This window comes from Haliotis cracherodii, unplaced genomic scaffold (assembly GCF_022045235.1).
Source record: "Haliotis cracherodii isolate W230 unplaced genomic scaffold, xgHalCrac1.p SCAF_8, whole genome shotgun sequence".
NCBI lineage: Eukaryota > Metazoa > Mollusca > Gastropoda > Lepetellida > Haliotidae > Haliotis > Haliotis cracherodii.
Window position 1 is genome coordinate 4203938 of NW_027266341.1, and position 247113 is coordinate 4451050.

General features: G+C 41.3%; 3 protein-coding genes and 1 long non-coding RNA gene across 6 annotated transcripts; 3 read left to right on the top strand and 1 right to left on the bottom strand.

The window, feature by feature from the left end:
• Positions 1–796: 796 nt before the first annotated feature.
• LOC139450119 (RING finger protein 150-like) lies at positions 797–3900 on the top strand. The gene is made up of 2 exons (XM_071231771.1): positions 797–1553; positions 2710–3900. Exons 1-2 carry the CDS (start codon positions 1034–1036, stop codon positions 3036–3038), a joined length of 849 nt encoding a protein of 282 aa, XP_071087872.1. The 5' UTR covers positions 797–1033; the 3' UTR covers positions 3039–3900.
• A 10478-nt stretch (positions 3901–14378) lies between these two features.
• Positions 14379–41891, top strand: LOC139450682 (tubulin beta chain-like). The gene is made up of 9 exons (XM_071232485.1): positions 14379–14453; positions 25549–25657; positions 27742–27852; positions 27991–28235; positions 28927–29134; positions 29478–29720; positions 30177–30362; positions 34651–34769; positions 41563–41891. Exons 1-9 carry the CDS (start codon positions 14397–14399, stop codon positions 41623–41625), a joined length of 1341 nt encoding a protein of 446 aa, XP_071088586.1. The 5' UTR covers positions 14379–14396; the 3' UTR covers positions 41626–41891.
• A 10788-nt stretch (positions 41892–52679) lies between these two features.
• On the bottom strand, positions 52680–191698 carry LOC139449813 (uncharacterized). 3 transcript variants are annotated; one of them, XM_071231352.1, is made up of 9 exons: positions 191683–191698; positions 116502–117203; positions 75637–75723; positions 68037–68313; positions 57206–57476; positions 56002–56231; positions 55332–55441; positions 54811–54960; positions 52680–54319 (listed from the first exon to the last, which is right to left on the bottom strand). In XM_071231352.1, exons 2-9 carry the CDS (start codon positions 116696–116698, stop codon positions 54100–54102), a joined length of 1542 nt encoding a protein of 513 aa, XP_071087453.1. In that variant the 5' UTR covers positions 116699–117203; positions 191683–191698; the 3' UTR covers positions 52680–54099. The 3 variants fall into 3 exon arrangements, with proteins under 3 accessions (XP_071087453.1, XP_071087451.1, XP_071087452.1); XM_071231350.1 differs by lacking the exon at positions 191683–191698 and adding an exon at positions 157194–157286; XM_071231351.1 differs by lacking the exon at positions 191683–191698 and adding an exon at positions 131920–131939.
• On the top strand, positions 80425–180310 carry LOC139449814 (uncharacterized). Its single transcript, XR_011652192.1, has 3 exons — positions 80425–80538; positions 81965–82153; positions 180150–180310. It is a non-coding gene; the product is annotated as an uncharacterized lncRNA (long non-coding RNA).
• Positions 191699–247113: the final 55415 nt, after the last annotated feature.

Here is a 247113-nt window from a genome sequence, read left to right on the forward strand (position 1 = left end):
GGGGGAGTCTCAGGATGCAGTTAGACATTCAAGTGGATTCAGTAATGACGTGAATGACACTTAAATTAAGCATTTTATCTACCACCTGCAGTTATGGGTCGTTCGCACAGTATTAGAGACCATGGTCCTCACAGGTGGTGTTGTACAAGGGCATCAGGTTGGCACCCTGTCGTATAATTGAAATACTGTTCACAGCGTCGTTAAGCCAAACTCACACCCACCCGCACACATCTCTGTAACGTATATTTTATTACATATGAACCATTCGGCATGTAATATTTGTGAAATGTGAGTGAGCGGTTAACCGTGATCACTACAGAGAGTTGAGTGAGTGAATGTTGTTTTACAGGCAGTCGGAACTTTTTTTATTATCAGGGCGAAAAATTAATGGGCCAGACAAACCAGTGATAGATATCAGAGAGCAGCGACCCAGGCTGTCTGGCTTGGGAAACACGATGTCACAATGTTAAGAAGCATGAGCGGTAGCAATCGTATACGAGTTACACCCGTATGTATGCCTTTGTAAAAGGCGGGCGTTTAAATTCCGATTTAAAGTGCGTGAATACGAACCCATTTAAAGAAAAGAAAAAAACTGTTCTAAAATCGGACGGTGTTGTATAGTTTTGAATAAAAGCGGACAAGACTGGGAGTTAAATGCAACTATGTCCCCATTAATATGCGCATAAACCCTCTACCGACGTCACCTAACCTTCACAGTGACCTTGTGAACAGTACCGTTGTAAAGCAATATCAATAGCATGACGTCACATAAGAACGCGACGTCGTTCAGGTCATAGCGGCTCAAACTACCTACTGTGTTCGATATATACATTCCAAATTGTGTTCAGAAGATTGGATATGTTTGATTTCAAGACACAACGCCAGGTGTCGGTGTTTTGTTGATAGAAGGGAACGTTTATAATCTGAAACGTTCATATGTCGCAAAGTTATGAATGACGCTGACCAATGTTGTTGAACATAGATCATACATAAACGTGGCACGACAGGGGGGCAGCGTTCATTGTGCACCAACATGGTGCAAGGAAGTCCCGCCATGGTGAGATATTATAACAGAACGGACACTGTTTTTAAGCTGGTTCCAGAAACAATCAAAAGTCAAATATGGCCACCAAATACACGTCTCTTCTCCAGGATGACAATGGTGATGCTGCTACTGTCACCGTTACTTGCGACGCCGACGGTGGCGGAGATGCAGTACAAGGTATATTTCAACATATCCTACAGACGGGAGACCACGAATGACACGCTGTCGTATGACAGCAACAAGGGAAGATTTGCAGACGGAGTCAAGTCGACCCGGTTGGAACCTGTGCTGGGTAGAGTCGTCCACGTTAAAACTGTTACAGGCAAAACACATGGCTGTGACGAGTATAGTATGACAGTTCCTCCGGTTAGTTGGATAGCTTTGATTACCCATGGGAAGTGCCCTATGTCAGAGAAGATGGCCAAAGCTATGAAATATAATGCCTCTGCTGTCGTTGTCTATGGCAATGGATCTATTGGGAAGGTGACGTATGCTGTTAAACATGACGGTTGGTAATTTTGTTCGTCTAGTTTGTATACCGTAGCGCTTTGGACTCCTAGTGTATAAACATATCATTTTGCAAGCACCAATAGTCAGCTGCTAAATAACAAATGACTATTTTTATTATCAATAGCATCCATTATTCCATTATGCGACTAGTTAAATATAAAAAATAATGTGTTTCCGAAAATGCTGGAAATAATGTTAGTCATTATGGTTTAACAAAGTATAAATCGTTTAATAAAATTTGTTGGATGTACTGAAAAATACCCACCCACCCTCCCTGAATAGTAAAAGGTTGGTCTCTAAGTAGTATACGCCGTGTGGAGTTTTCGGATGAGATTAAGTCTTCAGGATCTCGTATTGATTCGCCGTGAGAGTGGGCTAGAATGCGGATCAGATGGTAATGTGAGTCAACGTGGCACATTGCTCGTATTAATGCTCATGCTTTCAGTCACTGGGTTGTTTGGTTCAGACTTTTGTTACCCACACAGCTACAATAGTGCTAACTACAGCGTTAAGGACTTGCTGTAAGTACATGTAGTACAGGCGTGTATTAGAAGCATAATAGTTTCATGATATCTTTATGTTTACGAATCTCATCCCGTGAGGATTTCTCGTGGATCCATGTCTGTCGTAAAGCCAAGCAAAAAGATGATTGGGTGGTCACAATGTGTGGCCTGGCGGTTCTGTGTCACTGTGACCCGGCGGCATCATGCGTTGTTCCTGCTATCAACCCAGGGTTTGTCTAACTTCCTAATGCTAATCCCGCCGTGATATAGCTGAAATATTGCTGACTTGCGCAAACAATATTCATTTATTAGTTTAAACAATTAGTACTGAAGTGAGTTACTTTGGTTAAACGCCGCATTGAACATTATTCCAGGTATATGACGGCGTGTCAGCTTTATATGGCAGTAAATCACGAGGCGATGCAGATCTTAAAAGTTTTGTTCAGTTTGGTCAAACCCATAAGCACGGGTATGGTGCTGACAAACCGAGAAAACCCATTTTTGGATTCGATCCCAGATCATAAGTTTCTGACACGCCTAAGGGACGCAACTCTCGAAAGCGAATTGCGACATCTTATACGTCTGCCCCAGATAAAACAATTAACGAAAAAATATCCCGGAGAAACTGATGTATGATTATTGGTGTTGCAGCTGAAGGGATGGCAGCTATATCTGTTCCTGACAGCGACGGTGCTTACATCGCGGACCTGGTGGACAGCGGGATCACCGTCACGATGTACATCGCTGTGAACCAAACACAAACAAACGATGACTCCAACCATTATACTGTCAATTATAACACTGTTCGCATCAACAAGACACACGTGTCCATTTCCTTCGCTGTGATCATCGTCCTGGCTATTATAGGTGCCGTGTGTCTGTTCAAGAAGAAGGTTCACCATCCACCACAAGTATACTTTGAGAGGACTGCCGATTGGGAGGCGATACCTCAGCGAGAACGCCAGCGAATTATGAATTAGAAGACTTAGTACAAAATGTGCATCTTTATCTGTGACCTCTATGTTTTTTTCTTATCAGAAATGTATTTAATATGGTTTGTTTGGTGTAACAGTTACATTAAACACTACTCCATTGATTTGAGTGTGGGTGAGTGAGTGATTTGGGTTTAACGCCGCTTTTAACAGTATTCCAGTCATATCGCGGCGTGTCAGCTTAATGTGGGAGGAAAGCCCGAAGTGATGCAGGTCTCAGACGTTTACCATTCCGGTGAAACCCACGAGCACGGGTATGGTGCTGACACACCTAGAAACATAATCGGGGCGAACCGGGATTCGAACCCATAGTCATAGTGTTCTGACGTGCCCAAGGGACGCAACTCCGCACAGCGAATCGTGGCGCCTTGGACGACTGGGCCCCCCGTGCCCCCTCATTGATTTGAGGGTGCCACCAGTCGTGACGTTATGCTTTGTATAAAATGTCCGAACAGCGACATGTTTCGTCATACCTAGAGTCTTACGAATCTGTTACGAGCTGCAATGAAGCCTTGTACAGACTGATGGCAATTTTAAGCTGGTTGTCATGTTCATAACCTTTTTTAACCGGGTTGTTGGAATAAAAAGCCTTTATATGTATGAACTGACCTTTTAATTAGTTTGACATTTTACCATGGCGCTCCAGACTTATTTATATGGTGATCAGTAACCCTGTCATCAGGCGTCAAGTCTTCTTGACACAGATTAGGGGATTAGTTGGTCACAATGGTCACCAGGTGTGGTTAGTTCTTTGATGGATGACATTAGGTAGGTCAATTTTTACTTGTGACTGATATTATGATATAAACCTTTTTGTCTGACTATGATAATCTGGTCTCTGGAATAAATGTAAGAGCACAACAGTCCGTACTGACTTGGATCTTTGTTGTTATGGTACAAATACTGAACGAACTTAATCTCTCGTGCACAGACCACGGCGTGTGCCGCAGCCTGATTGCTTCAAGCCTTCGTATAATCTCTGCTACGTTTCTTTTTCTGAGATTTGAGTCTTGAGATTTGATTTTGCCTCAGTTCACTTTGGGCAACATTATGGCAAAATCAGGATGGCACGAACTTCGTCGCTGTAGGATTTACTTTCACACGGCGTGAAATAAATGAAATAATGTTCAAAGCGGCCTGACACTGATCTCACTCTCACGTTATAATAACAGCCAGTGAGTGAGTGAGTGAGTTGGGTTAAACGCCGCTTTTAACAGTATTCCAGTTATATCGCGGCGTGTCAGCTTAATGTGGGAGGAAAGCCCGAAGTGATGCAAGTCTCAGACGTTCACCACTTCGGTGAAACCCACGAGCACAGGTATGGTGCTGACAAACCTAGAAACATAATCGGGGCAAACCGGGATTCGAACCCACAATCATAGGTTTCTGGCGTGCCCGAGGGACGCAACTCTGCACAGCGAATCGCGGAGCCTTAGACGGCTGGGCGTTATAATTAGAGAAAAAGCTACTCGCGACTCGGAATTCCGCCATGGCTCAACATCACTTTACGCGGGACAGATGATTCACAATTCCAAGTTGCGAGTAGGTTATGCTTTATAATTTTTACATTGCCCATGGTCTTTTTGGGGGGAGAAAATGTTGAAAAATGTTAAATTCCTGCTCTGAAGTTGAAACTTGGAATGATGTCACATCAAACGTTTGAGGCGGTCCAGAAAATGTATAGCCCATCTTCAATATCTATGCGTTCAAAAGACCTCACGTTGCTATGGGCATCTGCGCTAAGAATAAACTAGCCAATCAGCATGAAGAACTATAACGCTCGGGGTGAATGACTAAATTCCCTTTACTGGCTATATGCATATTACAAATGACTCTGTGGCATTTGATTGGATAACCAAGCAATAATTCTTTCATTTTAGGATTCCACAAACTTTATAAAGAATCAGGCTACGCCCACTGACGGAGTTCTGTTTCCTGACTGTCTGACAACCGCTTGAACGGGGCTTGTGTAACCGTATTCCGCAAAGTTTGTACAACGGTTTTTACGTTTAACCCTAGGTCAAAGAAAAAATATATTAAAGTCAATTCTTAAATATCCGCGACCCTATGTCTAATATAAGTAGTACTTTCAATGACTAAAGTGGTCTTTGTTGAAGAATTCTTATCAGCCCAATGATGTTATGTTCTTATTACCGCCGTAAACACACTAAATCTGTCAACTTGAGCTCAGATATACATGATTGTGATATATATTCCTTCATATGCTTCTAAGATATTCCGTAGTGGATATTAATCAAATGTCTAGTCGGGGCTAGTCTGGTAATCCCTGATGTCACACGCCAAGATCTGATCGTGTCGTATCTTGGCGAGTCACTAATCGCCGAAGCAAGCTTCTCACCGGTACCTATTCGTATTATCACTGTGAGTATTATCAGTAAGTTTGGTTGTGACACGAGTTTAAGGTCAATGAGCGCATTATGTAGCTAAGTGGTTAAAGTGTTTGCTTGCGAAACCGTTCTTGGTATCTCCTGTCGAGAAAGAAGTGCATGGGTGTTGAAAGCTGTCAACCTTTGTTCGATCCATCACTACGGGATAATGGACACAGCGCTGAATGACTGACGCCATTTCTTCAAGAAATGACTACTACTACTACTACTACTACTACTACTACTACTACTACCATAATTCAAAGTATGCCGAATTCCATCACTCTTACATTATCAATACATTCAATCATAACACGCATCGTGATACATCGTTAAACCCAAACAATAATTACTTTTAGCAAATGTGCGCAATATACTTCTTACTTTAAAAGTTGTATGATAGTTTTCGGAAGTGTTGTGTTGTACCGACGCCTGCCTCACATCCCTGCACATCACATCACCCTCTACTGAGAACATAGGTGGCCAAGGCTTCTGCTGTGGCGCTGTGTTGTGGTATGGCTCCTACCACCATCTGTTTCAGATTGTCCTACTCTCACAAGTACAGTCAACTACGGTTATAACGAACACGCTTATAACGAACTGACGGATATAACGAACTTACTTTTTGGTCCCGACTATTTGCTGTAGTTATGCTGTATATATGCTTATAACGAACTACGGTTATAACGAACTAAAATTAGTAGTCCCTTTGAGTTCGTTATAACCGTACTTTACTGTATTATACCCGTATCAAATACATCACTGTCGATAAACTGTTTCTGGTTTGCTTCATCTTTTCTCACCATCAAACATGAGTGGAAACTTTCTTTTGCCAGACAGATAAGTTAGAAGTTATTATAATAACCTCCAACAAAATTTGAGTTGAAAATGTTGACAGCATGACCATCAAATGTTGGCGACTTGGCCCGCCCGTCAGACCATAATCTATCTCTCTGGTGTATAGGGGACCTGAGGTTATGTCTCTCTACGGGTATTAAGTACAAGGGATTATACCCGTATATATCAGCATACCCGTTACTAATTCTTTAACAAACATGGCAGATAGATCCGGCTTTCTACACCAGATGTTGATGTATAATATGTACAATCCGTGCTTTCTCGAATCTTATGTTTACAAAGTTCAAGCCGAATGTAGACTCGAAACTTTAACGCTCTGACATTATCGATTGAGGGTCAATTTCTTTGGATGACAATGACTCTCACCGAAGGATTGTGTACACCTCCGACATAATCTGGTTTACAAAAAGTCTCCAGGTGAAATCCTTCGTACGCTTTGCTCATTCGTAACAAAAATGTGAATAGGTACCTTCAAAACTGGGCCACTGCGAATTAGAAATGACTGATGGTGGAATTTTTGATTGATTGAATGACAATCTCTGCATGACGTTAAATTAACAGATATAAATAAATTATACAGATACCACCTGTTTCAATAAATAGATTATCACCCGGTCCATGAGACACGTTCTACTACTACGCCTTTGTACAACAGTCGGTCATTGCTCTGTGTAACAGACGGACACTGCTCTGTGTAACAGACGGACACTGCTCTGTGCAACAGAGGGACATTGCTCTGTACAACAGACGGACACTGCTCTGTACAACAGAGGGACATTGCTCTGTACAACAGACGGACACTGCTCTGTACAACAGAGGGACATTGCTCTGTACAACAGAGGGACATTGCTCTGTACAACAGACGGGCACAGCTCTGTACAACAGACAGACACTGCTCTGTACAACAGAGGGACATTGCTCTGTACAACAGACGGACATTGCTCTGTACAACAGAGGGACATTGCTCTGTACAACAGACGGACACTGCTCTGTACAACAGAGGGACATTGCTCTGTACAACAGAGGGACATTGCTCTGTACAACAGACGGACACAGCTCTGTACAACAGACGGACACTGCTCTGTACAACAGAGGGACATTGCTCTGTACAACAGAGGGACATTGCTCTGTAACAGACGGACACTGCTCTGTACAACAGACGGACACTGCTCTGTACAATAGACGGACACTGCTCTGTACAACAGACGGACACTGCTCTGTGTAACAGACGGACACTGCTCTGTAACTGGCGTACATTGCTTTGTGTAACAGACGGACGCTGTCCTGTGTAACAGACGGACACTGCTCTGTACAACAGACGGACGCTGCTCTGTGTAACTGACGTACATTGCTCTGTGTAACAGACGGACGCTGCTCTGTGTCACAGAGGGACACTGACCTGTACAACAGACGGACACTGACCTGTACAACAGATGGACACTGACCTGTACAACAGACGGACACTGACCTGTACAACAGATGGACACTGACCTGTACAACAGACGGACACTGACCTGTACAACAGACGGACACTGACCATTACAACAGATGGACACTGACCTGTACAACAGGCGGACACTGACCTGTACAACAGACGGACACTGACCTGTACAACAGACGGACACTGACCTGTACAACAGACGGACACTGACCTGTACAACAGACGGACACTGACTGACCTGTACAACAGATGGTCGCTGCTTTGTGTAACAGACGGACACTGACCTTTACAACAGACGGACACTGACCTGTACAACAGATGGTCACTGCTTTGTGTAACAGACGGACACTGACCTGTACAACAGACGGACACAAGAGGAATATACCTTCTGCTCTGCACAACAGACTTAGTCGGTCCTAATGTGGCATAGCATAGTGTCTATCGCCAAATATCCCAACAAGGGGTAGCAAATATATAAAGCTATATCACCGATTGCCCACACAATGAAATACTGTTCTCGTATCATAGTGTCTACTTATACAGTCATACTTTGTGTGTGTGTGTGTATGTGCGTGCGTGTGTGTGTTGTTATCATCACACCAGAATAGTCAAAGAAATCTTGGTGATTATAAAATGAATAAAATGTTCTTTAATGCAAAATAATATCGTGTATTAATGAGTTTTGTGTTCACGCGGCTTTGAGTAGTGTTTCAGTTATATCATGACGTGTCAGCTTTATGTGTGAGGACATCCCTGAGAGGCGCAGATTGTAGACAGTTGCCACTTTCGTCAATCCCGCGAGCACGGACATGGTACCGAAAGACCAAAGCTCATAATCATGTCTTGGATTCGAACACACGACCAGCTGAATCTTAGGCCACTGAGCCACCATAGCACCCTCTCCTTACAGCGGATACCAAAGGAAACGTTCAGAAAAACACATGCTGACTTGAAGAGGCCAAGTCTCGGATCATGTTAATATAAGAAGTCATCAGAAAACCATAAAAACAAACACGGTTTCATAAACTGCACTTCAACCACCTTAAAATCGTTCGCACAAATTACTCTACAATCACTCACTGAGCACGTCTGTGTTATAAGGTTACTTGACAGTGCGTTTAATATCGACCCCACACTGAAGCCGAAAAGGCATTAATACGACCCTTAAAATTCCCTTGCTACCAGTGTGTGAAGCGTTTTGTATATCAACATGCGCGTTCCGAGGTACAAAAGCCTGCGTTAATCCTTCTACAAGCAGAGTCTGAATGGTAAACGGGCGGGGAATTCACTATACAGAAGACATAGAGCCTCTCGTTTCTTCTGCCATTCTGATTTCGTGATTTCACATATAGATTTCAATGGTAAATTCAGAGGCGCTTGACATTTTAGCATTTGATTACATGTTTGGAAACGTTTGGAATAATTGGTTTTAATGTATAAGTAAATTAGCTGTAAGAAGATGAAAGACACTGTTTGGAAACCGCTGTGTAATTAACCTACGAGTTTACTAGTATGTGTAAACTAAGTGTTTACCTCCTTAGGAAGATACCTTCATGTGGATAATTAAAACCCCATATAAAGAATTAAGCAATCAGTGTTAGGCAATAATAAATACTGCCTCGTTTTAATAAATGAAGATACAGAGATGAAATATGAAAATGGCGTGACAGTTATCAAAATTAATGTTTGAATATTCAGTATAAACAGGCGCACGCCTCTCCCTTGACTGGAATTACATGATAGTTTCTTTCTTCAAATTTATTTTCAAGAATCGGGTCGTGTATTGTTTATATCTCTTCATTGTTAACGTTGTACTTGCATGAAACCCTCTCGTGTCCTTTTGGAAACAAAGTTTCAAATTTGCTTGTTCGTTTACTGTTTTTGTTTTGTTTGATTGTTTAATATGGTATTCTCAGACATTGAATGACATTTTATTGTAAGAAAACAGAGACTGGTCCATTCTAACACTACTTCAGTTCTCTGGTTATGGCTCCTAAAACCGAACAGTGGTTTTCCGACTCCTTGCGAACCGGTTCCGGTTTGGGTTGAATGATTTGATAATTGTACATCCGGGTACTCATGCAGTTTCCCGGTCCAAAACCAGCCCCTCTCCAATGACAACACCACCCCACAACGCCACCCCGTTGAAGCCCACCCATCAAGTCCCCCAACCCTCAACACATATTAAACCTTACCCCGCCAGCAGATTAATCGTATACCCGACCATGTAAGCTGTTCCTAATGGCAATTCTCAATATTCCCCTTGACGCCTCATAAGGGTTGTTATCGCTATTCACCTCACCGCCTGTTATTTCATTAAGAAATACAATAAATTCATCCATTTATCCAAATTGCTCACTGAACTGTAAACATACTCATTCAGATTGCCCTGCCCCCTCGCCCAAAGCAACATTAAATGACACCCTTTGCTCGAAAGTCTTACAAGGATTGAGAACTTGTGTAAACGTGTATCATTATCTGACAGGTATTATGACTGGTATGTACAAGGCCTGTATATTTAGGGGGGAGAAATCGAAACTACGTATGGCGGTGGTTTTCCTCTCTTTTTGAAGTCGATCAACTCTTTACAAAGATCGTAGAGTGCCTTAACGTTAATTGAGAAACATGGATGTCGTGGTCGATAGAAAACCGATCAAGACGTCAACACTATTGTGTGTCTGTCAGGCGACAGAATCCGGGATTATATTCTTAGTTCGCCTTTAGAACTTCCCTCGAAGTGATCACTCATTTACACAACAGTTAAGCCTGGTATCTATAACTTTACAAATTATAATACTGGTTCGGGATTAGCTCGGCGTGTCCGCATTGTTTAGCGTTGGAGAGTGAAGCGCCGTGGCGGTTTGATGGTCACTGATGTGATGTCTGTTTGTGGCAACTTAGCTGCAAAGAACACATGGAAAGAAAGAGTTATTTATTATAAGGATGATTTTGCTAACTAGAACTGTCATATTTTACAGAGATGGGACCATCTAAAACATATTATAAAATATACTGACAGTGTTTATATACCTAATAACAATAATAAGATCTGGGATACAGGTTTCTCTGACATGTCGGATGCTTCACATAGGAGCTTTACATTGAGTGAGTGAGTGAGTGAGTGAGTGAGTGAGTGAGTGAGTGAGTGAGTGAGTGAGTGAGTGAGTGGGTGAGTGAGTGAGTGAGTTTTGTTTAACGCCGCTTTGACCCGTATTTCAGTCATATCACAGCGTGTCGGGGGCTTCATGGGGTAGAAAAAAGAATGTCATACGTTTGCCACTTTCAGCAGACGGCACGATGTGGTTCTGAGAAACCAAGAAACATTACAAGGGCGAGTATGGGATTCGAACCTACAGTGATTGGTTCTGTCACACCCAAGAAACTCAACTCTGTACAGCAAGTTACGGTGCTTTCGACAACTGTACTACCCACTCAGCTCACTCATCTAAAACGCCTAAATTTGAGTTACAGAGTTGAGTCCGTCAGGCGTGAGTTGAGTTTTATGCTTTTAGCAATATTCCATCAACATGACGGCTGTCTCCCGTATTTGCAGGGAATCACAGTGGAGACATTTGGTTCAACTTTGAAGGACACAGACGTGCGTATTATGCTCAAACGGACAGCGTCGTAAAGTGACCTATGGATATTTTGGTTGTCAATGCCAATTTAATATTTCGAATTAAATCAACTATCCTCAAAGTTTAACCCATCCCTATCTCTCTTGTATCTATCGACTGTACACAGGATGTAACATTTAAGTTGGTATGCTTCTCAAGTGAACGTTAAACACAAACATGTACAGAATAGCGTGAGTTCCAGAACTCTTACGTAAAACGTGTAAGATCATGTTGCGTTGTTCTATAATGCATGTGTTCACTGCAGAGGATGGTTAACAGTGTGCGTTAGATCGTCCTTTTGTTATATTACGATCAATTAGCTGTAAGAATGAAACTTGACAAGTTCGATTTCAACTCCTAAGGAATGCAATGAAATAAACGCTAAACCGACCAGGTTAATATAGCGCCATCAAAATTTTTACAAATCAAAATCTCATGAACAGTTTCCCCGCATGTATCGATTGTATAAGCTTAACATAAGTACCTGGTTCAACATTTATCACCAGTTTTTAACACACGCTACGAGAAGAGCCACTCAAACTAGCAGAGAAGGTTTATTTAAACTAACAACGCTTAAGACACCCTTGTGAGCGGCCACACAGAGAGAGAATGCATGTTCAGGCGTTGGCATAACCTCTTCATGGTTTCTGTAGAGAGAGTGCAGTCATATCACACAGGTCAGGGGTATTTGAAGCGACATTATAACTCACGTGGCTTGGACTTGGAGGGTGTCCTCGCTACCTTGCGAGACACTTGTGAGTCTCATCTGTCTCTCGGAGATGGGGCCCCCAGGGGGTGCAGGGGGTCTCGAGGAACGCTGCCAGATCCCCTTAATCCCCGCGTTCTTATGATAATCGTGGAAACTATCTAGAGATGGGTGCAACTCACAATGGGGGGAGGAAATTCGTGTTTAAATGGTGTTTGATGTTTATTTGTTTATATGTTTGTACTGTGGAGTGTTCTTACTGTTTATGTTTATTTTGACAACCTATTGATAATGAGTCAGTGAGTGATACCGTACTGTTATCAATAAGTTACATTCTAGCACTTGTAGTTGTTTTCCGTTCGTTCTTTGTTACCCGTTAATGGTTTAATTCTTGTGTTCACTCACTCACACCAACCTACCTACCTACACACCCATTCATTCATTCACTCATTCATTCACTCATTCACTCACTCACTCACTCATTCACTCACTCACTCACTCACTCACCCATTCACTCATTCATTCATTCACTCACTCACTCACTCACTCACTCATTCATTCACTCACTCACTCACTCACTCACTCACTCACTCACTCACTCACTCACTCACTCACTCACTCACTCATTCATTCATTCATTCATTCATTCATTCATTCATTCATTCACTCATTCATTCATCATCTTCTATCTGCAGCTACACCCACCTACCAATTTTCCATATCCATTAGCAGGTAATGGCATCTATACACAGCCAGCCAGTGATATTGATGATGATTATTGCATGTCTATAGCCAAGCCATCGGTCCCGGCCATCACATCATATGAACACCACCATGTCTGGTTACTTCCAGTGTGTGTACATAATTGAGTGAGTGAGTGAGTTTGGTTTTACGCCTCTTTTAGCAATATTCCAGCAATATCACGGCGGGGGACACCAGAAATGGGCTTCACACATTGTACCCATTTCGGGATTCGAACCCGGGTCTTCGGCGTGACGAGCGAACGCTTTAACCACTAGGCTACCCGACCGCCCCGTGTGTACATACAACCCGGACACCGTTATATTGCACTCATTATCTATCCCGGCCAAGTCTCGGCGTTTTGGCAATAGGTTATTAAAGCCATTATGAGAATATATGAGCTCAATATTGTTCTTATAAGATGTCCCTGACTATAAAATATGAGGTATAGTCGTCGTTGATGCTAGAAACAATGTACATATGTATTGGATACAACACACCCCTACAGCAAATATCCGATTATTGATTACGAGTTGGTGAATGAGTATGGTTTTACGCCGCTCTTAGCAATATTCCAGCAATATAACAACGGGGGACACCAGAAAAGGGCTTCACACATTGTACCCATGTGAAGAATCAAACCCGGGTCCTAGGCGTGCAGCGCACCCTTTAACCACTAGGCTACCCGACCGCCCTTATTGATTATGATAATTATTATTATATGACAGCAATATGGATAAATGAATAGGGATAAACAGATGGTAAATATAGATAAATGAATCTGAATTTATTTTTACCTCTAAATCAGGTCTGGATTATGATGACCTGATAAAGTTGTTTCTGTTTCGCCATTATATTCAGCACGCTGATACTGATTTATTTAAATAATTGCACAATACGACAAAAGTATTTTCTACATAACTTGAACGATATTGATTCATCTATTGAGATCATATTGTGTATTAAACATAGCGACTCAATTTTCGGTTCCATTTTGAAGTAAATATATTTACATCCGAACAGTATAAAGGTTTATTGTGAAAAAACCCAACTGTTGTCAACCTGTTGAACGTTTCTTGAGGAACAGAAAAACAACGTGTGCTAAAAGGTTAGGTCATTTTGAACGAAATTACTGAAAGATATTTTTAAATTTCTTGTTTACTGCTTTTATTGCCCGTGGTGCGCTAGAAACCCACAACATGCCCAAACAGTGTCCCGTATTTACAGTAGCAACCACTCAACCGCTTCCTACCTGTCCCATTCCAATATTTGTCAATAACCCCCATTGATATATTCCTGCGCCACTCAAGCGAGCATCCTAATCGAAGTATTCCCACTATCATTCTTTTAAAGTACAATGAAAACAGCCGGGGCACATTTCTAATACTATGTAGAAAAAAACCGTATTTAATATGTGATGAAATTAAACTTATTCAACATTTTATAACTGGGACTATTTCTTTACAGGCAGTACTGTGGCAAGTGATCTGAGCGGGTAGTGGGAGGTATAAAACACGGGTATCCACTAACACGAACTGTGGTTGAGTAGATTTGATATTTACAGCTGAGGCGTGTGGTCGGAACACAACAGTAGTCATGAGGGAAATCGTACATATGCAAGCTGGCCAGTGTGGCAATCAAATTGGAGCCAAGGTAAACAGTAGCTTTTTTAATTATTTGTTTATTATCTGATATCTGCTGATAATCTCAAAAGAGGTTCAAAGGCAAAGTGTGCACTTTCTTTAACATAACATTTTAGGTCAGCCAATTTAATTTGTTTCAAAGAATTTGTTTTCAACAGCATATGACAAGACTATTGCAACATGACATTATGAATATGTACATTTTAATTCAAACCCGGATAAATATCAGTTATATCTTTATGTACTTATATTGATCTGTAAAATATTCGTAAAAATAGCTTTATGCAAAACATAGCGAATATGCATTTTCTCGTCAGTGGTGATAACGAGATTAATATCGGCGGTTGATAAAGGTTTCATACAACCTAACATTCTCACAATCTTTTGTACTATATTTTATATGAAATACTTCCGATTCATCATTAAAGTTTCCTAGCTAATACCGGATATCCTATTTAAAAAATGAAAATAAATGAATGTCTCCGTTCCAAGGCCAAGGGGCTAATTACCATACAATCCCAATAAACTGTAGCGGTTGCAGCCAAGCGAAAAATGTGATTTTCAATGCATTGATCGCGTTCACTATACAATAAGCTGATATTGTTATATTATTGCTATGATTATTATAAATCGAAAGCATAATTCAGGCAGATTTAGTCTTGATTGTATCACACGATATAATGTTTTTATTATTCCGCAAAAAATGTATTTTTTATAGGTCTGTGGTATTTCTGCAAAGCTTTCACCGGGAGCGTGCGAAGTGAAACCTATTCAGACAAAAATCAGATGGTAATGAACTCGTAAATCAACCGAAAACTGTTGCAGGGCAAAATTGATTTATCGTTAACTGCATGCAAATCAATAACTATAGAAAATAGGGCAAATGGCTGTTTTGACAAAAACGATATCATATAACCTTTATTATTTTATCACTGTTATTATTGTTATTGTTAATATTAATCATGTTTGGATACCATTCCGGTCTACCCACATAGGTTGCCATTTCCACGTTTGTCCTTGGTGAGAATGCTGAGGTTTTGATTTCTATGTTTAAATGTCGAGGTTCCCGTCACAATGAATAAACAGCAGTGTTAGAGTGGAAGTCACTGGAGAAAGCATTTAGTGCATCAATTCATTTCATCTGAAAGGTCAGTAAAGTCTCAGGGTTAAGGGATCCGTGGCATTGAACTTCTGAGTGTAATTATCGAATCTGGACCGGACGAACCAGGGGTCGATATCATGAACATGAGCTGTTTGCACAGATTAAGCCACGCCATACATGCATTGCAACCACTCGATCACTAATTCATGCGAAAAACATGTGATTCTGTCTCTCCGGTCCCAGTTTAGTATACGTCTCCAGAATTTCCTGGTTGTAATAGCTTACTAATGGGGATCAGGCGGTCACGCTTCGTGATAGCGTGTCATTATGTTGACGTGGATGATGGCTCATACTTTCAGACTTGATTATTGACAGTCATCTTGATGTAGCTGGAATATTGTTGACTGCGGCATTAAATAACATACGCTCACTCGAATCTTTTTTGACTTGTTAATTGACAATGCTTTGCACTGCACTCTCCCCATGGTTATCAAAACCGGTTCAAACCGGTTCAAACCGGGGTGGGTGGGGTGGGGGTGGGTGGGGGCTGGGGGGGGGCTTGGGGGGGGGGGGGGGGCTTGGGGGGGGGGGGGGGGGGTCGTGTAAGGCACCGCGATTCGCTGTGCACAGTTGCGTCCCGTGGACATGCCGGAAACCTATGATTGTGGGTTCGAATCCCGGTTCGCCCTGATTATGTTTCTAGGTTTGTCAGCACCATACCCACGCTCGTGGGTTTCACCGAAGTGATAAACGTCTGAGACCTGCATCACTTCGGGCTTTCCTCCCACATTAAGCTGACACGCCGCGATATAACTGGAATACTGTTAAAAGCGGCGTTAAACCCAACTCACTCCAGGTCACCAAAACGTGTGTCATAAAACTTTCTTTTGAACACACAAAGAGTCGTCAGTCTGCATGTCCTTATCTGTAACCAATTGCAACCACTTCAAAGAAACAACGAACCAAACAAATAGTAAATATATCCTTCAAGCAAACAGTAAAGATAACCCCCTCGTGTGATAATCAGCTCAGTTGGTCTCACTGTTCCGTTCAAACACAAAAGATTTAAAGAAGTTTGAATGTACGGTTCATTTGTCGCCGGAATGCCTCTAAGCTTCACACATCGTTGCTGGTGTAAGGAGCCAATATCTCCAAACGAGATCAATACATAATTTGTTATGATTTTCAAATGAAACAGAAAGGGAAGATTTTAGGAGTGTTTATCATTGCTAAAGCTAACATGTTATTATCGATAGTTTATAGAAAATGATGATTTAATTTAGTGTTTGCATGTTACCACATGTATTAACAAGGATACTCTCGTCAACTTGTCGTGTTGATTTCAACCGTCACTAAAACAATGCTTTTCAATCGGCCCGACAGTTGAGAAGGGCAGATAAACGAAAACGCTCTCCGATTCTAACTTTTGACAAGTAACGGGTGGGATTTGTCACGTGACCTAGCGCAAAGAAGGAATGAAAAGTGTAAACTACCGAAAACGTAGATAAGCTTGTGACGCACTCTGGCATTGTCCGGGGACGGTATTCTTAGCGGGGTAGCGTTCACCCGTATCCAACCTCTCGGATAGATCTTCGGCAACCCGTAGTCGGGTGGATAGAACTGGAAATATAAGCCCCCAGTTGGTGAAGGTTGTCCCGCGTCTGTCTGTCACATATTGTTTCCCAGCTTGTATATCTCTTGGCTGCTGAACGTCCCGGAGATTGTGAAGTGTAGCATAGTTGGAGTTCGGTATGGTTAATACGTATTTTCTCTTCAGTCATAGGGTATGCGCACATGCGGTTTGGAGGTGAGTGAGTGTTCGCCACCTTAGACGCTAAGGCCAAACACGCATGTTTTGTTTCGTGTTTCGTTTCACCAGTTGTCCAAGGCGCCGCAATTCGCTGTGCAGAGTTGCGTCCCTGCACACTCTGACACCTATGATTGTGGGTTCGAATCCCGGTTCGGCCTGATAATGTTTCTAGGTTTGTCAGCACCATAACCCAGATCGTGGCTAACCAAAGTGATAAACGTCAAAGACCTGCCTCACTTCGGGCTTTCCTCCCATATTAAGTTGACGCGCCGTGATATAACTGTAATAATGTTCAAAGCGGCGTTCAAACCCAACTCACTCACTTACTACTACAATCCTGCAATCCTGCAAGTTCCAATCCTCAAGAAGTATAAGACAAACAAAACGCATCGGTTTGATCAATCCTAGAATTAGCAGTCATCAGTAGAAGCAAGAGGCGTTCCATGGCCGTGTTTCCTGTAGTATACTGGACCGTAAAAGAAACGCCACTCCAAATAACATTGCATGAAAGGTTGTCATTTAAATATCTGGGTAATTTTTGTCAAAGTTTCTAAAATTTAACATAACCTTGTCCGGAAAATGAAATTTGATGATAAAAAACAAAGCAGATGACAATAAAACCAATGGCGCAAACGCTTCACGGCAACGGCCATGGTAATCCGATGCACGTGTGTTACGTGTAAATTGAAATGCACATGCGTTCTCCCATTTCTTGCCCTATAGAAATCCACCCAGATCGGATAATAGTCATTCGTTATTGAATTTCTACCACATGCCAAGATTGACAAGAAATCAGCGACACCAAGCCCTTGGACGATTGCAAGCTGGACAAACCGCCCGGCAAGTAGCCAATGCATTTCAAGTCCACGTAAGGACCATATACAGGCTCCAGCAACGGTACCAGACCACCAACACTACAGATGACCGACGAGTAGTGGAAGACCAAGGGTCACCACCCCACGTCAGGATCGTCAGATTGTGCGACAGCATCTTCAAGATCGCTTTGTTACTGTTGCGGAAAATGCTCGACAGACCATGGGGACACACCAGCGACACATTAGTGCGGATACCGTGCGTCGACGATTGACGAGCAGACACCTCCACTGTCACAGGCCACACCGAGGACCCATTCTCACACCATGTCATCACCGAGACCGTCTTCAGTGGGCATTGGCGCCGCCAGCAGTGGAGAAGAGTCCTCTTCTCAGACGAGAGGCGTTACTGGATCTCAACAGCAGATGAGAGAGAGAGAGAGAGAGAACGAGAGAGAGAGAGAGAGAGAGAGAGAGAGAGAGAGAGAGAGAGAGAGAGAGAGAGAGAGAGAGAGAGTCTGGCGACGCCGTGGGGAACGTTATTCAGATGCTTGCGTTGTTGAGAGAGACTCGTGGGGGTGGTCCGAGCATCATGGTGTGGGGTGGAATTGGTCCTGCACAGAGGGTCGGCCCTGTGGTCTTCCAGCACATCGGTCCAGTGAGAGGCAATGGTGTCACAGCAGGTTGGTACCGCACGCCATACCTCGTTTGGCACGTCGCCGCAACCACGAGTTTCAGCATGATAACGCCCGTGCCCATACTGCGAGAGCAACAAGGCCAACCAAGGCCGACAACTGCAGGCCTCAGAGTGTGGGCTTAAGTGCCTATGGCCAACCGCTTCATCCATTCCATGTATCGACATTGCACGGCAGTCATCAATGCACATGGCGGACACACGAGATACTGACTTGTGGTGCCATTTTCTCAGAGACTAGTGTTGTGTTTCACTTTAAGAACATTTGACACTTTAATTTCAACCTTGATGATCAGTTTTGCTGAGTCTAACGAGTCTATGCATAGTCCAATCAAAACCGCGCACCGAAATCGAAATCCGGTTCGTAAAGTGTCATGCAGATTTCGGTCGACTGCAGGATTTGCAAAGCATGTGCACCGCCAACTCGTTGTCAACAGATATTTTCTAAATCTGTTCATGTTTTTAATCAAGGTGCTCACGTGATTTGATGCACTTCGCGTTGTAAAAATCGTTTCATCGCAATATAGATCTTCATTATCGATCAGACCGTCTTGACTGGGCGCCACCGTTTTGTTTGAAGCAAATGCAAGTGATACGAGATGTTGAATCTGAGGTATAGAAAGGACATAACTCCAGCCTAGTTCGGCAAGGGTGAAAACTGGACTTTTAAAGTCAGTTAACTCTCTTGCCTCGGGAAGATGTAATCCCGGTAACTTCACCTTGAAATAATAGATTCCTTGCCTTCATAATATATCTTCCCATGGAAGCGTGTCAAGTTGTCCAGCCAGGACCATGGTCTGTCAGTGAGTACAGGAGACTGTGCACCTGGCTCGTGTTGCCGGCTAGGGGTAATGGCCTCTTCCGACACAAGGGGGACACTTCAGGTGATCAACACCAAAATCCCACTAAACAGACACACGTCAAAATGAACATTAACCTTGTGATTGAGAAGTATTAATGTCACTGAGAATGAAAGATGATTCAAGCTACTGCGACATGTATATAGCTGTTTTAAGCCTGAATCATCTGGCATCTGACACAAATAATTTTATGTTTTTATAAGCAATATAGGTGAATCCGAACCAGCATGACTCACCCAGCAGTGAGTGGGTACCCGGTAAGATGAGATGTGACCTTTGAACACCTAATAGGTTGAATGACGTATGTGAAACTCACACATACCCTTCTGTGCGCGCGTGCATGCGTGCGTATGTGTGTGTTGTGGGGGTGAGAAGACGAGGAAGAACACGGCGTAATAATATTATTATTTACTTATATAAGTATGTACAGATTAAAATAAAAAATGCAACAAAGAGGGTTTGGGTGATCCTAGCACAGTCAGGCTGGTTAGGCTCATCATCAGCTCAGGGCCCTTGCCCCCTCTACACGTAGCCTGGGCGAATGGGACTTCTCCAAGGAAGCGCTGCCTTGTCAAATCCACCCAGAACATTTCGGATAATGTGAAGACTCCCAAACACTGCAGCCTTCTGCATTACCCAGATTGTCAGAAGGGCTGTATTCCTAGTACCCGGGTACTATTCCCAATGTCAGTCAACAGATTGGGAGGTACCAAACCTAAGGCACCGAGAACTAGGGGAAGTCGGACAACTTGGTACTTGGGATGCAAGCGTGACATTTCGAAAGCAAGGTCTGCATTTTTGCCATGTCAAGTTAGTGTCAAAAGGGACAGAAAATTCAATGATATAAATGATTTCATTGGATTTATCAAAAAGGACGAGATCAGGGTTGTTGGCCTGGTTATATCTGAGGCTGTAACGGGACTATTCCAAAGAATTTGTATTAAAATTTTATAATTTTCCATGACGCCCTCTACATATTCCGGGTCAAAACCACAAGCATTGCGAAGACAGCAATAAAATGATCGAGCCACTCCATCATATCGCTTAGGATACTGTGTTTGTGCCAATGCTGGGCTTCCACTGACAATGAGTTAGACAGTCACTTTAATTCATTACATAATCTACATTTCATAGTTACATTTTGATACAAAATCACACAGTGACGGTTTCGAGTGGGAAGTGACTGGTCCTGAGCAGCAAACAGAAAGCCTTCTGTTTCACTTTTCAGGCCAGCCGACTTCATCCAAGAGAAGGACTCTGCAGGGTTGCTGATCTTCTCAACACACTGCATATATACTCGATGCAGTGGTCGTTCAGATAGCCCCTCCTTGTAAAACTGAGCCTGGGCTGATTTGATATGGCACTTTGCTTGGTTGACACTTATTTCTGTACCGTCCAGCAGTGCAGAACCATCAACAAAATCAACACTGACATTGAGATTATGTCCCACATCCTTGGCTCGTTTACGAAAACTGTGGAATGCCTTGTTTTCATCATGAGTCTTCACATGTTTCACAAGATGATCATCAGACAAATAAATGTGTGCAAAAGTGCACAAACAATTCTATCATGAAGAGACCCAACGTTAATCAAACCACGCCCCCCACCTCAGCCACCACCCCCCCCCCCCCCCCCCTTTATGATTGGTAAATATAAGCGATTGAGAGAAGAGCGAGGGTGGTGGGATCTATATTGCTGGAATATTGCTAAAAGCAAACTCACAAACAAAACTGACACTGACAACAAAACTGACACTGACACTCACTATTATTATTATTATTATTATTATTATTATTATTGTTATAATAATCGTGTGATGATGATAGTATAATAGAAGACATACTAAGGAGCAGTGAGTGAGTGAGTTGGGTTTAACGCCGCTTTTAACAGACTGAGTATTCCAGTTATATCACGGCGTGTCAGCTAATTGTGGGAGGAAAGCCCGAAGTCATGCAGGTCTTAGAAGTTTACCACTTCGGTGAAACCCACGAGCACAGGTTATGGTGCTGACAAACCTAGAAACATAATCGGGGCGAACCGGGATTCGAACCCACAATCATAGGTTTCTGGCGTGTCCAAGGGACGCAACACTGCACAGCGAATCGCAGTGCCTTAGACGACTGGGCCACCCGTGCCCCCACTAAGAAGCAGATCCATAAGCAATGCACACATTTAGTTCAACTCTTGGAAACAAAGGAAGAATATTTCAGATTGTCCCTAGGCCTGGACCTGGTATGTGGTCTGTAGGTTACCAGATCGGATCTCACATATGCTAGGGGGAGACAATAGTGACTCACATGGAGTTTGACACGGGCTATCTCTCCGTCACATCTTGCTGGCACCCGTGTACATATCTCAGATCTACCTGCTGTATGTATGGTTACCTGTAATTACTTAATCAAAGGATACAGCGGTGTTTGTGTTAAGCTCTCTTTGAAGCAGTTTAGACCCGAGAGAGGTAGGTATTAATAGGAACTTAGCACGACATGTGCTCAACAGGTATAAGCTGGTATAACACTTGTTATTGGAAACATCGGCCATACAACGCTCAGAGAAGACGTCCAACTATTTCATTAACCAGAATCTGTTGGTGAAAACCTAGATATCACCAAACACTCAACCATATATTGTACAATATTTTGGAATATTGTAGTGTTTTTCAGTTAATGGCATAAATAAGTCTTCAACTTTAGCTACATCGCGTAAATTTGAAGTCAAGACTATTGTCATCCGTTGAAAAACTGTCCTCAAATCTATGCATGTTTTGTTGCCTGTATATATCTGCATCTCAAGGTCTGTGCACCGTCCAGTGGGTGGTCTTTTGAAGGGATAGAATCCGATCGTGTTGTTAAAACTCGTTGAGTCACCCTTTGTGATAAAATGCAACCTTGAGGATTTGTTGCTGTGAACATTGTATGAAATATATCGTTTTGACTGTCTGAGTCAAAATTAGATCTTTTCTCAAATAACCTTTTTGAAGCGACTGACTTACTGAGCCGTCAATTTAGTTGTCTGTGTTAGGGGTGGATTGATTGCCACAGTCAGCATTATTGCGCAAAACGGCAGCTTGTAAATTAGGCAAGTGGTTCATCACGAACACCATGTGTTATATCGGGTATATAATTGTATCATACTATATAGATCCCACCTGGACGGTGCATCTCTGCATTCATGCTATCATGCCTCGCACTCAGACGGTGACGTTCATGCTATCATGTCTCGCACCCGGACGGTGACGTTCATGCTATCATGCCTCGCACCCGGACGGTGACGTTCATGCTATCATGCCTCGCACTCGGACGGTGACGTTCATGCTATCATGCCTCGCACCCGGACGGTGACGTTCATGCCATCATGCCGCGCACCCGGACGATGACGTTCATGCTGTCATGCCTCGCACCCGGACGGTGACGTTCATGCTATCATGCCTCGCACCCGGACGGTGACGTTCATGCTATCATGCCTCGCAGCCGGACGGTGACGTTCATGCTGTCATGTCTCGCACCCGGACGGTGACGTTCATGCTATCATGCCTCGCAGCCGGACGGTGACGTTCATGCTATCATGCCTCGCATCCGGACGGTGACGTTCATGCTATCATGCCTCGCACCCGGACGGTGACGTTCATGCTATCATGCCGCGCACCCGGACGATGACGTTCATGCTGTCATGCCTCGCACCCGGACGGTGACGTTCATGCTATCATGCCTCGCACCCGGACGGTGACGTTCATGCTATCATGCCTCGCAGCCGGACGGTGACGTTCATGCTGTCATGCCTCGCACCCGGACGGTGACGTTCATGCTATCATGTCTCGCACCCGAACGGTGACGTTCATGCTGTCATGCCTCGCATCCGGACGGTGACGTTCATGCTATCAGGCATGGGGCGTGTGGGATCCCTTTTGGTGTCCCCATTCCTGACCAGTGGTCACAAGACAGGATTTTGACGGATTAGTCACGTGTCCTTGTCTTGACTTTATTGCATTGAACCCAGACCCTGAGATTATGACAAATCCCCATGTCCCACAGACCGGCTATCGGCAGGTCCGATGCCGTGACAGATACGATATTTCTCAGCCTTAAATTTCATTTGCCTAAAGAAATTAAATGGATTACCGCAAATCAATACAATATCCAAATAATACTGATAATATTGTTCATTCGCCATGTTTATACTTGACTTTACACTAAGGAGGAGTGACGGACACAAGCAAAGCTTATTAATTCTGTTTGAAACGTTGGGTTTATAAATGACCAAGGTGTACCTAGAGTAGCACTTCAATTGTCTAATACGCGTGACATGTATGCTAGGTTATGTCAAGCAACGTAAGTCTTTGGGTTTATGCGGGTATCAAGAGATTTAAACTACGTTTCTAGTTGAACATTCGGCATGCATGTACTGCAACTGTAGGCAACATCCTGCAAATATCGTTTTCGTACACCTGACTCACCTCAGGTGTCGCACTTCAAAATATTGTAGCTGGAAACTCAATATCAGTCAGCGGTAAGGTGGTCAAGCGGTTAAGCGTTCGCTCGTCACGACGAAGCCCAGTGTTCGATTCCTGGCGTGAAGCCTATTTCTGGCGGAGAATCGAACCTGGGTCCTCAGTGTGACCAGCTTTGACCACAAGGCCACCGCAGCGCTCAAGGGTAGCCAGGAATATGTCACAAGGCCCCGGGTCACTTTCATCTGGGCGTGATGATGATGAAAAGACTTACATCAGGCTTGGATTAAGAATGCAGCTCTACATCCTGACCTAAACGGTGTTTAATAATGTTAAGGATCACACTTTCCATGGCTAGACTATTGACAATTTCCCGTTCAGTGGGGTATAAAGGTTTGGAATTATAGATAGAGACACGAACGATCTCTAGCCATTAATCACCAGCGCAGGGATTACATGTCTTCAAGAAACCAACGTCAATGTTTTGGGCCGTAAAGTAAAATATTCAATGATGAAAAGAAGGTAGTTCATTAATGTCGGAGAGAGGCAGTAAATCTAATATTTTCTGCCCTCGTGAGTTAAATGAGCCATCACCGAATGATCGCTGTGCTAGACACATGCATGGTTCGTTAGTCCGGCCCAGTTAAAGGATTCGTGCATCCATTTAGCGAGGTATCACTTCGACCTTACGTCTTTGATTTGACTGTCGATATGCATGTTGGTACAGAAAAGACCACGTTTGTGTTTGGCTTACGGAGCAGACGATACTATTACACAGCAGACGACAACAGTCTCGATGAGAATTTTGAAAAGGAGTTAGATTAGATTCTATAATTAACCTCAAATAAAAACGTTCTCCCCAAAAGTACGTTCCGTGGAAGTGTTTCGGGATAGAGTGGATGACAGTCATTTGGTCTGAACACATGGATTGTTTGACAGTTAATGATCTGTCTATATGGTTAAATAGGTGATGACCTTTCTAGCGCGGAGGCTGACTTGTGATCTAAAGAGAGATGTTGGTTGCAGGGGCCGTCCCACAAAGCGATCTTAGTTCTACGACAATCGTACTTGTAGTACTAAGATCACCGGACGCCGTTTCCGTACGTTTACTGGTTTATGATCGATGATCAGTCTTAGATCGATGACCCCGGGTTCCATTTGATTGACGATCTTAGTGATTGATACTCTCATGCATCCATATCTATCTATCTATCTATCTATCTATCTGTCTGTCTGTCTGTCTGTCTGTCTGTCTGTCTGTCTGTGTGTGTGTGTGTGTGTGTGTGTGTGTGTGTGTGTATGTGTGTCTGCTTATTCATATCTACTTATGTTTTAAATCCTAGTATACAAATAAACAGTGTTTCGGGTTTGTCCACACAGTTCTGGGAGGTGATCTCCGACGAGCACGGCATTGACCCCACCGGCACCTACCATGGCGACTCTGACCTGCAACTAGAGAGAATCAACGTCTACTACAACGAGGCTACCGGTAACGTGACGTTTCAGAACCTCCATAAATGAACGAAATCGTAATCAAAACAATGCCAAGATCCATGCTTTAACCTGTCCGGCAATAGGTGGGGGAGGGTGTGTTGCTGTCAGCAACTACCCGTTGTATCAGGGCCAGGTAAACCAGTGGTTGATAGCATGAACAACGATCGTTTCCGTAGGAATAAGATGAATCGCAGCGAGGTCCATGAAGCGTCTAATCCTCATTGTAATCGGCTCCCGGGACAAGGGCCTGCGGCCTATTCTGTCCCGTAATTCCAACGTCCGTACAATCGTAGAACAGTATAACACAACTACAACAAGTTTGTACATGTCGGTGGGACCCTGTAGAGGCCAGGCAGAACTTGTGTCCTAGCGTTCCCGGATGGGTTCTAGCGTTCCCTTCTAGGATGAAACGGGTTGTTTTGGTGACGCATGTCTATATTTACTCAGTTAATAAAATATATACCTCCGCGAAGTTAAATGAGCCATCATCATCATCATCATCATCATCATCATCATCATCATCGTCGTCGTCGTATTCGTCGTCGTCGTCGTCATCATCATCATCATTATTATACAACATTACGCACTGAAATGAAAGAAGATAATTTGTTTGAAACAAACCGTATTCAATAAACACATCGTTACATCATTGACTTTGCTGGATTCAAGTGACATTAACACAATAGTGACATTCTACAATATTCATGACCGATTTTAAGAACTTTAGATGTATGTCTATGTTCAATGTCAGCCAGTCGGTATAATTGTTCCAAGCTTCCGAAAGCATAGATATATATAGAAATGACATTCTCTCTTGTGTGCAGTTTATTTATCAGAAGAATTTGGCCTCTATTGATAATAAAGCTGGACTTGACAAATGGGGGAACTTTAGCTGATTTTACGTCCGCTTCGCAGTTTTCGTACCCGATTGATTAGATGACGAGTCATTGAAATTGGTGTTTCCATTCTATTTTGTTGATATATCTATTACAGGTCAGTAAAAAAAGGTAAAAGGAGATTTACATAAATACAGCTGGCAGACATTGATTCTGACTTTGGTGGATCGTACGTTCGCTTCCATTAATACCAATTTGGCCAGCTTGCTCGTGTTTGAAGTTTTCGGAATGTGTTAAGCATTGGGGTCTTTGCTTCCATTCTGTTATGGCCACATACGTATTGCAGGTTGGGAGATACATATTTGTTAGAGTCAAGTGTGTCATGCCATTGTATGTTCGATTTTGTATTATATATCAATCTGTATAAAATGAGATCTTATATTCTGGTATGATACCTCAGTGTGTGTAAATCTGAGGACACCTGTAGGGGGTGAGGTGAGGTGAGGTGAGGTGAGGTGAGGTGAGGTGAGGTGAAATAGGATTTAACGTCACGTGCGTGCGTGTTTCTGTGTATCTGTGTGTGTGTGTGTGTGTGTGTGTGTGTGTGTGTGTGTGTGTGTGTGTGTGTGTGTGTGTGTGTGTGTGGCTGCTTGTACTAGTCAAGACTGATGCCAGTTTATAGCACTAGCTCACTGAGATACCATGCCGCAGTTTAACACGAATACCCCACTCAGACACAGTATACTGACTCCGAGCCAACCAGTCCTTGTTTTAGCCTCTTAATGCCGAGCGCTAGACAGGGTAACAACAAGTACCATCTTTTAACGTCACTTGGTATGACTTTCCGCTCTCCAAGCGGACGCTCTGCCGCTTGACTTCGGAGGCAGTCACCTCCATCGCGTCAGGTGATCTTTGTCATCCACTTGACATTTTTAGTCAGTTCACTCCCCGGCATCGGGAAGATGCTCATTGTTGAGGCATCTTAATTCATGGTACGAGAGAGAGAAGCAATCAAACAAACATATATCTGATTTCAGTATCTCGAAAACGAATATAAAAGCAAAATTAGAACAGCGCCATGTATATTCATGTAGACATTTTGTACTGTGCAACACAGTCCTTATTTCTCATATTTCTGTCCAGACTTACATTTACCCGTGGAAATAATGGTTGTATTGTCATTATTAATTGGTATTATCATTATCATTGTTATAATCCTTTATGATTTGTATCCCGACTGCAGGCGGGAAGTATGTCCCAAGGAGTATCCTCATTGACCTGGAGCCCGGCACCATGGATTCTGTCAGGTCCGGACCTTTCGGGCAGATCTTCCGGCCAGACAACTTTGTTTTCGGTAAGTCCATCTGGGCTTGTATTCCCAGGAACTACATCAAATTAAGATAGTTCGCTATACTCCATCACGCAAACTACTTCAGTCAAACGGCAGGTTTCAATTTCTCCTCTTAACAAATCTGGTAACTGTCTTCTTCAGGTCAGAGCGGAGCCGGCAACAACTGGGCCAAGGGCCACTACACGGAAGGAGCCGAACTCATAGATTCGGTTCTCGATGTTGTCCGGAAAGAGGCGGAAAGTTGCGACTGTATCCAGGGCTTCCAGCTCACTCATTCATTGGGCGGTGGGACAGGGGCGGGCCTGGGGACCCTCCTCATCAGCAAGATCAGGGAGGAGTACCCCGACAGAATCATGAACACATTCTCAGTTGTTCCATCACCCAAGGTGAGCGTAAAGAACGTCAAGGCCATTTGTTTAATGGTTACCCCTCTGACAGGAACGGCTAGCTTTACGGAGTTACTGTTTCAGCAGGGGACAGGAGTGGCCCAGCCGTCTAAGGCGTCGCAATGCAGAGTTGCGTCCGTGGGCCAGTGGCAATAAAATGGTCTCCTCTTGGGAGAAACCCAACATCGTGGGTTCGAATCCCGGTTCGCCCCGATTATGTTTCTAGGTTTGTCAGCACCATACCCGTGCTCGTGGGTTTAACCAAAGTGGTATACGTCAAAGGCCTGCATCACTTTAGGCTTTCCTTTCAAATTAATCTGACAGGCCTTGATACAACTGGAATAATGTTTCAAGCGGTGTTAAACCAAAATCACTCATACACTCACTCACTACTGTATTCACAGATATGCTATAGGCTGGAGCACTGTCAAACAAACAAACAAAGTCAACAACCGTTCAAGTTGGTAACTGTCAAATCTAGATCTAGACGTTGTGGCTCCGGACATATTTGAAACTTCTTCGTTGCCACTGTATAATTATCGTATTCCTCAGCTGATTGACTCAATTGGAAATAACGGACAATAAAGTGGTGTTGGGCATCTTGCCTCAAACTTGCAAGGACTGTCAAATGGTTTGAGCCTAACTCTTCATCAACGCTCAGATGATGAGAAAGGTGTGTTTGTCGTTTCAGGTGTCCGACACAGTCGTGGAGCCATACAACGCCACCCTGTCCGTCCACCAGCTGGTCGAGAACACAGACGAGACGTACTGCATCGACAACGAGGCTCTGTACGACATCTGTTTCAGAACCCTCAAGCTGACAACCCCTACCTACGGTGACCTCAACCACCTCATCTCAGCCACAATGTCCGGGGTGACCACGTGTCTCAGGTTCCCAGGTATGGGGGCTTCCAGGTCACTAAACCTTGGTAGCAATATTCAGGGATAAACTAATCCTCATTCGCCGCTTACGTTATGTTTTATCATAGATGGCAGTAGAATTTCCACAATGCGTAAAAAGCTGAATAATAAGTGCTTTATATAAAACAGCATTTGTATTTAAAATAAATTAAATAAAGCGGTTTGTATGATTCCTAGCAATCTGAAAAGTAACACCAAGTAAAGTGAATCATCATTTGAAACCTGAGCAAGCAGAACATATTTAAATAACTATAAAGTAAGTCGTATTTGATAAAGCTTTGCCATCAAAAGTAATGTATAATTATATTGATGTTTTGACAGGCCAGCTCAACGCTGATCTGAGGAAGATTGCGGTTAACATGGTGCCCTTCCCCCGTCTTCACTTCTTCATGCCTGGGTTCGCTCCCCTTACTTCCAGGGGTAGCCAGCAGTACCGTGCCTTGACCGTTCCAGAACTCACACAGCAGATATTTGATGCCAAGAACATGATGGCAGCATGTGACCCCAGGCATGGTCGCTACCTCACTGTCAGCTCCATCTTCAGGGGAAGGATGTCCATGAAGGGTAGGTAACTCTGCTAGAACACTGTCAGCTCCATCTTCAGGGGAAGGATGTCCATGAAGGGTAGGTAACTCTGCTAGAACACTGTTAGCTCCATCTTCAGGGGAAGGATGTCCACGAAGGGTAGGTAACTCTTCTAGCTCACTGTCAGCTCCATATTTAGAGGAAGGATGACCGCGAAGGATAGGTAACTCTTCTAGCTGATGATGCCTGAACATAACATTTGTTGGTAGCAGCAGAAACTCCCCCCCCCCCCCCCCCCCCCCCCGCTATTGACTTCCAATATGATTGTTATGAAGTGGTTAATCTGAATGTATTTTCGAATTAGAAATACAAGTCACCAAACCAGTGCAGTCGGCCGTAAGGCTTCGTGGGCATCCCGCTTTTCCCCCCGTCGCGGGTTGCAGTCACAAAACATATTCCAGCTTAAAAAAATCTTTCTTGATCTGCTGTTTCTAGAGGTGGACGAACAGATGTTGAACGTACAAAACAAGAACAGCAGCTACTTTGTGGAATGGATTCCCAACAACGTCAAGACTGCCGTCTGCGACATCCCGCCACGTGGTCTCAAGATGTCTGCCACGTTCATTGGAAACACCACGGCCATCCAGGAACTGTTCAAGCGGGTGTCGGAGCAGTTCACAGGTGGGTGTAGGTCATGACGTCACCATGCTTCACGCGCCAATTATCACATGGGGGGGGGGGGGGGGGGTCACGGGTGGCCCAGTCGTCTAAGGCGCCGCGATTCGCTGTGCAGAGTTGCGTCCCTTGGGCACGCTAGAAACCTATGATTGTGGGTTCGAATCCTGGTTCGCCCCGATTTCTAGGTTTGTCAGCACCATACCCGTGCTCGTGGGTTTCACCGAAGTGGTAAACGTCTGAGACCTGCATCACTTCGGGCTTTCCTCCCACATTAAGCTGACACGCCTTGATATAACTGGAATACTGTTAAAAGCGGCGCTAAACCAAACTCACTCACTCACTCACTCACTCACATAGGGACCATGATGGTGTAAGGGCAGACTACTCGTGCAGCCTTGCGCTACACTGAAGCACTGCAGCCACACACATGACGGTTTCGTTTGGGGGTTCTCTCTACAGTCTGTGTATAGACGGGGCACAGACAAAACCCTATATGTTTATATACGTAGGATTATATACGGTGTATATGGTGGGTGGGTAACAATATATATGTGTCAAAATGACCATATATATTGATAATACCAAATCAATGATGAATTAAAACCATTTACAAAAAGAAGACCATTCTGTCCATAATTGATAGAAATTCCCTAAACTGAAAAACATTGATTAATAAGAGTCTGATTATTCGGCAATATACTAAACTGTTTTGAGGGGAACTGCCTGGCTATGTTACAGACCCAGTATCACAAAGAAACAGCTTTATTTATCTTTGGTTTAAACAATTTTAATGCTCATGTTTATTGGTTATTATCAATACAATTACTATCTAATTGCAGCCCCAGTATAAATGTCGCAATCTGTTAGTTATAGAAACGGTAGAGTTTATATCTAGACACACCTTTGGCTTTGATTAATCTCTGTTTACAAGCCGATACGTGTATCCAAACTTGCCTACACCCATCGTACCAACACCCCGGCCGACCTGTGATAGTTGGTCATACACACAAGTATGTGTTCTCCTACTCAAGATCTGTTCATGGGTCGAAGGCTGGAATATAATGAAACGTTTTAGACACAGACTTTATCATTTTACCAACCCTTTCTCGCCTTAAATTCGGCATATTATACACGCATCAGAAACACAATATAGTCCCATAACACGATATTCTAGAACACAAATATGATTTATTGTTTTTCATAAGCACGATATACCGCATATCTTGCTTGTTATACAACGTGAGCGAGATTGCAACACGCCCGTTCGGCTTGTCTCCGGGTTTATTGCCTGTCAGTGCGTTATCTTGCCTAATGCCTTGACAAAGGAAAGGAAATGTGTATAATAAAACTAAAGCATGTCCTCTATATTAGCATATCTTTTGGCAGAATCCATTACTCATCAATAGGAGGCAGTACTTTGTTAAGTTTATGCCCAGTTAGTGCAACACATGTAATTTGACTCCCCCCCCCCCCCCCTTATGTATGATAACTCTTGAAAGATATAATTCATGTGATATTACTGTGAAAACAGAACATTATCTGTGCGTGTGGTACAATTTTAGTCAAAGGAGAAACTATCATGAACATGCAGTTTAATTTATGAAATCTCAGATTGAGAGTTCATAGACGACTTTGATATTTTAGCTTCGCAATACACGTGTAAGGTCCCTTTCTTTGTTTAAATACCCTAAACACGCCGGTGAAACATGTCAACAATGTACTATCTACGGTGTCCGTTCTTTATAATATCTAACTTTGTCCGTTGTGTTACGTTTGACATTAATTTCTAATCTAAGGTAAAACATTCTTTTCATCTTCAGAGAAATTACTTTACATGTCATATAAAACTTGGTTCAGTGACATTTATTTAATTATATTCTGAATTTATTTGACTTTTTCTCCATCATGTTTCATACATTTACCTTTGTCATAGTTGCACTTAATGTCACTTAAAGGGGCACCAGCGGCCCAGTGGCCCAGCGGCCTAGCAGCCCAGGGGCCCAGTCGTGTAAGGCGCACCTATTCGATGTGCAGAATTACGTCACTTGACCGTGCCAGAAACCTTGATCGTGTTCTAATCCCGGTTTGCAGTGATTATGTTTCTTTGTTTTAAAGCACAATACGTGGATTTCACCAAAGTGGTAAACGTCTGAGACCTTCTTCCATCTTCTTCTTAGATCTTCACTTCGGGCTCTCCTCCCTCCCGCCTCGTCCCCAATCCTCACATACCCATAACCGGCCAAACCCTCCCCTCCGAACCCCTAACCCTCACACATCCTACCCCAACCCGCACACCCCATCTCTAAACCTCACACACCCCATCTGCAACCCTCACACACACCATCTCAAACCACACACCCCATTCCCAACCTTCACACACCACATTCCCAACCCTCACAACCCCATCCCCAACCCCCACACACCCCATCTCCAACCCTCACACACCACATTCCCAACCCTCACAACCCCATCCCCAACCTCCACACACCCCATTCCCAACCCTCACAACCCCATCCCCAACCCCCACACACCCCATTCCCAACCCTCACAACCCCATCCCCAACCCCCACACACCACATTCCCAACCCTTACAACCCCATCCCCAACCCCCACACACCCCATTCCCAACCCTCACAACCCCATACCCATCCCCACAAACCCCATTCCCAACCCCCACACACCCCATCTCCAACCCTAACACACCACATTCCCAACCCTCACAACCTCATCCCCAACCCCCACAAACCACATTCCCAACCCCCACACACCCCATCTCCAACCCCCACACACCACATTCCCAACCCCCACACACCACATTCCCAACCCTCAAAACCCCATCCCCAACCCCCACACACCCCATCTCCAACCCCCACACACCACATTCCCAACCCCCACACACCACATTCCCAACCCTCACAATCCCATCCCCAACCCCCACACACCCCATTCCCAACCCTCACAACCCCAACCCCAGCCCCCACACACCCCATCTCGAACCGCCACACACCCCATCTCCAACCCTCACACACCACATTCCAAACCCTCACAACCCCATCCCAAACCCCCACACACCACATTCCCAACCCTCACAACCCCATCCCCAACCCCCACACACCCCATCTCCAACCCTCACACACCACATTCCCAACCTTCACACACCACATTCCCAACCCTCACAACCCCATCCCCAACCCCCACACACCCCATCTCCAACCCTCACACACCACATTCCCAACCTTCACACACCACATTCCCAACCCTCACACACCACATTCCCAACCCTCACACACCACATTCCCAACCTTCACACACCACATTCCCAACCCTCACAACCCCATCCCCAACCCCCACAAACCCCATTCCCAACCCCCACACACCACATTCCCAACCCCCACACACCACATTCCCAACCCTCAAAACCCCATCCCCAACCCCCACACACCCCATCTTCAAGCCTCACACACCACATTCCCAACCCCCACACACCCCATCTCCAACCCTCACACACCACATTCCCAACCTTCACACACCACATTCCCAACCCTCACAACCCCATCCCCATCCCCCACACACCACATTCCCAACCCTCACACACCACATTCCCAACCCTCACACACCCCACCCAACCCTCACACACCCAACTCCTAACCCTCACACACCCCATTCCTAACACTCACACACCACATTCCCAACCCTCACACACCCTGCCCCTAACCCTCACACACCCCTCCCAACCCTCACACACCCCATTCCCAACCCTCATACACCACATTCCCAACCATCACACACCCCACCCCTAACCCTCACACACCCAACCCCTAACCCTCACACACCACATTCCCAACCCTCACACACCCAACCCCTAACCCTCACACACCCAACCCCTAACCCTCACACACCCCTACCCTAACCCTCATACATCCCCTCCCCAACCCTCACACACCCCATCCCCAACCCTCACACACCCCACCCCTAACCCTCACACACCCAACCCTCACACCCCCCTACCCTAACCCTCATACACCCCCTCCCCAACCCTCACACACCCCATCCCCAACACACCCCACCCCTAACCCTCACACACCTAACCCTCACACCCCCCTACCCTAACCCTCATACACCCCGTCCCCAACCCTCACACACCCCACCTCCAACCCTCTGACACCTACCCTATCCCAGCCTTCGCACACATCAAGTTGACACGCCGCCGTGATAGAACTGAACTACCGTTCAAAGCGACGTTACACCAGCTCACTCACTAATTTTACTGGTTTTAATCTCTGCATTGCAGCCATGTTCCGCCGCAAGGCTTTCCTCCACTGGTACACGGGCGAGGGCATGGATGAGATGGAGTTTACTGAAGCGGAGTCGAACATGAACGACTTGGTGTCGGAGTACCAGCAATACCAGGTAATATCCTCAATATATTCAGGACATAAATAGAAAGCCTCGGTTTTATCAGGGACCATAAAACTAAAATGTATTTATGGTCTCTGATTTTATTCAGTTCTCTCAAGTGTATTTTTTCTACCTCGTTTATCGAGGTTTTAGTATATATATATATATAACAAGAGCGGGTAACTCTTACCATACCTTTTTAACAAGGTCTGTGGTTTCTAAGCGCTGCCTGCTATGCGCTTTTCAAATACACATGTCTTGCAGACCGGAGGCCAGTTATGACATCGTGGTATCGTTCGGTGCATATCGCAGATTAAGTTGAGTGGTCCCGAGTGATATCCACGCCATTCTCCATAATCCAGGATATAATATCTTTATTCTATTATCATACATTCCCCGGACCTATTCGCCACAATAGCCTCTTTCTTAGTGGAATTTGAAATACGCAAGGCTAAAAGTAGCCGTCCAATCAAATTACTCTCATGAGCGAGAGGAATTCTGTGCGAAGTTACGGAGAAGGGAGGAGATGGTGACGTTACTTTTTTGAGTGTTCGATCTAAATGAGCTAGCTATCCTCACATTCCCTTTAACAAGTGAAATATTGTATAAAAGTGTACAGATATCTTGTCGATAACAGTTCTGATCAGGGTATGAAACTCCCAAAAATTTCAGCCAGCCCACAGGACTGGCTAGCTGAAATACTTGCCAGCCCTGACCAAACCCTGCCTGCCCACTATAATCATATATTTCTCAGGATAATTTAATTAAAAATATGATAACTAATTGCTTGTAGCAAAAGCGCATCGCTAAATGTTGTCTAAAAGCTAAGGGGGTTTCTTTTTGGTTACATTTTATCATTCATCTTTATATTTAGAATATTTTCACCTATTAAATATAACCCGGCCGTCGGGCAGGGGGATTTGAAAATCTGGCAGCCCGAGTTGAAATCAACCCGTCTCGGACGGTCGGGCAGGCAGGTATTTTGAACGCTGTTCTGATGCATGCACAACGATGAGGGGCATTGCAGTCGGGTAGCCTAGTGGTTAAAGCCTTGGTGCGTCCGGCCAAAGACCGGGTTTCGATTTCCCTGCATGGATACAGTGTGATGAACCAATTTTGGGGCCCCACCGTGACTTAAAAGCTATTTCAAAGCATCGTAAACCACATTCACTCCCTCTTTTACTGATATTAGTTAAACTTCACAAGTTACTACGCACTACAACGGCTACTAAACCAGCAACTGTTCAGCTACTCCGGCTACTACCACCACAACACTGAGGACCATCCGCGTCCCCTCAGAACCCATAGTGTTTCCTTCATCTGTTCTCCGACACACAGGTCTCCCACAATGAGCAACGCCCTATAGCTGATGCCTCACGTCTTGACTGCAGGATAATAAATCACCATGTTTTCCTGAACATGTAACATACGAGTCGGACACGAACCATATGCACGTAGATCTACTTGCCAAGGGCCCCCGGTACATGTTTAATGTCTCTCGCAGAAAGAGATTCGCGAGTGGGAGGGAGAGGATTTCTCGCCGTCCCTGTAGTTGCCGTTAGCAGAAAAGCAGCAGCTCATGTCGAAAGGGTGATGGTATATATTGATAGTAACAGTCCATAAGTAATACGAGAAGTTGTTGGGTATACTATTGGTGGTAGTGGTAGACGCAGGACGTATTATGGCAGCGGTTTGGGTGGGGAAAGTATCGAGGAAGTATTGCTACAAGCGGCGTAAAACCATACTCACTTATGTAGAAGGAAAACATTGCTATCAGACCAAGGATAAAAATAGGGGCGAATCTTGTCATCGGCGGATCCTGACACGGCGAAGGGAAGCAACTCTCAATGCGTAGCCTGAGAGCCATGGGCCACTCGTGCCCCGTTGCGGCTAAAAGTTGTAAAAAGTAGTAGTAGTAGAAGTAGTAGTAGTAGTAGTAGTAGTAGTAGCAGCAGCAACAGCAATAGTAGTATTTGACTTAGTGAGTGAATAAGTATAGTATTACACGACTTTGGCAATATGACGACGGGGGACATATGTGTGTGGGTCTTCGGCGTGTCGGGCCAACTTTATCCATTAGACTACCCCACTACCCATTTGATTTAGTAGTAGTAGTAGTAGTAGTGGTAGTTGTAGTAGTAGTTATAGTAGTAGTAGTAGTAGTAGTAGTAGTAGTAGTAGTAGCAGTATCAGCAGTAGTAGTGGTAGTAGTAGTAGCAGTAGTAGTAGTAGTAATAGTAGTAGTAGTAGTAGTAGTAGTAATAGTAGTAGTAGTAGTTGTAGTAGCAACATCAATAGTAGTATTTGTATTTAGTGAGTGAATAAGCATGGTATTACACGACATACACACATATGTGTGTGGGTCTTCGGCGTGAAGACCCAACTTTATCCATTAGACTACCCCACCACCCATTTGATTTAGTAGAAGTAGTAATAGTGGTGGTAGTAGCAGCAGTAGTTGTAGTAGCAGTAGTAATAGTAGTAGTAGAAGTAGTAGTATTTTTGTTGTTTTTGTTGTTGTTGTTGTTTCTTTGATAGGCATTTAGAAGTTGGAGTACTAAGTAAGGATAAGAATTTATGGATGAACATTTTAACTCGGTTGTTGTTGTTGTTGTTTTTCGAGATGGGTGGGGGCACATAAAACCTTCCTGGTCGGTTCCTTGTCATGAATCAAATGCATATGCACTTAATTAATTAGAATGTACCCACATGAATCGTCAAGGCATGTCCATCACGACGCCTGCCGTGTCAGGCTTCCAGCTCACTGCAAGGTGAGATTCGGGCATCAACGTGCACCACCAGCAGCAGTAGTAGTAGTGGTAATAGCCAATGTTGCATGGTACACAGTAATAGTACCAATGTCAACGGTAGCAGTAGAGCCTGTAGTTAAAACACCACGTCATAATTATACCTTTTATGTACGCTTCTTAAGATTGTAAATGTGTGTCAAAATCTGAAATTAGTTATTTGTACATAAGTATGATACTGTTAACAGCAATTTCCCATTAAAGGTACAATTTACTACCATTATCTGTAGCTATGAATTTGAATTTCAACACCAGAAGGTGAAGTTATTATGATAACGCAATGTGCAAGGCACACGAGGCAAACAAATTAACAAGGTTTCCCTTTTCATAATAAAAAGATATTCCACATGCACAGATTCCCATCTTTCCCCGTTTGAAGAGCCAAGGTTAAAGTTAATGAGCTGTTAACTAGATAACTCGGTGATTATAGCCCCACGTGGCCAAACACGATGTTATGTTCAGTATTTGAGCAAAGTTAAAACACAAATCATGTTATATTTTTTCTTCATTATGGGAAAGTCGTTCTGTTTTTTAAGGACAGTTTCTAAAACGGCGATAATTGACATACGTAAAGAATAAATAGCATATGCTATCTTCATTATTTTGATCTTGCAATCGCGAAGACGACTTGGCAGGGTCGAGGGGACATCAGTTATGGTAATTGTGCAATAAACAAACACCAAATGTGTCTATTTATAAGTGAAAGAATTCTTAGAGAATTGGAACTATATTTCAACAAAACACATCAGCTGAACGGAAGCGTAGTTTCACCCTGCCGTGCGCTTGTTACGGCATCACGTGCTGCACGAGCCATGCCCTCGTTACACAAGCACGTACTGCGCGAGTCACGCCTTATACCAACTGGATGGGGACACGTGAGGTCCGTGCAATTGCGTATTTGTCTGCGGTGCACATGTTTTGTAATACATTGTAACGCATTTTAATGGGTTTGAGATTCTATGGCTGTCCATTTTAATATAATTTCTAATTAGCTGAACAAGATTTCTTTCTGCTATCTGGTTGCAGGTTATCGTTCATTGTTGTATAAAGAAACGAAACGTGTACATTTGTTCAAGATTTGGCAGTGAAGCACTGCCAATTAAGAGAGAAACGACAGTGCTTTATCACTGAAATAACAGAAGATATTGCAAGGTGTCACCACTACGTCATAGGATATGTTGCCATTTAACAATACTGTAAATCTTGAAATTAATGCGTCTCATAATTAATACGACCGCTGACCCGTAGCGAAAAATGCGACTCCCCCCATATTTTTCAAGATAATTATCGGATTTTGGATAATGTGCTGAGATTTTAAATGAATTCAAATGTTTCCATCTTAGCTGAAAAGAAGACAATCTCATTTAAATCAGATCTAAGTTCTCGCTGCCGCTAAACAAAGATCTGATGACATCCCATTACGGGTCATGTCAGAACGACCTTTCGCATACCGACCACTGAAATGACTAACAAGAAGTCGACATCAGCCAATAAGAAAGCAGCTTTTACGGCACTCGTTTCAACCTGGCGACTTCCATTTGAGACTACGCTTGAAAAATATGTTGATACGGTTCTGAATTAAAATTTTGAAAACTGAACAAACGAACATTCCGGAATGTCTAATATATGGTTGAGATTGTGTGGCAGCGCTTCCCACGTACTGTGCAACACCTCCTCTGTTCAAATGTTTATCCCTCGGAAGCGGGAGATAGATAACTTTGACGGAATCAGTCGTACGGGCCGTAACTGTCGTTTGGAAGTCAACGTGTTAACATTTTCGAGGTTGCATGATTAGAAAACGCATTCCGACTGTCACTTTCATGATCTAGTAAGCGACGCTTTGATTGGTCGGATGAAAGGTAATGGGATGTCCTTAGATCATTGTTTAGCGATAGCGAGAACTACGATCTGATTTTAATGAAATTGAAAATGAGAGCAAATAGAATATTGCTTCGTCTTCACTTCGCGCTTTCCTCCCACATGCCGTGATATAACAGAAATAGTGCCTGTGTTCGATTTCAAAACCCGGGACGACCCTCGTGAACCCGTGATGACCAAGGTGTGACCAAAGTAAACCTTGGTTGACCAATGTTAGCACGTGTTAACTGATTGACGTCATACTTCGGTTGACCAAAGTTGCCATGCCTACTGAACCCGTACGTGGCGTCAGTACTGCTGTTTGCAATCTCCTACAGACGTCGTCGTTAAAACTAGTTAGTTTCATTTCTTGATTCAATCATGGATAAAACCATGAATATACTTTACTAGGTATAGATAGTATATATGTATTTGTATATATATTTATATATATTTAGGCAATTTTAACTTTCAATTGTTGATATAAGTACTTCAGAATCAATAATGCAACTTTGATGACTGATCTCTCTCTGGTGTTCTTCGCGTTATTTTGAACTTTGAAGATCTTGTCGTTTTACATGGATTCAATTGAAAAGGTACAATGGCAGCTTTGTCAAGTAACGAAACACTTGTTAACCTCTCATTGTTGTGCGTTATGCAATACACATGACTGTTGTGTTTCTTGGGGGCACGGGTGGCCCAGTCGTCTGAGGCGCCGCGATTCGCTGTGCAGAGTTGCGTCCCCTGAGTACGCCAGAAACCTATGGTTGTGGGTTCGAATCCCGGTTCTCCCCGATTATGTTTCTAGGTTTGTCAGCACCATACCCGTGCTCGTGGGTTTCACCGAAGTGGTAAACGTCTGACACCTGCTTGACTTCGGGCTTTCCTCCCACATCAAGCTGACACGCCGCGATATAACTGGAATACTGTTAAAAGCGGCGTTAAACCCAACTCACTCACTCGCTGTTGCATTTCTCCTTCACCTGGCAGCCTGCATTGTATTTCGGGTACTGCCCTACGTTACCCTTGAGCAACAGTGGTTTACTCAGGTTGAATCTATTCAACCCGGGTTGCCAGAAATATGGTAAACTCGGTTGGCTCAGTTCTCTCACATTTTAATAATCGAACGAACGTACTGACTTCGAGTCGAGCAGTCCTTGTTTTAGTCACATTAGTGAGTGAGTTGGGTTTAGCGCCGTTTAACAGTATTCCAGTTATATCACTGCGTGTCAGCTTAATGTGGGAGGAAAGCCCGAAATGATGCAGGTCTCAGACGTTTACCGCTTCGGTGAAACCCACGAGCACAGGTATGGTGCTGACAAACCTAGAAACATCATCGGGGCGAACCGGGATTCGAACCCACAATCATAGGTTTCTGGCGTGCCCAAGGGACGCAACTCTGCACAGCCAATCGCGGCGACTTAGGCGACTGGGGCACCCGTTCCCCCTTTCGTCACATTAATACCTAGCACCAGGCGGGCTTCCATCACGTACGGCCCCCGTGAAGATCTGGGTTAGGATTGGTCTTCAGCGACCCATGCTTGCCGTAAGAGGACTAACGGGATCGGGTGGTCAGGCTCGCTGACTTGTGTGATGCATGTCATCGTATTCTAATTGCGTGGGTCGATGCTCATGATGTCTATCACTGGATTGTCTGGTCCAGACTCGATTATTTACAGACCGCCGTCATATTGCTGGAATATTGCTGAGTGCGGCGTAAAACAACAAACCCACCAACCAAATCAAATTGCGTGGATCGATGCTCATGATATCAATAACTGGGTTGCCTGCTCGAAACTTGATTATTTACAGACCTCCGTCATATAGCTGGAATATTGCTTAGTGCGGCGTTAAACCCAAGTCACCGGCACAAGAGTAGCCTCACAAAGTTCTTATCTGGGACTGCAGTATTCTTGAAAATCCCCTACACATTTGTAAAATCAGATTGATTAGTTGAACTATTAAGGCAAGCATATCGAGTCCATGTTTACAAATATCATAGCCACACAGAAAACGGCGTGACCTTGTAACGCGTTGAGATGATCACGAACGTCACGTTGACATCGCATGGCAATATTCCTGCATATCTTACTTCTTACCCATACATATAAACGTCTAACGGTCACCACGTCTCTTTGTAGGATGCCACCGCAGAGGAAGAGGGGGAATTTGACGAAGAGGAGGAAGCAGAGGAAGGGGCTTAAAAAGTCACATGATCACCGAGTTTCTTTGAGGAAGACACTGACCATCCGTCCAAGACTTGTTAATACCTATTGACATCCTACTCATATTTATAGAAATACATTACAAAATTGGTATAGCCTGCCGAAACATGTTAGCTGTGCTGTAGAAAGACTCTGTGCTGATAACAATTGATAACAAAAGGCAGTTTCGTTAGTTTTCATAACTTATCAGTTTTGTCTTAATATATTCGTCAGCTACGCAATATTAACATTAAAACAATAACTGATGCCCCCTCATAGTGTTTGTTTTCCATTTTTTATGTTGTTGTTTGTTTGCTGTCTAACGCCGCACTCAGCAGTATTCCAGCTATATAGACGGTGATCAGTAAATAATCGTGTCTGGAATACTTTTACATGGTGAGTTGGTGAGTGAATCTGGTTTAAAGTCGGTTGAACAGTGCCGTTAATTCACTGTTTGTTGTTTAACGCCGCACTCAGACATATTCGAGCTCTCTGACGGCGGTCTGTAAATAATCGAGTCTGGACCAGACAATCCAGTGATTGACATCTTGAGCATCGATCCACACAGTTTGGATACGATGACATGCATCAACCAAGTCAACCAAGTCAGGTAGCATTTTTATGTCAATTCGGCAAACTTTTTTTGACTGCCGCTTCCTCACAATGTCCTTCACACTGCTGTGGGCACGGTGGCCAAGTCAGCTAAGGCGCCGCCATTTGCTGTGCAGAGTCGCGTCCCTTTGGCACCCCAGAAACCTATGATTGTGGGTTCGAATCCTGGTTCGCCCCGATTATGATTCTAGCTTTGTCAGGACCATACCCGTGCTCGTGGGTTTCACCAAAATAGTAAACGTCTGAGACCTACATCAATTCGGGCTGTCCTCCCACTTTAAGCTGACACGTCGTGATATAACTAAAATACTGTTCAGAGCGGCGCTGTACCCAACTCACTCACTTTACACTGCTCGTAGCTTGGGCATGTATTGTTTATTAGCCATGTCAAGGATCAATGTCAAAGTTGTCTTGCAATAGACATGCGCTTCCTCAAACGGAAGTGATGTCATTATACCGGAAATTATTAAGATGGTTGGAGGAATGGGACTTTCCGTTTTAAAGTCACACTGCATTCAATCTGAATTGACGCCATTTAACATGGAGGGGGTTGTAACTTTCTTATTAATGTAGCTAGGAGGATAGGGGTTGCTTGTTTAAAATTGTACAGCATTGGGCGTGTGCAATTATAAGACTGAAAGTGATGCCATCGGAGAGTTAAATCCTTTAGGTACCTTCTCAGGGTAGCTAGAGGCAAGGTGAGGCGATATGGGTTCAAGATTATCGCACTTATGTAGCGACGTGCATGCATGCATGCCGCAGTGTAACACGAATACCCCACTCAGACACAGTATACTGACTCCGAGCCAACCAGTCCCTGTTTTAGCCCCTTAATGACCCATTCTGCTATGCACTCGGCAATCAGATCTTTAAAAAAGTGTTGATGCAGAGTATCAAGTATATAGAGCAGTCTGGACGGTACACAAGGTGTACACAGTTATGTGTCGATGAACCCATTACACTATAAACTGGTAATTGTGCTTAATTTCCGGTGGGAAGTAGATCGCGGTAATACAGTTTAATCCTTAAAACTTGATAATTATTGAACATTACAACAATAAACTGTACTCAACTGACGGATAAAGACTGGCCTGATAACGCTGAGTTACTAATTATGATTCTGGACACCTAAGCAGAGTACGATGTAATCAGACATCTCCCCTAACATCAAAAGTTGGAATAGATAAACTAAAACGGAACCTCGAAGAACTAATAGCGAACCTTGTTTAGCCTGGTCTTCCAGGACATATAATGTGGAATGGTTAAGTATAAAACTTCAAAAACTATACACGTGATACAACTGTGAACGTTGATATATTTAATTATGAACAAACGGTAAAAGGTATCGGCAGTTAATAAACAAGATGGTAATTGATGAAGAGAGCCGCGGAAGGATGTCACGTCACAGTGCAACGAGCCATGGGGCCTGCGTGTCGTTCCACACAGCGATCTAAGCCCTGAGACGATCGTATCTCCCATATTTAAGAACAGACTTACGACATTTGTAGGTCAAAGACCACTTAGTAGAACGGTTCCTGCAGCTGCTTGGACCACTTGCACAAAACTATGGTAAGTCAATGTCAGATGTGGCTCTTGGTTAGTTGTTTAACCCCACACCCAGCAATATTCCAGCTATATGACGGCGGTCTGTAAATAATCCAGTCTGGACCAGACAATCCAGTGATTGACATCATGAGCATCGATCCACACAAATGGGATCAATGACATGCATCAGCCGAGTCAGCGAGGCTGAACGACCGATCTGGTTAGTCGTCTATTACGACAAGCACAGTCGCCTTTTACGGCAAACTTTGATAGCTAAAGACATATTCTTCCCCGTATCTTCACGGGTGTCAATGTCAGAGGATTGGAGCTACAATCGTCGTAGCTGTGGTCGCTTTGTGCTGACCTGCACGTGTGAACCGTACTGATAGAGACTACGTCAAAGATCAAGATTATCACACATAATTTATGATAATAAATATGTATGCTTCGCTATGGCCATTTTGTCACCATAAAACATCCTGTTTCCCGTAGTTGAAATTTCCCACCCCGGAACAAATAAGATCAAAAGATAAATTTGTCAAACAATACATGTGTGTCAAAAGTACTTTGTTACAAATCAAAGGTATTATTTGATTAGATAAAGATATTTCTTTTATCCCGAGGGATATAGCTGATTAGTTATGAACTCAAAGTTACGTTTGATTAAATAAACATCGCAGCTCGGAGTGAACTTGTGCTATCCATGCTAACTCGTGTAGGGCGGTCGGGTAGCCTAGTGGTTAAAGCGTTCGCTCGTCACACCGAAGACCAGGGTTCGATTCCCGACATGGGTACAATGTGTGATGCCCATTTGTGGTGTCCCCCCGCCGTGATATTGCTGGAATATTGCTAAAAGCGGCGTAAAACCATACTCACTCACTAAGTCGTGTAAATGGATTACAGAGGACTGGTGGAACCTACTTGTTTTTGGCACAGGCAGTTAGCGTCCAGAAAGAAAAATATATGTTCATGAGCAGATATGACTATTGTCGTTAAGTACATGTATTTATGATAATTTCATTATTTGTGAGACACACGTTCATCGGAATGTGAAATCCAATCCAGATTCTCAGTCGTGTCGAGAAAACACTTCGACCAATAGCCTACCAAGCCTAGGCAATAACCAATAAGTTTATCATCCCCACCCACCTCGCTTCGGTTCAACCCCATTCTGACTACAACCCATTTTGCCTACAGAAAATAATGTAGGCAAATTGGGAAATCTGTTTCATCCCTATTTATGTAAATGGACTGAATCACTATTGTTTGACTCATTTTTAAAAATATCTGTTGCCCAATCAAGTCAGGCTTGTGCTGTTACAGCTTACTTCACATCAATATATTTTCCCCAGCTACCCCCAGAAGACGAATATGTCAATGTTTGTTTAGGTCTTTGTTTATTTGATGAAATACACCATAAACAATGTACGTACATATAGTCGTATAACATATGCAATCTGCTTGTGAAATATATCCGTTGCCGGTTAATGTTCTCGAACAGTCTTTTTAAAAAGTTAACATAAATATGACAGAAGTAGAAATAAAAAAAAGACTGTCGCCTCACATTATCAAAACATTGCTTGATAATGTAATGATTATTGCTGCCTCAGCTGTTTTCCGCCTGTAACGACGGAGGTACAGTGAACCGGCTATCTTATTGGGGAAATGGATGCCAAGTTCTGTTTCTGTATACAGGACGAAACTAATAATACATCATAACATGTTGTATTCCGCAATAATTCCGAATGTTACGTAGTGATGTCCTTTGCATATGTGTAAAACTGGGATTCCAGATTAACCATATCCGGACTGACGCTGTTTACTCTATGTGCCACGAAATTAAGGTTTATGAACCGAATCACTGTAAAATTCGAAACTATCAAAACGTAGGTCTTAAACTTTCTCAGAATTGAGGAGCTCAATCTTATCTAGCCATGTTTCAGATAATGTTTTCGTTCCTCACGCCGTCTCAAGATACGCTGATTTATATTCTTTAAAGGCCAGGTTGTGCATGGATCCAAGGGGCATAACTCCCCAAGGTCAAATTTCACAGGATCAAACCAAACGTTCTCTTGCACGTGCGGCACGAGGACCACGCACACGTCACACACGTTCGCTGGCAATCTGATAAGTGTTTTGAGTAAGCCCAGGTTAACATCGATAATCTGTAATCGCTTCAGTTCGTTCAGATTACGCTAGGGGGCGCTGTGAATGTCACAAAGGTCAAGAATTAACCTTGACTTTTACATTTGGCTGATGCGATATCTGCTTTCCTTGGTTTGGCAGCGATATCCCAATGCTTCTCCAATGTAATTGCCTTTAAATGATACCCATTCCGGCAAAAGATAATTTTTTCACCGTTTCGTATACATAGCACCTTGCTGTATAGAATGTGTTATTTCCAATTAAACCTACCTTTCAGTGGCAGTGTAAGTAAGATTAGTTTATACTTGGTTAAGAGCAATGCTCTGAAAAATGTGTTTAGGTATTGAAAGCCTTTAGAAATGTGTTTAAGTCCAACACGGAATGAAGGTGTCACGTACCTTTTCTAAATGTTTTTGGGACTTAACGCGTGAATAGGGGGCTACGGGTAGACCAGTCGTCTGATGCGCCGCAATTCGCTGTGCAGAGTTGCGTCCCTTGGGTACGCCAGAAACCTATGGTTGTGGGTTCGAATCCCGGTTCGCCCCGATTATGTTTCCAGGTTTGTCAGCACCATACCCGGGCTCGTGGGATTCACCGAAGTGGTAAACGTCTGACACCTGCATGACTTCGGGCTTTCCTCCCACATCAAGCTGACACGCCGCGATATAACTGGAATACTGTTAAAAGCGGCGTTAAACCCAACCCACTCACTCACTAGCAAGTGAATAAACACAAACTCTCAATAATGTTAACATGTTTAGATTTTTTAAAACATACTGATGACAAAATTGATTCTGTTTTGAGTTCAATTTGTATGAGGACAATAACACTTTAAAAAGGATTAGGATCTATCAATTATATGTTGTACGATGATCGTTATGATGATTACAACGTATGTTAATTAATAACATGTCCTTATGATTTGTGATGGTGCTTTCCATTTACGTCACGCTCACAAATATTTCATCATGTGAAGATCAGGGTAAGAATGGGCTTTCAGCAACAATGCTTGTCGTAAGAGGCGACAAACGGGATCGGATGGTCAGGTTCGCTGACTTGGTTGATGCATGCCATTATATCAATAACTGGATTGTCTCGTCCAGACTCGATTATTTACAGAACGTCGTTGTATAGCTAGAGCAAGCCCTTCAGTCATGCCAGATGCGGATCCAACATTAGACTAATAGCATCAAGGACGTACAACATAACCTCAGGTCTGACACACAGTTGAAGGACTCTATGAAATATTGTGGCGTGGTACCCCCATTGAAAGGAGTCGGTACCACGGGTATGCCAGAGTTTAAAACAACACTCAAGGAACTCATATGTCCCTTTTGTCATTGCAAGCAGAAATACTCCCAGCTGCACAAACGAATCTTGTCAAATGTGCTGTTTTGTCCAACGGAACGAAATATCTAGTCCATCGCTTCTCTACCAAGAATATTATTCTTGGTGATGCGAAGTTACTTTACACAAGCCGAGCTGCCTGGCTCCCATCCAGTCAGAGAACTCTGACCAGCGTCGTACCCATGGCCATTTTATACAGGGTAGCCTATCCACCCATCCAAGAAACATACATATATGAAGGACGTCAAACGCTATCTCTATGTGGCATCCATGACCAGAGATGGCCTACAAGGGAACATATCATCATACTGCGTGACGTTCTTGCGTTCTTGACGGCTTGTTGACACCCTGGAGTTGTGAATCTTATCGGTTGACCCTGTCCCCATCTTCCCGAGGCAAGTGAGTTTTTTTTTTGTTTTGTTTTTTTTTGCAAGTGAGTTAACTGACTATAAAAAAGTTACCACAGTTAACTCTCGTGCCTCGGGAAGATGCCCTGTCACTGGCATCATATCTCTGGTTAATGAGAGAGATGCCGAGTTACGGATTCTTTCAGACTGATAAACAATAAACGCGAATAACTATGTGTTTTTTTGGCTATTTCTTGGAAGGGAGGTAACGAGTGGTATGACGCTATTGGGAAACCCCACTGGCGTCCGATTTACTGTTTTTCGTCTTCTATATATTTAAGAATTTCCAAGAATGATGCTATTGCATGTGAGGTGAAATGGGATTTAAAGTCGCTTTCAAGATTATTACTTATTATAGAGCGATGTTCATGCATGTGTGTGTGTGTGTGTGTGTGTGTGTGTATCCGGACTTATGCCGATTTTATAGTGCTAGCCCACTGAGATAGCATGCTGCAGTTTAACATGAATACCCTAGTCAGACACAGTATGCTGACCCCGAGCCGACCAGTCCTTGTTTCAGCCCTTTAATGCCGAGCGCCAGGCAGGGTAACAACAAGTACATTCTTTTGGTTTGGCGCGGCCAGGGATCGAACCTCCAAACCTCCGCTCTGCGGGCAGACTCTCTATCCACTATACCACGGAGGCGGTCTCATTGAGTTAAGAAGTGATTGAGGTTAATACGTCCTGGCTGCTTTTACACAATGGACACACCTTTGTTGAGGTTGAGGTTGAGGTTCCTTTCGGGTTAGATAACTGACGGGTAGTGAAGTCTTGAAGTGACAGTTCTCATGATGTTGACTCTTCGGACGTACGGATCCCGCCCAGAAGAGACGTCAACGCCTGATCTTCGGTGTAATAGAGGATGACGTTCTTGAAGGTAACTCTGTGCCATCACGCTGTTCTTGGTGGAGCAACTGGAGCCATGTGAGAACGATGAAGTTCTCGAGCGGAGGAGTCAGTCCTTTGTCTTCCTCAATGTTGTTGCCATGATGTGTTATACCTCCGTACAGACGCAGGAGATGATCTTCCACACATGTTGACACGCTCTAAGTCCTCTGGCTTTTCATCGGGTTGAAGTTGGATATCACTGTCAGGAAAAGGCCCATCTGACGATTGGAATCCGTAGTGGAGAAGTATAGTCTGCCAGATATTCTCAATGGCAGGGGAGGTTTCTGCTGGTTCAACTCCCCCGCCGTCATCGACGAAGCGTCGTAGCGGTGTACCACGAGTTCTCTTGCCCTATGTTGCGGTAGCAACGAGAAAGGGATCCAGCGAGAGTGTATACACTAATTTTTGTCTCCAATTTTCAAAGGGATAGACCATCCCAGTCTTCGTCAAACACCACTGCTTAGGAGCGCGAGGTGTGTTAACCCTGCTGTCTGTCGAACGATGATACAATCAGTGTCAGTTTCCCATACAATATGAGGCGGACTGATTGCTCATGTGTCTATGTCGACGGGGGCACGATCAAAGCTGCCACCAGGCTAGTTAGGAAAGGTACAACAAAAACAACCCCTTCGAATATAGAGACATATATAATATCGTAACATACAAACATGGCGGCCGGAACAGGCCGTTGCTGAGCAACCATAATGTTTTCCTTAAACTAATACTCTACAACCATATTGTCTTTAAAACCCAATGAGCTAACGAGCCCTTTTTAAGAGACACTATCCTCTACTACCATTTTTTCATATCAGTAACAGGCTGCCTAATAACGGCCTCAAACAATAGAAATGTTCTCCGTCACCGCCGTATTAGAGGCGCCATGGCTACTGCATTTGTAAAGAATTAGAGTATGCTGTAGACAGAATAATTGTAAAAAGTAACAGCGACTCTATGATAACGCAATGCACCATGGTTTAAATGCGTTCCACAGTGTGTGTTTCTAAACGTGTTAAGTATTGACTGCTACTTGAACGAAACTTCACATTGCCAAGTGGATATTTCCGAGTGTACGAAGCACTCCTGACAGTCCTGCACTTCGTATTAAGCAATACCGCCAAGACGAACCAAACACAACAACATGTTTGTTTTCGAAGTTATGTTAATTAAAAACATTTTCAGAATTGGACATCTTGTTTTCACTGGTGATCCGGTGTAGAATAGGCCTTCAGCAACCCATGCTTGTCGTAAAAGGCAACTCTGCATGTGGTAAGAGGCGACTAACGGGATCGGGTGGTCAGGCTCACTGACTTGGTTGATGCATGTCATTTTATCCCAATTGCGTAGATCGATGCTCCTGATGTCAGTCACTGGATTGTCTGATCCAGACTCGATTTATTTACAGACCGCCATCATATAGCTGGAATATTGCTGAGTGCGGCGTTAAACAACATGATACAAGCAAACAAACATCAATATCATTATGTCAATCACTGTACTCTCTTCGTCACAATAATTACATAATTACCTTTGTCTACACCGTTACCCACAACGCGTGACTTGGTCTGTTAAAGTTGCTGCGTAGATCGTCGCTTATGCTTTCCACAAATGGTGTGTGGAAAGCAGCTCTCATTATTTACAGGTCGTGAACCAATATTCACTCACTCACTCACTCGTAAGCTGTCCTTTGCCAACTGTAAATCTCAAATAGATTCGTTTTTTAAGTCCACCCTGTTACACAAGCAGGCTAAGTAGGTCTCACCTTTATTACATGCTCACTTTTTATCTTGTTTTTTTCCAAATCATTACGATTAAATTTATTACCCCTCATGACGTCATGTCCAGCTAACCCGTACGTCAGTTAATCCGGACTTAAGCTGGCTTATACTGTTTCCCGTGTTTTGAGCTGAAATAATTTGTGTCCGATCCATCTCACTTTCACAGTGATATACATGTATGTTATAACAAACTGTTGGTAACCACGGCCCAGTTGTCTAATGCGCCGCAATTCGATTTAGCTGGAATACTGTTAAAGGCGGCCTTAAACCTAACTCACTCACTCAACCATACGTCATCACGGTCTAATTTCGTTCACGTGCCTGTCACATGACGCAAGTTGAACCTTTATACATGTTCACGTTTTTCTTCAAATGGGTATATTTACTTAAACCCCAGGGCCCTGAACATTTATTAGTATCAAATACCTAGAGTTCATTACTCGCGACTGAGGATATGAAAGATGACAATCAAATGGTGTAAAATCACTACACCACTTCTGCCCGAGGTGTGGATAGCGGAATAAGCCGAGTGGATCCGAATGCCACCAGCAGTTGTCAACAGGAAGACAGGAAGTGCTGCCACCTGTTGTCAGTATAACTAGCGCGTGAACCATCAGCGGTCTTACCCCAGCCTTATTATGATTTATAGAAATAACTGATCCAGTAACGCGTGTTTCGTTTGACACTGCGCATTGCAGATAAAACGCCGATACAAAATTATCTCCCCTGATAACCTCTTGACACACTAAGATAGGAAAACACATAAAAAATTAATTATCTCTTCTCATTGCAAATGACGGAGAAAATGTGTTCTGATATTATCTGCACGTTGATGCCCGAATCTCACCTTGCAGTGAGCTGGAAACCTGACTCGGCAGGCGTCGTGATGGACATGCCTTGACGATTCATGTGGGTACATTCTAATTAATCAAGTGCATATGCACTACTACTACTACTACTACTACTACTACTACTACTACTACTACTACTAGATCGCCTCCGTGGTCTTGTGGTAGTGCGTCCGCCCGGAGAGCGGAAGGTCCGGGATTCGATCCCCGGCCGCGTCATACCTAAAGACGTTAAAAGATGGTACTTGTTGTTACCCTGTCTTGTACTCGGCATTAAGGGGCTAAAACAAGGACTGGTCGGCTCGGAGTCAGTGTACTGTGTCTGAGTGGGGTATTCATGTTAAACTGCGGCATGGTATCTCAGTGAGCTAGCACTATAAATCGGCATCAGTCCGGACTAGTACAAGCAGCCACACAAACACACACACGTACATCCACGTCGCTATATAAGTGCAATAATCTTGGACGCGACGTTAAACCCCATTTCACCAAACCTCACCTCACTCCTACTAATATAGTATACTTGTAAAGCGCATAACTCCACACGCAATAAATGCTCGAAAAGCTACCTTATTTTTAACACGGCCATTGGATCAGTGTGCTCAGCTCCCTTGGGAGTGTCCAACCCAAGCTGCATGAGGGGCTAGAAGGTGAACAGTCACATTACCATCTCATCCTAGCGGGTAGCCATTCACTACTGGACGAACAAAGGCATATTTCGAACAAAGTCTCATGCCCACGAAACAAACACATGTGCACGTGTTTCAGTGTGGGGCGGGATCGGGGACCGAATCCCCAAACCCGAAGCCCCGGAGTTAAGCCAGCGAACACGGTCCCCCATGTAAGGACGCTAAGCGACCAACTTTACTTTAGCCCACCGGATTTGTGACCTGTGCTCTGTGCACAGGATCATCTCACCATTGGACCCATCGCATTATTTCAAGGACCATGGTTTTCTCTTACATGAAGCCTACACCCTGCAACATTAAGTTTGGTAGGGTACGCGCTCCTGTATCACGGCCCCATCCCTACCCCCCCCCCCCCCCCCCTCACTCATCCACTCAACAACAACTATATACCCATGCTGTGTAAGGTTACACGATTACCCGTCCTTCAGGATTGAGGGGGGCACGGGTGGCCCAGTCGTCTAAGGCGCCGCGATTCGCTGTGCAGAGTTGCGTCCCCTGGATACGCCAGAAACCTATGGTTGTGGGTTCGAATCCCGGTTCGCCCCGATTATGTTTCTAGGTTTGTCAGCATCATACCCGTGCTCGTGGGTTTCACCGAAGAGGTAAACGTCTTAGACCTGCATCACTTCGGGCTTTCCTCCCACATTAAGCTGACACGCCGCGATATAACTGAAATACTGTTAAAAGCGGCGTTAAATACAACTCACACACACACACACACACACACACACACTCAGGATTGAGAAGTTCCACTGAACATTGTCCCGAAGTAAACAAGCTTTGTAAGACTTTGTTAGGATTAATTTTATTTTAATTGACAACAACAAGAATAAGTTTACAAGAATATCAGCACCACATAAAATGTTCATAAATGCAATAGAACAGAATGCTGCTGTTCCGGTGTCATGTTGTCGCTCTTCTTGCGGTTAATTTCACACATCACTCAACATTCATACTCTCTCCATCGTTAAACTGAGAAAATATATTCAATAAATATAATATCTATACATCACAGACACCATCGTCATCGTAACGGCGCCATTTTAATGTCCTACTGCTACCCCCCCTACAAAAGAAACGCATGTGTGGTTTGACGGAGATTCATTCTGTGTCTCCTGCAAGGTTTAAAGGCGATACGTGGGACAGGTGTGTGTGTTTCGAAGATTACAAAACTTGCGTTTGATCATGAAAATTTTAATGATCTGAGTCAACCGAGGTTACCACATTTCTTGAGGGTCATGGCGGTTACTCTGAGATAAAATAACGTCAACGTAACGTTTTTTTTGTTTGGATTCTGGCAGGTCGTAATCGATTATGTTACGGACAGCCTTTGCAGATATGTGACGTAAACTACTGAGCCCAAAGTCGGGAACCTGATGCTTTTGATTCACCATCTTGAAGTCCAATAACAGCATCATTTCTCACATTATTATTGAGCCTTAGCGTGACGATTTTCAAAATTCACTTCGTTAGCTGAGTGATTTGTGAAAACGACAAATGCCAAATCCCATGACTTGCACGTGAAAACTGCTTTCAGTTTCCCAAGAAAACGAATCATGCACATGTCAGAGGTCATCGATATTAACTCTATCGAAGACAATAAAACCTCTTTGTGGCACTTTATCAGTAAAGACGGGCAACTTTATTTCATGTAACACTGCAACATGGAAAACATCAATCCACGTACTGTACTGATGAAAATAACGTTACCACCTACGCGTTTCCTATTGTGGAGAGTATATTTCTTTGAATGACTGTCATCACAGGTGACAGTGTTATGGCACTTCCATGAAATGACAATTGTAACGTTTACGTTGCAGCAGTTGCAGATGGGTAAGAACGATAATTGAATTTGAAATTCAAGGGTAATCTTTCTGTACGACAATCTGGCGAGTCATTCTCATAGTCCTGATTTCGTCACAGCTTTTTGTTATACAGCATATTTCATATACACTTATATACAGATACCTCCCTTTGTCTTGAGTACTGTATAGGTAAGTCGGTGTTTGGAGCTTGGGAGAGTGCACATTATGTTGGGCGTGCGATGGCGTCATATAAATCTATGATACATATATCTCTGCACTTGTTTCCTGTCACGTGACGATACAAGGTGAAGGTCACGTCGGCTACGTGTCGCTGAATACGTATAAGTTTCAGGGTGGAGGGAGAGGTAGAGATTGTTTCCATGGCTACAGATTACCATGACAACACAGTATGACTATTTCCCAGCTTTTTCTTGACCTTTCCTAAGTTTTTTATCCTTGTTTCTCCCCTTCTTGTGCCGTAAGTGTCGAACATGTCGATCCGTTTGTCTCTCTATCGAAGCCTCGAATGGAGATCCTATATCATCATTTTGAATCGACGGACAGTGCCCCGATTGCACGTGTAATGTCCCATGCGTGCAAACTGGTTTTAGACATGTTTTTGCTTTAATACACCTGAAAATAAAGATTGCATTTAATTTTTGTATAAAAACGCAAAGCGCTTTTTCACAGGGATTGTTCACTTTTCTCGGTAATGGATAAGCCGTAACTATTAGCTAAATGAATTGTGTAGATGCTATACAATCTAAATAGACTTTTTTAAGCAAGAATTTCACACAATTTGGTTGTGGTTAGATCCTCATTTATTTACTGTGAACTACGATTATAACGAACTCAAAGGGACCACTAATGTTAGTTCGTAATATCCGTAGGTCGTTATAAGCATATACACAGCATATATGCAACAAATGGTCGGGACTAAAAAATAAGTTCGTTATATCGGTCAGTTCGTTATAAGCGTGTTCGTTATAAACGTAGTTTACTGTAACTAAATTAACAATCGCCTTCTTAATTCTAATTCAATTCGCACTCGGTAACAAATACTTACTCAAAGTCAGACAGGTTTGCAAAGGATTGAATAATTTTTAATTCATTAAGATGCTTACGCTAAGTCTCTTTCCTGTAGAGGTATGAAGCCATCTTTGATGCTCTGACAGACGTAATTGTTTTCATCGGCTGATTGCTCACAGTCGCATGTACACTGAACCCCTTTACGCATCATCATGAAGGGGAAGGGGCACTTGTATTTGTCACAACTGAAATGAGATAATAAAACGTAAATATAAATATTTATATTTTATTGATGCTATGGTCACTTTCATATATCCTGAATAAGGTCGTTTAGATTCGAATCTCTTTCGATGTCTTTTTGAACACAAAATCACGTCTGATGTTTGAAAATATTGATAACGCGCTTTAATTGTGGGTGAGCATAGTTTGAGTCTTGTTAAACGCCACTCTCAGTAATCTTCTAATAATTTGACGGCGAATCGAATCTGGACCAGACACCAAAGTGATTGATATCATGAGCAACGATCATCGCCGTCGGGGTGCGGTAATATGCAATCAGCCAATTCACCGAACCTGACCACCTTTAGGTCGCCTCATAGGACATATGTCTACCTACTTGGGGAGGCCTTGCTTCTCCTTACAGGCGCATTCTGTATGGTTGATAAAGTTCTTTTTCTCCACCATATTTTTGTCGGGAAGGGTATTGTCCCCAATCAGTTGTACGACCTGTCGTTAACAAAAATGATAAAATACAGTTTTGATAACAGAATAAATGTGAACAATAAGTCTTACATTATCAAAACATACAATTATTTTGTTTAATCTATATTTGTTATTTCAATAAGTTCCTTACAATAAAATTCAAATATGTCAAACTGAAGACTGTATTGATTCTGTTTAAAAAAAACTCAACACTTTTCAATCAAAACCTTGTTATTTCCTTAACTGACCCTGGAAAATAATGAGCTATAGATGAAGATAGTTCTTTTGTTATTTGTTACGCTTTTATAGATCCATCAATAAAGTTAAGGGCTATGCGTATTACGCTTGTCGTAAATGGTAAATATTTAAATGTAACAATCCATCACGTTTTCAAAATTATGGATTTAACTGTACGGAGGAAACAGTACCAGCTATTCTGTGTCTGGAGAGATACGTATTTGAAAGAGATGCAGGTTTCAGGCAATAGGGTGGAATTAGGTGGAACCCACGAGCACGGGTATGGTTCTACGACTGGGCCACCCGGCGTCCCACACGAGAGGGAGAGGTTCGATTTACTGACTTACAATGAAGGATTTTTCGATGACTTCTATCCTGATAGGTCCACATTCCCTGTTCGTGGAGCCACAACACCCGGAGACGTTCTTACAGCGGTGTACAACAGTGCATTGTGGGAAGTAGACTCGGTGTTTGTTTTCTTCGTCTATGACGTTGACAATCTCTGGCTGAGGCGTCTTACACTCCCCAAGAGGGCTGTTGGCCATTTCCTCAATATGATACATCGCTTCCGAAAGCTCTAGAAATATAGAAACATAAGAAGATGTAAATCAACACCAATAGCTTGGAAACATACCATTTAATACATATTAAACGAATTTGGATTGGCTGCTAGAAATAATATTCAAACAGTAGAAACAATTAGAAATATGTACTTAGCCATACCCGTTAGTCCGAAGCCCCGTTTATCTGAAACCTCGTTAGTCCGAAACCTCCTTAGTACGAAACCCCATTATTCCGAAAACCGGTTTGACTGAAACCCCGTTAGTCTGAAACCCCGTTTGACTGAAACCCCGTTAGTCCGAAACCCCGTTAGTCCGAAACCCCGTTAGTCCGAAACCCGGTTAGACTGAAACCTGTTAGTCCGAAACCCCGTTTGTCAGCAACTCCGTTATTTTGAAGACATCCTAACCCAGACGACCTTGTTGCAGTTGGGAACATCATTGTACATATTTATACAACGTTACCTTGCACCAACGATACGTTATTAGTTGAGGTGAAATGTTGTTTAACGTCGCGTTCAAGATTATTGCACTTTTATAGCGACATGCATGCACGTGTGTGCAGCTGCTTGTATTAGTCCGGACTTTATAGTGCTAGCCCACTGAGATACCATGCCGCAGTTTAATATTGGATACCCTACTCATTCATAGTATGCTGACATGCCCCTTTATGTTAATCACTATGCAGGGTACCATCTTTTTGCGTCTATTGGTATGACGCAGGCAGGGGGTCGAACCCCGGCCTTCTGCTATCCAAAGCTAGTGTCGGGATCGGTAGAATAGCCTACCATTTATCGAGATACTCAATCTATGAGACACTCGTTATTAAAGACAACATATTGAGGGACATCACAATATGGAATACACTTTTGTATGATGCATCTTTAAGGTTCGTATTCATCATGCTATTCTTATGCTGCACAAAGTTCCCTCGGGAAAATAACGTGGCATCTCATCATATCTCATTGCAAAATATTTGGTTCATTTGTACCTTCATCAAGCCGATCCTGCTCTTCATCCATGTGCATATCATCCTCATCCACTCCCCATGATTCTTCGTCATCAAATTCCTCATTGAAATCTCTACTCTTCTTCTCAGCTCCTAGAAATTTCTGTATAGTCCGGGCGTTCACAATTTCATCTATCAACTCATTCGATAAATCTTTCTTATTCAGGAATATACGTAAAAAGTCATAGTAATTTTTTGTATGCTGTAATTGTCTTTTTAATTCACTTAAAGGCACTGGTTGTAGGTGAACTCCCTGAAAATAAATGGAATCATAATTAGATTTTGTAGAGTATGATTATAGAATGGATGATAAACCATGATTAAACATCAAGTCAATCATTTCTTTGGAGTGAGTGAGTGAGTGAGTGAGGTAGTTAGGTAAGTAGTGGTAACCAATGACAAAGAAGCTCCAAAATACAATTTTGCCAATTCACAAACACATGCACTTCAGTAGTAGGAATAAATGTGCCAGGACAACCGAATATCATCTACTGATTGCCAAGGTGTTTTACTTGTAAGAGGCGGCTAACGTGATCGGGTGATCCCAGTTGCGTAGATCGATGCTCGTGATGTCAATCACTGGATTGTCTAGTCCAGATTTGATTATCTACAGACCGCCGTCATATAGCTGTAATATTGCTGAGGGCGGCGTAAAACAACAAACAGACTAACGAACAATACGTGAAAGGGAAGAAGAGCAGGACGTCCCCGTCAATTGCAAGTCTATCGACAGATGTGACAGCAACAACCGTTACAACATTAAGTGCGGGAATGTCTTGAATTTCAGGACAATCTCCTGGGAAGTGACACGGAATTCCTCCTTATAACCTGCTAACATATCAATTTATTATACTGTCACATCCAGGAACTGTCGGTAGCGATTTAAATCAGTGACATTTTTACGACATTATATAGCCGGAATTAGGGACGTTTTACGACAGAAATGCCACTTACAACAAAAGCAAAAGACTGAAAATGACATTTGGGGTTAAGTCTGAAAGGGATGCTTTCTGGAGGAAGATGAATAACAAATACTGCCGTGCTTGATTTTTGCCATTCAGACAGAGACAGAAATAAACGCCATGTTGTATATATATTTGTTGTAAGGTTATCACTTATAACACGAGGCGCGCGGCAGGGGAAGGCTGTGATATCTTGGGCTAATTTGCTGGGTCAGAGTGACATTGATGACGGAGAGGGAAGCAGGGGGGCTGACTACCCTCGCAAACGTCCACTGCATATATTGTATCTTTATAACGAAAAGGTTTAGTCTTGAGGATCATCTTGCCAGCGTGTGATAAACTCTATTCTTGAAATGACCTGACCCGTGCGGCATCCCCTTCGATTCTTGTTTTATTGCCAGAGTGTTGCTAGTGTTGAATCTTAATACGGTATCGTACAATTGGATTGCCTGCTCCATCACTTGATTGAGTGGTCAACACTCGATTGTTTACAGGCCGATGTCGCATGGCAGGAGTACCGTTGTGCGGCGTCAGGCAGCAAACAAACACTAACAAGATGTACTTTTTTTTTAGCACATTGTGTGGATGGCGGGTGCTGCCGGTAGAGCAGGCCACGCTTACCCTTTTCATGAACACCCGGTGTCATCACTGATTTTGAGTGATCCATTCATATCATCTACCACTAGTTTGCCTTTTACTCCGCGTGGAATCTGTTCCAGCAGAACATCGAGACTGGTTATCCCCTGACGTTGACGTTATATTATCATACATTATATTGTCCTCCTCCTCCTCCTCCTCCTACTACTACTACTACTACTGCTACTGCTACTGCTACTGCTACTACTACTGCCACTACTGCTACTACTACTACTACTGCTACTACTGCTACTACTACTACTACTACTACCACTACTACTACTACTGATACTACTACTGCTACTACCACTACTACTGCTACTACTACTACTGCTACTACTACTACTACTACTGTTACTACTGCTACTGCTACTACTTCTACTACTGGTACTACACCTACTACTACTACTGCTACCACTACTACTACTACTGCTACTACTACTTCTGCTACTGCTACTGCTACTACTACTTGTGCCAATACCACTACTACTGCTACTAATACTACTGCTACTACTACTACTACTACTACTGTCAACAATAATCAGTTCTACTACCACTACTACTGCTACAACTACCACGGCTACCAATCTACCACTACTACTACATCTACAACTGATGGTGCTGCTTCTACTACTACTACTACTACTTCTACCACCACCACTACTATTGCTACTACTACTACTACTACTACTACTACTACTACTACTACTACTACTACCATGTAAATCTGACTTAACAGCCACACAATAACATACCTACATATACCGTTTAAATCCCTGCCTGACGTGACAGCCCCACAATGACATACCTACATTTACTGCGTACATCTCTGCCTGACGTAACAGCCCCACAATAACATGCCTACATTTATCATGTAAATCTCTGCCTGATGTAACAGGCCCACAATAACATGCCCACATTTATCATGTAAATCTCCGCCTGACGTAACAGTCCCACAATAATATGCCTACATTTATCATGTAAATCTCTGACGTAACAGCCTCACGATAGCATACCTACATTTATCATGTAAATGTCTGTTTGACGTAACAGCCTAACAAAAACACACCTACATTTATCATGTAAATGTAAGCGTGACGTAACAGCCCCACAATAACACACCTACATTTATCATGTAAATATAAGCGTGACGTAACAGCTTCACAATAACACACCTACATTTATCATGTAAATATAAGCGTGACATGACAGCCTCACAATAACACACCTACATTTATCATGTAAATATAAGCGTGACGTAACAGCTTCACATTAACAAACCTACATTTATCATGTAAATATAAGCGTGACGTAACAGCCTCACAATAACACACCTACATTTATCATGTAAATATAAGCGTGACGTAACAGCTTCACAATAACACTCCTACATTTATCATGTAAATATAAGCGTGACGTAATAGCATCACAATAACACACCTACATTTATCATGTAAATAAAAGCGTGACGTAACAGCTTCACAATAACACTCCTACATTTATCATGTAAATATAAGCGTGACGTAACAGCCCCACAATAACACACCTACATTTATCATGTAAATATAAGCGTGACGTAACAGCATCACAATAACACACCTACATTTATCATGTAAATATAAGCGTGACGTAACAGTCCCACAATAACATGCCTACATTTATCATGTAAATCTCTGACGTAACAGCCTCACAATAACACACCTACATTTATCATGTGAATATAAGCGTGACGTAACAGTCCCACAATAAAATGCCTACATTTATCATGTAAATCTCTGACGTAACAGCCTCACGATAGCATACCTACATTTATCATGTAAATGTAAGCGTGACGTAGTAATGTCACAACAGTCCTTTGGCAAGGTGACTTGTTTCAGGAAGAGGGTCACGCTGACCTGTCACACATACTGTGACGTTACTGACGGAACAGGGGGAGAAGCGTTATGAAGCGTTCAGGTGGAAACATGCAGGGCCGCATTCCATCGACTCACGCGGAATTCATGAGCACGTTCTATATATAGTTAAACTTTAAATATCCCTTGAAGAATGAAATAGCTGTGGGCGCTTTTATAAGACGTTTTCGTGCGCTTCAGCATGCCACAAGGAATTATAAGGCCAGATACTGCGTTTTGAACTGAACTCAGTGAAGCAATTACTTCTCTGTATGTTAAATGTTAAGCTCGAAAGCGAGAGAATGTAATTCAACTTGGCTTAGTTATCCTATTACAATAATTCCGGGGAGGAATAGGACCTCAGTTGATATGATTTTCGTAGGAACCGATACACAGGAGGAAGTGATCAGGTTCGGTGGCTAGGCTAATTTCGCATCATCGAGTTCGGATGGTGTGGATCGTTGCTCATGTTTTGGTCAATGGTCTGTCTAACTGAGGTTGGTTTGTTTGTTTGTTGTTTCACCTCAGCAATATTCCAGCTATATGAGGGCGGTCTGTAAATAATCGAGTCTGGACCAGACAATCCAGTGATTGAAACTGGACTTTTATAGTCAGTTAACTCACTTGCCTCGGGAAGATGCCCCCATCCAACTACTAACACGACTAGCATTACTACCTCTACCACTCCTCCTCCTACTACTACTACCACTACTATTGATGGAGCTGCTCTTACTACTCCTACCACTCTTCAGTTAACCCATCAGTTAAACTAATTTATCCCTGCTTGAAATGTAATGAATAAAGATGTGACAAACTGACAACGATAACTGTAAATGAACTAAATTTACCAAACACACGAAGTGTAGCCAGTTTTTGAAAAGAGTGAAATGCATAAAAAATATTATGCTTGAAAAGTATTTGAAATAGTTATATTCTGAAATAATCATACTTAGATAATCTCTTGTATACTTGTGTGTCGACATAACGTGTGAGTCTTCATACACGTAGCTATAGGGAAAAAAGAAAAATGACGCAACTGTTTCAGCCTGTAACGTACTAATATGCTTCAGTGATTACACTGGCGATATGATCGGTAGACAGCCTGGGCGAAAAGAGGTACAGCTCGAGACGGCGTCAAGAGATTTTCTATCCGGATTTTAATTATAAAGCACCAGGTGTGCGTCCACATAAAGACATTTTTGCATTTACATATCATCTTTGGTATGATAATAACAGCGTAAGGCGTGATAAAGGATGTTTTCACATTTGCTTATTTTATGTCATGGGGGTGTGTTGGGGGTTCGACCAATCAGAGATGAGAATATGAAGGAGCGGCAGGATATGCCAATGCTGATTATATACATGTAGTAACATAAGCAGTGACGAAGCAAGTCCATAGAACAATTTAACTGTTTATATGTGCGCCACCAATGTAAATCTGTATGCTGCATGACATTCATTGTGCATTTGTTCTGTTATTCAATACATTTTATGACTGGAATGTAAATAGTTGGAGAAAACTCTTGTTATGAGAACCTCACGGGTTGTTTACATGTCACGGATGAAAGGTATGTTGTAAAGACGTCAGTAAGTAAATATTCACGTCAGATGGTTATATTTGTTATCAAATATGATGGATGTGGAATACAATACAAAATAAATGAAAAGCAACGAACTAAGTAATCCACCCTGTCTTAACCCTGTGTTTTCGTGATTAGTCACCGCCCTCCTGCCTCGTGTAGTACTCTGTGGTAATACACTGTCTCAGAGGACCGGTAACAATGTTTCGCCTTTCAGCATCACATTGATGGATGATTTATGAAACGTCTTGTTTATCATAAAACTTCATTCATGGATAAACATTAGGGATTCATGTGGGTTTTTTTCATCCATCGTTTACATGATTCTTTCACTATGGTATGCACTTTGTAAGGAGAACACTGATATTAATGAGTAGCGGATGTTTTGAAACACGTGGGGTAAAACGGTTGTAAACAGATAATGTTGACTTTTTTAGACTGTTAACGCTGTGAGAGGCCTCTTCCATATTTATGAGTCACATTTGCCTTCTCAATTGTATTTTGATGTTTGATGTTTAAGTGGCGCATTAGAGATATATTCAACTTTTGAATTTGAAAAGAGTTGATTTATTTAATTGAATAAAATGGAGTATTTAGTTGTTTTTGCATGTCTCGTTATCTGAACCCGAGCTTAATTTTGGATGAAATATTTGCGCCTAAAGTGACTATACCAGTATTAGGCCTGGGCTTAATATGTGCAATTCCAGTAAGTGAATTCTTGGCTCTGATCCATGCACATGTGGGCCATGTATCAGTTTATGCATGACACAAACGATTTGGAGTTGAAATTATGAGCAGCAATACAGCTATTTAAACTTTTACTTTCCATAGAAAACCCTACATTTTATATGTAATACGCAGTTCCGTATCACACCACAGGCAGAAGAAATCTTGAACTGCGTTAAACGTCCATTATCAAAATAGTGCTGATATTGTGGTGGGATGTAGGGAGATTCAGTAATCTACGTTTCCTGTACATGTCTCTGTTGAACCAGGTTATACAAGATTCAATTGCCTATCTTAATCTAAGTGCCCCACACAGGACTCTAATTCGATTACCCGGTGCCTCGTTCGCAGAGGGAAATACTTTGATACCGAAAATGAATGTTTAGTCAAGTATTATCGTGAAGTCTGCCTTACTGTCTGTTTCACGTGTGTCTCTATGGCAACACACATATCTTATCTCCCTCTGGTGGTAAAATAAAGTTCATTTACACCGAAAATCTCTTTTCCGTGCTTATTGTAAGTTTAGCTGTGTTAGATGTTTTATGTTTTTGTACCTCGAGAATTTCACCCATTATAATTACATAACCACAGATTCAATGTCCGTGCATACTAGCAAACACATGCTACTGTTCATCATTTAAAGGTGCACTTCCCACCATCTTTTAAGCTGGGGTTGCCCTGTCCTGTTCCACGCACACTTGAATCTGTTCGTTTAATAATCGAGACTGATTATTCTCTGGCGCTGACGTTTTATATTATATTAAAATACAGATAAGTTCCTTCAATATGCAACAAAAGACTTAAATTACAGCGACAAATGCAGGCACATGTGAGGTTCATTGTACATTTACAACCGTTACAAATGCTTGTGAGGAATGTTAGCATGTACCAACTAACTTTAAGGATTCATTTTTAAAGCTTGGCAAGACTTTTAAAAAGGTAGGTGTATCTGCTGAGCATGCATAAGAAGGTATATCTTCAGATCAGTAAAAGATCGTTTAACAACAAACAACCCAAAGAGGCAATCCAAACTGAGACTTACACGTATATTGACCACAGTCCCGGGCCATGAGGTCAGACCTGAGGAACCTTAAGTTCCCTATTTCTCTACGAATTTATTAACATACAGAATATATTTCAAGCCAAAGCTACCTATCAACCCCCATATAAGTTTTTTTTTTTTATGGTTCTTCCTGGTTCACAATTTCCTTATTACACGATAATCATCAATACTAAGTAATTACAACGTGATAAGGAGACCCTTCCATCGTCCTATCTGGGGGCAAATCATATTAGCTCTCCACATCAGTGTACACTCGAGCTCGCAGCGTAACATAGTATACTGAGTTTATAGTTCAATCAACTGTCTTCATGAGCTACCGGAAACACCCCTCGCCCCCGCACTCAGGTATTTTCGGATCAAAGGCTAATTCAGTGTTTATTCTAGCCAGAATTCGAAGCTGACTTTATTCATGGAACAACTGGCAGGTTTGGTTTTGGGTTGCCCTATAATCGGTATATCGATGCTGCTATGAATATAGCGTTTTACCTTGGTATAGATTCCTCGCAAAGTACGACAAGTAAAAAATCACGGGAAAAACAAGTTCACTATTTGATAAGAAAAGTAAGGAAGTAGCTTGTCTTAGGTTACAGATTCTTTGTAATTACGAACAAACCGTGCATCTTACTTCGAGTATGCTATTCATTTCCTGGAATGCGCAAATAGATTCAGCAAGCGTTGATTTTGTAAATATTTTACTTCTGGCTAACGATGCCGTGGCATGGAACTTCATCTTGTAACCTTGAAACGTGTTACAAGAATCTTCTACAACTTGAGACGCATCCAAAATGCAAATTGTTTTACGTTGAGGAGCAACATCTTTTGTTTACTCCTGCTGTGCTGTGTATGGTAAATAAGATATGCAGTGACATATTCTTATCTTGAAGGTGAATCATTCAATGAGAATGTTTCGATTCGAGGCGCTTTTTTAACTTAAGAGCAATGCCATCTTAGAGGCATACCATGACGTAAGGCTAATATAGATACATTAGGTCAATATCTAAATCAAAGGTCAATACCTATAACCATAGCGGTAATGTCAAGACGTCGTTCAGCATCAATATGTAAGGTCACTATTAATATGTAAGGTCACTATTAATATGTAAGGTCATTACTAATATGTAAGGTGAGTGAGTGAGTATGGTTTTACGCCGTTTTTAGCAATGTTCAAGCCATATCACGGCGGAGGACACCAGAAATGGGCTTCACACATTGTACCCATGTCGGGAATCGAACCTGGGTCTTCATCGTGACGAGCTAACGCTTTAACCACTAGGCTACCCGACCGCCCTTAATATGTAGGGTTGATATTAATAATATGTAAGATCAATATCAACACTTAACTAAGGTCTATATTTTTGCGTTATAAGGACATTACCATATGTTGACAATATCAATCTGTACACATGTGTACTATATATAAACTGTACCGCAAATAAACAAAACATAAGGGGAAAACGGAAATGGGTGTTTGAACTTCCAATTAAATTGAACATTCGTGTACCTGTCTGTGAGCTAGCTATCCGGCATATTTATATACTTTTGCCTTAGAAACATATAAACATTTCACGTATATCGAATAGCACGTTGATAATGTTAAGATCAAACAGGTTAGGTGGGGTAAATGGGGTTTAACGTCGCGTTCAAGATTATTGCACTTATATGTCTGTTTGTGTGTGCACTAGTCATAGTACTAGACTAATGCCGATTTTATAGTGCTAACCCTCTGAGATACCATGCCGCAGTTAAACATGAATACCCGCTCAGACACAGTATACTGACTCCGAGCCATCCAGTCCTTGATTTAGCACCTTAACGCCGAGCGCCAGACACGGTAACAGCAAGTACCATCTTTTAACGTCTTTTGGTATGACGCGGACGGGGATCGAAATAGACTACGGAGGCGGTCGAAGATCAAACAGGCTGATATTGATCAACGTGTTCGCCCACATCCTGATGCGGTTATGAATAGCTCGTCAACTACAATGGGTGAATAGAAATGACACATCCCAAGGTGTGGACTGTATTGCGCCTGTGACGATAGGTAAATATGTTCCTATCAGATGGGTGTGACATTTTAAACACAGTGTAGGTTATACTCATTTACATAAGGAAGAAAGAAAACTACTCCATTCTTTTTAAACTGCATCTATATAAAGCTTAAATCGATCACGAGGGTGTGTTGACGTCAGTTAAATGTCATTATGTGAATAATCTTTAATACTATCAGAAACTGGTTTTGTCGAGGTGTATTGAAAGTTTGTAAACCGTGTATCAAGGCGTCTTTCAAAACTAAGTGCATTTGAATCTATCACGCCGAAATGGGGCCAAATTCACACTCGCATAGTTCAGAACTGGACTGTATGAAACTACAATGAACTTTCCATTTTTTATTGAAGGTGACATGTTGGCAATAAAATATATGAATTTAATTTTTTTTAAATCATTTTATTATTATTATATTAAACCTCGTACATTAATCAATTTATCCTCAACGTCAACAGCAGCAACGAGAGCTAAGTCAACATCATGAGCTGGGAACGTCTCAGGCAAACCCTCTATCACTTTCACAGAAACCGGAAACAAAAATGTTGATCAAAGTCCCGCGCATGTTCAAACGTGGTTGCAGAAACGCCATCTTGATAAAAGAAAGCTAATCAGTAAGGATGACTAAGTAAACTGAAATGATAATCCCATCCGCTGTCATGGAAACCTATCAAAACAAAATCAAAAACGAACTTCACCACCTGTCTTTTTCTAAGATAAGACGGAAGCAAATTCCTTTTCCCGGACCCAGAAGCCTTTGTTGTGTGAAGGACGGAGCGAAACCACACTACGGGCCATTAAAACAACCGTTTGCTTAAATGCACTTAAAAAACACGTGCTTTACCAATCACTACCATTACATACAACCTTAGAAATATATAGGGTGGTATAGAACCATGACATATTGAAAGCAAGATAATAAAGATAATAATCTATTTCAAGTTGTACACATGATACAATTGATGTTCTTATTCACAAATGTTTGATGTTTATAAGAAAACATCTTTCAGGAGTAAAGGTTTAGCATTGCATGGTATGACATATTAGAATTTGAAGACAGCCAATTATTTGATCTTACCAGCAGTCACGATCACAAATACAGCGAAGTAGCAATGTTCGTAATACATTGAAACCTTGTTAAACCCGTCAAAGCGTCCAGAGAGACGAATTATGGGAGGGGTAATGTTCATTTGTAAACAACAACACTGCACGGATATCAAACAGGATAGGTGACCGCCTCCGTGGTCTAGTGGTAGACTGTCTGCCCAGGCAACGGAGGGTCGGGGGTTCGATCCCCGGCCGCGTCATACCAAAAGACGTTAAAAGATGGTACTTGTTGTTACCCTGTCTGGCGCTCGGCATTAAGGGGCTAAAACAAGGACTGGTTGGCTCGGAGTCAGTATACTGTGTCTGAGTGGGGTATTCATGATAAACTACAGCATGGTAACTCAGTGAGCTGGTTCGACATTAGGCAAATCGGCATTAGTTCGGATTAGTACACACACACGCACACGCACACGCACACGCACACGCACACACACACACGCACACACACACGCACACACACACACACACGCATGCATGCACTAAATAAGTGTAATAATCTACAACGCGACGTTAAGCCCCATTTCACCCCCCTCGATGTATAAAATAGCAAAGTATATAAAACATAGTGTTATCTCCGGACCAACACGGTTTGGCTGTATAAAAAACAACACACCAACGACATTTACAATAATGTTACCAACTACTACCCAAGAGAAGGACCCATTTGATATATCCAACATTGACAATATTAACAGCCATTCCTCATGGTGATATAACAGGTTTCATTTAAACTAAATTCAACTAGAATTTAAGAATTTACCACAATGCACGTTGGTTTGAGAAAGATACAAAACAGGTACTTACTTTTAATTGTGTTGTCTCAACTATATCCACTATTCCGGGCGCGTGTTCGTCCCCACCAAAATTGTTGTTTATGATCAACCCACCACAGGAAGCTATTATTAGAAACAAAATACATTGACCCGTCAATCGAAGCATTTTGGACTTATTCCAATGTCCTCTGGACCCGCATTTAGGGCAGCAAACCCGTCCACAATTTTCGTTTTTACTTTTAACTTCCGGTAATTCCACTTCCGTTTGGCCAGTATCCAGTTCCGGTTGACCGGTTGACCAGTGAACACTGCAAGAAAAGGGAAGACATTTTGAAACACATTTCCAGCATAGAAAACTCGACGTCTCAACCTCCACGGGGGGATTGTGCATATGGTAGTAGAATCATTTTCTCGAAGCTGACGAGATTTTAAATTGCGTTTATCTGTTCAATGGGGCAATAGGCTGGGACACACTGCGTGAAGCTCTCAGGGCCCGGAAAAAGTTATTAACCGTCCCTAATAACCGCCGCAGTACTTGATAACTTCTTTATCAACATCACCTCCTTGTTAAAAGAGACTCGAATTATGAAACACGGAAATTAGCGCAGTACTGCACTCATTAAGATACCCAAACATGCATGGTGACCTCGTCAACACTACAATCTACGGAAGTATTAATCACAAAAGCAGGCTACCTTTGACCTTTACATACAAAACAACACATACAACAACTTTAAATATGATATAAAACAAAATTTGAATCAAACAGACCAAACGTGTTTAAATCGTGCTCTTAGTCACATCATACATATTAAAAAGTCATCGGCTTGCGTGCGAGATAATAAACTTGAACAACAAACCTGAAAAAATGCTATGTACCTTAAGGCGAGAATGTGTTACACCGAGTAGGCACTCCTGGCTTCACAGCTATTAACGGATGTCATATTATCCTCAAGTTCATACCATGATGCTGAGGACAGTCATTGGTCCTTAGTACAGGTTAGGCTAAACCACGTGGCCACCGTGCATTATATTGAAGACTACCAAAGCGCGTGGCCTCGCTGGGATTGACGGAAATAGACAATCACACGACGTCCCAGCTGGCACGTACATGTATTTCAGAGAAACATGCAGATGATGTCATGACCCGTTGCCAGGAATCCCACAAACACATCGTAACACATTTCGCGACTGTCCAAAATGACCAACTCCAGTTCAATAGATCTTGAAATAGTAATATGGTGTCCTCCTCGCTTGTTGTTATTCTAACTGGTAACACAATACGTTCCTGAAGAGCATCCGTATCATTTTTACGCGCATTTAGGATTCAGTGTAACTCGAGCATAGAGGCATAATCGCCGGCTACGCGCTTCCAACATTCCTCTGGATCGTGCATGTCCTGTAAGCTAGCATTACCATCCATTGAGAGACTTCCCGCTCTCTCCCTCCACACGTTAAACTAGGGCTCTTGAGTTTGTACCGTTGCTTTGTGGAAAACAATACCAGTGAACGCACGACGTACATGTCTTTAACAAAAAGGACGAGCTAAACAACAAAACTCATCTACTGTTTCAATTAACATTTTCTACTGTGTCGAGTTCACTCCTGGGTCTGTGAGAGCAAATATCTTGTGTTTTGTGAACCGTAACACAAAAATAAAAGCAATCATCTATTTCTGAACTGGCAAAGAGCCGCAAAGTGCATTCAAGCAGATTATGACATGTTAAAAAAAGTACTTTAAAAAACAGATATGAAAGAGTGTAAAATGGTAGAAAAGTGTACCTGAGGGCTCCCCGAGTGAATTGATTGATCGATCTGATGCAATGTAGACCACGTTGTGTGGTATATAAATTACACCGATTGCTTCACGATGCATGAACCTTGCATCATCCTCCATTCACATGTACCTTTACGTTTCATTAATACAAGTGGCAGTGACTCAAGTCACAAAGATGAAAAGTTATACAAAGAAATGAAAGCATTCAAACTGCAATAAAACTTTATTCTATCAAATGTGTTTTTTGAAGACTGAATTACCTCCTGCCGGTTCCCTTGTGCCTGTATTAACACACCTTCGCGCGTTAAATGACATTGAAGTCTTTACTGTGAGGTGACTCTTCTCTTCTCTTTCATCATAAATTTGTTTTTCAATATGACCATTCGCGAAACTTCACATAGCGTATCATTCACATAGCGTGCTTTGTTAAAGATAAGTGTTATATCTTAGAAGCCAAACGCAGATTTCAGCCCTTAGGATTGACTAAATGTCCAAAAATAAAAGAAATATATTAATTTTTTCCGTTGAGACAACTGTAAATATATCACTAATAAACTTACAGCTATGATTATATGATATCGTTTTGATGACATATATACCTTATAAAATACAGTAAACTACGGTTATAACGAACACGCTTATAACGAACTTACGGATATAACGAACTAACTTTTTAGTCCCGACTATATGCTGTAGTTATGTTGTATATATGGTTATAACGAATTACGGTTATAACGAACTAAAATTAGTAGTCCCTTTGAGTTCGTTATAACCGTAGTTTACTATATGTTGACTTTTTAATAACTGCTATGCCAAAGAGGACAGCACGTTACGCAATACTTATCCATATGTACCTGATATAAGTATACGAGACCTTTCAACCTACACACATGTACTTGAACATAATAAAACTATTGGAGTTATTCTATGTATTCTTTTTTATCTTCTATAACGACATACTTATATGCTGATACCTTTAATAACGACATATAGTTTAAGATGAGAGGAATATGAGACCTTTAATAACTACATACAGTTTAAGAAGGTACTAGTATATGAGACCTTTTATAACGACATGCAGTTTAAGATAAAGCTACATGAGCCCTTTAATATATCGACATATAGTTTAAGATTAAGGTATATGATACTTTAATATTAACGATATACAGTTTAAGAGGAAGGTATATGAGACATGTAGTTTAGGGTGCGATGTATGAGGCCTTTAATAACAACATACAATTTAAAGATGAAGCTACGTGAAACCTATAATATAACGATATATAGTTTTAGATGACAGTATATAAGACCTTTAATAACGAGATATAGTTTAAGATGAGTGAGTGAGTGAGTTGGGTTTAACGCCGCTTTTAACAGTGTTCCAGTTATATCACGGCGTGTCAGCTTAATGTGGGAGGAAAGCCCGAAGTGATGCAGGTCTCAGACGTTTACCACTTCGGTGAAACCCACGAGCACGGGTATGGTGCTAACAAACCTAGAAACATAATCGGGGCGAACCGGGATTCGAACCCACAATCATAGGTTTCTGGCGTGCCCAAGGGACGCAAAAGTTTACGATGAAGGCATATGAGACCTTTGATAACCACATACAGTTTAAGATGAAGGCATATGAGTTAGTGAGTGAGTCAATAACGACATACAGTTTAAGGATGAAGGTACACGAGACCTTTCATATAACGACATCCAGTTTAAGATGGAGGCATATGAGACTTTTAATAACGACATACAGTTTAATACAAAGATTACGAGACTATTAATAACGATATACAGTTAAAGACAAAGGAAAATAAGACCTTTCATAATGATATACATATACGTAACAAATAGATGGGACCTTTTAAAACGACATTCACATACCTCAAACCATGTCAAAACAAACCATCTCTAAAACAGGGGTACGTGAGAACATATCTATTGCATCCTACTTGTGAATGAATACCTCCAGTAAGGACACTAATAAGTAACGTCCAAGCTAACATAGGGATGCATTTCAATATGGAAACATTTTCATGAAAAGACTGCATACAATACTCACAAAATGGAATGCCTCTAGTCCAAACTTCCTAAACGCCCTGTGGTTTCTTAACGCGTCTCGCAAAAACATGATCAAGTTTATTTAGTCAACATCTGGTACGAATTAAATATGCTCGTATTCCTAATATTGCACATGCTTCATTTCAAATTGCTCATTTAGGCCATTTGCAAGCTGAAGTAATGAGACAAGGTTCTGACCTCCGAACCTACTTATTACCAAAGCCCCTTTCTTGACGAAGACGACAGTTCCAGGCTATCAGACGTGTGTTTGAAAAACATATCCTTTCTCCTATGTGTAAATCTTATGTCGTGCCATGAGGCATGGGTTTTTGTCGACGCTTGTAACAAGCGACAGGGTAGCCTTGAATGGTTTCCAGACTTCCAATATGTCTACTGTAGCTAACCTGGAGGATATCCATTACTGCTGTATGTGTTGTGTGATGCCACAATATTCCAGCTACAATAGCAAGTAATTGTCTTGGCCAGACAAACTACTGATTGATATTATGTACAAAGATAACATACTATAAGTGAGTCTGACCACACGAATGTAGTCACCAAACCATAGAGCTCTGGAGATCTATCCTCACCAGAGTCCACAATACTGGTAATAGATTATAAAAAAAGTGGATATATGTTAGCCGTTCAACACTAACCTGTTTGAGTGAATGTCGCGAAATTCTCTGGGTAATGCTTTAACTGACAAGCACAGCGCCATTGCAAAAGTACATACCTCAAAACAGCTACTTCATATGCCTTAAGACATCCATTGATTCAGTAGACACCAATGTTAATTTCCTTTCCACCAATGTAATCGTATATTGCTCGTATTCATTCTACATGTCTGATGGTGTGGGTTTGTTGTCTGTGTAGTGTCATCACTTGAGCACGCTACACACATGACTCACGGACAAGACATATAATCAGATGCAGCTGAATAACTGTTACTGAGAAGCTGACCTTCAAACGGAATAGAATTACTGCCTTTAATGTGCTTGATGTCCGCATGTATAGGACATTTGTTACTGTAGTCTGGTATATGCATCAATTGTCGCCGTGTAAACAGATACGCTGTTGAGCTGTCTTGTGTTATGTTGTCTGGGGTGTAACATAGGTAACATAGTGAGTCGTGATGTATTGTGTTGTCTTGATGAGTGGTGAGGTGAGGTGAAATTGGGTTTAACGTCGCGTCCAAGATTATTGCACTTATATAGCGACGTGCATGCACGTGTGTGTGTGTGTGTGGCTGCTTGTACTAGTCCGGACTGATTTATAGTGCTAGCTCACTGAGATACCATGCCGCAGTTTAACATGAATACCCCACTCAGACACAGTATACTGACTCCGAGCCGACCAGTCCTTGTTTTAGCCCCTTAATGTCTTTTGGTATGACGCGGACGGGGATCGAACCCCGGACCTTCCGCTCTCCGGGCGGACGCTCTACCTCTAGACCACTGAGGCGGTATCTACGCAATTTGGATACGATGACATGCATCAACCACCTGATCTCGTTAGTCGCCTCTTACGACAACCAGAGTCGCCTTTTACGGCAAGCATGGGTTGCTGAAGACTTATCTGGTTGGTTAAATCTATACGTGAGATGTATAATCTCAATCATAATTGTATACATATATCACCTGTAAGATCTAAAAGAAACTGTATACAAATGTCATCTGGAACACATACAGCTGCACGAAGACGTAATGACATCAGTATACAAACGTATCTTTGAAATATACATCTGCTTCAATAACCATTTTTACGTCTATGATTTAATGAGTGATGTAGATTTCATATCGCGTTTTCAGTCTAGGAAATTCTCTCCATTTGAGATACGGAGGTGAGCTTTACAATAAACAGTACAAGTGCGCCATCCATGGTGTCAAGTTGCGCATGACGACGTGGGCCATCGGCCATGATGGTGTAAGGGTCTCGGAAGGACGGTCGTCAAAACGCCGTGAAGGAACATCAGTACTCAACATCGTCAGATCACGTGACCGCTCGTATCCCCGTGTTCTGAGATGGAGCCAGTGTGTCTGGTTTTACGCCGCTTTAGCAATATTTCAGGCAATTTACGGCGGGGACTCCAGGAATTGGCATCACACATTGTACTCACGTGGGGAAATGTAGCTTAACGAACTAATGCAGTCGTACTAGTTTACTCCACCGACCTGATTTCTCCGAATCCCAATATTCATCACAATATGTGTATATGTATTGTATGTCTAGTAAGGCGGGTAGCTTAGTGGTTAAAGCGTTCGCTCGCCACGCTGAACACCCGGGTTGGATTCCCGACATGGGTACAATGTGTGAAGCCCATGTGTGATGTCCCCCGCATAGAATATTGCTAAAAGCGGCGTAAAACAATACTCACTCACGCACTCTAGTAAGGCACAATCGCATAGTTTTGCAATATGTATTCATCTCATCAAAAGTATGATATATGCCTTTCCCTTCACCGGCAACAAATAAAGGTGTCACATACTGATGGAGTACTTTATTGGCACGTCATTGCCTCGATGTGTGTGCATGTATCATTGTAGTCAGTATCGACACAATGCTATAATATTAGCACTCCTCTCGTCTTGAGCTTCGGGTAACTTGACATATATTCGAAGCTCCCAAAGACTTCAACTTGATGAGACTTTATGCTGACAACAACAGGTGTAAGCGGTACCTTTTCTCACAGTTTCTCCATCCTGACTGAGCAGCATACCAGGAAAAGAAGTAGAGTATAACGCTTAGTCACTTACGTCACTTACCTCATATACGTCACATTCATTGTTCGTAAAGGTTTAAAGAGCTTTAGTAGTTCAATTACGTACATACTTATAATATACTGATGAAATTGAGTTATAGATCAAATACACAAGATCTATTGAATTTCACATGAATACAGCCTTTTAACCCTAAATCCTAGACCAGCACCCCATTCATCATGGCGAGCATAGCACAACCACGGCTATAAATACAACAGTCTCAGCTAAGATCGCTTTGTGGAACGGTGCCTTGATCTTTGTGGAACGTCGACATATTTATTCACAAACGTTGAAATTAAAACTGTTTTAAACCTGGTTAGCTTCTATGCAACTAGAACTCGCTATATGACGTCATGTCACGCACCAAGACAGGAAGGATTTATTTAAATGAAAAACAAAGTAGTCATTTCTCAAACGATATTTTTACAAGAGAAGGTTATCAGTACATGAATCATTTAAAACTAGAAAGGGGGTTATACATTCAAGTGGAAAACATGCCTACAAATAAATTAGATATTTCACAGACGGAAATTGGAAATTGTTTATTTAAATTATGTTGCAAACACTCAGACGTTAACACTTGAACATGTCCGTAAACAACATTGTGAGCATACATCAACATATGCAAAGCATTATTAGTTTCTTCACAACATCACGATTTAAAAATTAATATTTCCATATGACCCTAAACATTACAGGTTTTTATTCTATTAATTGTTGTACGGAATCTAACTCTCATATAGAGACCAAAGCAAATGTAAGTAATTCCCGTATGGAGAATTTGTAAATGAATTGTTTTAACGCCGCAGTCAATTGTATTCCACGGCCTATCAATTATCGGGAGATGACCAATCAAACCAGTGGTTGATACAATGGCATACAGCTAGGTAAATCGGCTCTTAAGACACGCATGAGGTAAGAGACTAACTTGAAATCCTATTTGGGTTTAAATAGGGTAAATAAACGGCTGGTGCTGATTCTATATTAAGATGGCACGTGTTTCAAGGACATAGTTAGTTCGATGAAATATGGGCGATTCTTACCTTCCATGATGCAGACAGGTCGTGTAATGATTGGGCGTGTAGAGAACCACTGATCTCCTCGCACGTCTCCGACCACCACCAGATGGCCTGTAATGTACAACGGCATATAGGATTACTGCTTGTGGAAGGGGCGCTAACTGTGGTGCTTGCAGCGTAACAGTAGATGTAGACGTAGGATGTAGTAAACGTAGTAGCATGAAGCTACTTATGTAGTAGTACACGCAGTATTAAGGTGCTATTTATGTAGTAGTAGACGCAGTATTAGGGTGCTACGTATGTAGTAGTAGACGTAGTAGCATATGGCTACTTCTGTAGTAGTAGACGCAGTAGTAAGGTGCTACGTATGTAATAGTAGACGTAGTAGCATGAAGCTACTTATGTAGTAGTAGACGCAGTAGTAGGGTGCTACTTATGTAGTAGTAGACGCAGTAGTAAGGTGCTACGTATGTAGTAGTAGACGCAGTAGTAGGGTGCTACTTATGTAGTAGTAGACGTAGTAGCAAGAAGCTACTTATGTAGTAGTAGACGCAGTAGTAAGGTGCTATTTATGTAGTAGTAGACGCAGTAGTAGGGTGCTACTTATGTAGTAGTAGACGCAGTAGTAAGGTGCTACTTATGTAGTAGTAGACGCAGTAGTAAGGTTCTACTTATGTAGTAGCAGACGCAGTAGTAGGGTGCTACGTATGTAGTAGTAGACGTAGTAGTATGGTGCTACTAATGTAGTAGTTGAGGAAGTAGTAGGTTGCTACTTATGCTGTAGTAGATGTTGTAGTATGGCGCTACGTATGTAGTAGTAGACGTAGTAGTGTGGTGTATTTATATAGTAGTAGACGTAGTAGTATGGTGCTACGTATGTAGTAGTAGACGCAGTAGTAGGGTGCTATTTATGTAGTAGTAGACGCAGTAGTATGGTGCTACGTATGTAGTAGTAGACGTAGTAGCATATGGCTACTTCTGTAGTAGTAGACGCAGTAGTAAGGTGCTACGTATGTAGTAGTAGACGTAGTAGCATGAAGCTACTTATGTAGTAGTAGACGCAGTAGTAGGGTGCTACTTATGTAGTAGTAGACGCAGTAGTAAGGTGCTACGTATGTAGTAGTAGACGCAGTAGTAGGGTGCTACTTATGTAGTAGTAGACGTAGTAGCAAGAAGCTACTTATGTAGTAGTAGACGCAGTAGTAAGGTGCTATTTATGTAGTAGTAGACGCAGTAGTAGGGTGCTACTTATGTAGTAGTAGACGCAGTAGTAAGGTGCTACTTATGTAGTAGTAGACGCAGTAGTAAGGTTCTACTTATGTAGTAGCAGACGCAGTAGTAGGGTGCTACGTATGTAGTAGTAGACGTAGTAGTATGGTGCTACTAATGTAGTAGTTGAGGAAGTAGTAGGTTGCTACTTATGCTGTAGTAGATGTTGTAGTATGGCGCTACGTATGTAGTAGTAGACGTAGTAGTGTGGTGTATTTATATAGTAGTAGACGTAGTAGTATGGGGCTACTTATGTAGTAGTAGACGTAGAGGTATGGTGCTACTTATGTAGTAGTAGACGTAAAGGTATGGTGCTACTTATGTAGTAGTAGACGTAGTAGTATGGTGCTACTTATGTAGTAGTAGACGTAGAGGTATGGTGCTACTTATGTAGTAATAGGCGTAGTAGGAAACCGACCATTTGATATTAGGGGTGGGTGGGGTTTTGTAAATTATATGCATAATTGTTTGTTTCAAGGATTTTCTCCAGGATATCAAACGACGAGGTACAGTGACAATTGTAGTAGTAGTAGTAGTAGTAGTAGTAGTAGTAGTAGTAGTAGTAGTAACATTATATAACGATTTTTAAATGTAGATTTTACATGTAAAACCCTGTCAGAGAAGCGAAGCGCGATGTGGAGCATGTTTCAGACTGTTGCATCATCATGTCGCGAGTGCCCCCGACCATGGCGCTGTCAGCTCTCACACACACAACGAAATGTCATAGGCTATACGCTGCACGCAAGGCCTTCACAATTTGAAAGCACAATCTTCACAAAGACATCCGGATTATGGCTTGAAGAGCAGCTTAAGTTTGCTTACATGTAAACCTCTGTCACCAAATATGTACATGGACTTGGAGGAGGAATGCCTTGAAGTTTAAATATGAATATAAACCATATGTATAATTGGCCGTGAGTCAGACTATTATAGACGAGGGGACTGATTTGTGTTCAGCCACCCACGCCAAATGTATTATGCAGCTTGAAGAAGATTGTTTATCTTAAAAAAATGTCAGACAGGTACAAAGGAGAGTTCACCTTACCTGGTAATGCTAAATAAAGTCTAATTGTTACCGCCCAACCTGAAACGCTCTGGCTCTATGCCCGCTGTGCTATAACACACTAACTCGTACCGTCTTAACTTAATAGGAAAGAAAGGTTTGTACAATGACGGTTAAGTGCGTTACCAAATATGTATCTACAGCGAGGTTCATTTAAGTAAGTTATTAATGAGAGTCACAGGTTCTCAGGCGTAAACACAACAAACTCTCGCGAGACTTGCTGCAACAAATGCACCAACCTGGTCTACTGACCTCTCGACACAAGAGGTCGGCACGAGACAGGGGTATTTTTAGCTTAAGTAACATCACCTAGGTGAACATAGGCTTTACGCTGAAAGTATGCGACCTCCATTTTTACAGAGAAACACGTCAACAAAGGAGGCGGAGTCAAGGTGCCCGGGTTGCCAGAGCGTGAACAAGGAACATGCGAAAATACCAGTGATGCTCGGGTCACATGATGGCAGTTCGCGGAGTTCATTCGTGGAACATGATAATAATAACGTTCTTGGTTTGATGTACGGTTTGGCGGTCGATAAGGGAACCCTAGATTAGGTTTTGTTCATGAAAACATGGAAAATGTTAGACGCAGCCCTTGAGGTCACTGACTCCTAAATGTCGTCTGCTGTCGTGGCGGGAAAACACAGACGACACAAAAGATAACAAAGACAATAAATTGAGATGACAGATGGTCTGTATTTATAGTATTGACAAAGAATACATGTTATGCTACATTACCCAAATGGTTATACATCTATTTGCATATCGTACGAGATGGGTCAAAATAGACAACGATCACACCACATCGGGTGAGATTTGGGACAACACCTCACCTCATGTGTGACCTTCAAGCTTTCGTAAACAGAGCACAAAGTAAGGACCGTTCTAAACTCGATTACACATAGCTAAACCAGTATAAAAATATATACGTTATCATTCCAACCGTAATTGCGTTTCCAAAGAGTGGTATGTGTATACGATTTAGGGAGTGATCTTAAAGGTATTTAAATTGAGCGGAAAAAAGAACAAGTAACATTATTAGTTCACACTCGGCTGTATCTAGCATTACAGTGTTGGAATGATCGTGTTAAGATAATTTTAAGAGAGCAGGTGAGGACTGGTTGAGTCATTTCGATATGCATGTGCTGTACTGTGCAAGTATTTATTTTTAGTTATAATGTTTCGTTCATTAATGAAGCATTGCATGGTTTGCTTTACTTTATAATTTAGCTTACACAGCAGTTGTATTGGTATGTGGGTTATTTTGAGTTTGATTTATATTCGTGACAAAGATTGGTACGGATTGACACTGATTGTGGTGGTTAATGGTGAAAGAAATTAATGCTGATGTTGGTGTTTGATGGTGTAGGGATTGGTGTTGATGTTGGTGGTGGATGGCAGGGATTGATGTTGATGTTGGTGGTTGATGGTAGGGATTGATGTTGATGTTGGTGGTTGATGGTACGGATTGATGTTGATGTTGGTGTTTGATGGTAGGGATTGATGTTGATGTTGGTGTTTGATGGTAGGGATTGATGTTGATGTTGGTGGTTGATGGTGTAGGGATTGATGTTGATGTTGGTGGTTGATGGTAGGGATTGATGTTGATGTTGGTGTTTGATGGTGTAGGGATTGATGTTGATGTTGGTGGTTGATGGTAGGGATTGATGTTGATGTTGGTGTTTGATGGTGTAGGGATTGATGTTGATGTTGGTGGTTGATGGTAGGGATTGATGTTGATGTTGGTGGTTGATGGTAGGGATTGATGGTACGGATTGATATTGATGTTGGTTGTTGATGGTAGGGATTGATGTTGATGTTGGTGGTTGATGGTGTAGGGACTGATGTTGATGTTGGTGGTTGATGGTGTAGGGATTGAAATTGATGTTGGTGGTTGATGGTAGGGATTGATGTTGATGCTGGTGGTCGATGGTGTTGAGATTGATGTTGATGTTGGTGGTTGATGGTAGGGATTGATGTTGATGTTGGTGATCGATGGTACGGATTGATGTTGATGTTGGTGGTTGATGGTGTAGGGATTGATGTTGGTGGTTGATGGTAGGGATTGATGTTGATGTTGGTGGTTGATAGTAGGGATTGATGTTGATGTTGGTGGTTGATGGTAGGGATTGATGTTGATGTTGTTGGTTGATGGTAGGGATTGATGTTGATGTTGGTGGTTGATGGTGTAGGGATTGATGTTGATGTTGGTGCTTGATGGTAGGGATTGACATACCTTTGCAAATAATTCAAAGAGGAAGTTTAAAAAAATGTGCTTCTTGCCTTCAAGAACAACAACACTGTACACATTGAGAAACATTTAGTGAAAAAAATGAAAACTGAGAGTTCTGAAGAATTGATCTTATACCCAAATAACCGGATTTTTAACCTCAACAAGCGGAACCATGGACTTAAAATAAACATGCACTTGTTCGTCTTAAATATCCCCGCAGATCAAGTAAGACATTACTTGGAAAGAGCTCAGACCCCCGCAAGTATACACAAGCACCTCTCAACGAACAGGGTACCGCCGTGTCCCGATGGTGAGGTGCATGTCGCTGCTGATGACGTTACCAGAGGGAGGAAGACATCATCAGGTGCACTTTTCATCTGTTTTGATGCGATGTGAATTGTTGTTCTCTATTACATAACTTACGAATCTATGTTTATGTGATTGCTGGTGCTGGTATCTCAAAGAGGCTTCACGGAGGTTTCATTATAACACTTCCGTTTCTCCCATCTGTCTCGGGTGAGAGATTTTGACACTTAAAGCCAACAGAGAACCGGAATGTTTTTTGGCGGTCTTTGGCACTGTTGTTTGTGTTATTTTTGTCGAATATATAAGCTACAGGGGGCGTCTTTGGGGACGCTGTGGATGATTGTAGGCCTGAAACATTAGGGGTCCTGACTGTGTGTTTTTTGCAATCGGAAATCACTAAAAATGTCTTTTGGGGCATTTTTTATTAAGGATAGTGCAAGACGAACGTAGATTCCTGTAGCTATTCTAAGAATTTGGATGTTTTAAACAGGCATGCTAGATAGTCCAGGTTTTATATGAGATTTTACAGGATCTTATGTCTAATGTTTAACAATGAACTTGGTATCAGGCCCAGGCCCCAGGATGCACAAGATTGAATTGATTCAAGTTATACCTATCTATTCATATGGGACCACTTCTCAATTAAAAACGATGGGTGTGTGCTTGCGTATGTGTGTGTAGAGTCTAACACTGCTTTGAAATGTATTCAACATGACAGCTTTATGATTCAGTCCAATGATAGTATTACCAACAAGCACCGACATTGAACAAACAGAGCCGTAGTCAGGGAGAATCTGGGATTCTTACCTAAATCGTCAGATACTGTAGCGGGTATGGGTCAGATGCTGACAGGCCAGTAATTAGTACTGAGCAAATCTAGATTGTGATCTACGATCTTCAGCTTTTGCACGTCTCTGCCAGTCGTATTTCAGCACAGAGAATTGCGGCGCCTTAGAAAACTGGACTGTCTGCGCGACCACCATTAAACCTACATACAGTTCATGATACTGAATATTTTAATATGATCCATGTATAGTGCTTAGCAGAGCTGAATGGTGGTTAAAGCGGTGTCATACTGAAGACCCTGGTTCGATCCCCAAGAAGGGTACAATGTGTAAAACGGTATCTCTCACCTTGACATTGCCGTTATACTGCTAAAAACGGCGGTAAAACTTACACTCACCATAACTTACTACAGCTGTACTAAACCCAAAAATATCCATTTTGCAACACGCGCTGATTACCTTTGAAAGGGGATATTTTGTTTTCGTAAAAATACTCAGAAGTATAATTAAATCTTACGTGTCGGATACACGAGGGACATGTAGAACTTACATAAACTCGTCAGATAGGACCATCTAAAAAGCGTTTACTAACGTGAACATATTTTTGCCTTTGATGTTTGGGGTTTGTCGCTTTAGCTTCATAAGATATATCATCCTTTGTGCAGTCAAACTTGTGAAATAATAATGTTTGTCTTGCAGACATCAATATTTTGGAAAGATGAAAACACCTGGTGATGAAAGACAGAACGGGGGAAGATTTGGAGCAGGGTTCATATGTACACACTTTATGATTCTGGTGCAGTGGGGAACATGCACGCGTAAACATTAACACTGCTGAGAGGGATAAACACCGTGATATGAAGAGTGTGGGAGCCACCACCCCCGCATGTAAGTATACTGTACCTTGTACGTTCTATCTGGTTCCCAAGAACACGTGTACTGGATATAGCTCGTCAACCTGAGTATTTTTATTTGGATTTTACTGCTTAAAGAAAAAAAAGACACTTATGTTTAGTTGAATCTTATCATATGTTCCAAATTCCCGTTTTCCAAACCAACTGATGATTCAAAGGGAAGGTTGCTAAGAAGCAAACACCGAAGACCAAGTGAAGTCCTAATAATAGCACATGACTTGTTGTCCGGATATTGTTCAACTCAACTGCTTCAGCAACAAAATGGTCAACGTAACCTCGCGCAACCGCCATCCCGCATCTCCCGAACATGGATATCTGCTGGTTTTAGGGTGTTTGGAAGAGATTAGTTTTCTGACGGGTCTTCAAGACATACATCTTTGGGGTACCATAACACACTTTTTCTCAGTGAACAATCATGTGTTTTTTGAAACTCTGAGGTCCTATTACTGTTTTTGCTAAAAATTCTTTCTATCGGAACCAAATACTTTCCTCCCCTAGAAAAAGTAAACAGACTGCACCAATACCGTCCAATACGGGTCCTTGAAACATCCACCATCCATAGTTCGATATACCGCAATAATCACATATTTGATCGGTACGAAATAGCAAACAGCACGAGAGCAAAACATCTCCAAAACATTCCCTTTACAAAGAAGGCATGTGCTGCTAGCTAGATGTCTTTGCGCATTAACACCAAGTGGACCAGATTGACAACAATTACTAATGACCGCAACATCGCCACCGCCACCGTGGGCTGGTGGTAGACCGTCTGCCTGGAGACCGCCTCCGTGGTCTAGTGGTAGACCGTCTGCCTGGAAACCGCTTCCGTGGTCTAGTGGTAGACCGTCTGCCTGGAGACCGCCTCCGTGGACTAGTGGTAGACGGTCTACCTGGAAACTGCCTCCGTGGTCAAGTGGTAGACCGTCTACCTGGAGAGCGTCTCCGTGGTCTAATGGTAGACCGTCTGCCTGGAGACCGCCTCCGTGGTCTAGTGGTAGACCGTCTGCCTGGATACCGCCTCCGTGGTCTAGTGGTAGACCGTCTACCTGGAGACCGCCTCCGTGGTCTAGTGGTAGACCGTCTGCCGTGTTCTAGTCGTATAGCGTCTGCCCGGAGACCGCCTGCGTCGTCGAGTGGTAGAGCGTCCACGGCCGCGTCATACCCAAAAATGTTAAAGATGTTGCTTGCTGTTACCATGCCTGGCCTAGCACAAAAGGGGTAATACAAGTATTGGCCGATGCGTAGTCACTATACTGAATCTGAGTTGGGAATCCATGTTAAGCTGCGACATGGTATCTCAGTATGCTGGCACTATAAAAACGGCATTAGTTGGGACTACACGCACACACGCGTGCATGCATAAGTGAAAAAATCTTGGTCGCGACGTCGAACCGCAGTCGATATAGCGCCAAATATCACCAACACCAACCCAACTCGATATACCACACAGGCCTTCTCTACTTCAGCATCACGTCTCGATATACCGCCACACAGGCCTTCTCTACTTCAGAATCACGTCTCGATATACCGCCACACAGGCCTTCTCTACTTCAGCATCACGTCTCGATATACAGCCACACAAGCCTTGTCTACTTCAGCATCACGTCTCGATATACCGCAACACAAGCCTTCTCTACTTCAGCATCACGTCGACGTCTCGATATACCGCCACACAAGCCTTCTCTACTTCAGCATCACGTCTCGATATACCGCCACACAGGCCTTCTCTACTTCAGAATCACGTCTCGATATACCGCCACACAGGCCTTCTCTACTTCAGCATCACGTCTCGATATACAGCCACACAAGCCTTGTCTACTTCAGCATCACGTCTCGATATCCCGCCACACAAGCCTTCTCTACTTCAGCATCACGTCGACGTCTCGATATACCGCCACACAAGCCTTCTCTACTTCAGCATCACGTCTCGATATACCGCCACACAGGCCTTCTCTACTTCAGCATCACGTCTCGATATCCCGCCACACAAGCCTTCTCTACTTCAGCATCACGTCTCGATATACCGCAACACAAGACTTCTCTACTTCAGCATCACGTCTCGATATCCCGCCACACAAGCCTTCTCTACTTCAGCATCACGTCTCGATATACCGCCACACAGGCCTTCTCTACTTCAGAATCACGTCTCGATATACCGCCACACAGGCCTTCTCTACTTCAGCATCACGTCTCGATATACCGCCACACAAGCCTTCTCTACTTCAGAATCACGTCTCGATATACCGACACACATGCATTTCACATCCACTGACTCAGTCAACTAATTTAAGCTCCATTCACTCAGTTAATTCAAAACAGCTACACTGGCTCAGTTAACTCATTACAGATCCACTGTCCCAGTCATCTCATTACAACTCAACTGGCTCAGGAAAACCTATAAGAGCTCTATTGCCCAAGTCAACTCACTACAGCTCCACTATCTAGTCGCCACATTATATCTCCTCGTCGACTCACAACAGTTCCGCTGGCCCAGTGATAGCTCTTCTGTCCCATTAAACCCATTACAACTCTATTGGACTAGTCAACTCATAACAGCTCTACTGTCCCATTCAATTCATTACAGCTCCACTGGTCCATTCTACACGTTAGAGCTCCACTGTACCGTTCAACTCATCACAGCTCTAATGGCTCAGACAACACATTACAGCTCTAATGGCCAAGACAACGCATCACAGCTCTATTCGCCCAGACTGCACATTACAGCTCTATTCGCCCAGACAGCACATTACAGCTCTATTCGCCCAGACAACACATTACAGCTCTATTCGCCCAGACTACACATTACAGCTCCAGCGGCCCAGACAACACATTATATCTCTATTCGCCCAGACTACACATTACAGCTCTATTCGCCCAGACAACACATTACAGCTCTATTCGCCCAGACAACACATTACAGCTCTATTCGCCCAGACATCACATTACAGCTCTATTGGCCAAGACAACACATTACAGCTCTATTCGCCCAGACAACACATTACAGCTCTACTGACCCAGACAACACATTACAGCTATAATGGCCCAGACAGCACATTACAGCTCTACTGACCCAGACAACACATTACAGCTCTATTCGCCCAGACAACACATTACTGCTCTATTGGTCCAGACAACACATTACAACTCTACTGACCCAGACAACATATTACAGCTATAATGGCCCAGACAGCACATTACAGCTCTAATGACCCAGACAACACATTACAGCTCTATTCGCCCAGACAACACATTACTGCTCTATTGGCCAAGACAACACATTACAGCTCTACTGACCCAGGCAACACATTACAGCTCTACTGACCCAGACAACACATTACAGCTCTATTGGCCAAGACAACACATTACAGCTCTATTCGCCCAGACAACACATTACAGCTCTACTGACCCAGACAACACATTACAGCTATAATGGCCCAGACAGCACATTACAGCTCTACTGACCCAGACAACACATTACAGCTCTATTCGCCCAGACAACACATTACTGCTCTATTGGTCCAGACAACACATTACAACTCTACTGACCCAGACAACATATTACAGCTATAATGGCCCAGACAGCACATTACAGCTCTAATGACCCAGACAACACATTACAGCTCTATTCGCCCAGACAACACATTACTGCTCTATTGGCCAAGACAACACATTACAGCTCTACTGACCCAGGCAACACATTACAGCTCTACTGACCCAGACAACACATTACAGCTCTATTCGCCCAGACAACACATTACAGCTCTATTCGCCCAGACAACACATTACAGCTCTATTCGCCCAGACAACACATTACAGCTCTACTGACCCAGACAACACATTACAGCTCTTTTGGCCAAGACAACACATTACAGCTCTTTTGGCCCAGATAACATAGTACAGCTCTATTGGCCAAGACAACAGATTACAGCTCTGTTGACCCAGACAACACATTACAGCTCTATTGGCCAAGACAGCACATTACAGCTCTATTTGCCCAAACTACACATTACAGCTCTATTCGCCCAGACAACACATTACAGCTCTATTCGCCCAGACAACACATTACAGCTCTACTGACCCAGACAGCACATTACAGCTCCAGCGGCGCAGTCAACTCATTACAGCTCCACTGCCCCTAAGAAGACATTACAGCTCAACTGGCCATGTCAAAGCATTACAGCTCCACAGACCTAGTCACTCCATAGCAATTCACTGGCCCGGTCAAATCATTATTTCTGTTCTGTCGATAGGAACTGTGATATTTATTCTAACATGATTGTGAAAGCATTTATAATGTGTGCACACAACGCGTGATCGAGTTTAGCCTACGATCGAACGCGGAACTTTTACGTACGGTTTATTCAATACGCTGAAATAAACGCTCTTGCATTTGTAAGATTAAAAAATGGCGAGTCAGTACATGAAGCCATATTCTTCAAAATGCATTGGAAATGTGACTGTAAAACCGTTAACCAAAACAGGTTTATAATTCCCCAAACCCCAAACAACTGTCCTTGATTCCTCTTTAAGTAATATTCCTCTATTCTCAGCAGTTCTGATATTTCGTTTTACCTACAAATGAGTTAGTGCTCGGGGACTCCTGTTTGAGGCATGGCAGAATCATTACCGGAGTTCCAAGACAATCGCGGAGTTCATAAAAATACATTTGTTTGCAGAAATTGCAAAACTTGAAACTGTTAACTTAATCCCACTGCTGTGAAAGAGAGTAAAATAAGATATCTTTCCCTTAACCCATCGCTTGTCCCATATATCCAAATAAAACATCAATTCTGTGAATATGTTTCTACCCCATTTACATGTGTTGCAATCATCAAAAAGCCACATATTCGTGGATTTTTTCAAAACCATCCGAGGAACTCAAAATATCTTTGTGAAAGAAGCTCATAAAGTCTTTTTACGATAATGAAGATTCTGCGAGAGTACGGATCCTTGTTTAATCCATGGAATTATTCCGCCTAGTTCTTCAAGAACCCAACCTGCTTGAAGAGTGTTTTAACTATTACACTCATATTTACACGGCACATCTGCATTTGTTTGCATTGTGTTCAGTAAATGTCAGGCTAGTTCCAAGAATTCCTGGAAATGCATGTGTGCATGCAAAGACGGGAGCAGAGAAACACTTGCGAGACACAAATGTGAGTCGGGTGAGCCGTGTGTTCCTGGGACTCGGAGCAGTCTAAGCGAGAGAGTCACGACTTGGTCGTGTGAGAAATGTCTTATAAAATATACACCCAAATATCTGACAATGTTTTTATAAACCGATCTTTTATTAGATTGTATGGTCCACTTTGATGTAAAAACTGTCGGGATTTCCTTTTTACATAAAATATCGTACTAATGTGAAGTGCTTTTGAGAATGCTAATGAGAAAGTTTTTCTTTTTTAAATAATACCGTGTAATAAAATGAGTGAGTGAGTAAGTTTGGTTTTACGCCGCTTTTAGCAATATTCCAGCAATATCACGGCGGGGGACACCAGAAATGGGCTTCACACATTGTACCCATGTCGGGAATCGAACCCGGGTCTTCAGTGTGACGAGCGAACGGTTTAACCACAAGGCTACCCGACAGCCCCTTTATCATCTTAACACTTTCCAGTTTTTGACTTACTTCGGCCTGAATTGTAACTTGCATAATTGAAGCTGTTTGAACAAATGTAAAATTTCAAAGTATCCCGCTGATCAATGCTTTTAGACCCTATCATATCAAAATGTTTTTGACGAATTTATCCTATGATATCCTCAGCATATCAATATAAAACACGATTTTTTTCATTATTTCGCGTAAACAGAATAAAATTTGCTTTCGACATGCGGATTAGACTTTTGTTGGAAGTGAGTGCTACTAGTTTTGTTTTACTTTCTTCAAGTTTAATTATCTAACATTTCACATTGATACAACTGTGCCATAATTCTTAGAAACATGGTGCGCCCAGGTTATTTGAACATTTGTATTACCCACCTTTGGTTTGAACGCTTGCATATCGGTGATTAATGACCTTGAAACTTAAGAGTGTCATGACCCGAGGTTTAGCGTGCACTCGCTGTGACCTCGACAACTGTGTGATCAACCTTTCTTACATGACGATGAAGGACCTGAATATGCTACATTCACCTTGACCTTTACATTTGTCTGACCTTCACATTGATTGGAAACATTTGCATTTAACTTCCGAGCGAAAAACATAGCATAATTTCTTGGCCACAGTTGATTAACATTAGCTAGGCGACCTAATTGTTCTTCATTGCCGGGGTAAAGGTACCTATTTTCATAACCACAGTGGACAGTGAATTAGGGATCACGGAAACGTCCTGAATTATAAATAAAATGTAACTGAGGCTTGACATCTAAAGTGGTCACATGAAGCTGAAACAGATGAAAACTGTACCAATTTTCTTGAATGTACGATAAAAACACTAATTTAAATTCATTGAAAGCATTATTTGACACATGGACAAGGACGTTGCTAGACAACGCTTGCAAAGGTAAACCAGACTCACTAATTCACGCACTTTATCGGTGAGCTATGATCAACAATATTAGTTACCGGGTTGGAGTAATTAACCGTAAAATATAAAACGTTTTCCCAAGACGTATGCTATGTCCTAGCCGTTGTTCTGAAACGTTGTTTAAATACTATTGACAGCATCCAGTGATCACATTGATAACGTATATCTGTTTATTGGGCACAGGCATCGCAAAAAATAAAGTGAAACCTCGTTACCCCGATGTCCTTGGGATCAACGAACATTTCGTTTTATCCACATTTTGAGACAAGCGGACAGTCGACATTTCATCCTATGACGATAAGGATTTGCCGGTAAGATAACAACGTTGATCGAGTTAATGTATACGGTCCCAGTTTACAACGATGCCTCCTTCAAGGCGTTTTGGAACTGTGAAATTGATTTTGCGGTTTGGCTACTCGAGTAATGACGTGTTTAATGTTTGACGTGTAGTAAATCACACGGAATTGGAAAACTAAATACACCAACTTATTGTGTTTTGAAAGCCATCCAGCGTTTAGACATATGTTTAATATCACATTTACACTGGCACTTTAATCGCTTGTCTGTCAGCCATATGTTCCACAACTGTAACGCATACTTCTACATACCACTCGGCCACCTTGAACTTCGCAACGTGTTCCTGCAAACATCTATGCCTTTTGCCAACATTGGAATCTGAATTTCAACCGTGTTTTTCATACTCAAGACATATCTCTTTAACCTGTGACCTCGCCGTGTGATGTCGGGATTCCCCTTCCAACTCCCAGGGTCCACATGCCGCCTACAGGTGTATGGGAATTCTCCCTCAAGATATGTCCCTACCCCCCAGAAACTTGAACATTGTCGTCATCAAGGCACGCAGGGTCTCTTCGGGTGACCCTTCCTGTCGAGACTGTGCACAAGCTATGAATGGCTCTATGTTGAACGCTACCGGGGCTAATGAGTAATATGATTGATGTGCGTCAAGACTTTGGAACTTTGGTTCTGTATCAAGGTTATATTTTTTTCTACTTTGCGAGAGTGAAATTATTGTTACAGAATATATGGAAATACCTACACATCTCGCATCATCTTTTTTTCATGGGGAATATTTATGTAAAAACAAGATTAAGAAATAATAGAGAACGTCTTCGGCGTCAGTGTTTAAACACTATAACGGTACTCTCCAGGCCCTCCCTCCACAAAACGATCTTGGCGCTCCGATTGTCGAAAGTCTGTGTTTAGGACATGAGGTAACATCGTCGTAGTCATTTTATTTTTAATTACTTGGTTTACGGATAAGAAAAACCTAAAAGTCAGGAATGTGGAAAAGAATACAGATTCTAGTTTGAAGCATTTTTTATATTATTATGTTACTGTATAAAACATCACAAACTGTTTCCTTGACGATGGAGTTGCACAGATTGGTTGTAACATATGCATCATTGCTTAAACAATATTCATAGCTCTACGTGAACTTGTGCTACGCGTGTGTCCTAGTTCGCTTGTAAACGCTATACAATGCAAACATTCCTGTCACATTCCTGTCACATTCCTGTCACATTTGACAAACTGCTGCAGGAAATTTGATGTTTACTTCATCCTTTCGACTCTATATTTATAAAAAAATAATAATTAAGGATTCTAGTTTTATGTTTCATTTCGAACATCGGATTTTGAAGAATAAATCCAAGCAAACCAATTAATTAAAAAAGCAGAAAGGTCGAATTCGCTTTTTGAAGAGAGGAATCCCACAGTTGTATATATACACGAGATGGTCACGTGTGGGCTAAACTTTATAGATCTTTCAATTTTTAGCTCTAGCTGTCTCAGTACGGCTCTTACGAAAAAAACACCTCTTCCCATCCAGATTGGGGTTCCCGCCTGGTTCGATTCTCGAAATGGATCAGGGTGTAGAATCCGTGTATGTCGACCCGTATGCTTCCATGCATACGCTTCCTTAGTCGTCCAAGGCGCCGCAATTCGCTGTGCAGAATTGCGTTCCTCGGACACGCCAGAAACCTATGATCGTGGGTCCGAATCCCATTTCGCCTCGATTATGTTTCTAGATTTGTCAGCACCATACCCGGACTCGTATGTGTCACCATACTGGTAGAGGTTTAAGACCTGCATCACTTCGGGATTTCCTCCCACATGCAGCTGACACGCCGTGATGTAACCCCAGAATACTGTTTATAGCTGCGTTGAACCCAACTCACTCACTGACCCAGAATAAGTTTATTCGCCTGAACGGCACTCGTGTATAACATACACAATGTAAGCAGGGGATGAATTAGTGGGTGAGCTGCACTCAGACAGCACCACCGCCAGCAGTGACGACAGCAGCGACTACGTGATGAGACGTTGGTAGCTGCTATCAGAGACAAATTTCTGCCCCCTCGGTAATGACATCATGGGGCTCCCCTGCCGCTAATATGTTTATCTTTATCCTTCATCGACATACTCATTCAAACATCTGACGGAACGGCAATCTTTCAAACACGTAGAGAGTGCCCTATATTTCCCTGCTGCGTCGTGGCCCTGTCTAAACACAAAATCCGTTTATGACTTTGGCTGTATGTATCTACATGCATTCTTGTGTGTATATGCATATACATGACGATTTTTATGGTGCAATAATTTAAACATTGGAAGCCGTGGCGTTATTATGAATGTGACTTTAAAACTAATAATGGATAGAAGTGACGCATTTGATGTAACGTTTTGTTAACGTACATGTGGGAAATAAACTGGAAGCGATGTCTTTGGCGTTATAAGGAGTTTGACGTTATAACTAGGTTACTATACATGTATGTTCAGAATTAAAAGTGACGTCTTTGGTGTTATAACGAGTTTGACGTTATAACTAGGTTACTATACATGTATGTTCTGAATTGGAAGTGACGTCTTTGGCGTTATAACGAGTTTGGCGTTATAACCTGGTTGTGATTTCATAAATAGGAACGACAAATTTGGTTTTGTAATGAGTCTGCCGATTTAACCTGGCTTGTGTAACAAGGGATGGTAGGTGAGTGAGGTTTTTTTGGCAACAGTCCAGCGATATCAAGAGGGGTTTGATCCCCGGCCGGTTCACACCAAAAAGACGTTAAAAGATCCCATTTGCGTGGATCGATGCTCATGATGTCAATCACTGGATTGTCTGGTAAGGGACTCGATTATTTACAGACCGCTGTCATAAAGCTCGAATATTGCCACTTGCAGCGTTAAACAACAAACAAACAAAAAACAACAACGGGTTAACGACACTGTTCAAGCGACTTTAAACCAGATTCACTCACTGACTCAACATGACTCAACATGTTGAAGTATGGTTCTAACTACGATATCGAGTTCGCTATATGCAAACTGGCTGTAGCAATGTTGCACTTGCTCTGAAATACGCCAAGGCCACCACAGCCTAAAAGTTGTGATACGTTTCATTGCTAGAATATGTTTTTGTACCTGGTATATTTTTAATTGTATCAAAGACAAGGGTGCTTATTCAGGAAGATATGCCCTGTAATGTGTTTACCAAGTAAACATGAAATACCATAACCATATCATGTACGTTCAGCTGGTGCAGAAAGAAAATACGATATTGGAATACAAAAGACTCTCTGACGTTCAAAGTGAATCATATGTGTACATTGAAACTGACAACATTGAGTTTTTCAGACATAGAATATGGAAAAAAATAATAACCTGATTTATAATAGAATCATTTCTAAAACTACTATAGGCTTTTTAGGGCAAAATTGTGGACAAAGAGCCAGATAAAATCGAGTTCCCGTGTTTTCATTACACTCAGTAATTTATGACATGAAGCAGCAAACGCATTGCCTTCCCAAAGTCTGTCAGTGAGTATGGTTTTACGCCGCTTTTAGCAATATTCCAGCAATATCATTGCGGGGGACACCAGAAATGGGCTTCACACATTGTACCCATGTCGGGAATCGAACCAGGGTCTTTGGCGTGACGAGCGAACGCTTTAACAACTAGGCTACCGACTGCCCCGCTTCCCAAAGACCAACTGCATTTCCTCGCCGACCAATGATTATTAGAAATCGAAATCTCGAATGTTAAAAGCGGCGTTAAACACAACTTACTCACTCATTTAGACCAGGAAGCATACCAGTTGACCCTAGTGAAGCATCGCAGCTGACAGTACGGGCGTTCAGTATTAACCATCAGATTGGGTTAAGAAGGATAACAATGCATTTAACACCACCCTTCGCTGCCTAACGATATATTGACGTAACGGAAGGGGTGGGTGGGCTGACACTGGGGATGCAGCGTAAACACTAAATCACGCTCTTTGAAAAATTCTTGGCACTTAAGAACCTAAATATAAGCTTAAGCATCTATGCATTGAGACATTGTAGGCGTGCCTTGTTGTCTTGATTCTACATAACAAACGCTTGGCTAACCAAACGGCGTTCGCCCATTACACCGAAGACCGGATTCGACCCCCAAATGGTCCAAGTTGCATTTTCTTTCCGTGATATTGCTGAAATATTGCTAAATGATGAACTCATAACAGATCAGAGAAATGAATATTTGAGCACAGTGAAATATCGATAGACCGGACTTCATCCATATAAACATGTGTCTTCTACAAAGGAAATTATTCCAGCTCATTACGATGGGGTGCACGGGTTGTGGTGAGTTGCGTCCCTTAGGCTTTCCAAGATCACTTGCTCATGGGTTCGAGCCCTAGATTGGCCCTGATAATTATGTTTGATTTGCATACACCACATCCGTGCCGGTGGGTTTCAAGAGAGAGTGGTAAGCGTCAAAAGCCTCCACCACTTCCTGTTTTCGTCCCAAATCAGTCGGACAAATTCAAAGCAATGTTAAACCAAACCCATTCACTTAGCCATATTCATTCAGGAGGCAAATTGCCGAGGTTAAGATCAATAACTTCCACTTAATGATACTTCGCTATTCTAAAGCTCTGGAGTGTGTATTTGTTCAACAATCAAGATCTTATCCATTACAAGGAAACGGGTTCCAGGAATTAGTTAAAACTGACTGATTCATAACATCTAAGGGGCGGTGGGGTAGCCTAGTGGTTAAAGCGTTCCCTTTCCACGCTGTAGGCCCCGGTTCGATCCCCACATGGGTACAATGTGTGAAGCCCCTAGGCCCATGCCGTGATGTTACTGGAATATTGCTGAAAGCGAGTACCCACTCACATTAACCACTTTCAAACACTGCGATATACAAGACTGTGCGTCCTGAAATGTATGACATTTCAGCATAATAATTATAATCTGATAGCATATCTGACATTCCACGTATGACAATTTGCATTTCAGCACATTTCATTTCAGTTATACATCGCACGAAAAACAAGGCAATATGTCCTATGATATTTGCAAACAAGAAAATAACGCAAAGAAATCACCCCACCTGTCGTATTTCTACGCTGATATTTCATAATAATGAACACTACAGAAATACAAGAACGTTTTATGTTTTTGTCAATACATTACATAACGGCAAAGAATTGCAAACACATCCAAGCCAGAAGATAACAGCTTCATCCCATTTCTCACGTCGCTGTGGTGATATTTCGTAATACCAATATCACAAACAAAAAGTACCAACTAGTTTGTGCAATCCCCTATCCTTCTTCACGTAACGCGGTAGGTATTCAACGTGGTTTATTTGTTGTTTCACAAAGTGTGGGGTGCGATAGTTCTACTCGGCCTCTAAGAAAACAAACAAACTGCACAGGCTGATACGCTGAGAGTGTTGCACTCCCCAGACTGATACTCGTCTGAAGCACGTACGCCGAGGGATCTCAGCCAAACTCCATCCTTATCTTTCATTCACATTGTGAATACTTTTTAGTCATAAATTGTAAATGCGTATTATAATTTAGAAGTGTCGCAAAAAAACTGAGTTTACTATCCACACATTATTCCTGATCTGCTTCACCTTGTTGGAGATACCATCATAGATCATGGGGACTTTAAGATTTCAAACTTGATGCCCTGGTTTGGCGTATGTGCAATGTGTTTTCTTAAGGACGCAAACAAGATCATAAAACGCCAAGGCTTTGTCCCATGGAATGAAAAAGGACGTAATGCATTTATGATGATATTTTGAAGTTCGGACTTTCTCTGGATGAAGGTTCGCGTTTCATGGGCAAATTGATAGCAAGTTCAAGGTGGAGCCAAATATCTGCAAATATTATTATACTGACTCATCTTAGTGTTATGATAAAGTAGTCAGGTGATTAATGAGTCAACGACTTCTCTGGGGATAACCGACATTTCGATGTGAATTCTGTATTGAAGTGTATATAACGTCTTGTATCATGGCCAAATATTTTAAAGAATCGGTTCGGTGTACGATAATGGAATCTCGGCGTTCACTGTGTCCATTGAGGACTTGTATAATGTTGTTGATGTGAGGTGAAACGGGGTTTAACGTCGCGTTCAAGATTATTACACTCATATAGCGATGTACATGCACGTGTGTGTGGCTACTTGTACTAGTCCGGACGTAAGCCGATTTTATAGTGCAAGCCCACTGAGATACCATGCCGCAGTTTAACATGAATACCCCACTCAGACACAGTATACCGACTCCGAGTCGACCAGTCCTTGTTTTAGCCCCTTAATGCCGAGCGCCAGACAGGGTAACAACAAGTACCATTTTGTAACGTCTTTTTGGTATGGAGCGGCCAGGGATCGAACCCCGGACCTTTCGCTCTCAAGGCAGACGCTCTACCACTAGACCACGGAGGCGGTCTTGTAGTAATTGAGAAGAGTGGTTGAAACGTTACGTATTTTGTCGTAATATTGCGGAGTTATTGCTGCAACACAAATTTAACAGGGAAAGCAACATGTATTTCCATGTCAACTAGAATAACTTGTACAACTTATACATTTCTTTCCATTGTAGCCATACAAAAAAGCGTTGTCAACGTATCGAATACTATCAGACATTCAAAAGGGTCAGTATGGTTTTACGCCGCTTTTAGCAAACTTCCGGCAATGTCACGGAGGGGACTCCAGACATGGACATCACACATTGTACCCATCTGGGAAATCGAACCTGTGTCTTCAGCGTGACGAGCAAACGCTTTAACAACTAGGCTACCCAACCGAAAATGAAGAAGATTCTCATTTTGGTGGAAGGGGCTAGTGCGCACGTATACACTTTAAAGTAAAGATAAACTATACAAGCTCTCCCGGGGCTCCATGGTAAACTACCAGCAGGTGATAACTCGCTCAAAGGGTAATTTACAAAGACCTTCTGGACAATTTCTATATCATCTTGTTCTCAAAATGTCTGCCGCAGGTGACGAATACTGCGAGAAATATAAAGATTACGTTAACTGCAGACTGTTCAACAAATTGCCTCGGTCGTTGGTTTATTGTTCTTCTTCCTCCTATGTAAACCTTTCTGAGAATAACGGTCTTTGACCGCAACTGTTTGTAATTCACATTATCACGTGCAATGAATGCTGATGTATACAGAGATGAAGAAAAAAGAAATTGTTTCTGTCCGGAATCTGTCTCTGGAGCTATTTCTGCTGCATTGTCACAAACGCCTTAGCATGTTAGCCTCGATAGCCAGGTTTGCCAGCAACTCGCACGTTTGTCGCCTTGACCTATAAAGGTCATTCCCACGATCTTGACAGGAATGTCCTTCATGCAAAGCCATATGTTGTTGTTTGTCCAAGACGGCAATAAATGTCGTCACGACAACAGAACTGAATCCCACACAGTCAGACTTTTCCAAAAACAAGGAGAAGTGTGATGGGAACTCGGATTCTCTGTGAAAACATGCCCGCTCCGGGTGAGTGAATGCCCTCGAGATTGACACAAGAATGATTAGGATATGTCAGACAGAAAATTGGCTGATGATTTACCTTGCCCCGTAAATATATACAATGACGCTGATATGTTTGAGGTAAATAAATACACGGATTCTTCGCGAAGAAATCTTACACCGAGCGAGGAGTTCATCGCATTCGTGAGCACGAACAAATTTGTCAGGTTTATTTGACTTTTTTCTTAAGTTTTCTTATCTCATGTGTATTTATTGTCAATATCAGTGAGGCATTGTCACACAAACGGACTGGGGATGAATGGCCGATCAGAAAAAAAACAGTTAAACGCTCAGACAAAAACATACTTTGTTGACATTCTATAACAAAACGACAAGAACGTACCTTATCGCTGATTGTAAGCCTTGATAATGATATGGTATGCCGGGTATTTACACCAAGAAAAGGTCGGAGCAGTGATTTAGAGGACACTTGCAGTGATGAATGCTGACAGCACATTTTATATAGACATAATTTCTATGCTCTCCCTAAAACAAAGTGTCAATACTTTGAATTAAGATTGAGAAATGAATAAACAACTACATATCTGCCAAATATGGACCTGCTACATAAATCATTTTGTCAACAATCCTCCTTAGAGTACACAATGTATTCAGTATGATAATCAGTTTGCTAAGATCGTATACAGTATTAAGTACGTTTCCTTCAAGTATTATCTCATTGACATGTCCTTAATATCTCCAATAGTAATTGCATATTTTGCATAATATGCACTTTGGATACTGAACCATTGATATATATTTACCGTAACTGGGCGCTTCTAACGAGATCTCGTGTCATTCGAGATAACGCCGAGACGTCCATTGACGTAATTGAAGATGGCGGTAAGACAAGAAATGACAGTGACGTCCCTCTAGTGCCCCGCGCTGCCTATCAGACCATATCACGTGCCTAGGTCTCACCTTAGGGTTATCGTTAATTGCCTTGTGTAGCTCATAAACGAATATCTTCCGTCCACACCTGTTCGGCAGAGTTATCGGAATCGCCTTAGCGCCACGATAGCAACCGCTGACCAATATATATATCAGACGTAATTAGTGCTGTTGATGTACCAGCACTGGCCTTTACCTTTAGAGTTTGTCAGTAATTCAACTGTCATCCATATTGGATGATACGGTATTTTATGGGAATACTTTTTTGGTACCTTTAAATTTACGCTGAACTGATTGGTATCGCTGTTTGGAATAATCAACTCAACAGAAAATTTGGTTCAACACGTATTTTTCTTTTATTGCAAAGTTTAAAAATAACGTTTCTATACAACGTTTCCCTAACATTTTTTCTGCTGTTACATGTTCATCAAGTCGATTTCAGATCCGAAACGTTTTTTCAATGTTCTATGTTCCCCCAACTATTATGTTCTGTGTTCCCTAGGTTTATATATAGACCCGATGTTCGACATAACAGTACTCCACTGTGAATGTTTCACATATGTTAGAGCTGATTCTGAACGGCGTATCAGTTTCTGGCCGAACATAAGCCTTCAGTGAACGACCGACGTCCAAAAGAATATAACTAAGGACACCAACTGTCACCCAACAAGTGTTGAATTATGAAGCGTCAGACGTGGAACGTTGAATAATCTAGAGGACTAATTTACGCAGCTGTCATCACTTCAAAGGCGTCCCTCCTTTATGCCACCCATGAAATCCCAGTGTCGTATGACATTTACAGAGTACAGTTACTGGCTGGATACGAGTTAAGCCTAGGTGGTCTCCCCTTGTCAACGCCAGATTAGCGGATGGCAGTGCCAGGGTAAAACAATACACGGACAGAATAAAGCATAGCAGATATACGAAGATAACCATAGCCATCAGATAGGCCTATTGTGTGTGACAGGACACTGATACAACAGAAACTGGTATGGTTGGTTTTGTCATGCAGATCGTTCACCTGTACGAGTCCTGGTGTATTAGGGTCAATGAGACTTGAAGGTACAATATGGTTTTGTTATGTTTGGTGATATAGCATTGCAATGTCGTACCAAACAGTAATTTAAGAAAAAGGTAATTTTGGTAAAAGATATATAAGAATGCTAAAGGACTTTAGATCAGCTAACGGCATGTATACAGATAGAGTCGTTGGTCTGAAACACATCATCGTCACATTAGACACATTATTTTCAATCTATGCCCAACAAGGAAATTCCAGAGCAAACCGTCCATTTTGTGCTTGGAAGACAAGACCATTAAACCAGCAAATTATGATTCAACTTTGTATCAGACTGTTGACATGGCCTCCAAGCCCATTGTCAAATTTATTAAATTTGTGTACTCCCGAAACAACAAATTAACCCATCACTTCAAAAGAGCCAAGAGTTTTATGCATTTTTTTCAAAATGAGATAAGTTCATAGCTGCAACATCTGTTTGTTAAAGGACATGTAACAGTAGTGTCACAACAATGACATAATGTGTGTCAAACATGCTTGCTGCATACACGACCCTAGATCACCCTACAATGTCGGTATAGGCGAAAAATCTGTTAGGACGTGGAGATATGTTGTCAAAGGACAACGTAATATTATTCGTGAGGTGTACTGTTTTTTAAAGGTGAATCAAAAAGAGAAACACCATTGATATCCCTTCGTTGTTTCACAAGGACATCTCGAAGGACTTTATTCCAAATTATCTCCACTGACGAACCAAAGGCAGGGGGCATTCCAAATCCCAAGAAGACAGAAACGCTAGATGGTTTTAACCTTCGTTATTGATCTAAATACTGCGATTAAACAAGAATTTTCCGACGACTGCGTATCTGATGCACAACTCGAAAGTTGTTTAAATCAGCAATTCTAGTATAGTATTACGTTTTCATATACTGAGGTAGTTTAAATCAAAAGACAGTTCAAAACTCATTTACATGTTTGTGAGATATACCCTCATCATAGGGCTGGAGATTTAGGTGACCTTGGGTCATGCATGCAGCAAGCATGTTTGACACACATTATGTCATTGTTGTGAGACGGTAAATTCTCTGCTGTCACCCCGACTACAGGGCCATGTCTACGGTCACAAAACTACATGATAACGATGAAGAAACTATTCTTATTCGGACATGAAATATTACAAAACTGATACAGGTGCATTTTTAGTTAGATCAGTGATTATGTTTCGATGATAACCACCTTTCGTTGCGTGGTTGTATTGTTAATGGAAATAAGAGCTGAGTGCCGAAATGATGGTTGACGGATTATCAAATTGTCTCTTCACTGCAGTGCCATTACCTGTTTTTCAAAACAATGACATACACACACTGTTATGTTTATAAATGAGTCTCCATGACCCATCTTAATCATGATCACGTATATATTAAATAGCAATAGGGTATGAATGGTGTGTCTGGCGATTAATTCCTTTGAAAGTTAATTCTAAGCACGCGGTATACCTCCCAACCGCATTATCCTTGAGCTACTGATCTTTCAAGGGGCCAACTATCCTCCTTGAGGTGTCTAAGAGAGGAGGAATGCTTGTATCACAGTGGATTTATCTTTCAACACGTGATTGTCTAATGAGTATTACGATAAAATTGATCAGCCTAAAGGTCTGTACTTCAAAAGGCAACATATTAGCTGTAAGGTAGCGTTGGTAAACTGAGCCTTGCGATAAGATTTCGTTTGGACCTCTACATCTTTATAGCTTTCTTGTATCATAACTGCTTCTGCAGTTGATCTATAGTCTTCTTTCGTCAGCGTTTAAGGATGACAGTGTTATCGCATGGCGATAAGTCACACGAAATTGCCTTTGTCGAGGGGTTGTTTTATCATCTGATGCCAATGGAGACGTAGGTCGGTATTTCACTCATCACCCAATGTATCAAACTGGTACAATCTAAAATATGCGTTGCGCTCGACACGCAGTTGAAACTGTATGACAGTCTCATTGTATGTTTGAATGCAGGAATGCTTTTACGCTAATGACAAACCTATGCATTGAAAAAAACATATGGGTCGTTTTTACTACAGTATATCGTCACGATATGGCTGAAATATTGTCGATGTGACGTAAAGCATTACCTCACTCACTCACTACTACAGTATGAGCCTTTCTCCCGTCATTTAGATAAACACCTCTGTAGATATAAACAAATACATGCATTAATAAACACAGAAGGTATTGACAGAGTGTCTTATTGCATTTTTTTAATTGAGTTTTGGTTTACGCACAATAACCTTGAAGTTTGCGATACCCCTATTGTCAGCTGTTCTGAACATTTTCAGGACCATGAACGGATGATTGAATTTCACTCAGTCCGTGTTTTTCCCTTTTTTATGTCTGTCAAGTACGATTTAGTTCAGTTTGAGCGAATGCCAATGAAATGCGATATTCTTTTAAAAATATGTCATGGCGTAGTTGCAATACAATTAGAAAATAGGTTGATCAGCGGAGGACAGATTGGGTAGCAAGCAACAATGTACAAGTACCTCATGACTGCCTGTTAGACACAGACAAAGCTGTGGTCGATGACACAAGCACCGCCTCAATATCCAGAGAGGGGTGACACCCATCCTGATCACACAATGTAGACAAGAGCGACAAAAACACGTCCATACTTATAAACACTTTCTGCTAAAAGCCGAGTCCATCGTACGATTCCCACTATATCATGAGCATGCGTTTATGAATCAATAGCGATGAGACCAGGTGTTCGCGGAAAGGTGGGCGTATCCTGCACCATGTAAAAGCAAGTTGATTGTTCACAGGAAAGAGTGAGTGAGTTGGGTTTAACGCCGCTTTTAACATTATTACAGTTATATCACGGCGTTTCAGCTTAATGTGGGAGGAAAGCCCGAAGTGATGCAGGTCTCAGACGTTTACCACTTCGGTGAAACCCACGAGCACGGGTATGGTGCTGACAAACCTAGAAACATAATTGGGGCGAACCGGGATTCGAACCCACAATCATAGGTTTCTGTCGTGCCCAAGGGACGCAACTCTGCACAGCGAATCGCGGCGCCTTGGACGACTGGGCCACCCGTGCCCCCCTCACAGGAAAGACACAGGAACATATGGTACAAGCCCAAATAGGAAATTACATCATTTATATCACTGAGGCAAATGAACTCTACATAGGCCTAGAATGTTGTAACCTTGATTTGGATCCCAGGACGACAGGGCCCTGTGATCGATTGTTCGAATCCTATCAACCCAATAATGAGTCATGGTTTGCCAGCTCCACAAACAAATCAGAAGTGGACAAAACAAGATAACTTTCAACCTCACATCACTGAAAACTGACCACACAGCACTAGACCCGTGAATATGCATGTACATGAATAGTTAAGATTATATTTCCGCGAACACTTGGTATCATAAATAATTGATAGTGATTCATAATCACATGCTTATGCTATAGTCGGACTCGTACAATTGACTCTACTTATGGCAGATATTTATTATGAATATGGAAAGGGTTTTGTCTGAATGACTGCACGACACCTCTTACCCAGGAAACATGACGCCTTGCATGCTAACGACCTTGAGGAATGGTATATTCATGAAGAGCAAATTCGGAGGTTGACGTTAACGTGAACGTCTGACAAGCTCATACCACAGGTGCTCAATTGGGTTGAGATCCGGTGACCTTGACGAACACGGCAGTACGTTCATATTCTAAAGTCTCGGGACATCCGTACTCACTAGTTCTGTGTGGTATAAACATTGTCATGCCGAAACATGGCGACTGGTGCTTGCAGGGTCAACGGTAACATACACCTGTTAAGTTGCCCAAGACATGAATACGATCTGTTGTTCGCCCATAAGAGATGGCTACCCACATCATGACACTTCCTCCACCGAATCTGTCGACTTCCTTAATGCAACATCCGGCATAACTCTCATTCCGTCGCCGATACATACGGATCCGCCCATCTCCCCTTTTAAGAAGGAAACGAGATTCGTCACTAACCAAACTCTATGCCGTCGCTGGGGAAGCCACTGATGATGTAATCGACACTGCTTCAGCCGCTGAAGCCGGTTACGCTGAGGTCAAATAACGTCAACGGAAGGCCGTCTCGTTTGGGATTCTGGCAGGTCGTAATCGGTTATGTTACAGACAGTCTTTGCAGATATGTGACGTAAACTACTGAGCCCAAAGTCGTGAAACTACTACTGATGCTTTTGATTCACCATCTTGAAGTCCAATAACAGCATCATTTCTCACATTATTATTGAGCATTGGCGTGACGATTTTCAAAATTCACTTCGTTAGCTGAGTGATTTGTGAAAACGACAAGTGCTAAATCCCATGAGTTGCACGTGAAAACTGCTTTCAGTTTCCCAAGAAAACGAATAATACAAAAGTGAAAGTTCATCGATATTAACTCTATCGAGGACAATTAAAACATTTTTTGTGACTGGCTTAATCAGCACAACGAGCATGTAGACTATACCCATCCACAGTTTCCACAAAATATACTTTTGAAACTACTGTTACCACTTATTTATTTTTTTATTTTTTGAAAGTATAATGTGTAATGCATCGCCTGGTGTGTCTGCATAGGAGGGATAGGGCAATATAGTCCATAGTAATACAATGTCATGCATTGCTACGTAATATTTAGTAATGCATCAACTGATCTTGTCTGCATAGGAAGGATAGGGCAATATAGTCCATAGTGATACAATGTCATGCATTGCTACGTAATATTTAGTAATGCATCAACTAATCTTGTCTGCATAGGAAGGATAGGGCAATATAGTTCATGGGATAGGGCAATATAGTCCATAGTAATACAATGTCATGCATTGCTACGTAATATTTAGTAATGCATCAACTAATCTTGTCTGCATAGGAAGGATAGGGCAATATAGTTCATGGGATAGGGCAATATAGTCCATAGTAATACAATGTCATGCATTGCTACGTAATATTTAGTAATGCATCAACTGATCTTGTCTGCATAGGAAGGATAGGGCAATATAGTCCATGGGATAGGGCAATATAGTCGATAGTAATACAATGTCATGCATTGTTACTTAATATTTGGCAATGCATCAACTGATATTGTCTGCATAGGAGAGATAGGGCAATATAGTCCATAGTAATACAATGTCATTCATTGTTACGTAATATTTAGTAATGCATCAACTGATCTTGTCTGCATAGGAGGGATAGGGCAATATAGTCCATAGTAATACAATGCCATTCATTGTTACGTTATATTTAGTAATGCATCAACTGATCTTGTCTGCATAGGAAGGATAGGGCAATATAGTCCATGGGATAGGGCAATATAGTCCATAGTAATACAATGTCATGCATTGCTACGTAATATTTAGTAATGCATCAACTGATCTTGTCTGCATAGGAAGGATAGGGCAATATAGTCCATGGGATAGGGCAATATAGTCCATAGTAATACAATGCCATTCATTGTTACGTTATATTTAGTAATGCATCAACTGATCTTGTCTGCATAGGAAGGATAGGGCAATATAGTCCATGGGATAGGGCAATATAGTCCATAGTAATACAATGTCATGCATTGCTACGTAATATTTAGTAATGCATCAACTGATCTTGTCTGCATAGGAAGGATAGGGCAATATAGTCCATGGGATAGGGCAATATAGTCCATAGTAATACAATGCCATTCATTGTTACGTTATATTTAGTAATGCATCAACTGATCTTGTCTGCATAGGAAGGATAGGGCAATATAGTCCATGGGATAGGGCAATATAGTCCATAGTAATACAATGTCATGCATTGCTACGTAATATTTAGTAATGCATCAACTGATCTTGTCTGCATAGGAAGGATAGGGCAATATAGTCCATGGGATAGGGCAATATAGTCCATAGTAATACAATGTCATGCATTGCTACGTAATATTCAGTAATGCATCAAGTGATCTTGTCTGCATAGGAGGAATAGGGCAATATAGTCCATAGTAATACAATGTCATGCATTGCTACGTAATATTCAGTGATGCATCAACTGATCTTGTCTGCATAGGAGGGATAGGGCAATATAGTCCATAGTAATACAATGTCATGCATTGTTACGTAATATTTAGTAATGCATCAACTGATATTGTCTGTATACGAGGAAAAAAACAAAGAGGTCTATAGAATGTTTCGTAATGCACTGACTGATTTTGTTTGTATAAGAGGGTGGGTAAATGTCAGTGAATTGAATAAATGCTCAACTACGTAATGTTGATTATGTGTATCAAGGTAAGTAGGTAAGCACACAATACCATGGTATATGGCAGCGTTTTGTTTTCACTGAGGTGAGAAGGAACGTTTCTTGTAGTGAGTAATGAAGTGGGCATTTAACCAGTACTCTGAAAATGATACACCGATAATGACCATCCTTGATGTGAAAGACGTGTTCAGCCAACAGATAATCTACCATTAAAGTAGGCACCACGATAAGCAGCTGTAGAAGCCGAACGTGGGAGATCTATACATCTGTCGCGGGGAAACGATCGCTAATCACGAACCTTGTTAAAATGTCAAGTTTCATGAAAAAAGGGTATATTGTCCATCGCGTAGATTATCAGCAACACCTTGATACCGAAGAAATGCGTCAGCTGTCTGCCAGAGATATGTTCCCGGCATTAAAGAACTATCAGCCAATCATTAAGCCATTCCCTGGAAATAACAGACAACAATGTAAGGGTTGTACTTGAGTCGGGACGGCCACGATTCAGTCTCCTGGGAAGGTCACTCATGTTACTGTCTTCCTCCCTGACATCAAAGGGGTAGTAGAAACAGAGACACTAGATAGCATCTATTGAAGAATATGACAAGTATAATAGTGTCGGCGATGAGTCTGTTCACCGAAGTTGTATCGTTACACCAAATGGTAATCATATCCCTAACATGACGTTAAAACGTTCTTCTCAAGTCAGTACATTGCCTACTCTTGTAAAGAAATATTGGCAGTGCGACAATGTGTCAAAGCGTAAGCATCATCTGAAAAAGAAATATCAACAACAACTGTGTACGCCCTTAATGGTTTCTAGTCCAAAATATTTACATTTCAGAACGTGATGGCTTCAAGCCTGTCCACATTATACCGTTATATCAGAAACCAAAGGTGCCTAAAATGATCCCGAAGCGCAAATCATATCGCAGTATACCAGCATCTTGGTGTAACAAATTCCCAGTAAGTGTTGTTGGACGTATATAACAGAACGCAGCTTGGTTATTCATTTTCGACAACATCCGAAATGATCTGTATTCACCACACATTGTCGATGTAATCGCGTATGATCAAGCTAGAACCTATTTAATTGTAGGGGCGGTTGGATAGCCTAGTGGTTAAAGTGTTCGCTCGTTCTGCCGAAGACCCGGATTCGATTCCCAACATAGGTACATGGAAGCCCATTTCTGTGATATTGCTGGAATATCCCGCCGTGATATTGCTGGAATATTCCTAACAGCGGCGTAAAACAATATTCACTCACTATATGACTGTATCTGACTATTCAGTGGAGTTCATTTATTTATAACCAACTATTTGGTGGAATGGATGTCTTAGTAACCGACGTTTTAGCTTCATGTTGTTTTATTTCTTTTTAATCAATTATTAACTTTATTCGATCTTTTATAACTTCTTAAAACAGCTGATTTCTTTATAACCGAGTATTAGCTTCATTTAGTTTGAGTTAACTAGATTTGATATCTTTATAACCATCGTTTTATTAACTAGAGGTGATTTCTTTATAACCACCTTTTTTTGACTGGCGTTGATTTCTATATAACCACCTTTTTGTTAACTAGAGTTTCCTTCCTTATAACAACCATTTTGTTAACTTGAGTTGAAATATTTATAACCACCTTTTTGTTAACTGGTGTTGATTACTATATAACCACATTTTTGTTAACTAGGGTTGCTTTCCTTATTTTGTTAACTAGAGTTAATATACAGTAAACTACGGTTATAACAAACTCAAAGGGACTACTAATCTTAGTTCGTTATAGCCGTAGTTCGTTTTAAGCATATATACAACATAACTACAGCAAATAGTCCGGACCAAAAAAGTAAGTTTGTCATAACCGTCAGTTCGTTATAAGCGTGTTCGTTATAACCGTAGTTTATTGTATTTACAACCACCTTTTTTGTTAACTAGAGTTGCTTTCCTTATAACAACCATTTTGTTAACTTGAATTGATATCTTTATAACCACCTTTTTGTTAACTAGAGTTGATATATTTATAACCACCTTTTTATCAACTAGAGTTGCTTTCCTTATAACAACCATTTTGTTAACTAGAGTTGATATCTTTAATGCCTGAATTGACCCACATAAACCACAATTCCTCTTTGCGCCATGTCCCAATGTTTTTTGTTTGAAGTGCGGACCAGTTCGGTTCAGTTTGTGACGTCGTTCATAACTTATGGGATCGTAAGTATTGCGTTATAACATATCTATAGGATATGAAATCACGGACAGCATATTGTCCACATCGGGGAGACTGCCTTCAAAGGAAATGAAGACACCGACAAAAAACGCCGGATGACAAAAACTCATTAATTTCTGCTAACAAGGTAGGCCCTATCTCCTGCACTGTGGATTGAGTTACTTAAGAAGAGACTTACAACCTACCGACTATAGTAACCTACAAGGGGAGTTAATCTACCAGCCCTTGACCCTTGGCCCCAACCATTCTGACAAAATGATTTCAGAGACTACAACAGACGGGGGCCAGTATGATATACTCTCAATCTGATAGTTAGTAGTTTTAAATGCCGTCGTAAGGCAATAAATATTCATTTCTGTAGCGTGCCAGAGATAGATTTTGCGATTATTAGGTAAAGGAGCCAGCGTCTATTTACAGATAGAAGTGGTCGCATTACTCTGGGACAATGTTCTGCTCATGAAGTGTTCCTCAAGTTCTCAAGGCTCAGATTTTCATTAAAGCAACAAGCTCATTATGTATTCTGGTAATCATACTTATGGCCAAGTTGTTTCTGTCAACGAAAACCATGCACTCTCGAAAAGGTTGAAGTGTTTCTTGAACTGAGCTGCTCAGACAGAAGGCTTTGGGATGATTGGGTCTGAATGTCTCACCAGCTGTTTGACGTCACCACTTATTATAGACATGAAGTGAGTGTGCTGGGTTTTAACGCTGTTTTGAACAGTATTCCTGGTATATCTGTGTCAGCTTAATGTGGGAGGAAAGCCCGAAGTGATGCAGGTCTGGGACGTTTACCACTTTGGTGAAACCCACGAGCACGGGTATAGTGCTGACAAACCTAGAAGCCTAATCGGGCCGAACCAGGATTCGAACCCTCGATCATAGGTTTCTGGTGTGCCCAAGGGACGCAACTCTGCACAGCGAATTGTGGCGCCTTGGGCGACTAAGGATCCGCAATTGCTGTGCATGGAAGCATATGTGTTGACATACACGGATTCTACACCCTAATGCATTTCAAGAATCGAACCAGGCGGGAACGGCAATCACAATTGTCACTGGGCTATCCTACAGTCAAATTCATATTAGAATAGTGTTGAAAAAAAGCTTGCTTCGTTTTAATGATGACGCTTACTCGCGATATTTACACATGGAGGAATCGAACCTTGAACTTCGACGTAACAAGGAATTGCACTGGATACTCAACCACGCACCATACGTAACCGGTATAATCTTATACTAGGATAGGACACTAGTGCCTAATGCTTAGAATTGTTAGAACCAGTGTCCTAAATAATGTGAATTACGACTGTCGTAGTGCTACGATTGCTTTGTGGAACTTGAACAAGATCCCCATTGTAATTGGTTCGTAAAGCATTCGGCACCAGGTTTATACAATGGGTGACCTTGCTGATATTGTGTCATCGTACGCCAAGTGGTAAAAGCGATCGCTCGTCAGGCCGATGGCCCGGGTTCGATTCGCCACATGGGTACAATTTGTGAAGCTCATTTCTGGTGTCCCCGCCGTGATATTGCTGAAATATTCTAAAAGCGGCGTAAAACCATACCCAGAACGCATGTTTAGTAAACCAGGAGTTCTTGCTTGCCATATTCGATTACTAAAAGGCCGTCTTAAAACGTAAATGTACGACGTAAAATAACAATCACTTCCACACACCCACTCCTTGCACAGACACAAATAGATTCTGATTCATTGGTCACTCAGATAACTCTGGGTAATTCCTTGCATGCATTTATCTTTCTTTCTGAAAGTGTACACAGAAAGCCATCGCTCCTAAGATATGCTATGGTATCAATGACACTGCATCATGTTGTAAGGGGTTCATCGCTTCTCGACTTTCAGAGCCCAAGCAGCCAGTCTGCGTATGCAGCTGTAAAATTTCATTCACTCAATATGGCTCCATTCCGAGAGACAACTGAGTGTACTGCTTCTTGTATTCTTGAACAGCTTACGATAGGCGTAACACCAAGGTTGAGTTGCACAAATGGTCCGTGTCTCCGTTTCGATCAGTTCTACGCGAGTATGTCATAATATCGGAAAAACAGTAGCACCCAAATTCATCCATCATAAAAATAGACTCAGTTACATTTGTTTAAATCTTACCAGAGACTCTAAAACCTCTCACAATGCTAACTCATGGCGTCGTGTTCGATACGGAATTACTCATCGTGCTTGCTTAATGTTATCTACACATCTCAGGGGACAAACATTGTACAGGTCTGTTTTACATACACTATTTGAGAAACGTTAGGTTTAACATGGAAATCAGAGCCTCGGTGCTACCCTCCCATTTCATGCATATAGATGAATAATGCGCACTTCATCTAATAAATCCCACAGGTGATGCTTGCCTGACGTTTAACAATTCCCGTATGGGGGTTACAGGCCCTGGTTAGTCGCCAGGTGGCCCCGCTCTCAGCTGTAATGTCTTTGGTTATCGGGCACTGTCAAATGCATATCTTGATACATTTCTTATTTGCCTTCTTAAAGGGGCAGCTACGTAATTCATACGTCCTTGGGTAAAGAATAACACATTGCAGCGGCTGTCTACAAAACATGCCGCGCAACAAGTAGCCAGGTTGATTGATGTTAACATGTAACGTAACATATCTTTGTCGCTCTTGTTAAAACTGTGGATCGACATATTCTGCATTAATGAACCCTTCGCAGGGTTACGTCGCATGCAGTGCAGATAGACCACCAACACAAGCTTTTGTCGTGAAAGTATCATGTCATAAACGTCTCCAAACCTCTTTAACAGCATGTGGAAAAGCCACATAAGGATATTTGTCAATTCATACCTTTTTTGTTGTGTTAACTGTATGTGCCTTTCTGTAAGTAATTGGATATATGTTATGTTTTGCGAAAGAGCTGTAAAAGGCATGGCGAATAAAGGCTGTTGTTTTCCGCGACGTAAAAGAGATTCGTATCTTTCAGCCTTGTGTCCTACAAGGATATCCACTAGCTCGTTGTCTTTCAGTGACAACTGAACAGAAATCTACAACGTTCATTTTGTTCATGGAGAAACTTCCCAAACAGATAGGGATTCACTTCCTTATACTTGTATACACGAATGTGTTTAAAAAAACAGTTTCAAAGATTCTGTAAATGAAAATTGAAAATAGCCTCATTGCGATTATTATCAGTATAAGAGTGACAATTTGAATTACCTGATTAGATTATTAAAAAAAGTTGGCAAAGAATCCGGTTTGCGGAGCAGGTCTGCTACATTTGACGCGTTTACTTATCGTACACAATGTAAATGGGGCTTGCACTTGCAAAACATCCTCATCGACCTGCACTACTGACCTATTTGTGATTGTATTTATGGTCAGTGCGCCGGAACAACCAAAGTGTTGAAATACAATAGTACATAAATCTGTGTACGTTGACCTTGATGAAAGAAGCGAGAACCGTGACGGTATAATTATATGGCTAACGAGAGCCTCGATATAGTGAGCCTCTCTTGTCGATAAGGGATGTTCTAACTTACACTGTTATATATACTGATAACACTGGGTGGGATAACAGTCGCTTATGGGAGTTCATCGTGAAAAACAACATTCTTTAAATTACTGTTAGCTAAAACATAAGCGTTAATAATATTTTAGTATACAGTTAACTGGGTATCTCTGCGTTCTTTTTTACAGTTAAGAGCGCAGGGTAGCCTTGAGGTTTAAGCATTTTCTCGTCATATCATAGACCTGGGTTTGATTCCGCAAATGGGTGAAATGTGTGAGGTTCATTTCTGGTGTCCCCTGCCGCGCCAGAGCAGGAATGTTGCTAAATGCGGCGTAAACACTTCACACTCATTGACTCCTGCAGTACAGGAAAGGCATAGTGATCTGAAGCACCTTGGTCTCACCAACGCCTGCTCCTCGTGGGTTCGAATCCCGATAATGACCCAAAACGTGTATCAGAACTATGTCCGTGCTCGTGGATCTACTGCCAGCGTCACTTTGGGTACCCCCCCCCCCCGATAATCTGACACACCGTGAGATAAATAAAAGGCTGTTCAAATCTGCTTAATACCCAACTCACCCACATCTGAAGTTATATCAAGGTTGTATCTCGCAATCGCTGACCACTCTAAGAGTACGTTCGCAACAGCCCTAGGCGCCGTCTAATTACTGCGTCATAAATCAGTGATTATTTGAAGGCGTAATCAACCGATCCTATTAAGGTACTTTATTTGTGCCAAATTGAATTTAATGAGCTGTCTGTCATAAATCTTGTCTCCATATCCTCCCATGTCGTCATGGACCCGGCAGTAGAACTACACAAAGGTATTAAATATTCATAGCACTGATACTACAAAAGTGCAATTAAAAGAAAATTTATTGTAGTATTGACGATTACAGTCTGTTCATGCACTGTACCAGACGAGGGGCCTGGGGCCCTAGTGATGCCAGTTTGGTATCCACGATACACGAACCGTCTACTTATCTTCAGCTTAAATGATAACATTTAATGAATTCAAAATCGATCAAGTATATCATTCACTATTTCGTATTTTAATTCCCACAACACTAGATAAGATCAATGTTAGCTCTTCATGGATATAAATGAATTAAGAATTACTTCAAAGAAGACTTTTCATATTCTGTTAACGATTCATCAAACAGAACTACCTTTTGTTTTTAAATATTGCATTCACAAATCTTTTGAGGTCATTATCTACGTATAGCCAGGATTAAAACTAAACCGACTAGGTTTCGAACCCATGCTCACAGGATCCTGGCACGCCTAGTGGACGCAACTCTGCAAAACGAATTACCTCGCCTTAGACTATTTGGTCACCTATGTCCTCTCATACATTTGATAGAAGACTTTTTTATATAAGGGAATGACTGAAATATTTTTTCAAACGCAACTTGGCAATATACCCGCTTTATCACATCGGTCTGTAAATACTCGAGGCTGGATCAGACAAACCAATGGTTGACAGTGAACGAGCAGGGATCCACACAGTCGGGGCACGATGACACGCAACCATACATTGTAGACACCTAAACCTCTTGAATCGGCTCTAACGACTTAGTATGACCCAGACTCCACATGGGGACTGGTAATGGTGTATCGTGGGACGATGGGAATATTGAGTTGAAATTTAAGTCATTGAAATATTGAAAGTTGAGTCATTTATTTGAAAGGTCCGCGAACTGCTACCCCTAAATGTGTGTCATGGAACATTCCACATTGGCTTTTGGTTTTCTGTTTACAAGTCCGCTTTCTGACCATGTCCATTTAACTTTGTTTTGTTTGTTTGTTGTTTAACGCCGCACTCAGCAATATCAGCTATATGACGGCGGTTTGTAAATAATCGAGTCTGAACCAGACAATCCAGTGGTTGACATCATGAGCATCGATCCACGCAATTTGGATACGATGACATGCATCAACCAAGTCAGCGAGCCTGACCACACGATCCCTTAAGTCGCCTCTTACTACAAGCATAGTCGCTTTTTATAGCAAGCACGGGTTGCTGAAGACCTATTCTACGCCGGAATCTTACATGTGATTTGTTTTATTTCAGAATCCGTCTTGCATGCTAAGAACGACGTCCACGAGGCGTCTAAATTCCTCCAGCTTGCTGAGATTCTATTAGATAGACGTGATGAGTCCTATATCCGTGTGTCTGGTTCACGCAATATTCTAGCCACTGAAAACACTATAATGAAAACTTGAATTAAATTTACTCGGTATATCGTTTTTTGTCGATTTAACTTTATAGTAAACTCTTAACAACGGATAACTCGAGATATTGTCGATGGTTGTTGGACTTCGAGTTAACGAGTTTCCACTGAAAGTTGTATGAATCAACTTATACATTCTGTATAACTCCAGAATATCATCACTTTTGTCTTATTTCGACACTCCGGTTGTCTCGAACAGCGGATTACTCGATTCAAGAGTTCACTGAAATCAACCAAATCACCTAGAGCTATAGAGATTTCACTGTATTCAACTCGCAATCAAATTCATTTTCCTCTATCACTCCCAAAACATAGTTTAAGTGGGTGTTAAGTCGAAAACAACAGACCAACCCAGATAGCCTACATACAAACACACCGTATAACAAGCGAAACTACTCCCCTGAACTCCACACTGTCGTTCCCTCGCCTCCCCGTACCTCGCTCACCCACGAGAATACAGAGGCCTCGTGCTAATAACCCTTTCAAATGGCATATCATATTTAGATGACGAGTACTTATCATTTGTTCGATAACAATTGTGTAGAGTTTCGTACCGTCTGGCCGGATGCCTCGCGGTCTAAATACACGCAAACACGCGGTCGCTGTAGCCGTTCTAGCAGTTACCTCATCTACGATGGGGGCGTCCTCTTTTGAAAATGTATCTTCGGTTTGAGAAGGTGTTTGTGAAAGATTTACGTTTCAAACCGAGCAACGTACGATGGTGCCGCTAAATTGTGACACGTGCTAGGTGGATAAAGCATAAAACATGATATACGCGGCCATCTCTGACGTGGTATCAGTTAAACAATGTTTAAGTTCTCAGCTATCGCAATGTTGTCTTAATAACTCTTTCTGAAACGTCATGGAGTATTGTAATCAATAAACAAGATGGGGAAATAAAGACCTTCGTTCACCTGTTCTTTTCTTTACCAAACTGGAGTAGCTGTTCTTCTTGTTCACGTAAATACTAACATCACTTGTTAACATTGTCAGTGTGACTTGGGTAATGGCTAACCTGCTATACACGTCTAATGGATTTAGATATTCGTATTTTCTCACATGACGCATTATGTTCTTAGAAAATGGAGCGTGAGTGAGTTTTTAAGTGCGATTGTTGACCTCGTTTGTCTAATCAGTGAAATCCCGTTAATCCGGAGTTAAGCTGAAATTAATCCGTTATTACGAATCGTTAATCTGAAGATTTGTTAATCCGGACAATTAACGATTCATAAATACGGAATACTGTCAGTGTGTCCATGTTGAGGTGTTCCCTTCAGTCATCATCCGTAAGACAGAGGGTTCCTTCTAATGAGGTTTCACTTTACATCGAGACCTTATTTATCCGGACTGTTTTCCAATAAAACTGTTACCATGGTTAGGTGTCTGATTATAAGTCTAAGGACAAGTGTAAAATGTATTTTTTCTTTCAATGATCTAAGGTTAGGTCCCGTATGACTTCGCGCTTTCCGTCCACGTCAAACTGACGCGCTAGAACAGAAATACTGTTCAATGCGGCTCACAAAAACCTAAAATAAAGATAAATGCGATTAACGAGGTTTTGCTGTATGGATTCAACATTACATACGGCCATTTTGGATAATGGTAATGTCATATGCAGCATATTGACAACATTAATAAATGACTAATTTCTATCAACTCGTGCAACTTTTAAATATTTTTCTATAAACCTCCCCGTGCCACTCCCTATGACTACAGAAGGAAATACAGACTTGTTATCAACTCGGTCGCAACGCGTTAATACACCAAACCTTTAAACATCACAATTAGCATAAGAAACCGTGTGTAAAAGAGGCATGATTTCCGAGTACGTACGCTATTCCTTCAAATTGACCTCTTGACGTCGAGTGGTTATTAGTGTTCCAGCAAAACACTTTGTTATGTTTATGTGTTATAAGTATGCCGACTTCAGATCTCTGAGAAAAACTGCAAATACTCAAAGCGGAATGTCAAACACTTACGCAGTACTGAGCTTTTAAAGCACTGATCATGTCAATAACAGTACCTGTTACATATACTCACGTTATCAAATCACGCACTGCGTAACTTACTTTTGATTGAACTGTTCAGTAGAGGATCTACGTGTTTAAAGAGAAAGCTTTAAATTATATTTACAAAGGTTATTTTCTTCGTTTGAGATATATGTGGAAAGTAAATATCACCCGTGTGTAAAAATATAAGGGTAATGGTAACTACAGTCTCACGTCGATCAGAGGATGGCGTGTCAATGACAGGACTTTGCTCTCGTTAAAAAGTATATATCAAAATGTACAAACAAGCTTACAGACCCCACGGAAACTCTGGATCAGAACATATTCCCAACATGATAGCTCATGTTTGTATGGCGGCCAGGCGTACGGCTCGATGACTTGCCTGACTGCGTTGCTCATGACTTCAGCCACCGGTTTGGCTGGTCGAGATAAACGCGCTCATTCACTCACAGATCTCGCGCCTTAACTACATGTAATGTTATAACCACAGCGATCTACGGCGCAAAACCTTTTGTATCGGTTGTCTTGCAAAAGCATACCTTATACAATATTCCCCATCTCCGGGTCGCGCTCTACAAAGCGATCTTGACGTAATGACAAGTACATGGTAAATATGAAAGTGACAACCGCCTTGATGCTAGAGAGGCCGTGGTTCGCGCCACACTCGCATAACGGGGTGAAATATGCCTCTCCACTTGGCATACACGTACTGCTCATCCTTTGAACCCGGCCCGATGAGAGTGCATTGTGACAGTTTACTGCATTACCAGGCGATGATGTACAAAACAGATCTCTCCAGCGAGCAATCACAGTGAGCAGCATGTTTAACCTATCTGTACGACTCGATGCTAACAACACTTATCCCCGTGTAATTAACATGGGATGTGCCGATGAAATGCCTCAACATCTCTGCTATTGACAAGGCTGTGTATGCAATACGAAAACCGATCTGCGGTGCGGGTGTAAATGTATGCATATGGTGTTTAGAGTTTGTTATAATCATGACATCAGCATTTTCTCTGTGTGGTATTGATGCGAAGTTGGTGAACGTTCCTGCTACTGACAAGCTTTTCTCCGTAATGAATATGTACATTACATGTAAATAGGCATGTAACGCAGAACACCTATCAAACTTCATTGTGATACTCCTACCCCATAGAAATTAATATATATTTCCCTCTGAATACTGACCAGCCGACCGTTGTCGAGCTTCTATACATTATACGCAATCTCAACTGATAATGATAATCTTGATGCATATTTTGTAATAACTACAGAACATGCGAAATAAACGCCTTACCCTACGCAATTAACACTAAATCAGCCGATGGGACGCCTCGACCACTCTGCTATTGATGTGTAGGCTATGAAATACGACTCCCTGACTATTAAACGGTACGTCTGGAAATATGTCTAAGCTGTCACAACTATTACTAGTGTATTTGATACGAGTCTGTGTATAAACTAGATGGACTACGCTGTTGTCGATAAGCATTTCGAAGCGTATGCCTGTGAATATGTCCAATTCGTCATAACTGCCGCACTAGCGGCTGACGCATGGGTAAGATTTCACCTGACTAGGTCACTGTCATCGACGTGATGGAGCGAATTAATGCTTAAACGAACAAATAACAAAACATGGTTGTAATATAATATGTGATGGATAAGCAAATAGGAACGATAACCAATGTCCCATATTAACATATACAAAATTCAACAACTTAAATAAAGAATAATATTTGGATTAAAAATTCAATTTAAAAAAATGAATGAAAAACGTACGGCAAAATAGAGGAATGAAAGAATAAATAATCGCTAAGACAAGAAGAATATTTAACCAAAACGTACTCACCATGAATTGCTCCGTGCCGGAGAAGACTCTCTATCACAAGTTGGCGTTGGCCTGGTGCCACACCCGCACGGTGAGGGTGGGGGTTGTAGTCGGTCGTATACACTATCCATTGGTATAATACAATCACTATTGTAAAGCTCTTTCACATGGTTTCTTGTGTCCGACTCCTCTTCATATGTGTTTCTTATAACTCCCATACTCCACACAGGGATGGTAGGTAATAATCCACCCAAAGAATAAATTATAGTATTCACGTTTATTGCACCAATCCACTTTTCCCAATAAATAAAACAGAGTTAGGCAACTCCAATATTTCCTTGAGAAGCACGTTGCTAAGCTGGCCAGGGCTTTCACTCCCAGCGACCATTTCCCATTGCTCGAGTGATATCAATCCCTATATTACATAGCACCGACATCCATCGTCTCGTCAACACATGGCGTTATGTGACCACTTTGAAAAAATAAATTTCTGTCCATATTCAATAACATTTCGAACACACAGAATATATATTCACTTTGTTTACATCAAAAGAAATCTCTCCCAGATCTTTTTCTCACATCCAATGCTCACAGCAAATTTCATAACTCCTGCGCCCGTTTCAATCCTTGAAGACTTGTAGCCAGTTCACTTTCTCAGTACACATCCGCTGTGTGTCGTCTGCTATGGAATCCCAGTCGCGTGCGCATGGCATAAGGGGTCGACTGAAAGAGGTAAAAAGATACCCTGACTTATCAGCATGGAAAAGAGCCAGGCCAATGCTCAAACGATAAGCAACTTGGAGATATAAAAGTGAAAAATGTCTACAGCAAATAATATAGCCTCACGAGTGCTGTCATTTTGCTCCTCGAATAAAAATTGTTTTCATCTTGTGTACACTAGAATTTAATCCACCTTCGTTGTTTACATTCGAGAGACACTGAGCAAGTTGTACTCACCGTATCCATTTCTTTGATTGAATCGCAGAGAAAAACGTACATACATACATCTATTCCTACCGGAGAACCTGTGGATAATTTAGTATAAGCGATGAGTCTAAAGGACCAACAACTGTCAGCTTTGACAAAATGTGCTAAATCATAGAGCGAGCCTGTGGTAAAACAAACGTCGCATATCGCTAACACGGGCGACCAGCCGCTTACATCAGCGTTAACTAATAGCCCGCCGTTGTACAGTCCGAGGAGGGTCTCCTCATCAGTCCGCGTGTACACAGCACTCTTCATTTGCCCCCACGATCCTAAATCCACATTTTGGTACATTGCTTCTAACAACTGTTGTAAAAAAAGCATTTGCACTGTAAAACGTTTAGATCTGCGTGGTGACATTTCGGCCATAATGTTTGATAGGTCTGCGGGTTTGTTAAATAGGGTTATCTTGTGTGGTGTTCATTTGGCGATGAGGTCTCTGGTATCAGTACTAATGTACTGCAGTACGTATTGTGATTAGTGCGATGTGCTATAAGAACTGTTAGCTCACTGGAGTAGAACGGGTTTTCACCGGTTTAACATTACGTTCAACTTGGACATAACGAATATATCGAGTATTCGGTTGAGACGAATCCAATGACAACATCCTTCTTCTTGAACGGTTATCGGATGTAACGATCTGATCTGATTCTTTGGAATTTATCCAGAGTAGTATTTAGTCCCTGTAACAAATAAACTTGGTCCAGTCCCAAACATAGACCTAGTATTGACAAGTATCAAATAGATACCTTATACAGATCAAGTATCAACAATAGACCTAATATAGATCCAGCCCCAAACAAAGACCTAGTATTGACAAGTATCAAATATATACCTTATATAGATCAAGCATCAGAAATAGACCTAATATAGATCCAGCCCCAAACATAGACATAGTATTGACAAGTATCAAATAGATACCTTATATAGATCAATATCAACAATAGACCTAACATAGATCCAGCCCCAAACATAGACATAGTATTGACAAGTATCAAATAGATACCTTATATAGATCAAGTATCAGAAATAGACCTAATATAGATCCAGCCCCAAACATAGACATAGTATTGACAAGTATCAAATAGATACCTTATATAGATTAAGTATCAGAAATAGACCTAATATAGATCCAGCCCAAACATAGACATAGTATTGACAAGTATCAAATAGATACCTTTATAGATCAAGTATCAAATATAAACCTAATTCAGATCTCAAACATAGACCTAGCATCGATCGAGTATCAAATAACTACCTTATATAGATTAAATATCCAATAGATAAAGTATCAAATATAGACCTAATACAGACCAAGTCTCTAACATAGACCAGGTACTGACCAAGTATAAAAAAGATATTTTATATAGAATCAGTATAAAATAGAGACCTAATGTAGTTTAAGTATCAAAATGAGAACTAATGTAGATCCAATATCAAAGAGAGACATACTATAGATCCTATATCAAACAGAGACATAGTATAATCACAGTATCAAACAGAGACATTGCATAGAACCAGTATGCTATAACAGAGACTAGGAATAGAACCAGTATGCTATAACAGAGACTAGGAATAGAACCAGTATGCTCTAACAGAGACTTAGTATAGATCCAGTATGTTGTAACAGAGACTTAGTATAGAAACAGTATCAAACAGAGACATAGCATAGAACCATATCAAACAGAGACATAGACTAAGTATAGACCCTTTATCAAACAGAGACATAGACTAAGTATAGACCCAGTATCAAACAGAGACATAGACTAAGTATAGACCCAGTATCAAACAGAGACATAGACTAAGTATAGACCCAGTATCAAACAGAGACATAGACTAAGTATAGACCCAGTATCAAACAGAGACATAGCATACAACAGTCCACCTTCCAATCCAATTACGATCCACCTTCACTTCAGTTATTATCATTAAACTACTATCTGTACGTTTCGTCTTCAGATAAGCCATGGTTACAATTTCATAGCAGCAACCGACCCACGTTTGCTTATATTGGCTCAGGGAATATGTGTTCCTGTAAGTCTGGGAGATAGCCCTCCTCCAGGTTATCATGTTCTTGAGTGTTTCAATTTTCGAAACTCCAGTGTCAAATAGTTCTTAATTCGCCCTAATGAGCACATGGTTAGCGCACTGCAGGTATGACATTCCGTGCTTTATGGGGATCTGCAGCCACATGTCTACCGTGGTTCAAGAGCATTAGAGAGTTCAAGATAACTCATTTCAGATGTCTCTTGATGTCATGAAGTATCACACTTCTTGTTCCTACAAATTAGAAACTGGGAATAAAAACTTGCTGAAATTGTCTTGAATGAACTTAAAAACACTACCTGTGTATATAAATATCGTGAAACTCAATGGTTGCTGAAATTGTTTTTTCTTGAAATAAAAAATGAGCATATTTTCTATGATAAATACTTTTGTTGATTGAATAATTATTATTATTAGTAGTAGAAGTATTATACTATGCAAAAGAAGTAGGGGATAGTGGGAATCACCAAGACATATCTTCTGATCAGTACTGTATTGGCAAATGGAAATGATATGATCATATCTGCTGGGGAGTAGGCGATCAGATCTAATGCGTTCTAATGGTTGGCGTGTTGAGATGGTGACGTGAGGTAAGGGGTCAAATTATAAATTTGCTTTTGCATTTTGCATTCACGGATTTTCGTGGCTTGCTTCTGATGAGTCGACCAGTGTCAGCTTGACTCACGTTGTTCCACTCGCCGCCGAGTTCATTGAGAGTAGCGGTTGGATTTTGACATTGACATTCATGTCTGCCAATGTCGTGGATGTTTTAATGTTGGGAATTGGGTCACAATCCTGGCACGACGAGCACGTGCATTATTATCTTCATAGAAGAAACGTTGCCCAACGCATTGTGCAAATGACACCACGAGTGGTGCAATGATGTTCCCGATTGTATTTACCTGTGAGTGTGCCATGGGCAATGTGGAGCACAGTTCAGTCAGTTATTGTGATGCCAGTCCCCACCATTATAGACCGACCCCAAACCGATCATGCTGTACGACGTTAACGTCTATAAAACGCTCATTAGGACGTCTCCAATCCCGATTCCTTCGGCCATGGAAGTCGAGAGTGAACTTGGGTTCGTCAGAAAATATGACATTACCCCCAACGTTGATTATCCCAGTGCTATCGTTCCTTACACCTGTGACGCCTCTGATTCAAACGACGTGCTGTAAGTTGTGGGATGACACACGGACATCGTAAATGCCATCTGTGCAGACGATTTCGCACCGCCTGGGCATGTTCTGCTTGTTGCAACCGGTGCCTTATCTCAATGGCAGATTGCAACCGATTTCTTAATGCCAACGTTCTGACTGATCTGTCCTGGCCTGGAGTTGTTGCCCTTGGGCGTCCAGAGCGGCGTCGATCATCGAAGTCATGTGTTTGTTGGTATGAGGACCACCATCTGTTGATGGGCAACACTACTCTGACGTGTGCCCACCTGCAACATGCCTATGGCACGAAAACGTTCAGGACGTTGCAAACATCGCACGTTCTATGTTTGATTCCAAGAAATGTATATGAGTCTAAGAGTCTTAGAGACAACCAGCATGTCCCATTCTTTCCCAGTATTTTCCGGAACAAAATATTTACCAAAAAACACCAAACTTCATTTTCAGAAATCCAGAAAACCTTGTGATCCAGTAATATAAGTTGTCGCAGCTAGATGTAAAGATTGTGCATCCCTTAGTCGTGCCATGAACCGCCATTATCGTCATCTTCAGTCTCTTTAAAGAAGCAATTCACCCGTATCCAGTCAGAAGATAGGGTCATGACGACAAACATCCCTCTTGGCCCGAAGGTCAAGGTTACGTGTGTATATCAGTTAGAATCGCCCATCAAGGTCTCGGAGTGGCTGTACTGACCCGGTGCCAGCGTGCTGTATCTGCACAGATGGATACTGAGTCTTTATGCACTGCTGCACAGTACAGGGACACACAGGGATCAGATACATATGTAGATATGCGCTACCAGCCTCTCAGCTCCGCTCGATAACGCTTCTTAATGTTTACATGAGTGTGTTTTTGTACGCTTATTTGCTTCTTAAAAAATTAAAACCCCACGAGAACGGACGTGGTGTTCACAGGCCAACTTTCATAATCGGGCGAAGTGCAAGGGTCTTGTGGCTTGGTACTACTAGTTTTAGTTACAATGTTAGTAAATTTATTATGATTACTAGTATTTTGTTTTTTCGTGGTGATGTCAGTAGTAGTAGTAGTAGTAGTAGTAGTAGTAGTAGTAGTAGTGGTAGCATCACCATCAGCAGTGGTAATGGTAGTTAGTAGAGGTCTTCGTAGTAGTAGCAGCAGTAGTAGTCGTAGTAGTTGTAGTAGTAGTACCAGCACCATCAGTAGTGGTAGTAGTAGTAGTAGTAGTAGTAGTAGTAATGTAATCATGATAATATTCATGGTCACCGAAACCTTTGCATCCGTTATCACATCACCTTGGAGATAAAGAGGTACAGAAACACAATTAAAAAATAAAGTTCTTTGTAATCTCGACTGTTGAAATATCATCATCTGGCTTTTCATTACTGCATTAATACCTTTGGTTGCCGAGGGGTACATCATCCTGTCACAGGCCCGTTTGTAAACATGACTGAATGTTATTGTCACAGGCACGTCCAGTCACGATGGAAGCCATTATGTTAAACCGGGTGGAAAATCAGCATTATGCGAGTGTAAAATAACACTTAAACCTCGGCGAAAACAAAATATCGCTTTCAAACAGGAGATCACAAAGTACGGGTTCGAACATGAAGCATTATCCTCAGATCTCTACGCATGCGTAGTGAGTACTGCCAAGTTTGACGGCCATATTGAATTCCCGCCACAGGTGACATTCCTTCCCTGGGGCGTCCAGTCAACTGGAGTGCAAATCCCTACTCGTTGTTGTCTCCCGTGGATTAAAAGCATTAAGTCTGGTTATCACTTAACACTAATCGCCTTTGCACATTTTTAGTTTGAGGCAAAAACAATTGCAAAAAAATAACAATAATAAAATATGCCTTGATGACACAACTTAATGGGAATATCAACAGACGTTGCGAGTAGTTTGTTTAATGATTATGACATATTGATATGCAGAGAAATCTACAATAGGTTTAGCACATGTATCAACTGATTAAAACAAGTTTCAAAATATTTGTATCTTATCAGGAGGTGTTCTTAAAAATGCATGTCCTACCTCAACGACATTTGCAAACGTTGCTGATGACGATTCCGACATACCTCATCGGCTGATAGAACATCAACTCCCAGTAAATCTGAAGGACATTACAGTTTTAAATATCTACCACTGCGAAAGTGATATTGAAAACCACATTCTTTACCAAGCGATTGTAATTGGATATATTTGAACCTGGAATATTTCTTTTGCAGAAGCCCAATACAAAGAACACATTTAAGGTTATTCATTAACAAAGTTATAATGTCAAAGTATTTCACTGTCGTGGGAGGGTTTTATGTAAGAAGGCGGAGTCGGATTTGTTCACGCAGTGTTGATGAGCTAGGAATGAGAAGACCGTCATGGTGCATGGTTTATGACCTCCACAATGCCTTAGTGTATTCATCGTTGCATTTAGAGTTTCATCCAGCTATTTAACAAACATTTAATCTGTTCGAGGCATCTGTACAGTCGACGGGCTTGATTCTCATTAAGCATGAGCGTTGATAGGACTACGCACATGACGCATTTTCACACGATAGGAAACACAAAAGCACACACATTAAATCTCTACACAGGTATTTGAACAATAAAATAATGAGACGCAGGCTGTATAATAGCTACAATGTGGACGGAGGGAAGTGTGTGTGTGTGTGTGTGTGTGTGTGCGTGCGTGCGTGCGTGCGTGCGCGCGCGCGCGCGCGTGTGTGTGTGTTTTGAATGTGGAAGGAAACGCAAGATGTATATACCAATAGAGTAAGATCACGGATCTTAATTGAGGCAAATGGTGGATTCGAACCCGAAACCTTCAGATCCTGGTAGCGAATGGACCTTGCGACGCCTTTGGTCACGAGACCGCCTTATCGCCCTTTTCGTTCTCATAGGATTTCCGATACAGGCACATGGAGGTATCACATAATGGATTCATAGTGCATGCATACCCGGGGTAGTTTCATCATTATATCCGCATCCACATCCGCTTGTACTAAGAAAAGGCGACGTAAGGAGGATGGGATTTCCGCGTAAGACTTCAAAGAATTATTCTTATAGAATTGAATCTGAGAAAAAAAAAATTAAGATTTTTTAAAATACTAGTAAGAATGTGCAGTGATTAAAGAAATTAATTTTGAATAACCAGGTCAGTTTTTGGTTATCAATGTCCAGATTATCATATGTTCGAGATGCACCGATAAACTAATTCCAGGTTATGAGATGATCAGACACACCCATATCTGGCTAAACAGGTGGCCAGTAAAAAACAGTATCCGAATTAACAGAAAGACCGAAAAAACATGTCCTGATTATCAGGTGAAAAGATGAAGCCAATGTCCGGATCAACAGAAAAAAAACACAGAAAAAAGTAATGTCCTGTTTATTCAATTCAACTCGGTTTATTTCGTAAGTGTAGGCCATCGGCCCATAGTTACATTTGTATTACAATGGACGTGATGTACACAGCTGTTATTGTTCTGACAATAATGTACTACGAAGTGACATCGCTTGATAGATATAGATAGCTAGACGTTCAATTAATTTACAATCAGTTGTAGACATAAAGATATTAAATTTTTGTATGGTCGGATATTCATAAAATGTTTGTGGTAAGTGATCCATGCGTAGCTTGTTATAACCGGAGCAAACTAACAAAAAATGATACTCGTCCTCCACATACCCAGCATTACAACCACAACATAGTCTTCTGTTACGTGGGACATCAGCATATCTCCCAGTTTCAACACACAGCTGATGCGAAAACCCTCTAAACCGAGCTAGCGCCACTCTCAATTTACTGACGGTCACACAGCTAAGATACAACTCTGTACCAAACGATACCTTGAATAGAGAATACGAGAAAGATTTACTACCCTTTACCAGAAGACTATGCCAATTCTGTTCATAACTACATTTCACACTCGACATAAATTCTGTCAAAAACGAATGAGGATGACTTATACACTGGTTTTCCCATACAGAACCCAGACCCAAACGGAACAATAAAGATTTACATTTTGATACCCAATTAATTTTACCATTACTTTCTGCCTGAAGCATCATATAATAACATTTCTTTGGAAAGCGACAATCGGACATACTCAATAACCTTATCCAATAACCAATAACTCTTTTGTATGCATAAATATATAATGGATACCGCCCACATTCACCTCTAGCCATGTTGTTGGGTGTTGACGATTTGACACCTAGAAAGCGCTTGCATGCCAATGTATGTATAGTTTCCATTTCATCACTCTGGTGTAGACCCCAGACTTCGGAACCATAGAGCAAAATTGGGACTATTTTCATATCAAATATTTTAAAATATACGTCATATCGAAGAGGATGTAATTTTATCAATGACTTTAAAATTATTCCAAACATTGTTTTTTTCCCCTGTAGACCAGCATTAGAAAAATGACTTGAACAGGACAGGCTTCTCGTAAAAGTAACGCCCAAATATTTATAGGAGGACACACATTCCAACTTTGACCTTTATAGTACCAAATCTCGTTTCTTGACAACACTCCGCCTTTCTTAAAAACAACCACCTTGGTTTTATCCAAATTGACATCTAGATCATAATCGACCGCCTCCGTGGTCTAGTGGTAGAGCGTCCGCCCGGAGAGCGGAATGTCCGGGGTTCGATCCCCGGCCGCGTCATACCAAAAGACGTTAAAAGATGAAACGTGTTGGTACCCTGTCTGGCGCTCGGCATTAAGGGGCTAAAACAAGGACTGGTCGGCTCGGAGTCAGTATACTGTGTCTGAGTGGGGTATTCATGTTAAACTGCGGCATGGTATCTCAGTGAGCTTGCACTATAAATCGGCATCAGTCCGGACTAGTACAAGCAGAATTCTGTTCAACTTCAGCAGCTAGTTCGTTAATAAACATCGAGAATAAAAGGGGGCTTAACACACAACCCTGACTTACTCCTCTTGGACACTGAAACATTTCAGAAAATGTATGTTTAAATTTAACACTGGCCTTAACAGCTGTATAAATAGACCGTATAGCTTTTATCATTTTGACAGCGACACCTTTATTAGCTAGTACTGACCATAATTTCATCCGGTTTACACTGTCGAAGGCTTTTGCAAAATCGACAAACAAACCATATATCCTACCCTTACGCTTACTAATATATCTCTGGATAATACACTGTAATATAAAAATATCATCTATGGTGGAGTAATCATGACGAAAACCAGCCTGGTACTCTGCAATTTTACCATAGACCTCACACCAAGACGTGACCCTTCTGTTCAAAATAGAAACATACAACTTACTCAGTGCACTAAGGACTGATATACCCCTATAGTTGGATGAAGAATGGATGTCTCGCCGCTTATGTATCGGAACAATAATTCCCAAAGACCAAGATTCAGGAAAGTATGCATTATCAAACAACTTATTAAAACAACACTGTAAGATACGGGACAAAAATATCATTTGCATATTTAAAAAAATCTGAAATGAGGTGGTCATTTCCTCCGGATTTACCAAATTTCAAAGAGTTGATGGCACAAAGCACCTCCTCTTGTGAAATGGGGGAGTCCAGAATATAGCAACTCATATCATCATGACTATCATTAATAGTCGTATCGGTGTTAACCATATCTTCATCTCTCGGATTGTCAAACACATCTTTAAAATGATCGACCCATTGTTCTAGTGATATGTTAGGTACACGAGTTGCCGCACTCGTATGGTAGACCAGAAACATTTACTATTTGGAAGACGAGATAAAACCTTATTACGCATATATTCATTATAACTTTTCTTTTTATCACGTAATAAACTTGTAGAAGTATTTCTTGATTTTAAATAACTAACTAAGGTGCTATCATTTTTAAGATGTCTATATATTCTGAGACACCTCTCTCTCTCCCACCTGTAGTACCGACACATGCAATCAAACCAGGGTTGTGTGTGACTGTCGCGAGACTTACAAGTCCTTTTCATGCACTGAGCAGCTGTACAAATGGCGTCCGTGAATGAGTTAATAGCACCATCTATATTAAATGGTAGTAACAGAGTACATTGTTCAAAACAAAGAACCAAATGTGGCAGTACAAGATTATCCCTGAACTGTTGAAGTTTCGCCATGTCCCACACATAGTGGTAGTTTTCACGAGGCGCACGTGCGGCCCCTGCTGTCTCAATGGGAATCTCCAGGTCACGTGCTTGAAATGAACAAGATAGTGGAAGGTGTGAGGATTCTGGCCTCGACACAATATCAAATGAGTTACAGTGGAAGAATAGACTGTTGGATACAATAATGTAGTCAATTACACTGGAGCCTGAGTGACCGATGTAAGTATAATCACCTATACCTAAATCCGTACCACAGCGACCATTTAGAATAGACATGTCGAGAGCGGCACACATATTGACAAGACATTTTCCGGCATTGTTTATAATTTTTATCACATGACACTCTATCTATGTTGATACTATCGGACATAACTGACATATTCTCGTCACCTAAAACCTCGGTGATATCATCATCAATATGATCAGACAGTGTCCCTTTCCGGGCGTTGAAATCCTGTTGTCAGGTGACCGGTTAAACCAATGCTCGAATTAAGAGCTGACCAGAAATATAATGTCCTGATAAACAGGTGACCAGTAAAACCAATGCTCGAATTAACGACAGAGCAGAAAATAAGATCCTGATTAACAGGTGACCAGTAAAGCCAATGCTCGAATCAACGGCAGATTCGAAAATAATGTCCTGATTAACAGGTAACCAGTAAAGCCAATGCTCGAATCGACGGCAGATTCGAAAATCATGTCCTGATTAACAGGTGACCAGTAAAGCCAATGCTCGAATCAACGCCAGATTAGAAAATAATGTCCTGATTAAAAGGTGACCAGTAAAACCAATGCTCGAATCAACGGCAGATTCGAAAATCATGTCCTGATTAACAGGTGACCAGTAAAACCAATGCTCGAATCAACGGCAGATTAGAAAATCATGTCCTGATTAACAGGTGACCAGTAAAGCCAATGCTCGAATCAACGACAGAGCAGAAAATAATGTCCTGATTAACAGGTGACCAGTAAAACCAATGCTCGAATTAACGACAGAGCAGAAATAATGTCCTGATTAACAGGTGACCAGTAAAGCCAATGCTCGAATCAACGGCAGATTCGAAAATAATGTCCTGATTAACAGGTGACCAGTAAAACCAATGCTCGAATCAACGGCAGATTCGAAAATAATGTCCTGATTAACAGGGGACCAGTAAAGCCAAATGCTCCAATCAACGGCAGTTTCGAAAATAATGTCCTGATTAACAGGTGACCAGTAAAGCCAATGCTCGAATCAACGGCAGATTAGAAAATAATGTCCTGATTAACAGGTGACCAGTAAAGCCAATGCTCGAATCAACAGCAGATTCGAAAATAATGTCCTGATTAACAGGTAACCAGTAAAGCCAATGCTCGAATCAACGGCAGATTAGAAAATCATGTCCTGATTAACAGGTGACCAGTAAAGCCAGTGCTCGAATCAACAGCAGATTCGAAAATCATGTCCTGATTAACAGGTGACCAGTCAAGCCAATGCTCGAATCAACAGCAGATTAGAAAATAATGTCCTGATTAACAGGTAACAGGTAACCAGTAAAGCCAATGCTCGAATCAACGGCAGATTAGAAAATCATGTCCTGATTAACAGGTAACCAGTAAAGCCAGTGCTCGAATCAACAGCAGATTCGAAAATCATGTCCTGATTAACAGGTGACCAGTAAAGCCAATGCTCGAATCAACGGCAGATTAGAAAATAATGTCCTGATTAACAGGTGACCAGTAAAGCCAATGCTCGAATCAACGGCAGATTAGAAAATCATGTCCTCATTAACAGGTAACCAGTAAAGCCAATGCTCGAATCAACGGCAGATTCGAAAATAATGTCCTGATTAACAGGTAACCAGTAAAGCCAATGCTCGAATCAACGGCAGATTCGAAAATCATGTCCTGATTAACAGGTGACCAGTAAAGCCAATGCTCGAATCAACGCCAGATTAGAAAATAATGTCCTGATTAACAGGGGACCAGTAAAGCCAATGCTCGAATCAACGCCAGATTAGAAAATTATGTCCTGATTAACAGGTGACCAGTAAAGCTAATGTTCGAATCAACGGCAGATTAGAAAATAATGTCCTGATTAACAGGTGACCAGTAAAGCCAATGCTCGAATCAACAGCAGATTCGAAAATAATGTCCTGATTAACAGGTGACCAGTAAAGCCAATGCTCGAATCAACAGCAGATTCGAAAATAATGTCCTGATTAACAGGTAACCAGTAAAGCCAATGCTCGAATCAACGGCAGATTAGAAAATAATGTCCTGATTAACAGGTAACCAGTAAAGCCAGTGCTCGAATCAACAGCAGATTCGAAAATCATGTCCTGATTAACAGGTAACCAGTAAAGCCAATGCTCGAATCAACGGCAGATTCGAAAATAATGTCCTGATTAACAGGTAACCAGTAAAGCCAATGCTCGAATCAACGGCAGATTCGAAAATCATGTCCTGATTAACAGGTGACCAGTATAAACAAAGCTCGAATCAACCGCAGATTAGAAAATAATGTCCTGATTAACAGGTGACCAGTAAAGCCAATGCTCGAATCAACGCCAGATTCGAAAATAATGTCCTGATTAACAGGTGACCAGTAAAACCAATGCTCGAATCAACGGCAGATTCGAAAATAATGTCCTGATTAACAGGTGACCAGTAAAACCAATGCCGGATTACAACGGCAGACCAGAAAATAATGTCCCCATTAACCGACTATCAATCACACTTAGATAAAGACAGATAAACGAACTGATGTCGGGAATAACTGATGATAAAAAAACTTAATCAGATGCTGTTATCCATGTAGCGATAAAGGTGTGTCCGGAGTAAAGGGTTCTGGATTATTCAGGTTAGACTTTTCATTTACGTACTTCCAAAGATCTCTAAACACGTGTGAAGCAGTGGTGCTGCATCAACATGTTGTTCTTATCGATCACACAATGGACATCGAAACATTTTATCCAAATACGGGCGTTGTCATTAGTTTTCTTGTTCAATACTATTGTATTCCATGTGCAAATTAAATTTAAAAACTGATACACTCAATTTTTAAATCCGTATCATATTATTAATATTATTAATATCAACGAACATATGTCAAGCTCCCATGTTAAATCAATAATCAATGTATTTTCCTACAAAATACTTGAACCATTTCCTTTCACAATATATGTTACAATATGCTCGAATCAACGCCAGATTAGAAAATCATGTCCTGATTAACAGGTGACCAGTAAAGCCAATGTTCGAATCAACGGCAGATTAGAAAATAATGTCCTGATTAACAGGTGACCAGTAAAGCCAATGCTCGAATCAACAGCAGATTCGAAAATAATGTCCTGATTAACAGGTAACCAGTAAAGCCAATGCTCGAATCAACGGCAGATTAGAAAATAATGTCCTGATTAACAGGTGACCAGTAAAGCCAATGCTCGAATCAACAGCAGATTCGAAAATAATGTCCTGATTAACAGGTAACCAGTAAAGCCAATGCTCGAATCAACGGCAGATTAGAAAATAATGTCCTGATTAACAGGTAACCAGTAAAGCCAATGCTCGAATCAATGGCAGATTAGAAAATCATGTCCTGATTAACAGGTAACCAGTAAAGCCAGTGCTCGAATCAACAGCAGATTCGAAAGTCATGTCCTGATTAACAGGTGACCAGTAAAGCCAATGCTCGAATCAACGGCAGATTCGAAAATCATGTCCTGATTAACAGGTGACCAGTAAAGCCAATGCTCGAATCAACGGCAGATTAGAAAATAATGTCCTGATTAACAGGGGACCAGTAAAGCCAATGCTCGAATCAACGGCAGATTAGAAAATTATGTCCTGATTAACAGGTGACCAGTAAAGCCAATGTTCGAATCAACGGCAGATTCGAAAATAATGTCCTGATTAACAAGTGACCAGTAAAGCCAATGCTCGAATCAACAGCAGATTCGAAAATAATGTCCTGATTAACAGGTAACCAGTAAAGCCAATGCTCGAATCAACAGCAGATTCGAAAATAATGTCCTGATTAACAGGTGACCAGTAAAGCCAATGCTCGAATCAACAGCAGATTAGAAAATAATGTCCTGATTAACAGGTAACCAGTAAAGCCAATGCTCGAATCAACGGCAGATTCGAAAATAATGTCCTGATTAACAGGTAACCAGTAAAGCCAATGCTCGAATCAACGGCAGATTCGAAAATAATGTCCTGATTAACAGGTAACCAGTAAAGCCAATGCTCGAATCAACGGCAGATTCGAAAATCATGTCCTGATTAACAGGTGACCAGTATAAACAAAGCTCGAATCAACCGCAGATTAGAAAATAATGTCCTGATTAACACGTGACCAGTAAAGCCAATGCTCGAATCAACGCCAGATTCGAAAATAATGTCCTGATTAACAGGTGACCAGTAAAACCAATGCTCGAATCAACGCCAGATTCGAAAATAATGTCCTGATTAACAGGTGACCAGTAAAACCAATGCCGGATTACAACGGCAGACCAGAAAATAATGTCCCCATTAACCGACTATCAATCACACTTAGATAAAGACAGATAAACGAACTGATGTCGGGAATAACTGATGATAAAAAAACTTAATCAGATGCTGTTATCCATGTAGCGATAAAGGTGTGTCCGGAGTAAAGGGTTCTGGATTATTCAGGTTAGACTTTTCATTTACGTACTTCCAAAGATCTCTAAACACGTGTGAAGCAGTGGTGCTGCATCAACATGTTGTTCTTATCGATCACACAATGGACATCGAAACATTTTATCCAAATACGGGCGTTGTCATTAGTTTTCTTGTTCAATACTATTGTATTCCATGTGCAAATTAAATTTAAAAACTGATACACTCAATTTTTAAATCCGTATCATATTATTAATATTATTAATATCAACGAACATATGTCAAGCTCCCATGTTAAATCAATAATCAATGTATTTTCCTACAAAATACCTGAACCATTTCCTTTCACAATACACAAATTTGAATGACCAAAGACGGACAAAATATTATCCAATCACTAAAACAATTATGTTACATAGGTAAATTAGCAGAAGCACGAGATGGATATGAAAAGCTGCTGCTACTGATGATGCGAGCATAGCGTATATGATAAATCAACAAGCCAGGATAAACAAAGTCCTACCTGTCAACGTGTACCACGCGAGCTCGCTCACACGGTGAGTGGCAAATCAACATTCTACACCGTGCATATAACACCGTAGTATGATGCAACCGCATACATTACGTGCAAAACCACGTTAGACATCTCGGAAAAGGGTGATGCAACAGTGGTCATAAAGTTAATGCTTTACCTGTCAGTCGTTTCAAGTAATTTTTTTTCAAACCGGTGGGCGTTCCATTTTTAAGATATTTTTCGTCAAAGGTAAATTTTCGATTTTTAGATATTAGTTTAACTCAGGTGGGCTTTGTAATTTGACACATTTAAAAAGAAATGTATGTTGTTATGTCGCTACAGTGTCATTTTATTCGCTACTCGATTCAAGTCATCTTAAGTATATAGAAATCAGCTTCTTGTTAAAAGAACGATTTTGATTTTCCAAATAGCTGTGTTATGCAGCATTCAGACAACTGACGATCAATCTACAACAGCGATCAATGCAAGAGCACCTGTGCGTGAAAGCTCCACACAGCGTTGAGGCTATGCAGCGAATACTGAGCGTTGACTCAAGAATTACGCTACTTCGGATTACAGCACTGTGAGTGATCAACGTTTCCTGTCGCGAACACCTGGCATCATCGCTATTTGAAAGAAATCCACATACAATGCTTATGGTGTAGTCGGAATCGTGCAATGTCCTCTGATTGTACCAGAGATTTCCTAGGATTTCTCTCCGTAGTGTGTGAGTGAGTGAGTGAGTGAGTGAGTGAAAGGTCTACGCCATTTGTAAAACCATTAGCTTGTGGTCACGTCAGAACGGAAGGTATCGTTATAAAATGGACTTGACAATTAGGCATACATGTTTTAATTCTATCTCAGATTTGTCTGTTTCTAAGTATGCGTTTCTCTGTAGTACAGCAGGCTGACTGGGGGATTAGACATGCTTACCCAATAGCCCTTGAAACGAACCACCAATGTTTACCAAATTTTAACACTATGAAAACATCCCTGAGGAAATTACCCGGAAACCACTTAAGGAATAGGAATTGGAACCGAGCCAAAACCGTAAACATAATGTTCTAAACTAATATTTTGAAGTGGGTTTTCATTCTGCCTCATCGAGAACCGTATAGATTATATTTTAGCCTCGGGATTCACTTACCGTACACTGAGCCGTGGGCAATTACTCTGCAAGTCCATATGACGGAACAGCCTGAAAAATACTCCATGTCGGAATAATGTGCAATACGGGACCGTCTGTTATAAGTATGTTTCAAGTTTTACAGACCAATGCACTTGTTTCATTACTTCTCCAGGCCAATTATAATCATCTCTGTGTTGCAGAAGGTCAAGCTGGTCTTTCAACAGCCTTCTCCAGCAGCAAACAATTCCTGGTTCTCTTTAAATTTCCCACCATGCAAGTTAATTTCAAATATTAACACCGGTGGGGTCAGATCTGAAGAATAAGATAGATGGTGTAGACGCTGGTATCCAATACGAGACATTGCAACATGACTGGTACGAACTCGGCATTGTATTGATGGGGGCGAACACCACAACTACTTGCCGCGACACTTCTCTTTGACAGACTCGCACAATCGCACACGTTGCAAAAATATTCACCTTTAATAGTTGTTCCTCGTGGTAAATAATCGATTTGTATTATGCGAAGGTGACCTTAACTGTAAGTGGATCTGGTTACATTAAACACCCAAACAGTTTTCGCTCCATGCTTTCGTGTTTGCACTCGGGATCATAGTGATGGGTAGTTCTGGTATCGCCTCGTTGTTAATATTCTCAGTTGTTGTTAAACATGATGAAATAGTTGAGAAATATGTGCAACAGTTGCTGCCTGTGGGGAGATGGGGGTGAGGTGAAACTAATATGCTTCTGTTATGGTGATGCAAGAGGACACGTTCAACAGATGGCGTGCGGGGGAGTGCAATTCAATATGTTACAATATGTTATGAGCTTCAGTATCAGGTTAGCAGGCTGATTGTATCGTATGTGCACTAAGTGTTGGCTTGACTGCTGCTAAAATATATGCATTGACAAACATGTGATCTACAATAACTTACTGAACATGTACTTACAGAAAGGGTTTCTATTGACACCCGTATCATAGTGTGAATGACAGTGTGGTACGACAGGGCATTATAGGTGAGAAAAGTGTATAATATTGTCGAGTACGATAGGAAATCGAGATTTATCAGTATCGTATGGAAAGATAGAGTATAGTACTTCACGATGAAATAAATATGGGATACAACTATGATGCGGTGCGGTGCGGTGCGGTGCGGTGCGTCGCGGTACGGTGCGGTGCGGTATGGAATGGGGTAGAGTGGTATGTGGCGTGGTGTGATTATGCCATGGCATGTTGTATGTAGTATGGTATGGTATTGAACGGTCGTTATGGTACGGTATGGTATGGCATGGCATGGGTCGTTATTTGGTGATAAACGGAATGTCATGTTATTTTCTGGGTCGTGATTTTGTATGTTACGGTGTGATATGGATAGTGTAATATGGCATGGTGCTTGATTACGTGTGATACGATACTTTATTTGTCATTTATGCTTTGGTGTTTCACCGAATGATACCATGGTACGTTGTGACACTGCACGACACAGCATGGTATGATAGTGCTACGTCTGTAAATTAGGACTCCGTTACAAAGCATATCAATATCCGGGAGTGTACATGTATGTTGACTGTGCGTTTCACAACAAAGCGGCCGATGGGTCTCAGTTCAACTACGTGTAAAATAACATGGTTCAGGTGATGTTTAGGCCATTGCTCCCATACACAAGGAAAATATAACTCATATTTCAATTTACCTCTTGATGTTCCAGTTTCGCTTGCTGTTGAGTTCTATAATTTTCTTCTGGCAAAGAATGTGTTTATGTTAGCCCCTTGCCATAATGCGCAGTCAGGTTTCATCGGCAGTAATTTCTCTCCTCAGACAGAGTTTAACATTAAGGAAAGCTTTATGAATATGAACGCAATAATGCGATGAATAAATGACATTTTCTAACGAAAGTTAACGATTAAGTTTGGTTCCTTAACAAACAGGCATATTTCCTAAAGAAATAAAGAGTTTCTTGGGTGCAGCTGTAATATACCTCTCTGTTAGTTTAAAAAAGGTAATTAACTTGAATTAACATTTTGTAAAAAGTCTGCTCAAACCTCACACGGCACATGGCCATGCGTAAAAGATGTAACGGCAGCAGATTCAGGATACCTGGCACCGGACCTTATCATGAAGCTGATTCTGCCAATTATGCTAATTTGAAGTATGTAAACACGAAACCTTGATCAGATTCGATAGCCTCGTTACGACGTCGCAGCGACGACATATAGCCTCGCTGTGACGTAATCGTGTGCGGTAAGCTGACCCGACGCTGCGCACATCTGTGCGCAAACACATGTGCATCTGCAGCCTGATTATGTAAGGAAACGGCTGAGGTAGGACACCTGCCTCGCGAGTTGGTTGAGGGTGGGCGAGAACGACGATGTGGAGGCCTAGGGGAGAAGGACTGCTCACAACACAGCGGTAAATAATTGACTGGGAGGTGAATCTCCCCTCGCGGTGTTTGAAGCCACACACGAATTGCCAGAGTGTATGGGGGTCCCATAATTACCCTACGTTTCATACGGTACAATTATCCATTTCAGAAAGCACATTGTCACATCGCTGGATCCCAGCAAGTGAGTTATACGTAGAATGGCTGTAGCATACGGAGGTCATGATCAGACCCTGTATAGCCCTGCACTCAAGCAGTGGACGGATGGGTGTGCAGGGTGCCATTCTACTGAAGCGCCGTAAAGCGAAGTTGCGTCCCTTTGGCCCAGCAGCACACTATGCTTGTGGGTTCGAATCTTTCGGTTATGTTTCTCGGCTTATCAGCATCATGCCCATCTCGTGGGTTTTGCCAAATGTGTTAACGTCTTGAACCTGCATCACTGCGAGAGTTTCTCCCACTCGCACGTTTATTGATCATCCAAACCTGTCCCCCACAGGAGATATGGGTAATATCAAATAAATAGCATCACAATGTTTTTTAGAATCTGTTGACGTCATCGGTTAGCAAGACGTCACAGTCGAGTGACATCACTAATCTTCCTGACACCCAAAATGGTTGGCTGGAGGTTAGACCCGAACAGTTTTTCAGTTATATCACGCCTGTCAGGGTTATGTTGGAGGAAATGTGACGCATGTTGTGGACGTCCATCACTTTGAAGAAAATACACACACACAGGTATGGAGCTGTCAAATCAAAATCCACCTAATCTATGGCTCAAACCAATGAATACCGGATTCTGTTACGGCTAAGGCAGCAAAACGTACCCACCATTTGTGGCGTCAAAGATGACTTGGCTACCAGTGCCCTCGATATTAAACTTGGCTTACCATTGAGACGTGATGTGTGCGTGTGCGTATGCGTGCGTTTGTGTGTGTGTGTATGTTTGCGTGGCTAAATGTAGTTTATTAAGTAACTTCATAAACAAACTACAACCGAAATATGTATTTGTTCCTGTGCGAACTGAAAGCTGCTTTAGAGTGAAGAACGGGGTGTCTATTTAACATTATTTTGACTAATAGATTGACAAATTCATAATACATCCTTGTTAGTTATATAATGCGATGAAGTGTATCTATTTTGTTCCTGTGCAAAAGTACTCTAACGGAAAAAGTAACTCTGCTTCATGTGGTGTAAATGTTATGCTATTGAAAATAACATGATAAAGTGGTAGAGCGGCCGCCCGGAGAATGGAAAGTCCGGAGTTCGATCCCCGGCCGCGTCATACCAAAAGACGTTAAAAGATGGTTCTTGTTGTTACCCTGTCTGGCGCTCGGCATTAAGGGGCTAAAACAAGGACTGGTCGTTTCGGAGTCAGTATACTTTGTCAGAGTGGGTTATATAAGTGTAAAAATCTTGGACGCGTCGTTAAACCCCATTTCACCTCACCTCATTCGTCTGATCGATGTTTTGTCATAACAAATTCATCCTCAAAACCTATGTTTGGTAACAGGAGACGGAAGGGGTGGTGTAACAACTCCATTAACAATATCAGTTTTGGTGTGACCAACATTTGGGAGCGGCGGCGTACTGATTTCTAACAGCCTGGGGATGTTGTTCCAAATGTCAACCTGAGATTACCGGCTGTTTCTGGTCCTGTCGTAGGTATCGACCCATCTCATCCCAGACATGTTCTAAGCGGGAGAGGTCTGGAGAAACAGCCGGCCTTGGCAGTGCATCAGCATCATGCTGTCTCCAAAAGTCTGTTACAACACGTACGACAAGTGGGCTGACATTACCCTGCTGCAACGTGACGTTACGTCCTTGCATTTGCATTAAGAGAAGAACATGATCTCGAATCATGGCGGCACAGAAGCGTACGTCATTTAAATTGTCATTAACGATGATGAGTTGTGTTTTCCCATGAGTTGTGATGCCACCCCATACCATAACACTAACGGACGACCGGCCCGTGTCGAGTGTTGCCCTGCTGAAGATGTCGTCTCCAAAGAGATGATATTATGTATCGATGAGCATTCATTTACAATTTCGGGCAAATTCACCTTGCGCCATTTCTGTTTGCAGCATACCAAGGCGCTTAGACGTTGATTTTCAGCAAGCCGTGGCAAAAGTGTTTTATGAGCACCTGATAGCTATCATCCCCTAATAACAATCATTGTGTGCTGTTCACATTCAAAAACAACCTGTATGTGTATCATGTTCTCAACAAGCATCAACATTGTGTTCCGTGCATTAACATGCACGTGCAATTGTGACCTTAATGGTAAGGAGATGTCTTCATGATTATGTATTGAAAGATGCATTATTTAATTTCAGAATATATTTATTGTTATTAAATTTTATATGAAGCACAGTTATTTTTACGGCATTTGTATATATTGCAGTTGTAAATTATGATACCGGGTACTGGTCAAGCTGTCATTTACCATTTATTCTCTTAATGTACTGCTATTTTTTTAACATGCCCAAACTATAAACTTAAAATGCAACAGAGTAAAAATGACTTCATTCATAGAACCTATCATGTGCTGACTCAGCTTCTTCATCACGTATACGCATAAGGGAAGTACTCCGTGATTTTTATTTATATCAAAGAATGAATTGATTCAGGATGAGGATATGGGCCATGTGTTGATATTCCCGTGTGTACACTTCCGGACCTAGGGACGTCTGCAGAGTGATGTGATGCAGCAACTGCTTGCAAGTGTCACGCAGTTTAACATTGTTCACAGGAGGAAACAGGCCCCATTTAGAGACAAAAACCAAACCTTACGTTTTAAACTGAAGTAAAGAACATGTCAACATCTCCGGAAATGTTTACATTTAAGGCGGATATAATCTCAGCTGCCTGTTTGATACATATGAAGAAGTTAAAGTTTAAGAGTTATAGTCAATTAAGCATTTCATAATATTTTATAAGAAAGTATTTGTGATAATATGTTCATGTGAATTAACCTCATTCCTACGCAAGCGTGACCTCGAACAGCTGGTGCGCCTTCAACATCGCACGTTCACTCTTATCGATTTGGGAGCAAGTGCCATTTATTTCAGGTTTCCATTGAGTGAAATTTGCCCGTGACTGTCTCTCAAACGGTGTACGTGAGGCGAATCACTTCTCTGCATGTGATCGCTTCACACGTACTCTTATCCCGAAACCTCCCACAACCGGAAGTTCCCCCATCCAGCGCCATCTATTGACTGAAAGGGGTTCACAACCATTCCCATTGACGTTTCCAGAGCCCGGTTAGAGTGCCGCGGGACTACTTTAACAAAGGACAACAGTGTCTTTTAGCTGTAGCCAATAATTTCTCTTTGTCCATAGACTTTAATTTGCTACACAGCCATGTCAAAAACTATGCCATCTCATTTAAATAGAATTGTCCAAGTAATTTATTTAGGTCTATACAGTTGAAATCATTCAAATGAGAATTGTATGGATGTGTGTGAAAATTGAATTTAGAAGAATAAAACCAAGACTAAGGATGATCTCCTATGAAACCACATCCCCGCGAGAAATTAGATAGTTAAAGAGAAGTTAATGACAAACCACTGGTGATACATACAAACCAGTTTTCAAGATTACAGTGGCGAAATTGGCTTTCCATACCTTCTTTTCTCAGTTAGCATTCAATGTCTGTGGAGAGGGCATGTTTTAGAAATCATACATTGCCGCTCACGCGCAGATAAGGAGCATCCGCTGTCCGAGCAACCTACCCCATCGTTGTGGTCCCCCTGGTAACTTAAGTGAGAAAACAATTTGCGAAATGCCATACTTCCTTATAGATAACATCTGTGCACCAATTGTACTCCCCACCCTGCTGATCAGCCCCATGGGCACCAATTGTACTCCCCTCCCTGCTGATCAGCCCCATGGGCACCAATCGTACTCCCCTCACTGCTGATCAGCCCCATGGGCACCAATTGTACTCCCTCCCTGCTGATCAGCCCCATGGATACCAACTGTACTCCCCTCCCTGCTGATCAGCCCCATGGGCACCACTTGTACTCCCCTCCCTGCTGATCAGCCCCATGGGCACCAACTGTACTCCCTCCCTGCTGATCAGCCCCATGGGCATCACTTGTACTCCCCTCCCTGCTGATCAGATCCATGGGCACTATTTGTACTCCCTCCCTGCTGATCAGCCCCATGGGCACCAACAGTACTCCCTCCCTGCTGATCAGCCCCATGGGCACCAACTGTACTCCCTCCCTGCTGATCAGCCCCATGGGCACCATTTGTACTCCCCTCCCTGCTGACCAGCCCATTGGGCACAATTGTACTCCCTCCCTGCTGATCAGCCCCATGGGCACCATTTGTACTCCCTCCCTGCTGATCAGCCCCATGGGCACCATTTGTACTCCCTCCCTGCTGACCGGCCCCATGGGCACCAATTGTACTCCCCTCCCTGCTGATCAGCCCATTTGGCCGCAACTGTACTCCCTCCCTGCTGATCAGGCCCATGGGCACCACTTGTACTCCCCTCCCTGCTGATCAGCCCCATGGGCACCAATTGTACTCCCCTCCCTGCTGACCAGCCCCATGGGCACCAACTGTACTCCCTCCCTGCTGACCAGCCCCATGGGCACCAACTGTACTCCCTCCCTGCTGATCATCCCCATGGGCACCAATTGTACTCCCTCCCTGCTGATCAGCCCCATGGGCACAATTGTACTCCCTCCCTGCTGATCAGCCCCATGGGCACAATTGTACTCCCCTCCCTGCTGATCATCCCCATGGGCACCAATTGTACTCCCCTCCCTGCTGATCAGCGTCATGGGCACCAATTGTACTCCCCTCCCTGCTGATCCGCGCCATGGGCACCACTTGTACTCCCTCCCTGCTGATCAGCCCCATGGGCACCAATTGTACTCCCCTCCCTGCTGATCCGCGCCATGGGCACCAATTGTACTCCCTCCCTGCTGATCAGCCCCATGGGCACCAATTGTACTCCCCTCCCTGCTGATCAGCCCCATGGGCACCAATTGTACTCCCCTCCCTGCTGATCAGCCCCATGGGCATCAACTGTACTCCCTCCCTGCTGATCAGCCCCATGGGTACCAATCGTACTCTCCTCCCTGCTGATCAGCCCCATGGGCACCAATTGTACTCCCCTCCCTGCTGATCAGCCCCATGGGCACCACTTGTACTCCCTCCCTGCTGATCTGTCACTTTATGCATACGTGTCAGAATTTCTGCTTGGATTGGCCATATAAAAACAAGGGAATTTGGTCAAGACATTTCACTTAAGCTTCATGTACATGTATATGGATGATCTTATATCGTTCAATAATTGTCAAAAAGCCAGTTCCCAGAGTTACCCACCTGAGCTAAAAATACAAGAGACCGGTGTAACAGACTCATCTATGCAAAAGATTAACATAAACATGACATAAACACTGACATGAAACTATCCACAAGACTTTCCAATTGTCAACTCTTCCCTGAGGCCGAGCAATATTCCAGAAGCTCCAACTTTAGTGTATACATTTTAAAACGCTTGAGGTATTAGCATAGTATTACTCTTTCTCCGAAGATTTCAAAAAGCGACAAATGACTCTTGTCCAAATCTTGTTTAATCAGGACTACCACGCAAGTCCTTAGTAAGGTGCCTTAAAGATTTATGATACTAGACATATTGGACAATTGACTTGTCTTTACATGTGTTTGTGACAGGTGCCACCGGTTGGGCAATATACGAACTCTTTTTCTAGCAGAGATTGCATTTGATTATGGAAAGGACTTTGTCACTTTTAGTAGTATGTGCCTATAAACACAGACACGTTGAATTTTGTAAATACCTTTGCCCGAGACCGACCAGAACGCTGTGAGGTTCTGGACAAATAAGTTTCCAGAATTAATTAAGACTTAAAGTCACATCAGTAATATATCAGTATATAGTTTCAAGAATTAACACGGGAGGTGTTGTATAAGATATATGCAAGGTCGTGTTTAGGTATGCTACGGTTTAATGTGATACTGATTCTGTAGTGTGGTATGGGACTAGATTTGGTATGATGCGGTACTTTACGATATGGTATGTATGCATTGATTTGATGCGACAATGTACGGAATGTTACACTGGTGCAATATGACACTGCCTGACACAGCATGGTATGATATTGTTACGTCTGTGAAATAGGCGGAGTATGACACTGCCCGACACAGCATGATATGATATTGTTACGTCTGTGAAATAGGCGGAATGTCACTCTGGTACAGTATGACACTGCCCGACACAGCATGATATGATATTGTTACGTCTGTGAAATAGGCGGAATGTTACACTGGTACAGTATGACACTGCCCGACACAGCATGGTATGATATTGTTACGTCTGTGAAATAGACGGAATGTCACACTGGTACAGTATGACACTGCCCGACACAGCATGGTATGATATTGTTACGTCTGTGAAATAGGCGGAATGTCACACTGGTACAGTATGACACTGCCCGACACAGCATGGTATGATATTGTTACGTCTGTGAAATAGGCGGAATGTTACACTGGTGCAGTATGACACTGCCCGACACAGCATGGTATGATATTGTTACGTCTGTGAAATAGGCGGAATGTCACACTGGTACAGTATGACACTGCCCGACACAGCATGATATGATATTGTTACGTCTGTGAAATAGGCGGAATGTTACACTGGTGCAGTATGACACTGCCCGACACAGCATGGTATGATATTGTTACGTCTGTGAAATAGGCGGAATGTTACACAGGGACAGTATGACACTGCCTGGCACAGCATGGTATGATATTGTTACGTCTGTGAAATAGGCGGAATGTTACACAGGGACAGTATGACGCTGCCTGGCACAGCATGGTATGATATTGTTACGTCTGTGAAATAGGCGGAGTATGACACTGCCCGACACAGCATGGTATGATATTGTTACGTCTGTGAAATAGGCGGAATGTTACACAGGGACAGTATGACACTGCCCGACACAGCGTGGTATGATATTGTTACGTCTGTGAAATAGGCAGAATGTTACACAGGGACAGTATGACACTGCCCGACACAGCATGGTATGATATTGTTACGTCTGTGAAATAGGCGGAATGTCACACTGGCACAGTATGACACTGCCCGACTCAGCATGGTATGATATTGTTACGTCTGTGAAATAGGCGGAATGTTACACTGGTACAGTATGACACTGCCTGACACAGCATAGTATGATATTGTTACGTCTGTGAAATAGGCGGAATGTTACACAGGGACAGTATGACGCTGCCTGACATAGCATGGTATGATATTGTTACATCTGTGAAATATGCGGAGTATGACACTGCCCGACACAGCATGGTATGATATTGTTACGTCTGGGAAATAGAACGCCCATGACAAGACATATCCACATCTGTTGATTTGAGAGTGTGCATGCACATGTATGTTTCACAACAAGGCTACGTGTAATATAACACGATTCAGGTGCTGTTGAGGTCAGTGCTCCCATACATAAAGTAAATATAACTCATTGTGGTGCAACCAGCCTTCAATTTTGTCTAACAACGAATGTATTCATGTTACCCCCTTGACAAAATGCGCAGACAGGTTTCATCGGCAGTAATTTGTCATCATGCAGTGTTAAACATAAAGGAAGGAGTTATGAATATGAACGCAATAATGCGATAAGTAAATGACATATTCTAACTCAGCTTAACGAATAAGTTTGATAAGGTTGGTTCGCATATTTCCCAAAGAAATACAGAAATTCTTGTTCAGTAGTTTGATGCGTCGGTAGGCATTTAACAGAAACCTATGATCGTGAGTTCGAATCCCGGGTACCCCTGATTCTGTTTCCGGGTTTATCAGCTTCATGCTGTTCTCGTAGGTTTCATTATAGTGGTGAACGCCAATGATCTGCATCACATCGAGAGTGTCTCCTACATGAAGCGGACACGCCTGTCTTCCACAGGAGATCAAGATCAAAAGTCAGATGACATGATCACTCTCTCTCCCACTGAGCTGGTTAGCTGTACTATGTACACCCAAGACACTGGTTATTGCTCACTCTGAACAAACTGAAAAGTCTAAAGAATAATTTTCTCACCCTCGGATATTTTAAACTTTAATCACAACTCTTCGTGATGGAAATGTTCTTGGAAGACACTTGGATTAGATGCTCAATGTTATTGAAATAATGTACAAGTTGTACCAAAACAATTTTGTTTCAATATGTTTATTTGTTTGAGTTTAACGCCGCACTCTAGAATAGTCCAGCTACATTGCGGCAGTCTGTAAAAAATCAAGTCTGGAACAGACAATCCAGTGATTGACATCATGATCGCAATAGGGATACGATGACATGCATCGACCAATTAGCGAGCCTGACCACCCGATCCCGTGACTCGCCTCTTAAATATTACCAAAGACCCCAAACAATGTGTGACTAGTCCATTGACGAAAGCTCAATAAGTAATAGCCGGACAAAATAATGTTGCTCGGCCTTGACCTATTGACTTCGAGATATCTCAAGGCTCGAGAAAAGGTAGGAGTTGCATCAACGCGGAACAGCTGACCGCGGGTCAGATTCGAGATAAACATGACTTTTTTTTCTATTCCACTTCCATAAGAGTACCAGTAATTATACATTTTATAACATTGTTTTGGAATCTATTCGTTTTCACACCAATCAAATTCTTCGTTCATAAACAGCTTCATTTGAAAATCCTTTTCACCCCTTTACGCACAAGGAACGTAATCACCCGTGATTCCTATTTTATAAAAAAAATGAATTGAGCGAAAGAGGATAAAGATTATGTGTCGCTATTCCTGTGTGTACACTTCCCGACCCGTCTGGTGGGAGATATAATGAAACAACTGCTAGAAAGTGTTAAACTCTGGTCACGGGAGGACAAACGCAAAACCTAACGCTTTAAACTGAAGTGAAGTACAAATAACCTCAGCCGTCTCTTTCACACATAATTCGAAGTTAAAGTGTAAAATATTCTTTTATGTAAGAACAAAATTCTGAAAGTTCCCATGTGAATTAACCTCATTCCTGCGCAGACGTGACCTCGAACAGCTGGCGCGCCTTCAACATCGCACGTTCACTCTTATCGATTTGGTCGCATGCGTCATTTGTTTGAGCTTTTCACTGAATGAAATTTTCCCTGTGACTGTCTCTCAACTGGTGTACGTGAGGCGAATCACTTCCCTGTCTGTGATAACTGCACACGCACTCCTATCCTGACACCCGCCAACCGGAAGTTCCCACATCCAGCCCGTCTATTGGCTGAAAGGGGTTTACAACCATTCCCATTCATGCTTTCACAGCCCAGTTAAACCACCACAGGACGTGTCTAACAAGAGACAATTCGATTTTGATGTAGTGATATAGGCGCGGGTCACAGAGAAAGGTCAAAGAGAAAGTCTGCGGTTGAATGCGACACGAACCGGTCGCCCCCGACAGCTGCTTACCTGCGTCGCTATGGAAAAGCAATCAGTGCTGGAGCCCACGTGCCGGTCGACACAGGCCCGTTTGCAGGTTTGACAAAACTTTGCACTTCCCAGAACTCCGGGGTGTAATTGACACTCGACGCATTACGCAATATAACGGTACCCACGTATGTCGTGTCGCAACAGGTGGCCCCTGCGATATGTCAATGTTACATACTGCCTGTGTGAAATTCATACATGCGACATAACATGACCCAATGGTTAGGGTGTTTGTACGTCACAACTGCTATCGTGTTCGATGCCACATGTGTGGCAGAGTTAGACCAAGGGTTTTGAAAGAGGAGGTGCACTCTATACCAGTGTCACGAATGAAAAGAAAACACATGTTAGCTTGACACACAAGGTTTACTCTATCTGTATGGCCAGTGTGTGGCGTCGTTAATCTGAATCCCCCTTGCTTGAAGTGTCGTTGCTGAAAGGGAACACGGTACTATAAACGCCTTAATTCTCAAACGCTTTGACATCAGATTTAAACAGCGAATGAGGTTGCATCCCTTGCGATGAATGTATATAGATTTTAACGCCGTACCGATATGTTTGTTGTTTAACGCCGCACTCAGCAATATTCCAGCTAAATGACGACGGTCTGTAAATACACAAGTCTTGACCAGACATTCCAGTGATTGACATCATGAACATCGATCAACGCAATTGGGATACGATGACATGCACTAACCAAGTGAGCCTGACCACCCGATCCCGTTGGTCGCCTCTTACGTCAAGCATAGTCGCCTCTCGTTTCAGGAATATCTCTCTTTCTCTCGCTCTTGCTTTATCTCTTTTCCTCGCTGTCGCTCCGTCTGTCTATCTATTACTATATCTACACTCCCTCATTTCACGTTGTCCCCTTTCTCTCACTCATTTTCTTCTTCTTCTCTCTCTTACTCATATCTTTGTCTCTGTCTGTCTGTCTGTCTGTCTCTCTCTCTCTCTCTCTCTCTCTCTCTCTCTCTCTCTCTCTCTCTCTCTCAGACCGCCTTCGTGGTCTTGTGGTAGAGCGTCCGCCCGGAGAGCGGAAGGTCCAGGGTTCGATCCCGGGCCGCGTCATACAAAAAGACGTTAAAAGATTGTACTTGTTGTTACCCTGTCTGGCGCTCGGCATTAAGGGGACAAAAGAAGGACTGGTCGGCTCGGAGTCAGTATACTGTGTCTGAGTGGGGTATTCATGTTAAACTGCGGCATGGTATCTCAGTTAGCTAGCACTATAAATCGGCATCAGTCCGGACTAGTACAAGCAGCCACACACACACATACACGTGCATGCACGTCGCTATATAAGTGCAATAATCTTGGACGCGACGTTAAACCCCATTTCACCTCACCTCTCTCTCTCTCTCTCTCTCTCTCTCTATATATATATATATATATATATATATATATATATACAAATACCACTACGATAAACTCCGTATAATCCGTAAGGCGACTTATTGAAGGTATTACAAATGTTTTTCAAGAAGTATTTGTTGCGACTCAGAAAATAAAAACGAGTGGATTCCACTTTAATTCATAGACTTAACATGCTTATAACATGTATGGTATATATGTATCGCACAATGTGTAAAGTATTATGTATATGAGGAACACACTTTCCCCCCTGGTGGTTGCCGGCCAGCAATGGTATGTGCCTTTCACGACAGACTATTGCTGTAGCATAGTCGCCCTCTCCGGGGCGCTATTATCGGCTGATACATATTGGGGCAGCTGATAGATTCATTTGTGTTATAAGTCGTATTCGACACAAGCATAGTTCGGGAACAGATAGTCATGTTAATTTAGTTAGAGATCAATGAAGCAGAGTTTGAGATAGTCTTCTCAACATGGATCAAACGAGAGACATTTCGAGGCTGAGTATCCGTGTAACATGGTAACGTTAGTGGGCAATTCTTTTTCTGCATAATACAACTGACAATCTGATAGCCTGTTCTGTAAATAAGTAGAGACGATGAACCAACATTGTCACTTTGCAAAATAGTTTCACATAACAACTTACTGAAGCAGTAACGTCACTTCAAAATACAGTGACGCCATCAACCGCTAAACCGTTTAGAGCGAATTCAGAGCCACCTACCTAAAACCAAGAATCTTTGCCGAATATTTCTGAGTATGGGTACGTAATTAATGGAATATTCAATGACAAAGTTTTCTTTTATGAATGACATTAATCTCTGTATCGGCTGAGAAACAAAATCGTTTTACTGAAATTACTGAAATAGTGAGAGAGTTGACGTTTGTCGTTTTGAGAAATATTTTTGATTTATCATATTGTGTCAGCTTGAACTCAGAGCAAGGCCCAAACCCACCGTCCCGTTCATACATAATCTAGGCGAATCCTGCACCCGCGACCAGCGGATCCTGGAAGCTAAGGGGCACATACCTCTGCAAAGCAAGATGTAGGTGATTAGTCGGACTGGCCTTCGGTACCCCGACTGGGTAACAAGCGAGTAAAGGCTACAAAAGCATTTCCTAAAACAAAAGAGTATAAAGTCTATTTTCGAAAGCAAACGTGTATTTAATAATGACAGAAATGATTTCAAAGGCTGCATCAAACATCACTTCGAAACATCAAAGGCCCCTTTGAAATAACTTCGCCAGAGACGGTTTGCCTTTAACGTTTAGATCTGTAATTTCGACCTTCTGACATAATGTGAACCCACTCGAACGGAATCGTCTACGGACGGTTGCTAAGAGTGTTATCAAGTTGTTTTGTGGATCATGCATGTTTCCAGCATAAGTCATCTGTTAGTCCCGACGTTAAAAACACTAACATGAAGCCCACGCATTTGTCCATCAGTCACTGGTGCGCGTGCTCTGAGTATCATATATGTATTGAATAATGTTGTGTCAATGTCGTGTTGGCTGCATCGTTGTCTATTCGTATGCGCCAGATTAATGAGAGTGTAAATGGATAAAAAACTAATCGATTGTCTCAGATCGGATGTTTACTTTTTTTCGCAAGAGTAGATGCCGAGCTACGGTGATACGCTAGGTTAGCCAGAGCTAAGTCTTCAAATTTGGAAAACTGCTTTTAACATTCAAGCGTATTCACAAGCCTTTGAAAGAAAGTAACCCCTCTGTATTATGTCACGAAGTTACGCTAGGAACTGCAAGCAGACCAAAAAGTTCAATACTATCTATATCAGGTCAAGAAGGTACACAAAGATCAGTATCAGGTCAGGAAGGTACAATAAGATCTGTATCAGGTCAGGAAGGTACACTAAGATCTGAACCAGGTCAGGAAGGTACAATGAGATCAGTATCAGGTCCAGAAGGTACACTAAGACCAGTATCAGGTCAGGAAGGTACACTTAGATCTGCATCAGGTCAGGAAGGTACACTTAGATCTGTATCAGATCAGTAAGGTACACTTAGATCAGTATTAGGTCAGGAAGGTACACTTAGATCAGCATCAGGCCAGGAAGGAACACTTAGATCAGTATCACTTCAAGATAGTACACTAATATCAGTATCAGGTCGGGAAGGTACACTTAGATCAGTATCAGGTCACGAAGGTACAATATGATCTTATCAGGTCAAGATAGTACACTTAGATCAGTATCAGGTCAGGAAGGTACACGTGGTCAGTATAAGGTCAGGAAGGTACAATATGATCTGTATTAGGTCAAGATAGTACACTTAGATCAGTATCAGGTCAGTAAGGTACACTTAGATCAGTATTAGGTCAGGGAGGTACAATAGGATCTGTATCAGGTCAAGATAGTACACTTAGATCAGTATCAGGTCAGGAAGGTACACTTCGATCAGTATCAGATCAGAAAGGTACACTTCGATCTGTATCAGGTCAGGAAGGTACAATATGACCTGTATCAGGTCAAGATAGTACACTTAGATCAGTATCAGGTCAGGAAGGTACACGCAGATCTGTATTAGGTCAGGAAGGTACACTTAGATCAGTATCAGGTCAGGAAGGTACAATAGGATCTGTATCAGGTCAAGATAGTACACTTAGATCAGTATCAGGTCAGGAAGGTACACTTAGATCTGTATCAGGTCAGGAAGGTACACTTAGATCAGTATCAGGTCAGGAAGGTACAATAGGATCTGTATCAGGTCAAGATAGTACACTTAGATCAGTATCAGGTCAGGAAGGTACACTTAGATCAGTATCAGGTCAGGAAGGTACAATAGGATCTGTATCAGGTCAAGATAGTACACTTAGATCAGTATCAGTGCAATAGAATGTGCATCAGGTCAAGAAAGCACACTACGTTGTATTAGATCAACTGATCAGGGTCCACTTGCACAAAGCGATCTAACCGCTAAGATGATCATAACTCCCATACTTTAACAGGCTTACGATAGTCTAAGCGCTAAGATCGCTTTGTGCAAGCAGCCATGTACCAGAAAGATACAAGGGAGAGACAACAATGATATGCACCAGGAAGATACAACAAGGATATGTACCAGGGAGACACAACAAGGATATGTACCAGGAAGACACAACAAGGATATGTACCAGGAAGACACAACAAGGATATGTACCAGGGAGACACAACAAGGATATGTATCAGGGAGACACAACAAGGATATGTACCAGGAAGGCACAGCAAGGACATGTACCAGGAAGACACAACAAGGATATGTACCAGGAAGACACAACAAGGATATGTACCAGGAAGACACAACAAGGATATGTACCAGGAAGACACAACAAGCATATGTACCAGGAAGACACAACAAGGATATGTACCAGGAAGGCACTGCAAGGACATGTACCAGGAAGACACAGCAAGGATATGTATTAGGGAGACACAGCAAGGATATGTACCAGGAAGACACAGCAAAGGTATGTACCAGGAAGACACAACAAGGATATGTACCAGGGAGACACAACAAGGATATGCACCAGGGAGACACAACAAGGATATGTACCAGGGAGACACAACAAGGATATGTACCAGGAAGACACAGCAAGGACATGTACCAGGAAGACACAGCAAGGATATGTATCAGGGAGACACAGTAAGGATATGTACCAGGGAGACACAGCAAGGATATGTACCAGGAAGACACAACAAGGAGATGTGCCAGGAATACACAACAAGGAGATGTACCAGGAAGACACAACAAGGATATGTACCAGGAAGACACAACAAGGAGATGTACCAGGAAGACACAACAAGGAGATGTACCAGGAAGACACAACAAGGAGATGTACCAGGAAGACACAACAAGGAGATGTACCAGGAAGACACAACAAGGAGATGTACCAGGAAGACACAACAAGGATATGTACCAGGAAGGCACAACAAGGAGATGTACCAGGGAGACACAACAAGGATATGTACCAGGGAGACACAACAAGGATATGTACCAGGGAGACACAACAAGGATATGTATCAGGGAGACACAGCAAGGATATGTACCAGGGAGACACAACAAGGATATGTACCAGGGAGACACAACAAGGAGACGTCCCAGGGAGGCACAGCAAGGATATGTACCAGGAAGACACAACAAGGATATGCACCAGGAAGATACAACAAGGATATGTACCAGGGAGACACAACAAGGAGATGTACCAGGAAGACACAACAAGGATATGTACCAGGGAGACACAACAGGGATATGTACCAGGGAGACACAACAAGGATATGTACCAGGGAGACACAACAAGGATATGTACCAGGAATAGACAACAAAGATATGTACCAGGGAGACACAACAAGGAGATGTACCAGGAAGACACAACAAGGATATGTACCAGGGAGACACAACAGGGATATGTACCAGGGAGACACAACAAGGATATGTACCAGGGAGACACAACAAGGATATGTACCAGGAATAGACAACAAAGATATGTATCAGGGAAGCACAACAAGGATATGCACCAGGAAGATACAACAAGGATATGTACCAGGGAGACACAACAAGGATAAGTACCAGGAGGATGTAACAAAGATATGTATCAGGAAGATACATCAACGATATGTACCAAGAAGATATGTACAACAAGGACATGTACCAGGAAGACACAACAAAGATATGTACCAGGGTGATACAACTATATGTATGAGGAAGAAACAGGGATATGTACCAGGAAGATACAACAACGATATAATAAGGAAGATGCAGCTATATGTATCAGGAAGATACACCTATATGTATCAGGAAGATGCAACTATATGTATAAGGAAGATACAAGAAGGATATAATAAGGAAGATACAACTATATGTATCAGGAAGAATCAACAATCATATAATAAGGAAGATACAACTATATGTATCAGGAAGATACAATTATATGTATCAGGAAGATACAACAAGGATATAACAAGGAAGATACAACTATATGTATCAGGAAGATACAACAAGGATATAATAAGGAAGATACAACTATATTTATCAGGAAGATTCAACTATATGTATCAGGAAGATACAAGAAGGATATAATAAGGAAGATACAACTATATGTATCAGGAAGATTCAACAATGATATAATAAGGAAGATACACCTATATGTATCAGGAAGATAAAACTATATGTATCAGGAAGATACAAGAAGGATATAATAAGGAAGATACAACTATATGTATCAGGAAGATACAACAAGGATATAACAAGGAAGATACAACTATATGTATTAGGAAGATACAACAAGGATATAATAAGGAAGATACAACTATATGCATAAGGAAGATACAACAAGGATATAATAAGGAAGATTCAACTATATGTATAAGGAAGATACAAGAAGGATATAATAAGGAAGATACAACTATGCGTATAAGGAAGATTCAAGAAGGATATAATAAGGAAGATACAATCATATGTATCAGGAAGATACAACAAGGATATAATAAGGAAGATACAACTATATGCATAAGGAATATACAACAAGTATCAAAAAGGTAAACTACGATCGATATATGTTTGCGTAACATAAGCACACGGGGTTAAATACCGTCTTTTTATATGACTGCATGTTCTAGCCCATAGTTCCATGTTCCTTCCCATCTCTTTCGACAACATCTGCTAACATGTCATAATTTGCATGTCAATCGGACATATTACAACTGTCAATGTCTAGCCCATAGTTTTTCATCTTCGGGAAAGAGACATCCACATCCGCTCCAAGCATGCAATCCCCCGGATGCGCATGCGCGTTTTACATGTGACGTAACATAGACTTTTGTCTCGCATGGCCGCTTGCCTAACCTAATCCAACTGCACCTATGGCTCTGACTTTTTAAGTTTAACAAAATAAGGTATACTTTCTGCAAAGCGGAAAATATTATGATGTGAAAAAAGCCACATTGGAGATCGGGGTTGACTGGATACTTTTAGCATTGAAAAAAAAACCAGCGTGGAAACCAGTGACTGACACTTTTATCTGTGTGAAGTGTTATCACTGGCATAAATCTAAACGTTAAAGTAAAAACAAGAATTCCTAATAAGACATTTATGGGGTCACCATATGTGACTAATGACTGCGCAGTTGAAATCCAGCCCATCTCAACAGTACGACAAAACATAGGAAACGAAAAATCACTATTACATAGTATTCCAGGGTCAATATCAACTGATAATGTATGCAATTCCTTGGTATGCACATTTTTGCCATGTTTCTAATTTTCACATGCAATGATGCAAGCTGTCAGATTCGGTACATGAATCTGCTTATTTTGTCTCGACGTGTAGCAAAACAATAATCCGTTAATAAATATTGATTTAAACAAATTAACGGTGCCGTGAGAATACTTACCCCCAAATAGTTCTATGTTGAGACAAGGCATTCATTGTGTCTTCCGTCAGCGCCTTCCGCCAGCTGTGTATTAAGCTCACAGACACAGGGTTGCTTAAAATAGGATACATTTAAATTTCCTAGCTTGAATGAAATGCAAGTTTTGACAAGTTTCTCGAGTTGGGGTAGTTTTTTTGGTTTCACCAAGTGCATATGAATCATGCGGAAAACCTTTGTCCTCTCCCCTGTCCTCTAAATTATAAAATCTGGTATATTCTTTTCACGTTATTTCATCAGGTTATTTCATCGTGCCAAACAATCACAAGAAGGGACGTTTGGTCTCATTGTACATGTCTTCCTTTTGAGATATTTTGTAACAATCATTAAATAAATAATGATAGCAAACATTCGATATCCAAACTATGTTTTGATGTGGATTTACAGAGAATTGATAAGGATGAACTATAATTTCGCTAATAAAGATTTACTTCCGTATGGATAGGATCTACTTGCAGATGAAAAACATCCTTCTATCCAAATGCCACGAAAGTTGTAATTCCACACCACATTTGACTTTAACCTTTGATATTTGTCACTCTTAAACTTACATCCAGACCTAGTGCGTTGTATCAGGTCTCCGCTAACTAACTCTATGTCTGGGATCATGTGTGCACAAAACACTTGCCACTGAATTAAACTGACGCTTACCTTTTATGGAAGAAACATGAGACAGAAGGATGCTTTTTATATTGCATTAGGTCACAATATACCTTATACGGGAGAAACATTTTCCTGTGAAAAAAATCTAAAACTGAGGGATATCTTATACAAAGCGTCTATTTTTAGTTTCCTCAAACTACAAACATGCATTTTAAAGAATGTTGACAGGAAACATTCCAAGTCGTTATCAATAGTGACATTGATCTTTACTGACCAAACGATCAAATGTGTCTGAAGGTCAATCGTGTTGTTGTTGTTGTTGTTGTTGTTGTTGTTGTTGTTGTTGTTAAAGCATCTCTCAATTATACAGGAAACTGTCAATACTTTGACATACTTGAGAGGCGTTGACACATTATACTTCTTTGCTAGTGTTTCAGAAAACGTATAAATGAATGTTCATGGGGTATACACCATGTTTTATCACAAGGTCATTGGACACCTTGACCTATCACGGAAATAAGTGGCAATATAATCAAAATGTGATAAAGACACCACGCCTGGTTTTTATGTATGTAAATTTATGTCATAAATTTCCATGAAAATACGTCATAATTATTTACCTTGATCTGGACTGTTAGTCAAATATATGCCATGAAAATCGTGTATCAAGAAAGAAATCTCTGACTTCTGAAGTTACAGAGTATTGGACAAAATAAAGTGCTTCGGCGGCTGACAAACACATAAACACCGATTCCTATTATGAGCGAAATGTAAAAACATTTAACCCATGAGAATAATATCAAATCGGTGTGAAGGAGCTGAGTCACCTTCGATCAACTATGCTAAGACAAAAGAATGATGGTATTGCTGAACTGAAGCGCAAAAGAAAGTATAACTTGAAAATTGGATTTGATGAAACAATACAATCGTTATTAAAACGTTACTAGTAGCCTGAAATCACTCGCCGAAACACTGCATACTTGAGGTACAAAACACAACTATGGGACCCGTACCAAATGCTTCACCTTGGAATAACCATTCTTGTTTGTTTCATTTGTTGCCTCCATCAAACATGGATATCTACTTTCTGTTGGCATGTTTCGCTTAAGAGTTACATACCGTCACATTGTATCCAGCTACGGATGACTGATAGGCGTTCATACGCCTTTAACACGTCAGTGAGTTATGCACTGTTATACCGAGTTTTGTTTTCATATGTTGTTTTTTTAAGATTATGCTGCAATGATCTACCGAAATACTTCTGCGAATTACTTCAACAAGGAAGGCATCTGGAGATTCAATCTACAAATATGTCTGTATATGTCACATACACGCTCTTCTGTGTATGCCTGCCGTACCAGTGCTGCGATAGGACGACGTCAGCCTGATGAGCTATTCGGCCAAAGTGTGACATTCTTAAGTGCAGCACACTTCCAATGGTATTCATACAATGCCAATTAGGCGTTTCATTTGCGATGACGTAATCTCATTTTCACTACGTAAGTCCCTTTAAGGTTCTACTGCACCAAATCAGTAGTAGTGCAAATTAGATATGTAGCAGCAGTGATTGGACGATTTTGTATATTTTTTAAATGTACATCCATCCAGTAATTAAAACTGACCATGTTTCTCTCTATTTAGAATTGTCCTTTTTTTAACATGATGACTTATGCTGATGTGACAACATACATTTTAAAAGACGTGACATTTGGTGCGGAATTGGGGTGGTGAGTTAAGCTTCCTGTAGCCGGGAAAGGAGCTGGCTAAACTAGTCCAATTTTTTGGTTTTAATTGCTTCTTTAAGGCCGGGCTGTGAACCCATGTACATGTAATAGCTGTTGAATGCTTAGTTATTTAAACAAAATTATAACGTTACTATAGAAATCTATGGGGGAAAATATCGGTTGTGTGTCACGAACACCGAAGGAAATACTTTCTCTTTGTGATTATCTCTGTGATAGTTTGTTACGCTGCGAGTCTTTTTGTAACTTGTAATTAGAGTGAGTGAGTTGGGTTTAACGCCGCTTTTAACAGTGTTCCAGTTTTACCACGGCGTGTCAGCTTAATGTGGGAGGAAAGCCCGAAGTGATGCAGGTCTCAGACGTTTATCACTTCAGTGAAACCCATGAGCACGGGTATGGTGCTGACAAACCTAGAAACATAATCGGGGCGAACCGGGATTCGAACCCACAATCATAGGTTTCTGGCTTGCCCAAGGGACGCAACTCTGCACAGCGAATCGCGGCGCCTTAGACGACTGGGCCCCCCGTGCCCCCTGTAATTTAAATAAAACTAAACCGCAAAAGAAACGTCAACCCAAGTAACATTGCATGAAAAGTTGTCATTCAAATATCTGGGTAATTTTCGTCAAAGTTTCTAAAATTTAACATTACCTTGTCCGGAAAAATTAAATTTGATGATAAAAAAACAAAGCAGATGACAATAAAACCGATCGCCCAATCGCATCACGGCAACGGCCATGGTAACCCGATGCAGCTGAGTTCCGTGCAAATTGAAATGCACATGCGTTCCCCCATATCTTGTCCTATAAAAATCCACCCAGATCTGATAACATTCATTTGTTATTGAATTGCTACAACATGCCCAGATTGCCAAGAAATCAGCGACACCAAGCCCTTGGACGATTGCAAGATGGATGTTAAACCGCCAAATAGCCAATGCATTTCAAGTCCACGTAAGGACCATATACATGCTCCAGCAACGGTACCAGACCACCAAGACTACAGATGACCGACCACGTAGTGAAAGACCAAGGGTCACCACCCCACGTCAGGATCGTCAGATTGTGCGACAGCATCTTCAAGATCGCTTTGTTATATTTACTGCCACGGAAACAGCTCGACAGACTATGGGGACACACCAGCGACACATTCGTGCGGAGACCGTGCGTCGACGATTGACTAGCAGACACCTCCACTGACACAGGCCACACCGAGGACCCATTCTGACACCACGTCATTGCCGGGACCGAGATACGAGATACTGACTTGTGATGCCATTTTCTCAGAGACTAGTGTTGTGTTTCACTTTAAAACATTTGACACTATAATTCCAACCTTGATGATCAGTTTCATCTTTTTGATATGTCTCAAAGTATGTTTACAGTGTTTTAACAAATGAGGTTTCTCATATATCTACCCATGATTACGTTTCTTTTTCGGTTCAGTATATTAATTATTAGCAAGTGGTCAAAGACAAAAACCGCTAGCACCCTTATACGTAAAATACAATTTTGTATCAACAATTCTTTCTTAATCCTGCTATTTCCGTGTAAAATATATGCATATTCTTTGTAACACAGTGAGCTGATCTTCCACCACGTACGACTGGTCACCAGACAGTTATAGCGGAAATTGTCAAATATCGCGTAGAAGCCGCATGTATTTCATTCAGTGTGTCGCTTTTAAGGTAAAAGCTTATCCGTGTGAACTGCAGCTCTCGGTGTTCCCACCATGTCACTTGGAGCCTCAAGACTGGTACACTAATATTTTACCTAGAACAACACTGACTGAATTCCCATTTTGGAAGGTAAGAGGTTGTTTGTTTGCAACCATCATGTTTACGGAAATGGTACATGTAGGTACAGAGAGAGGGAATGTTCATCAGATTGTGTATTGCAATTAATTGTAAGGAGGGGTTGATGTATGGGCAAAAAATGGAGTGAGTAAAGACCTGTAAGGCCCCAGTGTGTAATATTCCAGCTAAATCACGACCTCCTGTAAATAATCGAGTCCGCTCCGGGCAAACATGTGACTGAACACATGAGCACATCCCTACGATATTGTGTCACGATGACACGTAATTCACTCATATGCAAGAGGAACCAAACAATCGTGATCTGATATTGCAGAATTCTTCTTAAATGTAACATGAAAGTTTGCAACTTACTTGTTTCGTTATTTGTCCCTGGCGTTCTTCCGAAAGCTTGAATTGGATTGTAGCTAGCGTCTTAGTATGCACTGTAGTACATATGTATCATGCATACATTATGCGAGATGAATACTCCTGGCTTGAAAATCAGCTGATGAACTGAAATGCGCCTCTGTAGCTGTTGCATTTGTAGAGTAATGAGGTCTTCGCAGGGGGTTGGTGGTTCAACGTGTTTATATATCCTGTGTAGAAAAATATCAAACATACCAGTAGAGAACAAATATTAGATAGAGTAGAGGGGGACTTTGCGGATATGTTACAGGACGGACGTAGATCCATTATGACGTCAAAAAGGTCAAAATGACCTTTAGCTTCCGTGGATAATTCTCGTTTATATTCAAATATATGAAAAGTTCCGTCCACGTGCTCAACTGATCAGTCTGTTGTATATAATCGATCATTTATCTTAATATAGTTTTGTTATTGGGTTTGTCTGGTTCTATAAAATGGGCAAATAACTCTGTTCTAACGTGAAATATATTGCAAATTGAACAAGGAAGTGGAATCGTCCTAAGAAATCTGAACCCATTTCTTTGGTGAACTGATTGATACGTTTATCAAAGGCGAAGGTCGGAGATGTCGGTTGGTTATTGCTGGTTGGTTGGTTATAACTGTATATAGTATCACAATCTGGGCACTTTCAGGAAGTGTTTGAACTATTTTACCAAGAAACACCTTATCGGAAACACGTGCTCTCATCGATGTACTGACATGTATACCAGCTTATATGTCTTTGAGTATATATTGTATATGTTAGGTGAGCATATTTTGACTCCTTAACTTCAGGGGGTCAGATAAGATAAATGTGGTGATAGAAAGGAAAGGAAACATTTCAATAATACAAAGCTATTATGTGCAGGTTCATATGCGATCCCGATTTTTAATTACTGTAGGGAAGGAATGTCAAGGACATTTTAACCCATATGTGCTTATTCCTGAAATGTGACTGGATGATAGCCCGGTTTGACGGGTTACACTGTATAACACAGTACGTGCACCACATGCACCACATGCACGCCAATGACACACAAAAACCACGTCGTAACGTCGTCAGATCTTGTAAATTCCAACGTTTAAGTAACACCAGAGCCCAATCCTTTAAAGACAGGAGTGCCGTGCTACACGTCCTTATCAAAATGGTCATCTGAGTAAAGACACGTAGTAAGCGTTCGAATAGGAAGTGATAGAGATGTGGATCCGGGTACAATCCATTTTATAATATACACCTCTGAATGTGACTTGAATATTGGCAAACGCGGGACCCGTGAAGATCCGGGTCTTCAGCAACCCATACTTGTCGTGAGTGGCGACTATGCTTGTAAGAGGCGAGAATCGGGATCGGGTGGTCAGGCTCGTTAACTTGGTTGATACATGTCATCGTATCCCAATTGCATTGATCGATGCCCATGATGTCAATACCCATACTCAATCATTCGTCGTGATGACCTTCAGTATTATAGAAGGGCCATACACAGTATATTACGGGGCGGTCGGGTAGCCTGGTGGTTAGAGCGTTAGCTCGTCACGCTGAAGACCAGGGTTCGATTCCCGACATGGGTACAATGTATGAAGCCCATTTCTGGTGTCCCCCGCCGTGATATTGCCCGAATATTGCTAAAAGCGGCGTAAAACCAAACTCACTCACTCACTCACAGTATATTACAACACGGGATTACATTGTGTGAATACATGGGACTGTACACAGTTCATTACGTTACGGGATCACATTGTGTTAAAACATTGTGCTATACACAGTACATCTCGACACGGGATCACATTGAGTAAATACATGGGGCTATACACAGTACATCTCGACACGGGGTCACATTGAGTGACTACATGGGGCTATACACAGTACATCTCGACACGGGGTCACATTGAGTGACTACATGGAACTATACACAGTACATCTCGACACGGGGTCACATTGAGTGACTACATGGGGCTATACACAGTACATCTCGACACGGGGTCACATTGAGTGACTACATGGGGCTATACACAGTACATCTCGACACGGGGTCACATTGAGTGACTACATGGGGCTATACACAGTACATCTCGACACGGGGTCACATTGAGTGACTACATGGGGCTATACACAGTACATCTCGACACGGGGTCACATTGAGTGACTACATGGGGCTATACACAGTACATCTCGACACGGGGTCACATTGAGTAAATACATGGGGCTATACACAGTACATTACGAAACGGGTTTACATTGAGTGAATACATGGGGCTATACATAGTACACTACGACACGGGATTACATTGAGTGAATACATGGAACTATACACAGTACATAACGACACGGGTTTACATTGAGTGAATACATGGGACTACACAGTACATACGACACGGGTTTACATTGAGTGAATACATGGAACTATACACAGTCTATAACGACAAGGGATTACATTGAGTGAATACATGGGGCTATACACAGCACATTACGATACGGGATCACATAAAGTGAATACATGGAACTATACACAGTACATAACGACACGGGATTACATTGAGTGAATACATGGGACTACACAGTACATTACGACACGGGTTTACATTGAGTGAATACATGGGACTACACAGTACATACGACACGGGTTTACATTGAGTGAATACATGGAACTATACACACTCTATAACGACAAGGGATTACATTGAGTGAATACATGGGGCTATACACAGTACATTACGATACGGGATCACATAAAGTGAATACATGGGGCTATACACAGTACATTACGATACGGGATTACATAAAGTGAGTACATGAGGCTATTCACAGTACATTACGATACGGGATCACAAAAAGTGAATACATGAGGCTATACACAGTACATAACGATACGGGATCACAAAAAGTGAATACGTGAGGCTATACACATTTTATGCTCTTACCGGGCAGCCCATTTGGGTCACTATCCGGTGCGAGCACTAAAAGGGGGTTCAGCCATGTCAGACATTCCAGGTATTTCACAACAAACGTGAAGGTTTTACGCAGCATGATATAACAATATTATTAATTTACCGTCCTCTTGAATAACCAATAAAGATTTATTTTTTAAACTGTATAGAATGGCACCCTCTTTACAAGTTTTAAATACACTATCTCGAATACGAAATTCTACGAATAACGTGTAAGAAATAACATCCACAAGCAGGCGTGGTTCTCTTTCACAAATAAATATATCTGTTCATTCTGATCAACCATGTGTCTTCCTTTAAACTTATTATCATCCTGGTCTGGTGTTTACATCGCAATTCTTATTCCAATGGCGATAAATAGTTTAATTATTTAACTCCAAATGTATATTTTCTCAGGTTAGAGTTTTTGGATTGTGTTCATATTTACAATAATTATGGTGTCATGTGTAAGGGAATGAGTGCTTGTTTTGCTATTTGCCATCAATTGTAGTGAACGTATATTTTCTTAAAGCTTGTTTATTTCTATAATAAGCATGTTAATGGCTATTGCAAATTTAACAATACATATAGCCGTGTTTCTTATATACAACCACGAGGTTACCAAGTAAAATACATTTCCCGTCAACGCAAAACATACTCTTCAAACATCTCATGTACAGTTTTACTTTTATAAATAATTTCAACAAATAAACACAAGTACATTCTTCGAAAAAAATAACCTTCAATCTGGATCAACTGAGTCGGTCAATGCCATATTGAATTGTACGTGAATGAATAAATTAAACTCGGCGGCCTTTACCCAAGGAATTATCTTTATGATAACAAAGAAAGGAGATATCATTTAAGTTAAGCTTATCGCGTATCGGTGGTTATCGCAGGATTTCTTAGAAAAGGGATTTGAAACTGATTCAAAAGCATGTGAAATATTTTCCAAGGCTCCACGTTAGGATCTGAGGCGCTGTGACACTCGCAGTATGTTTCACACGTCACGTACACCATATTAACGGCGGAGCTGTAAGGTCAGCTTGGGTATATCGACTTCAGCTTGCGATTACATTGCAATTTGAATAGCATGTACTTTTCCATCAGAATATTCCAAACTGGGACGTATCACACAATACTACAGGCCAATATTTTTTTTCTAAATTAGTCCTGTGCAAATGAATCTGGTGAGTGTGTATGCCTAGTGTTATGACGCAGTTAGCTATACTGCAGCAATATCATAGCAGGAAACATGAATCAGGTGAGTGTGTATGCCTAGTGTTATGACGCAGTTAGCTATACTGCAGCAATATCATAGCAGGAAACATGAATCAGGTGAGCGTGTATGCCTAGTGTTATGACGCAGTTAGCTATACTGCAGCAATATCATAGCAGGAAACATGAATCAGGTGAGTGTGTATGCCTAGTGTTATGACGCAGTTAGCTATACTGCAGCTATATCATAGCAGGAAACATGAATCAGGTGAGTGTGTATGCCTAGTGTTATGACGTAGTTAGCTATACTGCAGCAATATCATAGCAGGAAACATGAATCAGGTGAGTGTGTATGCCTAGTGTTATGACGCAGTTAGCTATAATGCAGCAATATCATAGCAGGAAACATGAATCAGGTGAGTGTGTATGCCTAGTGTTATGACGCAGTTAGCTATAATGCAGCAATATCATAGCAGGAAACATGAATCAGGTGAGTGTGTATGCCTAGTGTTATGACGCAGTTAGCTATACTGCAGCAATATCATAGCAGGAAACATGAATCAGGTGAGTGTGTATGCCTAGTGTTATGACGCAGTTAGCTATACTGCAGCAATATCATAGCAGGAAACATGAATCAGGTGAGTGTGTATGCCTAGTGTTATGACGCAGTTAGCTATAATGCAGCAATATCATAGCAGGAAACATGAATCAGGTGAGTGTGTATGCCTAGTGTTATGACGCAGTTAGCTATAATGCAGCAATATCATAGCAGGAAACATGAATCAGGTGAGTGTGTATGCCTAGTGTTATGACGCAGTTAGCTATAATGCAGCAATATCATAGCAGGAAACATGAATCAGGTGAGTGTGTATGCCTAGTGTTATGACGCAGTTAGCTATAATGCAGCAATATCATAGCAGGAAACATGAATCAGGTGAGTGTGTATGCCTAGTGTTATGACGCAGTTAGCTATACTGCAGCAATATCATAGCAGGAAACATGAATCAGGTGAGTGTGTATGCCTAGTGTTATGACGCAGTTAGCTATACTGCAGCAATATCATAGCAGGAAACATGAATCAGGTGAGTGTGTATGCCTAGTGTTATGACGCAGTTAGCTATACTGCAGCAATATCATAGCAGGAAACATGAATCAGGGGTCTCAAGTACACATATTGGGAATCGAACCTGGATCTTCAGCGTGCAAAGCGAACGTCTTACACACACAAAGTCGAAAACAGCAGAAATCAGTTTGGCTGGCGGCTAATTGCTTAGACTCAATTGTGAATCACATTTTGCACGTGATAATTGAAACTTCGACTTGAATTTACTGTAATTTACCACTGAGTGATTTTTGTCTCGAATCAAAATGGATCAAAGACTCGGATATTACGAATAAAATAAAACCCTATGTACTTGCATGTGCATAACAAACTCCCGATATGACGAAGTGATGAGGGTTACTAAAGTTTGCCATATCGGATGAGGTTATAAACTCGATATAAAATGCGATACATTTTTAACGTGATTCAATTTCGCAGTTACCCGTTACACGTACACTACTCATTTCTGTAAATGACGTCATGCTATTTGCTGGTCGATTTGCTATGAAATGATTGTATAAACATATATGATAGCCAGTTGTCTAAATAGCGTCGGGGGGCACGGGGGGCACGGGTGGCCCAGTCGTCTAAGGCGCCGCGATTCGCTGTGCAGAGTTGCGTCCCTTGGGCAAGCCAGAAACCTATGATTGTGGGTTCGAATCCCGGTTCGCCCCGATTATGTTTCATGGTTTGTCAGCACCATACCCGTGCTCGTGGGTTTCACTGAAGTGGTAAACGTCTGAGACCTGCATCACTTCGGGCTTTCCTCCTACATTAAGCTGACACGCCGTGATATAACTGGAATAATGTTAAAACCGGCGTTAAACCCAACTCACTCACTCACACACACTACGTAGCGTCTCCCTTTGAAAGTCAAGGCTGTCGATGTCCTTGTTTCATTGGTCAATCCGGACCATGTCATTTCGAGTGAAATTATCGGGATAAATAATTTCCTTATCAACAGTTCACAGTAATGTTCTTTGTATATTTAGAGATTGTTTTAATAACAGTGCTGAAAGCGAAGTATTCGGAGTAACGGGGTCCGTCTTCACAAATCATTGTCACGGCATTGTCCTTTGTATACTAGTATTTGAAGAATTTCCAATTAGTAGTGCCGAAAGCGAGGTATTCGGATAAACGGGGTCCGTGTTATCGGATTATTGTTACAGTAATATTCCTTGTATATATTTGAAGCATGTCCTAATAGTCGCACAGAAAGAGAAGTGTCCGTCTGAACAGGGTCCGAACTAGCGGAGTTTCACTGTATATCAAAAGTAATCGATCAGTGTATGTTCATTCAGAATCAAGCTGATTCATGTTTCCTTATATGAGCAAGTATGCTAGTGGGAGGACAATGGTGACTGTCGTAGGAGTTTAGTTCGTTGATGTAGTTAAGACTAAGGATACTAAACAGGGGAACTCTGTGGTTCACATGACCAGCACAGTCTGTAGGACAAAACCACTAAACATTAAACAGCGTGCCACTCGTTTTCAGATATCTTACGAGCTCTGCCATAGAAACCGATATCGATAATGTTGACCTTTTGAGTCTTGAATGATGACATTTTCAAAACAGTGAAGGTTTCGTACACCAGTTCCAATGTAGACTTTTTACATTACCAATCAACAAATAATGCGCTCAATCTGTTTCAAGTGGGAAAAGTTCGCAAACTATCATGCACACATTTCTTCAAAGATAAATGGTTATTGCACACGAACGGAAAGTATCACATTGGTAATTCAAACATAGACATAACTAAAGCATGTTATGAAAACTATATTCACTCCTTTTTCTATCAGAACCAAACTTGTTCATGGTTTCCTTTCATGAAATGTGTAATTGGTATGCTGGGATATCTGCCTGACAGTGTATATTATGGGTCTAGGCGTGTCCCAGCAAGGTGACACATCGTCATGCGATTATACAAAGTCAGGTGGCCCTAGAGTCGCCAGGAAGAAATATATTATAACAACATTTCACATATGACCTAAGTTGTTAGACTATTTATATAGTCAATATCACACGATCTGTTATCATCAGTGGGTTTTTTTTAAACCAAACGGAAATTCAAATTGCTCACTCACGTGCAAAGTACACGATCTGAACCCTTAAGTGCAAAGTCCTTTTCTTAAGGAGAGTGAACATGAAACGAGGCTCACATGAACGGTTTTCAAGTTGATTTTATTTAATGTACACTGAAATTGAGGTGTGAGATATCGAAATCTTTGAAAAGAAAAAACAACTTAGCAATTCCCTCTAAACATGTCCTGAACTTGTCTCTTTAAAAAAAACAATCCGAGAATAAAAATACTCTACATTCCAAACCTAATCTAACCCACTGCCTCTATCTCTAGTCATATCAATCTTACTATAATCAAGCTATTCCGGGGGGCGGTCGGGTAGCCTAGTGGTTAAAGCGTTCGCTCGTCACGCCGAAGACCCGGGTTCGATTCCCGACATGGGTACAATGTGTGAAGCCCATTTCTGGTGTCCCCCGCCGTGATATTGCTGAAATATTGCTAAAAGCGGCGTAAAACCATACTCACTCACTCACTCACTCAAGCTATTCCGGTTGTCTCGAAGTTTCATTACTTGCCTTAACCAAACGTAACATAACGTATCCTGGCCGTACGTAAGCTAACCCGTACGATGCATGATAGTTATCACTATTGTCAATATGAACAGCACATTCTGGAAGTAACGAATGTTGTAGCGTTTGTTATATGACGAGTTCACGACACATGTTCTGATAGCTTGTTCGGACTGAAATTGGGGCTTCGCTGTGTTACTTTAAACGTAAGATGATTATGACATTTATGGCCTAAGAATACACTGGTCTATAAACAGCAAGTTCTCTGACAGTAACTGGGGAAGCAGACTCGTGTAAGGGTCTTCCGGTGTATTATACATGTCCCTGAACCATGCATGCTAGCCCAGTCTACTACTATTAAGGTAGATACACATTAAATATGACCAACCTAACATGTGTCAAGTTTGGCTGACAGTATTTCTCAAAAGTAACGAAATATGATGTTACAAACTGTCTAGTGCGAAGGCAAATTTCGCTAGAAGCGCTCGTGAAATCTTGGCATGTTAAATATAATATTTCCCGTATCATCACCGATCGACCCTAAATATTCCATTAACGTAACCCTTTCGTCTAAGGGAGTGAATGAATTTTCTTTCTGGACAGCATCTCCAACAATAGTCCAGATACAGAAGGTGACAAGTCAGGTATTTTGAAGAACATCCGTACATGTCTAGAGAGTGAGTATTTTACATCTCAAAACTTTGTAAGATTATCTTTTTCAAGTTTTTTTTCCGGAAAAGATTATTCCTTTATATCCTATGGTGGTGAGTAGAAGAGGGTTGCCATCATAATAAAAATGGGTTATGATACTATCAATTAAGGAGGTCGTTAAACAAATACCCAACTGCTGATTAACGGTGGCAATTGAAAGTGAATATTCGGTACGACAGGGTTATTCTGATAAACGTTGGACACGTCTTCACTTCAAGGTTCCGAGATGGAACACTCGATAGGAAGAACTTCATTCTTTGTGTTCCACGCAGTGATATTCAAGGACCACATGTGCATTGTGCAGCCACATACGTCACGGCCAACAGTTCCACGACAAGAATAAGAATGGTATCTACGATTATAAACAAATTTCAGTTTAACTCCTTGTTTGGGACCAATATGGCAAAATTAGGAACCCTCCTATTTTCTTGATCTAACCTAATAAGTTCTATCTACAAAATGAATTCGCCTTTCAAAACGCTCTCTCCATTTTTTTCTGACCAAACAATGGTTTAGCAAGAGTCATGTGGCACTCCTTGAAATCCTCGTAAACAGAGCATGTTTGATTGTACCTCAAACGACACCAAGGACAACGTTAATCAGTGCCGAGGTTTACTGTGGTTCATGATGCATTGAGTGTCTGACTGAACGCTGTCACTCTCCACGGCAATATTCAGCAATATTCAGCAATATTCCAGCTGTATCGTGGCGGCCTTGAACCTGGACCAGACAAGCTACATTGTTATTGGACACACTAGCTCTCTTGGCTTTATGGTTTCTGAGAATAGATCCAAAATGTTAAAGATAGCTTATAAAAGTTATTAATACTTAATGATTGGGAGAAAGAAAACAAACGATAAGAAGTATTAAATGTTGTTTCAATATATTATTTCTTCAGAATTTAGAAAAAGGGTTACAAATACATCAGTACTATTTGAACAAAATTCGGTTGCACCATTGGAAGGAACGTACATACATACAAGAAGCTGCGCCCGTTGCTTCAGAGGAGATACACGACTACCGACAAGGACGCACCTCGACGGACAAACGAGACATGACTTGCGCTCTATGCATATCCAGATGATTCGATCGAGGCGAGATAAACTAAACCCGGAACCGGTAATAGATTGACATCCTTCTAACCTACAATACATAATTTGAACACCTATACGCCAATTTACTAAGGGCATTGGTATAATAGATTCAATGGGCATCCAGTCGGGTAGGTTTATGAACTATGCAATAAGATCATGATCGAAAATACGATGCCCCCATGTCATGTTAGTCAATGTCCTATTTGTGGCGATGAATGAATAGGACTGTCTCTATGTCATGGATGTGCGAATGAATTGTGAATATCCAAAACATATGACGGCAGTGCGTTAATGTAGTCAAGCCACTGGTGATATGCAATATGAGCAAAGAGCAACGCCGTCGGGGAGCGATCACGCAAAGTCAACAATGTCACACATGGGGAAAATCTCATCTTGTCAGCACTTTGGGACACACGTTATTACTGAGAACCTCGTTTAGCTCAAGAGCAGTATGGGTGTATAGCTTCTCGTGATGCGAGGACTATGATGACGGTCGTATACGTTTAGTTCGTTGCCGTAGTTTAGTTCAGCCAGCACGCATGGCTAAGGATACCAATCAGGAAAACTATCAGATTCAAACGACCAGCACAGGCTGCAGGACAAACCCTTGCCATCCATAATGTTGACATTTTGAGTCTTGACTAATAACATTTTCAGTATAGTGAAGGTTTCGTGTTCCAGTACACTCGTTTAACATAACAAATGATGAGCTCAATCTGTTTCAAGTTGCAAAAGTTGGCAAACTATCATGGACACATTTCTACAAAGATAAATGATAAATACAAAGGAACGGAAAGTGTTACATTGGTAATTCAACCAAAGACAAAAGCACATAATGAAAACTATATTCACGTCGTTCTTAATGTACCGAACTTTGTTATTTTAAGACTCATTTATATATGAATATATATTTCTTATATATGCTAGGTCAGACAGCCTACCTTAAAATTCAACCGGTCACACTGTCCTTGCGACACGGCATGGTCAGTAACGGTCATATGGGCGACAATGTATCTAGATGATGGACAATGTCCAGTGTCCCAACTGTTTGCACTGACAATGCTAGCCACGGACGGGAGACACGACTGTTCACACACAGCTATCAAACTGGCGTGACTTGTTCAGGGTATAAAACGTTGCAGATGACTTTAATGTTGGCTTGTTGTCGAACTGCACGTAACACTTACGAAAAAATTGATTAGGATTTTAGACGGGTGAAATATAACTAACATCAAATGCTATATTAAGTGCAAGTTAAATCAGTGAATCGGTTTTAAGGAATCTACAATGTAATTATTTTTAAAATTGAATTTCATGTGATTTATAGCTTTTTCCAAAGATTGGATTGTTCAAGATTACCTGATGCTTTGGGGTGTATATTGCATGTGTGGTATTTAAAACTGACTATTCTCATGGCAGGTTAAAGGTGAAAGAGTTCAAGATATTTTCTTACGGTGAAAGAACATAATGACAATTTTATTTTCGAAAATGTTGTGGTGGTGCAACACTACAGATTAACCAGATGTAACGCCTTGCTTATCTTAGCAGGACGTCAGGGATCTCAAGCCCGTGAGATATTAAAGGCAAAATACCTGATTTGTTTTCTAAAATCATTATTGAATTCTGTTTGATATGGGATTACTCATCCCCAATACAACAGATTTTCCCATAGCGGATATCGACCGTTGTAAAATGAAAACGAGTATCATAAAGCTGTCGCCGCGCAAAGAGAACCATATACCCGTCTGTACGAGAAAGATTTAACGTCTGTAATATTCATTATGCTGTCAGCTGGGAATGCGGTCTCACAATACGAAGTTTGACAAATTAAAAAACACGCACAGAAAGTTGTCTGCACGATTGTTGGTAAGCGTCAATGACTGCTACGAGGTGTTTTTTAGAGTTGGATCAAACATACTTTGAGGTCGTACAAAATATTCCAAAACGTATTCATGTGACGAAACACAGGTCTTTTTAAAACATAAAATACATGTCTTGGGTAAAAAAAGAACCCGTAGTGATCTTGCACCTTCAAACATTAAGGCGCCTTGTAGCGTTCATTCACGCTGCAGAATACATAAAGTGAACAATGTTCGGTCTTTGGAATGTTTATTGCCACTTTATGTATTTGTGGATTAGGTCATTCGCAGGTTCCACTGTCAACTGAGGGTATTTAGCAATGACTGGCGGGACATTAATAAGTTCTGAGCATATTTGCAGATCAGTACTTGAATGATCTCCCGTGGTGGCAATTCAGTAAAAAGCTTTATGAAGCCGCGTATGTTGAACTGAACGTTGCAAGCTATGACGGACTATGTGTTCTGCGCATGATACATTTAGGATTGTTATTTCAGGTGGTCGTAGTATGGGAAGTGCTACGTGCACGTCGGCTGATAGAGAAAAGTACGTTGTGTAACAATATCTGAGTATGTAGTGTGTGAAGTTGTTAAGAATGAACATAGGGTTGATTAGATAATGTTCTTAAGCTGAGTGAGCGAGTTGGGTTCAATGTCATTTGTGGGAGCTAAACCCAAAGTGACGCAGTGTTTGGGACTGACTAATTTGGTGGAACCTGATATACGAGAAGGGTGTGGTGCTGACAAACTAAGAATCCTACTTGGGGGAATCTTGGATTCGAACCCACGACTCTGGGTTCTGGAACGACTATGGACATCGAATGCAATATACTTTTTGTATTTGTGGTCATTAAGAAAGATATATGTGCCTGTTGTGTTTTTGTGTTGTGAATCATCTGTGTGAGCTGACCCGCTTAGTGAGGACAGCACGGCATGAATGTAATATTTTTAGAAACTTTAGGAAGAGGAAATGAGTGAGTGTCGTTTTACGCCGTTGTTAGCATTACTCAAACAATTGCAATCATGGTGATGGACGCCACTAATGGGCTTCACAAACTGCCACTGTATGGAGTCGAATTCGGGTCTTCGGCTTGACGAGTCAAAGAATAAATCTCAAGTCTGCTCCAAATCCCGATCTATAAAGAACGACTTTCACGCCGTTTATCATTTGATTAGTAAATTTCCTCAGATGAACCCCAAATAGTAAAGTATTTAGAGGTAGAAGTAGAAGTAAATACTAAAATAATGTCTTGTATTATGTGGAGGTCTTTTAATAAGAGAAAATACAGCTCAATGCTTGTTCTAATTATCCTGATATTAGCCGAGTGATATCGTAGGGTCACATACCTGACTTCATATCTATGAGAAGACGAAAGCCGTCGGCACACCATCCTTTACGTTTGTAACGCCATAACCGCAAAAAATGGCACAGTGGTTAAAGCGTTCGCTCGTCACGCCAAACACCCGGGTTCGTTTCCCAACATGAGTACACTGTGTAAAGCCTATTTGGAGTGTTCCCTTGCCGTGATATTCTTGGATCATTGCTAAATCGTAGCTATTGCTTTGTATTTGATAATTAAAATACGCTGCTGTTACATATACACGTGAGTTACAGATTATACAGGTGCGGCCACGGTCGTGTGTCGAATGTCCTGATAAGCATGCAGTAGTCGCCAGATCTTCAATGAATCCATTCCCATGGTAACACGGATGTGAAAGTGTATTTATTTAGTGTTTTGACGTATGTTGCTCAGAAACCTTGTGTGATTTATCTCATAACTTTTGTAAAACAACGTCTTGTCCCAGACACTGTTAAACTTCAACCCTTGTTATTTCACCACGGAGACATAAGATCAACTTAACATCAACTTCTACGTGCTAAAAGGCAGACTTTGAAAGGAAGCCTTGCCATGTGACATTATTGATTGAAAAAAAACAATGTTACGGACAAACCTAGATACAGAAAGTTTTCGGATATCGCAAAGGGTATCCTTGCCCTGGTTTTACATTATTTCCCGACCTGTGAGCGTAAAAAGTATTTGTTCATAACAGGCGGAAGTGTCGGATTGGAGACAGTGATTGATGTGAAGGGGTGCTTATCAAATACTGTACTAACAAACCTGCACAACCACAGCAATTACTTAGCGACAGACGAGGACCGCCTCGCAACCATTGTGACGCGATGGCTGTAACAGGGCAAATAGCGCCCTGGTGATGTTTCAATTGCAAAAACTCACCGATGGAGCTTGTTAAAGCGGATTTTAAAGGTCTATCAGGCTAAGTTTTAGGTAATCAGGAATTTTAAATAGAACTGTTAGATGGACTCTCGGATACGTTTCGGGTAATCAGGGATTTCAAATCGAAAAAGAGTACAAAACTGTAGATTATAAGCAATTTGAAATTTTAGTGTGCTTGTTGTTTACATCGCACTTAGCAGTATTCCAGCGACATGATGAACCATTTACCTAAAACGTGCTTTTGTGTCTCTTCAACATTCTCTATTCAGACCCCACATGGGTACAATTTTAAAAGTTCATTTCTGGTGTCATTGCTGGAATATTGCTAGAGGCGGCGTGAAACCATACTCACTCACTCACACTATTCAGAGAGGCGAACTATCAGTAATTCGCTGTGCGGAGTTGCGTCCCTTGGGCACGCCGGTAATCTATGACCGTGGGTTCCAATCCCGGTTCGCCCCGATTGTTTCTACATCTGTCAACTCCATACCCGTGCTCGTCGGTTTCACCAAAGCGGTAAGCGTTTTAGACCTGCATCACTTGGGAATTTCCTTCCACATTAAACTGACACGCCGTCATATAACTGGATCATTGTGAAAATCAACATTATACCCAACTCACCCAATTAAGAATTTCGATCTCGATGGATTCCTGGAAATAATAGGTCCCCTGTAACCTCGTTTGTCGTAAGAGATGACTAAATGGATCAGGTTGTGATGCTCTGTGATTTACTTAATTGACAAAGTTTTCCAACTGAGGGTCAAATATACATGTATAGAGTTGTCAAACAGTAACATAACGTATATTAAAACTCTATGTAAAATAAAAACACACCAGGTCGTCCATCCCTAGACTTGACAGACAGAAGTAGGACTTTTGGCTTCGAGCCGGGTCATTACAGAGCATCATCACTATAAGAAGAGCTGCTACTGGTGCTGTTGACTGCCTTGATACAAGATCATGTGCGCGGCATTGGAACACACTGCTTTGATTTCAGATGAATGGAGCAAGGCGTCCTACAGGGACGATAGCTTTCTCCTTGTCATTTAATGCAACAAAGAAAATATAGCGAGATGAAGGCATAATACGCTTATCAATGGTATATTTACTTGCGTGCATGGAGCCTGCAAAGTGCATGTCAGAGCAACGAGAGTGGGATAGAAAAATGCATTACCCCATGCTTCGAGGACATAGAATGTTGTTTTGAAATTGAGATATACGTTTTGAAACCAGACTAGATGCTTCTCGTCTGAAATACATTTTTCGTTAAGAAAAAATCTATGTAAGAAATTTCCTTTTTATCTAGTTTTATGTGCATGATATGTGCACGATAAATGTTAAATTCCCTGTGGAATAACTCGAGTTTTTCAAATCAGATACAATGTACAGTATTTTTGCGAAATCATTAAAGATTTTAAGATCCACCGCCAAAACATGTAAGACAGATTTATTAACTTCAGTAAGGTGTACCGTTCCCCAATATTAGATACATGTAGGTACTACTAATGGTGTAAATACTGTGACCACAGCAGCACATTATGTTGCAATATGTTACCGATAGATGTGGTGGTAGAGTGAGTGAGTGAGTTGGGTTGAACGGCGCCTTTAACAGTATTCAAGTTATATCACGGCGTGTCAGCTTAATGTGGGAGGAAAGCCCGATGTGGTGTAGGTCTCAGACGTTTACCACGTCGGTGAAACCCACGAGCACGGGTATGGTGCTGACAAACCTAGAAACATAATCGGGGTGAACCGGTATTCGAACCCACAATCATAGGTTTCTGGCATGCCTAAGGGACGCAACTCTGCACAGCGGCGCCTTAGACGACTGGGCCACCCGTGCCTCCCAGCTGTGGTGGTAGAACTAGAGTAGTAATGGTGGTGGTGGACGAAGGCGAAGTTGAGTAATGGTGAAGGTGATAGTTATTGTAGTAGTTTTCTTTGATTGTTTGTCCCTCGTCGTGGTTAACAACCATTTTAAAATCGTATCCCGCCTTACATATCTCATGATACACATATAGTAAAGTGATGTTCACATGCAAAAACAGAAATCGACTATCGTTTGAGCTAATATTTCCCAATGATATATCATGGAAGCTAGGGATATATGTAACTAAAGAATAGGTGTTGGTTAACGTTCTTTCTGGTGTATAGTAATCTGGTTGGTAGATACAAGCGGCTAAACACGTTCCATTATATTAAGAGTTATCTGCTAAAAGCAGTGTCGCTTGCATGTACTTATGAATCACTACCAAATAGTGATGACACCAGGCGTTCGCGAAAATATGTGTACAATAGTAGGCTAATTTAATAACATCACCACCCCAACCCCTCACCCCCGTCTACTTTGCTCGATCCGCTTAACAAGTACATGCAAATCCAAAAATATTTATCCCTTTTTGAAAATCCTAAATCAGCCCAAGTAGAAGGAACACAAACGTGTCAATTAAATAAAACACTTCACGGCCCGTGTAAACGTGTACGAACCATAATCTCATTATCCAAAGTACATCTGCATCAAAAAGATTACCAAGGAGGCAAATACACACAACCCTTTTAAAAATAATAATAAAGAAAATCGCGTGTAGACAAACGACAGAGTCAAAGTAAGCCACAAATCATCACTGGCTTGACATAGAGGGAAGGTGTCAGAAGTAGTCACCCTGCCTATCCCCATCTGGAAAACTACAGACAGCGCGCTGCAAATTCACACGTCCAATGTTTAGAGTATAGGGCTGCCAACCCACGTTAATAAGCAACAATTTCGATCCCAAACAGTCAATCCGCAAAGGCGTTTAGATGAGGGTTCTTGCTTGACAAGGGCTTTTGCAGAGGCTTAACATGTCCATCAAGGCGGGTACACGAAGGCGGGTGAATATTACACGGACTAGGCAGCTGTTAACCCTACCCCATGACAGAGGTATGCAGGGCACGGCGGTTATAGTGAAAAACGATGTTATAGGCTCTTTTGAACTATAATCCGCTTTTAAGGACAAAGATAATCATCAGAATACTTTTACTTACACCTTGTTCCTCACGTATGTTCAGAGTTCCTAAATGAAGATTGTTTTGTAAGTGGCCGACCATTGATATTCTGCAGGGAACCTTGGGTGTTTCTGTTTCCGAAAATATTAGCACCGCACCGCACCGCACCGCACCGCACCGCAAGACCTCCAATCCCCTCCCCTTATCTCTACTCAATAAATCACACAACATTGTATTACTAAGAGGACAAATATGAAACATCCGACGCATATCTCACTAATATATATTTAAAGTGTTTCTCCGATACCACCATTTTTTGAAGATACCATCTCCGTGTGTGAACAGTGGTGTATCTAAGAGAGACGCTAGTGAGGGTGTTAAGAGCATGGACGTCTGGTATCATTTAGATATTGTGGTCAGGTATACATACCCTAAGGTCCACATGTAGATAATACGATCTACGATCGAAATTAATCCCGCATGCCATGTGACATGTTTATGCTTCGGACGTTGATTGGTTTCGAGCCTCACACATCGGGATTTGGCCTCATGACATTAACATGAATTATTATATTATATAACACTGATACACTGTTGCCAACGATGTTGGGGGATTTTATCCCAGTTTCATAGAAGACTTTCTCTTGGCTGGCCTGAACGTTCTCCACAGCTGCTCCTCAGACCTGATGGTTCAAGGCAAAACTGGTTCCCGGTAGAGAGGGAACACATGGACGTCGCACAAAGCAAGATCAGGAGAATTAGGTGGATTGTAGCCATGGCAATGACTGAACTGGGACTGGCGCATTGTCCCGATGAAGAGCACATCTTTTTCCCAGCTTCCCAAGTCTTTTAGTCTCAAAAGTGCAGCATAATATGTTCATCGGCATCGCGGAAAACGGGGTCCATAAGTCTTCCAGTTGAAGTGAAGTGTCTATGAGTTCTGTTGTGGTGGTAATGTCAAATACTTCCACTGTTTTAATTTTTCTATGAACCCTCTGCATTGTGGGTAAAACCAGACATTCACGTGCAAAGAAAAGTGTATTGTTACCCCTGTTTTCGCCAAGCGCCAAGACTGGCGCGCGTGAATTTCGCAAGATAGGCAAATACATGAGCAGGTGCTAGTTGCATCTCTTCTCGAAACAATCTCCAGGGTCACTTCGCCCCTTTCCAATTGCAATAATATTAAACAGTTAAATACACAAATACTGACAATGTCAGAAATAATCTCCTCGTCCTGGTGGCATGCCAATGTGCTCACTCTTGCTCTGACAACCGATATCGTAATGTCATTGAGTGAAGACCGCCTTTTAACTTTCTTACGTAAATATACATATATGTACGACGTATGCCAGTCACATGACGTTAGAAACAACAAACATCGAAAGGAGAGAGGTAAATAAACGAAAGCATGTAGCTAAGCTGAATATGTAGCCACGTGATAAAAATCAGTGATGTTGTTTATCGCTATGAAATGCAGTGGAAATGGTTCCCGATAGAACTTTCTTCATGTTTGGGAAAAAATGGGAGTCTCACGGAGCAAGGTGAAGAGAATAAAGGGGATTTAAGCTGTGACAATGACTGAAGTGTGTACTGGCGTATTAACCTGATGGTAGAACACACCTTGCCTCAGCTTCCAGCGTCTCTTAGTTATAATTTCATTCCGCAATTGCCCAAGAAGTGCAGCGTGATATGCTCCGTATATTATCAGGCCTTTTGGAGGATACCCATGAAGAATCCGGGTTAGAATAGGTCTTCAGCAACCCATACTTGCCGTAAGAGGCGACTATGCTTGTCGTAAAAAGGCGACTAACGGGATCGGGTGATCAGGCTCGCTGACTTGGTTGATACATGTCATCGATCCCATTTGCGTGGATCGATGCTCATGATATTAATCACTGGATTGTCTGGTCCAGACTCGATTATTTACAGACCGCCGTCATATAGCTGGAATATTGCTGAGTGCGGCGTTAAACAACAAACCAAGCAAGCAACCAACCTTTTGGAAGATAGTCCACCATTAAGACACCATCGGCATTCCTGAACAAGGATGCCATAACCTTTTCAGCTGATGGCACAGTCTTTGCCTTTTTAGGTGGTGGTGATGTCAAATGCTTCCACTATTTTGACTGTGGACTCAAGGCTGGAAGTAGTGAACCCAGGTTTCATCCATGGTCAAACACAATGGAATGTACTCTCTCCTGGGATATGCCTCCTGAACTGACAATGGCACGCTCGGTCATTCACCGTTACGTCATCGCCACATCGCGGATTCTCTGGATCACTTATGGTGTTGCTGAAGTCACGGGCCTTCCAGGACAGGGTCTCTCTTGGGGGTTCTCCCTGCCACGCCTAAACTCTGCTGCCCACCCCTGTACGATGGCATAGGAGGGGGCTTCATTTCCTAGTGTTGTATTTATATCGTCATGGATGGCTTTGGGAGTTAGGCCCTTTCTCTGCAAGAACACAGCACGTTCCTCCAGTTTGTCTATTTTCCAAATGTCACTGACCCCTGCTAATTCCACTTGCTTTTCACAGCAAAACGTTTGGCACTAAGATTTCACTACAACGCAATTCCTTCCATGTGAGATTCAGAACTTATCAATCAACCCTCGTATTACAAATGTATCTCGACTAAGTTTTCGTTATTTCACAAAACATATTATACCTTAAAAAAACAGATATGGCTTTGTTTGTTTGTGTGTATTACCTCGAAGCCAGTAATCGTCCTGATATGTCACAGAAGACTGTCTAGGCCAGACAAACCAGTGATTGATATCATGCGCAACGATGACACGTAATCAACTAAGTTATAGAGCCGTCTTTAATTGTCACATGCCTCAAAGCCATTGCCAACTATTAATTATATATATTAAAAAAATCAAATTACATTCCAATGTCAACCAACTTACGTCTTGCTGGAGAGATGTGACAATTTTCATTCGGATCGATATTTTATCTGACGGACAGATGAAAAGCAAAGAATAATCATTAACACAATTGGTATTGAACAACTTACATAACGCGAGTGATGGAATGTTGTATTACGCAGATAATAGTCCTCAATATACTACTTCTACACTACCCAACTTTTGATAGGGGTCACCAGATGTCATGCTTCATTCTATTAAAATATATATGAATTTATATGTTTGACATGTCATGAGGAACAGCGTTATGTTTCATGGAATGATAAAAATATCAGCACCAAAGGTGGCGTAGTATATGCCCGAGCTATGTCACGATGGCCTGTAAATATTCGAGCTGTGACAAGTGACTGACGGCATGACCAACTAACGGTACCCATCGGTATATGATGACACGCAATTGGCAGTCCTCTATCCTGACCATCTAATCGCAATTTCAGTTTTTATGAGGTGCTGGGACCTGTTCTGACCCGGAAAACCCACTAGATGGAACATTTAATCGCAGTATTGTGGAGGGAGCTGAACCATAATTTATTCATTGTGTGGAGTATTTTAAGGTCAAATTGAAAACACATTTGATATGGCACCGGTTGCATGATCAAATATAGAGCAACAATTGACCAACAATTGATATCAGACAAACCACGTATAAAATTGACGGCATGCAATGTGGCACTTGAACCGAGGATGCACCCTCTGCATTGTGGGTAAAACCAGACATTCACGTGCAAAGGAAGGTGTATTGTTACCCCTGTTTTCGCCAAGCTGTAAGACTGGCGCACGTGAAATTCGCCAGGTAGGCACATTCGTGAGCAGGTGTGAGTTGCATCTCTTCTCGAAACAATCGCCAGGGTCACTTCGCCCCTTTCCAATTGCAATAATGTTATACAGTTAAATAAACAAATACTGACAATGCCAGAAATAATCTCCTCTTCCTGGTGGCATGCCAATGTGCTCACTCTTGCTCTGACAACCGATATCGTAATGCCGTTGTGTGAAGACCGTCTTTTAACTCTCTTGCGTAAATATACATATATTTACGACGTATGTCAATCACATGACGTAAGAAGTAACAACCGTCGGTAACGAGAGAGGGAAATAAACGAATGCATGTAGCCAAGCCAGACATTGCTTTCGTATGTATTGCTAGACATGCTCGAGAGCACCTGGTGTCATCACTGATTTTCAGTGATTCATGCCTATAATTTTCACCACTATTTTGCCCTTTACGCCGAATGGAATCTGTTTGGCAGATGATGGAGACTGATTATTCTCTGGCATTAATTGTTTATGTTGTTTCAGACAATTCGATCACCGCCATCATATAGCTGGAATATTGAGGTGTGTGACGTTAAACAACACACAAACTATTCGATCAATACGCTATTTATATCTCATCAAGTGACGTTGTTAGAATTCCTTTTTTCATAACTGAAGAAGCCATAAGCGAAAATTCTGGCCACGTTACATATTTGACAACGTTAAATACACCATTACGTTGTTTAAGTGGATTTTACGTGACTGAGTGACAAAATGCTAGATATACGAACCGAAACACGTTCGAGGCCAAACATGTGTGATATAAAATAGTTCAAGCATAAAATACAAGCGAAAAAAAGTAGTAAACTCGAAATGCAACCAGTTCAAGACCAATACGTCCTCATGTGCTGTGATAATATGCAAAATACACACGAAAATCTTACAATTTCAAGGCATTTGCTAGCCGAGTAAAACAATACGTATAGGTCTTATTAAGGAGCTAACAATTAAACTGATAATTGAAATCAACAATGAAGCGCGAAGAAAAACTATTCATTGTATCATTCCCAAATATACTGATGCAAATAAATAAGGGATCACTTAGTTTTATACACAGTAAAATGATATGCTATCATTGGTTCCCAGCCTTGTCTTCCAAACAATGCACACAAACACATCTCAACATTTGATTCTGACATGTTTTGAATTTGTATGCGCGCAATTTCAAATGTACTGACAATAAAGCTCATTTCCCTATATGTTTCATTGTTCCCTTATCAATTTCCATTAGTATGCAATGTTGCGGCATCATTGTTATACACACTAGGGCTATATTACATATTTTACTATCCAATCTCTGGAGGACAGAAATTCAAAGCCGTCACATTAAAGATTGCCAGCACAGGCCCATAGAGCAGGGATGTCCAGGAGAAACCAAATTCAAATCAATCTCATTTTATATCCAGATTTTTTTTAAACTTTTGTCTTTTCACTTGTCTCATAGGTCTTCAGCAACCCATGCTTGCCGTAAAAGGTGACTCTGCTTGTCGTAAAAGGCGACTAACGGGATCGGGTGGTCAGGCTCGCTGACTTGGTTGATGCATGTCATCAATCCCATTTGCGTGCTCATGATATTAATCACTGGATTGTCTGGTCCAGACTCGATTATTTACAGACCGCCGTCATATAGCTTGAATATTGCTGAGTGCGGCGTTAAACAACCAACCAACCAACTTGTCTCATGGCATATATACACGTGTATCATGAACATGATACATAGCTTTTGTGCAGTATTCATGTTTTGGTTTGTGGTTAACGCCGCTAAATATTCCAGCTATATGACGTCGGACTATAAATTATCTGGTCGGGACCAGACAACCTGTGAGGGATGTAATGAGAAACTATCCACGCCGTCGGGGTACGTTGACGAACCATCAACTATGTCATGCAGGATGACCCCCCGATCCATGAGCTGCTGGGGACCTATTCAAGCCAGGAATCCCCATAGGGGGGTAGTATTTATGGAACGGGCAGTATTAGCTCACATTGTCAAACCTGCGTTGTAAATTTTGAGTTTGATGTGTGAAACTGATGTCCACAGTCGTGATATGGTTGGAATATTGCTAAGAGAGCTTCTCTCGTTGCTGATTCAGGCTAAAGACAGATATGATGATTAGAAGCACTGATATTATTTTATTATTTTATGATCACGAGGGTACACCTTAATACGGCTCCACAACTCCATGGGGAGGATACCAACTCGTATTTCCAGGGCATGTTGTTGCTACCGGGTACCCATATACCGCTGTGTGCACAATTATTTCGTTATCATCATCAATTAAATATGTTCGTCATCAACAACATCGTCACCATCTCCATCAACATCAACATCACTATCAATTCAATACCACGATGGTCGTCATCACCGTCATCCTCATTAAAGTCGCATCGAACCAGTTGTTTTGCTGTTTTGTGGATTATGTTACTGATGAACTACTAACTTCAATATTTTAATGTGCAGGTTATCCCTTTCCGGGTCGTGAACGTAGACGTTGAGGACACCAAGTTTGGTTAGACCGTGAATGCAAAGCCTTGAGAAAACAGAGTCCAGTACTCCATTTCACAAAGCTACTCCACAAGTGACTGGTATATAGCATTGTATAGAAGAGGTGACGAGCCCGAATAACTACAGGAGAATTTCTCTGTTGAACGCAGTGTACAGACACGACTGTTACTGACAGAGGTTTAAGGAATTGAGGAGCTAAGTCTCAGTCTTACTAAGGACAGGACTACTTGTCATTTTCGGCTTTCGTTTAGAAATCATAAAACCTAAACATAGCAATATCTTTGTTGCTTTCGTGGATTTAAAAAATGTATTTCACTTAGCAAAGAGACTAAAAGAAATAATCATATATAAAAAAAATTGTAAAATAATTTTAAAAAATTTATGTTTCCGATGCAGTATCTATCCAAGGATGATGGAGCCTAGTAGTTAGAGCTTCTTCTCGTCACACTGAAGACCTGAGTTCGATCCCCCATATAGGTACAGTTTGCAAAATCATTTCTGGTAACCCACGCCACGATATAGCCGAAGAGGCGTCGTAAACTTCGGTTCCTTAGTATGGACAAGAGTGGACTGTACCAGGCATGCGTGCTGAGTCATTACATCTTTATATCATTAATAAACAAGATAGAATGCTAATTTAACAAGTGTATTTGTTTAGAATGAAATTTTACATGACATCGACCGCATTGTCTTTTCTGACGAATGTGATGAAATATAGCACATTTATAGATGTATTTAATCAAAGACAAAGTACATTGAAGAACATGAACACTTTGTCACATACAAAGGACAAACTTAGCCTTTTCATGTCAGCGTAGCACTATATGTATGTACCCGCGCAAATGCAAGCATCTATGTTCCATCATATACTTTTGAAAAACATATTTGCCTGAGGTTGTATAAAAGAGATTGTTTGTTTGAAATGTTGGATGAACAAAAAAAAAGAAATTTGTCCGACTGCTCCTTTCAGAAAAAAATACATATCCTGAAGCAGTGACCGAAAATATATACTATCCCCATTACCAAGATCAACAACCATTGCCAACCAGTGCAACCGGTGGTTAGTAAAGGGAGGTAACTCTCGAGGCAGGGCTAATTCTTTGATCAGGCCGCCCGGTCTAAAAAATAGCTGTCTCTTTCACATGAAGAGTTATCTACGTGGATTTGAACTTTGTACGCCAGTCGGATATAATTACATCTGTCGGCAAACTTAAGTATACAGATATCTGACGTATGGATTGTGTTACATTAGGTGTTACAAAATGCAATTTATGAACTCTATTTACAATGGGATATCAAGATATCAAACTAAAAGTGCGTCTCCGAATTCCGAGTGCAATTATCTGACACGTAATCTCAGGGAACAAGATTGATGTAACTTGCCAAATATATCTCTATACAATAACGTTTGGATAGAGGTATCATCTGCACTGTTTTTTTCAAAATCATCAAAAATTTAATATTTTTCTCCTGCTTAATGTGTTGACACTTGATACGCATTTGAAATTCGTTATCATACAACACTATAGATGTAAAGTCCCTGTGACAGGAAATTAATGGGACTTTCTTGACCGGGTAGTTGATCATTGCAGAATGAGTTCTGAAGCCTCTCCCTCCTATGTCGTATATTTGAAGTTTTGAATTTCTGTTACGGCGTGTGACTTTGTCGTTATTACTGACATAGTATTTCACACTTTTGTGAACATAATAACACATTAACATAAGATTTGTCAGCATATTATTATCATATATGTTTAAAGTTCGGTCAAATGTTCCTCACACAGGCAGGTAGAGGTATGTTGCTCAAATTCTGAATACATTAGACATCTGAAGTTATTATTACGTTGTGTGTCTCGTGATAACGCCATTGCCCATTGTACGGTACATAATGACACACGACTTCCCCTGCAAGCGTGAGTAAAGTTGTTGGGTTGATATATTCTAAACACCTGCTGTAAGCTATCAGGTATCGTTGTTGTGTTATTGAGAGGACACATATACTTGCAACTCATCAACAACTATTGCTTCAAGTGTATGTTCAGGTGGAAAACATTGATACGCAATTTCTGTACAAAGATGATTCGGGAAAACAATAAAAAAAAGGCACCGACGTAAATGCCGAAGGGCCCCGAAGAAATCCCTGCTGAACACCTAACACTAATCCCCGGAAAGGAATCCAACTCGTAAATCTTCATCTGAAATATTTATAAGACATATAGGGACATTTTACTACTAAAAGAACTATTTAGTAAATCTGATAAAGCGGAACACGCCTAAAAGCTTTATAAAACCGACTACTGATAGCATTATCTGGATTAGGTTTCAATGAACTATCCTGTAACACCTGCATGTGGCATGTTAGCAATGTAGTGGTGGTAAGAAAAGTGGCAGATTGATGCCACGATACTAGCAATACCTTACCTTCATCACAGACGCCAAGAACGTTAAAGCCGGTCCAGGTACACAAGTGATGTACTAACGACTTTTAAAACACTTGTTTGCAGATCGGTGTACGGTTGACTGCTAATGTGTTGAAAAAGAGTGAAGGAAGGCGATATGCTAAAATATCCCCAGGAGTTGACGTTGCCCGTGGGGCAAGGTTACGCCGTGTGACTTGAGAATAACCATGGGATGGGTGCGTCTTTGATGTTTCAACGTCGGGGGGTTAACTTACAGGGGTAAGGGAGATGGCAAAAATCTTTCACTTCTTGTAACAGTGGGAGAGCATCGTGTAACGTCCCTACAACCATTGTTAGGAGCTTACAGTAGATTAAAATTTACTGATTATTTTCCAGGCAATGAGTTTTAAGAAAGGCTTGGCCACCTAGATCGAGGACTGTAAGTGACGAGAGAACAAGGTGACGTTCTTTGTTGTCACGACGCAGAACGCTGAGATGTAGTCAAGGAGGCGATAGTTCCTGTCATGATGTATCAAACAAATTATCATGGTGTACTCATATCATGTGTGTTGGTAGTCAGGACAGTATTTAATTCATCAAAGGGGATTAGATCAAGAAGCTTGAATGTTGATCGGGGGTACACGAAGCAGGATATAATGAACTCAGTGCTGATACAATGCATCCAATGAAATTTATGGGGCAAAACAAACATGCTATCTTCAAAGACGTTTACGTCATGCTCTTTGTAAGAGCAGATTTATATACGACCTCACCATGTGTAACCTCGGAGACTGTGTGTCATTTTGTACCACAGCGGAAAGGAAGTATGACAGTTGCAAAGTAATTCTAAGAACAGTCTATGTGCTACAGGAGTCGTTGCACAGTTTCAATAACTGTATTTACACCTGTATAGTGATAACGAGTTTCTGGTTCAGATCACTTGTTATCAAGCATCAATATTCAAGGAAGTTTTAAAGATCCGTTAAGATCCGGTTTAGAATTGGCAGCAGAGGTGGTCATGCTCGTTGGCTTAGTCGATGCCCATGTCAATCACAGGATTGTCTGGCTCTACTCGATTATTTACCACCGTCATAAAAATAGAATATTGCCGAATGTGGCCTTAGACAGCAAACAAACAAAAAAATATAAAGAAATTGGCAGTATATTCATGGAGCCGTCTGATCTGAGACACATGTCAGTGTGTATACTGTTATCTGCCACACCGCTGGACTGCTACAGGTAGATTCCTGTTCGACAGAGGGACTCAGGGTCAGCATATAGTCACCATCTCCCCAAGTTTGCTGTCTTAGCTCACATCAGCGAGGGGGTAATAATGTGATTGTAATCGAAGTGGTGATCGTTGCTCATTCTATCAACCACTGGTTCGTCTTCCATTAATGCGTATAAAGCGCTTGTAGATTGCATTGTACCTCTTAATAGTGAATGTATGTTGTTTATCGCCTTGGTTTCGGTGGAGCCGACATTCCCACGGGATAGATACAGCAAGACTATTAAACATTAATACATAGAATTCGAAAGGATGATGCCGAAAGAAAAAGATAAAAAAGATATGTGTAAAAACGTAGCAATGATCGCGAACTTGCGACGCGCCGAAACACTCACTTAGCTCTAAGAGAGCGTTGCATAAACCACGTCGCAGTTGCGGGACTTCATGTTTGGTTTTTTCATCGTTAAATGTTTAGGATTTCCTTCACATCCAGCAAAAGGATGTTTGTTCAGTGCGTTCTATCTATCTGTGTTTGACATGTGGCCATAACAATACAATGCACGTATTCCATGTTCTTGTGGATAGTTTCTATTTTGATTTCTTCGTTTCGCAACAATACGACATACTGGCAACAGATGTCCTGCAACAGCAACGTGGCTTATCGATGAAAACAAAATCGGTGTTGGGAGCTTTGGCGAGATAAGATAATCCGTAATACCTTATACCAAGTTTCGAGTAGGTTATTCTATATATTTCTTCTTGTTATTTACATATAAGCGATAAAACAGTTTCCATATCAATTAGAAAGTTATGCAAAAAGCAGAGCCGATTGTACGATTCCGACTATATCATGAGCATATGTCTACTAATCACTATATGAATAGTGATGATACCAAGTGTACGCGAAAAGGTGAGCGTATCCTGCTCCTCTTGTGGCACCTGTCACAAACACATGCAAAGACACGTTAATTGTTAACCCGGAAAACACGAGGACATATGGTTCATGTCAAAATAGGGAATTGCATCGGTCATAATCTTTGTCACGGATGCATTATATTTGGAAATGTCCTCCACATGTCTCCCATAAAACTGTTTTAAAGCTTTACTAAAACCTTGAATGTTGTCACCTTGGATAAACAGCTTTTTGGCAATTTGGGGGCAAGAAAAAATGAAGATAACGTATGAGTGAGTGAGTTGGGTTTAACGCCGCTTTTAACAGTATTCCAGTTATATCGCGGCGTGTGAGCTTAATGTGGGAGGAAAGCCCGAAGTGACGCAGGTCTTAGACGTTTACCACTTCGGTGAAACCCACGAGCACAGCGAATCGCGGCGCCTTAGACGACTGGGCCACCCGTGCCCCCCAGATAACGTATGAAATGTCAGCCCTTCAGTGAAACATCACTGAAGCAGCCTTATATCAAGATGACACACTGTTTGTTTGTGTGTTGTTTTACGCAATAGTCCAACTATATGACGGCGGTCTGTAAATAATCGAGTCAGGACCAGACAATCCAGTGATTGACATCATGAGCAACGATCCACGCAATTGGGATACGATGACATGCATCAACCAAGTCAGCGAGCCTTACCACCCAATCCCGATCAGCATTATGAATCGCTAAAATGGAAATGTGCAAATATCGTAAAGTTTTTACATTTAATCTTTCTACCCTTTAAATTACTGATAAAAAACGTTTTATCCTTCTGCGACAAACAAAAGATCCAAGGAAATTATAGTTACCATGTCTGAAGACCTCACCTGATTTCTGTTCAGCTTTAGTTGGTTGGTTTAACGCCGCACTCAGCAATATTCCAGCTATATGACGGCGGTCTGTAAATAATCAAGTCTGGACCAGACAATCCAGTGATTGATATCATGAGCTCCGATCCACGCAATTGGGATCGATGACATGCATCAACCAAGACAGCGAGCCTGACCACCCGATCCCGTTAGTCGCCTTTTACGACAAGCATAGTCGCCGTTTACGGCAAGCAGTGGTTGCTGAAGACCTATTCTACCCCGGATCTTCACGGGTCTGTTCAGCTTTAGAAAATGGCGACACAACAAAATAATTAAAAGTGCTCATGAATATGTATACTCTTAAAAATATTTAGACCAAGTTTTAGAACCAAGTATAAGTGCTGACGACAAACATCCTATGCAAAATTCGTCACGATATGGCTGAAATAGTGCCGATGTGACGTTAAATTTCACTCACTCCTATGCAAGAACGTTTATGTCCGTAAAACGTAACACCAAAACACAACCTATAGTTTGCACGTGCAGTAGGGTGTCATTCCTGATTTTGACATTTTCAAGGAAGGTCGATTAATCTATATGGATCATGATTTCTGTCAATCTTAGTGATTCTGCAGGTTTCATAAAGGTTTGATTTACTTGATTTCATTCATTGATTGTGTATGAACTTCCGATGCGGCATCTGCAACGCGCGGAGCGTCTACGGGCTTTTGGCATGCTTGAAACTGGCAGAAGTCAGCGTGCAGCAATCAATACGGTCAATGTTTCACATTCTATGCTTGGCACACTATGGAACAGGTGTCAACCCTGAAATATTGACGTTCAGGGCGTTCCAGATCAACGACAAGAGCAGAGGATCGATTGATCCGAAACCAGACTTCACGAACTCGAGCGCAAACTTCGAATGAACATTTACTGCAAACTTTCACCAAGCTACTGGTGCACGAGTTACAGACTTGGACGATTAGAATGCATCCACATCCAGCTCATCTCCACACACGACAGGCAACTTATAAATCGTCAAATTGCCAACAGACGTCGATAATGTTCCCAACGTCTAAACTGGGGTAATCGTCGCTGGTCACGTGTCATGTTTTCAGATGAGCCTCGGTTCACTTTTTGCACTTCCTTGATAGGCGCGGTCGTGTCTGGCGACGTCGGAATGAAAGTTGAGTCTATGTTAACCTGAGACCGCACGTCAGATCTGGCAGTGGATCAGTTGTGTGGTAGGCATCACTATGGCTGACCGAGCATCTTTCCATATTGTGCAAGGAAGGGTCTTTGGACAGTACTATTGGTGCAATAACCTGACACTCTTTGTTGTCCCGTTTGCATGGCGTGTGGGTCAACGTTTTGTCATTTAGGACGACAACGCCCGTGCTCATCGTGCATGAATCGTCACCTTATATCACCTCCAGCTGCACAACATCCATAGAATGCCAAGGCCAGCAATGAGCGCCCACTGAACACGAGTGGCCCGGTTGACTAAGGTACCGAAATGTAGAGTTAGTGTCTCTTAACGCACGAAAGAATGTGGGGTTCGAATCACGAGTCAGAAGGGTAAAACATAAATGACCTGCACCACTTCAGGCTTTCCTCCCAGATCAAGCTAACACGCCGTGATATAACTGCAGTGCTGTTCAAAATGCCTTTGCCTGTCATCGTACGTTACGTTACAAAAGGTATCTGTGCATTGTGAGAGATGACTGAAAAGGGGATCGGTTGGATACGGTACTTACTGGATGTGTGTCATTGAGAACTTTTCAGGGGATTCCTGTTTGGTATATATTTACCCTATGGTGTGATCAAGGGTATTCTACTGCCCATACAGCTGTGTGCAAGCTTTTCGGGTGTTAGGTAGGCCTAGCAGTTAAGCCGTTCTTTCATCACGTCACAGATCCAGGTACGAGTGCCGATATGAAATATGAAGCTATTCAGGCGCTAAGTCAATTCTTAATGAATGTTTTAAAAAATCTTTGTAACGCGGACATGAAACTTCTACTGAACTAAACCAACATGTGTGATACGAATATCGTCAAACCCCGATAGACTGCTTAACATCCACCCCCTTTGTCTACCATCTGACGTTAAGTGCGGAATTTGTACGTGGGAAATCGCAAGTGCATTATCGGTATTTCTGCAGATTCAATTCTTCTCCATCAAACACTTCATGCGCTTGGGCACGTATTTCGTGTTGGTATTCGTAAACCTTTTTAAACCATACTCTTCGTGTGCCGAAAAAAACCATGTGCACAGCCCCTCTGAAGAACGCTCAAATCATGAAGTGCTGTGTATGAGATCTTGAACTACCATAATTATATTTACTTATGCATCTATGCACATTCAGTAGTTGCCCCAGGGCCACCCTTCTCAACATGAAGAAAAGCACAAACGCCCTATTCATCTACTAACGGCGTCGGGAGCGACGTACAACGTGAACTTACACCGGCTGCTTCACACAATATCCTGCAGTAGCACAGTCATTTCGCTTGCCCTGAACAAATATCGGGATACTAAATAAATCCCAACAAAGATTCTCCATATGTGTAGTTGTGGAACGTGTATTAACTGGGGTGTTGATAGTATTCCCGATATTGTTTGTATTTGGGTTGTCAGCATATGCTACAGCTCTCGTGCACAACTTGTGCTGTTTGGCCGCCCCTGTGTGCAGACATGTGCTACGTCTTATGCATGCTGAGGTATGCATGATCAATGTAACGTATGATAGGATTGTGTAATTAGTTTGCACGAGATGAATTGCTACGAAGGACGAACTCGTCAGTGAGATTGGTGTTATTATGTTTGTTTGTTGTTTTACGCCGCACTCAGCAATATTCCAGCTATGTGACGGCGGTCTGTAAATAATCGAATCAGGACCAGACAATCCAGTGATTGACATCATGAGCAACGATCCACGCAATTGGGATACGATGACATGCATCAACCAAGTCAGCGAGCCTGACCACCCGATCCCACAAGCAGGTCGCCTTTTATGGCAAGCATGGGTTACTGAAGACCTACTATACCCCCCATCTTCACGGGTCTGGTGCTATTGAGTACAGTTTGTGTTCTCCTTCTCATCCTCCTTATAATTTTATTCATCATTATTATTACAAATATGTTGCGCGTCCAACAAATTGTTATCTCCTCGAAACCCCACCCCCACTCAACCCAACCCAACCACAACCCAATCCACACACGCACTTCCACTATCCCACCTCACAATATTTAATGCTCGGTCCATTTACAGAGACCCTGTGCATCAGATCATTACAGCTGTCACGTACACATTGTTACAGATACAGTCCCAAAGATGTAATTACAGACATGCACAGAATAACGGCAGATACGGAGGAATACCGTTACAACATGAAAAACATGCTCGCACTAAGACATACAGGAAAAAGAGAGACATGGTTCTGATGCCAATCAGAAGGACAGACCTGATTCCAAGGAAAAAGAAGAAAAGAAAGCGTCACAGACAGCATCCTGCAGAGAACACTGTGTCCAAGACATTCAGACAGTGAAACACCGTTTATCCGGACGGTAGCTCGTCCAGTGAAATCGGATTTCGAGTGATGGGTAATGTCATGTGATCGCCCGAAAGATGGGACTCTGGATTAACGGGGTGCGACTTACCAGGTTCCACTGCGGAGAACACGCGCGGATAAGTGGGGTGTTTAGATACTGGTGAGGTGAGGTAAAATGGAGTTTAACGTCGTGTCCAAGATTTTAGCACTCTCAGACACAGTATGCTGACCCCGAGCCGACCAGTCCCTGTTTTAGATCCTAATACCGAAACCAGGCAGCGTAACAACAAGTGCCATCTTGTTAACGTCTTCTTGTTAACGTAGCTAGGGATCGAACTCCCAACATTCCGCACCAAGGACGCTCAACCTTGGATACCGATAAAACATCACAGGTTGTAAAAGTAAGGGTGATTACTTGAAATAAATGACACCTCAAACATCTCACACCAACCCCGACTTGCCAGCCAGGTCTCAACGTACCATCCGCGACTATAAAATGATTGACTGTAAATCGTAATCTATGAATTTGATTTACAAACATCATAAAGCAATCCCTTTTCAAACTGTGTGTTTCCCAAAATAGAAGAAATTCAATATAAAAAAGTATCCGATATTGCAGTCACCTCTGGAAAGTCCCCGTCAGGGTATTAATAAAACGCCGCTCTGCGTGTCAGGCGGTGGGTCATCTACGTGATGAATGGCGATGTGTATAGTCGTTCACCGTGAGGGTGATGCTAAATGTCCCAGCACAGCTGACCCACGTGTGTCTGTCAAAGGTAAACGTCGTGTTACATGTTGCCGGGGTCGCGAGGGTGAACTGCATTCCCTTCTGTCCCTAGCAACGTTGTTGGCGAACGGCACGTCCCGACAGGCAAGGATGGACACGGGATGTGTGACATATATGTACCAGCGGAAAGTACATACAGAATCAACTTTTTTGACACTCATGATGGCAGATATGTTCGGAAATGGGTCACTGCATATTTTCTGTGAGTGAGCATTGTTTTACGCCGCATTTGCCATATTCCACAAACGCAGGGGCACTAGCATCAGCTGCACCCATTGTACCCATGTGGGGAATCGAACCCGTCGTTCGGCGTCATGGGCTAACTCATCAAACCCAAGAGCATTCAAAGAACATTAGCATAAGATAAAAAGTGAGTAATGAAGATAGTTAGGGATATATTGATACAGTCATGAATGCCTAAAGCAAGGAAATCGATAGCTGGTCGTATACCAGTTAACTCGTCTCCGACGTACGATCACACACTATGTCATCCATGCATCAATCAACCTAGGAATTATCCACACTACGCAGCCATTGTGTCCAACTGATTGCGCGAATTATGTTAAAGAAAGCAAAGCACACTGATAAACAAATAAATGTTAAAACCAATAAAAGAAATTGAAAATGGACCACGTCGGCATAAAAACAACAACATTAATTAATGAACCAACAATGACATCATGGACACAGGTCATAGAGGACATGATAATTACTCCACACTATATAATCAAGAATCAGCTTGACAGTCACACATTCCGGCATCACGTGAATAGCTTAAATATAGCAACAACTGTCCTTCAACAACCAATACAATATCACAATCCTATCAACCATGAACGAATTCTAAGTCCCATATTGCGTCAGATGACCTCAGTTTGCTCTCGAGTCACGTACATATAATAAATCGTACAAACTTCGATCAGTCTGCAGTAGCGGTGTACGACTAAACTCAAGCCTATGTGCAAGATGGCATTAACTGGCGAGTGGACCCGAGCCGTACGTCAATCAAGTGTGGCTGTGATGTGTGGGAGATCACGTCATACAACAATACCACAGTTGATCTCGGTTACGAGGCGAGATAACGATTTTTAAAAACTTCCTATTTCAGCTGTGTATTAAAAGTTATTACTTTCTGTTGTTAGTCTTTAAAATATTTGTATATGATTAATTTTATTTTGATTTAAATATTTTGGCACATATTTTATTTCAACACATGATACATGTAAAAACATAGAGTATGCGGAATGTATGATTATAAACGTCCTCTTTGGAAAATGGTATGGGAAATATTCATAATCTACGGGGACACCGATATCCGGATATCCCTTCTGTTAGTATCATTGAAGTATTCCTCGATGATTTATCAATTCGCGTGACAGGTGAAATTAAAAAAGCTATAAATTATGACGCTAACAGTACAAATGCTCCTATACATTCAATTTATAGAAAATAAACAAATATGATATATCAGCATATCGTTGACATGGCATAATGACCTTTTACAAATTGGTTAAACATTTATTTATGAAAAACACATTCCGTTTCCTAAAATTGAAACAACCCTTACACTGCGGTTTTAAGTACAACCGGCTGTCACATATGATATACATACAAAATTAGTGTGTATTGTGTATTCAGCAATTGCACTCTAAGATATCATTCAGCGAGGAGCGTTATACCGAATATACCACGTTGTACAGTAGATATATAAACTGCATATACCTATGATTCATTCAATATATTATATACGAACATTACCAATAAAAAATCATAAAGTGTTCTTACCTTGGCCAAGCATTTAGTCCAAAACGAATTCCGATGTTGTTTTATCCGTAATACGGCAGCTTATAACGAACTGGACCGCATAGCGCGAATGCTGTTACGTCACAAGCTATCTATATTCATATCACAGTAGTTACTGGGACATCAGCTTCGTAGCTTCATTGTGAAGGGCTTCGGCTGTGCGGAGAATAATTGTGTTGAATGTAGTAAGTGCATGTAAATGCAGGCTAAATGCCGCCAAGTTGTCATTTCAAGGTGAAACAGAAATATCGCCAGACTTTTTTTCATAGACTGCTAGGTAAGTCTGTGTTTACAAGACGATATCGCAGCGAGGGGCACGTTAAGGCCGAGGGTGTGTTTGTGGGGGCGCGGGTATTGGCCGTGGTTCACCGCCGTGTTGAAGCAAGGGATCGAGATGTGTTGAACTTGAAACTCTGTTTCATATTTGTTATTGTTTGTGTGTGGGTATGTCTGCAGCCGGAGGTTGTGGGAGGTTGTGAATGGAAGTACATGTATGCGTGCTCCGACAGTGTGTTAGCCAAGGCGCTTCCCTACTACTGACACTGTTAAAGGTTACCGCGTGTGTGTTGTGACTCACATAGTGATGACATTGCCATGGGGTCACTTTCCGATGCCGTGGCGTTTATGGTGATGTGATTTAAATATTACCAACATTTACCACTAACTATTCACTACAGCTGCACTATTTGTGCCGAGAGTGGCACAGTGCTTTCTTTGACAAAGGATCGCTATTCACTACAGATACATTGGGGTGGCGTGGATGACACAGTGCTTACTTTGACACAGGATCGCTGTTCACTGCAGGTTCACCGGCTTCCTGGGTCGGACCTTGACCTCGTTCCTTCTAGCTATTTCAAGGATTTATCTGTCGCAACTTTCATACTTTAATATAGACTTATGCATAATCGTAACGCTAACATCGCTTTGTGAAACGGTGTGTCGGGAAAATTGTCACTTACCCTTTATCTAGTAAGGCCATGCCATGTTAACTAATCCGGATTTATTCCGAAATGAAACACGGATGTAAAAACAAACATTGCATGGCGTTCATGTTGTGTTTTAGCAAAAATATTAACGTCTCGTCAACATATCTATGCAATGCTAATGGTTCGCTGTGAATCTTATACATTTTACATGTAGGTCATTTTTACTGACTTGACCAGAGTGTTTAAGTCTGGCCCCGCACATTCACTGCAAGCTCAGTTGTATGGTATCCGAGGGGGGACATCGCTTTCTCGCCTTCAGTTTAACGCGATAATATGAGACGAGAAAGCGAGAACACGCAATGAGAAAGCGATATGTATATCGCTTTCTCGCCTAGTGCTATTCTGTTATCGCTTTCTCGTCTCGCTCATCGCTTTATCGCTTTCTTGCAGCCGTAATTGAAAATCTAGAAAGCGATGTCCGCTCTCGGCCACCGTAAATGCAATGTGGATAGTTAAACATCTAAATATAGGAAAGAGGGGTATTTGTGACGATGACATTACACTCCGAGACGACGCTTTATATACCCTCTATATGTGTTTAACCTTCTTGTTCACCTTCATTTGACAGCTACAAGTGATTAAATACTTATGTCAACAAATTTCAGTCGTGGAAGCCCACGTAGACGGGATTTCTATACCATAATAGTCTGTCTGGTTTTACATCTGCGTATATTTCAGTTATATCACGGCGTGCATGTTTAATGTGGGGGGAAGACCCAAGTGATGCAGGTCTTAGACGTTTGCAACTTTGTTGAAGCACAGGAGCACGGATTTAGTGCTGGCGAAACAATCAGGGCGAATGTAGGATTCGAACTTGCACACCTAAGGGACGCAATTCCTCACTGCGAACTGAGGCTCCTCAAACAACTGGGCCACCCATGCCCCTCTGTTGAATAAGCTCACTACCCATAAAGGGTTGTACGCTAGTTAATGTATTGGTGTCATGGTGGTCGTGGCTTCGAAACTCGGAAACAGGCTGTGAGGTATGTCAGGTATCCTGGTGGTTAATGTGCCACATGACTGCATCCGTGGTCTAGTGGTAGAGCGTAGGGGGTTCGATTCCCGACCGCGCCATACCAAGACGTTAAAAGATGGTACATGTTGTTACCCTGCCTGGCCCTCGACATTAATGGGCTAAAACAAGGACTGGTCGGCTTGGATTCAATACACTGTGTCTGATTGGGGTATTCATGTTAAACTGCGGCTCGGTATCGCATAGGGTTAACACCAAAAAAGCCGGCACTAGTCCGGACTAGTACAAACAACCACAAATACGTGCATGCACGTCGCTATATGTGCAATAATCTAGATCGCGACGTTAAACGTTAAACCCAATTTCACCTCACCTCCCCTTACGTATCATCTCATCCCGCTTAAGAGTTCGATTCCCCAAATGATGACCGTGTGTGAAGACCCTTCTTGATCCTTTTTGTATCTTGCTATCATAAAAATGTTTGGCCATTGGTACTGAAAGCAGCAAATTACCTCCCTTACCAATATGAGAGACGGACTTGGAACGTCTTAGTGTTCTCTATAACTGCAAACAACCCAGAAGTACATTTGGACGCTACACCGTTGTCAGGTTGATTGAACGTTGACTGAACAGAAAATGATAGAAGTAAATTTGGTTTGGGTTTTCGTTTCGTTTTCCTCTTAGCTTTACCTATATTAAAGGCGCCAGTTTAGGCGTTAACTGGCGTATGACTGACCTTATTGCCTCGTAAACGTGTCAGTCTAAGCCGCTGTATTTCACTGTATCGCTCCACCCTGTAGAATCCTAGTCGAGGTATTAACTAATACGCATAAACTGTACTCTTAAATGCTGAATGTCTGAACCGAATGAGGTGAAAATACATCAGTTGAAACGAGTGTTAATGTCACTGATGCCGTCCCTCTCTGTCACAAGTACCCCGACGTCCCATGGATTATATACACGTCGGATCATGCAGTGTTGAAATACGATCGACTGTCTCTGTAATGAAGTCGGATAAAGTGAAAGGTCGGCAAAAACGAGACAAATTCTAGTCTTAAAGGAATTGTGATATATTCCACAAGCAATGTAAATAAAAAAATTCAAAGAACCCAATACTTATTCTCAGACAATGGTGGCATATTCTATAGCCAAACCTGTCCTAATCCTTAGACAATAGTAGTTTATTCTATAAAAAACCTAGTTCTATTCTCCAGGCAATGTTAGCATATTCTAAAACCAACCCAGTTCTATTCCCTAGGCAATGTTAGCATATTCTATAGCCAACCCTGTCCTATTCCCTAGACAATAGTAGTTTATTCTATAACAAACCCAGTTCTATTCTCCAAGGCAATGTTAGCATATTCTATATCCAACCCAGTTCTATTCCCTAGGCAATAGTAGTTTATTCTATAACAAACCCAGATCTATTCCCAAGGCAATGGCAGCATATTCTATAACCAACCCAGTCCTGTTCCCTAGACAATAGTAGTTTATTCTATAACAAACCTAGTTCTATTCCCCAGGCAATGTTAGCATATTCTATAACCAACCCAGTTCTATTCCCTAGACAATAGTAGTTTATTCTATAACTAACCCAGTTCTATTTCCGAGCAATGGAAGAATATTAAACACCAGGATAAACCACCGTATGATCACAGAGACTCAAATATGGCCTGACATTTAAAAAGGGGTAATATTTTACAAACGTATGCAATGATATTCGAAAGTGTACTTGGAAGTGCAAAGCTCGTCGTGTCCGTTGTCTATTGAGACACAGTCAGTCTGTTTATTGTGTATTTACACGTCGGAAATACAGGTCAAAATCTCGCCTTGATGGGATGTTGGAATGCGGAAGTGCAATCTTTGAAGTAAACACGGCGCGTGTCCGGATGTAGTGATTAAGACGCGATGTTGCATTTCCTCTATTATAAACACACACACGGAAGTACTTGAGCATGTCGGGATACACGGATTGGGTGATATTGAGAGCATACTGGAGGGCTGACGAGACTACATGCCTTTATTCCCCAAACGATGCATGGTCTGACGTACGTTGAGAATGATATATTTACGAGGCCTATGATGATATTCTAAATGTTATATATACCCTCCCCAAAAAGCAACGCATGTGTGGTTTTAAAAAGATTAATTCTGTTACGTCTATAAGTTTTTCAAAAGGATTCCCGGGACACATATGTTTGGCATAATTGCTGCAGGCCCTGGCTCATGGATGTCGTTGATGTAACCTCTGTCTTGCTCATCCAGCTGATGCTCAATTGTGTTGGTAGCCGGCCATTGCGGTACGTCTATATTCTGAGCTGTCAAGGAAATCAGTACAAACTATATGGCATCGAGCATTGCCATGCTGCTGTGCAGAGATTGTGTTGAACTACAGTGCAGAGATTGTGTTGAACTACAGTGCAGAGATTGTGTTGAACTACAGTGCAGAGATTGTGTTGAACTACAGTGCAGAGATTGTGTTGAACTACAGTGCAGAGATTGTGTTGAACTACAGTGCAGAGATTGTGTTGAACTACAGTGCAGAGATTGTGTTGAACTACACTGCAGAGATTGTGTTGAACTACACTGCAGAGATTGTGTTGAACTACACTGCAGAGATTGTGTTGAACTACACTGCAGAGATTGTGTGTAAAACAAAGCAATACTGTGTATAGCCGTAATGTAATAATACGGTGGACAAATGAATTGAGTTTCAACTATTTAATGGAGGAGTTGACTGCATGTTATAAATGTTGTGATATACATACATGATCTTTAACGTAGCAATGCAAAAACATTATCGGATCTGTAAATAAAATACGAAAATTACTGTTTAACAATATATTGACAAGGGCATTACATCCAAACGGCCTACCACGAGCTCATCACTTAATCTCATTTCATTCTTAATCTCATTATATATCCTTAACCCTTCTCATCAATATGAGAATCAACACGTCCATATCAATCACCGCATTGTTTTTACCATCATGCCGTGTTAATCCCATTCACATGTATATCATCAAGCTTCATACTTCAACGTTAACTGTTGCGTGAACATCAATCAATCAACATTCAACGTTGTAAAACATCAATTATAACACGCATCCTACTTCACATTTCTGTACATCACTTACTTACTCACTCACTCACTCACTCACTCACTCACTCACTCACTCACTCACTCACTCACTCACTCACTCACTCACTCACTTACTTACTCACTTACTTACTTACAACGGTGTTAGTATCTACACCGAAACGTCGCATTCATTGTTGTATATCCATAGAACCATCTCCATTGTTGAATATATTGGCAAACAAAACATGCAGTTGAGTATAACATACATGTAGACCCTTCATGTTCGTTAGCCTCCTTCATGTTCGTTAGCCTCCTTCATGTTCGTTAGCCTCCTTCATGTTCGTTAGCCTCCTTCATGTTCGTTAGCCTCCTTCATGTTCGTTAGCCTCCTTGTAATTTGCAATTACAAAAAGAACAACAAGCACAACTTCGGGTGAGCATTACTAAAAATAAAATAAAAATCATTGTAGACTCAGGTTTTCCTTTACGTAGTGTATAGCGTGACGTGATCTTGCGTACATATTAGCAAACCGAAACACCGAAGAACGAATCGCTTTGAACTCTGTGGCAACTTGTGACGTGGGAAGCTATAAAATAGGTTTCAGTCAGTTCATTTACCAAATTTCCTCAGATTCGTAAAGCAATGGCACAAGCGGCATAGTGGCAAATGATATTTGGGAATGAAACTACGGAAAAGGGTGACACGTTATTCTAATCTCAGTAATGACTGTTTTGTTCATTACATGAAAGCCATATTGTATCAGCATACCCGCGATGCTGAATGCAGAAAACTCCTAGTAATATCAGGATATTCTACTGGGCAATATTGCATGGTGGTTATACATTGGTACTCAAGTGTTAGGATGATAAGTGGTCATTTTTGGTTATTGGCAGAATGTAAAAAAACTAACAAGCGTTCTATTTAAAAGTGGAGTTTGTGGGAATTGTCAGAACTTACACCCCGCCTGGAATAATACGTTTACGACATACATAGTTTCCCAAACCAAAGGAAAACTGACAGGAATTTATACCTGTGAAGTCTCATTTCTCGAATAACACACACTGACATCAATAGGCCAATGGTTGAACACAACACGTGCTCAAGGTGCAGGCTGTGCAACTGAAGTATGTTTGATATCAATCAAACATTTTTCAAATATTTTCTTTTCGTCACTTGTTTGTGGTATTCCTTTATCTTCTAAACATACGGCCATGACGGTAGCTTGTGCCTTAAACAAGCTCAGATCTTCCCGAGTTTATAGTCGGGTTTGTTTCTCTATACCATATCGCTAAGGCATCTCGCACTCGATACCTCATCCGGCATCGGCCTTTGTACCCCTGTGCCACATAGCTGATCGCCCGACGCAGATATCGGCAGGTATACAAGTGGAGAAAAGTGGCGATTAGGGGGGAATGAGAACCCAATCCCCTCGTTTAAATCAGACAAAAGAGGTTTGTTGAGTTTTGGGTGTGATGAGGATATACTGACTCCGATCAGATTTCACAGATTGTTTTTTTCTATTTTGATGTAAATAGTATCTCTGGTTATTGTAGTTTTTAAAAATTGTTTTGCAAAAAAATGACATATTAAGGGAGCTGAGATTCATGACGAATTTTAAATGTCACAACAATGTCAATGGAAGTAAAATTAATCTAGCATTTTTCTTTAAATGATGTGTCTTGTTACGATTGTTATCAGCATATGTTTTAGTAATGGCTCACTATCTTATGAAACGCATTGTCAACAGCTATGAAGAAAATAGTGTCTTTAAAGGCCCGTGAGTACGTGGGACGCTCTGTTAAATTTACCATTAGCCTGTAACCCTGCAAATCCGGACGATACTGTTAAACCGACCGGATTAGCACAATTCAGGATAAACGAATCTTGGATTCGTACTAAGGATCCTTCAAGTGTCTATAACTTTACCAACCTGAATGGACTGGATTGACGGATTTCGGACTAACGGAGTCCGGTCTAACAAGGTTCTGTTGTATATAGGATCTACACATACAAGCTACTGGAGCACCATTGATGAAAACAAAACAGATCAATTGTTTCATTTTTTTTATTTGCCAGGATAGTATGTGTCTTATTCAATATAGAAGTGAGTGAGGGGGACACCACAAATGGGCTTCACACATTGTACCCATGTCGGGAATCGAACCCGGGTCTTCGGCGTTCAACATAAAAATTGTGATAGATATAGACAAGGTAACAAATAACAATCGATAACAAAACTCACAAAGAATTGTAAACTTAAGTGTATGCATCTCTGATAAGTATCAACATTAAATGTCCCACAAAGAGGAAGTGTTCCTTGAAATATGATTGTAGCATAAATGAAACTGTTGTTCAACTAAAACTGGCGTATTGTGGATGATATCGGTGATACATGATTAAACTAAATCATAATTCACTCCCTGGACATTATGCGTCGCTTTTACAGTCACGGCCTCCATGAAAATACAGGCTTTTATTTTGGTATTAGATTAACGCTCTGTTAACAGTTGAACATATATTGTGATAGCAGATACATGCAGCCACATCGTGACGCTAGTAATGAACTCGATATGTCCTTGATCTCGTTATAGGACATCAAAGGCAAAATAGTGGTGGAAATTATGGAAATGGATCACTGAAAATCAGTGATGATATCATATGTTTACGAAAAGGGTAAACATGTCCATGGACATGTAGGGGGCATTTTCATTTTAATGAATCAGTGACTAAAGTGGTATTCAACGTAAATATGTGCTGCATTATGCATATATAGGTAAATCAGAGGGAACCAAAGATGGATGAGTAGAGTGTTAGCATGGGAGCAGATAAACCAGTGTGAACATCGATTATTGTTGTGGTTAAGGTGAAATTACCCAGGACAGGTTCGGTGAGAAATGATCAATAATGCAATGCAGACATTGTATGCACCGAATCCCCATTTACTCCTTTTAACAGTTACGCACTGCATGAAAGAAAACGAGATATTAACTCTAATTGAAACAAGATGTATTTATTTGAATAATACATGATTCTACCTCCACAACAGCACTTGTCTGGTAAATAACAACAGATGAGAAAATAACAATCATTGTCTTCTTAAATTGTAGAAGAGAATCGACCTTGCAAAACAGAACAGTTAAATTGATGAAAGTCACATGTACGGACTCGTTCAACATAATGTTTGAAAACTAAGTTAGTCCATGGACCCGAAGCACAGTTTCTCGCTCAAAAGCAAATATTCAAAGGCGCTCTGGCGTTTGGGGGTCATCTTGACTTTCTTAAGGTATGCAGCATGTCTCTTGAAGGGTCGGGCCTTGGCTGCTCCCTTCATGGTAACACGTCGTGGGCTGAATCGTCGGAAAGTCTCAGAGTACAAGGCACTGGAACACGTTTTGTTGGCCACGAGAGCCTCCTTGAGTACCTGGTTCTTTCTCTTCTCTTCCTCCCTCTGTTCCGTCTCCAGGACCATGGACACTCGTTTCTCTTCTTTCTTCCTCTGCTCGTTCATCTGAACCCGGCGACGTAGGTGACAACACACATCGTCCGTCACCGTTGTCTTCATGGTTGCCAGGTGAGACTTGAGACTGTCTATTGTCTGGTCCAGGGCGTTGACGAAGTCGTGATCATCGTTCTTGGTGTCGGTGAGAGTGTAATCAACCAGAGGCTGGTAACTCAGGTTAAAGGAGGATTCAAACGAGGCATTCATTATACTGGTTGATCGATCCATGGTAGACAAGGAATTAGTTTAACGTTCTGTCAAGAATTGAAAATGGTGAACTTGAACCAATATTCAAATACGATTGAAAATCTTCTAAGATACGATGACTCTGTCAATCAAGAAGCTAGGAAACGAGTTTTCTGATAGCGTGAGAGTTGATACTTTAGGAAGTAGATGAACAACTGATGTGGAATGATGGAAGTGAAGGTCTTATATGGGAAACCTATTTTGACACCGCGGACTCCCTGCTTGTCACTCAAGGCAAGCCATGGTGTCTTTTGATGTTACTCAATCACTTACTTCACACTCGGACAATATCCAGATGAGTGAAGCTTTGTCAAAAGAAACACACTGATCACCTGTGGAATCCACCTGTCACGCGTCGATCAATCAACTGCAATCAGACGGTACGTCATGGTTTACTCAATCTATCCAATCCGTCATAACACAATAGAACCAATCACATCGTAGCGTTTCTTCCGGGGTGTAATCTGTCTCATCTCACTCCGATAAATGAGTCAGTTTGGTTGACAATGCAAATATTTCTCGACGTCTTTATATAATTCTCTCAAAACGTCAAACTTATTTCAGACCCAATTACATCACGTCGACGTTTTAGTTGAAACAAAAAATAAGTTCACGACGACCGAAATTTATCCGTCTTTAGGAATTTGAATTGGGAGTTTACAATTATAACCCCAGCTGAAGATTGCAAGAATAAAGGGAGTTAGGGTGTGAAACATATGCAGTGAACTGTTTTCAATTAACGATAGAACTTCATGCTTTAGATGTTATAAACTCGGGTGTAATACGTAGGACGATTTCAGTGCGACTCATCAATGCATGGTTGTTTTGTCCAGTGAGGGCATTCCTTCATGGAGAAAAGAGCAGAGAAAGTGCCTCATTTCTTTATTATTTAGACCCAAGAAGAAAGATTCAGAATGACACAAGATTGTATGATAAGAGGGTTGACTTCAATTTTCCAAAAGTCAACATTCTCTTTATGTCGTGTAATAGTCCAGCAACTCCAACCTTTCATCAGGATAAGAGCATTCAAGGCCTTTGTAAAGATTTCGAAAGTTTTATGGTAATACAAAACATCAACGCCAGTGAATAATCAGCCTCGATTATCTGCGGAAACAGATACCATAGAGCGTAAAAGGCAAAATGGTAGTGAAAATTACAGAAATGGAACATAAAAATCAACGAGGATATCAGTTGTTTGCAAAAAGGGTAAACATGGCCGTTGAAATGAGGAGAGCATTTTCATTTTGACGCATCACTTACCAAGATAGCGTCCGATGCAATTCCCCATTATTTTACTTGTACAATGTGTTCTCGGGTTTGCTTTGTGTCTACTGGACTTTGCATGTGTTTGTGATGGGTGCCAGAAGTGGAACAGGATATGCTCACCTTTTCGCGAGCACATGGTATCATCAATATTGGATGGTAATTCATGAACACATCGATATAATGTGCCTTTACTTTGAGACAGATTCCAAACACTGGTGGCTAAAGATTCGATTTTTAGTTCGATATATTTGGACAGTGCAGTAGTATACATGTGATATTTGCCAGTTGTTTTCTATATCAAATGGAACTGGAAAAGAAATGAAAACAAATATCTTTGTAATTCTGCTGTGCCACCTCAACGTAAAGACATGTAGTTAACAGACACATATGTACTAAATTATGGGCGTGTAGATACGTGCAGCCACATCGTTCTCTTGGTAATGAAACTTGATATGTTCTTGATCTCGTTATGGTTTGATAACAACTCTGATTTTGTTAAATACGTTCTCAGGATATAAAGAGGAACTGTCATTTTTGTAAAATCTGAAGCATATATGTGAATCAGAGGGAACCAACGGCGGATGAGTAGAGTGTAAGCATGGGACGAGATACACCAGCGAGAGCATCGATTATTCTTGTGGTTAAGGTGAAATTACCCAGGACAGGTTCGGTGAGAAATGATCAATAATGCAATGCAGACATTGTATGCACCGAATCCCCATTTACTCCTTTTAACAGTTACGCACTGCATGAAAGAAAACGAGATATTAACTCTAATTGAAACAAGATGTATTTATTGGAATAATACATGATTCTACCTCCACAACAGCACTTGTCTGGTAGATAACAACAGATGAGAAAATAACAATCAACAGTCAACATCAACTTTCACATTGACAAATTTGCAATCTATAAACATATGCATGTAACAGGCTTATTCATAGACGCCAAATGTATAAATTGTCTTCTTAAATTGTAGAAGAGAATCGACCTTGCAAAACAGAACAGTTAATTTGTTGAAAGTCACATGTACGGACTCGTTCAACATAATGTTTGAAAACTAAGTTAGTCCATGGACCCGAAGCACAGTTTCTCGCTCAAAAGCAAATATTCAAAGGCGCTCTGGCGTTTGGGGGTCATCTTGACTTTCTTCAGGTATGCAGCATGTCTCTTGAAGGGTCGGGCCTTGGCTGCTCCCTTCATGGTAACACGTCGTGGGCTGAATCGTCGGAAAGTCTCAGAGTACAAGGCACTGGAACACGTTTTGTTGGCCACGAGAGCCTCCTTGAGTACCTGGTTCTTTCTCTTCTCTTCCTCCCTCTGTTCCGTCTCCAGGACCATGGACACTCGTTTCTCTTCTTTCTTCCTCTGCTCGTTCATCTGAACCCGGCGACGTAGGTGACAACACACATCGTCCGTCACCGTTGTCTTCATGGTTGCCAGGTGAGACTTGAGACTGTCTATTGTCTGGTCCAGGGCGTTGACGAAGTCGTGATCATCGTTCTCGGTGTCGGTGAGAGTGTAATCAACCAGAGGCTGGTAACTCAGGTTAAAGGAGGATTCAAACGAGGCATTCATTATACTGGTTGATCGATCCATGGTAGACAAGGAATTAGTTTAACGTTCTGTCAAGAATTGAAAATGGTGAACTTGAACCAATATTCAAATACGATTGAAAATCTTCTAAGATACGATGACTGTCAATCAAGAAGCTAGGAAACGAGTTTTCTGATAGCGTGAGAGTTGATACTTTAGGAAGTAGATGAACAACTGATGTGGAATGATGGAAGTGAAGGTCTTAAATGGGAAACCTATTTTGACACCGCGGACTCCCTGCTTGTCACTCAAGGCAAGCCATGGTGTCTTTGATGTTACTCAATCACTTACTTCACACTCGGACAATATCCAGATGAGTGAAGCTTTGTCAAAAGAAACACACTGATCACCTGTGGAATCCACCTGTCACGCGTCGATCAATCAACTGCAATCAGACGGTACGTCATGGTTTACTCAATCTATCCAATCCGTCATAACACAATAGAACCAATCACATCGTAGCGTTTCTTCCGGGGTGTAATCTGTCTCATCTCACTCCGATAAATGAGTCAGTTTGGTTGACAATGCAAATATTTCTCGACGTCTTTATATAATTCTCTCAAAACGTCAAACTTATTTCAGACCCAATTACATCACGTCGACGTTTTAGTTGAAACAAAAAATAAGTTCACGACGACCGAAATTTATCCGTCTTTAGGAATTTGAATTGGGAGTTTACAATTATAACCCCAGCTGAAGATTGCAAGAATAAAGGGAGTTAGGGTGTGAAACATATGCAGTGAACTGTTTTCAATTAACGATAGAACTTCATGCTTTAGATGTTATAAACTCGGGTGTAATACGTAGGACGATTTCAGTGCGACTCATCAATGCATGGTTGTTTTGTCCAGTGAGGGCATTCCTTCATGGAGAAAAGAGCAGAGAAAGTGCCTCATTTCTTTATTATTTAGACCCAAGAAGATAGATTCAGAATGACAATAAACTTTCCACAAGATTGTATGATAAGAGGGTTGACTTCAATTTTCCAAAAGTCAACATTCTCTTTATGTCGTGTAATAGTCCAGCAACTCCAACCTTTCATCAGGATAAGAGCATTCAAGGCCTTTGTAAAGATTTCGAAAGTTTTATGGTAATACAAAACATCAACGCCAGAGAATAATCAGCCTCGATTATCTGCGGAAACAGATACCATAGAGCGTAAAAGGCAAAATGGTAGTGAAAATTACAGAAATGGAACATAAAAATCAACGAGGATATCAGTTGTTTGCAAAAAGGGTAAACATGGCCGTTGAAATGAGGAGAGCATTTTCATTTTGACGCATCACTTACCAAGATAGCGTCCGATGCAATTCCCCATTATTTTACTTGTACAATGTCTTCTCGGGTTTGCTTTGTGTCTACTGGACTTTGCATGTGTTTGTGATGGGTGCCAGAAGTGGAACAAGATATGCTCACCTTTTCGCGAGCACATGGTATCATCAATATTGGATGGTAATTCATGAACACATCGATATAATGTGCCTTTACTTTGAGACAGATTCCAAACACTGGTGGCTAAAGATTCGATTTTTAGTTCGATATATTTGGACAGTGCAGTAGTATACATGTGATATTTGCCAGTTGTTTTCTATATCAAATGGAACTGGAATAGAAATGAAAACAATTATCTTTGTAATTCTGCTGTGCCACTTCAACGTAAAGACATGTAGTTAACAGACACATATGTACTAAATTATGGGCGTGTAGATACGTGCAGCCACATCGTTCTCTTGGTAATGAAACTTGATATGTTCTTGATCTCGTTATGGTTTGATAACAACTCTGATTTTGTTAAATACGTTCTCAGGATATAAAGCGGAACTGTCATTTTTGTAAAATCTGAAGCATATATGTGAATCAGAGGGAACCAACGGCGGATGAGTAGAGTGTAAGCATGGGACGAGATACACCAGCGAGAGCATCGATTATTCTTGTGGTTAAGGTGAAATTACCCAGGACAGGTTCGGTGAGAAATGATCAATAATGCAATGCAGACATTGTATGCACCGAATCCCCATTTACTCCTTTTAACAGTTACGCACTGCATGAAAGAAAACGAGATATTAACTCTAATTGAAACAAGATGTATTTATTGGAATAATACATGATTCTACCTCCACAACAGCACTTGTCTGGTAGATAACAACAGATGAGAAAATAACAATCAACAGTCAACATCAACTTTCACATTGACAAATTTGCAATCTATAAACATATGCATGTAACAGGCTTATTCATAGACGCCAAATGTATAAATTGTCTTCTTAAATTGTAGAAGAGAATCGACCTTGCAAAACAGAACAGTTAAATTGTTGAAAGTCACATGTACGGACTCGTTCAACATAATGTTTGAAAACTAAGTTAGTCCATGGACCCGAAGCACAGTTTCTCGCTCAAAAGCAAATATTCAAAGGCGCTCTGGCGTTTGGGGGTCATCTTGACTTTCTTCAGGTATGCAGCATGTCTCTTGAAGGGTCGGGCCTTGGCTGCTCCCTTCATGGTAACACGTCGTGGGCTGAATCGTCGGAAAGTCTCAGAGTACAAGGCACTGGAACACGTTTTGTTGGCCACGAGAGCCTCCTTGAGTACCTGGTTCTTTCTCTTCTCTTCCTCCCTCTGTTCCGTCTCCAGGACCATGGACACTCGTTTCTCTTCTTTCTTCCTCTGCTCGTTCATCTGAACCCGGCGACGTAGGTGACAACACACATCGTCCGTCACCGTTGTCTTCATGGTTGCCAGGTGAGACTTGAGACTGTCTATTGTCTGGTCCAGGGCGTTGACGAAGTCGTGATCATCGTTCTCGGTGTCGGTGAGAGTGTAATCAACCAGAGGCTGGTAACTCAGGTTAAAGGAGGATTCAAACGAGGCATTCATTATACTGGTTGATCGATCCATGGTAGACAAGGAATTAGTTTAACGTTCTGTCAAGAATTGAAAATGGTGAACTTGAACCAATATTCAAATACGATTGAAAATCTTCTAAGATACGATGACTGTCAATCAAGAAGGAAACGAGTTTTCTGATAGCGTGAGAGTTGATACTTTAGGAAGTAGATGAACAACTGATGTGGAATGATGGAAGTGAAGGTCTTAAATGGGAAACCTATTTTGACACCGCGGACTCCCTGCTTGTCACTCAAGGCAAGCCATGGTGTCTTTGATGTTACTCAATCACTCGGACAATATCCAGATGAGTGAAGCTTTGTCAAAAGAAACACACTGATCACCTGTGGAATCCACCTGTCACGCGTCGATCAATCAAACTGCAATCAGACGGTACGTCATGGTTTACTCAATCTATCCAATCCGTCATAACACAATAGAACCAATCACATCGTAGCGTTTCTTCCGGGGTGTAATCTGTCTCATCTCACTCCGATAAATGAGTCAGTTTGGTTGACAATGCAAATATTTCTCGACGTCTTTATATAATTCTCTCAAAACGTCAAACTTATTTCAGACCCAATTACATCACGTCGACGTTTTAGTTGAAACAAAAAATAAGTTCACGACGACCGAAATTTATCCGTCTTTAGGAATTTGAATTGGGAGTTTACAATTATAACCCCAGCTGAAGATTGCAAGAATAAAGGGAGTTAGGGTGTAAAACATATGCAGTGAGCTGTTTTCAATTAACGATAGAACTTCATGCTTTAGATGTTATAAACTCGGGTGTAATACGTAGGACGATTTCAGTGCGACTCATCAATGCATGGTTGTTTTGTCCAGTGAGGGCATTCCTTCATGGAGAAAAGAGCAGAGAAAGTGCCTCATTTCTTTATTATTTAGACCCAAGAAGATAGATTCAGAATGACAATAAACTTTCCACAAGATTGTATGATAAGAGGGTTGACTTCAATTTTCCAAAAGTCACCATTCTCTTTATGTCGTGTAATAGTCCAGCAACTCCAACCTTTCATCAGGATAAGAGCATTCAAGGCCTTTGTAAAGATTTCGAAAGTTTTATGGTAATACAAAACATCAACGCCAGAGAATAATCAGCCTCGATTATCTGCGGAAACAGATACCATAGAGCGTAAAAGGCAAAATGGTAGTGAAAATTACAGAAATGGAACATAAAAATCAACGAGGATATCAGTTGTTTGCAAAAAGGGTAAACATGGCCGTTGAAATGAGGAGAGCATTTTCATTTTGACGCATCACTTACCAAGATAGCGTCCGATGCAATTCCCCATTATTTTACTTGTACAATGTCTTCTCGGGTTTGCTTTGTGTCTACTGGACTTTGCATGTGTTTGTGATGGGTGCCAGAAGTGGAACAGGATATGCTCACCTTTTCGCGAGCACATGGTATCATCAATATTGGATGGTAATTCATGAACACATCGATATAATGTGCCTTTACTTTGAGACAGATTCCAAACACTGGTGGCTAAAGATTCGATTTTTAGTTCGATATATTTGGACAGTGCAGTAGTATACATGTGATATTTGCCAGTTGTTTTCTATATCAAATGGAACTGGAATAGAAATGAAAACAATTATCTTTGTAATTCTGCTGTGCCACCTCAACGTAAAGACATGTAGTTAACAGACACATATGTACTAAATTATGGGCGTGTAGATACGTGCAGCCACATCGTTCTCTTGGTAATGAAACTTGATATGTTCTTGATCTCGTTATGGTTTGATAACAACTCTGATTTTGTTAAATACGTTCTCAGGATATAAAGAGGAACTGTCATTTTTGTAAAATCTGAAGCATATATGTGAATCAGAGGGAACCAACGGCGGATGAGTAGAGTGTAAGCATGGGACGAGATAGACACCAGCGAGAGCATCGATTATTCTTGTGGTTAAGGTGAAATTACCCAGGACAGGTTCGGTGAGAAATGATCAATAATGCAATGCAGACATTGTATGCACCGAATCCCCATTTACTCCTTTTAACAGTTACGCACTGCATGAAAGAAAACGAGATATTAACTCTAATTGAAACAAGATGTATTTATTGGAATAATACATGATTCTACCTCCACAACAGCACTTGTCTGGTAGATAACAACAGATGAGAAAATAACAATCAACAGTCAACATCAACTTTCACATTGACAAATTTGCAATCTATAAACATATGCATGTAACAGGCTTATTCATAGACGCCAAATGTATAAATTGTCTTCTTAAATTGTAGAAGAGAATCGACCTTGCAAAACAGAACAGTTAAATTGTTGAAAGTCACATGTACGGACTCGTTCAACATAATGTTTGAAAACTAAGTTAGTCCATGGACCCGAAGCACAGTTTCTCGCTCAAAAGCAAATATTCAAAGGCGCTCTGGCGTTTGGGGGTCATCTTGACTTTCTTCAGGTATGCAGCATGTCTCTTGAAGGGTCGGGCCTTGGCTGCTCCCTTCATGGTAACACGTCGTGGGCTGAATCGTCGGAAAGTCTCAGAGTACAAGGCACTGGAACACGTTTTGTTGGCCACGAGAGCCTCCTTGAGTACCTGGTTCTTTCTCTTCTCTTCCTCCCTCTGTTCCGTCTCCAGGACCATGGACACTCGTTTCTCTTCTTTCTTCCTCTGCTCGTTCATCTGAACCCGGCGACGTAGGTGACAACACACATCGTCCGTCACCGTTGTCTTCATGGTTGCCAGGTGAGACTTGAGACTGTCTATTGTCTGGTCCAGGGCGTTGACGAAGTCGTGATCATCGTTCTCGGTGTCGGTGAGAGTGTAATCAACCAGAGGCTGGTAACTCAGGTTAAAGGAGGATTCAAACGAGGCATTCATTATACTGGTTGATCGATCCATGGTAGACAAGGAATTAGTTTAACGTTCTGTCAAGAATTGAAAATGGTGAACTTGAACCAATATTCAAATACGATTGGAAATCTTCTAAGATACGATGACTGTCAATCAAGAAGGAAACGAGTTTTCTGATAGCGTGAGAGTTGATACTTTAGGAAGTAGATGAACAACTGATGTGGAATGATGGAAGTGAAGGTCTTAAATGGGAAACCTATTTTGACACCGCGGACTCCCTGCTTGTCACTCAAGGCAAGCCATGGTGTCTTTGATGTTACTCAATCACTTACTTCACACTCGGACAATATCCAGATGAGTGAAGCTTTGTCAAAAGAAACACACTGATCACCTGTGGAATCCACCTGTCACGCGTCGATCAATCAACTGCAATCAGACGGTACGTCATGGTTTACTCAATCTATCCAATCCGTCATAACACAATAGAACCAATCACATCGTAGCGTTTCTTCCGGGGTGTAATCTGTCTCATCTCACTCCGATAAATGAGTCAGTTTGGTTGACAATGCAAATATTTCTCGACGTCTTTATATAATTCTCTCAAAACGTCAAACTTATTTCAGACCCAATTACATCACGTCGACGTTTTAGTTGAAACAAAAAATAAGTTCACGACGACCGAAATTTATCCGTCTTTAGGAATTTGAATTGGGACTTTACAATTATAACCCCAGCTGAAGATTGCAAGAATAAAGGGAGTTAGGGTATGAAACATATGCAGTGAACTGTTTTCAATAAACGATAGAACTTCATGCTTTAGATGTTATAAACTCGGGTGTAATACGTAGGACGATTTCAGTGCGACTCATCAATGCATGGTTGTTTTGTCCAGTGAGGGCATTCCTTCATGGAGAAAAGAGCAGAGAAAGTGCCTCATTTCTTTATTATTTAGACCCAAGAAGATAGATTCAGAATGACAATAAACTTTCCACAAGATTGTATGATAAGAGGGTTGACTTCAATTTTCCAAAAGTCACCATTCTCTTTATGTCGTGTAATAGTCCAGCAACTCCAACCTTTCATCAGGATAAGAGCATTCAAGGCCTTTGTAAAGATTTCGAAAGTTTTATGGTAATACAAAACATCAACGCCAGAGAATAATCAGCCTCGATTATCTGCGGAAACAGATACCATAGAGCGTAAAAGGCAAAATGGTAGTGAAAATTACAGAAATGGAACATAAAAATCAACGAGGATATCAGTTGTTTGCAAAAAGGGTAAACATGGCCGTTGAAATGAGGAGAGCATTTTCATTTTGACGCATCACTTACCAAGATAGCGTCCGATGCAATTCCCCATTATTTTACTTGTACAATGTCTTCTCGGGTTTGCTTTGTGTCTACTGGACTTTGCATGTGTTTGTGATGGGTGCCAGAAGTGGAACAGGATATGCTCACCTTTTCGCGAGCACATGGTATCATCAATATTGGATGGTAATTCATGAACACATCGATATAATGTGCCTTTACTTTGAGACAGATTCCAAACACTGGTGGCTAAAGATTCGATTTTTAGTTCGATATATTTGGACAGTGCAGTAGTATACATGTGATATTTGCCAGTTGTTTTCTATATCAAATGGAACTGGAATAGAAATGAAAACAATTATCTTTGTAATTCTGCTGTGCCACCTCAACGTAAAGACATGTAGTTAACAGACACATATGTACTAAATTATGGGCGTGTAGATACGTGCAGCCACATCGTTCTCTTGGTAATGAAACTTGATATGTTCTTGATCTCGTTATGGTTTGATAACAACTCTGATTTTGTTAAATACGTTCTCAGGATATAAAGAGGAACTGTCATTTTTGTAAAATCTGAAGCATATATGTGAATCAGAGGGAACCAACGGCGGATGAGTAGAGTGTAAGCATGGGACGAGATACACCAGCGAGAGCATCGATTATTCTTGTGGTTAAGGTGAAATTACCCAGGACAGGTTCGGTGAGAAATGATCAATAATGCAATGCAGACATTGTATGCACCGAATCCCCATTTACTCCTTTTAACAGTTACGCACTGCATGAAAGAAAACGAGATATTAACTCTAATTGAAACAAGATGTATTTATTGGAATAATACATGATTCTACCTCCACAACAGCACTTGTCTGGTAGATAACAACAGATGAGAAAATAACAATCAACAGTCAACATCAACTTTCACATTGACAAATTTGCAATCTATAAACATATGCATGTAACAGGCTTATTCATAGACGCCAAATGTATAAATTGTCTTCTTAAATTGTAGAAGAGAATCGACCTTGCAAAACAGAACAGTTAAATTGTTGAAAGTCACATGTACGGACTCGTTCAACATAATGTTTGAAAACTAAGTTAGTCCATGGACCCGAAGCACAGTTTCTCGCTCAAAAGCAAATATTCAAAGGCGCTCTGGCGTTTGGGGGTCATCTTGACTTTCTTCAGGTATGCAGCATGTCTCTTGAAGGGTCGGGCCTTGGCTGCTCCCTTCATGGTAACACGTCGTGGGCTGAATCGTCGGAAAGTCTCAGAGTACAAGGCACTGGAACACGTTTTGTTGGCCACGAGAGCCTCCTTGAGTACCTGGTTCTTTCTCTTCTCTTCCTCCCTCTGTTCCGTCTCCAGGACCATGGACACTCGTTTCTCTTCTTTCTTCCTCTGCTCGTTCATCTGAACCCGGCGACGTAGGTGACAACACACATCGTCCGTCACCGTTGTCTTCATGGTTGCCAGGTGAGACTTGAGACTGTCTATTGTCTGGTCCAGGGCGTTGACGAAGTCGTGATCATCGTTCTCGGTGTCGGTGAGAGTGTAATCAACCAGAGGCTGGTAACTCAGGTTAAAGGAGGATTCAAACGAGGCATTCATTATACTGGTTGATCGATCCATGGTAGACAAGGAATTAGTTTAACGTTCTGTCAAGAATTGAAAATGGTGAACTTGAACCAATATTCAAATACGATTGGAAATCTTCTAAGATACGATGACTGTCAATCAAGAAGGAAACGAGTTTTCTGATAGCGTGAGAGTTGATACTTTAGGAAGTAGATGAACAACTGATGTGGAATGATGGAAGTGAAGGTCTTAAATGGGAAACCTATTTTGACACCGCGGACTCCCTGCTTGTCACTCAAGGCAAGCCATGGTGTCTTTGATGTTACTCAATCACTTACTTCACACTCGGACAATATCCAGATGAGTGAAGCTTTGTCAAAAGAAACACACTGATCACCTGTGGAATCCACCTGTCACGCGTCGATCAATCAACTGCAATCAGACGGTACGTCATGGTTTACTCAATCTATCCAATCCGTCATAACACAATAGAACCAATCACATCGTAGCGTTTCTTCCGGGGTGTAATCTGTCTCATCTCACTCCGATAAATGAGTCAGTTTGGTTGACAATGCAAATATTTCTCGACGTCTTTATATAATTCTCTCAAAACGTCAAACTTATTTCAGACCCAATTACATCACGTCGACGTTTTAGTTGAAACAAAAAATAAGTTCACGACGACCGAAATTTATCCGTCTTTAGGAATTTGAATTGGGAGTTTACAATTATAACCCCAGCTGAAGATTGCAAGAATAAAGGGAGTTAGGGTATGAAACATATGCAGTGAACTGTTTTCAATTAACGATAGAACTTCATGCTTTAGATGTTATAAACTCGGGTGTAATACGTAGGACGATTTCAGTGCGACTCATCAATGCATGGTTGTTTTGTCCAGTGAGGGCATTCCTTCATGGAGAAAAGAGCAGAGAAAGTGCCTCATTTCTTTATTATTTAGACCCAAGAAGATAGATTCAGAATGACAATAAACTTTCCACAAGATTGTATGATAAGAGGGTTGACTTCAATTTTCCAAAAGTCACCATTCTCTTTATGTCGTGTAATAGTCCAGCAACTCCAACCTTTCATCAGGATAAGAGCATTCAAGGCCTTTGTAAAGATTTCGAAAGTTTTATGGTAATACAAAACATCAACGCCAGAGAATAATCAGCCTCGATTATCTGCGGAAACAGATACCATAGAGCGTAAAAGGCAAAATGGTAGTGAAAATTACAGAAATGGAACATAAAAATCAACGAGGATATCAGTTGTTTGCAAAAAGGGTAAACATGGCCGTTGAAATGAGGAGAGCATTTTCATTTTGACGCATCACTTACCAAGATAGCGTCCGATGCAATTCCCCATTATTTTACTTGTACAATGTCTTCTCGGGTTTGCTTTGTGTCTACTGGACTTTGCATGTGTTTGTGATGGGTGCCAGAAGTGGAACAAGATATGCTCACCTTTTCGCGAGCACATGGTATCATCAATATTGGATGGTAATTCATGAACACATCGATATAATGTGCCTTTACTTTGAGACAGATTCCAAACACTGGTGGCTAAAGATTCGATTTTTAGTTCGATATATTTGGACAGTGCAGTAGTATACATGTGATATTTGCCAGTTGTTTTCTATATCCAATGGAACTAGAATAGAAATGAAAACAATTATCTTTGTAATTCTGCTGTGCCACCTCAACGTAAAGACATGTAGTTAACAGACACATATGTACTAAATTATGGGCGTGTAGATACGTGCAGCCACATCGTTCTCTTGGTAATGAAACTTGATATGTTCTTGATCTCGTTATGGTTTGATAACAACTCTGATTTTGTTAAATACGTTCTCAGGATATAAAGAGGAACTGTCATTTTTGTAAAATCTGAAGCATATATGTGAATCAGAGGGAACCAACGGCGGATGAGTAGAGTGTAAGCATGGGACGAGATACACCAGCGAGAGCATCGATTATTCTTGTGGTTAAGGTGAAATTACCCAGGACAGGTTCGGTGAGAAATGATCAATAATGCAATGCAGACATTGTATGCACCGAATCCCCATTTACTCCTTTTAACAGTTACGCACTGCATGAAAGAAAACGAGATATTAACTCTAATTGAAACAAGATGTATTTATTGGAATAATACATGATTCTACCTCCACAACAGCACTTGTCTGGTAGATAACAACAGATGAGAAAATAACAATCAACAGTCAACATCAACTTTCACATTGACAAATTTGCAATCTATAAACATATGCATGTAACAGGCTTATTCATAGACGCCAAATGTATAAATTGTCTTCTTAAATTGTAGAAGAGAATCGACCTTGCAAAACAGAACAGTTAAATTGTTGAAAGTCACATGTACGGACTCGTTCAACATAATGTTTGAAAACTAAGTTAGTCCATGGACCCGAAGCACAGTTTCTCGCTCAAAAGCAAATATTCAAAGGCGCTCTGGCGTTTGGGGGTCATCTTGACTTTCTTCAGGTATGCAGCATGTCTCTTGAAGGGTCGGGCCTTGGCTGCTCCCTTCATGGTAACACGTCGTGGGCTGAATCGTCGGAAAGTCTCAGAGTACAAGGCACTGGAACACGTTTTGTTGGCCACGAGAGCCTCCTTGAGTACCTGGTTCTTTCTCTTCTCTTCCTCCCTCTGTTCCGTCTCCAGGACCATGGACACTCGTTTCTCTTCTTTCTTCCTCTGCTCGTTCATCTGAACCCGGCGACGTAGGTGACAACACACATCGTCCGTCACCGTTGTCTTCATGGTTGCCAGGTGAGACTTGAGACTGTCTATTGTCTGGTCCAGGGCGTTGACGAAGTCGTGATCATCGTTCTCGGTGTCGGTGAGAGTGTAATCAACCAGAGGCTGGTAACTCAGGTTAAAGGAGGATTCAAACGAGGCATTCATTATACTGGTTGATCGATCCATGGTAGACAAGGAATTAGTTTAACGTTCTGTCAAGAATTGAAAATGGTGAACTTGAACCAATATTCAAATACGATTGGAAATCTTCTAAGATACGATGACTGTCAATCAAGAAGGAAACGAGTTTTCTGATAGCGTGAGAGTTGATACTTTAGGAAGTAGATGAACAACTGATGTGGAATGATGGAAGTGAAGGTCTTAAATGGGAAACCTATTTTGACACCGCGGACTCCCTGCTTGTCACTCAAGGCAAGCCATGGTGTCTTTGATGTTACTCAATCACTTACTTCACACTCGGACAATATCCAGATGAGTGAAGCTTTGTCAAAAGAAACACACTGATCACCTGTGGAATCCACCTGTCACGCGTCGATCAATCAACTGCAATCAGACGGTACGTCATGGTTTACTCAATCTATCCAATCCGTCATAACACAATAGAACCAATCACATCGTAGCGTTTCTTCCGGGGTGTAATCTGTCTCATCTCACTCCGATAAATGAGTCAGTTTGGTTGACAATGCAAATATTTCTCGACGTCTTTATATAATTCTCTCAAAACGTCAAACTTATTTCAGACCCAATTACATCACGTCGACGTTTTAGTTGAAACAAAAAATAAGTTCACGACGACCGAAATTTATCCGTCTTTAGGAATTTGAATTGGGAGTTTACAATTATAACCCCAGCTGAAGATTGCAAGAATAAAGGGAGTTAGGGTATGAAACATATGCAGTGAACTGTTTTCAATTAACGATAGAACTTCATGCTTTAGATGTTATAAACTCGGGTGTAATACGTAGGACGATTTCAGTGCGACTCATCAATGCATGGTTGTTTTGTCCAGTGAGGGCATTCCTTCATGGAGAAAAGAGCAGAGAAAGTGCCTCATTTCTTTATTATTTAGACCCAAGAAGATAGATTCAGAATGACAATAAACTTTCCACAAGATTGTATGATAAGAGGGTTGACTTCAATTTTCCAAAAGTCACCATTCTCTTTATGTCGTGTAATAGTCCAGCAACTCCAACCTTTCATCAGGATAAGAGCATTCAAGGCCTTTGTAAAGATTTCGAAAGTTTTATGGTAATACAAAACATCAACGCCAGAGAATAATCAGCCTCGATTATCTGCGGAAACAGATACCATAGAGCGTAAAAGGCAAAATGGTAGTGAAAATTACAGAAATGGAACATAAAAATCAACGAGGATATCAGTTGTTTGCAAAAAGGGTAAACATGGCCGTTGAAATGAGGAGAGCATTTTCATTTTGACGCATCACTTACCAAGATAGCGTCCGATGCAATTCCCCATTATTTTACTTGTACAATGTCTTCTCGGGTTTGCTTTGTGTCTACTGGACTTTGCATGTGTTTGTGATGGGTGCCAGAAGTGGAACAAGATATGCTCACCTTTTCGCGAGCACATGGTATCATCAATATTGGATGGTAATTCATGAACACATCGATATAATGTGCCTTTACTTTGAGACAGATTCCAAACACTGGTGGCTAAAGATTCGATTTTTAGTTCGATATATTTGGACAGTGCAGTAGTATACATGTGATATTTGCCAGTTGTTTTCTATATCAAATGGAACTGGAATAGAAATGAAAACAATTATCTTTGTAATTCTGCTGTGCCACTTCAACGTAAAGACATGTAGTTAACAGACACATATGTACTAAATTATGGGCGTGTAGATACGTGCAGCCACATCGTTCTCTTGGTAATGAAACTTGATATGTTCTTGATCTCGTTATGGTTTGATAACAACTCTGATTTTGTTAAATACGTTCTCAGGATATAAAGAGGAACTGTCATTTTTGTAAAATCTGAAGCATATATGTGAATCAGAGGGAACCAACGGCGGATGAGTAGAGTGTAAGCATGGGACGAGATACACCAGCGAGAGCATCGATTATTCTTGTGGTTAAGGTGAAATTACCCAGGACAGGTTCGGTGAGAAATGATCAATAATGCAATGCAGACATTGTATGCACCGAATCCCCATTTACTCCTTTTAACAGTTACGCACTGCATGAAAGAAAACGAGATATTAACTCTAATTGAAACAAGATGTATTTATTGGAATAATACATGATTCTACCTCCACAACAGCACTTGTCTGGTAGATAACAACAGATGAGAAAATAACAATCAACAGTCAACATCAACTTTCACATTGACAAATTTGCAATCTATAAACATATGCATGTAACAGGCTTATTCATAGACGCCAAATGTATAAATTGTCTTCTTAAATTGTAGAAGAGAATCGACCTTGCAAAACAGAACAGTTAAATTGTTGAAAGTCACATGTACGGACTCGTTCAACATAATGTTTGAAAACTAAGTTAGTCCATGGACCCGAAGCACAGTTTCTCGCTCAAAAGCAAATATTCAAAGGCGCTCTGGCGTTTGGGGGTCATCTTGACTTTCTTCAGGTATGCAGCATGTCTCTTGAAGGGTCGGGCCTTGGCTGCTCCCTTCATGGTAACACGTCGTGGGCTGAATCGTCGGAAAGTCTCAGAGTACAAGGCACTGGAACACGTTTTGTTGGCCACGAGAGCCTCCTTGAGTACCTGGTTCTTTCTCTTCTCTTCCTCCCTCTGTTCCGTCTCCAGGACCATGGACACTCGTTTCTCTTCTTTCTTCCTCTGCTCGTTCATCTGAACCCGGCGACGTAGGTGACAACACACATCGTCCGTCACCGTTGTCCTCATGGTTGCCAGGTGAGACTTGAGACTGTCTATTGTCTGGTCCAGGGCGTTGACGAAGTCGTGATCATCGTTCTCGGTGTCGGTGAGAGTGTAATCAACCAGAGGCTGGTAACTCAGGTTAAAGGAGGATTCAAACGAGGCATTCATTATACTGGTTGATCGATCCATGGTAGACAAGGAATTAGTTTAACGTTCTGTCAAGAATTGAAAATGGTGAACTTGAACCAATATTCAAATACGATTGAAAATCTTCTAAGATACGATGACTGTCAATCAAGAAGGAAACGAGTTTTCTGATAGCGTGAGAGTTGATACTTTAGGAAGTAGATGAACAACTGATGTGGAATGATGGAAGTGAAGGTCTTAAATGGGAAACCTATTTTGACACCGCGGACTCCCTGCTTGTCACTCAAGGCAAGCCATGGTGTCTTTGATGTTACTCAATCACTTACTTCACACTCGGACAATATCCAGATGAGTGAAGCTTTGTCAAAAGAAACACACTGATCACCTGTGGAATCCACCTGTCACGCGTCGATCAATCAAACTGCAATCAGACGGTACGTCATGGTTTACTCAATCTATCCAATCCGTCATAACACAATAGAACCAATCACATCGTAGCGTTTCTTCCGGGGTGTAATCTGTCTCATCTCACTCCGATAAATGAGTCAGTTTGGTTGACAATGCAAATATTTCTCGACGTCTTTATATAATTCTCTCAAAACGTCAAACTTATTTCAGACCCAATTACATCACGTCGACGTTTTAGTTGAAACAAAAAATAAGTTCACGACGACCGAAATTTATCCGTCTTTAGGAATTTGAATTGGGAGTTTACAATTATAACCCCAGCTGAAGATTGCAAGAATAAAGGGAGTTAGGGTGTGAAACATATGCAGTGAACTGTTTTCAATTAACGATAGAACTTCATGCTTTAGATGTTATAAACTCGGGTGTAATACGTAGGACGATTTCAGTGCGACTCATCAATGCATGGTTGTTTTGTCCAGTGAGGGCATTCCTTCATGGAGAAAAGAGCAGAGAAAGTGCCTCATTTCTTTATTATTTAGACCCAAGAAGATAGATTCAGAATGACAATAAACTTTCCACAAGATTGTATGATAAGAGGGTTGACTTCAATTTTCCAAAAGTCAACATTCTCTTTATGTCGTGTAATAGTCCAGCAACTCCAACCTTTCATCAGGATAAGAGCATTCAAGGCCTTTGTAAAGATTTCGAAAGTTTTATGGTAATACAAAACATCAACGCCAGAGAATAATCAGCCTCGATTATCTGCGGAAACAGATACCATAGAGCGTAAAAGGCAAAATGGTAGTGAAAATTACAGAAATGGAACATAAAAATCAACGAGGATATCAGTTGTTTGCAAAAAGGGTAAACATGGCCGTTGAAATGAGGAGAGCATTTTCATTTTGACGCATCACTTACCAAGATAGCGTCCGATGCAATTCCCCATTATTTTACTTGTACAATGTGTTCTCGGGTTTGCTTTGTGTCTACTGGACTTTGCATGTGTTTGTGATGGGTGCCAGAAGTGGAACAAGATATGCTCACCTTTTCGCGAGCACATGGTATCATCAATATTGGATGGTAATTCATGAACACATCGATATAATGTGCCTTTACTTTGAGACAGATTCCAAACACTGGTGGCTAAAGATTCGATTTTTAGTTCGATATATTTGGACAGTGCAGTAGTATACATGTGATATTTGCCAGTTGTTTTCTATATCAAATGGAACTGGAATAGAAATGAAAACAATTATCTTTGTAATTCTGCTGTGCCACTTCAACGTAAAGACATGTAGTTAACAGACACATATGTACTAAATTATGGGCGTGTAGATACGTGCAGCCACATCGTTCTCTTGGTAATGAAACTTGATATGTTCTTGATCTCGTTATGGTTTGATAACAACTCTGATTTTGTTAAATACGTTCTCAGGATATAAAGAGGAACTGTCATTTTTGTAAAATCTGAAGCATATATGTGAATCAGAGGGAACCAACGGCGGATGAGTAGAGTGTAAGCATGGGACGAGATACACCAGCGAGAGCATCGATTATTCTTGTGGTTAAGGTGAAATTACCCAGGACAGGTTCGGTGAGAAATGATCAATAATGCAATGCAGACATTGTATGCACCGAATCCCCATTTACTCCTTTTAACAGTTACGCACTGCATGAAAGAAAACGAGATATTAACTCTAATTGAAACAAGATGTATTTATTGGAATAATACATGATTCTACCTCCACAACAGCACTTGTCTGGTAGATAACAACAGATGAGAAAATAACAATCAACAGTCAACATCAACTTTCACATTGACAAATTTGCAATCTATAAACATATGCATGTAACAGGCTTATTCATAGACGCCAAATGTATAAATTGTCTTCTTAAATTGTAGAAGAGAATCGACCTTGCAAAACAGAACAGTTAAATTGTTGAAAGTCACATGTACGGACTCGTTCAACATAATGTTTGAAAACTAAGTTAGTCCATGGACCCGAAGCACAGTTTCTCGCTCAAAAGCAAATATTCAAAGGCGCTCTGGCGTTTGGGGGTCATCTTGACTTTCTTCAGGTATGCAGCATGTCTCTTGAAGGGTCGGGCCTTGGCTGCTCCCTTCATGGTAACACGTCGTGGGCTGAATCGTCGGAAAGTCTCAGAGTACAAGGCACTGGAACACGTTTTGTTGGCCACGAGAGCCTCCTTGAGTACCTGGTTCTTTCTCTTCTCTTCCTCCCTCTGTTCCGTCTCCAGGACCATGGACACTCGTTTCTCTTCTTTCTTCCTCTGCTCGTTCATCTGAACCCGGCGACGTAGGTGACAACACACATCGTCCGTCACCGTTGTCTTCATGGTTGCCAGGTGAGACTTGAGACTGTCTATTGTCTGGTCCAGGGCGTTGACGAAGTCGTGATCATCGTTCTCGGTGTCGGTGAGAGTGTAATCAACCAGAGGCTGGTAACTCAGGTTAAAGGAGGATTCAAACGAGGCATTCATTATACTGGTTGATCGATCCATGGTAGACAAGGAATTAGTTTAACGTTCTGTCAAGAATTGAAAATGGTGAACTTGAACCAATATTCAAATACGATTGAAAATCTTCTAAGATACGATGACTGTCAATCAAGAAGGAAACGAGTTTTCTGATAGCGTGAGAGTTGATACTTTAGGAAGTAGATGAACAACTGATGTGGAATGATGGAAGTGAAGGTCTTAAATGGGAAACCTATTTTGACACCGCGGACTCCCTGCTTGTCACTCAAGGCAAGCCATGGTGTCTTTGATGTTACTCAATCACTTACTTCACACTCGGACAATATCCAGATGAGTGAAGCTTTGTCAAAAGAAACACACTGATCACCTGTGGAATCCACCTGTCACGCGTCGATCAATCAACTGCAATCAGACGGTACGTCATGGTTTACTCAATCTATCCAATCCGTCATAACACAATAGAACCAATCACATCGTAGCGTTTCTTCCGGGGTGTAATCTGTCTCATCTCACTCCGATAAATGAGTCAGTTTGGTTGACAATGCAAATATTTCTCGACGTCTTTATATAATTCTCTCAAAACGTCAAACTTATTTCAGACCCAATTACATCACGTCGACGTTTTAGTTGAAACAAAAAATAAGTTCACGACGACCGAAATTTATCCGTCTTTAGGAATTTGAATTGGGAGTTTACAATTATAACCCCAGCTGAAGATTGCAAGAATAAAGGGAGTTAGGGTGTGAAACATATGCAGTGAACTGTTTTCAATTAACGATAGAACTTCATGCTTTAGATGTTATAAACTCGGGTGTAATACGTAGGACGATTTCAGTGCGACTCATCAATGCATGGTTGTTTTGTCCAGTGAGGGCATTCCTTCATGGAGAAAAGAGCAGAGAAAGTGCCTCATTTCTTTATTATTTAGACCCAAGAAGAAAGATTCAGAATGACAATAAACTTTCCACAAGATTGTATGATAAGAGGGTTGACTTCAATTTTCCAAAAGTCACCATTCTCTTCATGTCGTGTAATAGTCCAGCAACTCCAACCTTTCATCAGGATAAGAGCATTCAAGGCCTTTGTAAAGATTTCGAAAGTTTTATGGTAATACAAAACATCAACGCCAGAGAATAATCCGCCTCGATTATCTGCGGAAACAGATACCATAGAGCGTAAAAGGCAAAATGGTAGTGAAAATTACAGAAATGGAACATAAAAATCAACGAGGATATCAGTTGTTTGCAAAAAGGGTAAACATGGCCGTTGAAATGAGGAGAGCATTTTCATTTTGACGCATCACTTACCAAGATAGCGTCCGATGCAATTCCCCATTATTTTACTTGTACAATGTGTTCTCGTGTTTGCATTGTGTCTACTGGACTTTGCATGTGTTTGTGATGGGTGCCAGAAGTGGAACAGGATATGCTCACCTTTTCGCGAGCACATGGTATCATCAATATTGGATGGTAATTCATGAACACATCGATATAATGTGCCTTTACTTTGAGACAGATTCCAAACACTGGTGGCTAAAGATTCGATTTTTAGTTCGATATAGTTGGACAGTGCGATAGTATACATGTGATATTTGCCAGTTGTTTTCTATATCAAATGGAACTGGAAAAGAAATGAAAACAAATATCTTTGTAATTCTGCTCTGCCACCTCAACGTAAAGACATGTAGTTAACAGACACATATGTACTAAATTATGGGCGTGTAGATACGTGCAGCCACATCGTTCTCTTGGTAATGAAACTTGATATGTTCTTGATCTCGTTATGGTTTGATAACAACTCTGATTTTGTTAAATACGTTCTCAGGATATAAAGAGGAACTGTCATTTTTGTAAAATCTGAAGCATATATGTGAATCAGAGGGAACCAACGGCGGATGAGTAGAGTGTAAGCATGGGACGAGATACACCAGCGAGAGCATCGATTATTCTTGTGGTTAAGGTGAAATTACCCAGGACAGGTTCGGTGAGAAATGGTCAATAATGCAATGCAGACATTGTATGCACCGAATCCCCATTTACTCCTTTTAACAGTTACGCACTGCATGAAAGAAAACGAGATATTAACTCTAATTGAAACAAGATGTATTTATTTGAATAATACATGATTCTACCTCCACAACAGCACTTGTCTGGTAGATAACAACAGATGAGAAAATAACAATCAACAGTCAACATCAACTTTCACATTGACAAATTTGCAATCTATAAACATATGCATGTAACAGGCTTATTCATAGACGCCAAATGTATAAATTGTCTTCTTAAATTGTAGAAGAGAATCGACCTTGCAAAACAGAACGGTTAAATTGATGAAAGTCACATGTACGGACTCGTTCAACATAATGTTTGAAAACTAAGTTAGTCCATGGACCCGAAGCACAGTTTCTCGCTCAAAAGCAAATATTCAAAGGCGCTCTGGCGTTTGGGGGTCATCTTGACTTTCTTCAGGTATGCAGCATGTCTCTTGAAGGGTCGGGCCTTGGCTGCTCCCTTCATGGTAACACGTCGTGGGCTGAATCGTCGGAAAGTCTCAGAGTACAAGGCACTGGAACACGTTTTGTTGGCCACGAGAGCCTCCTTGAGTACCTGGTTCTTTCTCTTCTCTTCCTCCCTCTGTTCCGTCGCCAGGACCATGGACACTCGTTTCTCTTCTTTCTTCCTCTGCTCGTTCATCTGAACCCGGCGACGTAGGTGACAACACACATCGTCCGTCACCGTTGTCTTCATGGTTGCCAGGTGAGACTTGAGACTGTCTATTGTCTGGTCCAGGGCGTTGACGAAGTCGTGATCATCGTTCTCGGTGTCGGTGAGAGTGTAATCAACCAGAGGCTGGTAACTCAGGTTAAAGGAGGATTCAAACGAGGCATTCATTATACTGGTTGATCGATCCATGGTAGACAAGGAATTAGTTTAACGTTCTGTCAAGAATTGAAAATGGTGAACTTGAACCAATATTCAAATACGATTGAAAATCTTCTAAGATACGATGACTCTGTCAATCAAGAAGGAAACGAGTTTTCTGATAGCGTGAGAGTTGATACTTTAGGAAGTAGATGAACAACTGATGTGGAATGATGGAAGTGAAGGTCTTAAATGGGAAACCTATTTTGACACCGCGGACTCCCTGCTTGTCACTCAAGGCAAGCCATGGTGTCTTTGATGTTACTCAATCACTTACTTCACACTCGGACAATATCCAGATGAGTGAAGCTTTGTCAAAAGAAACACACTGATCACCTGTGGAATCCACCTGTCACGCGTCGATCAATCAACTGCAATCAGACGGTACGTCATGGTTTACTCAATCTATCCAATCCGTCATAACACAATAGAACCAATCACATCGTAGCGTTTCTTCCGGGGTGTAATCTGTCTCATCTCACCCTGATAAATGAGTCAGTTTGGTTGACAATGCAAATATTTCTCGACGTCTTTATATAATTCTCTCAAAACGTCAAACTTATTTCAGACCCAATTACATCACGTCGACGTTTTAGTTGAAACAAAAAATAAGTTCACGACGACCGAAATTTATCCGTCTTTAGGAATTTGAATTGGGAGTTTACAATTATAACCCCAGCTGAAGATTGCAAGAATAAAGGGAGTTAGGGTATGAAACATATGCAGTGAACTGTTTTCAATTAACGATAGAACTTCATGCTTTAGATGTTAGAGACTCGGGTGTAATACGTAGGACGATTTCAGTGCGACTCATCAATGTGTGGTTGTTTTGTCCAGTGAGGACATTCCTTCATGGAGAAAAGAGCAGAGAAAGTGCCTCATTTCTTTATTATTTAGACCCAAGAAGAAAGATTCAGAATGACAATAAACTTTCCACAAGATTGTATGATAAGAGGGTTGACTTCTATTTTATCAAAAGTCACCATTCTCTTTATGTCGTGTAATAGTCCAGCAACTCCAACCTTTCATCAGGATAAGAGCATTCAAGGCCTTTGTAAAGATTTCGAAAGTTTTATGGTAATACAAAACATCAACGCCAGAGAATAATCAGCCTCGATTATCTGCGGAAACAGATACCATAGAGCGTAAAAGGCAAAATGGTACTGAAAATTACAGAAATGGAACATAAAAATCAACGAGGATATCAGTTGTTTGCAAAAAGGGTAAACATGGCCGTTGAAATGAGGAGAGCATTTTCATTTTGACGCATCACTTACCAAGATAGCGTCCGATGCAATTCCCCATTATTTTACTTGTACAATGTGTTCTCGTGTTTGCATTGTGTCTACTGGACTTTGCATGTGTTTGTGATGGGTGCCAGAAGTGGAACAGGATATGCTCACCTTTTCGCGAGCACATGGTATCATCAATATTGGATGGTAATTCATGAACACATCGATATAATGTGCCTTTACTTTGAGACAGATTCCAAACACTGGTGGCTAAAGATTCGATTTTTAGTTCGATATAGTTGGACAGTGCGATAGTATACATGTGATATTTGCCAGTTGTTTTCTATATCAAATGGAACTGGAAAAGAAATGAAAACAAATATCTTTGTAATTCTGCTCTGCCACCTCAACGTAAAGACATGTAGTTAACAGACACATATGTACTAAATTATGGGCGTGTAGATACGTGCAGCCACATCGTTCTCTTGGTAATGAAACTTGATATGTTCTTGATCTCGTTATGGTTTGATAACAACTCTGATTTTGTTAAATACGTTCTCAGGATATAAAGAGGAACTGTCATTTTTGTAAAATCTGAAGCATATATGTGAATCAGAGGGAACCAACGGCGGATGGGTAGAGTGTAAGCATGGGACGAGATACACCAGCGAGAGCATCGATTATTCTTGTGGTTAAGGTGAAATTACCCAGGACAGGTTCGGTGAGAAATGGTCAATAATGCAATGCAGACATTGTATGCACCGAATCCCCATTTACTCCTTTTAACAGTTACGCACTGCATGAAAGAAAACGAGATATTAACTCTAATTGAAACAAGATGTATTTATTTGAATAATACATGATTCTACCTCCACAACAGCACTTGTCTGGTAGATAACAACAGATGAGAAAATAACAATCAACAGTCAACATCAGCTTTCACATTGACAAATTTGCAATCTATAAACATATGCATGTAACAGGCTTATTCATAGACGCCAAATGTATAAATTGTCTTCTTAAATTGTAGAAGAGAATCGACCTTGCAAAACAGAACGGTTAAATTGATGAAAGTCACATGTACGGACTCGTTCAACATAATGTTTGAAAACTAAGTTAGTCCATGGACTCGAAGCACAGTTTCTCGCTCAAAAGCAAATATTCAAAGGCGCTCTGGCGTTTGGGGGTCATCTTGACTTTCTTCAGGTATGCAGCATGTCTCTTGAAGGGTCGGGCCTTGGCTGCTCCCTTCATGGTAACACGTCGTGGGCTGAATCGTCGGAAAGTCTCAGAGTACAAGGCACTGGAACACGTTTTGTTGGCCACGAGAGCCTCCTTGAGTACCTGGTTCTTTCTCTTCTCTTCCTCCCTCTGTTCCGTCGCCAGGACCATGGACACTCGTTTCTCTTCTTTCTTCCTCTGCTCGTTCATCTGAACCCGGCGACGTAGGTGACAACACACATCGTCCGTCACCGTTGTCTTCATGGTTGCCAGGTGAGACTTGAGACTGTCTATTGTCTGGTCCAGGGCGTTGACGAAGTCGTGATCATCGTTCTCGGTGTCGGTGAGAGTGTAATCAACCAGAGGCTGGTAACTCAGGTTAAAGGAGGATTCAAACGAGGCATTCATTATACTGGTTGATCGATCCATGGTAGACAAGGAATTAGTTTAACGTTCTGTCAAGAATTGAAAATGGTGAACTTGAACCAATATTCAAATACGATTGAAAATCTTCTAAGATACGATGACTCTGTCAATCAAGAAGGAAACGAGTTTTCTGATAGCGTGAGAGTTGATACTTTAGGAAGTAGATGAACAACTGATGTGGAATGATGGAAGTGAAGGTCTTAAATGGGAAACCTATTTTGACACCGCGGACTCCCTGCTTGTCACTCAAGGCAAGCCATGGTGTCTTTGATGTTACTCAATCACTTACTTCACACTCGGACAATATCCAGATGAGTGAAGCTTTGTCAAAAGAAACACACTGATCACCTGTGGAATCCACCTGTCACGCGTCGATCAATCAACTGCAATCAGACGGTACGTCATGGTTTACTCAATCTATCCAATCCGTCATAACACAATAGAACCAATCACATCGTAGCGTTTCTTCCGGGGTGTAATCTGTCTCATCTCACCCTGATAAATGAGTCAGTTTGGTTGACAATGCAAATATTTCTCGACGTCTTTATATAATTCTCTCAAAACGTCAAACTTATTTCAGACCCAATTACATCACGTCGACGTTTTAGTTGAAACAAAAAATAAGTTCACGACGACCGAAATTTATCCGTCTTTAGGAATTTGAATTGGGAGTTTACAATTATAACCCCAGCTGAAGATTGCAAGAATAAAGGGAGTTAGGGTATGAAACATATGCAGTGAACTGTTTTCAATTAACGATAGAACTTCATGCTTTAGATGTTAGAGACTCGGGTGTAATACGTAGGACGATTTCAGTGCGACTCATCAATGTGTGGTTGTTTTGTCCAGTGAGGACATTCCTTCATGGAGAAAAGAGCAGAGAAAGTGCCTCATTTCTTTATTATTTAGACCCAAGAAGAAAGATTCAGAATGACAATAAACTTTCCACAAGATTGTATGATAAGAGGGTTGACTTCTATTTTATCAAAAGTCACCATTCTCTTTATGTCGTGTAATAGTCCAGCAACTCCAACCTTTCATCAGGATAAGAGCATTCAAGGCCTTTGTAAAGATTTCGAAAGTTTTATGGTAATACAAAACATCAACGCCAGAGAATAATCAGCCTCGATTATCTGCGGAAACAGATACCATAGAGCGTAAAAGGCAAAATGGTACTGAAAATTACAGAAATGGAACATAAAAATCAACGAGGATATCAGTTGTTTGCAAAAAGGGTAAACATGGCCGTTGAAATGAGGAGAGCATTTTCATTTTGACGCATCACTTACCAAGATAGCGTCCGATGCAATTCCCCATTATTTTACTTGTACAATGTGTTCTCGTGTTTGCATTGTGTCTACTGGACTTTGCATGTGTTTGTGATGGGTGCCAGAAGTGGAACAGGATATGCTCACCTTTTCGCGAGCACATGGTATCATCAATATTGGATGGTAATTCATGAACACATCGATATAATGTGCCTTTACTTTGAGACAGATTCCAAACACTGGTGGCTAAAGATTCGATTTTTAGTTCGATATAGTTGGACAGTGCGATAGTATACATGTGATATTTGCCAGTTGTTTTCTATATCAAATGGAACTGGAAAAGAAATGAAAACAAATATCTTTGTAATTCTGCTCTGCCACCTCAACGTAAAGACATGTAGTTAACAGACACATATGTACTAAATTATGGGCGTGTAGATACGTGCAGCCACATCGTTCTCTTGGTAATGAAACTTGATATGTTCTTGATCTCGTTATGGTTTGATAACAACTCTGATTTTGTTAAATACGTTCTCAGGATATAAAGAGGAACTGTCATTTTTGTAAAATCTGAAGCATATATGTGAATCAGAGGGAACCAACGGCGGATGAGTAGAGTGTAAGCATGGGACGAGATACACCAGCGAGAGCATCGATTATTCTTGTGGTTAAGGTGAAATTACCCAGGACAGGTTCGGTGAGAAATGGTCAATAATGCAATGCAGACATTGTATGCACCGAATCCCCATTTACTCCTTTTAACAGTTACGCACTGCATGAAAGAAAACGAGATATTAACTCTAATTGAAACAAGATGTATTTATTTGAATAATACATGATTCTACCTCCACAACAGCACTTGTCTGGTAGATAACAACAGATGAGAAAATAACAATCAACAGTCAACATCAACTTTCACATTGACAAATTTGCAATCTATAAACATATGCATGTAACAGGCTTATTCATAGACGCCAAATGTATAAATTGTCTTCTTAAATTGTAGAAGAGAATCGACCTTGCAAAACAGAACGGTTAAATTGATGAAAGTCACATGTACGGACTCGTTCAACATAATGTTTGAAAACTAAGTTAGTCCATGGACCCGAAGCACAGTTTCTCGCTCAAAAGCAAATATTCAAAGGCGCTCTGGCGTTTGGGGGTCATCTTGACTTTCTTCAGGTATGCAGCATGTCTCTTGAAGGGTCGGGCCTTGGCTGCTCCCTTCATGGTAACACGTCGTGGGCTGAATCGTCGGAAAGTCTCAGAGTACAAGGCACTGGAACACGTTTTGTTGGCCACGAGAGCCTCCTTGAGTACCTGGTTCTTTCTCTTCTCTTCCTCCCTCTGTTCCGTCGCCAGGACCATGGACACTCGTTTCTCTTCTTTCTTCCTCTGCTCGTTCATCTGAACCCGGCGACGTAGGTGACAACACACATCGTCCGTCACCGTTGTCTTCATGGTTGCCAGGTGAGACTTGAGACTGTCTATTGTCTGGTCCAGGGCGTTGACGAAGTCGTGATCATCGTTCTCGGTGTCGGTGAGAGTGTAATCAACCAGAGGCTGGTAACTCAGGTTAAAGGAGGATTCAAACGAGGCATTCATTATACTGGTTGATCGATCCATGGTAGACAAGGAATTAGTTTAACGTTCTGTCAAGAATTGAAAATGGTGAACTTGAACCAATATTCAAATACGATTGAAAATCTTCTAAGATACGATGACTCTGTCAATCAAGAAGGAAACGAGTTTTCTGATAGCGTGAGAGTTGATACTTTAGGAAGTAGATGAACAACTGATGTGGAATGATGGAAGTGAAGGTCTTATATGGGAAACCTATTTTGACACCGCGGACTCCCTGCTTGTCACTCAAGGCAAGCCATGGTGTCTTTGATGTTACTCAATCACTTACTTCACACTCGGACAATATCCAGATGAGTGAAGCTTTGTCAAAAGAAACACACTGATCACCTGTGGAATCCACCTGTCACGCGTCGATCAATCAACTGCAATCAGACGGTACGTCATGGTTTACTCAATCTATCCAATCCGTCATAACACAATAGAACCAATCACATCGTAGCGTTTCTTCCGGGGTGTAATCTGTCTCATCTCACCCTGATAAATGAGTCAGTTTGGTTGACAATGCAAATATTTCTCGACGTCTTTATATAATTCTCTCAAAACGTCAAACTTATTTCAGACCCAATTACATCACGTCGACGTTTTAGTTGAAACAAAAAATAAGTTCACGACGACCGAAATTTATCCGTCTTTAGGAATTTGAATTGGGAGTTTACAATTATAACCCCAGCTGAAGATTGCAAGAATAAAGGGAGTTAGGGTATGAAACATATGCAGTGAACTGTTTTCAATTAACGATAGAACTTCATGCTTTAGATGTTAGAGACTCGGGTGTAATACGTAGGACGATTTCAGTGCGACTCATCAATGTATGGTTGTTTTGTCCAGTGAGGACATTCCTTCATGGAGAAAAGAGCAGAGAAAGTGCCTCATTTCTTTATTATTTAGACCCAAGAAGAAAGATTCAGAATGACAATAAACTTTCCACAAGATTGTATGATAAGAGGGTTGACTTCAATTTTCCAAAAGTCACCATTCTCTTTATGTCGTGTAATAGTCCAGCAACTCCAACCTTTCATCAGGATAAGAGCATTCAAGGCCTTTGTAAAGATTTCGAAAGTTTTATGGTAATACAAAACATCAACGCCAGAGAATAATCAGCCTCGATTATCTGCGGAAACAGATACCATAGAGCGTAAAAGGCAAAATGGTACTGAAAATTACAGAAATGGAACATAAAAATCAACGAGGATATCAGTTGTTTGCAAAAAGGGTAAACATGGCCGTTGAAATGAGGAGAGCAGTTTCATTTTGACGCATCACTTACCAAGATAGCGTCCGATGCAATTCCCCATTATTTTACTTGTACAATGTGTTCTCGTGTTTGCATTGTGTCTACTGGACTTTGCATGTGTTTGTGATGGGTGCCAGAAGTGGAACAGGATATGCTCACCTTTTCGCGAGCACATGGTATCATCAATATTGGATGGTAATTCATGAACACATCGATATAATGTGCCTTTACTTTGAGACAGATTCCAAACACTGGTGGCTAAAGATTCGATTTTTAGTTCGATATAGTTGGACAGTGCGATAGTATACATGTGATATTTGCCAGTTGTTTTCTATATCAAATGGAACTGGAAAAGAAATGAAAACAAATATCTTTGTAATTCTGCTCTGCCACCTCAACGTAAAGACATGTAGTTAACAGACACATATGTACTAAATTATGGGCGTGTAGATACGTGCAGCCACATCGTTCTCTTGGTAATGAAACTTGATATGTTCTTGATCTCGTTATGGTTTGATAACAACTCTGATTTTGTTAAATACGTTCTCAGGATATAAAGAGGAACTGTCATTTTTGTAAAATCTGAAGCATATATGTGAATCAGAGGGAACCAACGGCGGATGAGTAGAGTGTAAGCATGGGACGAGATACACCAGCGAGAGCATCGATTATTCTTGTGGTTAAGGTGAAATTACCCAGGACAGGTTCGGTGAGAAATGGTCAATAATGCAATGCAGACATTGTATGCACCGAATCCCCATTTACTCCTTTTAACAGTTACGCACTGCATGAAAGAAAACGAGATATTAACTCTAATTGAAACAAGATGTATTTATTTGAATAATACATGATTCTACCTCCACAACAGCACTTGTCTGGTAGATAACAACAGATGAGAAAATAACAATCAACAGTCAACATCAACTTTCACATTGACAAATTTGCAATCTATAAACATATGCATGTAACAGGCTTATTCATAGACGCCAAATGTATAAATTGTCTTCTTAAATTGTAGAAGAGAATCGACCTTGCAAAACAGAACAGTTAAATTGATGAAAGTCACATGTACGGACTCGTTCAACATAATGTTTGAAAACTAAGTTAGTCCATGGACCCGAAGCACAGTTTCTCGCTCAAAAGCAAATATTCAAAGGCGCTCTGGCGTTTGGGGGTCATCTTGACTTTCTTCAGGTATGCAGCATGTCTCTTGAAGGGTCGGGCCTTGGCTGCTCCCTTCATGGTAACACGTCGTGGGCTGAATCGTCGGAAAGTCTCAGAGTACAAGGCACTGGAACACGTTTTGTTGGCCACGAGAGCCTCCTTGAGTACCTGGTTCTTTCTCTTCTCTTCCTCCCTCTGTTCCGTCGCCAGGACCATGGACACTCGTTTCTCTTCTTTCTTCCTCTGCTCGTTCATCTGAACCCGGCGACGTAGGTGACAACACACATCGTCCGTCACCGTTGTCTTCATGGTTGCCAGGTGAGACTTGAGACTGTCTATTGTCTGGTCCAGGGCGTTGACGAAGTCGTGATCATCGTTCTCGGTGTCGGTGAGAGTGTAATCAACCAGAGGCTGGTAACTCAGGTTAAAGGAGGATTCAAACGAGGCATTCATTATACTGGTTGATCGATCCATGGTAGACAAGGAATTAGTTTAACGTTCTGTCAAGAATTGAAAATGGTGAACTTGAACCAATATTCAAATACGATTGAAAATCTTCTAAGATACGATGACTCTGTCAATCAAGAAGGAAACGAGTTTTCTGATAGCGTGAGAGTTGATACTTTAGGAAGTAGATGAACAACTGATGTGGAATGATGGAAGTGAAGGTCTTATATGGGAAACCTATTTTGACACCGCGGACTCCCTGCTTGTCACTCAAGGCAAGCCATGGTGTCTTTGATGTTACTCAATCACTTACTTCACACTCGGACAATATCCAGATGAGTGAAGCTTTGTCAAAAGAAACACACTGATCACCTGTGGAATCCACCTGTCACGCGTCGATCAATCAACTGCAATCAGACGGTACGTCATGGTTTACTCAATCTATCCAATCCGTCATAACACAATAGAACCAATCACATCGTAGCGTTTCTTCCGGGGTGTAATCTGTCTCATCTCACCCTGATAAATGAGTCAGTTTGGTTGACAATGCAAATATTTCTCGACGTCTTTATATAATTCTCTCAAAACGTCAAACTTATTTCAGACCCAATTACATCACGTCGACGTTTTAGTTGAAACAAAAAATAAGTTCACGACGACCGAAATTTATCCGTCTTTAGGAATTTGAATTGGGAGTTTACAATTATAACCCCAGCTGAAGATTGCAAGAATAAAGGGAGTTAGGGTATGAAACATATGCAGTGAACTGTTTTCAATTAACGATAGAACTTCATGCTTTAGATGTTAGAGACTCGGGTGTAATACGTAGGACGATTTCAGTGCGACTCATCAATGTATGGTTGTTTTGTCCAGTGAGGACATTCCTTCATGGAGAAAAGAGCAGAGAAAGTGCCTCATTTCTTTATTATTTAGACCCAAGAAGAAAGATTCAGAATGACAATAAACTTTCCACAAGATTGTATGATAAGAGGGTTGACTTCAATTTTCCAAAAGTCACCATTCTCTTTATGTCGTGTAATAGTCCAGCAACTCCAACCTTTCATCAGGATAAGAGCATTCAAGGCCTTTGTAAAGATTTCGAAAGTTTTATGGTAATACAAAACATCAACGCCAGAGAATAATCAGCCTCGATTATCTGCGGAAACAGATACCATAGAGCGTAAAAGGCAAAATGGTACTGAAAATTACAGAAATGGAACATAAAAATCAACGAGGATATCAGTTGTTTGCAAAAAGGGTAAACATGGCCGTTGAAATGAGGAGAGCAGTTTCATTTTGACGCATCACTTACCAAGATAGCGTCCGATGCAATTCCCCATTATTTTACTTGTACAATGTGTTCTCGTGTTTGCATTGTGTCTACTGGACTTTGCATGTGTTTGTGATGGGTGCCAGAAGTGGAACAGGATATGCTCACCTTTTCGCGAGCACATGGTATCATCAATATTGGATGGTAATTCATGAACACATCGATATAATGTGCCTTTACTTTGAGACAGATTCCAAACACTGGTGGCTAAAGATTCGATTTTTAGTTCGATATAGTTGGACAGTGCGATAGTATACATGTGATATTTGCCAGTTGTTTTCTATATCAAATGGAACTGGAAAAGAAATGAAAACAAATATCTTTGTAATTCTGCTCTGCCACCTCAACGTAAAGACATGTAGTTAACAGACACATATGTACTAAATTATGGGCGTGTAGATACGTGCAGCCACATCGTTCTCTTGGTAATGAAACTTGATATGTTCTTGATCTCGTTATGGTTTGATAACAACTCTGATTTTGTTAAATACGTTCTCAGGATATAAAGAGGAACTGTCATTTTTGTAAAATCTGAAGCATATATGTGAATCAGAGGGAACCAACGGCGGATGAGTAGAGTGTAAGCATGGGACGAGATACACCAGCGAGAGCATCGATTATTCTTGTGGTTAAGGTGAAATTACCCAGGACAGGTTCGGTGAGAAATGATCAATAATGCAATGCAGACATTGTATGCACCGAATCCCCATTTACTCCTTTTAACAGTTACGCACTGCATGAAAGAAAACGAGATATTAACTCTAATTGAAACAAGATGTATTTATTGGAATAATACATGATTCTACCTCCACAACAGCACTTGTCTGGTAGATAACAACAGATGAGAAAATAACAATCAACAGTCAACATCAACTTTCACATTGACAAATTTGCAATCTATAAACATATGCATGTAACAGGCTTATTCATAGACGCCAAATGTATAAATTGTCTTCTTAAATTGTAGAAGAGAATCGACCTTGCAAAACAGAACGGTTAAATTGATGAAAGTCACATGTACGGACTCGTTCAACATAATGTTTGAAAACTAAGTTAGTCCATGGACCCGAAGCACAGTTTCTCGCTCAAAAGCAAATATTCAAAGGCGCTCTGGCGTTTGGGGGTCATCTTGACTTTCTTCAGGTATGCAGCATGTCTCTTGAAGGGTCGGGCCTTGGCTGCTCCCTTCATGGTAACACGTCGTGGGCTGAATCGTCGGAAAGTCTCAGAGTACAAGGCACTGGAACACGTTTTGTTGGCCACGAGAGCCTCCTTGAGTACCTGGTTCTTTCTCTTCTCTTCCTCCCTCTGTTCCGTCGCCAGGACCATGGACACTCGTTTCTCTTCTTTCTTCCTCTGCTCGTTCATCTGAACCCGGCGACGTAGGTGACAACACACATCGTCCGTCACCGTTGTCTTCATGGTTGCCAGGTGAGACTTGAGACTGTCTATTGTCTGGTCCAGGGCGTTGACGAAGTCGTGATCATCGTTCTCGGTGTCGGTGAGAGTGTAATCAACCAGAGGCTGGTAACTCAGGTTAAAGGAGGATTCAAACGAGGCATTCATTATACTGGTTGATCGATCCATGGTAGACAAGGAATTAGTTTAACGTTCTGTCAAGAATTGAAAATGGTGAACTTGAACCAATATTCAAATACGATTGAAAATCTTCTAAGATACGATGACTCTGTCAATCAAGAAGGAAACGAGTTTTCTGATAGCGTGAGAGTTGATACTTTAGGAAGTAGATGAACAACTGATGTGGAATGATGGAAGTGAAGGTCTTATATGGGAAACCTATTTTGACACCGCGGACTCCCTGCTTGTCACTCAAGGCAAGCCATGGTGTCTTTGATGTTACTCAATCACTTACTTCACACTCGGACAATATCCAGATGAGTGAAGCTTTGTCAAAAGAAACACACTGATCACCTGTGGAATCCACCTGTCACGCGTCGATCAATCAACTGCAATCAGACGGTACGTCATGGTTTACTCAATCTATCCAATCCGTCATAACACAATAGAACCAATCACATCGTAGCGTTTCTTCCGGGGTGTAATCTGTCTCATCTCACCCTGATAAATGAGTCAGTTTGGTTGACAATGCAAATATTTCTCGACGTCTTTATATAATTCTCTCAAAACGTCAAACTTATTTCAGACCCAATTACATCACGTCGACGTTTTAGTTGAAACAAAAAATAAGTTCACGACGACCGAAATTTATCCGTCTTTAGGAATTTGAATTGGGAGTTTACAATTATAACCCCAGCTGAAGATTGCAAGAATAAAGGGAGTTAGGGTATGAAACATATGCAGTGAACTGTTTTCAATTAACGATAGAACTTCATGCTTTAGATGTTAGAGACTCGGGTGTAATACGTAGGACGATTTCAGTGCGACTCATCAATGTATGGTTGTTTTGTCCAGTGAGGACATTCCTTCATGGAGAAAAGAGCAGAGAAAGTGCCTCATTTCTTTATTATTTAGACCCAAGAAGAAAGATTCAGAATGACAATAAACTTTCCACAAGATTGTATGATAAGAGGGTTGACTTCAATTTTCCAAAAGTCACCATTCTCTTTATGTCGTGTAATAGTCCAGCAACTCCAACCTTTCATCAGGATAAGAGCATTCAAGGCCTTTGTAAAGATTTCGAAAGTTTTATGGTAATACAAAACATCAACGCCAGAGAATAATCAGCCTCGATTATCTGCGGAAACAGATACCATAGAGCGTAAAAGGCAAAATGGTACTGAAAATTACAGAAATGGAACATAAAAATCAACGAGGATATCAGTTGTTTGCAAAAAGGGTAAACATGGCCGTTGAAATGAGGAGAGCAGTTTCATTTTGACGCATCACTTACCAAGATAGCGTCCGATGCAATTCCCCATTATTTTACTTGTACAATGTGTTCTCGTGTTTGCATTGTGTCTACTGGACTTTGCATGTGTTTGTGATGGGTGCCAGAAGTGGAACAGGATATGCTCACCTTTTCGCGAGCACATGGTATCATCAATATTGGATGGTAATTCATGAACACATCGATATAATGTGCCTTTACTTTGAGACAGATTCCAAACACTGGTGGCTAAAGATTCGATTTTTAGTTCGATATAGTTGGACAGTGCGATAGTATACATGTGATATTTGCCAGTTGTTTTCTATATCAAATGGAACTGGAAAAGAAATGAAAACAAATATCTTTGTAATTCTGCTCTGCCACCTCAACGTAAAGACATGTAGTTAACAGACACATATGTACTAAATTATGGGCGTGTAGATACGTGCAGCCACATCGTTCTCTTGGTAATGAAACTTGATATGTTCTTGATCTCGTTATGGTTTGATAACAACTCTGATTTTGTTAAATACGTTCTCAGGATATAAAGAGGAACTGTCATTTTTGTAAAATCTGAAGCATATATGTGAATCAGAGGGAACCAACGGCGGATGAGTAGAGTGTAAGCATGGGACGAGATACACCAGCGAGAGCATCGATTATTCTTGTGGTTAAGGTGAAATTACCCAGGACAGGTTCGGTGAGAAATGGTCAATAATGCAATGCAGACATTGTATGCACCGAATCCCCATTTACTCCTTTTAACAGTTACGCACTGCATGAAAGAAAACGAGATATTAACTCTAATTGAAACAAGATGTATTTATTGGAATAATACATGATTCTACCTCCACAACAGCACTTGTCTGGTAGATAACAACAGATGAGAAAATAACAATCAACAGTCAACATCAACTTTCACATTGACAAATTTGCAAACTATAAACATATGCATGTAACAGGCTTATTCATAGACGCCAAATGTATAAATTGTCTTCTTAAATTGTAGAAGAGAATCGACCTTGCAAAACAGAACGGTTAAATTGATGAAAGTCACATGTACGGACTCGTTCAACATAATGTTTGAAAACTAAGTTAGTCCATGGACCCGAAGCACAGTTTCTCGCTCAAAAGCAAATATTCAAAGGCGCTCTGGCGTTTGGGGGTCATCTTGACTTTCTTCAGGTATGCAGCATGTCTCTTGAAGGGTCGGGCCTTGGCTGCTCCCTTCATGGTAACACGTCGTGGGCTGAATCGTCGGAAAGTCTCAGAGTACAAGGCACTGGAACACGTTTTGTTGGCCACGAGAGCCTCCTTGAGTACCTGGTTCTTTCTCTTCTCTTCCTCCCTCTGTTCCGTCGCCAGGACCATGGACACTCGTTTCTCTTCTTTCTTCCTCTGCTCGTTCATCTGAACCCGGCGACGTAGGTGACAACACACATCGTCCGTCACCGTTGTCTTCATGGTTGCCAGGTGAGACTTGAGACTGTCTATTGTCTGGTCCAGGGCGTTGACGAAGTCGTGATCATCGTTCTCGGTGTCGGTGAGAGTGTAATCAACCAGAGGCTGGTAACTCAGGTTAAAGGAGGATTCAAACGAGGCATTCATTATACTGGTTGATCGATCCATGGTAGACAAGGAATTAGTTTAACGTTCTGTCAAGAATTGAAAATGGTGAACTTGAACCAATATTCAAATACGATTGAAAATCTTCTAAGATACGATGACTCTGTCAATCAAGAAGGAAACGAGTTTTCTGATAGCGTGAGAGTTGATACTTTAGGAAGTAGATGAACAACTGATGTGGAATGATGGAAGTGAAGGTCTTATATGGGAAACCTATTTTGACACCGCGGACTCCCTGCTTGTCACTCAAGGCAAGCCATGGTGTCTTTGATGTTACTCAATCACTTACTTCACACTCGGACAATATCCAGATGAGTGAAGCTTTGTCAAAAGAAACACACTGATCACCTGTGGAATCCACCTGTCACGCGTCGATCAATCAACTGCAATCAGACGGTACGTCATGGTTTACTCAATCTATCCAATCCGTCATAACACAATAGAACCAATCACATCGTAGCGTTTCTTCCGGGGTGTAATCTGTCTCATCTCACCCTGATAAATGAGTCAGTTTGGTTGACAATGCAAATATTTCTCGACGTCTTTATATAATTCTCTCAAAACGTCAAACTTATTTCAGACCCAATTACATCACGTCGACGTTTTAGTTGAAACAAAAAATAAGTTCACGACGACCGAAATTTATCCGTCTTTAGGAATTTGAATTGGGAGTTTACAATTATAACCCCAGCTGAAGATTGCAAGAATAAAGGGAGTTAGGGTATGAAACATATGCAGTGAACTGTTTTCAATTAACGATAGAACTTCATGCTTTAGATGTTAGAGACTCGGGTGTAATACGTAGGACGATTTCAGTGCGACTCATCAATGTATGGTTGTTTTGTCCAGTGAGGACATTCCTTCATGGAGAAAAGAGCAGAGAAAGTGCCTCATTTCTTTATTATTTAGACCCAAGAAGAAAGATTCAGAATGACAATAAACTTTCCACAAGATTGTATGATAAGAGGGTTGACTTCAATTTTCCAAAAGTCACCATTCTCTTTATGTCGTGTAATAGTCCAGCAACTCCAACCTTTCATCAGGATAAGAGCATTCAAGGCCTTTGTAAAGATTTCGAAAGTTTTATGGTAATACAAAACATCAACGCCAGAGAATAATCCGCCTCGATTATCTGCGGAAACAGATACCATAGAGCGTAAAAGGCAAAATGGTAGTGAAAATTACAGAAATGGAACATAAAAATCAACGAGGATATCAGTTGTTTGCAAAAAGGGTAAACATGGCCGTTGAAATGAGGAGAGCAGTTTCATTTTGACGCATCACTTACCAAGATAGCGTCCGATGCAATTCCCCATTATTTTACTTGTACAATGTGTTCTCGTGTTTGCATTGTGTCTACTGGACTTTGCATGTGTTTGTGATGGGTGCCAGAAGTGGAACAGGATATGCTCACCTTTTCGCGAGCACATGGTATCATCAATATTGGATGGTAATTCATGAACACATCGATATAATGTGCCTTTACTTTGAGACAGATTCCAAACACTGGTGGCTAAAGATTCGATTTTTAGTTCGATATAGTTGGACAGTGCGATAGTATACATGTGATATTTGCCAGTTGTTTTCTATATCAAATGGAACTGGAAAAGAAATGAAAACAAATATCTTTGTAATTCTGCTCTGCCACCTCAACGTAAAGACATGTAGTTAACAGACACATATGTACTAAATTATGGGCGTGTAGATACGTGCAGCCACATCGTTCTCTTGGTAATGAAACTTGATATGTTCTTGATCTCGTTATGGTTTGATAACAACTCTGATTTTGTTAAATACGTTCTCAGGATATAAAGAGGAACTGTCATTTTTGTAAAATCTGAAGCATATATGTGAATCAGAGGGAACCAACGGCGGATGGGTAGAGTGTAAGCATGGGACGAGATACACCAGCGAGAGCATCGATTATTCTTGTGGTTAAGGTGAAATTACCCAGGACAGGTTCGGTGAGAAATGGTCAATAATGCAATGCAGACATTGTATGCACCGAATCCCCATTTACTCCTTTTAACAGTTACGCACTGCATGAAAGAAAACGAGATATTAACTCTAATTGAAACAAGATGTATTTATTGGAATAATACATGATTCTACCTCCACAACAGCACTTGTCTGGTAGATAACAACAGATGAGAAAATAACAATCAACAGTCAACATCAACTTTCACATTGACAAATTTGCAATCTATAAACATATGCATGTAACAGGCTTATTCATAGACGCCAAATGTATAAATTGTCTTCTTAAATTGTAGAAGAGAATCGACCTTGCAAAACAGAACGGTTAAATTGATGAAAGTCACATGTACGGACTCGTTCAACATAATGTTTGAAAACTAAGTTAGTCCATGGACCCGAAGCACAGTTTCTCGCTCAAAAGCAAATATTCAAAGGCGCTCTGGCGTTTGGGGGTCATCTTGACTTTCTTCAGGTATGCAGCATGTCTCTTGAAGGGTCGGGCCTTGGCTGCTCCCTTCATGGTAACACGTCGTGGGCTGAATCGTCGGAAAGTCTCAGAGTACAAGGCACTGGAACACGTTTTGTTGGCCACGAGAGCCTCCTTGAGTACCTGGTTCTTTCTCTTCTCTTCCTCCCTCTGTTCCGTCGCCAGGACCATGGACACTCGTTTCTCTTCTTTCTTCCTCTGCTCGTTCATCTGAACCCGGCGACGTAGGTGACAACACACATCGTCCGTCACCGTTGTCTTCATGGTTGCCAGGTGAGACTTGAGACTGTCTATTGTCTGGTCCAGGGCGTTGACGAAGTCGTGATCATCGTTCTCGGTGTCGGTGAGAGTGTAATCAACCAGAGGCTGGTAACTCAGGTTAAAGGAGGATTCAAACGAGGCATTCATTATACTGGTTGATCGATCCATGGTAGACAAGGAATTAGTTTAACGTTCTGTCAAGAATTGAAAATGGTGAACTTGAACCAATATTCAAATACGATTGAAAATCTTCTAAGATACGATGACTCTGTCAATCAAGAAGGAAACGAGTTTTCTGATAGCGTGAGAGTTGATACTTTAGGAAGTAGATGAACAACTGATGTGGAATGATGGAAGTGAAGGTCTTATATGGGAAACCTATTTTGACACCGCGGACTCCCTGCTTGTCACTCAAGGCAAGCCATGGTGTCTTTGATGTTACTCAATCACTTACTTCACACTCGGACAATATCCAGATGAGTGAAGCTTTGTCAAAAGAAACACACTGATCACCTGTGGAATCCACCTGTCACGCGTCGATCAATCAACTGCAATCAGACGGTACGTCATGGTTTACTCAATCTATCCAATCCGTCATAACACAATAGAACCAATCACATCGTAGCGTTTCTTCCGGGGTGTAATCTGTCTCATCTTACTCTGATAAATGCAGTCAGATTGGTTGACAATGCAAGCATTTTTTTCTATTTTTCTTTTAAAACGTCAAAATTATTTCAGACTTAGTAAGGATGAGATAGATGGATGAATAAATTACAATTAGAGCGAAGTTTCGGTGTAGGATCTAACAAAGCTATCAAGAAAGTGATAGAAAGAGCTGGTTTGAAATAATGATAGAACTCCATGCTATACAAGTCTTATGCACAAGTGTGAAACGTAGGACGATGTCAAGGCGTAATAAGTTTTGCCATCATCAGTGCACGATTGGAACATGTTGGAGGACATTTTAAGGTGTACTGAAATATATCATTCAATTTAAAAAGAATTCCGAAAAATATATTATTAGCAATGTGCATCCTTTATTACAATGTTATGGTCTTAGAAAAAAGCAAACCATACACTATAGAGTGAGACTCAATTGCCGTGACCTAAATGGACATAAGTTGCATCGTTATGTTGTTAATGATCGTAAGTGTAGTTGTGGCGCTCAGTTCTAGATTACAATAAGAGGTATCTACTCTACAGCTGGACTACATCCAATTTCAAAACACAGTAGCTTTATCTCCTAAATGAACACCTGGTCGTTGCACCTGCATGCGAGAAACGACAGATGCATTTCACAGTTTTGTGTAGAGGCTACTGTAAGTTCCTGTAACAAAATGTATTGATTTGAAACATACGCGAAGGGCTGAATCGTCGGAGAGCATCAGCGTACAAGGAACTGGAACAATTCTTGCTGCTCCGCTTTGGGGACCTTGTTCTTAAACCTCTCTTCCTCACTCGTTTTCGTCTCCAGGACCAAGGGCACTCTTCTCTCTTGCTTCTTCCTCTCTTCGTTCATCCGGACTTGGCGACGTTGCAAACAGCACACGTCATACCGCGTCTGTTCTGTTGTGAATGTCCATGGAATCAATCAATTTTGTAATACGATATTGAATTAATCTTTATACGCAACATACGACACTATAGTTATTATCCAGGACGAATTCTATAAATATGCCATGAAGATAATATAACAGCGGGCGTATGTAATGAAGTCCTATACTCACAGCTAGGTCAATATTGTAGTGAATTTTGAACGTTTGTGTTGATATTTGATTGTCATTACTTTCACTGTTGTTATCTCCATACCGAAGTTCTGATGTTAGAGAGTATCATTCGTACCAATAAAAGATCTTTTAAAACAGGCCCATACCTGTTTCGTCCAGTCCCACACTTAGAAAGCAATAGAAAGAGCACTTGAAGCTTAACGTGTGCTTTGACTACAGACACTTGCGTGGTTGACCATCTCTCGTCATATTCTGAGTATCACCTCGGGTCGTTAGCGATTAATCTTTAAATGTTTATACAATTATCACGCCACTGTTTGAATGGCATTGTGGAAGTTGGTGAATAAGTAAGAAAACGTACAACTTTAGGGATAACAACTTCTGGTTTATTGCTCTATGCATCATCCATCTTTGTTCCCGCCTGTTAGGATTCACATGATATATCTTAATGATGTCAGGCGAATTGGGACCGAGACGTCAACTCTTATCCATTTCTGAGTATCAGTAGTTGTTGATCTTGGACAACACTCGCAAGTCCGTCCCATCGTATCCTGGCTTGCCGTATGTCACCTTGGTCCCACAGTGTTTGATGATTTCACCTGTGTGTATACTCTGGATAGACCAGTGAAGATCCTGGGTAGAATAGGTCTTCAGCAAGCAGGGCTTGCCGTAAAGGCGACATGGTTGTCAACATCAGAACTTGATCCATGTTACTCCCCATATTATTCCAAGCCAAAAACACACCCCACGCTCACCCGTGTTTGTTTACACTCTTGTTGATGTATGCTACTCCTATCTATATCATGAGAATTTCATCAGCAAAAACATAACGTCAGCAAACAATACCGAGATCAAGGACAGATCAGGTTTCACTGTCAAGGTTATGGGTTGGCTACACTTATTTACATAGATATTACTCTTAACTCCCCGTGTGCATGTTTAGGTTCAAGGTACGATTTTTCAACTATTTATCATGCTTCTTATTCACATGGGAGACAAATCCTTAAATCACAGTTATTGAGACACGAGAACGCAGTATATATCCAATAAATACATTAAAATAGAACCTACAGCTCCTTAATTCAAATGACACGTCATATTAACGTGCAGCATGGACTTTTAGAAACTTATTATGTATGCCTTTTGTTCATTGCAACAATGATACTATTTATTCTGTAATGGCCGTTTACCAAAATGCCAAAGTTAGAAGATTTTGCCTTTCCTGCAAATCAGTAATTGTTTGGTTTAGATTTGGGAGGAAAGCTATACGTGATATAGGTCTTAGAGGTTTCATCACGTTGAGAAAACACAGGAGCATAGGTATTGTGCCGTCAATTAAATATTGCGGAATCGTGTTTAGATCGTACTACACATTCAACAGATATCATGTTGCCATTACCAAAGCTACGTGATGCCACTCTGAAAAGTTCTTCAGCATTTTTGATGGGAAATGGTCCCAGGTTTATATATAAATGTATTGCTCACTATGATGCCTCTCACTCCTGTGCTTATATCGTGTTAACATATTATCGTTATTTTAACACTTCTCCCCGGGGTTCGATCCCCGACTGCGTCATACCAAAAGACGTTAAGAGGTGGTACTTGTTGTTACCCTGTCTGGCGCTCGGCATTAAGGGGCTAAAACAAGGACTGGTCGGCTCGGAGTCAGTATACTGTGTCTGAGTGGGGTATTCATGTTAAACTGCGGCATGGTATCTCAGTGACCTAGCACTATAAATCGGCATCAATCAGGACTAGTACAAGCACAAACACACACACACGTCGCTATATAAGTGCAATAATCTTGGACGCGACGTTAAATCCCATTTCACCTCACCTCATCTCTCCCATCATATTCATTTCATACAATAACGTAAGATAACACTATATTCAACTACCCCTGAGCTTGTTATATATAGAGCAGCATATTAATGTGACATGTCGTATGTTAGCAAATTCGTCCATTCTCGTTTAAATGTGATTGTCTTTTTTATTTTTTTACTCGTTCATATAGCTAGAATAATCATTATAGAATCGTTAAATAGTTCAGTAAAAGAAGGATACCTAAGATTATCATACATATTTTTGAAAAAACATTTTTTACATTCCTGATAACAAATCAAACGTCAAGATAAGCACGAGATATTAATCATTACATTTATAAGATAAATTATGGTGTGAACAGGTTTAACTTATCCATCTGTGCCTGTTTACAAGAAGTCTATGTTTAGCTTCTCCTGTTTGACAGTGTTTAGAGTATGGAGTACATGCAATCATGTACTTTCCAGTAAGGACAAGCTCTAGGCCTGTCATAGCAATTTCCGTTTACTTGTAAGTTTGTGCTTTGCATAATGACGTCCAATTTCATACCAGAACATGTTAACTGACATCAATATCAAAAAGAGGGATTTCAGAAAGGACCGAGTAATTCACTTTAAAATGTCAACAGATTACATATTCTTAGATCGAGAGTTGGGGGCCAGTCAAAAGAAACTATATATGTATATATTGGGGAAGCAGCGCCAGGCCGACTTTCTCTGAGCTTGAATAAAACATATTGTGATTTACAGTCGACATCACGCAGCCGACAGAACACACATTTCCCATTAAAATTGTACAGTAGCTGTTAATAGGTTAAAGTGGTATGTAAAACCGGGTCAGTCTTGTCCATTTGAATATACCAAACATTTATACTCGAATGTACATTCGTACCCATTTTCAAAACTAAAACTTACTTTAATCAAGATTTTTCAATTCATAGCATTCTATATGATGTAAATGACAAATTAAACATCTCTTGAGAAATTGTTTTTTTCGCTTCTTATATTAATGAGGATCACTAATAGATTTGTGATTAAAAAAACTATAGAAGTTATTGTGTACCATGGATAGTAGGGGAGCACAATTGGTGGCCATGGCGGTGGTGGTGGTGGTGGTAGGTAGGGGGGGGGGGTGGGGGGGGGGGGGGGTGGGGGGGGGGGGGGGGGGGGGGGGTGCCTACTTCTTGCCTAAATGTCCCCATAATTCGCATAAATGTTATGAATGAGAAAGTCGCGCATTTCACATATTGTTTACTTTCGGATGACATTGCTTTCGTTTTGGATAGAGATATAACTATATCTATATTCACCACGTTTAGTGACATATACCCCATGGATAAAATAATGAAGTTTTTCAGTATTTGTGGTGTAGGATAGTGGAGTAGTCAGTTGAAAAATCAAATGTTTTTAAAAAATAACATGTTTTAGACATAATTGAACCCAGTACAATAGAGGAATGGACATGTGCTCAGGATTGAGAGTCAAGTCAAAAGTTGATAGAACTTATGCTCGGTTTTGGCAGATTCCTTCTCCAGTTGACATACTGACCTTATATATACTGAGTCAAATTAAAAACTTCACATTTTTAAAAGTAATCCCATATATGATATACAACGGACAAATGTATCAGAGAAGGTAATTTTTAATCATTAATGTCCAAAGAATTATTTTAATTAACGGTGGTGACCATAATTTGTTCCAAGCACCTACGGTATTCGGTAATAACATCAACAGTTTAAATCATAAGTCCCAAGCACGAGAATCTGATGGCACACAAGTTCAGTAGCGTGTATGGCCACAATGAGCGTTGACAACTGCCACACAACGCCTCCGCATATGACCTTGTGATGCTTGTGTACACATGATTGGGAAGACGACGCCATTGTTGCTGCAAAATGGTGCCAAGATCTTGCAAATTCTGTAGTTGGTTCTGGAGTGTGCGCAGACTTCTGCCAAGAGCATCCCAGACGTGTTCGATGGGATTTAGATCGCGAGACCTTGACGGCCAGTCCATGCCGTTGATTCCCGCATTCTGAAGGAAATTCCTTGTCAAAATTGCTGTGTGGGGTCTGGCATTGTCGTGTTGGAAGATCAAACCGGGGCCATGTGCTGCCATAAAGGGCAGAAGTTCTGGTGCCAGTACCTGGTCGCGGTAAGCAGCAGCGTTGAGTTTGCCACGGATGACAAGAAGCCTGGAACGTGCATTGCCACAGAAAGCACCCCACACCATGACACTTCCGCCTCGAAATCTGTCAACTTCCGGTACACAACACTGGGCGTAACGTTCATGACGGCGCCTCCACACCCTCGCCCTACCATCAGCAAATCGAAGATTAAATCGGGATTCATCACAGAAGACGACTTGATTCCAATTCCTCTGAGTCCATCGTAAGTGTCGCTGTGCCCACAACTGACGTTGACGTCTGTGTAATTGAATCAGAATAGGCCCGCAGTATGGCCGTCGTGCTTGAAGGTGAGCAGTTCTCAGACGGTTTCGGACAGTTTGCGCACTCAGTCTACCCCTAAACAGTTTATTTCTGGTTGATGTATTCGTCAAAAATCGGTTACGGAGGTGACGTCAGACAATCTGACGATCCTCTGCATGTGACGTCACACGTGGTCGACCTGGCCAAGGGCGATCGGCGGTGGTATCCGTTTGCTGTAAACACGTCTGTAAATCATAAACAGTCCGTCGACTACAACCCATCGTCCTTGCGACTTCAGCTACGGACGTTCCCGTCTGCAACATGCCGAAGGCACGTTCACGTTGCACATTTGAAAGGCGCGGCATGACAAATGGCCGTAAAGACTTTTGTTTCCTTGTGTT

What these genes read in the sequence shown, in the direction of transcription:
- LOC139450119 (XM_071231771.1), top strand. Translation starts at nt 1,034, where the DNA reads ATGGTGCAAGGAAGTCCCGCCATGGTGAGATATTATAACAGAACGGAC. An exon ending in GTATGCTGTTAAACATGACG is followed by an intron (nt 1,554 to 2,709) that starts GTTGGTAATTTT and finishes TTGGTGTTGCAG; the next exon opens with CTGAAGGGATGGCAGCTATA.
- LOC139449813 (XM_071231352.1), bottom strand. Translation starts at nt 116,698, where the DNA reads ATGGGAGTTATAAGAAACACATATGAAGAGGAGTCGGACACAAGAAAC. An exon ending in ACCTGTCTGCATCATGGAAG is followed by an intron (nt 68,314 to 75,636) that starts GTAAGAATCGCC and finishes CTTTTCTTGCAG; the next exon opens with TGTTCACTGGTCAACCGGTC. An exon ending in CTACAGGAAAGAGACTTAGC is followed by an intron (nt 54,320 to 54,810) that starts GTAAGCATCTTA and finishes CTTTATTTTCAG; the next exon opens with GTGTATTAAAGCAAAAACAT.
- LOC139450682 (XM_071232485.1), top strand. Translation starts at nt 14,397, where the DNA reads ATGAGGGAAATCGTACATATGCAAGCTGGCCAGTGTGGCAATCAAATT. An exon ending in CACGTGTCTCAGGTTCCCAG is followed by an intron (nt 29,135 to 29,477) that starts GTATGGGGGCTT and finishes ATGTTTTGACAG; the next exon opens with GCCAGCTCAACGCTGATCTG. An exon ending in GGGAAGGATGTCCATGAAGG is followed by an intron (nt 29,721 to 30,176) that starts GTAGGTAACTCT and finishes TGCTGTTTCTAG; the next exon opens with AGGTGGACGAACAGATGTTG.